Raw genomic sequence first — 239655 nt, 5'->3', positions numbered from 1 at the left:
CTCAGGAAACTGCAGAGCTGGGGGTCCCCGGCCACAGCTGAACAAATGCTGGGTTCTGCACTGCCCCAGGCCATCTCCCGCGGTTCCTCATACCACTCACTCCTCCCTGGGCACATGTCCTATAGCAGTGCTGTTGGGCACTGGCAGAGCGCTAGGCCCATGTTGCAGCTGGAGAGCCAGCAGCCTGCCCTGGGCTGCCATGTGTCCCTGAGATCTGGGCTGGGCCCTCACCCCAGAGGGCAAAGTCATCTAGTGCTGGGAGAGAGGAGGAGTAACACAAGTCCCAGTGTGCACTAATGTACCAAAAATGGAGAGGGACTCAACTGGTTTTGCTTTTTTATTGTGATTATGATTTTGTATTGTCCTTTTAAATGGCCTCTTCCTCAGAGCTCAGGAAAGAAGAGGTGAAAGGTCTTGGGGAAGGATGAGGAGTTGGGATGGGGAAGGATGGGTGATGGGGAGCAGCAGCTGGTGCAGGGACTCTCTGGTGGATGGTGACATTTCAACGCCAAGAAGGAAGTTGAGAGCCCCTCACGTGCTGATGGATATAGCACTGTCTCATGGCAGGATCTTGGTGCAGGCTGGAGTGCCTCAACAGAAGTAAAAGTATGGGAGACCCTCCAAAGGAGGGCTACTTCCTCTATCCTAATCCAGTGTGATGCTAACTGGATTTCTGACGTGGTAACTTGTGTCAGCTCTTATGCAAAGCCAGTTTTATTCCTGTCATTTGACATTTGTCAAGCCTCCTGCTCCTGGTTGTTAGTATGCCTGCAGCTGTGGTACACCTGATTCAAAGGGGATACAGCAAAGTGGATTTTAAGATAACTGAAAGTGTAGGGTTTTGTTTTAACCAAAGCAATTGCATCTTTTCAATTTCACTCAAATTTAACACAGCATTTTAAGGTTTAAAAAGATAATAGAGGGCATGTCATTCTTGTAGGGCATTTCATAGGAAGAGCTTTGGTTTGTTGTGGTCAGACTGTAAATGACTGTACTGGAAGTTGCTGGGCTGGGCTGCTGCACATACTGCTGCTTTTTTTTTTTCCTCCAGAGTAGCTACATTGTAGGTTAACATCCTAAACTGTCCTGTTTCCAGGCACAGACAGATAGAATAAAATATATTGGTCTGTCTTTTTTTCAGCAGCTCATAGGCCTTCCTGCAGTGCCTTCTGATGTGCCCTGTGGTTTTTCAGCTGGTGCACTTGCTGTGCACGAAGGCTTGTCTTTGCTCTCACGTTTGTATCAATATCTTTCCTTGCCTTTGCCATACTGGGAATGTTTCATGGCTTGTTGGGGATTCCATCCCTTTCTTTTGCACACAAGTAGAAGTAAAAATGTGCAAAAAATGTCAACAAAGTTGGTCAAAAATGTGCAGTGTCATCTGTATGAGTTTGTATCGGATATCTGATGGTTCAAGAAGAGCACAGGGATGTGTCTGTGTCTGTCAAGTGTGTAATTAAACTTGAGAGTCTGTGAATTTTTCCTGTGTCCAAGTTCAAGTGATTCAGGGTCAGAAGGCAGAAATTGGAACTGATGGTGGGTGTCTCCATCAGAAAAACAAAGCCTGTACTGCAGCTGCACCCTCACTTTGAGGGAGCAGGAAAGGTGAAGCAGTGCTGCTTTCTTCTCGTGAGGATCACGGCTGGCTGTGCATGGGGTGCAGTAATGTAGCGTGGGCAGTGTGGTGCTTTGTGCTCTTAGCAGTGAGCTGGCAGTAAGCAGCTGCTTTGTGCTGGCAGGAGGAGATGCCCTGTGCAGGGCTGTGAGCATGGTGCGTGCAAGGGGTGGCTGGGGCACTCAGCCCAAGGAGAGCAGGACTGGGATCGATCCTGAGAGCATGCAAGCTCCTGCTGGAGCGGGCACAATGGAGAGCCACACTCCAGCACTGACCAGCAACAGGGCCACTGTACAGAGGAAATACCACTTAAATGTAGGAAGATTTCTGCTGTGAGGCTGGTCAGCCACCAGAGTGGGTTGGTTGTTTGGAGAGGCTGCGTGGTTTTGTCTCTGGAGATGTTTAAAACCAGTGCTGGGCCAACCTGCTCCAGTTGGCCCTGCGCTGAGCAGGGCTTGGACCAGGGGGATCTCCACAGGGCTCTGAACCCCCTCCTCAAAGTGCCCTACGTTTGTGGGCCAGCAGCTTTCTGGCCCTGTGCATTACGTTGTGTTTTTTTCAGCTCAGATACACTGGTCCAGGGACAGCACTGTGAGCTTGGGGGGCGGGGGGGGAGGTGTTTAGGGCCATCTTCAAAAGCATTCACCTCAGCTTACATTGTGATGCCTGAGGTGTATGTAGGAGTGCCCTGTGTTGTGGTTTGCTAGTGTTTCAGTAACCTCAGGCTACGCAGTGTGCGTGCACATTAGGCTTTGTGTATGTATACATATTTGTGTGGATGTACATTACGTATGCAGATACTCATGTATTTACTAGTATAAATTCTATGCACTTATGCCACCATACATGCACCATTTGTGCCACTGTAGTGTATGTATTTGATACCTAGTGCTCGCTTACACGTCTGTAATATGAACATACAGAATGCGAGTTAAACTGTGCTGCTTTCATTTATGTTAAAACATATGTTGTGTGTATATATGGTACTTTTTACACTTATGCGTATTGATAGGTAAGTCAGCTGTTCACTAAAGAATTTTGGCTTCATCTGTTTCCCGTGGCACAGCCCGGGCAACGTAGGGAGATCTGCACAGGGGGTGTGAGCACACCCAGGCTGCCTCAGCCCCTGCCCGGTGCTGTGGTGCTGTTGCTCACCATCCTGTCCTGCCTTTCCTCTGCCATCGAGCAGACCTGTTGCGAGCTCACTTGGTTAAGTAAGTTCCCCCAGGTCTCTGTTTTGTATTGCTGTGGACAAATGTTTGTGCATTTTGTTGCGGAAGCAGCCTGGCTGTGGTAATATTGTATCTTTGGTGTGTCCCAAGAGCACCAATTTCTAGCTGTAGCTGCAGAGCTCCTAGCTCTGTCATTGCCTTAAGCTGTGCCAGGGGTGGTTCGAGTTGGATATTAGGAAAAATTTCTTCTCCTGAAGGAATGGTGAAGTACTGGAACAGGTGGCCGAGGCAGGTGGTGGAATCACTGCTCCTGGACGTGTTCAGAGAGCAGATGTGGCACTTGGGAACGTGGGTTAGTGGACACAGTGATGAAGTGCTGATGGTTGGACTAGATGATCTCAGTGGTCTTTTCCAACATCCAGGATTCTGTGATTTCCTTTCAGCAAAGCAACCTGTCGAGTCTTAACGTCTTAAACGTAGAGATGAGTCACAGGGCTTCTGATGAGATTTTCCCTGCGTTGCTTTATTTTTTCTGTCTTTTTTGAGAGGAAACGGGACCCTAGGACCAAGCAGCTGCCAGTCAGTAGCAGACTTCACTGCTAGGTACGGAGGCAGGTCAGATCCTTGACAAGTTTTGCTAAGCCCCAGCAGTGCCGTGCCCGGCTGCTGGGCTGCTAGGAACCGCAGCAGCTGGCCTGCTGTGTGAGATTGTCACCTGCCCCTCTGCAAGGGGCAGGTCCCTTAGGGGGAATGGTGATATTTACAGTGCAGCTGTTGATGTTTGCAATGTTCAGCTTGCTTTTCTGATGCCCCAGTGAGCCTGGTTGTGGCTAGCTCATGTAATTCTCATAAGAAAACCACTATTAGCAGAACAATGTTTAATTTCAAAACCTTTATTTCACACTTCTATACAAATATCCACAGGTAATTTCTAATAATGGAATGACGTAGCATTGTTAGCTGGTATAGAAACAAGTCTGAAATCGAAGTATAACAGTGATGTGACTTATTAAAAAAATAATTTTCAGTTTAACACTGCAAAGACATTTGTGTTCCTCGGGGAGCGCCACAATCTGCTCTTAAATCAGGCTGGGAGTAGTTGGCTGTCGAGCGTCTTAGCACCTCATTAGCCTGGCTTCTTATGCTGTTGAGCCTTGCAGTGAATATGCTGTTTAAAAAAGCTCAAAAACTGGGTAACAGTTCAATGCATTTGTCAGGGTTCATAAAATCAGGGTCGTATACCGAGAATATTTAGTTGGGAGGAAGAAGAGCCTACTAAATTAATGCCCTTTCTATAAGGATAGCATTTTAGGCGACCGTGGCTTCTAAAAAGGTATCTTAAAAGTTAGTAGCAGAAATCAGACACCTGATGACTGCCCTCTTAGCAGGATTTTATCCTCTGAGAGGAAAAAGTACCAAGAGGTTTTTGCATAGTTCAAACTGCTAACAGCCAGCGTGCATTCGTCTTGAACAGAATTTTGTCTTAGGTAGAATAAACAACTGCAAACTAATCTTCATTCTTGGGGAGTACCAGTGCTTTACAACAAGGGCAAAAAAACAGTGAATTCACTCTTTACAGTTTTATCAGTGATGAGATTTGCTGATAAGCACAGCATTGTGGCTGTTCTCTTAACAGCGTTCAGGTATTCAAGAAGGTTCAGTAGTCTCAAAGTGGATCAGCTCAGATCCTCAGAGTTAAGTTAGGCATATACAGCCTTGTCAAGTGCTTCCTAAGAGCTGTAGTAGTCAAAGCCATTTGCCAGACAGGAAGTTCTTATGAAGCTGGAAAGCTGTTTCCAGAGAACCTATCGCTTCTTCTAGTAAAGTATAAAGCTGTATCTGAAGACCTGTGCTTGGTGTCAGAACTGTTAAACAGTCTGAAGTAATGTACAGAGTTGTATTACAAGACCTGGTAGTTTCTATTAGATTAAGTTACAAATATGAGGAGAAAAAAAAAAAGACCCCACGTACATCACTGGAATAAATATTTACATTTTTAGTAAGAATTGGCACCTTCAGTGATTTATTAAAATGCAGTGAAAGCCTCAGGTCTCATCTTCTGAAGTTCGTAAGCACAGTGGTTTCAAGGTTCAGGTAAGTCTTTGGCCTAACAGTTAGTCAAAGACAACAATTTTATAACGAAAATAAATACAAAAATGTCTAAAATATATATATACAAAAAGTACATCTAATATTCAAGCCTCGTTTTAAAAAACTAACCAAAAAAACAACCTGTGTATATTTGTTGTGAGCAAGATTTACACAATCTGATTTTTAAGAACAAGCAGCGTGACCTATTGTGCATACAGCTGCAGACGATGCTTGCTGTAAGCCCTAGCTACTGTGGCAGCAAAGCGTGTGACTACATAGATTTGCACATCTTCCCGTGCTGCTTGGACTACGTACGTTAAGGCCACAGTGTGTCTGTAAGGGACCACGGGTCGAGGGAAGGTGAGAACCTACGCTGACCTCAGCCGTGCATTCCTGGCCTTCCCAGGAACGTCAGGGTCAGTGAGGGAAAGGTCTGCCGGAGCGGGTTTGCAGGGTCTGCAAAGAGCCCAGATCAACAGTGTCTTCTAAAGCCTGAGTTAGATTTGAAGGGGGGGAAGAGGCAGTGTGGAAATGAAGTAATGCCAATAAGGACCGACAAAGCATTTTAAACTGTGCAAACAAAAGCTGCAATATAAGTAGTAATATCTACAATCAAACGGCGGACGTGTCCATAGTGTTCGTAGGTCTGACTCCATGAGTTTACCATTAATGAAAGCATTACACTCTATCTGAACTTCGTGGAGGGAAACAACTCTTCCTTAAGAATAACTTTCATTCTCATTCCATTTTGTGAACCACTGTTTTGTCTCAAGATCTTTGCATTTTCCTCCTTTGATCTCTCGTTCTTCTTTTCGGATTCTTACAGCGTGATAGCGGGGGACACTGTCATCGTACCTGGAACGCTGGAAGAACCCGCACTGGGACAAGGAGAAAAAAGGGGAGTGTATGCTGGAGTTGCTGTGGATGCATTCTTCATAAAGGTAAGAAAACTGAATACAAGGAGATACATACTCAGAACGCACCATATGACTATTCCTCTAAAGCTGTTCTGTCATATATTAAGAAAACTCCATGCTAAAGAGGTACGTACAGTTCAGGAATGCTCGCTTCTCCTGAATCAAAGGAAGGTATGTACTTCATTACCTTCCTGTATGTTGACATCATTTACTGTTCAACTTATAGAAAGATTTCCAGGGCTTTCAAGAAAAGCTTACACTAGGGTTTTGTTTTCAAAGCACCATCACCACTCTAGTCACATACACACATCGTACTACAACACGAGTCTTGCTTAATTTGTCTGAGGGAAAAAGATGTAAATTCTAATTTTGTAGTATTCTATGCCAAACATCTCTATACAAAATACAGAATATTTGTGCCCTGGAAGTATTCTTTTGAATCAAAACTACTATAAAACTGATTATTATTCTAAGCAGTTAAGAACAGACTGAAATGAACATTTGAAACAAAATAAGCTTTGGCCACAATGGTACAGTGATAATGACTGGCAAACACTTGACGTGTTATAGGTTTCTGAAGTCAAGATTAAAAGTACGAGACCTTGTGCCAAACTGTCATTATAGACTACTGGCAGAAAAAAAAAGGAGGTGGGGTTTCATTTGCTACTTGTTTTAAAGAATGTTTAAGAAAAAACAAACTTCAACAGACCTATATTTTAAGAGGAAAGAAAACAAAACAACAAACAACGAAGCATAGCCAAAACTTTGGTCCATCTCTTAGTAAAAATTTGATTACACAGATTCAACATATTTTAGGTAAGAATTCCTTCCCAACCCCTCATTTCAAAGCATCTCTAATTGATATCCTGTACGTGCATATATTATCTTGAGTAAAGGTTTGTAGAAGCATAAGCTGTCATGCATCCTGGTCCCTTCCACAGAGAAGTTTCTTTTAGAAAAGCACACTCCAAACTGAAGGAAAATAGGCGTTCCCACAGCAATTACCTTTTACTTATGAAAATTCCTTTCATTATTAGCAACTTTATTTTTAAGCATGCAGTAAAAGGTTAATGAAGCAAGTTTATCTCCTAGGTAGTTCTAGCTGTAAATATTAACTCCGCATCATTGATTACCATCTCTAAAGCTTAAAAAATAACTTATGTTGTTTAAAATGACTAAAAACCACTGCAACAGATCAGTATGTTTTCTAGAGAACTAGAAGCTTCATAGACCAAGGTAGACCATTTGTGTTTATGTACACCTAAAGCTGAAAACCTATTAACAGAACAAGCAAGCAAGTAGTGACAGTCTGAAATCCAAAAGTTAATAAAACATAGGCAGCAAAAGCTTCATCGTTAGCCACCACACCCACAGCACGTGCCACCACAGCTAAAGATTAAAAAATAGCATCAATTACCAATTACAGGAGTAGATCAATACTATGCATCAGAAGTAAGCCTCTCTTTATCAGATGGCTGAGCATGGATCTCAGCCTTGTGATATGTGGCATCGTAATGATCTTTCTTACTTCTTTTGAAGAAACCACACTACAAGGAAGCAAGGTATTGAGTCAATTTCAGTGGACCAGAAGACGTTAAACCTATCAGAACCAGCTAGAACAACCTTTCCATAATCCCTTCACAGGTTCAGGAAGTTTTCATGAGAACAGTCGGCTGCTGTTACTAGATTTGAGAACTTCTGGGACTAACTTACTCTGTACAACAGCAAAATAACCTGGGGCATAAGAATATTTTTTTAGAGGCTTTGTGATAAAATTGTAATGCACTGTTGTTTTTTTTTAGGACAAGCTACTTATAAAGCGTTGTCTGTAGCAACTAAAGCTGTCTGTGAAAGCAGCAAGATCTCTGCACAGAAACCAACTGATGCACAGGGTAAGTGCTTTGACCTGTTCAACAGAAGCATTTATCTCATCCCCAGCCATGTAACTTCCTGTGATGTACACTGTTTGTCCTTCAGAAGATGACTTATTGTTTGTCATCAAAAGGAGGAGTTCACAGTGTGTGTACAAGAGCATTTTCATGTGCAGTAGAAGACTAATAGTTGTAACCTAACTGCTCATCTAAAACGTTTATGATGATTCATTAGGAAGGCTTGCAACAGAGACTGCTTCTTCAAGAAGAAAGGAATCAAAAGCATCCTATGAGAAGTCATCTGTAGCAAGCAGTTAAGTCCAACAATGCCACCTGCTCCAGTTTCTCTGAAAGAAAGGATACTCCTCTTCACCCACTCTTGGTAAGTGAGTGTCTCCTATTCCCATCAGCCTATACTAACTGCCTAAGCCAGTAGACAGCAAGAACAAAATGACTACCTTATTCTATGTGGAATCACAGTTAGTTGTAGAAATACCAAAGGCAGTTAAAAAAGTACTTTTTTTTTTTTCTTTTGCAAATGCTTATTAACTTTTCCTTTTAAATACTGATTTACTCCTTTAGGGTTTCTAAGATAAAGAGCCCAAACTAAAGAAATTCAACAGAAAGGTAATGTGCTATTTTTGTACCTTTTGTTGTTGTTCTTGGTTTTTTCATCTACTCTGAGTTTAATGGTTATTTCTAATGCTGTGAGAACAAAGCCCTGCTAGAACATCTGTTCACAAAGATTTACACCTAACTACTGCAGCCCCACGTGTCACCCAAAGGTACTGAAGGTACTACAGTCTCTGGCCAGCTGTCTGAAGCTTTGCCCAAACCTCAGAACACTTCCTTTTTGAGGCTCTAGAAACAGAAAAAAAAATCCTATCAAGGTTAGAAAAGAGTTTTCTTATATCACCGTTTTCACACCAGATGTGCCAAAATTGAGGAAGCAATACAGGTAATGTACAGTCTGAGCCATTTTGTTGTGTTCTGAGTCCCAAATGCACAGCAAAAATACTTAACTGTTTGTTTAACTTGTGTGCTATCCTGTCACTTGTATACCAAGAAAGTTAAATAATCAAACAAGTCAGAACTTACCTTCCATAACAGGAATACCAGAAGTGCAAGCATCAGTACTCCAGCAAAAATAGCCACTGCAATGATCCACCAAGGCACTCCCGTATAAAGCGCTACAGGTTTGGCAGGAAAGACAGTAACACGCACCTAGAGGTAAGGAAATATGTAAAGATTGAAAGACTGTTTCAAAAGCATCCATTTTTGATATTAATCTACAATTTTTAGTGGTAGCTTTTTTTCCTAAAAGGTATTCTCTCCTTACAAAATGTTTTTGGAGAAAAAGTTTCTATGGGTATCACTTCAGTGCAGTAGCAAGTTTTGCCAACCAAATTAAATGCAAAAAGGATTACTAATTCAAAATTTGATTTAAAAAAAAACCCAATATATGAGTTCCTTTTGCTTTAGAACAGTTTATCTTTTCCAGTCTTTGAGATAAGCTGGAAACAGAACATAGTATGTGGTTACCATTTAATGCTGAACTTACCTGAGCAGCTTCATTTGTGAGTTTGACGTTCTTAGCTGCAGCAGGAACACTGATTGAGGCTCTGACAAGAATGTCCAGGTAGTTCATCTTGGAGTATTCCTGTTCCAAACCAAAACAGAGTTATTAGACATATGACAGGAAAGAACTGTGAAATTTCAGAAATGGCAAAAGGACTTACTTCCAAGAAAGTACTGTTCCACAGTCTGGAACGCAGCAGAATCGATGCCTTGCTGTCAAAACCCTTCAGAGGACATTTTATGTCCACACACCGTGCGTTCACCTTGCAGTCCTGCAGTTACAAATTTTTACATGTAAATAAAGCATCTTCACAATTCTGCAGCAGGATTTAAAATTGGACTCTCTACATAATCATATTTAGGCACAAGAACCAAAATCTGTACTAACAAATTCTGAAAGCATCATTACTTGGATTTAAGATAGGGCTTTGATTTGTTTCTATCATTCTTCACACTGCTAAACTCCAGAAAGCCCTGCTAGGAGTGGAGAGGGAGGTATCCAACAAGACTGTAGTTGATGCAGTATGCTTACCAAGGTCTTGTATTTTCTTTCTGAAAACAAAGAAAACATCTTGCTGTCTGTAATCTGCTTCTCCGCAACCTCACGCTTTCTTCTTGAGTTATGGGATTCCTTTAAAATAAAATGGTTTGTAACTTATCACAACTGTGTCTTAATTCTGTCTCTTCATATAAGTGCAAAAACTATTTTTGTTCCCAGATCAGCACATATCAGTGTTATATACCCGGTGTCCTATATTCACTGCTTATAACAGAATTGTGACAATTTGAGAGTCACTGCTAAAAAGCCAGCTGCCTCCTTTGTTTTGACATGCCAGTGAGTTTTTAGATACAAAAAGCTGTTCATGCTGTTTCTATTTTTGTTCTATGTCTATGGCATTAATGTTACTACGGTAATAGATTTACAGGTGATACGGTCGGTACATACTGGTTTGGTTTTATTGAAATACATACTGATTACTCACAGAAAGTTTATTACCAATCAACAGATAAAAATAAGTATATACAGTTTTAATAGCTAGAACTACACATTGGTGAAATGTGTTAAAGCTAAGAGCAGTTTCATCCTGGGAGAACCAGTGGTGCCAGATGTAGTCACCACAACACAGCATTTGTCCTGTAGCTTACCTCATGATCTATTACCAAATCTCTTAGTAACCTTAGCCCCTAACATATTGCTTATGTATCATGGCTTACAACTTCTCTGAAACAAAAAAATACTTCTGGAGGTGAACTAATCAGTGAACAGAAGATAGGATAACATACCGCAACATGCAAAAAGTTGATTTCATTCTGTGGTTGACAGGAAACCTTTTCCAAGCCCTTGGACTCTATTTTCATCAAATACAGCAGCCATTTGCCATTACTAATTTCTTTTGGCCACTGGATGTCCAGGGAAGCTGTACCAAATGCTTTCAGTGGCCTGCCCAAGTTGGTTACCTGTGAAAATAAACCTTCTTTACATTGTGCACTCTGTTGCAAAGGGATTTGTCACCATTACTGACTTGGAGTCATGCAGCAACATGTTTGAGAATTAAAACCCATAAGAAGAGAAACTAAGTGCTGCTTCACATTTAAAAAACAATCTATGTTACTCACTCTGAATTCATACTCTATGAGGTTTCCGATATTATCTTCAGATTTCATAGCACTCTCACCAATGATGTTACCTCCAAAATATACCTGAGAAGGCTTAGCCACTCTGTTCAGGTGAGGTGGAGAGAGGAAAAGAGTCAGATTTTAATTAAGTCTCCAGCAGAGGTGTTCCTCCCCCCAACCTGTGCCCCTATTTGTTCTGCTATCAACACTTACCCAGTGAGAGATAAAAGCAATTCAAGAACCACTTTAGCACTGGCTGTAATTGCAGTCGAATTTACTTGAGTGCTCGTTCTACAATGGAAAGGAAACAGTGCTGCTGATTTCACAAGTTGAGAAGTTTTTCACTTTACTATTAAATTGCTTTTATGAATCAAACCATTAATTCAAAATGTTTACAGCTGTATGCAAAACCATAGTGTGCACAGACACACACAAAGAAAACTTACGTCTCCAGCTTGAGATTAATGTCCAAGTCTGTGGTATCAACGTTAACTTTGGTGGTACTTAAGATCAGATAAAAGGTTACCTAGATGGGAAAGAACATCCGTGAAAAGTGAACAATTTAAAAAGGATATCAATATATGCAATATTACAGTAACACCCCATCAAATTGTACAGTTAAAAGACAGATCTAGACCAGACTTCCAGTTATGACAAGAAGCTGGGAAGACCACAGTCAGGAATCATCTAGCTTGAGTAAAGTACGTGCAACTCACGTTGGAGTTTCTCTTGAATGGATTTCCAAGTTCACACTCTGCTTGAGAACCATTCTGGTTAGCACCACACGTCAGCTGTTTCTCCTGAATAAATAGAATGCACGTGTAATTCAATTTGTGTTAAAAACATTTAAAATTTGAGTAGCCTTTCTCTTAAAAACACTTACAGGATATCCTCTCATCTCCCTGAACGCAGAGTAAGTCAGACTGTCTGGAAAAGTTGCAATTAATTTAGCTTCATATGCATCTTCTCCATCTTTTTGTGGATTTCTTGCATCAGATGGATTATTTGTCACCGTTATTTCCAGGGCAATATCTTTTTGATCTTTTAGAACGAGTACTGGAATTCCATTTTCACTGCAGAAACAGAATATACAGAGCTGTGCATTAGGGAAACAAACATGTTTCAGTTTCTTACTATGGTTTACCCAAACATTATTCTCTGTGTTAATGAAGAATTACTGTAAAGAATGTAAACATATGAATGGTGATCGTTTTTTGTGGCACGGTTTGCTAAATGCTGATCATTCACAGTATGTAAACATTCTTCTGTTTTCTTTTTTACACCTCCTTTCCAGTATTGCTGACCCTCCAAGGAGGAGGGATGCAATAGGATGCTGGATTGGTATTACAGGGTAACAATTTCTCCATTATCTTCTCTGTAACTGCTTGCCTTAGGCTACCAGGCTAGGGTATACTATAACTATATAGTTAATAGTACCACACAGAACTACTGCAAAGCTGGTTATCATTTCTGCAGCAATTAGAAACCTTATTCTAAATTTTAGACTAAATCTCCATGGTTGCAGCTGCTTTATATCCACCATTTGACTCTGTACCATCACTCTTCTAAAGCTAAGCCCCACTCCCCCATGATCGTCACCCTGACACATATAACTACACAGGACTCTGTCTGCCAGGCCAACAGAACAAAGCTGTTCTACTTCCCAAAACAGTATAAAAAGTTGGGGGGGGTTTCAGCACTTACATTGGTAAATAGGTAAATCTGTCTTCATTTCCCTCTCTAGTACAAAACTGGTACTGAAGTTTCAGATTGCTGTGACATTCATTGTCTTCTCCACATCCTTCTTTCAAGAACTCCACCTAAATAAAACCAAAGCATCTTAATTGCATGCCACAGGGCACTGATTTAAGACTTCACTGACATAGAGCCCTAATGCTGTTACAGCATCCTTTCCATGACGGAATTAAGAGTGCACATTTTTTGTTGCTGTTGCTATGTGGGATAAGTGCACAGCAGGAGATGAAAGATTCCTGTTGTTATTTAAAAGCATGCTTCCTCCTAAATATGTTTGGGGAGGATTGGGGGGGGGGGGAGAACAGGAAAAGCCCAACAGCCATACGATCTTCCCTTATGTTACAAAAGAAATGCAGGACCAATTTCAGAACATTTAGTAACACGAAGTACAAAACTTAAGTCAGTCCAGAGCCATGCCAGTTATTTCCTTTGGTCATAATTTAGTTTTCTACAGGCTCAGTTCAGTGACTTAGCAGGGTACAGACTGCTAGGAAAATATGCTGTTAAATGCTTACCTTTGTGATCGTGGTTTCAGATTCGTTTGAATTCAGTATTGGTATAAGGTCTGGAAGTGCTCTCTCTTTTCTGGGGGATGATGAGCCAGACTCCAGGCCAGCAATATTAACGCTGACTGCTATGGGAATTGGGCGTAGCTTGTCTTTGATTTTTTCCTGATAAGAATTGTAAGTGGCACAGTTAGCATGCAGTGCAGAGATGACTAGCTTTTGATACACGTTTTAGAACAGGAAGTAAAGCAGCATCTCCTTCGCTATACTGCAATATTCCAACTATTCATTATTTAGAAACACATATTTCCTAAAAAAATGCATGAACACAACAAATCCCAGCATTACTGTATTCTCTTCTGGCATCCTAATGTGATTAATTTCTCTTAGAGTTAAGAATTACTAGGAATAACACATGGCAACTCAAGCAAATGAAACATGCTGTAACAATAAAACAACACACTTTCTTCCTATTAAGTAATTCCAAGGTCTTGAATTTCCCATAGCCAAAAGCAACACTGGAAGCTCGTTACTCCTGATCCACAGATACAGAATTTGCTCAGCTTTTGGAGCAGCACTACTTTTAGGGGTCAGCATAGCAGCAAAGTGAGAAGAGAGCACATACCAAGTGTTTCTATTGTGCCCATTCGAGCCCTCTAAAACCCATGGCTTGAAATCCTTTCCCAGTCAGTCACACAGTTAAAATTCTACAACTACTTCTGTGCCTCCCAGCAGCTCTCAATGTTTGGCATTTGTTCACTCTGTATTGTTCTAAATTGGTTCAGCTGTCTTGACCTCCACAGCACACTGCATTGGCTACAACTTTTATTCACTCTTTGAAAGAAAGGCAGCAGGAAGAAGCAACACGTGTGCAGGGAATAGTAAAGTACTGCTCAGTTCTGGTTGTCTCATTTCAAAGCCTTACAGTGCACGTGATTTTTAAGTTACATACATACAAAGATACCACAAGGCTGAAAGAGCACATGCTTTGTTTTAAATGAAATAAAAATTAATTGTGCTGTCTTACCTGCAGCACAAGCTTGGCTGTCACACACTGCTTGGAGTTCTGCCCCATTAGGGTGGTACTTGCAGTGAACTGGTCAGATAGATGGTCTTTAAACCGCACCCTAGATGGCAGGCCTAATTGTCTCCTCTCGCTTTCTGCTTCAAACGTATAGTTGATCTCTATATGAAGAAAAAAAATAGTTTGCTATAAGAAAGAAACCTTGTTATGGTTAAACAAAAAAAAATCAAGAATGATTTTACAGCAACATTCTAGAATAGTTTCACCCAGTGCTAAGTTGTACAGATTCTTTCTGTTACCTACAAAGCCTCCGTCTGTTCTGCCTTTCTGTAGCTGAGGGGACACATATCCAATGGAAACTTCCAAACAAAATCCTCCCTTTAGTCAGTAAATTCCTGTTACTTTACCAATATTTACAGCTGGCAAGAGCAGTTGTAATTGATGCTTTAGAGCCAGTAGAGGGCTGAGATGAAAAACTGTAAATGCTCTGACCTGATTTCTTGCTTTCTGTCTTGTCCCAGATAGCACCTAAGCCATGCAGCCAGCAGGATTTTGAGGTCAAAGTCCATCGTTCATTCTAACACTGAAACGGTAGTCTTGAGCTTTCTAGCTATGTCCGCTGAGGCAGGGAATACCATGGTTTGACAGATGTAAAGTCTGTCCATCTTTCACCATCTCTGTGCTCATCAAGCTAATTTCCAGTGCTTAGGAGTGTGCATGTGAGTGGCCTCCAAGTGCTAGAAGCACCTGGGCTGCTGAAGGACCAGGACCCTATTCAAGTGCATCTATGGATTTTATACATAATTCAAAAACCCAAACACTACAAGAGGAAGAGGAGGTTAGAGCTTAGAATTCTTCTTCTTTCCTCTCAAAATCCTACAGTTTTCACAAATACAGTGAAAGCAGTATTGTAACGAGAAAAAAAGCAGATGTCAGAAACTGATGCTTTATGTTTTTATAACTACATGTATGACAGACTCCCAGCCTCCTATTAATACAGATTTATCACTTCAGTAATTTCCACAAAGCTATTTATTCAAATACAGAACACTTCCTGTAGGGTAAGTCTCCACTTAGAAGCAATGCTTATTAATGATAAAGAAAATGAGCTTTAAAACTATTTTCTAAAGCAGCAAACTGGAGAGGCAAACTGGTTATCATCTGTATGGCAGCCATTTGCTCACTGGTGGTTGTGGCATCTACAAAGTTTCAGTTGTGTCTTTTACCAGCAAACTTCCTAACACACCAGAGTTTCTTTAAGGGACAGTATGTGCTGCTCCAAGTACAGATACTGCATAGCTGCCTGTCCTTAGTACTAGGTCACATTTTAAACCTGTCATAGTTGGAGATGAGTCATAATTTAAGTACTGTTCTTCCATAATACCATCTCAGTTACACACACACGACAAAGATTACAATTATTTCTCTTTAAAACTTACTTATTCTTGGATTTAAATTCCGAGGGTTTGCAGTATATTGAAAACATGCTTTCACATCCATCCTGTAAAAAGTGCCAAGAAATTAACATTGATAAGACATGGTCCAGTGAACTGAAAAGTTTTAACAGTCCACTGAATTGTTATGAGTCATATGACTCTGCTTTTCATGTTAGAACAACCACTTGCTGCTTACTAAACTGAATTAACGAAGCACGTAAAAAACGTTTAATGAGCAGTTAGAAAAAATATTTTCTGGGATTTGCTTTTACGTCTCATTAATGAGAAAGCTGTTCAAGTTAAGATACCTTAACGTTAAAATACCTAAAATGTTAACAGTCCTAAGTGGCAAAGCGACATTCATGGGCTGTCACATCCCCCCACCCTTACAGTCACTGACTGAACACATTTTGATACAGAAATCTCAACACCACAACTTCTGACAGAATAATAATTGAAACATTACCATATTTCACTGGGGTCTTCAGAGTTCTTTTTCTTCAGGTCAAGTCTGTCAGGCTGTACTGTAATGCTTTTTGTAATGCTTATGACAGGTCGAGATCTTTATTTGGGGGGAAAAAAACAAGGAATAAAAAGAAGAGGTAAAAAAAAACAATGAATTTCAGTTAAAATTAATGCAACAATTCACATGAATCAGTATCTTTATGCCTGCACTGATTGGCAGCGAAAATACCCCAAGAAACATGGGGTTTGGTTTTCATAATGGTAAGAAACAAAACAATTTAAAGCTAAGCAAAGCAAGTCAGAGTAAGTGACTACAACAGTGACTAGGAAATGCCTAATGAGGGAGCACAGTACACTAATGCAATGTTATGGTTATTTTATACACTCGCAGGAAATTAAAAGTGATGGTTCCCATGCCAATGGTAATTCAGCCCTTGTGAGCAACTGTAGGTACTGAAGTTCATTCAGATTAATGTCCAAAACAGCTTTAATATGGAGCCTGGATGGCTACGGGAAACAATGTTTTTATATCCCAACTCTTCTGCATGCAGACTGCAATCATTTAGCCTTGCAACTCTTCCTTTCTTTCTCTTTTTGGATGGGGATAAGAAAAGGCAGCTGTTTAAATTAGAGTCCAAACAAGCCACCTCACTCTTTTTTTTTTTTTTTTTTTTAATCAGATTTAACTGGGTGACTGCTTTTGCTGTTCGTGAGCATAAAGGTTGAGTTCTCAGTTCTACAAGTATTTTTGTAATGCCCTTAAGATTGAAGTTTCTTTTGACTGATTAGAGCATTTAATAATCTAATCCATGTCCATTCCACCTAGTTTCTTCCCTTCCACAAGCCGTATAAGCTGCTTTTGTTACACACTGTTTCAGTGCATTTAAAGGCATTCCATTCCATTAACAGATTCTATACACCTTAGAGACAGGATCATCAAAAGATTGTAGGAAAGGCAATTCTCCCTGAAGGGCGGACTTCTTTTCACCACCAAAATTAGGATAACCAGTCAGTGAGTTTCACCCCTCCCTTTCTGAGACCTGATCATCACTACCAGAGCCTCGAACTTCACATAGGATTCACTGCTCTGAGGAACAGATAGTCCTCTTCTGCTCATTACCAGTGAATTCAGTTTAACAGTACGTTAAAAAAAAAAACCTGTCTGTAAAAGACCACAAGGTCATACTGGTACATCCTTAATTAAGGCCTGTGCTAAAGAAATCAAACAGGATCCTGGCTGCAGCACTTCTTCATTGCTATTTCACAGACCCCACCACAGCCTCAGCACTTTTGAATCTCTGCTATGGAAGCGAGGTTTTCCTTTATTGTGTTCCACCTTCAATAAAGTAGGATTACAGTTATATAATAGCAGCAAAATAGAGCTGCAGTGCACATCAGCATCCCACAGCACGTGTGCACATTCACCCCCTTGGCCTGCACCCATCAGAACACAGCTTCTCAATAAGAAACAGGGAACGAAGTAAAAAAACAATTTATGGATGTTTTTTCTCAGAATTTCTAACTTATAACAGAAAAAAATACACTCCAGGCCAAACATCTATTTTGTTATTTCTAAGCAGTTTGATTTTAGAAAACTGAAAATCTTGGTATAATTAATTACAGTCCTGTAATGTAATACCTGAACACAGATACAGAATCTGAAAGGGAACCAACAGCAATATCAGGGTAGGAATTTTTATCCAGGTCCATGTTTCCAGCAATAGAGTAACCAAAGAAATAGGTGCCTGTTTTTTCACCATCAAGAATCTAAAGAGCAAACAGATTGTGGGAATTCAGACACTGAAAAGCTATAAAACTGAAATACTTAAGTGAACATCATTGCCTTATAGAAAAAAAAATAAAAAATAAACACCTCTATCTTCAGATAAATGATAACTGAAGTACTAAGATAATTTCCTTAAGTACAGAAATTTTGCCCAGGTGATCTTCACTTGCAATAGGCAGTATAGGCACTTGAAACTTAAACCCTTGTTCCAGAAAATATTCTAACAGTATTCTAGAAAGTATAATTAAGTTCTCTTCTCACCTTGCTAACTGAACACAGAAAAAAAGGCACAAACACTTTCTGTGAAAAAAAGGAAGGGAGGAAGAAATGGAAGATAAAAATGAAGAAAACAATATCTTCAGAAGAAGAGAAAAAAAATACGTTACAAGGTGAGCATTTCATCTGAACCAAGGGCAAGGAACTACTTGAGAAATCCCAGAATTTCTTTAAAAGAAAAACTTAAATCATCTACAAAACTCTTTACTTCTCTATGTATTATTGGTACCAATGGATTGTCCCAGCGAGAAAAATGCACAATTAAAAATAATAATAATCAAGAACTCCTAATCCCTTTGGTCAGCAATGCAATCTTTGAAGGCTCCTGTAAATCCTGCATATCTACCAGCAATTATAGCAATGGAGAGGCAAAAGGCTGACAGCCCCATCATTCCCTTAATTTTGTGCAAGAATAATTATATACAAGTTAAAGTTACCATTACCTGTGCTGGTTTTGTATTTATTCCATTCTTGGATCCATGATAAATATATACTTTGCCAAAACCATCATATGGAGCACCTACTGCAATATCTGTTGAAAATAAGGTGCAATACATAAACAATTCTTACTCTTCCTTTCAGCTTTCAGCTGTGATAAAGACAAATGTTCAAAGTGTGGCATTAGCAAAAAAATGGTGTGCACTCAGTCGTTTTTCACTCACCTGGATATCCGTCCTGATTAATGTCCCCAACGTTTTCAACTGCAAGACCAAACATGGAGTCAGTGGTCCCATTTAAGCGAACAGGTTTGATCCCTTCCCATTTGCCTCGCTGGTTCATGTAGATGTACACAGCACCACCGATATCTCCACTTCTGTCAAAGTACTGCGGGGCTCCAACAACGATGTCTTGCCACCTTAAAGGAGGGAAAAAAAATGGTGCTTGTGCTGAAGAGCTCTGAAAAGTAACTGATAAAGACTATAATCTCAAGGTCATCAGTCAAACTGCTGCTAAGCAGAGGTGATTAAAAAGTACTTCCAATTAGTTAGGCAAAAACAGCTGGCAGGGGATACACTGAGACTGTAAGTCACTTACGCTCCCTGTGTCACATACAATAAACTTCTGAGCCTTCCTTTGGCGTGAAATTTATTTCTTCTTTGTTTAAACTTTCTGAATTTAAGTACACCCCATGTCTGTAATTAAAAACAGACTGTGTTCTGCGTGACTCTGACATGCTCCCCATTTCCCCCAGCAAAACACTGAAGATTGTTCCCTATACTACCAATGTGAAAACCAAAGCAAAAATGAGTCAAAGTGCTATCCCACACAGGCAGCAAGAGTTAACCAAGGCCATACCCATCACTGTTGAGATCCACAACAGCCACATCATAACCGAAAGAAGAAGCCAGCCCTTCTCCTTCAAACATGTGCTCCAGTGAAAGCGCTCTCTGATTTTTCTCTTTTTTCAGTAAAACAACTGCTCCACTATGGTTGGCTCTTGGTGCACCAGACACAAAAGTCATCTCATCCTGGGAGACGATTCCTTTACCAGAGTCCAAAGAGAAACCTTTAACAGAGGAAGAAACAAACAACTAAGTGCTCATATTGTTAACAGGAATAGTAAACTACCCCACTATATTAAAGTGGCACATTGAAGTTTGCTATAACAGAGTATGATATACTAGGAATTCTGTGCGTGTTTGTAAGTCTACACTCTACCAATATGTTCCATTTAAGTTATCTCCCCCACAGAATGTATTTTTTCATTGCTCACTCAGGTCTCCATTTTGCAGCCAGCAAATACAAGATAACTTTATCTAAAATGTATCGGCTTAGAAAGGACTAAGCCTTACCACTTGAATATAGCTCCAGTACTTCACCTCCAACATTATTATAAAACTTCTACGTACAAGTCAGTATCACTCTGTTGCAAACATGCAAGATGTACTGCACATGCTTAATATTCTACATTAAATGATGTATTTGAGAATCACTTTATCCAGTAGTGGTGAAATCGGCAATTTTAATTGACTGCAGCTCTAGAGGACACGTTTGAATGAATTCAGTCTCAAGTGTTTTTATAGAAGGTAATAGACTTAAAAATACATTAAAATTGGAACAAAATAATGCATATACTGTCATGGCCAATAAAGCTCAGAGGGAGAAAATAGCAGCCAGCAGATAGCAATCGCCCTCTTGAAACACTTCCCCACTACTACTGAAATTCTCAATTACAGCAATGAGACAGTTTCAGAAAAAATCAGGGAGAGGAGTCCGCTTTGTGAGAGATATGAGAGGGTTTGGAGAAATGCATCACAAATCAGTGCTTCTCTGAAGCCAACTTATTTTACAAGTTACTCTTCATCCCAATCCCTTCTGTTGCATGCTTTTACTTGCAATGTCTTTGTAATGAGGATGGAAGGGAGAGTATCATGTCAAAGGTCTGAAGATTGTGTTTGACCAGATGCTGCCACCTCAGGTGGTCACAAACCTAAGTAGCTATTCATCATTACATCCACTGATTTGTCCACCTGTATGCTGGGAGGCAATGTTTTGTATACAAACTGATCTGGATGAGTATCAGATACTGCTGTCAAAAATAGAAGACCTGCAAACATACGAGTGAAAGATTGAAGAGAAAAGACAAAACATTTCAGCACAGCAGCTATAACCACGTATATTTACTGTCTAAATATAGGGAACAGCAGTGCCAGCCTTGCCTTCAGGAAGTTTCGATTATGACAAACTAAAGGCAGCATTTACACTTAGATAAATGCAACACTGCATTTATTATGACATTGCAAAAGTTCTGTTTTGTAAGACACACGCACACAGTAAAATGTTTACAGCAAAAGTCACCTCTGCAGCACCACTCCTCTTCCACACGAAAGGCACACAGAAAGCTTGCCTTTCTGAAATAAGCTCTTAGAATTTTTTACACCCAGTAACCACACTACTCACGTTTAGCTCAAGTTTATTTCTTCTAACAGACATGCAGCTCTAAGTTGGCTCTTTGCTCAGCTTGCTTTTATATCAATATCTTTCCTATTTGTTCAGCTTTTCACACAGAAATTCCAGCTTTTGAGTTACCAGAACTGTTACCTGCTGCCTAAGCCAAAAGCACCGGATTAGTACAGCACAAAAATCTGTACTGGAGTAGAAACATTCGTTACACTTTGCACTAGAGATACTTTCAAAAAAGGAGAGTGACCTATTGCCTTTACCAATTGAATATTCATTACCCTAAGGATATATTTTTGCTTTTGTGTTTGCACAAAGCTCAAGACCCTCCTCTGCAACACACGCACACAAAACACAAACATTACTGACATTACAGTACTTTGAAAGCCTGTAAAAATGCCACTCAGTTTTTAAAATCTTCAATTAAAAAAAAAAATGCACTCAGGCCAATTACATCTAGAAACTCAAATGTTAGTAAACCCTTTAATACCACATAGCAGTGACTAAAGATTATGGATCTAAACACGGTACTTACCGTTAGGCAGTGATTATAACCACTCCCTGAGAACGTGTAGGCCTTCATCATTGCTCTTAAATATTTTATTCCCCTAGCAGCACTTCTGGGTACCTCAGAAGAGTCCCATCTTACTCATAAATGTGGAGGAAGATGTGCATTATCCCAAACAATTTACATTTCACAGGGTCTTCACATGAACAGCTTACTCCTCCCATTCCGTACTATTGCACCAGACCAGGATCACAGATGTTTAAGAAGCCTAAAGAGATTTACCATATGTACTTTGTCCTACCTAAATAACTGTTAGCTGGAACAGGAACTAGATTCTTATCTTGGCGGCTCTCGTCACCAACTTCGTAAGGCCCATCATCAAAGATACCCAGATCATAAAATGTCTGATTCTTTTGCTCTGCACGAACCACCCCTGAAGGAATGAAATGACAAAATAAAAGCAAATGAATGATAAGGGAGAAAAATAATAGATAAATGGTTCCCAGCTAGTACTAATTACCATGAATGAGACAACGACTGCTGTTTAAACAGGACAAAGGCAGCCTAGCACACCGGCCTTTCAACAGGCCATGAACGTCTAAACTCAACCTGTGTGACACAGCTTCTTGCTATCCCATGGAGATGGCATGCAGTGATCTGGAAAACATGAGATACTACGAGAATTCTCAACAACAATACAACACTGACCTGGTCATGGAGCACCCTCAGCCCACTGTGCTTACTTTCATAAAGTCTCTCTTAAAAGGGAGGTTCAGTCCACAGAAACACAACTAAACAAAAAATACTGTCCAATTGTGGCAAACACTGGGAATATATTTAGAAAATATTGATATGTTTCATCATTATTGCTTATACTGATAATGTTTACTGTTCAATAAGATGTGTGCTTCCCTTTTATTGACAAGAACATTTACCATTTTGCCAAGTACATATATGTTTTTCCATGATGTAGAAGAGTACTTATGGCCAGCAGACTGTCACAGCACTTCTCTGCAATTAACATCAAGCTCTGAACTGAGAATTTGGCCAGACTGTGTTGAAAAGAACAAATATGTGGAAGATTGAACCTTCACACAAGTACACCTTGTGCCAGGGCTTAACTCAGACTTGGCATGGTTCACGTAGCAGGCACAGGTGTACAAGGGGAGAAGCTTTAATGATGTAAGGATCAGTGTTCTAAAGGAGGGAAGCACTTACAGCTGTTGGTGTTATTAAGTGCAAAAGGAAAAATGACTAAGAGACGAGGCTGGCCTCTTAGACGCTGCGCAGTATAAATGTATGGAGAAAGATCTAAGTTTTTCCCCCTAAGTTTTGGGATGTTTCCTGTACATGATATAGAGTCCTTGTCTCTCAGTCAAATCATCCATAGAATTTAACTTGAGCAAATATCTATGGATTTAGATATGAATATAGGCAGCTTTGCTGTGTTCAGTTATCTTCCTGCAATCCTCCAGTATAGAATTTGAGAAGCACTCCCTTCTACAGAATTCACAAGAAATAAAGAGAATATTGAAGGATATAAAAAATCTCTCAGTGCAGCTATCCAACACGTGCTCAAATTCAGAAGATTGGGCAAATAACTTCTGATTAATTTAGTCATTTGTCCCAGTGCAAAATATCAAAGCAAGAACTCAATCCTGCCTTAAGATTAATAAGGGAAAAAATTGCTGTACATAGATGCAAAGTTCCGTTATCTATTCATAAGCAGTTCTTCATAAATATTTAAAGGGCATTTAATAAATATTTTTGATACAGGACTGAAAACCAGGTAAAATAAGAACGTGAAGGGTTTATTTTGCCCCTTCCCACCCCCAAAAAGGGGAGTAAGAACCTTAGGATCCAACATCTGCAAAAAATCTAAGAGGAAATGGGAAGGGGGACGGTCTAAATTTAGCAGGAAGGAAGCTAGGTCATACCTTTCCAATTGTAAGTGCCTGGGGCACCAAACACAATGTAATGATAGTCTTTAGTAAAAGTAGCAGCAACACCTTGCTGACAGGAACCAAACTTCTCATGGCCTCTTAAGCGACCATCACAGAAACTCCAAACGCCATTATCCATATCATCCTTAATAGTGAGATCCTGGCTCAGCACGTAGCACCTCCCGATGATGTCCCGGGTTTCCTGCACTGTGTTTACATACTGCCTTTTCTCATAGCGATGTGCACACGTCTGTAAGATAGAAGATAGTAAGGAATTCTTTTTGTATGTTTGTATGCAAGTTAGCAAAGAAAGCTGGTCTCCATAAGCAATACTTCATGCTAGCACAGCTCTCCTTGGTGGTACATGTATGCTGCAATGCAGAGAGAGCCCGTCCCTCTTTACTCTGGGATTCAGGGGTTTTAGCCCTAAAGCTTTCACTGATACATAACAGCTGTCTTTCAAGAAGAGAGTGGACAACACCCCTCTCTCTAAACAAACAAACAAATAAACAAAAACCAAGTGTCTGTGTTTCCCCCCAGCTGTAACAGTTAACTAATCTAAGTGCTTGTGTAGGACACAAGGAGCTGGGTCAACTGTCCACACCTTTTCCAAAGTCACCTCTTTCAGAAAAGCGCCACACAAAGGAGGCTGAAAGCTCTTCTGGTGAGAGCAAGGGAGGAAAGAGCTGTTCCGACTTCTTATGGTGGGTGTTTCATTTAGGGGATAAGCATCCCTGGGATGAATAAAAGCAGCAGTACTGAGTATAAGTTGTTCCTGAACCCAGCCATTAGACTTTTCACCTAGGAAGAGAATTCCAATCAAGTACAAATGATGATGAGCCACCAGGATAAGGAGCGTAACCACCAAATCATTTTAAAAAGAGGTGGAACAATCAAAGCCCTTTGACAGCAGTGTTTTTGCAGATCCAGATGTAGGAAGTGCATGACGAGCTCAGGCGAGACAGGTTTCCCATCTGACAGAAAATGTTCCTTTCTGTGGCTCCTACTAAGGCTGAAACATGAAGCAGAAGCATAGCCGAGTACTAAGCAGCACTAAGACCTACTACATGCTGCTTGGCTGCACTGTGATCTTCAGGCTGCCTCCAGCCCATCTAAGAAGCACATCCGCCACTGAATCACTCATAAAGAAAGGTTCCTTCTCAGAGAAACTGCATCACAGGTGAGACAGCACTAGCTGGTGAGGAATCAACTGAACAGGACCAGTTCCAACTCCTGTTCCTACACTGGAGCAGCTAGCACTGTCCCTATAGCCATAAATAAACCAGAGCTGCTCCCTGAAGTTGCTTTACTCTTGTCTTTGAAGGAGTGAGGTTAAGCTGCAAGAACATAATTAGATGGAGGAGCCTCACTGCACACCTTTTTATGATGTAGTTAATATCCTGCAGCACCATGAAAGAGCTATGAAGCTACAAAAATAACACTATCTGCTAAACCCCAATTTATCTGCTTTTTCTCTCAGTGCTGTATGAAAGAACAGCTCGCATCATCATTCTTAGTACAAGCTCTCACTCTTACGTCCCAGTTGCAGTGTCCAGAGAATGAATACACCATGAATACATCAGAGCAATTCAGCTGACAGCCCTCGTTAAAGTTTAGGTAAGGCAGATCATCCCAGGCAACAGGCTCAGGACAGAGGGCTCCTTTTTTAAACTTTACCAAACTACTTTTCCTTGTTTCTGTAGTAAGTGGATTTTTGAAGAAACAATGTATCGTGAAAAGACGGAATGGACAACCTAACTCAGAAAAATAATTTAAAATTTTTTACAATCTCAAGAATCTTATTTTGCAAAGGAGACATTTAAGTCCTTAATTCTAAGAAATTAATAATGCAACCCTGGAAGTTACCTTTCAGGAAGCTGCACACAAACACAGACCATTCGGAACATTTCAAAGGCATTTTGGAGCTACAGTAAGCTAGAGCCGTACACTTACCACCACGTTTCCTCCTGGCCCCTGACTCTGGACAGTTACCCCCATCCATTGGTCTTCTTTGCTCTCCATCCTTGGGTCAGCTGCAAAGGGTCACAATACAGATTCAAATACAGAACTTTTTTTCTCTGTAGGAGCTTCATACAGTACACGAGGCAGTCTACAGATGGCAGTGTCTCCATGTTCTATCACATTCCAGTGCAAGTAAGTGACACACAAACCCAGAGAAGCCACTGAGTGGAACAGCCAGTGGGAAGGGCCGCATCAGATCAGAAACGTCAGACAACTGCATGATCATAACAAATAATAAAAAGAAGACTTACTGTCTTCATCAAACACAACACGTGTGCAGCGTGTGTTTGGAGATGTGATGTCACAGCTGTACAGCCCTCCTGTTCTGTTGGCTTGCTGGGATGGAAAGGCCTTTTCCCGAGGAGCTCCAACCAGCAATCTGTAGGGAAAGACACACAACCTCAGGGGATCTGCAGGGGCAATATTAGAAAAGAGGAAGGCAGCAGAATCAGAAACTGCTTTTGTTCATGTTAAGAGGTCTGAAGTGCAAACGTTTAAGTCAGTACAACTGCTTTCACGCTCTCTTCTGCATGTGCACCAGTCCTCTGCCATCATCCCCCCCGAGTATTATCACAAAATAACCACAGACGTGTTTATTTGTAAATGAGAGTTCTCAGGCAAAACACTTTTTCTTCAGATATTTTTGAGAGTCGCACACACGCAAAGCACGGTCACCTCAACTTCCTAATGAAACCAGGATGCAGTAACAGCACCACGCTTTGCAGAAGAAATAAACAACAAACTGAGCTGAGGAAAACCAAGATTGGGAAAGCAGTGTGTAGATGGGTACAATACAGTGTGCACAACCTCCCTGTGCTTGCACACACCCATCAGCAGAAATCAATCAATAAATCTGAAAGAAGAGATCCAGTATGACGTTATCAAAGACAGGAAAGCCTTCAGTTTTTCTGCTGAGGCAGAAATCTTTCCACATACTTTATAACATCCATGGAGCAAAGCAAACTGCTGTACCTCAGAATGGGGTTTTTTGGTGTGTTTGTTTTTCATTAAAAACAAGGCCCACTTTTACTCACACCTAACATACACAGCCTGCTCATTTAAGATCAATTCACATTTCCATTATTAAGGAAACATTCACTGAATGTCACTGAAGTCATAAGACAAAACAAAATTGATGTCTTACGAGAAAACAGAACAGAAAGTTAAACGTGTACTGTGAAACGGTCATCTCTCACTTTTATACAAACGAACTTTCCATCATTTGCCCTCACAGAGGTAACCCCCCCCTCCCCCCCCCCCCGAACGGTGCAAGCTTCAGGTAAAATATTTGCTTTTGACTGATGCACGTATAAAAACAGGACAGGCAGCTTGGGCGGGTTTTAGTTTACAATATTTTTTTTTCCCCTACACATGCCTGGCATCTTTTTCAGTGTTTTTTTCTTTTCAGAAGCACAGCTGTTATCACAAGAGCCTTTAACCCAAACAAGCACGCTTTTATAAAAGCCGCTAACGACTTCATTCTCTGACTCTGGCACAGTGCACTGAACTCTCATCTCTGAACTCTTGCAAAGCAGTGGCTTCTGAGCTGTTCTAATGTAGGAATCGGTTCATTTTCCCCTCGGTTCTGTCATCCCCTACAGAAAGGTACAGCGTGAGGTTTGTTGTTGCTGTTACCACCGGCAACCAGAAATTTCAGAAAGTAGAGGCCCCAATTCCCTAACTCTCAGAAATTTTTCTGTTTCTGCTTCTTCAAAGTTTGGTCCAATTATACCCCGTTATTAAAACACAGGCCCACCAATTTCAAACTAAAATTCTAGTCTCAGAGCAAATGCATCAGTCCCGCTGCTTTACTAGTTAGCATTAGATTAATGATCGCTGTACCTTAATTACCTCTTGGAGAGGGTCCCGGCATCCACTGGCTGTAGAGAGGGCTGAGTGCAGCAATGCTGGGGCTCCAGCACCCTCCACACCTTGCTGCCATGCTGCCTTGCCCCTGCCAGAACAGCCAACAAAAACTTCCATCTCTTCAGCTGTACTGAGTGCCACTTAAGCCTCAGAAAAGGCATCAAAGCATCTTACTGACTTTCCCAATGACGATCACACCGGGTCACCGTGTACAAAGCCCTTCACACAGCCAAAGAACTCCAAGCAGGGAGAAGGCAGTGGCAACTCTGCCCTGGGGCCTCAGTGCTCAGCAAGCACTCCACGAGTCAGATAACAGCAGGAAGAAAGGCTGTCTCCTAGCTCAAATTAGCCTAACAGAGTTATTGAATCCAAAGCAAAATATACCAGAAACAGCTTTTCATTTCAACAAGCACCAGAGAGCATTAAGCAGTAGTGTACAGCTCTGAGGTCCTCTCTGCTCTCATCGGTGACTTGTGAAAGCACAGCAGCAGCTGTAACATCCCTCCTGGGAACTGAAAATGACAGTGGGAGCTAGGAGAGGTTCTGCTCACAACTGCCCGAACCCCCTTCAGTACTGTCTGTAGAACTCCCTGGCTGCTTCCAACAGGAGAGCTGCGGTTCTGATGAGACAAGTGCATCAGGAACAGAAAATATCCAAGCTCCTGCAGGTATCCCTCACTCTGCACTGAATTCCTTTCCTCACAGCCTGGAACTTTCCGAGGACAACATACAGTTTTCACAACATGCTTGAAAGCAGAACAGTTGTCGGCAATTCACTGCAGTATCTGAGGAACAGACACTAACTCGAAAGAAAAGCCTAAGGGAGGGAGAACACCTTGAACATTTTTGGCAGAAAACTCTCGTTCATCAAAGGAAGAGGCTTCCGTTGAGTAAGCTGCACTGTGATTTAAACAAACACAAAAATACTGTGGTCTGCACTGAGCTCCTTCATGCTTTAAATTCCTTTCTTTCCCACAATATCTTCTACCCCAAACGAAGCACCAGCCTTTACCATCTCTTCCTTAAAAGTATCAGCAACACATTACTAGTGCCAGCTCTGAGCATTAACAGCCTGGAGTAGAAATCAGTGGAAGTGTTTCCTGGGTAACCGACCATTAGCCATTTCCACAAATAGGCAGAATAAAATAGTCAGTGGTGTACGTAATTTCCAATTTTGCAACCTTCATTGAGCACAAATGTCCAATTTAATGTTGATATTCTCAGTAACAATAGTGCCACTGCACACTTTGCACTTTGTTGTCTTTTCAGACAGAGCCTATCAGCACGAGGGAGGTGAAGCTGGGAAGCCATGAAGCTGAATGCTGTACAACTTCTCCCACTCCCAGCTAGACAGAGGGGCTCCCCAAATCCCTTCCTCCTGCACTCTGCCTCACAGCGTTCCGTTCAGCTGATGAAGAAATGAAACTAACTGCCACGGGCTGATTAAGTTTGTACTATCAAGTCAGCAGTCACAGTGCCCAGACGCACACCGTGTGCCCAGCAGCTCCCGGTAGGGACAGCTCTCTCCATGCAGACATCTGCTCACAGCCCTCCACCAGGTCGGACCTTCAGCCACCTGCACAGCTTTGTCCGCCTGCATTATGTGGTCCAGTGAACCCCCCACACCACCTCGTCAGCTTCACTCTGCTCTCAAGGCAGAAACAGCAGGCAGGCACCCACTCTGGGGGAGCGGAGTGTTCCCAGGGCACTGCTCCTGCCCTCCCTCAACAAATCGTGGTCATAGAAGAACTTTCTCATTAGGTGTCAAGTGTCCAAGCTTTAGGAAAGCGTAGGCTAGGAACATCAAACCATACAGTGTACGGTTAATGGGACAGACTGTTTTTAATCCCAAGCAGTACCACCTCTGCTGTGGAGGGACACCAACAGGAGCAGGTTTCACACCGATAGCTAACTGAACTCCAGGCTGCTCTCTCCCTCTCTCCCCTCAAAGGGGAGGGGAGTATGAAAATATGATGGGAAGAAAAAAGTTCACAAATTGAGATAATAAAAGGGAAAAGAAAGAAAAAACAAGCAGAGGCCATATAGAAGCAAAAAGAGAAATCAGTTATCCTCTACTTCCCATCATCAAGCAATCTTCAGCCACCCCTTGGGAAACAAGGCCTCAATAATCCTGGCAGCTGTTTGGGAGGACGGACATGTTCTTAACAGGAACCTCTCCTTCCCTTTTCCCAGCTTGTATTGCTGTGACATAGAACATCCCTTCAGTCAGCTCAGACCACCTGCTGCCCACGGCAGCACACGGGGTTTGGGGGCAGCCTTCGTGCTGTGCCAGTACTGCTTATCCACAGACAAAGTGGGGAGGTACCAAGGCTGTCCCAGCACCACATGGGCTGCTATGCTCCATCCCAGCCAGAGCCAGCACAAGGACAGGAGCACCACACGTCCTAGCACAGAGCCCTTCCCGCTCAGGCAGTAATGGGAACTGGAGCTCAACCAAGGGAATGGGGTTCTGAAAAAGCCACTCCCAGCAAAACGCAGCCAGAAACCATGTCAGTGGGGAAACTGTTCACAGTGCTTTTAGCAGATACCCACTGGTACCAGGCTGTTAGGGACAGCTATTTTAAGTGACGGATGATTCTCCTCATCTGCTACTGCACTGCTACGTTTTCCTACTACCAGGGCAGAGCCATGGCCAAGCACACCATTCATCTCTGTTGCCCGGAGGCCTGGCGTTTAAAGGAGTGTGATTTTCATTTTATTAGCTCAGCCTTTTTCAGGAAGCAGATTACGATAGGGGCTGGGAAAAGAAGCCAAAAGCAGCATAAGGGCCAGAGCAAGCTACAAAGCAAAATGAACTACAAAGCTACCTGTTGTTCAGCAAAGGTCGCTTATTATTGACTTTCTGAAAGTCGCATGGAAAAGCAAACACTTTCCAATGCTTCCCCTCACAGCCAAGAGCTCAGTCTGTATGGATTTGAAATGGGTTTTGCAGATCTCATTTTCACTGGCAGATAGCATTTTTCCAAGTTCCTATTTCAAAATACAGCTCTCTGTTGAGTCCAGCATGTTCTTGCTGTAACTGGGAGATACACTGCTTTTTTTATTACTACTCTTTTTTCCATACAATCAAACAGCATGTGAAAACTGTGTCATTTGGTTTTTACTTCTCCCTTACTAACTGTATGTCTGCCCCAGATTTAAAAGAAAGAGCACCAGCTCAGGAATAGACCTGAGCATGAAGTGATACCAGAAAACAATTGTGTTACAATTAAACTGCGATAAAATTATTAAAGACACAGCATTAAAGGGATTTTAAACAGATTTTCTCTCACCGTGTCAGTCTCTGTTATAGCATAAAATCCTCTTACAGTAACGAGGTTTAACTCAAAAAGTGACAAATGTGTGCTCAAAGAACAGAGCTGAGGCCCCTGCTCTCAGCCACCCTGTCCATGCCAACATTACCACCCTCAGCCCCTTCACGTGTGGGCAGCTGTGAGGCACGGGGGATGTGCCTGCAAGCAGTCCCAGGCAAATGCATGTACAAAAAGAGTTAATTTCCCATCCCAGCCAACTGCTGCTGTTCCAAACACCTTTATCTTCCCCACGCTGGGCATGCTCACACTACAGCTCCAGTGACCAACACTAAGGAGTTGCTGTCTTCTGCAACACACAATTTCAGAATACAGATTTAAATGTCACCTTACTTACAAGGCTGGTCTTGGTACCCCACAATATGTGCCGACTCCATTTGGACTCATAAAAATGAAACGTCTAGGTCCATGTTTTAGACAACAAACAATGAATTAAAGCACAGAAGCAGCTGCTCGCAGTTCTTTTTCTAAGAGGTAACCTGGCAGAGCAGCACTGCAGGCAGTGTGTGAAGGCAGTGCTTGCTGGACTAACCACCAGAACAGGCATAGTGTATGGTCCATCAGCATGCCAAAGCCATTATAAAAAGAAAAAAAACCGCAGGAGTTTTAATACAGCACAGAACAGGTATTTAGGTTGAGATGTCATTCCTCTGTTTCTTTCACTTTCATACGGGATCATGAAAGCTCAGCACAAAGGACAGACACCTTGTCATCCCTACAGGAGGAGCAGCCACCCCTGTGCCAACCAACCGGAGCCATCTCCTGCAGCAGCCCAACTGCTCTGAGACACTGCTCCCCCTCCCCCTGAGCCACCACCTTCCACTGCTCCCTCCTAACTACAGGGAGAAACAAGGCAGGACAAGACCTTCGCATGGGACACGCAGCACAGGCTCTCCCCATTCTGATGAGGCACAACAGCCATCCCAAGAACACCCCCCCCTCCCCCCCACATTCTCTGCAGCCCGGCATGCATCCCAGCAGGCACACACCCCATTTTACAGCCTCCCCTCACACATCTTTTCATTTCCCACCACTCCTTACATTCTCTCTGGTGCAAAACCTGCAATTATTTCCTTCAGGAACCTCTAGCACTCCGTTTTCCTGCCAGCAGCAAGTTGTGCACCTAGCACTTCAGTGCGGACTGGGGCTGGATCTGACCTGGCCATCATTCTCCTGGGATGTGCAGGAACACAGGGTGGCTAAGAAGAAACCCAACTCTTCAGCTACATTCAGGAGCCAGCCTGTTTTGTTACCAAACATTTCTCTAGCAGAAAAACAAGCTGAATGAAAAATTTACAGGTCTTACACATATTGTTAGTAGCTGCTACAGCAGTCGGTTGTGTATGAAATAAGAAAAACGTAGTCTTGTAGCATCTCAACCAAGAAAACAATGTGTTTCTCACTTACGGCTCGCTTCACACTACACAATCACATCTGAGTCATGCTCTGCTCTCATACACACCGCCAGACACAGCCACGAGCACAGATCAAACTGCCAACCGTATTCAGCAGCACCAGTGGCCGGCTGACCAGCCCATGACTCCCCTACACACATCGTGTGGAAAGAGCTATGAGAACAGAGGGACCCAGGCAAATCAATTACACATAGGATCACGTTTGCTACCAGCAACAGCTGGCTGCCACCTCCAAGCACTTCCAGGACAAATATGCCTCTCCCTCAGACCTTTGACCCATGCACGTACTGCTGAGCAAACAACCTCTGGTGTTACAGGCATGAGCTGTTGCCAGAACATTTTCAATCTTGCTGTACTTTATATGTTAGAGATGTATTTTATAGGGCTACTTATGAGGAGGGAATCAATGCCAGCCAAACCAGGCAGAAGCTAAACGCATTTACCTCCATTTGAAAAATCTCCTTGGCCATCTTCACTAAAAAGGAACTGCTGTCAGAAATCCTGCATTCCTATGGACACATCAGCGTTAGTTGGTGATTTCACTGAACAAAATGCTGATGGTTCCTATTTGCTGTTCCTTGCATCTCCAGGATCCCCAAAGATCTCTGAAAGGGAAAAACAAACGTGAAGAACACAGCTGAACAGCAGCCTACAAACTCATGCGCTGACAGCGACGTCCACACGCGTGGCCTGTCTGTATGCTGCAGAGTGCATCCACACAGGGAGCATCCTGTGAGCACCTCACTGCTATCCATGACCCTGGGCAACTTCTCCCTTCCCAGCGCAGACACAACATCCTCATGCACGCTATTACTGCGGCTTAAAGGAAATCAATATTAGGAAATGACATATTTTTAGATGCAGTTCTGAACCAGGAAGAGAGAAAAACAGCCAATGCTCCAGCAAAGCCAAAGCTGGCCAGTCCTTACGACCAAACATCCCAAAAATAAATCACCCGTTAGAACCAGCACTTCAAACCTTCTACTGTCATTTCAAAGCCATAAAAATCTCACTCCACGAAGCAATACACCTGGACTGCTCTTTAAACTAAAACAAGGTAGCTACAGTTCTCTCTCTTCCAAGCAATAGTTCTCAAATTCACAGAACTGCCCTAACACACATCATGCTCTCAGTCAAGAGAAGTCCATCTCACCAAGGATACAATACATCTGATGCCAAAATCAACAAGGGAACTTTAGTAACTGCTGTTCAGTCCACTTCTTTTTAATATACTGAATAATTCACTCAAAAACGGAAGAGAAACTTTCTTCCCCGCATTCAAGTTTGCTTCTCTAGGTTATACTCTCCTGACATTACTTTCAAAGCAGCAACTTGCTTTTATATCTCTATCAACAACACCCATAACTGAATTATTCAGCGCTTCCAGACCATTCTGGATATCAATTCATTCAGACATTCCTTTTACTGTAACCTGCACTGTCTTATACCAGGATAAGGTGCTGATAACATTTCACAGGACAGATTATTACTTGGGCCCTATCTGCAGGGCACGTCCCCACAACATGTTATTCTTTCAGCTCAGGCTAGACAGCACCAGCCACCCCAGGCAAGCTGTGAAACAGACACTGATTTTGAATGGAAACTCTTCTGAAATGAATAAGGTATCTTCTATAAAAAATGTAGATCACATTCCTTACAAAACCAACAGCTGCTCTGGTACGTGGGAAGAAGATTTTGGGTCGAGTTCAGCACAGAACAAGAACGGCCTATTCTGATTGTGGACAATTTGCTGCTGCAATATGCCAGGCAACCCAATAAACTAATATGGGAAATGTTCTCCTTTACTGTGTGGATAATTCAGACAGCAACAAATCAGACCGGTGAAACCATTCTTCCCCGCTTGCTGTCCTTCACGAGAAAACATTTATGAGAAGCCAAGCTACCTGTCTCACTGCACAAGTTTACCTTTGCTATTGGTAATTGAACATCGCAGCATTAGTAACACGTACCACATGGAAAATGGCACTTGTTTCAGCTAGCACCATAACACTGATTTTCTCCAGTTAAAGGAACAGTAAACAACACTGTAAATTGCACTGATATTTTTGGATGAAAGAGCCAATATAACTGCAGAATATTTACTAAAAGGCAGTCAACAGTAAAGAGACTCCTAAGAAGCTTAGATATTAAAAACTGTTAAATGTCAAAGCTTAATTGGATAGTTCCACTACAAAGATTTACATTAGTCTCATGCAGGTACAGACCAGCTCCATCGAATAGCCCACGTACAGATGGACGTGGTTAGGCAATGCTTTCAAAGACATTACAACACAGAATATTCATTATCTCCTGCCAAGACACAAGATATTTTTCTACTTGACCCTAACAAAAAAGGCACGAACTAGGACTACAGATGTGAATTAGTTCTAATAGCAGACAATGCAGCACGCACAGCCTCACATCCAGACACAGATCCATAGCAGAAGGGAGGGTTGCCTTACAGCTTATCCTTAAAGTGTATGCCAGCTTAAGGAGTCCTCCTCACCCCTGAGGTAGGCAGCACAAGAGTGAAACTGCTACAGAGCCCGTCACACACCTTCTGACAGTGATTCTGGCAGGGCTGCCTCTGCTTGCCACTACCGGTACACCCCATCTCCACTGCTCTCCAGGCCTTGGGAAATTTGGAAAATGAAGACAAACCTAAGGAAACCACACTCTCAAATAAAAACACTAAATTTTAAGATTCCAGCTCACAGATAGTTGAACTACACAGGGCTCCTTTAAATGCCCCTGTTCAAGAAAGACTCCTGGGAAGCCTATCCCAGCCCCTGGTGCTTGGGAACACAGCAGCACACAAATGCAAGCCTTGTGTCATGCACGCTGCATTCTTCATGCTTGAATGGCACATTCTTACTCCCTGCATCTTGGCCAATATTCTCCACGTCCTTTGCCTCCCACCCTTCTGTGGCAGGTGGGTTTATATTTGAGATCTGAAGAACACCACGAACCTTCCTGTGTTTCCAAACAGGGGTGCACGTCAAAGAGGGGTACAAAAATGACTTCTTACCCAAACATCTTCCAGTATTTATAACAACATAACATACTACATATCCATTTCATGACAGAATATTTCATGGACAGTTTCACCAAAGGCTGTCAGTCAGACGTGCAACAAGGTATGTCTGCTCTGCCCATCTGTGTGCTTCCATCAGCTCGTCTGAGAAGCACAGCAGTGAGGTATTCACTCAGCAATCCCCTGCCCAGCTTTGAGACGAGCCTCAGCAGCACACCCTCAGCCTCTCTGCTCAAGGTGGAGATAGATCTCTGCCTCCTCAGTTACCATTCACATTTCTGGAGTCATAAGGCATAAGCCAAAGCACTTGTGAGTCTGCATCGCCTGTGTCAGCCTCACTGTGGTGAGGCTGAGCCTGCAGTGCCAACGGAAAAGGACTCTGGCATATCCTCCTGGTACAGCCTTTGCAGAGCTGCCCTCTCAGAAGCCACTGTCACCGCACAGCCCGTGCCTGGGAGCAGACTCGCCAACACAGCCACCTGAACACATCTGCCTCCCAGTACGCTGTGCTGGCACAGCTCCGCCTCCGCCTGCAGCACACTGCGGCGACAACAGGAGACCAACAAACACACACAAACATGCCATAACCGGAAACCAGGTGCTGCAGACACAACTTACAACAGGCTTGCTTTTGCTGTTCAGGAAACGTGCTTTGCCACTACAACAAAGAACTCGCCCTGGCCAGCCCAACGTGCTCTGTAGGCAGCTGTGCTGGCCGGGAGCTCCTGTGCCCCACGGCCCTGCCCAAGCAGGAAGGAGCCAGCCCCATGTAGCCAGCTCTCCTGACAGCATTCCCATTACTGACTTTACTTTTTTAGAGTCACAGATAAAAAGCCCTGGGAAACAGTTCAACAGCTGATAGCAGCGGATAAGCCAGAGGAAGCACACTGCTGGGCTCCTCAGTCCCGTTTGCAGCAGTCTCCTTGCCTTGAATTCTCTCTGCTTGAGGTTTCATCTGCACAAGTCTGTACCAGCTACTGATTTAAGTGCTAAGTTCTTACATCTAGAGTCAGATTCAAATAAATTGGTACTTGTAAAACCAAGCTTATAGCAAATTTAAGCCAAACTAAAATACATCTGGCTTAAGGCAAAAAAACCAAACAACATCCAAAGCACTGCCCTTTCTCTACACTGACACAGTGGTTAAATTAGTGCAGCTTTCTAGTGTGCTGGAACGGGAGTCAGACAGTGACAACTATACCCATAGAGTCTCCAATCACTCACACACCTGCCCACAAAATCTATCAGTTGTATTTCTGCCAGAGGTAACCCAGACTAACTCAGCACAGGAGGAAAAGCTTTCTGCAGCTTTATTCTACCTACAGCAGCCTGACCTAGTGGGGGGCAACCCACAGCAGGGGCCTGGATCTGGATGGGCTTTACAGTCCCTTCCAAAGCAGACCGTTCTGTGGTTCTATGACTCAATTACACATTCTTCCCTCTTATCTAATGTAAACAGCAAAACTGTTTTGTTTATGTGCTGTATAAGTTCAATGTATCTCCTCTAAACTCTTTCCCTTACTACTCCAGGGGAACTTTATGAGTTCTCCTCTTCCCTAGCTTCACTCGATCCTCACTTTTGCATAGGACACCCATCTAGAATACAACATGAAACTGTTCTACTACCACAAATAAAGTAACAAGCATGCTAAGTAGGTTATCCAAGAACAGCTTTCATAGGTAAAAAGAGGAACACATCCAAAAAAAGAAATTCACAGAGCAACAAGACAGCAAGAACATGGTCTGGAGAGAAAAAAAAGGACATCTAATTGCAAGCCAATTTTTTTTTTTTTTACATCAATAATAGCTTTAAAGATTATCTTTGTTAAGGTCTCTAAATCCTGAAAGGGCAAACGCACTGCTATGAATTCAGCTCACCTGAACTTTGAATTACTTGGTAACAGCTCTGCAAGCAGAAATTTCCATTTTCCGCTGCAGATGATCATAATCCAGCCCTCTTCTGCTGCTAGAGCAGGGAGCACAGGCCCCCTGACAACACAGAAACACTGGCTGAACGCCACTGAGGATGCACTGCAGCAGCAGTACAGCAATGTCAGCAGCTAGCTGACCAAAGGCAACTCTGTTTTATATCGATAGAACACCTCACAGTAGAGAGATGCAATATCAGCAGAAGCTGCCAAAAGTAAAAATTCCAATAAGCAATCCTTTAGGTTCTATAGATCCTAATGGTCATCACGGACTTGGCACAAAATGCCTACCCACTGCTTCTCTTCTGAAGAGGAGGTCCTGAATGCTGACTGCCATGGTCTCATCCTCATTCTTTCCTTAAGCAATAAGAAGCCTACATTAATTCAGCTTCATTTCTGTATTCAAAGTAATACCAGAACTGATTGCGAGTTACATGCAGATATAGGTGTTCTTAGGATTTGTGTTCTAATCCAAGAGATCAGCTTAAATCGTTGTGAATCATACCCAAAAGGACTGAAAAGGACCACCTCACACACTGAATGTATACACATTCACATTTTATATAACACGACATACGCACACATATATAAAATTAAGAATAAATTAGTACTAGGTAGCTGACAATATTTATAATAAGAACATAGAACTTTACAGTAGCTAACATATAACTGGCACACATAGATACCCTCGTGTTCTCCATCACCACCTAACGAAGCTTTAACTCCCATAGCTATACAGTCCATAAGCTGCAGACCACAGGGCACAGCTGTCATACCACCACCGCCACCGATCAGGAGTATAGCTCCATAACTTTGTCACACTGAGGTTCACAACAGAGCAATCTCCCTCAAAGCATGAAGCCCAGCTCCCTGGGAACTCCATTAGTGCTCCTGCTTCCTGATTCAGCGTGCTTGACAATGGACCAGAACTGTGCACAGAAATCCAGGCAGGCTGCCCTCGGTCCACCTAACAGTAACATTAATGCTTCCTTAACATGTTTCAAGACTGCATTCAGCTCTCTTTCATGCCCACAAGCCATTAGCAGTCCACTTTCAATTACTGTTAATTAATAAAGTTTTTTCTCCTCTTCACCCAACGAACTCAAACTTTTCTCACTTGAAAATATTCACACAGAATAACAAAACACTGTTACCAGTACCCAACCTTCTACAAAGTATCCTTTACAAATAAATTTGATGCATTTCTTGAACAGCCACCTACCTGTGCCACTGGGAGTTAAGTAATTGCTAATTAGCAAATACAGCATTCGTATCTAACATTGACAAACACAGAAATTGCCATTCAAAGGTAATGTGTAAGCCACAATCTTCTGTTACTAGGAAAAAAGTGACCAGAAGCAAACACCATGTTTAAAAGCAGGCTATTTCAGCTGCACCTTCGTGTGTCACTGTTAAAGACATTTTCTACTCCTCTTTATACTAAGGTATTTCATAATGCTTAACGCGGATGTATCTGGTTGAGGCAGAAGAGAAAGCAATCTCATTTAAGAATCACCTTAAGTGAGCTGATATGAAAAATGAAGGGTCTATAGCTTGCTATACAGACTAAAATATCCCTTCAACAAAACTCATGTATTTTGCCATTTCTCATTGGTTTTCTCAAGGACTTAATGATCTAGCATACAACAGCTGTACCTGCATACAACATCATGACGCTGTACAGAGTGGCTGGGGTCAGCAGGGGATTTTGGGATCAGGGTTCCCTTCAAGGTAAGATTCCTAGCATCAGTTAAGTTCCAATGATGAGACAGGGTTTGTGCATTTTGGTAACAACTAACTAAATATAACCGAGTTTTAAAGGTAGCACCCAATGGAGAAGATAGGATGAAACAACACTTCTCTTTGTCACAAGAGAACTACACATACAAAATGCTTCAGCAGTAGAGGTAGGACAAAGACACAGCTGGGAATGGTGGTACTGCACCCTGCAGGCAAGCATGAAGCTCCTGCTGCTGCAAGTAATGGGCAGTGTGCAGGGACCAGACAGCCTCCAGTACAAGACTTCAACAGGATCTCCATTCCTTCACCTCTCACCTTCACCAGTTACCTGGAAAGCAGACACAGCCTGCTCCGCCTACAAAGAGCCGAGCCTTCCACCAACCAGCATCCACGGAGCACGCCAAACGAGTTGGTCAATATTGCAGCAACTCATTTTTATCTGAGCTTTTACAAAGATGCAACCTAATGTAGTAGCCTTTGCTCCACTGCAACTCCACATGTTCCACAAGGTACAACACAGTGAGCTGAGCATACCTCAACCACCGTGAAAGACAGTTACAACTCAGCACATCAGGAGACACACAAAAAATGCTCAAAGCAACCATGACGTGTCTGTGCTACATAAAAGAACCAAACTTGGGTTTCCCAAGCAGCTTTCCTGGGTAGCAGTCCAACTCTTCACACTAAAAATCATGCAAAGACTTTAAAAACCAAGACACTGCATACTCAGAACCATGCATCATCACAAAACAGTTTCTCCATTCACGTTTTGTCTCTACCCAAGATCCCTGCTAGCCATGAAGGCCGAGATTCAGCACGCCGTGCCAAGCAGCATCTGACTGTCCATCCCACACTGCCTGAGGAAGTACTGTGCACACAATGCACAACTTTCATGCTTGTAACCTCTGAGGCATTCCAGTCCAACACTGCAGTCTAGCTCCAACACTGTGACTTCTGCTAATTGGCCTTGCATGTTCTGACACACTCATTCTATCAGCATTTGATAACACAATGGCAAACTAACGAGCTTCAGACACCGCTTTCACAGCGGAACTAAACAAGACCAGCACGCACATAATCCTGTCAAGAATTAAGATAAGGGCCTCTGAGAAGTAACTCACAAAGCTGTATTCAGTCCTCAGGATGTACAGTTGGGTCCCTGAGTACCAGAGAGAAGGTGGAAACCATGATTCATGCCTCTTTACACACTGTAATTCCTATTAAACCACACAGAACACAAGTCTGAACAAAGCTGGTGCAAAGCGCTTTTAACTAAGCTTACCAGCTAACTTCATCGTGGATGACTGCTGCCCAGTGTCTTGCACGCCCTATCCACGCTGCAAACACATCTTCTTCATTTGCCATTAAAGCCAAATGTTTGGAGAAGTCTGCTTCATGGCAGTACCTTACAGGAGATGCACTCCGTGAAGTATCAGCAGGACAGGTGACTGCCCAGGTGCAGCCACCACGAGGTGCGGAGCCCCAGCCCTCCTCAGGACGCACAAAGGACCTTCGTTTACTCTCAGGACTTAAGGAAGGCTCGCCCGTGCCCCGGGCACGATCGCCCAGCGTTGGGGGCTGCGCGCTAGCTGGGGGGATATACGGCCGAGGGGGGGGGGGTTCCGCCCGAGCTCTCGGACGTGCCCGCGGCGGTTCGGAGCGGGGGGCACGGCCGCAGGTCCCCACCGCTCGGCGGCGCAGCCCGCCACGGACGGCAGCCGGAGACTCCGGCTCAGAATCCTCCCGTCCCGCCCCGGCTCGCCCCCCGACGCCCCCGGGCGCCCCCCGGCAGGTGCTGCCCCCCCCCCCCGCCGCCCGGTGGGAGCCCAGACGCGACGCTCCGCCAGCGGCAGCCCCGGCGGCGGAAGGAGGGCCCGGCGGCACTTACAGCCGTTTCTCCTGCGGCTGCAGCTGCCGGTGCATGGCCAGCGAGAAGCCGAAGAGGCTGCCCGGCTCCCCGCGCCGGCCGATCACGTTCTCCGTGTCCAGGTTGAAGGCGCCGGCCAGCCCGGGCAGCAGGGGCAGGTAGAGGAGGAGCGCGGCCGCCATCTGCTCCTGCCGGCACGGGAACCTGCCGCCCAGCGCCGCCGCTCCCTCCGCGCGCCCGTCGTGCCGCAACCGATCCCGCCCCGCCCCGCCCCCGGGGCCGCGGGCGGCCCGGCCCCCGAGGAGCGGCAATCCGCCGCGCTCCTCGCGCTCCCCGCGGCGGAGCCGCTGCAAAATGTCGGGCGGGCGGGGCTGCGACGGAACGCGAGCGCGGGTGCAGGGGCGGCGGCGGCGGCCGGGTGGGGCTGCGGGCAGTGCCGCGGCGGCGGCCGCGTGCGTCGCACCTTGCCGGGGCGCGCCGCGCTCTGCGCTCCCCCAACGCGTGCGGAAGGGAAGCTGCGCAGGCGGCTCGCTCGTTCCTCCAACATATTTCCTATCCTTAAACAGATTTTTTAGCCGTACCGTTTGAAAACGGTATTTTCCCCTTCCTCGCACTCTTAACTGGAAAGCAGAGCTGCGCCTTAGGGAAGCGAACGAGGCTTTAACACCTCACGAGTGCCAGCAGCAGAACAATGCTCGTCTGAGAAGGATCTGAGAATTTAATGATCAATGGTCTGAGAAGGGAGAAGCTCCTCTTCCCACAAGAGGCTCCAGAAAAGAGGGATAAAGAAAGGAAAAAAAGAGCAATAGTGCTCTCACATGCCGGTATTCCAAATAATTTCTGCTCTAACACTGCTACGCTCCCTGGGAGTTAATCCATCTCCTTTCTCCGGAGCAATTACTCTAGAGTAACTCCGTGTATAGAGAAGTCTTTGGCTCAGGACCAAAACACACAATCAAAAGAGCAGAAAACAAACCAGAAATGTTTTGTTTACACATCAGATGCACACGATGTTCAATGAGACTCCCTGCTAGTTACTGCTAACAGGAACCGTCCCTGCACACTCCTCATTCCTCCCTCTCAGCTTTAATCCCACACACCCCATTGCTGCACAGGCACAGCTGTGGCAGAAGCACTGCCCGAGGTTTAGCTGCAGGCACAGAGAAGGAAGGTTGCAGACTAACGACAACAAAGCAGGCTTACTGCAATCCCCAGACTTCACAGTCATTAGCAAAGATCTGAAAACAAGTATTTTGAAATAGTGTTGATGTCTGTACAGAGATCTGAGCAGTGTGCCCTTTGGGACTGCTTAAACATGTGCTTTTAATACTTGAACAAGTGCCTATAGCTACTGTACAGTAATACTTGTGCTCAGTAACTGCTGTTAGGAGTCACAGAGCACTGCCATCTTAACTGTGCACCACCAAACACCATCTGAACAATGCCAGCAGGAACTGCTGACTGCTCCCTCTCCCCACCAGCACTGCCCAGGCACGTTTCTCTGCTTTGTTACCCACAGACTTCACTGAGGGGAAGCAGTTCTACACTCCAGAGGCAGCACACGATTACAGTAAAGCCCATCTCAAATGACCGCAGCAGGAACAAGAATGGACTGTACACAAACAGCTTGGAGTTAGCTCGGATGGTCTCTTGCCATTCTGTACTACTGTAACGTGTTCTATGTGAGGAGGGGGGGGGGCAGGGGGGAGTCTGAAACAAAAATCTATTTCCTTCCTTCACTCTTCCTCCAAAAGCCCCGCAGTGTGAGTTATCTATAACCCACACACCTCAGCAATCTACTCCTTCACCACCTATGGGTAAAGGGGCAGCAAGGCTAGCCACAGCAGCCAGTCAGGCAGTCCCTCTGCTGTGCGTAACTTGGCTGCTCTAAGAAAGGCCATGGTCAGATCAAAGCAGCATTTCTTTTTAATCACAAATACTTTACCTTAGCCAAGCATTCAAGCTGGCTGCCTATTATTGGTGTGCTGATTCTCAGCCTGAAGTGTTCACCTGCTGTGTCCATGTATTGAGCAAGCCTTCATGCCAGCAATACTTTCCTCCTTCAGAAACCTGCACAATTAGTTACAAAGGATTAAAAAGAAATAAAAATTTGGAAAATAGAGGTGAGATGGAAAAGCCACAGCTTGGCAAGATGCTTTAGGCTTTCATTTACACACTCCAAATTCTGAATTATTCAGAACTGATTGTTGTATTTACGTCATTTGTAACTAAATGAAGATTATCTCAATCTCTTCTACCACCTTTTCAGAAAAATCTTAAAAATCTTTTTTGTTTTGTTTTTAATCAGATGAACTTCAGTTCCTGATTAAGGTGTTATGTTTTGACAGCTTTTTACCCTGTTCAGAGACTAAAAGAGACAATTCTTCCATCATATACAGGTTCACAAAGTAAGAACAAGTTTCCTCTGCAGACCAGTTGTTTAGAACAAAGTATATTTCGTACTCAGTCATTAAGTCAGACAGTTTTAACATTATAGGTAATATACCAATACAATTTAGCTGAAAGAAAAATTTCTGCCCGGATTCAGAAGTTTGGCTGACACCACAACCCACGTTACATAGCAGGTCTTTAAGCTTTTTACCAGAAGAGAAGTTTTTTCCACCCTCCCCACTTGTCAGGTGCATTCCTTCCTCAGTTTCAGAATGACCAGCCCAGGCTGTTTGGAGTGTAAACATCTCTGTAAGCATTCCAGGAGGAACCTTCTGCACATAGCTAGGCAGGGATCAGAGAATGCTGGTGACAGTGTGACCCAGCCACCATACCTTGGATTGCTGGGGAAGGAAACAGATTTTTCTCCAAAATTACTGGTAACTGAGGCACGAAACCACAGTAATTGTGAACATATTCCTGTATTCTAATTCACTGGCCACATAACTGGGGGCATTTTACATAGCAACATAGGTCCAAGCTTAGGCTACTCTTTATACACAGCCAGGAGGAAAGGGGAAGCTTTACAAACGAGGTATTCATAGGACCCTCCTCGAAGCTCTCCCCAGGGACTTGGGAAGAAGACTAAGTCTTCATAAGACATGCTGTAACCCCATCAAGGGCCTAAAAAATTAAGAATTAAAAAGCGCAGTGCTCAAGAAAAGCATGTGTTCCTCTAGATTACACAGACTAAAGAGCCCTTGGCCATCCCCACAGCTCAGCTCCCCACAGCCTCAGCAGCACTTACCTCCAAGAGCTGCAGTGGGTGAGATGCACAGTGCCCAGCCCCAGACAGCACGAGCAAAACATGAGATCAGGAATTGTCACTGGAGGTACCTGCTCTGCTCCAGACCTGCTGTGCTAGGACAATAGCGCTGAGACCTCTAGTCACAAAATGGTGGAAGCAGCTCCTTGCTGCTGACCACACTTACTACACCTGCTGTCATTGATGGCCCTGGATTAGACCCAGCTGAGAAGGCAGCCACCTGTGGGCAAAGCCCACATCTTTTGCACACAGGTTGCCAGTGATTGATAAGAATCAGGGAAAATAAATAATAAAATTTAAAAACACTGAATCTCACCAATTAAGGATAATAAGAAGTCTGTCTTTATTCCTTAAAAAAAAAAATATTAAAGTTTTTGGATATATCCACAGCCTAGCAGTTCTGCAGTTTTGGTTATACAGCCACCTCACTCGCATGCCAACCAAACTGCAGCCACTGATTCAGCACAAGCTGTGTTCAAGACGTGTTCCAACACAGCTTTCAGATCCCTGGAGGCAAAGCCAGCAAATGCTGCTTCTCTGGTCAAGGTTGGAGCTAGCAGCCTCTACTCTCCTTACTAATAAGAGGGTTTTTTTTTCATTAAAAAAATGTAACAAAGGTGCATTCCTCTTTAGATTAACATCCTGAAGAATAAACTGGACAAGCTAGAGCTGAGCATGGTCATCTTCTTTTATTGCTTTTTTGTTTTGTTTATTTCCTTTGGACCACTATTGTAAAGTGTTTCTCTGAACAGTTCCTAGCTTGTAGTGATCTTAGTCTTTTACGTAATACAAATAAATTCTGTCTTTGGTTACCTTGAGTCTCACTTGGTAACATGCTCACTAACAATGCAAATTTAAATTACATAAAGACTAAAGAGAAAGCCAAAAAATAAAGCCTGTGAAGACCCCCTATCAGGATTTGGGCTACTGACAACACCAATCAAGTTGTTGTGTCTCCCTGCTTTACTTGGGTGTGAAAAGCACTTGTGTGGGTGCTGAGAGCACTATATAGTTCTCTTGAGCTTCCTGCAGAGCAAAGCACCCTTCTGCTTCTGCAGCTTCAGGTTATTAAGCAGAAATAAAGGATTATTTAACCTTCATACCAATCTACCTGTAGTGTATTTTGTATTACATGCAAAAACTATTGGATACTTCCACTTAACTCATTTAGTCCAACAAATTAAGAAACTAGGAAAAAAATAATCAAGAAAATTTGTTATCAAAGAAAAACTTCTTAGAATGCCAGTTCTTTATGCAACTACAAAGTGTGTACATCCAGAGGAAAAAAACTGAGGATTGCCAACATATGCAGTAATTTCCAGTTAACATCACTGTTCAATAATCAAACAGAAGCTGTTGAGCTTAAAGTAAAAATAGTTTTATTCCAAAATAAGACCGTTCACATGGAGTTAATCAGGAGTATTTCCATGTTTGAACAAACACTACAGATGTGCTCATACAAAAAAAAGTTTCCTCTGCAATTCTGGTTTTATTCAGTAAAAAAATCCATTGTATGACACAGCCATGACCAGGCAGGCTGAGCAAAGCAAATTGCAAATCTAATCAGTTTTGTGAAGGGTTTTTTGGAAGCTGCTGTGTTGGTTTCACTAGCGTTGAGTGAATTGTTCATTTGCTGCAAACAACTAAAATCAGGGCCCAGGGAGGAAGGAAAGGTAATCAAATATGACAGTGCAGATGTTTGTGCTGTATTGACAAGATTTCAAATGCAAAGTCTTCAATAAACATTTGTGTATTTCATTTTCAGTATTTTTTTTTTCTTTCTCCCTATTTTTCTATTATTCTAAATTTCAAGTGCCCTTTGTAGCAAAAGGCCAAATGCCCCATGCCCACCAGGCAATCAAATCTAAGGTGCAGAGTTCTGAACAATCATTTCAATATCATCATAAATTGGTAAAAGATTACAGCACAAACATGCTTCCAAATTCCTATACAGCAGTTCCTCTGATCCTCATTTTCAGACCATTATTTTCCTGGTCAATCTCTCCAGATAAATTTTTCCACAAGAAATTTTTGAGTTGTAAGAATTAGTTTTTGAACTTTCTAATGGTAATCTCATTTAAACAAACCCAGACTTGCATGCTATGAGGAACCATTCTAAAATGCACATTGTAGTAACTACATGTATTTTCTTATCCCTGTCATTAACTGTTCCTGGGCAGGGCAGTGGGACTTCTCTGCCTGTTTGTTTACACACTTCTAACAGCAGCATTCTCAAAGAGAACACCAGAAATGTAGCAGAGCTCATTCCACGCGTGAGTGACCACAGACAGCTGAGGAAGGTGAGATGCTACAGTCAGAGGGAGGCTCTCTGTTTTCACTAGGGCTATTCCTGTGATTTCTCACACAACACACATAGATAGCTATTTGTATGCATGTGATTTTGGTACATACCACACAAAACATGTTTGTCCAGCATAAAATCATACTGACTTCTGTGAATTTGTGACCACATTCAGCGAGATACATGCATCAGTTGCTATTGCCCAACCCTATCCAAAGATAGTCAGCATTTCCAAGGTCACAATCCACTTTTAAGCAATTCTGCAGCCTAACTGGCAGTTAGATCAAGGCATGATTTGACCCTTGACTGCGAATAGATGTACACCGACCCATTTTACTGTGGATCTGTTCTTCACATTAACCAAGTAAAATGCGGTTATTCAGCAGTAATAATGTGTTTTCTGAGCAGAACAGAAAAGGACCATTTCAAAGCATTTTCTTTCCTCCCTCGTGAGGAATATAGCAGTATTATAATCTCCATTTCACAGTCTACTTAATGACAAGAGAATGACGCAGTATCAGAGGAAAGCTGCAGCAACACCCACTACCAGGTCCCTTTTCTGGATTCCCCCTCTCATGTAAGAATAAATATGAAAATCAACAAATTCAGTTTTGCAGAGCTATCAGCAGCTGAGCTGAGGTACCAGAAGATATGCGCACCTGACTGGCATTACTCATCATTTGGGCAACATGCTGTACTGGGGGGGAAACCTTATAGGCAGCCACTGTAATGCCCCTCGTGATGTTTCATTCCTTCATCTTCAGGAATTTTTGCAGTGCCTTATGGGTTACTGATGTATTTAGCAACAAGTAAGAAGGGATTTTTGACACCACTTTGCTTTCGCATAATATTTGAAGAGCCCGGGAGTTTGCTCTGTTCCACTCCAGACTGCAGTATGTCAGTTTTCAGACCCTTCACTGTCATCCCTGCAGCTGACTGATTGCTGCGGAAAGAACGTAACTGATCTCTCTGACCCGATCCACCAGGTGTGCAGCAGCTAGAAAAAATAAATGTGTGCAGATGCATGTCCTGCAGACAATGAACAGCAATCAGCAGATGCTGTAAGTGCTTGCTGACCAGCTGCACATGGCACGGCAATCACCCTGCAGTGGGATCAGGTTGTGGTATAAAGCCTGTGCCTGTCAGCACTGACTGTAAGCCCTTTGCATCCTGTGTTCCCAAGGCTGCGTGCCAAGTTCATTTCAGCCTCAGGATGCCAACATGACAACTGCTCTGGGAGGAAAGAATTAGGGTACCCATCTTAGGTGGAAAAGTTTGCATCATTCAACAATCTGTTTAATATCAGAAAAGAAGCTATTACTGGAGATAGTTCATGGGCATGTGTAACCACTGACCTCCATGCAGAACCAAGTATGGATGAAGCACAGGAATTAACATTTAAGTCAGTTAAGAAACGTAGATGCGTAGGTTACATACTGGCCATACACAGAAACCAAAACATTGTGAAATATGAAGATAAAAATACCCTACTGTAGATATGAAAAGCTGACATACTTCTGAAATGAGTCCTACAGCATTTTGTGGTCTTCATATCAAACTGCCACACTGCTTAGCAGCAGTTCTGCAACTGCTCCGTGACTGGTGTGTGCGTGGCTTTTATTCCAGTTTCATTTTAATAGAAGACATTTGTGATTTACTTCCATTTCAATGGTATCTTGTTCAATTTTATGATATGGGATGCTGTGTATTCACATTTCAGCACATGCATTACATTTTGTAATTATTGCTACATGCACATGATCTTCAAGTGATCTGCTACCTTTAACTGCCAGGTCCTGCTCCCTGTGAAAGCCAGGAGTCTAAACATTGTGACTTATAGCTGCAGAGCTCCAAAATGCAGCCAGACTGGGCTATGCCAGCGGTGTTATGGGATTGCTGCTGGAGAGCTGTTTGCAGTAATATTATAATGCTATAATAACACTGAGGTAATGGAGCAGAAACTCTTGAAGACTGGAAACATTATTCTGTCAGATCAACATAACCTAAGAGGTATATATCAGCAGGACACAGAACAACATGAATATATTCAACAAAAATCAACACCTCTAGTAAGATTGTTGTAGAACAACCATACGACTCCTTTCAGAAGGCATTTCAGTTCTTCCTAATAATTTTTAGTAGAAATAGTAAAATAAGTTTTTCCAATGACATTTTGCTATCAAGCCTCTGTTATTCTGGCATCATAAAACATAAGTCTTTCTGTTATCAGTACTAGGAGTGTTTTGCCCTGGTTAGCTTGAGGTTAAGAACTAGCCAGATCTTCTGCTTTTGTTCTTTTCCTCATTACTGTTAGCAAACTGCAGCCTTTAGTATCTTGCAAGACAAGTTTCAACAAAGGTGCAGTGTGATTTTCCCTGTGCTTAGTAGATCAAGACTGGAATACATGCCCACACACATCCTCCACAATCAATTTGAAAGAGTGGGAGAGGTGGGGAGAGAAAGAGATGTTTACCTTTGTTGCACCACTCTCTCATTATCTCCCATTCTCTCTTACAATATACTGCCCAGTGTATTATAAGATCATAAGTGAATAATATTCCTTAGTCATCTTATTCATGATTTCAAAAGTTTTTGTCATATGCCATCTCAATCACTTATTTTCACACAGAAGAATTCTTGTCAAATAAGTTTCTCAAATAGAAATCACTATACGTTCCCAAACACTCGTGGCATTTTCTGTGCTTTATTATTCCACTCTACCCCTTTCTGAGGCAGAACTGTCAGAACACCACACACTTCTAATGACACAGCATAGACGGATTTATGGCAGTAGTGTAATTATGTGCTCTGTTTAATATGGTATTCCATTCATAATTCCTCATTTTCTAATTCCCTTTGTGACTTGCTGCTGAATTCTGAATGACAGCAAGCTTACCTAGCAAGACTAAGATCTTGACTCATCTTTGAACCTCAAGGCTCACTGTCTGCTTGAAGGAATTCCTAGAAGCATATGGTGCTTCCTAAGGCCCATCATTTTTATGTAGTCGCCAACACTGATCTTACTGCAATTCCTATCTTGTTGCTGACTTTGAGGCCAGCTTCATTTCTGTAATTCTCCTGATTAACCTATTTCAAACCACTGACAGATTTGAGCACTTTCATACCTCTGGCACCCTGATGACATAAGTGACAGTTAAAACTCCATTTTAAGGAGCTCAGCAATTTCATACACGCACTCCTTCCATTAGCTCAAGAATAGTAAATCCAGCTAATATTGTACCAACTTAGGATGCACTGGGCAAACAGGATGAACACAAGCACAGAGAATCCACACTTTCATGCTCATAATTATGCACTTATGCACTGTTGGGACACAAGCAATTGCCAAACCAGGGCCTAAGAGCTGCAAGCTACTCTACTCTCTCTACCTGATATTCAGTCTTATCAAGTTATGACCTCAGAAAAAGACACGTTATTAACCCAGAAGTCATATCTGCCCCTCAGAAGGTTGCAAATATCTTCTCTCCAGCAATATCATGCCCCAAATTACCAGCCAGGCTGTATGTCTCCTTAATATAAATAATGCCAAATGCATCTCCTCTTTCAAAGCAGGGTGCTGATGGCAACCATCTTGTTCTTACAATTTGACCGACACCATCACAATTCTCTTTGAAAGCAAGAACCGTTATCCCATTAATTTCCCCGGGCCCCTGCTCATTTCCCAGCAATGACATAAAGCAGAAGCAGCACCAGTTTTTTGAATTCTCAATATTATTTCATTGCTCAGTGTTACTGACTTCTTGTCTGCTATTTCGTAAGCATTTGGACTACTGCTATGCATTTGTTTCTTCCTTATTCATAAAGCACCTCAAGAAAAGCAGTCCTAAAATATTTTATGAAAAGGTATATGCATCTTTTATGTTTAAATAGCTACACAACTACAGTAAGCCAATGTAAGTGCTTCCCTTGTCTCTAATGGAGGCATGTAGAGACATCATCTCAGGTGTTATTTATATAAACGCAAAGACATAGCTATAAAATTCTCAGCAGTTTCACATTATCATACTTAGGAACAGCATAGATGGCTACAGATGCTCCTGGTTGAGCAATACCCTTCCAATAGGTCAACCACTGTCACCACAAAAGAAGAGGGTTCTCATGCAGGCTTGTTAACTTTTACATGAACAGGTAGGGCTCTATACCTGTGCTGTGTTTTTTTAAGACTGGACAAATACTTCATTGCACAAAAAAGACATTTAGCCATTAGCATTTTAGTCCATTGCTATCTAGAAAACACTGTTCTACTAATCACCTTTCTGTTAATCAAAGGATGAGCTAGGACAGAATATAAGGTACTTCAAAAATATTTTCTTTTTTGCAAGCACTATTTCTTGCCCCAAAGTTTTAGAACATCAAAAAAGGATTTAAAAATGAAATAACCTTTTTCTTCAAGTCCACATTCGTAAAAAAGGCTAATTTTGAAAGAGTTAAACCAACAGTCACAGCACTGTTTTTGATCCAGCAGCTAGATTTCTCTCCCACTCCTTTCCCACCTATATAAAGAAGTAACCTGTATGATTCTTGTTAGACAACTTAATTCCTTGAGTATTGTTTTCTACTTACCCATATTATTTAACTATAATAAAGAGAAAATAGTTGGGAAGAAAAGCACAGAACTTAGTGAAATCTAAGCCCTACTCCTGAAGATACACATATGTTAACTTTATTAACATGAGTCTTCAAATAATGTTAAAGGAAGTAATCACTAGAATATAATTAGGCATATGATTGAATACATGGAAAACAGAGGACCTACTCAGCTGCTAAAAATAGGAATTTACTCACTTTGTAATTTAAAACACATTCAGGATGAGATCTGCAGAGCCCTCAACAAGACCTGTGGATGCCTGACAACTGACCAGACAACATGTTCCAAAACATATGACTATTTCTCTGCAAAGGACATGCTGAATAACATGGTCACAACCTCAACTCATACTCTGTGTCCATTGCATCTTCTTAGCAGAATGTGGAACAGTGCAAAAGACATACAGTTGTAGCTCTCCTCTAGAGCAAAACCTTTGAAGTTAGATTAAGTTTTCCCTCACAGGACTGGAAGTCAAAAACTGACTCTTTGACAGAAGCTTTCTAGTCCCTTCAGTCTGATTCCCAAGTCATCTTTTCTCCCTGAGATCCATCACGAAGTGTTAATCTCTTATACCATTACTTCACAAATCCTAACAACTTCTGAAAAACACACTTCTCATTGCTTTGGTAACTCATCTTTTGAGGGGGTAGTTGCAGATACTTGGCACGTTTTACCATCTTTTTTTACTGCCTAATTTGGCTTTCATTTTCTACTTAATCTTAGACAATTTTACATAAAAGAACGAAAACAAAGCCATAGTTTCAGAACGATGCAGGTAGCTATAGTTCTACATTATTTCTCTTCTATTACATTAGCTATTATGCATTTTCATAAACTAAATTTCACATGCAGTGCAGGAAAAAAAACTCATGATTCGTCTGATTTATGAGCCTCATCACGTGATCCATTAAAAGAATTAACAGAAAGAAAGATTTGTTTCATCACTGAGCCCACCCCCATCTGACTTACAGAATACTGGCAAGTTTTGAATGAAAATATGTGGAGAATGTGCAGTACTCTTACAAAGGATACAGCATTTCAGTGATCTAATTTATAATCCTTACTAAATGAAACCAAGAACAGCAAACCTTAAGGAGTTTTCACTGAAGCGCAATGAGAAAAGGAGCACTCTACAGTTTACCGAGAAAAGAAAGCCATTATGGTACAATTTTCAACCTACTTCCCCGGCAATTCTCACTTTGAATGAGAAGTGCTACGCTACAGTATTGTTTGAGAAATAACTATTCTGATCTAGAAAAGTAAGGGAAAGTAAACTGAAAATTAGTCACTGGTATTTGTCTCAGCCTTCATCAGTAACATACAAGGAGATATTCATGATCACAAACCCACTGGAACTGACAAAAAATTTGGCTGGAAGCATCCAAAGATAATCTCTGGCAAAGAACTGGGGCTGTGCCATTCCTAGGACAGCACACAAGGAGACTGTTGCTAAATATCTCAAAAAGCAGCATGAAAATCCTTCTAAAAATTGTCCTTAGCACATATTGTGAAAGCCTGGAATATTTGTTTCTATTTCATTCTTCATTTTAGTCCTAGAAACATCAGAGCAGCGGTCCCAGATTCCTTGGTCACCACTGAAGGATTTCACAGGAATCCTTAGATGTAAGGATGTATATTAGACCCTTTGCTGGGTCAACAAATTGTTTAAGTTGCACATCTTTTTTTCACCCTCCAGAAAGTAATTTTAATGCACTGGAGTTGATCTCAATTCTGTTTATTCTTAAGACTCTGAAAATTTAAAACATGGTAAACAAAACACACCAACCTCCACCAGTCCATGAAAAAAAAAAAACCAGACTGCCTCAGATCTCTGCATAAATATGCTTGAAAAAGAAACGTTCTCCCAGCTTGGCTAAGAAAACCCATTCTTAGGTTTTTGAAAAAGAACTGAAGCTGGATGGTTGAAAAACAACATCACTGGCACCCGGGAGAAGGCATAAGATAACGCACAGCCACTCCTCTCCCATGCTCCTCCATTCAGAGTTGGCTTACAGCCATCACCCCTACTCGCAGGCAGTGGGAGGTTCCCACACTGTTCTTTTTCACAGCAAATTGAGAAGACAGCAGGGCTGCCAGGTGTTTTCGCCTCATTTACACCAAACCATCCTGTCTCTCATGAGAAGCTTACTCCATGACATGCACACAAACACTCCTTACTAAAGGTGACCTCCAGCTTTTGCTTTTCTGTTTTTCATTCTGACGATTGCTGCTTTTCCCCCTCACCCATCCCTTTGGGGGTGATGGAGTCAGGCTGGGGACCCTCCTGCAGCTACTCAGGATCCCCTGGACCTGGACAGATCTGGGGGCCGAGTAGGGACTGCTTTGCATGGCTATGGATACAGAAGTCCCCAGTAAGCACTCACGTTCTCCTCTCAGCCCTCACCTTGGCACTCTTAGCACATACCAACAGCATGCTGCTGGCCTCACCCAGCCTGTGCCTTTGGGTCAGGGCACCCAGTACGTGCCTCTTCCTCCAAACAGAGAGCAGTGCGGGAAAACAAAAATGCCAACACTCTGTTCCTGTCCCAGCATGAGATGTGAGGGGGCACCTCCAGGTCTGTCAGCACTGCAGCTGTTCTCCACAAACTTTGTGAGGCAGAGAGTACAGGATAGGAGCAGGAGGACAGGAACCAGTCCAGAGGGCAACTTCATGGTCCGAACAGTCACCATGGGAGTGGGAGCTATGGGAAAGGAAAGCTGTTCAGACCAGACCTAGGAGTCTTGAGGCCCAAGAAATCAAAGCTAATTGAGACAGTTTCTCAGTTCCCACTTTCCCACTGCTGGGGCCCTGCCTGTGGATAAGAGGCAAAGGCAGTCTTAATACAGACAGCTGCTCCTGACCCCCCAGCTATAGCAGCCATGCAGCAGGAGGGAACCCCCTACTCCAGAGATCCCCACAGCTGTTGTCCTGACAGGTGGGAAAGGCACACAGGGCTGTGCAGCACCAGCTGGCCATTAATGCATTCAGGAGTGAAACCCAATGCCCATGCCTGGGCTTCTCGGAAAGCCCAAACAGCCTTGGAAGGGAGGCTGTCTCCAGCTGCCCACTCAGCCGCAGTGGCAGCAAGGAGCTGTCAATCTAGGCGTACAGTTCCTGTTGGTTTAGCAACTAGGTCATACAGCCACGGCAAGGCATGGCATTAGGCAGCCTGAGAATTTAAGGAGGTGAATTTGGTTGCTGCTCAAGCATTCATATAACACGAGTTGTCCAGTAGTATCATACCCACTAACACACTTTTTTTTCTTTGCACCTGTCTGTCCACCAAACCAACTCAATAAATATGGTTTCATACCTGACACTGGCTGACCCGTCTGTGTTTCAGACTGAGTACCTGACCTGTTGACTTACAAAGCACGGGACAGCAGACCTCCTCTCTGAGTTTACCCAGACTACCCCCTCTAAGTTCAGCAAGGGTTTGCATAGACGCATTCCAGCTGCATGAACCTGCATATTAGAGATGCACTAAACATGCAGCTAATGCTTGGGACCTCGTTTGATTTGATACAAGAGAAACTCTTTAAAAGTACTGTAAAGAAAACACTAAGCCTCTGCAATTGTTTCACTGTTTAGAGAGAGCTTGGAGTTGCCTTGTTTCCTTTCAAGTGCCCAAAAACTATAGATGGGAAGCAGTTGTTTCCTGCATACCAAAACGCTTTGTCATTCACTCAAGAAAACTGCCTGAAACAGTTGTCAGCAATTGTTTCCTCCTCCTCTCCAAATAAAGATTCAAAAAAGTCAGCCTTCTCCATCCTTTCATCCACCTTGGATGCTGATAAATGCACTTTTGGCAGCCAGACTCTCCTGCTCAGCAGAAAGGGACACGTCTTGAATCTAAACTCATGCTCTAGCTGTAAATTCCCTCCTCCCTCTGTGACATTAGCAGGATATTTATATGGGCCCTTCCGCAAGCTGAATAGCCTCTGAGGAGCGGCTTAAGCTACTAGGACAGAAATACCACTGGCAGGAAACGTTGCAGAAATGGTGTGGTGGGATGTTCGGCATGACATCGAGAGGCAACAAGCTAGGGGCATTTGAGGGACCAGAGAAGTGGCTCTGCTTCTTTCTTCTCAGAAACCATTGATCTCCAAGAGTGGAGCAGATGCACCTGCTTTTTGCAGGAATCAAGAACACGATAGAAATGTCTTGTCAAAGATTTCCAAGGGCACCTCGCACACAAGCTTCTCCCTCTGTGGGGATGGGTTCCTCTCCCCACAGCAGCCTCACCTTACCACATCTTTACTTTGTTTTTACTACTGCTAATTTTGATCCTGTTCATTCATCTTTGCACCACAAGCAAAGCAGATACAGCTCTCAGAGCAGCAGGGAAAACCCTGAGGAAAGTGCAGCAAAAATTGAGTGGAAAAACCAAAGGAGTGATGGTACCTACTGGTACCACAATATACCATAAAGCCCTTAGTCACTGCTATTCCACAGGCTTAAGACCTCAGTTCAAGTATTCTGCTTTTTATTCCTCTGCTCTCTCTACAGTGTCACCATATGCAACACTCATCCAGCTGCACCCACCCTTCACACTAAGAATTTATTTATTTTTTTGTTTAAGTAAAATATTACAACACTGGAACTGCAACATCTGAAATCACACAGCCACTTGTCCACACAAATGCAGAAAACATTGGCAGAGTTTGGATTTTAGCATGCAGCTTTACTAGCACAGAAAGGAGTAGTACTAACTTTTATAAATTGGTATTTTCCAACAGCTACTGCAAACTGCTGGCAGGCGTTCTGGGACGAGGACAAAGACAGTAGCATTCCTTGCGTGGCCACAGACAGCACCATGACGGGCACTCGGGTGACTTCAACACACTGATAGTGACCCCACAGCAGTGCAGATGCTCACACATGGATGAGCATTTGATTACTCACCCTGTGGCAAGCAGCAGTAAAAGCTAAGACTATAGCCATGCAGGCCTATAGAACTTCCATTTCATAATGCACCATTAAATCCCCATCAAATAATGACAGTTTTGTCCCAGGGGCTGGGGCTGAGCCTTGTCTCGTTTCACAGAGCCCATGGAGACCCAGCTCAGCTGCTCCTCAGGCCCCTTACTTGCTGGCCTGGAGGCATAAGTGCCTGTTCCAGGCAGGACCAGAATTAGTGACTTGGACAAAGCACTCCTGCCCCACTGCCTGTATCCAGATCCTGCTGGCCTGGTGGACCAGGCACAGGGACTATAGCTCTGTGACGTCAGAATTAAATAAAACCTCCTTAAGATCTGAAATAAATGTTTTATGATTATTTAAAACTAAGCCCTAGGTTGAGGTATTGAGTCACAGAGATATGAAAAGCATAGCTGTGTAATGAAACAAAACTATTCCCTGTACTCCCTTCCACAGCCCATCAAGTTGTATTTGAAAAAAATCACTTCTAGGAGACTCATGGTTAAACATACCATCAGCAACAGCTCCGTTTCCTTTTACGGTTAGCTTCTTAGGACAAAAGGTATTTTCAAGGATCTTTAAGTGTCTAAATGGGCAGATAAGCTCTTCAGAGATTTTCTTCGGGACAGAAACAGGGAAAGCACTCGATTACTCTCCAGCAAGCTAAGCTTAAAATTGAAGCTAGAGGCTCAAATACACAAGCACTTCGTGAAACCCACTATGTACCTGTATGCATCTTTAGAATCTGTGTATACTGATGATACATTATCTCTACAGCATTACTATACTGTACATGAAGCCTATATTTTTAAAAGCTAGAGCGAAAAAAAAGGTTTTTCCCCTTCCTCCCCTCCTCCCCCCTCATGCCCAGCTAGAACAGAGATCTGTTTTCTTAGTGATGAAACAGTACTTTGGCAACTATCATTACTAAAGGAAAACAAACAACAACAACTTTCAGCTATGAAGTTAAATTTTGCTGAGCTTCTGACTGGGACCATCTCCACATATGCAACATCATATGGGAAAAGAAACAAATATAAAAGGAACATGGGAGTCATACATATGACAACTGAAAATAGAATCAGCAGCTTTTTTTTTTTCTTAACAGTTTCAGCATTACAAAGAAACTAAAAAAAAAATAGGCAACCACATAAATACATTTTGTATTTGCTAATGCATCTCACAGCTTTGCAGATACTCTTACTAATAATATTGTCACAGTCGTTGTATAACAAATTTGCTACTAAACAGATAAAAAAATGTACATTCCTGCGAAGGACTCAGCAGCAAGCATTTAGGGAATGGATTCCTTGGAACTGAGCATTCATAATCCAACTGCCTACTGTGCATTCATTCCTTTCAATGGCTATGGTAATTAGGCTGTCTAACGTTATTGTGACCCACAATCTATCTATGGGGACACTCCAGGGGAGCTTTGGGTCCTAAATCTACTAATTTCACATTTAGAAAGACCCAGGCATTACAACAATGCCGAATTGATATGCAGAACATTCAGATAATTTTAAACACTTGAATCATTGTCCCTAGATGTAAAAAGATCAGGGCTTCCTTCAAATGCACATTGTACAAATCCACTGGGTGTGTCACATTACACTGAAGGGATGTTTGCTGAAACGCAACTGGGCCATGGAAGTGGTAGCTGATTAAGTGGAAAATAAGAAGTCCTGGGCACAATGACCTTTATAAGTCATGCACAAAATTTAAGCTGAGATTTACAGAATTATTTTCTATCAGTGTGGAAAAGCAAGTAACATAATAAACAAGTTAGCTTCTTGGATAAATAACCTTGCTATACAATTTTAGTCTCCTGCTTCTGCAATATACCTAACTAGCTTTAGCAATACAGCACCATTTGATCCAATCCTAATAAACACTCCAAACAGCTGCAGTGCAGTGATACAGTCATGTGAAATAGTTCCTCAGGGCATTAGTATTTGCAGTCCTGGATGATAGTTTCACTCTATCCAGAACGTTATATCCAAATGGTAATCTTAGGGAAACTCTGTAAACAAGCTTCTAGTTGAGGACAGAGCACCTGCCCAGGTCAAACAAGTAACCCACAGTTTAATTCTGTATGAGAAATGTTTTAGGATCTTCTGACAATCTCCTTTACTCAGCTCTAACTGAAACGTAATTTCTTAGAGACAGCACAACACAGGCAAACATTCCTGAAGGATTTGAGGATACTGACAGACAAGCTTAGGGGAAGCCCGCAGCAGCTGCACTTGAAGCTATCGGTCATCCCATCTTCACAGCCCTCCACTGGCAGTTTTCTTTAGCACAGCAGCCTGAGGACTGGAGGAGCAAGGCAAGGACTACATGCTCCCCCCTTCTGCCCTGACAGACAATGAAAAGAAAGGACAGGTACCTACAGGGAGATGTCAAACTGCCATAGCAAGATTTCTCAGATCTTTCAGAACCCTTATTAATGCAATAATTTTCATTCTGGGGGAGGATAAAAAAATAATCTAAAAATCACTGCCACAGTGAATGCTTGAATTGTATCCTATGGGTTAGATGAAATATAAAGTATGTACAGGTTCTCCACTGAGAATTCTGAATGTATTTATCTTTTTAATTGAATCTATCCATATAAAACGATCCTCTTAAGTAGATTAGTAATCTGATGTACTGGGCCCCCATGTGGTTTACCTTTAATATTTGTGCACTCAATTACTGTTTTTGAAAAGCAGGAATTACTCACTGAAACACTAATGCTATACTTATTCAGGATTTAGGCTTATTTTAAGATTAAGCCTGACTTAATTGTACCAAACTATCAGCAATGTGGGAGTCAGCCTACTGAAACTCATTACCATACATCTGCCTGAAATTTGCATTCACCAGTCCGTGAAAAAAAAAAATAAAAAATACTTCCTCCTGCTTCTGATGAAACAGAATTAGAGGGTGTGTAAGGATCTTCAGAAGCCTTTTTATCCAGATGGTCCAGTAAAGTATTTATTTTTTTTTTTTACAGAAAAAGTTGGAAGGTGAAAGGTGCTCTAATAAAAGAGAGGTATGACAGAGGAAAAAGTCTCACTTGCATCTCACTACATGGAGAGAATAGCAAGGAGCTACTGCACACTGTATGGATCTGGGAGCTCACAGGAGGTAAATAGCCCGTTCCTAATCTTTCCTTTTTTTGCAGGAGACTCACTGACATCTTGGCTAGGCCCACAGAATAAAGAGCTGCTCCTGCTTAAGACAGAGCTGCAGAGATCAAAAACTGCCCATCCCCAAGGCAGAGAATGGTCTCACCCTACCGTGCAATGCCAGTCCCAGACTTCTTGCCATTCTTTTGCAACTGCACTGCTCTGTTCAGTTTCCAGAAGACAGTAGGAAACATTAGAAGACTAATGGAAATATGTTCAGATATTCTATTACTACAACCATTTCTGCATTCGTGCCTTAAACGTCAACAGCAAATTACGTGTGCATGCTTGACTTCCAAATACTTCTTATCAAAGTTAATGGTCAAACAAAGAACAAAGTAAGCAAACATATGGTCATGCATGCTTACAGTATTTCTTCCTCACTCACATTGCAAGTCTTCAGGAGATCTCTTTCATGGTTTCTGGAAAAGCTTTCCTAAGGATCACACTGAAGTTCCTGCAGAAGTCCTAGCTTTGACCTTGCTCAAAGTGAGAGGTACTGCAGGAGTTCAGCAGTTTCATGTGGTTCTGACTCTGGAGCTTTGTAGATTAAATTACTTGCCTAATGAAGCTGAAGAAATGTTACTTTCATTTGTCAAAAGAGATTAAAGAACTGAGGCAGCATCTACAAGAACAGGAAGAGATAGTTCTTGAGAAAACATTTTCATTTGTCTGTCAGTAAAACGCTGCTGGTAAATCTATACTATACTTGTATTTGAAAAGAAAAATGTACCTCAGTGTTTACTGAAAGTCTGGTTGCACTTCTGATACATAATGACCCTTTATAGAAAAATCAGTGTAACATGAATTAAAGCAGAAATTTCATGACAATCACTGTAGGTTTCAATGCAAGGCAATATATGCTTCCATAAAACAGATGAAAACCCTAGACCCTAATAGAAATGCATCCGTAAGTACATAGCTATAGAGACTTTAGTCTTCTCTATCAAGTAAGATAGCCTGGTTCAGGCCTTATTTGTGATAAGCATAATACTTAGTGTATTAATTTTAATCAGATAAAAAAGCCACACATCAAGCTTCTAATTTGGAATGACTTTAACATATATATTTCTGGGTAATTATGTAGTATACTTGCAGCTAGGTTCTGTAAAAGGAACAAGTAGGCAACCTTCCATTACACGATACAGACAACACTAACAGTCAGAGTACCTTAAAAAATTGAGAGAGATGTCCCATAATATACAATGCCAAGGAACTCCTCAGTTTCTTTACAGAAGTATGGCAGTTTTTCACAAGATGGTTATAACGTAGATCAAAAATGCAAATTTTTTATTATTTGGTTTAAAAAATATAATTAAATGGATTTTGAGTTATAAGTTTCTACCTTACACAGAACACACCTGGACAGACTCTAGCTACTTAGTTATAAAGCTGTTATCAAGAAAGAAACGTTCTAAGAATATAAAGGCCTAAAAAATTTTTGTTTTGCTTTTAAAATAGATGATCTGTCTGAAATTCTAGCCAGACACTGAAGTAAAACTGAAAAACCTTTTGCCTTTAGGATTTATCTTATATGTAAAATAAATGTTTATTGTGGAATAGTTCTCTAAGGTATACATGAGTCATTTTTAACCACAGTATTTCCCAGATAAACAAAACTGCTGTGTTTATAGTGAAAATTAATTTAGTTACATAGTCAGTAGCTCACTCAGCTCATAAAACATCTGACAGAATGGAAGAGGTATTTGACAAGCCCTAACTGGTATTCCCTCTTCAATTTTTCAGGTATTTTCTGCCTGCGAAATGAAGAAGCAAGAAGAGTATATTCAGAAAGAAGCCTACTTGGAAACAAAATCCCCCTGAATTTGCAGGGCATAAGGAGAGAAACAGGCTGAAAACAAAAACAAAAAAACCCACAGTGGTTTGCTCCAGTGATCAAACCAGCATCTAGCCAAGCCCTGCCCATAGCAGTGCTTTTCACTTAAAGCACAAATTCTGACAGAACAGAGGGGCAGATTGCATAGGTGTTAATTTCCAGGAATTTCTCATATTGCCATTACCTAGTTACTCGTTCAGTGAGGCTGTTAGAACTAGAGCCAAGCACCCTTATTCCTCTGACTTCTTCAAAAGCCTACCCTATCTCTGAGCACAGAGGCAGTATCACAGTTCTGTGAGAGACAGCACCTTGCACAGAACCAGTTGCCACCTGAGTTTCTATGCACTCAAAAGAACACTGCAAAAAATCAGGAAGAGAAACAAACCTGAATGTGTTCTTACAGTTGTTAAGCTTTAGAAAATATCCGGGTTTCTAAGGAGAACTTTGAAGCAGAAGTGGGTAGATAACATGTCAAGACAAAGAATGGCATTGCTGCTAATGACCTTGACTGTCTTTTACTGCTTAGTAAGCTAATTATATTAAAAAAAAACACTAGAGGAAATTAGAAAGCATGTTGATGTTTCTATTCCTTCCAAATAGAAACAGCAGACAGCACAAAGCAGGAAAGCCCCTTCAGGCTACAGGCACTGAAAATGCTGCTGTATATAACAGCCAAAGCCAAACAAATATTTTAAGTCTATTTTATGGTGGTGTGGGTTTTTCTATGTTTTCTTTTGTTTTAATAGCAAAAGGCTACCGACACTGGGGCTATGCCATGATACAGAGCATTATAGATACTCTGTAAAACAGAAATCTACCCTCTGTGTCAGGCTCTAGAAGAACATTATAGCTAAATGCAGAGTTAAAGAACAGAAAGCATCTTCTGGACTAACATGCTTCATAGCCTTGGCATAGGTAACTAAACTTCTACAATACAGACTTTTGGATGAGCTTTCAAAGCAGCCTCCTGGAGAGAGGATTTCTGAATTTGTGTCACCATACTCACACGTAGCAGTCATTCCTCCAGCAAAACCTACATGCTGCTAACACGCACTGCTAGGATAGCTGCATCCTGCCACACACAGTGACCAGACCAGAGATCCTTGTGTATTTCAGGCTCTGTATGCCTGCTATAGTTAATGCAATATCAAGGCCAATAATTTAATTACTCCAAGACTGGGAAATTAAGAGAATAGCAGCCCCATTCTTATGCTTAGTTCTTACCTAACAGGCATAAAGTCAGCATCCAGGAGTGTATGCACACAAGGAGATTTATTGCTGCAAACCCAAGTACTGTGCCTGAGTGGAACACTAATGCAGCAGCATCCTGTGCTGAGCACACTAACTGCTAGATATGTAAAAATGTGCTAGAAGCATCTCAGCTTCTTGACACAAGAGTAAAAGCACAGATCAGAGCTCCACCTGCTGTGAGCATGCTCCAGCCACAGCATCCCACAGGACCACCACCCACCAACCCACCTTCCCTTATGTTTTGCTGCCCATGCCCAAGTCTGCAGGGCTCCTCCATGCCCTCCAATGAACTTGCTGCAGCCTGCCAAGATAGCAAGCTGGGCACATTTTTTGTGCTAAAAAAACTTGGACAAGTTTGCCAAAACTAGTGACCCACATTGAATAATAAGTGACCATTACCATTGAGAAGGGTTTTTATTCTAAAAAATAGATCCCCTCCGTAGTGCCACATGCAAAGCAGCTAGTACATCATAAAGACAATGGAGCAGGGATAACACATGGGAATACCCTGGTTTTTACACTTACAGTGCTAGTGAAACAACACTTTATCAAGCAGTTCTCCCTCCAAGAATCCTTCACTGCTGAAACACTGCTTCACAGCTGCTTTCCTGCCAGTCCCCACCCCCAGTCCTTTCCCAGTTTACCAGGGTTTTTACGTAGTATTGCAAATCAAGGATTAGTATTTTCAACTTTTTACAATATCCAAACAGCTTAAATCTCTTCTCATTGACCTCAACAACAACCAACCCCTCCCTCCCCCTTTCCCTACAGAAGTAATCAAGGAGTTTGGCTTGATACCAGAACAGTGAAGATGAACATTAGTTTTAAATTCTGCTCATGTAGTCCCACGTCTCTGAACTGAACGAGCATTTTCTGCACTTTAACCTCTAGACATAGCAACACAGGAGAATGTGCATTAACCAGAAAGCAAAGCTCTAAAACAGTTACTCTTAGATTTATCAGTGAAATATTCTGTGATCTTAAATAAATCGCTCTGTTTGTACTGCAGCTTTTGTCTGTTTTAAACAGGAATAATGCATGCTGAAATACCTGAGAATACTTTAAAACTTTAAAAACCTGAAAGAGGGTTTGAGAATATCGGGCCTAAACAGAAACAATCATTTTTACAGAATGCAGACTGGACATCTTAAGATAAAATACTGAGTGAGTAATCACATTTAAGACAGTTACTTATGTATATGCACTAGAATATTTTCAAAGAAAGTGTTACATTTTTAAACTACACATGCCTCAATCATATTTAATAGAAAACCTTCCCAAACATTTCAGTGCCATGAGTCTGTAATAAAAGCATTTGGTTTTGTATTAGACTATAATGGCTCTGCAAGAGCTGTCAGGATATATCACATCAAAAAATCCATACATAAAAGAGTAGAGGCTGCCCAAATAGGGTTTGGTATTTTAAAGGAATTAAAAACTATTTATTTAAAGATAGTACACATTTGTACACTTGGGTTCTGTGGCTTATCTTCGTCATATTGCAGCATTGCCTTTCCAAGAGGCTTTTGTTGTGACATTTTAGCAACAGTTCCATAAACAACACAGGTAAGTGTTTAGGAGCAGTCAGAGGAGAGGTTCAGATGCCAGGAGCCCTGCAATCCCCTGAGCCTCTGCAACATCTAACAGGACATTACTCTCAAAACATCCATGTCTAGCTAAGCGTTTTGTGGACAGCCTAATTCAGCAGCACATTGATAGAGTGAAGTCACGTGCTGTCCTGGGTTCAGAAGAACCAGTAACTGACAACAGGGTCCTCCACCATGAGGTTGCCTGAGATACCAGCAAGGGACATTTCCCCAAGTGTTTACTGACCCGTGAAGTTCCTGGGGACAAAGACAAATGCAAAGGTGCTTGTGTCCAAGGAACCAGCATAGCTTTCTAAGTGTCTTTTGTTAACGTTTATCAGGACAAAAACCTATATCAGGACAAAAACCTATATAACCTCCATTGTTTTCCAATGTCTCATTCATTTCTGCACAGCCCGAGTTGAATTAAAAATAAAGATACATCCCTTTGCTTTATGCCTTCTCCTATATGACAAGAAACAGGATCTTGAATTTAATTAAAGACTGACTTGATGAATAATTAAACTACCTGTTACTCACAGTAACAAAAAAAAAAAACCAACAAAACCACGTGACTTTTTCTCCAAAGAAAAATTGAACTACTGTATTGGTTTTTTTTTAAACAAACAAAAAAAGCCCCTCAATCTTATGGTGGGAGAATATATTACAAGTAGAAGAAAAAAGCTCAAAATAAAATAGCTCACTCAACAGTTAGAGAAAGACTCCTATTCTGCCCTCCGAAACTAGATGAGAATTACTAGATAATAACGTGCTGTATGTGGAACAGTGATCTCGTTAACTGAGTCAAAGGGGAAGGCAGTCGACACAGATTCAGAATATTTCAAAGCAAATTAAACTATCAGTAAATCACAACAATTTGCCATATATATGCTGCTTGAAGTTAGAAACCTGAAAGTAATTAGCTCTACAAAAAAAATTGAGTGAGACAACTGAGACTCTCTTTACTAAAAGCAATGTCCTGAATTAGCTGAAGCACAAATATCAAGAGACGTGGCTGGTTTTAAGTGGAGTACAAAAATACCAATGTCTGCCTTAACTAGTAAAAGATAGATGGATTTCTACAGAAGTGGAAAGGAAAAAAAAACATTGATTTGAGATTAAAAAAATCCATTGTGTCATTTTCAGTTTAGATTTTCTGTTGTTCTGTAAATTAGTACTTCACACTAGTGGAATTCTCAGTTACACAGACATTATTTTACTCTGACATTAAACAAAAATTTAGGCTTTGTTGCAAGAAAGGTGCATTGCTGTGAGAAACAAGAGTTTCAGTTTAATCCATGACATGCATACCACTCTAATATCAGAAAATGGGAAGAGACATAGCTGAGAATTGGTCACTCCTTGGTGATATTCTCAGACAAGGAGCGACATCTTAATCCTCTGAAAGTCAAGCAAGACTTTAAAGAACCATGACCTTTGTTTCTTGTAACTAGTAGCATCTCATAGCTAGTAAAAAAAGAATAAACAAAAACACATGCTCCTGATTGTTTTATATAAAAAAGGTTATACTGAATTTCAGCAAGCAAGCTGTCTGGTCCATGTCTGGCTGGCTATTTTTCCCCATTGTGGTTCTGACAGCTTACAACAGTGGAGCAGGACAGAGGATAGACATAGCAGAAATATTCTATTGTCATAATCCAGTGGGCTGATCAAATCCATAAAATTATTTGCCCCTCTCCACTCATGACTTATTCCTGCAATTGAAGGGTAGAGTAGGTAGGGGAAGAGTAAGAAAATGTTAACACCTTTCCCCTTAGCTTGGTTTTCAACTCCAGCTATGAAAAATCTAAATGAGATTTCAAGTGACAAGACATAGGCAAAAGGCAGTTCTAGAGAGAAACTCAAAGTTTATTTGGCCTGCCAAGACAGTAAGTGTCTGGTGAAGTAATTTAGGGGCACAGTCCTATGGGAGATGAAAGCTGATAATCAACAGAGTAGGAAGATGACTCAGCTGAGCAATGAGTCATCTAAGGAAAGAAGAATGCCAAAGCAGATAAAGTTCTTTATCATAAACGTTGATCATAGAGTTTTTTCCTTCTCTGAAAACTATCAGTTTGCTGAACATGAGTTCCCAGCTTCACTGCTAGGCAGTTCAGCCCTCTGATCCCTGATGTATCTGCTAACGCACCAAGTTATGTACACTACATATGTGACCCCAGCCTCCCCAGTCTGCACTGGCAGCCCACCAGTTCCCCCAGGCACTGCTCCGTCACTGCTCCTCCAAGTGCTTCTGTTCACATCCAGTGAAAAAAAAGTCAGAAAGGAGAGCTCAGGATACACTACCTTTAGCTGTTTAAAATCACTTATTTCCTTACCTGTACTTGACATCTAACATGAAGTAGTGGGTGGGTAGAGATGCATGACACACAGAAGTTCTACTATAGGCTTCAGCCTACCCAAAGTTGTTTGTACAGGTGTACTGCAAAAATCATCTCAGTTGAAATAAATCACCCATTAGTAAATCCACTGACACTAGGGCCAGTGAAGTTGTATGGTATGAATTCCAGGTGAGAGATAGCTTGCTTTCACACGAGTGTCTCATATGCTAAATTAGAGGAAACCTAATCAAGAAAGTAAGCTTCACAGATTTGTGTCATGACTCATACACCCATAGGAGAAAAAGAGAAAGTCTCCTAGTAATAGGAGCAGTCTGATCTTAGCAGTGAGGAAGTTCAAGAGTACTGAAGAAATACAGAGCTGCATGAGTAATTTTGTCTAGCACAATTTCTCGTAACAGCTGTAGAGAACAGATTTTGCAAGTGTGTCAGGCTCCATGCTAAACACAGCAAAACATGTCCTCAAGAGGGTGTGCAATAAGGTAGAGCTTCTATGGGAGGAAGAAGGCAAGGTTCCACAAAGCACCAAGAGCAGAGCAGAAGTGTGAGGCATCCGATGATACTGTAACCTGCAGCTGGAGCCATCACTCCTGTAAGCAGTGAGAGGGGAGTGGGATCCAGAAAATTCCCTTGAAATGCTGTTCCCCAAGCACAGGAAAAAGAAGAGCAGCCCTGGGAAGCCTAGCAGCCTAAGACAGGCCCAGTAACACACTGGACTGGTATGGGGTCTCTCAAGAATTACTTTATGAAGGCTATGACGAAGAAGTGCCTTTAAAAAAAACACACAGGATTTTTTAAGCTGACCTTGTGATTTAAGAGCCTGACTCATACACATGCCAGAAATTGGCACTGTTTGATGTGTCAGCAACTGAACAAACACAAGTTTTATAGGACTTCTACACTTTCTTGATACAAACGATTTGAGTATCTACAATAATTAGCATGGACTTGAGCTAATTTTCACAAGCATGTATGGAAAAATAGACACTGAAATGCTATGCATTTCATGTTATTTACCACCATATAATTTGTTATACAACAGCAATTCATCGTTGCACTTTTATTAAAAAAATACAGTCAAAAGAAATATGCACCTGCTTGCAAAGACCATTAGCTAATGACCTATAGAATAAGTGATTTTAAAAATCTTATTTTATATTGCTCCTCACATGAAAAGAGCAGAATAAGAGCTTACTCATCTATAACAACCTAAGCTGAGTGTACACTTGGAGTGCTCACTTTCCTTGGAGAAAAACATGTACCCTATTGTTATCTATAGGGAGAACAGCAAAAAAGGATTAACAAGGATAAAATTGAAAAGGCAATATCTGCTCAAAAAGAATCCTTTTGAAAGATTTATTCCTTTAAAAATATGTGATGAGAAAAAGTTAAAAAAGACAACAGCTAGTCTAGAGATGCACCACAAAAAAAAAAACACCAAAGATTATACCTTGTTCCAAAGCACTGGTTTTCACTACAGACACAAATCAAGGCAAGGGGGTAGCTTAGCAAGTGTAGAAAGACAATAAAAACACCATTGAAAGAAACTGGCAGATAGAGCAAGCAGGGAATGTTGTGTCCAGAAATACCAGATGCCTTTATGAAAATAAGGTATGTTTTGGTAGGCAATGTCTGAAAAGTGTTTAGCAGCTAAATGAAGCTTGATCTTTATTTAATATTTGAGTAACAGAGGTCCTTATTATTTAATTAAGCACTCATTCCAATCCGCATTTATGTAAAAAGCCTGAAACTAAGTGATTTTTCTGCAAGGCAAGAAGGTGAAATGGAAAGGATCTATTCATGTAAGGCTAGGAGTCATGAATGAGGCAACAATTTCACCATTAAGAGCATTTGCTGCTAAACAAGGAGTTACTGTAGAACACGAAGTGCAGACTAGCTAGTTTAACAAAATGGCTTTTGATTGGAAAACCATTCCTGCAACAAACATGCAGAGGGTCATTTCCCTCTTGTTTTGATTTGCGGCCACTAGTCCTCATCTCTATGGAGTAGGACACCCCTCTATCAGGCATACGTAACGCAGCGTATATGCACCAATGACTGTTAGGCAACAGCTGTAAAGTCTGACCTGATTTGACAGGGAAGCCTTGTACTACTCAATTATTCTTTTCATTTATTTGACAGCTCCCTCTTCATTAAAAATATCCTAACTTGCCCCTTTTGAAGCAATCACGTGCCCTTCATTCACACACGCAAAACATTTTGCAAGTAACGCAACTGAACAGCTGCCTTTGAAACCAGGTAGTGCTTTTCCTCAAGCATGTACACTACTGCTTTTTATGTCCAACCCAAACCTTGGAATAAGTGTTTGATCTTCCTGAAATCTCTCCCACTGCAGCTGAGCCGTGTTTTGTACGCCTCTGTACTGGAGGGGATGTTACCACCATTAGGGTGCTCCCTTCCTGCAGGGCAGCAGAGCCCCGCACAACTGGACGCAAGCAGAAGCCAGCACAATTTTGCTTTGGGTACAGACTAAAGAGGAACTCAATGGATCATATGAAAAATGCCAGAAATAGACATTACATGCATATTGGAGCCTTTAATGAATGCAATTTTATTAAACATGCAAGACCTAATAAGCACAGAAAGGAAATAACCAGGCACTGCTGCAACAGGAAACACACCGGAATCCTGACAGAACTGGAGTTGGCTGGGAAATAAGCTATTGTCAGGAGCTCAGAGCTGAAACACTCTGATAATTCCTAGATAAATTCAACAAGCTGGTGTGCTAGCAAAAATAATGAAAGAAAAGATAAAATAAACAAGGAGACTGGGTGCTTACTTCAAGGGAAGCAGCTTAGAAAGAACCTAAATCCTAGATGTGCAAATCCTGCAATGCACTGCTGTTTCACTGAAGTAGACAGAAACAGTAACATGGACAAATTCATTTACAAATACATCTCTAGTTGCACTTGTTTTAAATCTTAGAGTGAGTTGTATACTTTGATGAAGGTGTTGTAAATTCACACAGTAACACTTCAGCTTAATTTTAACATCTTTCATGGCCCTCTGTCAAACTACTACATTGCAAAATGACCAAAGATTTGCTTTCACGATCGTGAGGAATTTTTGAGACTGGAGAATAGAGCTAGGAATCATTTCACTGCTTGTCTTCATGCTCAGCTACAGTTTAGGAGCCATACTGATTTGGACCGGTCCCATTAACAGGTTAGTTTAACTGACCAGTTGTTCATAATTTCCCAAGTGTCAATGTTATTCATCTGACCTGGACATGCTCTGTACTACGAAAGTGTTTACTAAAGTTTTTACTCACCTACTAATATGATTCCTACTAATATGATTCTGGTTTCCTGACCCCAGCTATCTTGTAAACCCATGTTTTGCAGCACAGAGCTCCATCCAGCTTTGAGCTGGAACCCATGGGCACTGCCCTCACCAGATCCTCTTCCCTCCAGCTCCACGGGAGCTGACCCACCTCACTTCAGTATGGCACAACATGGTGTGGGAAAGTTGCACAACTCCAAATGCAACAAATCTGAGGCATCCCCTACAGGAGCAGTAGCTAAACATTTCTGTAAGAGAAATCATAGGTAACATACCACTGAGTGGATGCTGCTTAACCTCCCCTACTGTTTACCTTGTTATACTGCCTCACAGCCTAGTGTTACAATTCCATCCATACCTCTCTATACCAGATATACTGTTTTATATTGTGCACCGTGTCATTCAAGAGTTAAGCACATATGAATATCTATACCTGAGCAAATAAAAATAAAGGTTTCCTAGTATAAATCAGTGAGAATATATAAATATTTAAGTAGTAAGCAGATAAACTAAAAATGTGTCTGCTGAGAACTGGTGCTGCTCACTGGTGGCCAGTAGAAAGGATGTCTTTACTGTTTAGAGATCATGCCAGTTCCATCATTTGGACCTGAAAACTTACTGTGCAGACTATTGGACATGCAGAGAAATCCAGATGTAGATACTTATTTCCTTCATCTTCCCAGTGTGAAATAGCAAGGCTCAATGTATCAGAGCTGCATACAGAAAGCTCATTAAATAAGTGACAGCTATAATATTAAACTGAATAGAATGATAATATAATTCAAGAAACCTAATTGCTACTATGCAGGAAATTCATTTTCTAACAATACATAGAGAAAGCTGTCTTAATCACTAAACAAAAATCCACTCCCTTATAATTTTCTTTCATTTTCAATTTCACAAAAGCAGCCCCAACTCCTTCTGTACACATCAGCACTTAACCAGTCAGTCAATCACCAGAATCAATCACCACACCTGCTGTCGCCATTGTTATTCCTTAAATAAAAACATAAGCACAGGAGAACATGCACTGACTAGAACCCACAAGGAGCATATTAAAAAACAAAAACAAAGAAGCATTCTTGTGACTGAAATTAAATACCTTTTAAAACTGTCAGGGAAAAAAGAATCTTTCAGAGGAGAAAAAAATTCCTAAATTTACAAGTAAAATACGTTAATTCTGTGACAAACAAAAATCATTTGAATGTGATATTTATCTGAAAATAAAAACCCAGCTCTTAATAGCCCTTTCCACTCATTATCCCTATAACACTTTGCCAAGGAAATCAATGTCATTTTTCTTTCCTTAGAAATGGTGAAACCGGGAAGACCTCAATAATGTCCGACATTTGCAGGTCAGCAGGGAAGTTGGGAAAACTATTCATTTCTCTGCCATTCCAGGGCAGAGCTTTGATTTCTGGCCTGACTTCTGAACAACAGAAAACAGTTGAAAGACCAATTTTTAAGTATTTAGTAATCATATCAAATGTTTGCATTTCCTATTTTATTATTTTATTTATTCTCATCCCTTTAAGTCAGACGTGTAGAAAAAAGTCTAAGACAATGAAGGAAAATGTAGGAAGTATTTAATACATTTTGTACCAGTGTGCAAGTTGTGCACTTTCTATATTCTAAGCACAAGTAAGACTGATCATGAACTGTGTTCCCTTCTTCCCTCCTAGAGGTTTAGCACCTCCTTATAAGTAGATCACCAAGGAGCAGACTCAATTGGAAAATGAGAATTAACTCACCAATCCCTGAAAAATCAGGCTGATTTTTCTGCATCTTTATGGCAGTATATGCTGAATTTTTCTGGGCAGCTGTCCTTCAGCTCTCCCAGTGCTTCTGGCAAGACTGAAGAGCCCAAATCCCACACAGCAGCTTACCTCCAAATGACATAAACAGAACTTAAAATATAATGAGGTGCCCTCTCGTGTAGGTGGAACAAAAGCTAACACAAGGAAGGTTGCACCTCATTTTAGCTCTGTGGGATACATTTGTCAGATGATGCCCAAAACAATGTCTTTTTTTTCCTAAGTGCTCACTGTGTTACCTAACCACATTGACTAGTTTTTCTAGACAGTGACAGGATACATCCAGCTCTGTACCACAGAGTGTCAGCAGCATCCCCTATGGTGCAATGCAGCGAGTGTCCCACCAGTGCTGCCTTGTGCCACTGAGCACAGCATTTGGCTCTTCAACCCCAGTGGGCTGCACAGCACCTGAGCTCCATTTTGTGCTCATGGCAAAAGGCTGTGCAGAGAAAAAACATACACAACACTCCTACAGCCAGCAGAACTTCAGTTCATGAGTCACAGATATAAAACAGGCTCGTTTACAATCTCCTGAATCTGCTTTTCCATTAAGGAAATCCTTACTGTATAACTACATAAGGAATCATCTTTCCAAAGTGTACTGTGTATTATTTTTCCCCACATCCGGACAATAAGAAGGGTGTTTTTGATTAAATATCTGTATTACAGAATTCTTGGTGCTTTAATGAACGACACAGTCACTGGGATGGCACAAGAAAGGAGCAATCCTCTTCTCAAGAAAAAAAACATCTAAATATCCCAGAAGTCATTCCTTCAGATAACATGGGGTCCCTAAAAGCAGTGCATACTGAAAATGTGTTTTAGTTGTCTTTAGTATTTCAATAATGCAGAAATTTGAGATAAATGTAACAAAATATCTAAACCTTCATCATATTTACATCTTTAGGATTTAGAGTAAGACAAAACATTGCCATCCATCTGCTGACTACAGTTATTCAGCAAGTCATTTTAGCCAGTCACAGAAACATTAATGAACTACTTCATACTTTACCATAAGGGTGGTGAAACACTGGAACAGGTTGTCCAGGTATGTGGTGGATGTCTCTTCCTTGGAGACATTCAAGGTCAGACTGGATGGGGCTGTGAGCAACCTGCAGGTGCTCCTGCTCATTGCAGGGGAGCTGGACTAGATGACCACTGAGGTCTCTTTCAGCTCAGACAATTCTATGATTCTATAAATGTCACAGCAACAGGCAGTATCTAACAGTGACATGGAGGTGTCTAACTTCACACAGTTAGAGAAATAGCGTGCTGTAGCTGGATCCAAGACCAACTGCATTTCCCCATGACTCCTCCATCCCAACGATAGCGTGCTAAACCCAAGGACTGCACATGCTGATTAACTAAAAAAAGAACAGCTCATAGGAATGCGTCAGATCTGACAAAGGATGCACAAGGGTGATTGGATTTAGATGCATTTTCTTTTCATGCCCATGAAAGCTCTTACTCAGAAAACAAATCTATGTATCACTTCCTGACCCTGCTGCTGGGCAGGGTATCCTGCTACAGGGTGGAGCATTAAATTGTTCAAGAAAAACACTGGCAAGCAGCCAGTGGAAATTTCATGTTTTATGGATTGAGCTGCTATTCTACCTACAATCATCAGCTTCAGCAGTCACAGGTGATATGTATATATGGCATATGCCACAGAACATACTTTCTGCTAAGTTTTCTTGTGAAGTATCTATTCTAACATGTTTAGCCCAGGCTTATTAGCCAGAGGATATAGGAGGATCTAATATCAGCATATACTTATTTTAAGGGCAGTTATGAAGACAACAGAACTTAAAACCCTTCCATTGCTAACAAGGAGTGTTACTTGGGGAATTTCTCAATTAGAAACTGAAACTGACTCCACAATTTTATTTACCCACAGTCCATGTTTCTGACTAGTCTGCCAGAATCAGAAAGTCATTCTCTTATTGGATCTAGCATCTAGACATGTTTAGACAGTTGCAAATGCTGCAAAACACTGCAGTACGTATCCTCAGAGTTTAACACTCTGGTCAATAAAATAGATAATGTCAAGGTCTCAGGAGTTAACTTGCAAAGTCTCCAAAACCTTGAACCAGTTTAACAAAGATAAATGTGGTGCTGAAATAAGGATGACACAACACTTTGTTCACCTGACACAATGGAAAAAGATTCAAGCTTCTACAAGCATCAGCCTGAATGCGCAAGACAGATTTCCTTTGGAAATAGGAGCAAACCTGGATACTTTTTGCTCCAGATTACAATCTTCCCTAATAAATACATTCACTAAAGTGAAGAAATCACCCTCAAAAAAATGAAAGGATTTTATATATTTCTACACACACTAAAACAGAAGCATAAGAATAGAAAGTGTCACCAGTACACAGAAGGTACTCTGATACTATACTAATAAATACAATATTCACATAGGTTTAACACAAGTTCTTATTTTTCTTTGTATTTAAAATTCAGGTCATCTCCTCTTAAATCACACATTTGTTCACTCTCTGCAGCTGGATGAGGAACTCAAGTAGAACCCCAGCTAGAATATATATTGTTTTGTATTTATACATATATGCAACTTACTATTTTTATCCCAGTAATCTTTATAGCTACATGCAATTGAATGTGCTCTCCCTGGTTGAAAGGACTTTCTTCAAATGTAGGAAGGCAGACAGCACTATGCGGTTCTGACTGAAGCCAACAGGAGTTGCCAATCCATTCATTTTGAAGCTGGATTAGGACGTCTGTGAAAAGCTTACATATAGAGAACCACATACTGTAAAAATGTAATCCTTCACAGAAAAAGTCATTTATAAGTCTCCCAGAGAATAAAGAAAATGCATACTGTTTACTTAAGTAATCATTTAGCAAGTCCAACAGCACAAAGTAAATAATTCTTGTGCAAAGTTTCTAGAATGAAATGCTCACCCTGCACTTGGATCTACGAGCAGCAAGCTGATTGACTTTACAATACTGCAGTTTCATTCCAGGGCCTGCCTTTGCCCTCCCCCCCCCAAGAGTTTTTTTCAAGTGAATATTTCATGCATACCATGGCAGACAAAGAGGTAATACATTAGTAATTTGGCCTATTTATTTGAGATTCCCCAAATACGCAACAAAGGATACTCCAATTTTTCTTTACAACAACCATAAAACAAAAATATGGTTGATTCTGGAAACTTTACTTTAGCTGAGCTAATTGCAGTCAGTGGAAGAAGCAAATAGTATGATGAGAATCGGTGAGTGATGAGTGGAGTAGTTAGACATGATAGAGCACTCCATCTTAATCACGATACCTAGAAACTCTACTAATCCATTTTCTGATAAACTTCAGCAGTGGATTTAAAACAAACACCACCACCCCCACCCCCACAGAAACAATTACAAAAGATACATGCTATCAGTTACACATCGCATTTATATGGTAGAACCACAGGAGTTAGTTGAATAGTTTACTGTTGCAGGATTATGAATGCCATTTAAGATTTACAGATAAATCTTTTAAGTGACATGCAAATATGTCTGCTAAGCAGTTCTTGGAAATCATCTCTAAAGATTAAGTTGGCATTGAAAAAACACATTGAAAAACATGAAGTTCAAAGACTAAAGCAGTCTTGGTTGACTGACTTTGCACAAAACGAAGACTTAATTCATATCCCTTTATTTCCTCTCAAAGAATATGAACCACAGGAGACAAGTGTAGCAGTAGACTGGCATAGAGGGAAAACATTCAACCACACAGACGTTCTTATGTATTAAGAAGATACATAAACTCAGTCTGAAGAAGAGAATGTTCAACTTAGCCATAAACAAATAAATAAAAATCAGTGTCTTAATCCCACACAGTGTAGGTGGCATCCAAGTATTAAAAAAAAAAAAAAACCAACAGATTAGAAATTGCCCAAAAGAGCAACTGGAAAAAAATGCTATGCTGCAATATCTAGAGACCCACTTACACGTTAGCACAGACTGATCAGACATTTTCTGCTAAGACTTACAGGCTATAGATTATGATAGCTGCATTATAGCCTGTTAGCATTCCTAATTGCTGCGTGCCCTGATTACTGTGCTCTAGCACTTCATTTGACATAGGGAAGGCAGGTATCTCACATTCAAAATGTATGCAACTGTGGAAGGAGTACATACACAGCTTTCAAGCTCTGAATTAGGCTAATCTAACCCAACCCAAAGAAAGAAAAGTCAGACTGACTCACTCAGCTAATTTGTAAGGTAAGGGAGATGGAAAGCTATTTGTTCCTCTGCCAGACTGGCGTGATACCATAGCTGCAATAGGATGCAGCCAGCTTATAAATATTAACATGCTGCACACCTCACCAAATCTGAAATGGCAACACTTCAACAATTGGTAAACACCTCCAAACACTGTAAAAAATAGCTAGGGAGATCAAAGACAAAATTAAGTAAACCCCCAGTTCCTAAATGTTACCAGCAAAGATAAAAAAACAGTTACAAAACATCATCTTGCATAAGACAAATGGTTCTCTCTTTAAATATTAGACCTCTTAGACAAAATAATACAAGATTTTTTTCTGGAGCAAACTCTTCCCTTGGACAGAGCAAGATCAAAGCACTGTGGGTCATAATTAGAAAATCTAGAACATATCTGGCTCAAAACCAGGCCATTCACCCTTCTCACTGCTTAGGACCATCAGCATGAGACCTAAGCAGCTCACAGTGCTCTTCGTGCTGTGGGTAGCTCCTTTAAATCAAGCAGCAGTTTTTCAGCTTTCACTACTGCTGTTTCATCTTTGCTTATCAATCCTTTCCATCTTACAAAAGCTGCTAATTTCCATGGTTTCTCTAAGGAAGCAGCTAAGCAAATAGCAAACAGTTCCTTCTCATCCGCAAAGTCTCTGAGCTTCTCAAAAGCTGTAATATTTGGCACTTCATCTTTATTTCTTTATGGCTTCTCCATACCTGCTAGTCTGCTTTTACCTGTAGGAGCACACTCTTAAGCAAGACTTGCTTTAGCTCCATTACAGAAGTGCCTGAGCATATGTGCATTTGAGCAGAAGACCTCAAAACCTCATAACCAAACAGATAGCTATCCAGATCTAGCACTTCTTGTTTCAATGCCATTCTCACAAAAGTCAGCCTCAGCAGTAAGGTTGCTCCACAGCAAGTCACAAAGAAGTTTCTACAACATCTCAATAAATAACTTAAATCGCAACTCAAATCTTTGTTAAAAATAGAAATATTTCATTTTTACAAGTGAACCTACATCAGATTCTAGCAGTGGTAGCAGTAACAGCAGCACCATGCCAACTATTAATTAAATCTGAACACTTCAGCAGCCTCCTTCAGGTATCAGCCTCTGAGTTTTCCACAGAGGAGCAACAATCCCCTTTGTAGGGAGGAAGACCGAGGTGCTGCAGCACACTTATCTTCTCAGTAAGGTTCACTTACAGGTCATAGACCTTTTGCTGTTATTCTCTTCCTTATTTTCTCTGATGGGCTTAATTATACATGCTACAAACCATTTGGAAGTTTGATTTCAAAGGCTGCAGAGATATTAGGTTAGGCACTGAAGGGACATTCTGCATCATAGACCTCAGAACAGGCTGAAGCTCAACTCCTGCTGATGAGAGGACGTTAAAGTATGTCAACCAGGTATTAAAGAATAGGCCTCTGTGGTTCTCAGCTGTCCAGCAGCAAGAAGGAATGAACACACAACAGTGGAACACCTTGCTTGGGCACGCTTCCAAACCATGATCTAAACAGCCTAGAGAACTACAAAAGGCAGTTCAAGAGAGCTCTGTATCAGGACTACTCCAGTAAAGTGACCCAGCCATGTGCTTTCCTTTGATGGCTCTCACTTCTATTGTGCAAATTTGATTGGATCAACTTACCTTTTACCTTCTATTTAACCTGCACTAAAGTGGCTGTAACGTAGATGAAGCAAAATCATAGTCTGCAAGTAGATTCTAGATTATGTTGAAATATTGTTCCTAAAGCATTAGCATTTCCAAAAGACCTTGATAATACAGGCAGTCTGTAAATACACGGGAGATATTTTCTAAGATCTTAATGACTTCGGCAGTTCAGTTTCAGAACAGAGATTTACAAGAAGCAGAGAGCCCCCTGCTCTCTATCCTTTATCTCCCACCCTCACATCTAAGCATTGGTACCACTGGTGTTATTAACACTGCATTGAACTTACTTCCTGGAAGAAGACTGCTGTCAGCACCACAGCAAAGCAGGACTTTTTTTTTTTTCTTATATTTGCATCAGGCAAAATTCTATACAACAGCTTAAGCATGTCAGTACATTTTATAGCATTAAGAACAGCATCCTTTTATGCAGATAGCAATGTACAACCTTTCCAGTAACTGATTTCACATTTTGGTAATATTAGAAGCATCATTTTCTTAAATGCACTCTTTCCCCATTCATTCCCAGAGCTGTAGTCTGAAATCACTAGCCCTTTAAGTAGCAGTGAGATTTCATTAGTGTGCAAAAAGGAGGACAAGATTAAAATTATATTTCCTGCACATTTACCACATGGTTACATTCACCTTGGATGCTAAGGCTGTATTTCTTCAATAGAGGTGCCTAGTGCCATACAGTGGCACGTTCTCAGATGTGCCTTTATGAATTTAACACCTTTATTCCTTCAACTAATCATAGAATCATCATGACACCGCCTTAAGGGCATCCTCAATTCCCTCCAGTAATTTCATTCATTACATTCAGAATGCCCATTTCCCCCAAGGACAGCCTGATGTCAAGACTGGAGGACGTAATGAAATCATTATGGTTCAGATATTAGTACCTACACTTGCATCAGAAATTCACATCCTTTTGAATGACTAGAATGTCAGTTAAATCTCCTCACTTCTATATATGAAAGGTGTGTATGAAGGATATATTGATGTTGAAGAACAAAGCACCTCATTAGATCTCTGAGCACAGCACACTGCAGTTTGTCATTATCTAACACATTCTGTGCAAGCCCTGAGCAGTGGCACTGACATTCAAACATCACAAGAAAAGGGTATTGCTCAAGATCATTCATCTGGGACAACTCCTATGATATTAGAAGTGAAAGGCAGAAAGGGAACAACAAATAAACAGAAAAAGCAGTACTGAGGTGGAGGAATATCGCCATTGAGTGTGTCAATTAATAAAAGCAACTTGTGAGACAGGTGTCTTTGGCTCACCTGGGAACCTGATCCAGCAACCACTGCTATACAAGAGGGCTTTCTGAAATGAGGCTCACAGAGCCTTTTTATACAGCTGCAAAGACTTGTTGATACTGCAGCACAGTCCTCAAGGCAATAACACTTCTTGCAGATGAGCCAGGAACAGATTCATGAAATGGACATTCATGGACTGAAGCTTTGAAACAGACAACAGAGCCTGGCTGCTGTGCCTCACAGACCAATTCCTCTTCTTGCCCCACCTGCTACTGTGGGCTGGAAACAAAATTCTCTGCAAGAGTTGTTCTCAATATGCTATTTGACCCACTGAAGTCTAGAAACACGTAAATCTATTCTGTAGTACATCAGCTGTTTAGGCATTGAGCATATAGAAGAATTGACCAGCATCTCAACAGATGAATTCTTGGAATGTAAGCACTGGAACTAACAGCCAGACTCCCTGGGTAGCCTTGAACAATCTTAATTCCCCTGTCCCTTAGCTGTGTGTCCAGGGCAGCACATCCCCAGCCTTTGAGGGTGCCGATCCGTTGGTGTTCTTCCCTGTACTGACAAGGGCACACAGCCAGTCTGACAGTATAAATGTAACAGTACCACCACAGCATGCTCCACTCCTGCATGCACAGCACTATTTGCTAACTATCCTTCTTTCAAATATCACTTTAATTATTTAACCAACTAGTCCCACTTCTATCTATTTATTCTGCTAGTTTCGTTGCAGAGGCTTCTGTATGTAAATCAAGCCACAAACATGTTTATCTTTCAATGTTTAATAATTGTTTCCTAACTAGTTTTAAACAAATAAGAATTTAATATATGCACAGATATATACACAAGGAAACTAGTGTTAATTATATTTGTCCCACAAAGGTCTGCTCAGTTATTAGGTAGCATAGAGTAAAATTGTTGCAAAATCCCTAAACAGAAGTATCACAAGACATATGAGAGGAAATTGTACTCCTCTGTCACTGAAGACACCTTGGAACTGAATATTCTTAAAAATATATATATAATAAAATAAAAAAAAAAGCACAGACATGTTTCCCTCACACAACTTGTGCTTAAATTCTCCAGCATCTCTGAAGTCCTAGAAGTTGAGTGGGACAACCCACAGATTTAAAACTGCCAGCCCACTGCAGGAAGCTGGCACTGCAGCATGGCATGGGTAGTGCAAGGCTGAGGGCTGCTGCCCCAATACTGGGTGCTGCATGTCACAGGGCAGCAGGCAAGCTTGTCACGACACAACTTGTTCTCTTAAAGCAAGAGCCACTTAATGCAAAAATAAAAGTTATTTTTATTTCAGGACACATTTTAAAACATCCCACTGCCATACTGGTTCTTTCCTCTCCATCTGCTTTTTGGACTAATGGAAAGTCAGTTGCTCCCAGTGCCCAGGTGAGGAACTGACTGACTCTTTGCTGGTTGGAGCTAATGTTTTCAAAGGCACCTATGACCTCATCATCTTGCTCTCCCCACGGCAAAGGGGCAGGAAGAGATTGTCCTAGCCCTGAACCAGAAAAACAGTCACAAACAGAAGTTAAATGGTCCTCTTCCCATCTTTTGTCTTTTAAATCTCCTTTAATTAGTAAGCACAGCTAAAATAAACCTTTTCCTTGTTTTGATTTTATTCCCGTCTCTTACAGAAGAAATACATCCTTCCTGCTGATTAAACTACCCCACTCTGCTATAAATAAACCTATCTCGTGTAGATAGATGGTCCTTTGAGAGGCTTCCTCATAGAGCCCACTTAAAAATTAAGGCCACTAGACACAGAATAAAACTTGTCTTACAAAGCCACTGAGGAGCAAAGGCATTTATTTGAGTAAGAATACTGTTGAAGACATAACTTACTTTATGTAGACTACAACAGCTGACAAGCACAGGGCTTGTCAGTAATCTACCAAAGCAAAGATACATTTGCTGAAATGCACCATAAGACGTTAATCAGACGCTGTTCTTTCCTAAAGAAATGCTGACACAAAAGAATACATCACCTATTGTCGTGTTAGGTAAGCAAATTTCAGTACTGAACAGCCTGGTGATTCCCAGATGTATAGACTATAAAGAGCACAGCTGGCTCTTGTCAGGACAAGTATTTGTCAAAAGACCTTAGAAGTCAGGGGAGATGCTAACGACGAGCTGAATGCTCTGGTGACCCTTTCATGCTATTCCCAAATTAAGAACTGCAGTTAAGAATTAGTCCAAACCCATGCAAGCTCTTGAACTTCACTGAAATGTTTAGCATCAACGTTTTAGCTGTACAGCTTTGATTTTAAAATTTTAATTTTACTGGGAGAGAAAAAACTTAATTTCTATTAATAACTATGCACTGGAATAGATACTCTATATGTGTCCAGACTCTTGCTTGCTACAAAAGATTTAATGTGGAAAATGTGACTATTCTTAACTCCACTGAGAAAAAAATAGCAGAAATGGACAATTGCAATTGTACATTAGAAAAAAAAATAATACATTTCAAAAAAGATCAGTGTCACTCACAGTTTCACAGTGAAACAAAAAGTCCTCCTCACTATATGAAGTGATGATGGGTTTGCCATGATTGTTTTTCCCCCCTGGGAGATTATGTCTCTCAGGAGATGACATCCACTTAAGGGACAATGAACCACTATTTATATAAACGTCCATCAAGAAAACTAAACAATTGCAAATATTGACTGACATGCAGCAGATTAATTTGGCTTCACTGTCATTGGGATATATTGTAGACAGCTCCTGTGGAATGGCAGATCTTTTGCATTCATACTTGACACATCAGAACTGAACATGACATTTCCATCAACAACAGAATAAGTGTTTAGTAGTCACTTTGTTTCCCTAACAAGGGCAGATAGTAATAAATAACAGAAATTACTCTTTTTTTCTAACAATACTAACATTTTTTTGTCATAATACTAGAGATTACCTATGTAAACAATCATCGCATGTTAATAAAACATTCCTTTTTCTTTCTACAAGGAACATCTCCAATACATCCAGAAACACAAGCCTGCATTCTGCTACAATATTTAACTGGGATGAAACATCAAAAATGCATCCATACTGCACAAAAGCATTTTCCTCAGCTCCAAGATCTTCTTTTGTGTGGGTTTTTTGTTTGTTTTTATTAACACAGCAAGTCCTTTAATTCAATTGCAAAGCAATTAGAAGCCTCAAATCTAACTGAAGAAAACATTCAGTGTCAATTGAAACAAGGCGATACAGCACCAAGAGGAGCATAATACATCCTACCCTGCTGTTGCCTCTGAATTTATGGTTACTCAACGTATTCTTCCTCACCTCTGCAGTTTTCCTTATAGAACTGCAGCTTTATAATCCTAGTTGGTATTTGCCAGCCTCGCTGCAGTGCACTCACAAGGAGTGCAGTTCCCATGACACGGTGAGGACAGCTAAACTCTCTGTAGGGTGTACCAGAATAATACAGGGCTTTTGGAAACCCTTTCATTTGTACTGTTTCTGTGACCTTCATACAGGTTTTGGACACTGAAATTCTGAAAAAAAATCAGACTGAAAGAAACGGAGAAAATAAAACTAGATGTCCACTTTGCCTTGCTTCCACTTCTCCACACAACAGTAGTTTCTGCACTGTAGCCTTAATTGTCATCGTAGTCATATTCCCATCTGAGCTTTAAAGGAAGAGCGTGTGTGTACAGTAGTGTAAAACAAGAGGATGTAGCCACAGGAAACTGATAATCAAAATATTTTTCTTTTGTAATGCAATTTAGTTTGTCATCAGTACTTCTGAACAAACTTCAGAAACTTAAACCCTTGTTCTATCCTATTCACTTCACCCTTTCAATAACTCCAGCAGTAGAGAAGGAAAGCTGTTGAGAAGCAGGATAACTTATACTGTAATTATTAAGAGCACTGAGCGAAAGGCAACTCTAAGACAACTTGTCAAAAGCTGCTTGGGCCGTGGGAAGTGGCGTTACTAAAGTAATCACTGTCAAACTGTTCTGCAAGGCAGCTGGGGAACTACATCGAGAGGGATGCGTAAGCCAAAGCGCATTTCCTGAACAAGAGAACACGGGCATTCACTGATGATTTGTAGGATTTCCATCTTTTGTCTTAATATGTATTTCTAGCTTGCTGCAATTTGGAAAGCTGAGTTCATTGTGAACATTTCAGATCTTTCCCTATCACATCCTGAATCTTGCAATTAATTTGAAAATCAGATGGGAGTAAAAGCAAGTAGCTTGAAAATCACTGAGACACTTTCCAAATTGGACAAAGCAACAGGTTAGGTATGGTCTATATATATATATATATATATACACTCAGGGGTGAAAGTGTATATATATATATATATATATATACACTCAGGGGTGAAAGTGCAAGGAACCACACTTTTCCCCACACAGTAGATTAATAATTTGCAGCATTCATGCTTTCCTGTGACAGCCTCTTCTAGCAGCCCCATAGGTGCTAATGCTATTGTTGCGAGCTCCTCAGGAAGGCTGCCAACACTCAGCATTCACAGGAGGAGGATGTAAGCCTGGCAGTTCCTGCAATGCGGTCTTGAAAGCAGCACAGAGGCAGTGTTTTTTAGTTCTGGAGATCCATAGCAAAGCCTCCTCTGGCCCTCAGGATGGCTGTGGGCCTTGTTCTTTAGTTAGTGGTCACAAAGGGGCCAGTTCCTACCCCACAGGTGTCACTCTGTTATTCCCTTATGTAAGCAGACAAAACACATAACTTGCAAATGGAAGGAAAGACATGAAAGGGGTAAAAACAGAAGGACAAATACAAGTTCCCTGACCAGTGGCAAGAGAATAGGTACATAGCATTGTGGCAGCAGCACAGCATGGCTCCTGCCTGCTGGACAGTGCTGGGAGCACCAGAGCACAGGAGTGACTGCTGCTCAGCACCCCAAGGCTGCTTCCTAGGGACATATAGGAAGGGTTTTCCCCACACACAGTGGTAATGTGCCCCCTCACTGTGTTTGCCACTCTCAGATAACTATCACGCACCTTACTCCAGGTTACAGAAAGAAACAAGAACCCACAGAGAGAAGGCATAGTCTCACTTCAGATGTTTACATTTGTCCATCTTAGACGAACCATACCATGCTACAAAGCAATTCCTTAGCTACTTTAAAGATTTTCAGTTAATTAACAAAAGCAGTGAGATCACATTTGCACAGATCCTATGGATAAGCTATGGAGAGCTGGAAGGATCTCCAGTATTGTTTCCTCTGAATACCCTGCATTTGCAGCCAGAAATAACTACCTTCACTGAGGATCTTTACTGTATTTCTGTACTCAAGCTGTACAGCATCTGTTTTCTCAAGCCTGCATGTCCTAGCCTCAAGCTATCCATTGAGCTGTCCCTGCACTGCTAGCAGATATCTAACTAGCAGTTTCCAGAGTTTTCTCATCATGCCAGACATGAACCCCTCATGAAAGGGGAAAAAGCACCTTTCAGAACAAGAAGTCTCTGTTAAGGACTATTAATTACTATAGTAATATAGCATATACAGTATTAGTATAGTAATAGAGTATAGCTAACAAATACTATTAGCTACTATACCCATCTCTTCCTAAATAGTTATTGCTATGAAGTTGTTGGCACCTCAAGTTATCTCAGCTGTCACTATTCCAATTTCTCCATACAGGGATACCCCTACACTTGCACCATTCATTTCACTTCAGTTTTTTATAAGACTATATTAATAAGAAAACAAAACTAGAATGTAAACAAGTCCTAAAGGCACCTCAGAGATATTCAAACATTTTCCCATCTTTAAAATTGTTTCTGTTGATTTGTTTTAGTAAGAATGTAGTCTTCTTCAAACTTAAAGGGTCCAACCCCATTGGATTTAAAGAATGGTAGAGATAGGGCAGTGCAGTCTGTAAAACTAGTCTTCATTCCTTAATGACATCTTTCTTGAAAAATGGCGGTCCTTTAACCTTGGAACATCATTCCTCAGAGGGCTGATTAAATGAAAAGTCTGTTTTGGTCAATGATAATTACAGCAGAAGACCTCCCAGTAACCTTTAAGTGCATACATTCTGCCTTGCACACTATGCTAACTGAGCAGCTGAGCATCATTCCTTCAGTTCATCTAAAATTACTTTCTCATATATAGCAAAATATTGCCAATACAATTTACAATATGAGCCATGTCTCTCTAAGTTTGAGAAACTAGTATTTATTTCTTCTAGGTCAATAAAGATTGTAAAGAAAAGAAGCCACAAAAACATGTAAAGTTGTACCAAATAAGAAACAGGGAATTGGGTTTGTTCACCCACCTTCTCCCTCTGAAAGAGAAATTGTTTAGGTTAGGATGCTTTTTTTTTTTTTTTGGTCTGATGTTTTGGGATTCTTTGCTTCTCCAAGCTTTTTGTTTGTTTGTTCCTGTCATTTATCCTCCCTTTCCACTCCTCCCTCCCTCACCTCCCCCCAGCCCTCAAGTCTACACAAGGAAGCATCTAAATAACAGCCCAGGACATAACACAGAGCATCAGTTGACTGAAGTCTGCCTCCCGCACAGGAAAGCCTATTTAGTTTGTACCTCCTTGCTTGTACTTGTTGATCTTACACCAGTAAAGTAATGAAGTAAAGCACTTCTCCAAACTGTTTCTCATAAGAAAGCAAAAGTTAGAACCAGTTTTTCCTATTTCCAGTAACAGTGACTTCAATTTCTGATTTCTAATTGAATAACACATTCTTTACTATTTAGAAAACAATTCTTGAAAGACACAGATTTTAAACAGTTCATATGTAGTTGTGTTAAGCTCTGCTCCACTGTTAGAGACTTCAGTACCCTTACATTTCCACTCCTTTCTCTGCTATGTAAAACAAAACAGTACTTCACAAAAGACAAATCTGTAAATAGAAACTGAAGTGAGAGCAAAGGGAGCATCATCTCAGAACAAAGCCACAAGAGATCTTCCAGTGCCTTAACACAAATGTCAAATGTGCCAGTCTTGAATGGATTTTCTATTGCACTCTGTTAAACTTGTTCCTGCCAGCCAAGGAGATACAAAAAACATTTTACATCCAGCAATTGCATTGCATACAGCAATGTCCCTTGCTTAGATGTTTGCCTGTTCCTGTTGCCAGTAAGGGTAATTACAGAGCAGGACTGTCAACTTGAACAAATTGCTGTTTAGAATGTCTTTACCCATGTTTTTTTGTTTGTTTCTCTAAACCTCTGATCATTATTATGACCTTATGTTTCAAGGTGCTTTAAGAATCTATGAAACAGCATGAAGTCACATAGCTGATTTGGGAGTGGGGGGGATCATGACTCAAAAGGAAGATAAAAATGGCAGACGAATGAAATCTGTTACTGAATGAGAATAAAGGGCATTCGCAATGTTGAATAGCCAACTATGAACATGAAGCCACTTTTCTATTGCTGAAAAATAGCTGCACTGCCTTAAACTTGAGGTTATGGTTTCTTGTGACTCAGTCTTAATCCCATCCAAAAAGCATCCAGTGACTCAGCAGACTTAGTCTTAAAGCTATGCCTCCAGAACAACATCAAGCAGCACAGAGATAAAGACATACATTATGTCCAGCATGTGATTTGTTCTTAGGGTAAGGGCAGACATTGTAGATATAAGGACAGAGTAGCTCTCTCATTACTCAGTGATTAGCATTCCCTGGTCTCTTTTCCTGTAGTACAATTCATCAGTTTTCACTGATTTCATCTCTTTGATGAACGAATTCGAAATTTACAAAATAAAGATACTCCTAGACAAAAGATTTCTCGTTTCACCACTTGCTGGTTTTTCCCAGCAGAACAATTAATAAGTATAAGCAAGCATAGTACTTGTAAGTTCAACTTCTCAATTACACAGCATTTTACAACCTTCAAAATCCAGCTGAGAATGTTACAGCCACATAGAGTGCTACATGTATCAAAGTCATTCTCTAGTAAAAATACTCAAGCTCCATCATTAATCAGTGTCTCCCTACTGGTGTTAACATCATGGAGAAATTGATATTATTAGGTTTAAAGTCCTTTGCAGTTTCAAATAGACCACTGAATGAGAAAGTCACCTCTTACCCAGGTTAAGTATGTTAATTATATTTAGTTGCCCCATATTTCAGTATACAATTTAAAAAAATACACCTTCAATCTTCAAAAATAAATTATCACTGCATTACATTCTTATTTTAAGAAACATAACCACGTATGTATTTAAATGAAGTCACCAGGTGTAAGTCTGCAAACCAGAATAACCTCTTGCTCAAAATCACACCTGTTTTATAGTTATTCAAGGGAACAACTTCACAGTTACTTGCACAGGTGGCCTAAAGTGCCTGGCAATGACCTTCTGACATTGCTGACAAGCTGCCATCAATGCTATCACCTCACATCACCTCATCACCAGCATGACTGCAGCAATAAGGATCACCATCATCAGTGCTATCATCGTACAGCGCCCAGGAGAACAGACTAACTAGCACTGGTCCCATGGGGGACAGGAGTCCCCAGTCTCTGCACCAACTCCCAGGTTTTCTCCCTCTTCACAGGACAGGAAAACAATTGCCAGCCGATTGCATGCCATAGGGGATGGGAAACATGCTACAGCAGTTCTAGCAACTAGCATTTTGGCACAAACACAGCAACATGACAGAATGTAGGTGCATGCTGTGTCAGAGTAGTGAGTGCACTCCTCAACCAGAACAGTGGGGCAACTGCCATTGATCTGGAAATCCTCACAGATCTTGAGGGAATTAAGGAGCTAACTAGAGCTTCCCCCCCACCCCCCTTACTCGTCTGAGGGGGAAGAAGGGACTATGCATGCACATCTATTGTTTTCACCAGTTTTAGTACCATGAGAAAGCTATGCATTACAGAGCTAACAGCCATAAAGTAATTTAAAAGGGAGACAAAACCAAATGGGAAAAGTCATTAATCATCCCCCAAATGACATAAAACGAATGAAAAATAAACTAATTAAGCCTTCCCAACTTTGAAATCCTAGAATACAGGAATGTATCCAACAAGTTAACATTTACCCACTGGGTAAACACTGGCATATATTGAAGGGGTTTTTAAACGCTGGTACCCATTCAGGCCTTACCTAATGAGATAGCATACTTCCATTTTTCAAGCCTCAGCCACATCTTAGCTCTAACTCACAAGTTTCTTTATAACTCTGAGTTAGTGCTTTGTGAAACAAGAGCATTTGGCCAAGCAACTTGAACCATGAAAGGATTTAGATGGCAACTTAGATATTATGTTATCCATTACAATTGTCTTTTTCCCTCCCCAAATTCCCACTGAAAGAAAAAGGAATTAGCATACATTAAGTGTTAGAAAACATATCTCTATAATGGGAAAAAATCAAAAACAAAAAAACCCACTGAAATCATTTAAAGAAAATACACTTTCAATCAAGAAGTGCTAATGGCAGTATTTGCTTCATTTTCTTTTAATTCTCTATCTTTCCTTTGGCAACATCTTCACAAGTAGATAAAATATATCCATATTGTCTCCTTATCACTCCACATCTAGATTAACATTTTCCTCTATGAAAGCCAAATGCACATACATCATGCATGAATTGGCTGGCACTACTGCAATTAAGGCACAGTGACCACATCTTCAAAGCAGAGCAGAAGCTCCAGCTCTACTTTCCAGCAGCCTCTCCCATACCATCATGTCAAATCTCTCTACAGTATTCTCAAAACTATGTTTCCAAAAGCCTCTTTTTGATAGACACGTCCTGGGCTTCTTAGCCCACTTATTCCTTAACACTCCCAGTACTCTGGGCAGCCAGACAAGTGACATCTGGGCAATGATGTTTTCTGGCTGACTAGTGGGTGTGAGACGTGTGTTCACTAACCAGCTGGCTGATGCCTGGCAGAGGTTACTGGAACCAAGATGTAGCTGCCCTTTCTCAGTGGGAAGCACTAATTGGGTTGTTTTCCTCTACCCAGCTGCTCATATTTCCATTACATTTGTAGGAACTTAGAGCAAGATATCTGAAATATATCTAAGTTAATTCTGATGGACAGTAAGTTCAGGAGACACTGTGGAATAAAAGGAAGAAAAGATAGAACAAGTGCACACTTTTGCTTGCTTTTGCAAACCTGCCTGCATACATGCCACAAATGTTCACCAAGCATCTCTAAGTAGTTTTCAGTTTTTTCCACTTGCATACTTCTTGCCTTAATTACTCTCCCAAAAATACTACCCAGTTCCACTGAAGCCTGACTCACCATTTTTCACCCGTCATTAAAGCCTCCTTTCCTCAGTGTCTAGAACATTTCTCTTTCTAGTTCAACCAGGCTTAAAGCAGCAAGTAGCAGCTAGAGTGGAAATATCAAAAATATACTGTTAATAAAAGCATATATCATTGTATATACACTTCACATTTATTGAATGTGTGTTTCAGATGGAGAGAAAAACGTCTGCTAATTATGGCATTGTTAGATCCACAAATTCTCCATCTAATTACATGTTTGTTAGCATGGCAGCATACCCACTCACATGGCTGCACCTCTTCAGCATTCAATATTGCTTTCACAGGTTAGAAGGAACTCAACAACAACTTTGCACCCAGAAGCTATGTGTTTCAGGGAGTACTTCTCAGCCTTTCAAGCTGCAAAACTTCCTTAAGATGGCACAGGATGGCCTGACCACAGTCTGCTAAGTACAGGAAGCTCCCTTCCAGCCTCCATCCATGCACGGTTTATGTGTGCTATTAGAAATAAATACTCTGGAGCTTATGTCTGTGATCCTATATGAAACAACTACAGGTATTTCTAATATCTTTGCAAGATGCACTCAAGCAGAAGTTTCTAGAAAGTGATGAATACAGCGATTCTCCAAAGCTGGTAATAAGCAAAAAGATAGCTTGTGAAGATGGTAGGGCTCACATAAGCTGAGACATGTAACAGTAACTCCTTTTGTTATTCAAATATATAGCTTAAGGGAATGCCATTGCTACATTGTGTGTAACAGCCTGGACAGTTACAGTAAGAGGGAAAATGCAATTGCATAAACAAAACAGTAAGAAGGTATATCTGAGATGTCACAGCAATGGCAGATTTGCATGGTACTCTTTATGGGAATACTGTAAGCAAGTCACTTTCACAAGTCTGCAGAATATCCAGATAGTCATTTTTAAATTACTAGGTTCGTGCTTTCCTCCAAACAGGTATAACTAGCACCTGCATTGTAGAAAAAATCATATTCTCTCACTTCAGAAGAAAGTGTTCCTAATCACTACTTCTCAAAAAAAAAAAAAGGATTTTGATTAAGTCCTTGAAAACATCACCTCGTCCATCATCAGCTGCCACCAAAAACAGCAAACAACACTATTCTACTGAGTAAATCCAGGCCTAAAGTGCTACATGTAGTCTGGTTCCCATATTTCAGAGCATGAAAGTTTTAGAGGAGACAGCGAGGACAACTGGAGGAATGAGTAAGCCAGGCAGGTTATGACCCTTCAGCCTGGGAAATGATAGCTTCAGGAACAGGTGGCAAAAATAAATAACATTAAAAAAACTCATTACATGGAAAGCAGGATGGAGAAAGTGGAAAACAACATTTATAATCTCTGCTGATACAGAACACCGAATCCAGCAAACAAAACTATCAGAAGCCAGTTCAGAATAAGCATGCACAGCAGTTTCTCTCACAAACAATAGAAATTCAAGCCAAAGCATGCTCCAGAGATGCTGGAAAGCCCTCAAGATGATGTGGAGGTGCAAACACGTGGAGGAAGAGAGCCTTATGAGAGCTGCTACAGACTGCATGCATCGAGAACAAGAAATACTCTTGGGATGGGAAAAAAAAAACTGAAGGAAGGAAGTTACTGGGGGAAAAGGAGGCACGGGGTACAGTAAATACCATCTATACATTCATCTCATTGAATATGAATTACAGATCCTGTTTAGCTCAGAAAGACTGTGATAGTTGTTGCGGCTTTCCAAGGCTTATGCTAACAAGGTTGCTTGCAGCAGGACTAAACCCACTATCAATGCCTTAGCTCAGGTTGCTTTCTGCAACTTATTGTTGCTTTCTTTGAAGTTATTAGAAATTGCCATTAATAGAAAACACTGCCCTAAAACAGAGTTACCAAGACCCATCGCAGCAGCATTCTCAGTGTTTGCAAAGAAGCAAAGCCACAGAGACAAAAATAAAATAAAATGTGACAAGCCACAGTCCTGAATTAAGCCGATGAAGGAGTACTGTTGTCCAGGAACCACACAGGACCAATGTTCAGTCAGATAAAATGGGCTAATAGTTTGGTGGTTCAGCAAGCACACAAAACTACTATCACTGTCAGCTAGCTGAATGCTTGAAGAAAAGAGGGGAATAGAGAGCTCTTCTACCATTTCAGTTTTCAGGAAGTCATAACAACACAACCTCATGCTCCAACATCACCCCATAACCTGTCAGGTCAGATTCATCACACAAATCCAGAGCAGCTTTGCTGTAGTCTAGAAAAGACTTTTTCAAGACAAAATTGCAGAGCATTTTAGTGTGGTTTCATCATTCTGCTCAAGTTTGACAATACCCTAAACATAGCAGACAGACCCAGAAAGAGCACAGAGCAACAAACCTGTATTATAAACTCAAATGAAGTGACTTAAGCCTTGACAACGTACAGAGGTACTTTTGGGAAAGGTAGAAAGACAGGTGCACTCAACACATGCAAGGGAGAGATCCCAGTTGTCTGTGCTACTGTCCAGGCAAGGCCCATTTCTGCTCCACTTCATTCATTACTCACTGAGTGACGACCATCACAGCAGCTGTGATGTCTGCACAACATACAAGACACAGGGAAAAAAGACCAGAGCCATCACTGCAGTGAGCCATTCAAGTGAGAACTTGAACTACTTTAAAGGATGTATACGACTTTCAAAAATGTATTGACTCTTACACTCAAATTCCTCCTGCAAGTTACAATCCCTGCTACATAGCTGACATCTTTGGAACATAAAATTTATTTCACACTAAGACACTGCATGCTCAGCAGAAGCAAATTACTGCTGTGTCTTACAATAATAATTTTAGCTGATACAGCATGATAGCCTTCTTAGGAAATAAGAGTAATTTGAAATTAGAAGCCAGTTGTGAGAATTGCCTTTTGAATACAGGAGGTTATTTGACTCTTATCAAAACCAATAAGGAAGTTGTTTGACTGTAGGTCAACACAATACAGTAGGATGTTGGATTTCAGACTCCACTGCAGATAAAGTACAAGTTCATGTTAGCTGGGAAAAAAAAAAAATCTTCCCTCGGTTATGTTATTTTTAATACCTCCAAAACTCACAATAAAAGGACTTTTAATTCTCTGTACTAGAGAGACATTTTAGCTGTTGGGAATCAGACTCCGCTCCTCCTCTCAGAGGCACAAACATTAGAAACCACTGAATGAACTTCTGCACCTGTCAGTCACAGAAGCTGCTCTCACTTAGAGCTCACACCACTTTCTACTGAATTGTATTTCCTTGCTGGGAGTCAGACTTTGCTTATGGTCAGATTCTTCTATGCAAGCATGTGCAACTATAGATAATCACAAGCAATGCTCTTTCCTTCATCACAATTAGATGAAATGAAGATTTTAAGAAGAAATAACATGGACTGAGAACCTGTAAGCTGAAATCTGAACATTCTCATATCCCAGCTCTCTCATAGAAGTAGCAGGCTCAAAAAGGGACAAAGTCAGCAGCAGTGAGGCCGTTCCCACTGCTCTCTGGGTGTACCCAGGCCCACGGCAGGCAGCTCCCACAGCAACCTCCTCTACTACCCTCTGCCTCCAGCCTGAATAGTGCACCTGCAAAGCTAGACTGTTCTTGGAACTACTCCTACAGGAGTACCTAGCTATAAGCACAGTATCTATGTCAGACCTTCAACAGGTGCAAGACAGCCCTTCATAATGTTTACAGTACAGAAGTCATACCATGATGTTCATGAATTTGAAATTATGCACTAATACGTATATGTGCAGGAAAGAATGGGTGGTTTATAAGTCAACAAACATTCCAGTATAAACTTCAGAGCAGTCTTTTTACTATGAATCAGTTTTATGTTTTAAGTAGAGTAGCACAAGAATGCAAAGCAGAGACTACCATTATTGAAGCACTGTACAAAAATCAGCAGATGACAGCTTACTTGTGGTTATGTATTAATACAACAGCACTGAAATACTCCATTGGGTATTGTATTAAGGAGAGAAAAGGATTCACTCGCAGTCTCCAAGTAAACAATTCAGGTTTATATATTAGCAAGGACCGCTCGTATTGCATGCTACAAAGTGATAATAGAACTTGTTGCTTGTTCATGTTTCTATAGCACTCCAAAAAGCCAAACCAGTGAGTAATTATGTTCCTCTAGGTGTTATAACATCTAATAAAGTGACTCGTTGACAAAAGGTGGTAGGACTAGTTAGGGAACACCTAAAGCAAAGCTGTGCGTGCAGTCTCACACTCACTAGACTGTAAATCTCAAACTACTGGAGCACTGTTTTCCCCACAGCATTCCACCTTCAATCAGGTATTTGAAATGTTCAGTATTTATTTTTGCCCTCTCCAGGAAGAGCACATACACCACTGTCACTCTGCACCCAAAGAACTGGACCCAAATTACACAGGGAAACCTAACTCTTTTTTGCTAAACTTCATCCTCCAGCCTTCATTTAACATATGCTCTCTTAATGTAACTTCTTCAGGTGTTATTTCCTAACATTCATGAGAGCAGGAAGAATTCTGAATCTCATTATATGAGTCACATTCACAAAAATAATTTGCCTAAAATTTACAGGCATTTTCACCCTCACACATTATATATACACACATATATCAAACACTGAAAACATCAGGCTAAAATGCTAAAGTCTAGGAAAGCTATAGGCATCTGAAAAAGCAATCTTTTACAAGCACAAGACAACCTTCACTTGAATTAAGTGTTAGTTATAGATGGATGATTGTATTAGGCATACACATTGCATAAGGAACCTTTGTATTTTGCAGATCTTTACAATTAGTATTGCAGTTCTCATGCTTCACCACTGAAAAAATGACTAAAATTAGACACACGAGATCAAAACTCATGGTTGACAACACCACCTGCACCACAAGGGTTGGAAATAAATGATTTTTGAGGTCCTTCCCAACCTAAGCTGTTCTGTGATCCTATGATAGTAGAGATCATTAAGATATATGTACCTGTATCATATTCATTGCTAGGAGCTGCATATCTACAAAATTCAGATTAAGAGAATTTTAGATGCCAAAAGAAAGGTAAGCATGTTCTACTTTACTAAAAACACTGTTTTGTTTTTTTCTTATAATGCTCTACAATATTCTTTATTCATTTCAAAATATACACCTGTACAAACATTCCTAGTTTTAATTGCACAAAGAAATCATTTGTCCATAGCCATTTTTCACAAGTGCTTTCTGCCGCATATTTCATTTTTGTAACACTGATATTAGCTTGTGTTACTAGTCACTGCAAAGAGACATTTTCTCTGGGCCAAGGGACCACTTCCTTCTCTGAACCATAAAAGAAGACCAAATCATTCTCAAACTCCCAAACACAGTGAGGTTAAAGTATTTTAATTAGCACGTAATTAACAGTCAAGAAACCCTTCAAAATATGGGTAGCTTTCCTAAGAAACTCTCCTGCTTTGCCTCATTATGTTCAAGCTGAACATAAAACTTTAGTGTGTCTTTTTTACGTTGCAAGATTCCAGCTCTGCAAAGGACACATTTGCAAGCATTATTCTGGTGCAAGAGCAAAGGTAGGACCCAGGTGTCCCATAGCAACTTGTCACAAGAATAAGACACCCTGAGGCTCTGTAAAAGCAACCCAGGTCTTCCTGTTCACACAATACATTAACTCAGTGACAAAATACTGTTTATCACAATCATTAGTTTGCACAGTGAGGCAATTCAGATATGGATTTATGATCTCGGTAAATGATGGGTTTCACACAACAAGAACAAGGCAAGGAATACGTGCTCATACAGTGCACTGTGCCAAAAGAACATTTATTTCATGGACCAGCACCCACCATGCCCAAGAAGCTGGTTCATTCGTGCATGTGAGTCAGGTGCTTGTTAAAAGGAAACCTGAGTCACTGCTGGATTCTGTATCACATACACAATATGCACAGACAGCACAGGAAACGCATTCTTAGGCCGTGAGTAAAATAAGTATCTCCAGCATGAGGTCAGTATTACATTTTTACTTTTTTAAAAAGAAAAAGAGAACCAAGCAGGGAAGAGTTTCAAACAAGCTCAGCAATTCTGAATCCTACTTCTCAAAAATGGCACTAGTACTGTGACATTCCTCATCAAACAGAATTTTTCTGCAATTCAGCATTATCATATACTATATCCAGTTCTAAGGCTCCAGTTGCCATATAGCTATCACATAAAACATTAACATAATTCAATTTTGCTAATCAGCTACCTGTTTCCCAGGCTTCAGAGGACACAATAGCAAACAAGCACAGCGCTAACTTCAACAAAAATCAACTTCCCATCTCACTCCAGAACAGCACACTCAAACTATCCTGAATCCCTCTCACAGTCACATAGCTTCTCACCTTGAACTGCTCCCGTGCACACTCCCTTAGGCCTTTGCCTTACACACAGATGGACTAGATGATCTCAGTGGTCTTCCTGAACCTTCACAGTTATACAATTACAAGATAAAGCCCTAATACCCAGACCAAAGCACTAAATCTGTAGACTTCCTGAACACACCACAGTTGAAAACATAAGAGAAAAGTATAACTTCTACTCACAGCAGCACAGAGAAGCAGCTCAGACCAACAAGTACATTTTGACCTCTGCAGCCTGCTTTCCCCCTTAAAATAAGGAACACAAGCTTGAATGGGTATTCCAATCACTTTCCTCACTAACTACCCACAGGTGATCCAGGGTTTAGAGGTGCTGTCCCAGCAATAGGGACCAGCTGTGTTTGAACAGGTGTGACAACAGGCCACTGCCTGGTAGGCTGTGGTGCTTAGGCACCACTTAGGCTGCAATATGGGACATGAGCTCCTGCAGAAGAGAGGAACTAGGGGGTATAGTGGCACTGCTATTCTTAGGGGACTAAAAAGGTCATTATTTAAAAAGAAAAAGAAGAAGTCTGACTCAGAAACTAAAAAAAAAAAAACATAGGGAAGTTTGACTGTGACTTAAGCATAAATGGGAAGAAAAAGCAGTTTCCACAAAGGATTCCTTACACCAATTTTGCTGATGGAAAGCTAAGTTTGAAAGACATGCTGCAATAACTACTTTGAATTTGACTATCCTATAGAACTACTTTTAAAGCTACGTACTATTGCCTGATTATACTATGGAGTAACATCAGATTTCCTTACTAGGTGCCCATTTCTTTCCACTTGAAGCCACAGTACCAGGAGGGATCAGCTATTATCTCCCTGCTCTGCAAAGTCAACCAAATGACTTTCCCTAAGGGGTAGATGACTAACTAATAACTTTGCTGACTAATTAAGGAAGGTCTTCCACTGGTAAACTGTCAAGCTGCAAGGCATAGCCTGTGGCAAATCAAATGTTCTGCATTTCAGCAGGTATGAGCAGAGGATGCTTTCTGGGAATGACATTGCTCAGCAAGAACTGTGCTGTTTTCTTCAAACAAATGATGCAGTCAAGACTTTCAGAATACAACCACCACTTCGTTCTCTGAACCACAAAAGAAGCCCAAAAGAAAATCTCACTTTAGCTCAAACTATTAAAAAAAATAAAATTATCTTAACCAGTGTTCCTCTGCAACTGTTATTAGGAGCTCATGGCACCAAAGTGAAGTTTTCAATTTTATTTTTTGGAGAGAAACATTTTTGTAAATATAAACCAAAGTAAATGCAAACATTCATGCTCCCAACCTGTGGGTACCTGAGGAAATATTCTGTTCACAGGAGTTATGTTAATGAAGGGACTATAACGGTTAGGATGCAGGTCCTGTGGGTCCTTTACAGTTTCACCATAACAGTGACCAAGCTATGACCCTTCCCACTGTCTATGACTGTGAAACAGAAACATTAGCAGCTGGCATTTTTTTGGTTGAGAAAATATAAGGCATCAGTAATGCAGGGTGTATGCTACAACATGGGATATGTTATCCCTAACAGTGCTCATGCTCACCAACAAATAACGGTTCTATGACTACTTTGTGTCAGCTGCACCTTGACTTTGCATCTCTTGCATACGGAGGATGTTCTTGGAGCACAGACAAATTGTTGGTATCCACCTACAGAAAGGTTTTTTTTTTTTAAACACACAAGGAGTTTAGGGTTATCACTGTCTGCAGTACCAGGAACAAAATTTGCCTTTTTGATTCCCGCTGCATGGGCAATGACCACTTGGTCTCTCACATAATTCAATTTCACTCATTACTGCTACTTTTGAGGCAGCAGACTTTAAACAAGCTAAAATATCTTTCCATGTAAAGAGCATTTACATTCATAAGTTCTTAAGCTTCCACAGTATCCTGTGTCAACTGTATAAACAGTTTCAAAAAGTGATTAGACATATTCTTGGAGTACAAGTCAACCAGTGACTGGTAAAACCTAGCTGCCCATGTGCCACATCTCACCCTGCGAACCCCTTCTACTGCTGTTTGCTTCAGGCTGGGGAATACAAAAGGAGCACTATGTAGTTTTCTTGTTTTGTATTTGCATTCCCCCCACGCCCCCACAGTATCTGCTGCTGACTATTGTTGGAGAAAATATCTACGTAAGCCTTTTCATCCTGTGGCAATTCCCATACTACTGTTCAGCCTCTCTTTCAGCACATTTACTTTTCAGCATCATACAGAAAACACAGCTGCTGTTCATGCTTTGTGCTGGTATAAGCACAGCAGCTGCGCTCTTCTTGGAGGTCTGTGGAGAAGGATGTAGGGGTCCTAGTGGATCGCAGGTTGATGATGAGCCAGAAGTCTGCCCTGGTGGCCAAGAAGGCCACTGGGATCCTAGAGTGCGTTAAAAGGAGTATGGCCAGCAGGTCAAGGGAGGTGATCCTCCCGCTGTACTCTGCCCTGGTCAGGCCTCCCCTGGAGAGAGAAACTATCCAGTTCTGAGCTTGCTGGTACAAAAAAGTCGGGGATCTCCTGGAGAGAGTCCAGTGGAGGGCCGCAAAGATGAAAAAGGGCGTGGAGCATTTCCCCTATGTGGAAAGGCTGAGCTAACTGAGTCTGTTCAGCCTTGAGAAAAGAAGACTAAGAGGTGATTAATGTTAATAAATACCTTAAGTGTGAGAGTCAAAGAGATGACCAACCTCTTTTCAGCTGTCTGTGGGGACTGGACAAGGGGAAACAGCCATAAACATGAGCATAGGAAGTTCTACATCAATATGCAAAGGAACTTCTTCACAGTGAGGGTGACGGAGCAGTGGAACAGGCTGCCCAGGGAGGCTGGGGAGTCTCCTCTGGAGATATTCAAGACCTGCCTGGATGCTTACCTGTGCAGCCTGCTGGAGGGGGGCTGCTCTCGTCTGGAGGTCCCTTCCCACCCCTACAATTCTGTGATTCTGTGATTCAACCACAACATACTTCACCAGAAACTGTACTGCTCGCTTGAGACATGGGTCAGCTGGAAACAAGGAACAGAGCCTCCAGCCTAGGCAGTGGGAGAGAGCTGGCTGCTGGCAGCCTGGGCATGCCAGGTCACCTGGGCCTCCAGATGAGGCACCACACAACAGCACTCACAGCTGGTACCAGGCAACAGAGTACAAACATGAAAGATAAAATGGGCCAGAGAGAAAGGATCTAAAGAGAGCATATGCAGGAAAAGGTACTTTTAACCTCTGCAAAGCAGGATCATGCTTACAAAGAGCTGACCCAAGTGAGTGGACACAGAAGGCAGGACTGTTGATGTATATCAGTCTGGCTCACAATGCTGAGCTGGCTAATTGTGGAAACTGTATCAAATACAGAGGGCCAGGAATGAAAGCTGAGCTGCCTGGGAAATGAGAATGAATGATGACTCGCTTCAGGCTAGTCCAGTCCAGCTTTCCTATAGTCTGTATCTGATGCCTTTGGACAGCATCAGATATACGTGCCTGCAGAAGTCCATCTGTTTACATTGTGTAAGCTGCGTCTGAATGACCTCAGTGTCCATGCCAAAATGGTTTCTAATTCCCCTCATTAAGCCAAACCCTCTCAGCTGAACTACGGAACAGGATGATAATCCAGCTGATACCAGACTGGAGTGCTCCGCTCTGAACTTATAAATGGTCAAGTGTAAGAAAAGGAAAACATAGGTCACATTGAGCTTTGGAGACCTGTGGCTCAGAAAAAGTAAATCTCTTTGTTCAGATGATATTAAATAGTTGTTTAACTCAGCTGTAAGATTCACAGTTCACCTACCCAGATCCTCAAGCAGAGAGCTGGAGCTCCTGCATGAAGTACGTTTCTTATGGGATTTGATTCTTAGGGATTTGATTTAGTAGTTGGGTAGGGATAGTGATAGTAGGATGGTTGGACTAGATGATCTTGTGGTCCTTTCCAACCTTATGAACCTATGAACCTATGGTATTCACTGTGGTTCAGTGGTTTGAATCCTATGCTATCTCAACTAAACTAAATTACACTTTATACATTCTTTAGTTAAAGAGAGAGAGAGAGAGAGAGAGAGGGATCCTTGAAATATTTATAAATAAAACATCTTTCAGTTATAATTCAGAATTTGGTTACTGGAATACACACTTAATACAACACAAAAGGACAAAACAATGTGCTTGTCTTATAAACTTTCATTTTTAAGTAAGTACAGGTAAATAAGAATGCATTACATTAAATGGATTATGTTAGATATCATACCAAATAGTTTTCAATTAGTTCATACCATACAGAGATTTAGGAAGTATCTTTTCTTCCTCTTTCCAAACCACTCTCTCCAAGAATAAACAAACACAAAAGCCATCTTTTACACAGCTGGTGGTCTACTGATATTATTCCTACATCAGTTTCCACCTTAAGCCTGTGCAGCAGTTTTCTTTTGGTTCAAAGGCTGCCTTGTCCCCAGTCAGCAATACTGTCCTTTTAATGATTAACTGAATTAATTAGCAATGGTCACAGCTGAAAGCTGTGGAACAAGTCGCTGTATTTTAAACTATGAGAGCAAATAGTTACAGTTTATGTGAACGCTGGTTGATCTAAGAATGCATATAGTGCTTTAATTGGCTTTTCTACTTAAAATCTGTCTTTGGGGAAGACTGAGATTAAACCATACTTAAAAACCCACATAACAACCCCAAGGATAATAATTTGCTAATATACACTCCAGCATTTTAAGGGCACCTTATTGCTACCATGGACATAGGTTCTAATTGAGACCAGACTGTACCAAAGACATACCTCTTCTGAAAACAGAAGAGATGTAGCTGATTATTTAATATGAAATCTCTGATAAACTTTGGCAAAAAAAAATAATAATAATCTACAAGGACAATGCTGCTCTGCGAATCTGTTAAAGTGACCATATTCACCAACAGCTGTTTACTGATGGCCTACATCTATTCAGCACCAAACACAACAGGGCTATATTCCATAACTGATTCCTAGATGTTAGGGTAATACAATTTTAAAGAAATAAATCCTCTACAAAGGAAGCAGGGTTCTCTTGACATAGAAATTTTGTATTTCTGTCTTCAAAATAGACAAAATACAGAATTCCTGGAAATACCTGAATTTCATCTGCCAGGCACTCACAGAGAACACTGTAGCTATGTGAGCCTCGTCTGAGCTGAAGATGCATGTGTGATACAGCATTCTCCTGCTTCTGTTTCTCATTTTCTAATTCAGCACAATGAGAGTGTGAGTAAAAACTCACCCCCAAACAAAGTGATATAGCTTTGTTCAACCAGCTGCTGGTCATACATGTCAGGAGGTGGTATATTACTGTGCCAATAGCTTGCAGGTTGCTCTGTCTAGAACACAATGAAGACAGTGTTCAGCTGAAGAGCAGCTTTCCTTCCTACATTTAAGTATGCCCAACCTGCACACCTTTCTTTCCTTTCATGTTAGTGCAGGGCTGGAAACCACTGTTTAAACCAGAATTCTGTCACTAAGTCGAGCTCCAGACATGCCCCAGGCGGCTTTCCATGGACAAGTTGGATGCTTCACTCAGCAGCCACCTCCCAGCTACACACACTAACGTGGTTGCTGCTGCCTGATGCCTGCCCAGCCTCGCCAGGCTCCAGCCACACGCTGCTGGGAGCATGCAGCCCTGCAGTGAGATGTTCTTGAGGCTGATGACACTGACTGCTAATTCAATCCCCTTTTCTCTCCTCTTCATGAATAGCACCAGCATGGGGCACTTTCTCTCCTCGTCAGTTTTCCGCAGGTGAAAATAGGAGGCAGTCCCCCTCTGGACTGATTATCATCACTGCATACCCAGCTATACCATTTGGTATGCCTCACTTACACTCTCCCGTATGGCAACAGTACTGAGTACAATTTACACCTTCAGCACAATGGCTGTGTCTTATGCTACTCTAGAGAATGCTACATGCAGCTGAAACACAAGTCCAGCAAGGCACTCTTCACCTTCGTCTTGTAAAAAGAATGAAAGTGGGGACAGGAAAGAGAGAATTTGAATTGCTACATGGCTGGTTTTGTTTCCAGTCCACCCCGAGCCCAGGACAGCCTCCTTGCTGTTAAGTACTTTTTTTCTGCATGCCTCTAGAAGTAACCCAGGGGTAGGTTAGAGACACGGCAGCTCACATGCAATAAAGTATTTGTGAGATTTAAAACATCTTTCCTCTTTCTAAAGAGTTTGCACGTGTCTTACCAAAAGAAAAAAATCATCCTTAGTTTGTCACTCCATAGCCACTGTTACAAAGTGCACACAGCGGGATACAGCCTTGTGTTGAGCTTCTCACAGCAGCCTGTGTACCCAAGTTCCAGGGGAAAACATGCCTGTTCCCCACCTCCTGATGAAAAATTTTGTAACACATTTCTCAAACCTAAGTCCTGCGCCTGGGGTCACACAATTGCTTCACTCTGCTCCTTGGACACACCTTATGGTTTACATAAGGCCATGTGTGCCAACTGCATGCAAAAATGTACTCCTTGAGGGCAGCCAAACTGTCTTTGCACTGCAGCATTGAGCCACACTCCTGAGGCAGAGCTCACAAGGCATGCTCACACCAGCACACACACAGGTCAGAATGGTCTGAGAGAAGGACAGCAGCACCACTGTCTTTCAACTGCAGCACCAGCTGAAGCAACCACCAGGCTATGGTGTAAGCGTGCTGAGACAGACCATCCAGGAGACAAACTCAGTGCCCCCACATGACTTGGCTTCCTTCAGGGATTTGCTGAAGTTCTCAGCAGTCTCTGGAGCCAGTGGTGCTGGGAAGCAGCTGGTCAGCACTCTGCTCACTGCGGACAGCCATTCCCCACACCCAGCTACCCTCGCCTCCTCACCACACCTCATGCAGTCATGCTGCCAGCTCATGTCTGAATCAGGCAATCCAGATTAATTCCCAGTTGCTAGGCCAGGTTTGTCTTTTTTAACACAGGGATCCCAGACAGCTCCAGGTATGGGAAAGTGCCTTTGCACTGCTAAGCAGTGTCTCCATCCCTGCAAGCCCCCACAACACTGCAGACTTGTGTGGCACAGTAAGAGTTCCTTAGCTGCGACGCACATTTCTTCCTGCAGAGGGAACGTTTTACCCACTCTTGATTGCTAGCGTCCCATCCTGCTCTACCTCGTCTGAGTGGCACAGACAGGGTGTGTTTCTTGTGGCTTTTATATATCGAGATCTGACAAATAGTACAACCACCATTTAACAGTGAGAACATGGAGAACCATTTGCAACCAGCAAACAGACCAAATCTGTACTGTGCTCAGTTCCACACGCTTCTGCCTATTCTTGCCATCACCGCAACAGAGCAGCAAGCTTCTACAAAGTTTGATCCCCCAGGGCCAGCCATTCCTTTCTGCAAACTCACACAGACCAAACCCTGTGAACCAAGAGCTACACATAGATGCTGCAGTGAGACAAGCCAAATTCACTGAGCTGCAAGTTCTGCATAAAAGTACTTCCATTTTTTAATGCCATGCAGTCAGATACTGTTAGTTGCCATATAAGTGGCAGGGCTTAAAGAATGAGACATGAAGCAAATAGTTTCAGTCTGCAGATAAAACACAGCAAGATACAGGATGTAAAACTGACAGCAGTGAGTTACTGATTCAGTTCTTTCAACCCAAAAGGAAGACTGTTAGTAACTGAAATAGATTCCCAATTACTAGACTCTATTAAAAGTCTACCACTGTCAGGACTGGCAGAGGCAGCAGGCTCTGGACACAGCGACTGCAACATTCCAGAAAGATTTTCAGTCATGTCCTGGTAAATACTCTCTGCCTCCTGACTTAAGAAGAAGATACCAGATCCTAACAGGAAGCCTAGCCATGCTGTCATGCTCCTCTTTTATTAATGGGAAAAAAAAAAAACAAAAAAAAACATTATTTCTAATTAGAGAAATCTTCTGCAGTTATTTCAAAGGAAAAAGTTTTCCTTTTATTTTATATATATATATTTTTTTTTTTTTTAAGGGTAGCATTTTAGTGTCATCTCGTGACAATATGCCTAACTTTCCTATTGTTATTCATACTTACACTAGTTTCAGAATTCCTTCTAATTATAGAGTATTACACCATTTGTCAGTTTTGTTTGCTACATTGTTAACTATGCTAAGCATCACCAAGGCAGATGATCTAATGGTTCCCCTTGGTTTTTATCTTCAAAAAAAAAAAAAAAAGGAAAAATAGATGAAAGGTCACTGCACTGACTGGCTCAAACACGTTTTGCAGCACAGCCCTTCCAGCCACTGAAGACCTTCAAAAGATTTCAGCCCCTGTCTCTACGGTTACACCTCTGTTTACTACATAGATGCACTGGACTCTCCTTGTAGCCCCATGCAAGTCCCAGCACTGCTAGGTGGGACAAGACAGAGCCTGCCAGAGTTTGAGCCTGAGAGGCAAGAGTGGGCCAGAGCCAGCCTGTCCTGGCGTCAGCCCCAGCGTGCTCTCACTGCCAGCGCCCTGCGCCGCTCCCATCGCAATGACTCAGTACTTCACGGGCTGCTGCAGGAGGTTCTTGTGCAGCACTGAGGGTCCTGTTCAAACTGCAGACAGATCAGAAAGGGGTCTGTCAGAAACTTTCCAGAGAGTGAAGGCTGCACCCAGCACAATCACAGCTCTCACTGGGGACATAGTACTGGCGCTGCACTCGCAGTTGGTAGGCACTAACAAGCTAACTGGTAATTAAAGGCAAGTGGCTTCTGCTGTAACAAACAAGAAAACCACTGGATTACTAGACCCATAGGACTTAAGGGCCCTGCTAGATGAAAAACTTAACATGAGCCATCAGCATGCACTTGCAGCCCAGAAGGCCAAAAGTATCCTGGGCTGCATTAGAAGGGTGGCCAGGGACATAATTGTCCCTTTCTATTCTGCCTTCATGAGGCTCCATACGGAGTACTGCATCCAGATCTGGAGCCCCTAATATAGGAGAGATGTTCAGCTTTTGGAGAGGGTCCAGAGGTGAGCCACAAAAATGATCAGAGGGCTAGAGCACCTCTCCTATGAAGGCAGGCTGAAGGAGCTAGGCTTGTTCAATCTGGAAAAGAGAAGGCTGCAGGGAGACCTCACTGTGACCTTCCAATGTATTAAGAGATCATAAGGAGGAAGGAAATCAATTTTTTAGATGGGTAAATAGTGATAGAACAAAGAGGAATGGTTTTAAACTAAAGGAGAGAAGAATTAGATTAGCTGTCAGGGGGGAGTTTTTCACTGATAGTGGCGAAACGCTGGAGCAGGCTGCCCAGAGGTTGTGGATGCCCTGTCCCTGGAGGTGTTAAAGACCGGGCTGGATAGGTTCCTGGCCAGCCTTGTACTTGATCTACATCTTGGCAATCCTGCCTGCTGCACAGGAGTTAAAACTTGATGATCTCTGAGGTCACTTCCAACTCAAGCTATTCTATGATTCACCGTCCAGATACTTCAGAGGTAGTGGAGTACAATAAAAGCAAAGCTGAGAAAAGTAAAGCATTTCCTTAGAGCTAGGAAGTAGATGACATGTTAGCAAATACACAGGATAGCAGCTTTGAGTAACCAGGGGATAGAGCCATTTCCAAGTTCTTTTCTTTCACAGACTAGGGAAAGAGGTCACAGCTCCCTGTCTGGCCCCATTCCACCAACCAAAACAAGTCCAAAGACACTGTGCTATTTCCAGTCTGTACACTGTGCTCCCAAATGTACAGTGATGCTCCTAAATGGCCAGTTATATCCCAAACAGCCAAGGTTCTGTCCCACAGAATCAGCAGCAAAGGTAGTCATATTTAGTAATCACTAAAAAACACTAAGAACACTACTGCATTACTTGTTCAAACACCAGCGGAGAAAGGAAATGTTTCCTAATAACTAAATAAGGGAATTCTTAAAACATACATCCAGCATCTTTTGGCTTGACCAAGAAGACACACTTCTCTCTGTCATAAGATAAATCTCAAGTTAGTTGAGTCTCTTACTAATGCCTTATGCAGAACTCTCCAGAGTTCTTCCAGGCAGACCATTATTGGGAGTTGCAGCAAAGGTGTCCAAGCTTCATTACACTTGTAACACAGATCAACCCCGTGTGCCCAGAGTTTTCGTACTGTCACATGGCTGCTACTTAATCTATCCTAGGAGGTTCACTCTCCAGCAACTCTGCCTTGACAAACTACCCCCTCCTCTCTTTTTAATGTGTTCCTTCCTTATCTTGTCTTGAGGTGCATCTGCCCTTCTGAAAAAAAAAATAGGAATAGCTCTGTTTAAGTAAAAACAATCAGGCCTTATTCACTTAATAATGGCTGTTTTGATTAATATATACTGTACAATGCAGACTGTTGCATTCTTGCAACATAAGCCACTTCTCTGACTCTTCTGCACTACATCCACATGTGGGATGATTAGTACAATGGCCTCATTGTAATCACACAGTTTTGGCCTTGTGTTGCAAAAAATTGAAGAGAGCTTCCAGAATTGCAGAAAGATCAAAGGTTGAAGGCAGGCACTAATGGCCTAATAGGCAGAGGTCTAAAAGTCAGCAAACTCCCTAACCCCGGAGGAGAGGTTTTAGTAAGCTTGCTGCTGTTTTTGGATTACTGCTGCATATTTATTTCTTCTCAGCTGTCAGCCCACATTTTTGTGGCAGATCTGCAGATTCCCTTATATCTTTCAAATGGAAAAAGAAAAAGAAAAAGACTAAAAGGAAAGAAAAAAAAAGGGAGGGGTGGGAATGAAGAAAAAGAGAAAAAGAAAAAAAAAAAGGAAGTGAAGAAGAAAAAGAGAAGAGAAGAGAAGAAGAAAAAAGAAAAGGAAGAGAAAAACTGAGATTCTCCAGTAACAACTGAAGTGCTCCCATAGTACATAACTAAATATACATGTTTCTATTAAATGTTTTTAAGCTGTTCAGGAAATAGCTAGTTATTATTTTTTTGCTGCAAAGCTTTCTCTGTAGTATTAAGGTGACATTAATATTGTGTAATTAAGGTTAAGTTAATCTGTAGTATTAATGTTATGTTGTCACAGGCACTGCTTGTTCTCAGCGCATCACTAAAGTGTTTGGATGACCTCACCTATAAGCTTCCTGAATTCTGTACAACATTTTGTAAAGATTCCTGATTTTTTCCTGATTGAATAAACTGTTTTTGAAACATTGCTGTTTAACTTTTATGGCTGAAGTTATTATTTTACTGTTGGCTTCAAGTCAAACCACTGTTTTACACAGAAGTAAACACACATGCTGGCTCAATTTTGTGTTTGAAGTAAATGTAATTTATATTCACACGAATATCAAAAGGGGGAAATGTTATAAATCCACACAGCAGAGAGTAAGCCATTTAACTTTGTAAGAGTAATGTTTCTTAATTAAAATATCTCAGAAAGCCATCACTCTCATGTCGTGATCAACCTCATTTTGAAGGTATAAATCCAGGTAATCCATACACACTAGCTATGCAACTTCCTTTAAGAAATTTGGCAGATGTACCTCACATAGTTAGAGAAGAACAAGTTCAGAAGTTTTCTGCTCCTTGTAGTGACTGCTGCTTAGTCCAAATTGGCAGTAGCTAACAGAGCAAGTATTGGTGAAAGTACTCAGGCTCAACAGCTAACACAATATTACACCAAGGAAGACAAGGAAGAAGTCAAACATGCATCTATCCACTCTCACACACATCAATCTCAATCTCTTTGATGACTCAGCCAGCACTTAGCACTTCATCTAAGATAAGCAGCGTATAATCTTGCTACACAATGGTGTAGCCTGTTATTTCTATAAGTCTTCCCCTCTCAGAAGTTTTTCACAACCATGAAGCAGTGTTGTGGAAAACATGCTGGCAGCAATACAAAGATCCCACTGATGTGAAAGCCAAAGCCTTTTTTATAAGCTGGGTGGTCAGGCTGCCAAGTAATGCTGTTTGTTAACACTAAACACTGTTCTTCTGTGTGTGACTGTCAAAGCTAATGCAGTGTTTGATGAAGCAATATGGAACATAACAAGTAGTGGTTGAATGAAGTAACCTATACATTTTCAACTACGTCCAGCTAGCCTAAAAAAAGGATTCCACTAAAATGTAATTCCCAGTTCACAATATGCAATGCTAGAGAGATGATAGAACTGTTTGCAACTATCAAATCAAAACAATTTTCAAGTCAGATAGGGTTCAGGTCTCTGCCTGGGAAGCCACCCAGTGGAGATCAGTGAAGGTGCACAGCTCCCAGTTTAAGTTTCCCCTACCTCAGAAGAGGTAGTAGCATTGTTTGCAAGATAGGCCACATCCCAGACAATGAAACAGATTCCGCAGGAAACCTTCAAGGGGGAAGAAGAGTGTGGAGAGAAGGCTGTACCCAGCTCACACCAGCCCATCCTAACTTCAGAGCTGGGATAGCAACAAAAAATGCTTTTGCCCAAAAACTAGGCTGAGTATGATACAGATTGAACATCAAAAGCATTTAAATTCAAAATCTCTGTCTTCAACATGTTATATCGGAACTAGATGATCTTAGATGCCCTTCCAACCCAAACCATTCTATGATTCCATGATCATATATAAGAGCTGGTATGAAAATGTGGCAGGGGATGCAAGTTGTAGACTTCTATGCTATGTTGAGAACTTTCCAAAGATTTATTCTTACAAAAGAACTGACACCAGAAACATCCCAAGAAATAAAAGATTTTTCAAGCTTATGTTAAGTACTATTTCTGGAAACAAGAACCAGGAGCAGAGGATTTTTAAGGTAACATTTATAAATCTACAGTGCAGCCAAGTGGACACATTTCGAAAGTACTTACTCATGAATCAGACTGCCACAATAGTGATGTTTGTCCAAGGGCAGATGCCATGCTCCAGCAGAGAGGAAATACAAACACAGCAGACATATTTTGACATTTCAGTTTCATGCAAAAGAAAGTGCAGGCATTGCTCTTATTGTAAGAAGAGTGCATTGATGAACACAGGCATTTATAGAGGGATGTTCCTTTTCAGTAAATACTTATGAGTGCTGGGTGCAGATGAAGCCCAAAACTGCCATCAGGCAACCTTCTCAACAGTGTTAGTCTGCAACACGCCCACTATTAGCACTGCAGAATCTCCACAGGAGTGCCTAATATCTTCGCTGCCCAGCAAGACTGTTAAAACTACTCTTCTGATTTTTCATGAGGACTCTTGTGCTTTACACCAATTCCAATTTCAGCCATCCATTTTCAATAGTGTAAATGAGATGGAGTAAGAACACAGGTGTATAACCACTGTTATGGCAAAACATGTTTTTCTCCCAGCTTTCATGAGTATGCAGCTTTGCTTTCACCTTCAATTGCCATCGCCAGGGAGAAAGACCAGGTTTCCAGAATCTCCCATTAATGTCAAAGTGATCCTCACATTTGTGTATGTAAATGAACCAAGTGTTGCTAGGGAGCATCATGCAATCAAGCAACATATATGATCTATTTGTTTTTAAAAAGTAAAACTGTATTTAACCGTTTCCTTAACAATTCCCATTAGTGTGCAACCCATCCTTCAGTTAAAAACTAACAGTATGAGGAAAATGGACACAAATTAAAATGTAATATTAACAGGATTTCAAGAGATTGTGTATGACTAACTTACACTGGTCTTGTGTTAAAGACAGCATATCAACTCTGTCAGGTGAGCTGCTGTCAATAGAAGAAGGAAGAAAACGCCTGAGAGGAAGCAAGAAAACAGCTCTCTGTCACAAGTTGCATGAAGCAAGAAGGTCCAATTTATTCGACTCCCTTCAAAATGCTCAACTAACTGCTGGGCAGCACATCAGGTGAACAGGATAGCAGCTGGTTCAGCAGCTTATTTATTTACCTTCTGCTATCAGTTCATTAAGCAAATCACCCCTGGTAATATATTTGTTGAAGCTTGGTATTTCTTTGAAGAACCGCTAATTACAGCACAAGGTTATTATTAACTCTCTGCAGTGCTCTAAGAAACTCAAGGTCATGCGAGCCAGGGATCAGCAAAAACACGCTTTCATCTTAATGACTCTTACAAACTGCTAAATGATCTCTGTGCTCCCCTCCGCAAAACAGCAAGGATGCTTTTTCAGAGTTAGCATTCAAAAATATTATTCACACGTAATAAAAATGAAGTTCCACAAGAGTCAAGCAAGCTCTGGTTCAACTGTTTCTGCTGTAGGGTTTTTTATAAAATGTTTTTTATAATTAAAAGGAAATATCTGGGCTGCAAAACACATAGTTCCCTGCCACTTCCCACTACCACTCGTTGATGGCTGTTTTCTTCTTCCCATTTCCCCTACAAGTTTCAAACTCCACAGTTCTCTCAGTGCATCCCCAGCTCCTTTGCTACTGCAGTAAGAACAGAATTTAACATTTTTAGGTGTGCTAGATAAGGACCAACTGGCAGCTACAGATACTTACCAGCTGGATTAATGCTTCTTGTTTCAATTTTCCAGAGTTTGTCCAGAGAAAGCCTGGCTTCATTGCTGGCTGAATGAAAGATGAAACTGAGTTTTCTTCTTGGCCAAGGGGCTGATGCTTGCCTAGCAACAAAGTGGTGCACAAATGTGGCTGAAATGTGCCAGCTCATGGGAAGAAGCTGATGACATGGCTGTGAATATACTTTTCTGTCCCGGCTCTGGGACATCAAGACTGAGTCAGCAAGACTGGGTCAGTCTGCACAGGGGGCAACAACCTGGATACAGCAACACTCCCCAGCGTTATTTCCTGAGTCAAACTGGTTGATAGTATGGCAGAGATCTCTTAGGCAGAGAGATAGTAACATCCAAATCTCAACTCTTGCAGCAAACTGGTAGCTACTACACTGAGTCATGGCAGCACAGCTCCTTTTCAATGCAGACACACACACAAAGCCAAAAGAGCTGTGACAGAGAAGCTGTGAGGTAGACAGAGGGCCTGAGAGCATGTTACCTCTTACTACTACAGTGACTTCTGTCTTAAGCATTTACACAGCCAGACATGCAGTACAGGATGTGGTAAGTGACCTGGAGCCACCCAGGCAGGAATGCCATCTCCTGCTTCATTCCCTCTTGGAACAAAGAAAAGAGAATTCATAACCCCGGGGCAGCTGGCTCCCTCATTGAAAGACTGCACTAATTAGTCCCCATTCTAGAAAGCGAAGCAAAAAGGAAAGCAGCAACCAACAGGACATGAAAAGTGTTATCAAGCATGCATGTGACCCATACACTGTATAGTTTATGTCCAAAGAGCAACTGTCCCTCTAATATACACTGTCTCACGGAGCTCAAGAGCAACTGTTCACAGTTCAATTACAGCAAAAAATCCCTCACTTGCAAGCTGGTCTTTCCCTTTGCTGCAGTGTACTCAATAAAGCAACTGCTCTTCCAGAACTAAAATCCATACAACAGGTTACTCAATTAGCATCAGAGCAGGTTCCTTGCAAACATGGGCTGCTCCCATGAGCCACTTCTCCTGCAAGCACAGAACTTGTGCACGCTGTACTGCAGCTCTGGTCTTTTGGTTCCAGAAACACTGTGAGACTTTACTTGGCAGTCAGCTTTCATCGCCAGATCATATCAGATAATGTAATAGCTGAGAGAGTAGGTCTGAGTCCAGATTTGCAGTCTCTGGGCACATAAGAGCCCTATTGTTTACAGCTCCATCAGAGTTTACTATTTCATGCAAAGCCACCTCTGATGGCAGTGCACCAGCTGTCTGAGCAGCAGTGACAGCAGCAGCATGAATCCAGTTCAGTGGGAATCTTGCATGACCTACAACATATGCCTCCTTCATAAAAAACTTTTCACACTGGTCATGAAAAACACAGACACAAAAAAAGCACATAGTTTCCAAACAAAACACCAAGCAGACACAGCTTTCTGGAAAATACTAGTCCTTCAAGCCCTTTCAGTAACAACTGCAAAGATTTGGGCAGCATATCCTCACAGACAAGGACAGAATGAGTTTGCATGCTAACTCAATGCTGCACCCTGAGCTTACTGGTTGAGCAGCTCAGGGTGTTCAAGGTACGCTGGTGATCAGAGCGATGAAGGTGCCTTCATCAGCTCCCAGGGAATCACTTCTACATGAAATGCCAGTCATCTGTTGTCTGCAGTGAAATCTCTGTAGTTATTTAGACAGGTCTGGCTACAGAGCTACCAAATACAGGATAAAAAATCCAACTCTGGAAGCTGCGAGGTAAATAAGACCACAGAATGCTGCAAGTATTGCACCAGCCAGTTTAGTAACAAGTGGCAAGTGTGCCACAGATACAAAAGTGTAATTCACAGCTCCTGCACTGCAGAAGGGACGATTGAACCCATCAAGTCTCACAGGAAAGAAGCACATACTCTACAGGCTGAAGAACCAAAATGCACATACAAAAGTATGAACATTGTCATACTTCATGATGTCTGTATGTTCCAGTCATACAAGGCCCTGCTGCATGAGTTTTCGGGCACAATAAGCTACTCAAAATGTCATTTGTCAAGCCAAATACTATCTGACTACAAAAATCTGGCTGTGATTGTCAGAGGTGCTGAAAAACCAAAGCAACTGGATGGATATATTTGCTGTAGCTATAAGGAATTCCTAATGGAAACATCATTGCTGCATCCTGCATATCACAGCAGGGTCTTGGACTTGGGAGTGTTTTCACATGCAGCCCCAGCCCTAACGATGAGCTCATTATGCTCTATATTTGTGCAGCACCAGCCACCATCTGGTCTTTCATACATGGTGCATACAGTTATTGGTGAGACAGGATGCACATTTTATCACTGTAGCTATTCCATGCATAAGCTTCCTGCACAGACACATCGATTTTGCAGAATGTCTTCCTTCTGCTTAAAGCAAACTCCTTCCACAGAAAGTTGCCTTAATAGCCCTAAACCATTACTTTTATTTCCATACCTAGCTACTTGCCTTGTCTAAACAAGCTATTAGAAAAGCACAACCCCTCACTTTCCTAGTCAATGTGTAAACCAACAGTAATGGCTTTTGTAAAAGCAGAAAATTACCTTTCTAAATACCTTCCTCATTCTGATTGGAGTGACCAAACTGCATTCACGTGGAATGAACATCTGCTGCCTCAAAAAAAAATCAAGTCTTGTTCATTCCCAGTCTTTAGACGTTAAAGGAGAATTCAGACAAAAAGCAAGTGAGGCAACCAACACGTTCCCCTTATACTTTCTCCAGCTATTAGACCAGGTGTTAATTGGCTGATTTATTAATAAGAACTGGGAATAAAAAAATTAATGCTAAACCTCCAACGTAGAAAGTGTCTCACTTGTTACCTAAATGTCCAGCTTTGTACTGCGAGAGCAATGCCCATCAAATGCATTAGCGTGGAACAGTGGGGACATCCTGTGGCCACTTATTTATTTACAGTTGAATGTTCCCATTACTATTTTTAATCTATTTTTCAACCAGTTCTACAAATTAGATGCAAAGTCATTTAATAACATAAGAACGCCTGATGGCAATTGAATTTTCTTTGCCAACTTCCCATCTACCACCTCATGTAATCACTTATTAGCAGTTGCTCTGCAGTCAATGCTTTCAGTTCTCTTTCTCATTCCGGGCTACATGCTTCCAAATAAAATAAAATAAAATAAAAGGGAAAAAAACATCTATGGAGCTTGAGATAGTCTGTGTGGCAATACTAACCCCTGAAAGCCATGCATAAAAGTGAAAAACAACATTCCAATTTCATTTACTTAGATTTATAGCAGTGTTCAGAATAGGTATGTCATTCCCAGAGCTAAGCATTTTGACGATGGGAAAAGTACTATCAGGTGAAATCAGATGAAATGCACATGTGGAGCACCTGACAATAGAGTAAGCTAAGCAATCAAAAGAAGAGAAAAGCCAGGAACACTTGCAAATCTGAACAGGGCTACTTTCATCCCCTTCCCTCCAAGGGAGGAACAATTTCGAGATAGATGTGTGTGCACAATAGAACATTGAGTGATCTTCAGGGACACCTCACAGACTAACCCCCCCACTCTTTTCACGCCTTCAGCTACAAAGGTTGAGGAAAGGGTCCCCCAACCACTTCATGGGACAGCCATGGCTCTGTAAGCCAAGACCACCTTGACTTATTCGTGACCATGTTGACTTGATCACTTTTTTAAACAAGCAAAAAAAAAGCTATTTAATTTTGAGAGCAATTATTTTTTGCCGTTTGTATGTACGTCTTTCCTCACCACAGGGAAGAAAAATGCTTTAAGTTTACAACTTTGAGCCATTCACCAGCTCTAACTAAACTGCTTAAAAAAAACTGGGACAGACAGTGCCAAACCGCTGAGTATCTGCTCAAGTGTTCTCTCATAAGGACCTCTACAGTTTGCCCACAATTTGAGCCCATTTAGTGTGTCACTCCAAATGGAAACACAGTACTTGTCTCAGGTGTGTCTAATCCACTCAGGAGGTATATTTCTGAGTATACCTTCCTTAAAGAGCAGCCAACATTTCATTCTTCCAGGAAAGATGTTCACGTTTTCCAGCAGGGACAGACCTTGTTAAATATCAGAGGTGGCATCAGCTCAAGAAATGGGCTGCAGCAGGAACTGCACTCCGCATCTCCAACAGCCCACTGATACCACACATCAGAACTCACCAAGCACATCAAGGCAACAGAGCATTTCTCAGCTCGAAATAGCACTGTCCACTAAATTGAACCTTAAAATAATCACACAAAGTAAAAACAAAGTAATTTAGCTTATTCTCCATGTTGAACGCTTTGCTTAAACTCTGCTCAGACTGCACAGGCAAAAAAATATTTTTGCTACCTCCTGTGACAAGTGAAGCTCACAATGAGACAAATGACCAACACAGCCTACATCTGCTCCCACAAAACACTCCACACATCTTCATCACACTTGTTAGAAACTATTTAGTGATTTACGTTTACGGTGGGTTTTTTTTGCATGCTCTTACTAAAGATTTTTGCCAATTAAATATTCACACATAAAACACTTTAAACAATGAATTACCCGTGAGTTGAACCTGAATTTGATGAAATGCACTAGAAAGTGGGCTCAGGTCCATCGGCTCCAGAATGTATGCTTCTGCAGCCATGGCTGAAGAGCCTGGGTAAAACCGCTGCTTAACACTATAAAAAATCCCAATTTATAGCTGTTCTACCAACTCCCCTCTCACAGAGAAAAGCACACTGCTTTTGTTAGTGCTGTTACTTATGGTACAGTTGGCTACAAAAAATAAATAAATAAATCTGGAAACAGAAAAGCTGGTCCAAGCAGCCAGAAGTACCACACTTCAGCACCAGGTGGGATTTCACAGACAAAAAAGAGCCAGGCGGGAATGCCAAGGGGAATTCTGCCTTGTTCCCAGACCTATGTGCCACACATGGGGGATCACTGCACTAATGCCTTCATGTTCCACACACAGAAGACTTCCCATTTTCCCAAAATGCACAAGTAAGTAGACCCACGAACATGATGATAACACTCACCCCAACGCAGGCTGCACTTCTCCCCAACATAGCACAAGGAAACAAATGGAAACACAAAGGAAACAAAACACCTGTGCTGAATAACACTGGGCTAATGAATGACTAAAAATCACAGGTTACGCTCCAGTCTGCAAAGGGTTCTGCTGAAGAAAGGTGCTGAGCCACCAGTGAATCTCCACTTAGACAAGACAGCCTAAGAAACAACTCTGAAAGGATCACGCAGAGCCCACTGTTGTGCTTGTATAGGCTGTTTATAACAAGGGACAAAGAACTGGCACCCTGGGGAGCCAAGCAAGGGGTCACATCCTTCCCAGAAGAGTCTGTGATTTTTGGAATGAAGTAATCTGATGCACAGATGGATGAGATGATAAACAGTTTTTGGAAAGGAAAATGATAACACTGGATTCTGAAACTAAGCACAGCAGGTAGCAAGCTTCCGGATGGGCGCTGAAAAACGCATGCAATTTCCTAAAAGCTGATAAGCTTACTTCCCCAGACACAGAATTTTTACCTGTTAACCATTACCATTACTGGGGAGCAATACCAGATCTCGCAGACACAACATTAGCAAGAGCCCTCTCCACAGCTCCACATGGCACAAGAAGTAAACGGCCCATTCAACTATCAAGACATGCTCAGGACTATCCAGGCTCTGTGTTACAGTAAACCCACCAGTGAGCATTTCACAAGCCACAATTCGTTTTAACATTTTCAAAAACAACAGGCTCATTTCCTGAGATTCATCACATTCATGCTTAAGTAAGTGAAAGAAGTTGTTCAGGAAGACGTGGATCATAATGGAACAAATGATAATCACAACTATGGGCGATTAAAAATTAATTTCTGTTTTAATGCTGAGCGTGGCTCCCTTCAAGTCAAACCTGAGAGAAAACACTCATGGGACAGCTCGCTCTGTCGATCCTAAGTTAAATATGTAAAGACCGAAGACACCAGGCTTTAAGCACTTCACCTTTTTCTCAGATTAAGTTTGTTTTAGGAAAAGAACAACAATAATAATAATTAATGAAAACAGAACATACCGGGCAGAAGTTGCTGTAGACGTTTCCGTGAGTCGTGTAGAATTACAGCGACCGAGAGGCGACGAAGGCAGAGCCCCGCGGGGAGAGCAGGGCGGACATCTTCAGAAGCTGCGCCCGACGGTCGCATCCCCGCAGCTGCCGCCCCGCTCCGCTCTGCGGGAACCGCCGGGCGTGGGGAGCCCCCCGGGGCCGCTGCTCCCTCCCACAGCTCCGCGAAACGCGTTTCTCCACCAACCGCCCCGCGGCCCATCTCGGCCGGCCGCGGCCGGACCGGCCCCGCTCACCGTGCCGCGTCCGGGTCCCGTAACGAGGCCCTCCCGCGGGGCCGCCCGCCCTGTGAGGGGGCGCGAGCGGCGAAAGTTGGAGCGCGCGACGGAAGGGGCGCGCGCGTGGCGCTGGGGCGGAAGGAGCGAAGCGCCCCGCGCGGCGCCAGGGGGCGGCAGAGGCCCGAGCCGGGGCAGCGCCTCATGCCCCGACGGCGGGAGCATCCCGAGGCTGACGGCGGCGGCCCCGGTGGAGCAGCGTCGCCGCGATGCCGTACCCTGAGCGCGCCCCGTCGGGGCGGGGCTCCGGGATCTGCGCTCCGACGGGGTGGCCGGAGCGGCCTCTCCCGTGTCGTGCCCCGCCGGGCCCCGGGGATGCGGCGCGCTCGGGAGCCCCATTGGCCGTTGCTAGGTGACGTGCGCCGCGCCCACGTGACTGGAGTTAAATGCCGCCTCGGCGGCGCGCGGCGCCGCAGAGCCCGTCCCGCTGGCGGCGGCGGGAGCGCGATGCCCGCCCGGCCCGGCCCGGCGGTGCGGCGCTGCGGAATGGCGCCGCGGCTCTGAGCGGCGTGCCCGGCGGGGACGGCGTGGGGCGGGCTGCCCCGGGCGGGCGGGGGCCGCGGGATGACCGGCGTCCCGCCGAGCCCGGCGCCGGACATGCACGCCGGCCGGCTCTCGGCCGGCGGCTACCAGCAACACGGCCTGCACAAGCCGCAGGAGTCCCCCACGCTGCCGGTCTCCACCGCCACCGACAGCAGCTACTACGCCAACCGGCCGCCCTACGGCCCGCCGGGGCCCTGCCCCTACGCGCCCGGCGCCGCCCCCTTCCCCGCCAAGCCGGGCTACGACCCTGGCTACGCGGCCGCGTACGGCTCCTTCGGGCCCTACGGCGCCGGGGCCTCTCCGGCCGCCAACGACTCCGGTACGTCGCGGCCCGGGGCTGGGGCTGGGGGGGGGAGCGGGTCGGCCGTCGGGGCGGGCGGGGCGCGGGCGCAGCTCCTCACGGCGCCGCTTCCGCCGAGCAGAGAAGGAGGAGTGCGAGCCCGAGGTGCGGATCGTCAACGGGAAGCCCAAGAAGGTCCGCAAGCCGCGCACCATCTACTCCAGCTTCCAGCTGGCGGCCCTGCAGCGCCGCTTCCAGAAGACGCAGTACCTGGCGCTGCCCGAGCGCGCCGAGCTGGCCGCCTCCCTCGGCCTCACCCAGACGCAGGTAGGGCTCAGCCGGCGCCGCTCGGCCCGACGTGGCGGCCGCGGGGCGCTTACGCCGCTCTCCCGCAGGTGAAGATCTGGTTCCAGAACCGGCGCTCCAAGTTCAAGAAGATGTGGAAGAGCGGCGAGCTGCCCGCCGAGCCGCCCCCGCGCCGCAGCGTTTCGCCACCTCCCCCTGCCTCGCCGCCCGCGTGGGACTTCGCCCCGCACCCTCGAGCGGGGAACGGCCCCGCCAGCCCCGGCCCCGCCGCCGCCTTCCTCGGCAGCTACGCCTGGTACCCGCCCGGCCCCGCGCCGCCCGCCGCACCCCTCCCGCAGCACCACCACGGTGGCGGCGGCGGCGGCATCTTTTAGGGGACCTCGGGTCATCCCCCTTTTATTTTTTTAAAGTCGATAGGTGCCTTTGCGGAAGACCTCATTCTGAAGTTGTGGACTGAACAACAACAACAATAACAAAAATAATAAAACGATTAAAAATAATAATAATTTTTATACGTAGGTTTAAAGCCGGAGCCTCCCGCCGTCCCGCAGGGGCGGCCCTCCCCGGTGTCCTCAGGCGGGATCGGACCGCGACGGAGCCCCCTCGGCTCGTGGCTCCCGGCGCGGTGCTGAGAGCCGTGACACCAAACAGACAAACAAAGGGTATTTTGGTTATTTATTATGGAAAACTTCAGCGCTCTTTCGTGTTTCTTTTACAACAGACAGAGATTATTTAAATAAATTATTGTTTCCGCGGTCCCGGCGCTCCGTTTCTTTGGGGATGGGGGCGGTCGGGGACGTCGTTCCGGGCCCGATGCTAACCTGGGGCAGAGCCTTTTCCCCCGGCCCCGACATCCCATCGCCACCGCACGAGCAGCCGAAGGGCGCCGGCCCCATCCCGTACCCAGCTCCCGTCCGCCGAGCGCTCCCTGACCCGCAGCCCCGCGGCGCGGCCGTGAGTCGTTCCCGATGGGAGCGTCCCCGACCGTGCGCTGCGCAGCGCTGCTGGGAGCCTCGGAGAGGGCCCTTAGGGGTGGGGGCAGGGAGGGGCGGAGGACCAGGAAAAGGGAGGGGGAGAGGGACGGCTGCGAGGGAGGGGAGAGCGGGAGAAACAAAGGGGGCCGCTCCCGCGGGGACGCGGGCAGGGAGGGAAACGGCGGGGACCGGGCTCCCCCCGGGACACGGACCCGCGTGGCGGGGAGCACCCCGGTGACGAGCGGCTTCGCACCGCGCGGCGGGAGGGCGGCGTGGGACGGGCAGAGCAGGCGGGGCCGCCTCCCTTCCCCGCGCTCTTCGGTCCTGTTCTCCACGTCCCGCTCCGCCGTCGGGGGCCGGCACGGCGCGCAGCGGCTGTCCTCCGCGCATCCCTTCTCCCGCTCCTCGCTCCACCACTTTGCCCTTTATTGAGCAGCCCCCGAGCACCCCTAGCACGCGACCCGGAGCCCACTCGGGATGGCGGTGCTCCCCGCATCCGCGTCCTCAGATCCGAGGGAACGGGGTGGTCTGAGCCGGAAAGCGGGACCACGGAGAACGGGACAAAGCTCCCTGTGCGGCCCCGCCGCGCTGCCCCGGCTCCCGCCCCGGGAGGGGTCCGTGGGGCTCTTCTCGGCGCCGCCCCCCTTCCCCTTCCCCTCCCCACCCCATCCCTCCGTCGGGCCCCGTCGAGGGGCTGCGGGTGTCGGCGGCTCTCGGCGGGTGGGCGCCGCGTTCGTGTGCCCCGGTGAAGAGCAGAGCCCGAGAAATTCAATTAGAGCGGCTCTGGCGAAAGGAGTTATTTGAGGCATGAATGTCTCCCCTAAAGCCGCAGCAATCATGTGGCATTAGGCACTTCCGGAATCCTATAGCCAACTTGAAAAATCCCAGACCCCTTTTTTCCCTAATTTTTACTCTGATCTGTAATTTTATCCACATTTGCACCAGTTTGAGCATTCTGGCTCTCCCATCTGAAAGCCTGCAATTACTATATAATTCTTCGCAATTTCACATGTCCTAATATGGACTGTAATTTTTGCGCAAGACAATTTCCTGCTATTTCAAGCATCAACATTGTCAAAGTTGTATGTACATAATAAATGGGAATATCAATGCATAGTTTTTAGCATAACATCTTGACTCCTCGATAATTATATCCGTTCGGAGCCTACGCAGAATTAGCCTGAATTGCATGGTAACTGCCGCTGCTTTAAAATTTTTAAAAATTACTCATAATTTTCCCAAAGATTACCAAGATCTCGAGTGCACAATGTCATCAGCGTAATGAAGAGTAAACATTTATGCTAATAATCTGCAATTTTTTTCATCAGCTATAAAGACAGAGGCTATATAGCAGAAAATTTCAGTCATATTCTGCGAGAGCGGAGCTGCAAAAAGGCTCCGCTCCCCGAGCGCGTTCTGCTCCGCGGATCTCAGCCCACGCCGCCCTCCCAGGACGCGATCCCCGCGCTCGGCTGCTCCTTTCCCCCCTTCTCTCCCTCCGCAGCCCTCCGCCCGGCTCTCCCCTCCGCACCCCGCAGCCCGACCCGCGCTCAGCTCCCGCCGGCGCCTCGGTGCGCCGCGCCCGGAGCCCGGAGAGCCCGGGGAGCCCGGAGAGAGAGCCGCCGCCGCCCCGGGGCCAGGTGAGTGTGCGCCGAGCGGTGCGGGGACACCGCCGCGGAGGGGCCGGGGCCGAGCCGGGGGCTCCGCCGCGGGGTCGGGGGCTGCGGTCCCGGCCGCGCTCGGGGGTTGCGGCGATGCGGGGGGGGGGGACGGTGGGGGGGCACCGAGCCCCTTTCCCCTGGAAGATGCGGGGGCAGCGCAGGGCCGCTTTCCCCCCTCTTCGGCGGAGGGGTGCGGGGGCTCGAACTCTCCGACTATTTGCGGTTTCAGGGCCGCTCTGCGCTTTGCCGTCGGATTGACACCGCAGCCACTCGCGGGGCTTCGCGGGGACACTCCAAAAGGATTTTTTTGATTTTGATGTGGTTTTTTTGTTGGTTTTTTTTTTTTTTCTTTTCGGGTGGAAGATCTGAAAGAGGTATCCGTTGTTTGGCAGTGCCGCTCAGTCCGTCTTCATTACTTCAACATTGTGCATTTGCTAATTTGGAAGCCCCTTCCCATTGACAGCGCTGCTCCATACACCTGCAAGCAATTTGCAGCGCCGAATTGCGGGATGGCAGCTCGCACCTACCGCTTTTTTTTTTTTTTTCCTTCGCTTTTCTCAATGCGCAGCAAATTTGGCTTTCAGTGCGTTATCTCTTTTGTTAATGCAAAAAGATTCCCTGGGCGAAAAAATTGCTCATAATTACCAGAGAGATGGGGAAACTGCATTAGAATAAATAAACCTGAAATTACTGTAATTATGTTGTGTTTGATGGGCTCGGCTTGTAATCAAGAAGAGAATACAGTGAAATGATGCTGACCCTCTTGGGTTTGCAGCTGTACGCGCACTTTGGGGTCTTTTTTCGCAGAAAAGAGTCATTTTGATCATCATTAAGCTGTGTGTAACCTATTTCCGAAGTGTTTGAAAATGAGGGGCGCTTTTTTTTTTTTTCTTTTTATTTTCCCCGACGAGGGAAAAAATAGATCTCCAAATTACGCTTCGCCACTCGCAGCCCCATCCGCGGGGCTGTGCGCGCGGGGCGACGGCTGTTAAAGGGACAATGCTGGAAACAGGGGCTTAATCATTGTAATGAGGTATTGTCTCAATATAAGCACCTTCGGATTGTTCCGAGTTTAATTAATATCCTCATTATGAGTACCTCCGAATCACATATGTGACGAGCCCCTCGTCGGCGACAAGGCAGAATTAACGAGGCCCGGGTTGAGATTCGAGCTTCTCAGTGGACAATGAGAATAGACTCCAACTCCGGACACAGCTCCTCGTTTCTGTGCTTGCGCCGTAATCGTGCCGTTGGGCCATCAGCCGGCGGCCCCTGCGCGCTGTCCCGACCCCTCTCCGAGCTCTGCGCGGGGACCGGCGCGGGTCAGCTGGCACTGCGCGGCCGTGGGCTTTGGCCGCAGCTCCCGGTCCCGGTGCGCGATGCTCCGGCGAAGAGTTCTCAGGGCCGAGCCGGGCCGCGCCGCGTGTGCGCGCTGGGAATGGGCGCGAGCACGAAGTCCCGAAGCCCCGAAGCCCGGAGCTGCCCGTGGGGCGCTCGGTGGGCACCCGTCGGGCGCAACGGAGACCTTTCGGGCCGCGCAGCGAGACATGGACCACGCGGAGCTCTTTTTCCAAACCATAATTTTACTGTCTCAAAGAAACTTTATAACTTATGTACAAAGGTTTTGTGGGTTTTTTTTTTCGTTTTTTCCTTTCTTTTCCTTCCCCAAATACAAAGCAATAAGTTAACATTCTCAATATAAAACTAAACTTTGACATATAGACACGAAACACAGCTGAGCTCAGGTATCACATCTTCCGAAGGTCACAAGAAAATGGCAAATCTCCGTACACAAAGCGTCATGTCGTACAGCCACACGAAACGGAAATCGGAATTAAAAAAAGAAAAAAAAAAGAAAGAAAGAAAAAAAAAGAAAAAAAAAGCTAAATTTGTGCAACATGTTTACAGAACAATAAGGATTAAGAATCAAATATGTACAGCGGGAGGTGCCGCGCGCCGGGACGGGCACCGCACCGCAGGGGCGAGGGGTTGAGGGGTTCGCGGTGCCCCCTCCGCCTCCACGCCGGGTCCCCCCAGCGCTTCGCGGGGCCGCTCCGGGCCGGGGGCGATGGGCGCCCGTCTCTTTGTTCGGCGCGGGGCGGTGCGCGGCGTTGGGGCCGGGGCTCTCCACAGCAGCGAAGTAGAAAAGTGATGGGAAAAGTTACAAAGCGCGTCCTTCCGTGCGGCGTTTCGGTTTTCTTTTTTGTTTGTTTTTGTTTTTGTTTTTTTTTTTGCTCGGTTTTCGGACGGGGTAACGGCGCCGGGCGCTTTTGCTGGAACTGCGTGTCCCGCGGGCGGCTGCGCCCGGCGCGCCTCAGTGGTAATTCAGTCAATAAATAAAATCCCTTTCTTCCCCTTCGACAACAACAACAAAAAAAAATATACAGATGGACGGGGAAAGAGACAGGAAACGCAGAGGGGAAAAAGCTCGGGACGCGGTACGGCCGCAGCCGTGACCCAGATCCCACACGCACACAGACAGAGGGGCGGCCCCGATTGTCCCCCGGCCGCGCTCCGTCAGCTGCCGCCGGCGGGGACGCGCCGCGTCGCATCTGTGCCCCGAGCGGGAGGGCCCGGCCGGCTGCTGGCGCGCCTTTGTCCTCTTCCCCTTCTTCCTCTCTCGTTTTTTTTTTTTGTTTGTTTTTGTTTTGTTTTGTTTTTTTCCTTTTTATTTTACTTACTTTTTTTTTTTACTTTTTTTTTTTTTTTTTGTCCGTGATAATTTGATTTTTTTTTTCCGACTAGCGGCGGGGAAAAACGTGTTGGGGCTCACATGAGCTGCGGCTGCTGCATAGCTTCTTGGTGGGCCGAGGGGTACCACGACGTGTAGCTGGGGATGTAGGTGCCGGCGCTGCCCGAGGACGCCTTCCCGGAGGCGGAGGAGGTGTTCCACACGGCGGGCACCGGGGGAGAACCGCCGGACAGGGCCCGGCCGTTGCTCAGGGCGCTACTCTCCAGGGCCGCCCCTCCCTGCTTCATCAGCTTCTTGAATTTGGATCGCTTGTTCTGGAACCAGATCTTCACCTGCAACGGCAGCGCGGCACGGCTCAGCGCGGCCCGGCCGGGCCCTCATCCCCCCACCCCCGCCCGCCCCGACGGCCCCCGCCTGCCCTCGCCCCGCAGTCCCCACGCACCCCGGCCGTCCCCGCGCCGTGTCCCGCTCCCCCCGGCCTCGGCCCCCCCCACCCCCCCGCCGACCCCATCCCGGCCGGTTCCGGCCTCGCAGACGGGACGGGCGCTCCGCGGTGCGCGGCTCTGGTACGCGCGGCCCCGCCGGGCCGGGCCCGGGGCCACGGGGAGCAGATGGGCCGTACCTGAGTCTGGGTGAGTCCCAGAGAGGCCGCGAGCTCGGCTCTCTCGGGCAGGGCCAGGTACTGGGTTTGCTGGAACCTCCTGTTCAGAGCCTGCAGCTGCAAACTGGAATAAATAGTCCTGGGTTTGCGGATTTTTTTCCCTTTCCCATTAAAGCGAACTTCCCCTCCTTCTACCACAGTGCTTTTCTCCGATTCGGCCCCTACAACCACAAACGGTGCACAGTAAATAACAGTGATAGCAGCGAGAGAACAGCAGTAACGGCGACAGCGACGGTAACAGCGCAGCGCTCACGGCGATGGGGCGGCGGAGCGCGGCAGCGCCAACAAAGGCTCCGCGCGGCGGTGGCAGCCCCGGCTCCATCCCAGCAAAGTTTGCTATTTTTACCGGCTGCAGTCGAGGTTTAATTACCCTTAATTGCGTACATTGTTTATAGCGCTACGCAATAAATAATGACGGGGACCGCTCCGCGCGCAGCTGGGCTGGGTCCGCTCCCGCTCGGCGTCCGCTCCCCGCGGCCCCGGCCCCGCCCGGCTCACATACAGCGCTCCGCGATGCCGCCTCGCTCCCCCCCCGGCGGATCTGCTTCGTTCCGCGCCCCCCGCCCCCGGCACCTACCTGTCTCCTCCAGCCGGGGCTGGGCCAGGCCGGAGCTGTTGGGGTAGGGCTGCACTGAACTGATGTAGGGGTTGCCGGAGTGGCTGCTCACCGAGTTCACATAGGGGTAGCCCAGCGGTCGGGAGAAGGACGAAGCTGTGCTGTACGCGCTGTCGGGCTGCGAGTGGCCCGCGGAGTGTAAACAGTGCATGGAATAGTGTCCGTGGGACATGGGAGAAGGAGACATTTGCTGGCCGGGCGGCCCGAACTCCATAAAGACGGCCTTCCCCGAGACGGGGCTGTTTAGACTCTCAGGCATGGTGGTCATGGTCATTTCTCGCCGCTGGGTCTGTGTGTGTGCTCTCTCTTCAGCGTGCCTTTTGGGGGTCTGTTGTGTTTCTCAGGACGGGAAAGAACCCAATTTAAGCGGAACAGGGTTTTCACTTTCCATTCATAAGAAAATGGAGTTTGTCTCTTTGAAAAGTCTGAGCGTGATGCCGCTCATCTACACAAACTCGCCTAAAAGCTTTGACTCAGCCGAGCCGATGAATATTCATGAGCCGGCGGAGCTGATTGGTTCCCCGTCTTGCATAATCGCTTTGGATTGGTCCGAGGCACTCGGGGCTCGCCCGGACCCCGGTGAGCGCGGAGAGCCGCGCTGGCAGCGCCGCGCCTCACGGCCGCACGCCCCGACGGCACCGCTCGACGGCCGGGAGCTGCCGCGGCCGGGGCCCAGGACCCGGGACCGGGAGGCATCGCCCCCGGCGCGGAGAGGAGCGCGGGGACGGCCCCGAGGCGCACTGGAGCCGCTCCGGCCGCGGGCAGAGCCGCGCACGTCGCGCCGGTGCCCGCTCCCCGCTCGGGGTTCCGCCCGCCCTCGGGCCGCGCCCGCCCGGGCACCGCTCCTAACGCCAGGGGGGGTGGGGAGATAGGAACCCAGCGCGGGGGAACGCGGCTCGCCCCGCTCGGTCCGACGCGCGATTGAGCTGAGCACGCAAACTTCCGCGTGCGTGAGCAGGGAGCGAGGTGGGACTTGGGAGATCCTCCCCAGAAAGCCCGCGATGAATCCCAAATTACTTTGTTGGATAATTAGAAAGTGTCGGTAATTATTTCTTTCATAATTCAGCGGTGTGACTGTAACAGGAAAATGATCCCGCGAAAGTTCACACGTGCAGATGTATTCGTTACCGACTCATTTGATTAAATGCTAGTCTCAAGTGCTCGGCTCCCAGCTGAAGGCGGCCCCATTAGCATAACACTGATGTTTAATTTTCATACGCATAATTAGCCGTATATTGAACGCTAATAGCAACACACGGCCTCCCAGCGCTGAGCACCGGGCTGTGAGCCGGCCCGGCTGAACCTCCCCGCGCACCGGGGCCGTCGGGGCGCGCAGTGAGCGGGACCCGGGTGCCCGCGGTCAGACACAGCCGGGCAGAGGGAGACACCGGAGAAGGCTCCGTTCCCAGCTCACACAGTCGTGCCGAGGGCCGCGGTGCCGGGGCTGGGACCGAGCGGGAGCGGGGCCCATAGCACAGCCCCGGCTCTGCCGGTGCTGGCTTCGCAGAGCTGACATGAGCGTGCCCCAATCTCTGCTCCGTTTCTATTTATTTATTTATTTATTTATTTATTCATTAGTGGCTCTGTCGGTTTTAATTGCCCATTTCATAACGCCTCTTTTACAACCTCCTCCCTCCTTTTATGTTTTGTTTTGTTTTGTTTTGTTTTGCATGCAATGCGTACGGTTCATTCCCATCACCTCGCTGCGGACCGGTGCCGAGCGGCAGCAGCGCGGCCCCACGCGGACCCTCCCGGCCACGTAAGTGACCGCCCGGGCCGGGGCCGCGGCTCGGCGCCGTGGGGGAGGCGGGGTGGGAACGGACTGGGACGGGACCGACGTGACGGACGGGACGATGCAGCAGCGGCACCGGGGGAGGCGGGCACGGCGGCTCTCGCCTTCCAGAGCAGAGAGCACGCAGTGGAATCTCGGTGCGACTGTGAAACGTGTTGGATGCACCGTCTATTTTTAGAGGTTTTAAGGTCTTGCAAGCTAATCTAAGAGGCGATCGAGCTGAAAGGCTGCCCTGTGCTACTAGGAAGGGGCTGGGGGCTGGTCCTGCTTCTTAAAAAGATGCTGTTAGAAACGATTAGAGCTGACAGCTCGCTGTACCCCAGTAAAAACAAACGGATCAGGGAGCGAGAATCAGCGGCCGTCCCGCCCAGCCTGCCCTGGCCCGGCCTGCCCCAGCAGCGGCCCCGCACGGCCGCTCCGTCGGGCCGGTTCCGAGGCGCTCGGAGCGAAGCAAACCCTCCCCCGGGCAGAACCGCTCCGTCGCTGCCGAGCGCTCCCGGCGCAGAGTGCCCCGTTATGCACCGTGCGCGGAGCGGAGCTGCGGTTGTCCATCTCCAGAGCAGCGCACGTCGCGTCTCGTTTTTAATCCTTTCTTGTGCGGCGCAGAGAGAAATGGGTCGGGGCAGGAAGGGGAGAGCTGCTGGAGAACTGCGGGGAAGGTGCCGCAGCCTGTGCTCCCCCCCCCCCCCCTCCCCCCCCCGCCATGCCCGCAAACTTTTCTTTTCGTCCCGGCAGAAGTTTCAGCCCCATTCAGGGGCGCTGAGGGCACAGCGGCCGCACTTTCCTTGCTAGGGGATCTCTGCGCTGCTCCGCCGCGGTGCGCGGCCACGTCCTCCGCGTGTCCCGCACAGGACTCTGCCCCTCTCTCCCAGATCCGGACCCTTCCCCCCGCAGACTGAGGCTGAGCCGCTGCTGCCGCAAACCAAGAGGCTTTTATTCAACACTCCCCGGGTACCCCGGAGCTTACCCCCGGGCCGCGTCCTGCGTCCCCGGCGGCTCCCAGTGCCCCCAGAACCACCCGGAGCTCGGTGTTGCCCCTGCGGGGCCGGGGATGCACAAAACACACCGAGCCCTCTGCTCCCCGCTGTGTCCTTAGGCTTCTCCCGGCACCTTAGAGAGGATTTCTACTCCCTCAGAAGTAATGACGACGGTGTGCTCGAACTGCGCTGATCTGCAATGCACAGCGAGCGGTTAACGGGGCAGCGCGGCCCCAGCACGCCCGTAGGACTCACCCGCGGGTTTCGGCTGCCAGCGCTCAGCTCCGCCGCTCGGGAAACAACAAAATCGGGCACCTTTTATTGTCTACCGAAATTGCGGTCCATTTGTCCTTCAGAATCTTAAATTCGGGGGAGCCCTCCATTATTATTGGCTCTGGAACAAGAAAAAAACGCCTGAAGTGGGGGGGCCGGCGGCAGCTCCCACCAGCGCTCTGCACTGTGCTGCCCCACCGGGCCCACACCGGGGGGGGGTGGGGGGGGGAGCACGGAGCTCTGCGGTGCAGGGAAGGTGTCTGCTTCACTTTCGTGACAGCAGGGAATTTTATTCGAGCTTTCATTAAGCCTCCGCGGTAACAATCAGAGCACCAATCACGCCTATAAATAGCGGATAGTTCAAACTATCTGGATTTTTTTCAAACGGACTTAAAACGTTCAATTAAATCAGCCAAACAACGACCTTCTGATTCCACTCTAATTGCCGCGTCGGGAGGAAGGGGCTTCCACACCGTGGCACCCGCACTGCACTCTGTGCACCCGCGTTGTGGAGCGGCTCTCACGGCCCCTGCGCGGCCGGCCCGGCCCGGAGCAGCCCTGCTGGCAGCGGGGCAGAGCTGTGCTCAGCTGGCTGCACACACCCGCAGGTCCCCTGCTTAATAAGATCTACGTTCAGATTTTTCCTTTCCAAATTCGTGCCACTCGGAGGCTGTGTCTCCCAACTGATCGCACAGTGCATTTTTTAGAAGGATATTTTAATCTCTTTCCCGAGGGGCCAGTGTCGCTGCCGTCCCCATTTCGGAAGGGACATTTCTATACTCGGATAAAGAAACGGCACAGAGCTGGGTTGTTGTGTGTGTGCTTTTTTAAAGACAAACACAGAATACATTTACTAACCTATTGTGAACGCCATTCCCTCCTCCATTAACAAATCACTGTCATTGGCTGGAAAAGAAAATAAAAACGCTTTTATAGTTGTTGTCTCTTTTCACCTTTTTTTTTTTTTTTTTTTGGTAACAGCGCCCAGCACTCGGTTGCAGAACCTGTTCCAGCTCTCAGGTGCCGTGACCCAACACCCAACACTCAAGCACCCGTTCTCATTGCCCCCGTCGCCCGTCCCGCCATCCCTCCGGCCCCACCGGGGTTTTTCCACTCCCGCCGCTGTTTTTCCTCCCAGCCTCCACAGCTCCTTGGAACCGGGACACATCCAGGAGGATCTCCCGCAGAGCATCTCCCCGTGGGATCGGGGCTGCCATCCCGGGCTCTGACTGTCCCTCCACCCTTGGAGCCCTCTCAGCAGGAGGAGACGTTGTGGCCGCTTACCGTGGTGCCACACCTCGGGGTGCCCATGGAAATACGACCCGATGCCGTGGCCGACAAAGAAGGGGCATACCTGGAAGCCACCCCGCTGTGCCACAGAGCTGCAGGGCAAAGAGGACACCGTTAGGGAGCACGGCCTGGCCCCACCACATGTTCTTACTGCCACCAGCAGCACCCAGCGCAGGGCCGCTGCTGGCCCTGAAAGAGAGCAGCCATCACATAACCATCAGTAGGTTTCAGAGTGAATGGGCCTGGCCGGGCAGGGCACCGGGCAGGGCACAGTGCAGCACATCTCCTGCTGCCTGCAGTGCCCTGCTGCATACACCTGCACCGCTGGGGAGGGAAACTCTGAGCTGTGCCCTTCTGAAATACTGCAAACATCCAGTACCAAAATGTACTGCAACTCCAGAAAATCTCTCCATGCTGTAATGAACAATGTATTTCTACTGGACCCATCAGCATAGTCCCCAAACCAAATCATCGTAATTATGGCACTTCAGTTCTGCTGGGAAGATCTGTCTGGTCCTTCACATCCTCTCAAAAAGAGCATCTCACAGAGAGACAGACGTCTTGTCTGCAGGAACAGAACAGAGCCTGGCTCTGAGCCTTGTCAGGACAGCAAAATCCCACCCTGATGCCCAAAGCTGGGGACCCAGAGGTCTGGGAGTGCCCTGTGGCACAGACTGGGCTGTCAGCAGGCCAATCCACAGCACCGAGCCAGCTCAGCCGGCAGAGCCAGCTCCATCCCAAATGGAGAACTGGGGTGCCTGAGGTGACAGGGGAGCTGCTCCTGAGTATCATCCCCACGGTGTGTTGAGAGCAAACAGGAGCACGGGAGTGGGACAGGAGGCACTCTGAAAAGATTTTGTCTGTGGAATGAAAAGTCCCATTTGTTCATTTAAGATCATGGTGGGCTCTTCACACTTCTGTCACACTTCACAGGTCTGCTTCTATTGAAAGCTGAACAAATGTGTCCGCTGCCTCAATACAGTGAGCCATCACATTTCTACCTGGAGAAGATGAAATCTCATGTTTAGCCATCCCCAAATTCTTAATTCCTGGCAAAGAGGAATATTAATATGGCTTGTAATTGGGCTTCAATCTGTGGCATTCAAGGTCCAGAGCTTGATGTTATATATAATATACATGGAAAAAAAAAAAGCCAACAACCCACAATGGTTTATGCAGCAAGAAGTGCCAGCAGTGAGGGTCCATGCCCCCCACCATGCCAGCCAGCCTGGGTCATGGCTGGGGCTGGCTGTGACACTGCTGAAGGCCAAAGAAGATCAGAGAGGAATCACAAAGTCAGATTACTCAGAAACGTACACAAAATGAAATGGAAGGTCTCCGGTGACCCAGCCTACAGCAATGCAGATAATGGTTCCCAGATGGGGGAAGCGGTTCCCTGAAGAGAGATGGGAGAGGCCAGACACGCACCACACGGTGAGCTGTCCCTTTCCCCTCACAGAGTTTTCTGTGAAAATGCAAACAGCCCCACCAGCTGCTTTGAGGCTGTGCCCCGTGCCCAGCCCTGCTGAGCAAGGGCACCTGGGGTACTGGTGTAGCAGTGCTCACACCTCCTGTCCTGAAATAAGTGGTTCTTGTGCATGTTAGTGGTGAATTCTGCCACTTCCTCTCTCAAGAGAAAAAACATGAGATTAAATGGTATTAAAAAACATCAGTACTCGGGTGGTTGGGATCAAAACAGTGGATGCTGGAAACAAGGCAGAATGTGTGGAGCTCACAAGCTTTGACATCTGCACTGACAGGAGCCTGTGCTCCCCCGCTTTGCCCCTGGAACTTGTCTACAAGATGACTTGGTGTTCTTTACCTAAAAATGTAATGACCAAATGAACCTGACATGACATGTAGAAAATCTGTGCAGGTACACAACTTGATCACATTCAGTCCAGTTTTAACATCGTGCTTCAGATGCACTGTATGGACAGTTTCAAAGCACTCCACAACTCCTGTCTTCACTTTGGAGTACTCTGAAAACCCAGTGAGCTGTCACACCCATGTGGGCACTGCAAAACCCCCTCTCCATCACACAGGTGGCTGCCAGCCCTGCTGCAGCCTGCTAGGGCAGTTCTGTCAGCATGGGTGTGCTGCTTGCACAGGGAGGGCCGAGAGTGAAGCAAACTGCTGGCCTTGGCCATCCCTCTGCCCAGCAGCATCTGTGGCTAAGAAGCCTGGAACGGGGCATTCTGCCTTCCTTTGCCATTTGAGGCTGACAGGAGCTCCGCGTTTTTGCCTGGTTGCCTCAGTCAGGATCTGCCAGCAGCAGCCTTTCTCACCAGCTCTTCCTGGAGGGCAGCCCCAGAGGATTACAGGCCCCGCTCCTTGCAGATGGAGCCGGAGCGGCACTGGCGGCTGGTGGGAGAGGAGGAAGGCAAGGCTGAGGGGAAGGAGAGTGGCAGTGCGGGGCTGCAGCACAGGGCTGCCTCCCCTCACCCTGGGCACGGCCCAGTCCCACCTGTGCCTGCACACAGCACAGCCACGCCGTGTCGGCAGTACAAAAAAAGATAGGGATTCTCCACCACAGCCATTGTTAAAATTATCCATTGATAACATTCACCATTACGTATTTTATTCTTAGAGCCATATAGCACGCTTGGGCAGAGGTGAATTGGTCAGGATTAAAAGCATAATCATTTAATGAGCCCAGTACTTGATTTCATGTTTTGCTGCCGAGCAGTACAGCCCAGTGGCTGCAGTTGAGTACCTGCAGGGCTGCTCCTCTGCGGCAGGTGGCAAAGCGCCCGGGCTGGGATGGAACAGCAGCAGCTGAGCTGGAAGGGGAAGGTCACTGAGGGCAGCTCATGGGCACAGCCCCCCTGTGCTGCCATCGCAGTCCTGAGAGAACAGTAGAGCTAGGCATCAGCTCCTTCCCCACTTGATGGCAGGTTATCTGTCCCCTGCCAGAGGGATGAGTGAGGAGATGTGCTGCAGCTCGACATACTGCAACAATACAGCAACAGGTAGTGCCACATTTCTGCAAGCTCTCCTCATTGCTCTGCCCCCCTTGAAAGGAGTTTTTGGGTGCAAGGGACACATCCCTTCCGCTGAGAAACTGAAAAGCAAGTGGCAGGACTTCCTTATAGGGCTGGACCTGTGCCTTTCACAGAACCCCAGCAAGCATCCAGGAGTAAATAGGTATCCCAGCTCCAGTGAGAACATCCACTCCCTGAAGACTGGGACTCCCATACTGGGACCAAAAAAATCCCAAAACTACACCGCCTTTCTATCAGATTCTGATGCTTTTTCCTCAAGTTAGGTCTGGTCCAACACTCTTAAGTCCTCACCAGGGAAACAAAGCAAACCAAACCCTGCTTTTGGCCTGGCCAATATCTGGCACTGCAACCTGGGCTGAGCATTGCAGGGAACACATTCCCAGCTACAGGCAGTTCCCCTAGTGCCTGCATCTCTCCCTGGAGCCAGAACTTTGCCACCTGCAGCCTTGCAAAGCAGCATGACCAGTGCTACCCATCAACCAGCCCGTCACACAGCAGCTAGCAGTGAGTCTGCCTGGGAGACACCAGGAGATAACAGATCCATGGGCACTGCTTTCTTATTCAGGGACATGCATGCATGTATCTTTTTTGAAGTTAAAAGTAATCAGGCTTTTCCTGAACACATCGTTAGCAAAATGCTCACCAATGGGCATGTTTGCTTTCCTTTTCTTTTCACTCTTTTTTTTTTTTAATTCTTGAAAAGAGCATCAGCCTAAATTAGATTTGCCCATGGTAAAAAGTGTTTACTTTCAATAGAACCACATTAACTGATTTGAGAAATTACAAATTTTGACTGGGAAAATATTACAGTATTTTTCTCTTAAATAGTAACCCTAGACTGAGGGAATGCACAAGTTCAGGGATTCCCCATAATGACAATAAATGTTGAGGTATAATTAGTAATATTTTTGAAAGCCAACAATTGTTTCTTGAAAGAAAGGTACATTTTAGTTTCAAACTGGAACACAAATTACTGTATTTTTCTTACAATAGTGTTGAACTTTTATTTGAGGTTCTCTGTTTCTGAAAGCAGACATGATGGATTGAAATAAAAGATAATTTATTGCAATGCTTACTTTCAAGTGCAGAGAGAAGCAGTGTAATTGTAATTTACTGTAGCTGTCAAGGAAAATCTATCACAGATGACATTAAAATGACTTATTTTGCCTGAGCCACTTATTGTTTAAATGTGCATAATCTGATAGAAACAGATTTTTTAAAATCTGCTTTATATTGTTCTAAATTAATATCAAAACATATACTTAGGAGTTAAACATTTTAAATCATTTATTAATACTTTCCTCGCTACTATTTTTTTCTTAGGAGTTGGAAATTGGTTTATTTAACAATATCGCGTTTGTGTTTTCTATACAGCCACAACAGTTCCAGATATCTAAGCTCAGTGGCTAAAAAGTAGATTTCAAACCAGGTTTGTTTCTGTCTGAAAGAGAAATGCCACCAGCGGTAGAAGGGAATGGGAACATAGGGCCCAATTCTGTTCCCACTAGGGCCGGCTGACAGCTTTGCCACCATCTTCACCAGGAACACGTTAGCAAAGATTCCCATTTTTCCCAGCAGAGTAACTCCTGAATCCACATAATCTTGTTTTTGCAACTTGTAGCCGATGCGACGTGGAACTGCTGCCCATGAAACAGTGTTTTGGATACTGAGCTTCCGTAACAAAGAATATGCTACGATGCAAGCTTATCTCTCTCACAGAATTGTTCCCAAAGCATTTATAGGAAGCAAATATTCTGATTTTTGGTGACTTAAGATACATTCTTGAGCACCTTTATAGAAAATATGGATGAAGGATACCTAGGCACATCTCCATTCCAATGGGCCTGAACGTTCTCAGCTGTTTACAATCCCTAAGTCTCCCAAAACAGAAGAATTCGATAGAGGGATGCAAATGCAGAAAGCTGAGTAACCAGAAACACACAGCTTCACCCAATCTCTTTTAGGAAAGGCACTGTTAAAGGAGTTCTGAACAAACCTGCGCATTTAAATCGTCTACACAATAAAATCTTGAAAATTAAAGTTAACGATTTGCTATTTCATATGTAGGATTGGACATTTACTGGCTTTGATTCATCTGCTTTTAGAGGGAGCACTGCCAATATATTTACACTCCGCAAGTAAACTGACCTCCGTAACAGCACAGTAAAAATTCAATGTCACATTCAATTCTGTTCTTTTTTTTTTTTAATCTTTTTTTTTTTTTTTGTTAAATACAGCTAGAATTAATGTAGTGAATCTGTAATGAAATGCATTATCCTGCATGGAGATTTATCAGATTTTCCAATTGAATGCCATGCTTTGCTCACACTAGCTGGAGTTCACCTGCATGTTGGTGTGGCGTGTGGCTCCTTTTTGTAAAGAGTTAAGTTGAACACAAAAAAAGGGAACAAAGGTCAGCACCCAGCCGCCACTTGAATGTGAGATTTTTCTTTTTATTCCCCTTGATGTATACTAGGCTCTGTGTTATTAGTCTTAATGATGGAAAATTGTAGTGTTGATACAAATCTTTTTTTCAAAGTAGTAGGCGGGAGCTCCATTTGTTAGTAAGTTTTTTTGTGACTAAAAGCCATGGACAGTACATTTATGTAGCAGTAAAAGGCCTAGATGCTCTTTCCATAGCAGAGCTAATTATTCCTACTGTGACCTTACTGATCTACCCTGTTCCTAGTACATCTCATCTGCACGCCTGTTCCTCTGTGTAGATGGTGTCAGAGAATATGAAAAACCCTATAATGAAACCATTTTCATGATGGAGAAAGGCTACTGGAGTTGCACTTGCTACAAAGAGGCTCAATTATATGAGTAATTGTGATAATTTTCTACATTCATAGCCTTCAATGGGGAAAAAAGAATGAGAGCCACAAAGGAAAATTACTTTAACAAGAAAGTACAGAGAGTAAAAATGGAAGAAGAGACAAAAAGGGGGAAAAATAACCAGAAAAAAAGTTTAAAAAATAGATCTGGAGGGAGGAATAGCAAGACAGGGAGAACAACAGAAATGCTCAAAAAGCCTATGTGCAGCTGTGTTGCACAATTAAATTGAATTTTTTTTTCTGCAGTTGATGAATGTGACTACTGCAAATGTGCCTCTGTAGTTAGCTATCATTTGTTGTTCCGTGACAGGAAAAGGATAATTACCTCTCAGAGAGAATCAAAGGCTGACATGCCCTTTAGACACAGCCATGAATGCAGAGCTCGATAGAATGCTTGAATAAGAATCTAGTGTTCTGTGCCCCCTTCTACTCAAGAATAAATTTTGTTAAAATGCAAGAGCACCACCAGTAAATTTGTTGAACCCTAGGTGTTCAAAAATATGAGGTGCATCTATCGACTCATCCCATTTGCAAAAATAAAACTACATTTTGAATTCACTTCTATTATATTCATGGACAGTAAGATAGTGAGATATGCATTAAATTTCTTTTCCCAGTAGGGGTCTGATTCAACATTTCCTATGAAAGAACAGAAAGACACTATCCTTTTTCTCCAGGCTAGTTAGCCTATAATTTAAAACTGTCAAAAACACAATTTTATACAAAGTCTTCAATAAAAGCTTCTCAGATATAACCCAAAGAGGTTTTACTAAAGTTTGATTCAGACTCTGTTACAATATTTTTAAAGCTATAAACACATCTGACTGATATTTTGCCGTTTGCTTTTTTTCCTTAAAGTATTTGAAGATCTACAAAGAAAAAAGCAGCATCCTTTCAAGGTGACTAAGCCTTGCAGCTTTTAAGTCATCGCCGGGACCATTAACAGCCCAATGAAGTATTGCTTAATGAAATGCATACAATATATGTCTTTGTAGTATTTTTTTGGCAAATGTTTTTAAATGATCTACAGGCACCTAAAAAAATTAAGCACAATTTTATTCCAAACCGCTAGAAGAGCCAAGAGTGACGGCTATAGAACAGATGCAAAACGGGGGAAAATCTCTTAATGTGAGCTCTTTCTTCCCTATGACGTTAGTATGTGCTGCTCTTTGTAAGATAAGAAGCTCTCGAGTTAAATATTTTCGTACTTTTTAAACAAAGAGACTTATTTATGTTGACTAACTCCTTTGTAACATTCGTTACTGCTGTACAATGAAAACCTTCTTACATTGTTAGACAGATGTGGTATGGTTCCACAAACAAATAAAAAAATCCCCAAAAGCCCACCACGGATTATGTCTGTTACTATAAGTCTACTGTATGAATACCTTTGATTCCTTCTACAGTTATCTTTGCTGAGCCTGGTGTAACTCACTTTAAGAAAAAAAAATAAATCTCTCTTGCCCAAGGAACAACATTATAGCCTGGCAGTTCACATACTGATATCAGACTGAAATGATGGTTTTGAATCATAAAACATGTCATCAGCTTTATACCAAACCTCCAATAACCTTTGTCCCACTTGCCAGCCCTCCCTTTACTTGTCAATATAAGGCTTACCTGATTGTGTTTCCAATTACAGAGAAGGGAGCCCCTGGTCTGCAAGCTGCAATTGCTTCATCTCTACATTTCCTGGCAACCTCCACTAACTTTTGACCAGATTTATCCACACTGCCCACCAAAAAGGTTTCAGAAGTGTCACCATGGTAGCCATTGTAATACACCTAAACACACGCAGAAATGTAAAGACAGTTTCTTGTTTTGCATCCAGAAACAGATCATCTAAACTAAATCCATTCTTTCTAGGAACGAGCTACGTATTGCACCAGACAGGTCACTGGTAGGCTGCACGAGCGACAACGAGACCAGGAAAGCAAAACACAGGAGGGAGGAAAAAAAAACCCACAAAACAAGCACGAAAAACTGCAAGGTGTATAAGGGCTGCCAATTAAAAACTCAACAAATGCAGAAGTTGCGCGTGGCCAGTTAGCAGAGCACAGGAGGTGACACTGCTCAGCTATGGGACAGGAGTATGCCAGAAGCCAGGAGGGGGCCATGGGGTCACCCAGTGCCAAAGGGGTGCCTGGGCTGGGATTTGGAGAGGTGCCAGCCCATCAGCAGTGCTTGGGAGACCCATCCCTCCACAGGGTACTTCTCCATGCCAGTATGGTGGGGTTCTGCCCAGGCAGAAGGCGCAGTGACCTGTTGTACTAACGACCTGCTGGCTTTCTGTTTGTTTGACATTTCATACGCTTAAAGCTTCAGCTCTCCTGTAGTTCCCTCTTGGGCAGAGCTCTGTAGCACCGCATGGAAAGGGGTTTTGCAGCTCTGCAGTACGGCAGGAGGGACACAACTGTGGGAGCAAGCCAAATCTCCTTACCAAAAGACAAATTATAATGGAGCACAGTTTTGATCTTCTAAAACATTTTTTTCCCCAAACAGTGGGCAACTATCCTTCTGGGACTAATGACTCACCAAGACTGAAGCACTGAACTTTTGCCACTCACGAGCTATTTGTGAAAGACACAGACTCACATTCCTTTTGGTCAATTGCAAATGGAAGAAAAAACAAATTGGCAACAGACGGTTTATCTCAGGGCCAGGTTTGTGTTCTGGGGGGGGGGGGGGATGTAAAGAAAATGCAGGCAGCTGCCGGTGCACAGCACTGCACAGGACAGTGAACGACAGCGAGGATCCAACTTCGCAGTCCTCCCGGCGCACACCTCCCTCTGCCAGCTGGAGCTGCTGCTAGATCTGCTTTTAGAATTTAATGCCTGCTGGAGAGGTTTCACTCCAGCTAGTTCGTATTTAAGCCAAATGAGTTCAGTTGTAGCTCTAGCAAGCACGGCACTTAAAACCCAAACAAAAACCTTACACTTCATCATCCTGGAAAAAATGAGTACAGATTTAAAACACAGCAGAGCTTAAAAAAATAGCATTTACTGCCGGCCATCAACTGCAATTATGTATTTTTAACATTAATGAACTACAACCACAGCAACTGTAACACACTAATTCCTTAAAAGTCAATGACAGATTTGAGTTGTAAGAAGCTTTACCTGCCAATAGCTGCCTGGAAATTGTGCAATGCTGACAGTTCACTGACGCATAATGCTTCTGTTTCTACACTTAAATACATTCTAAAGGCTACATGATGAAGCCAATAAGATTTGTATTTCATCTATGAAATTCTACCATCTTAATTGTGCAAAAATAGATTTTTTTCTTCAAATAATTTGTATGTTGTGTGAAGTGTTTATAGTTAATAACCAGAATATTATTTAATCATTTTATAGAACCTGTATGCAATTATAAACAATTTGTTGCGGTATATTTACTTTGATTTTTACACTGTTCCCCCGTGAAACATCCCTATTTTGCTCATTAAAAATAAATTAAAAAATCAATTAGCAACACCACAAAGTAATATTTCTTCCTTAAATTGTTTGGAACTGAACTGTTCTCAAACACAGTACAGTTCAGTTTCATACGATACAAAATCTTTTCAAAGATAATTAGCAATTCCCATCCTTGCAGGAATCTTCACATTCATGGGAACTTCAAGATCTATTTTGTTTTTTGAGGGTAAACAGAAGACAGTAAGAAATCTTCCAAAAGACCACTACCATTTTGTTGTACATTATTTGTAAAGCGGGATGGAAAAGATGCATCCTCTGCATTAATATAAAAATATCTGGGTTAGTATATCATGGAAAGAATCTGTTCTAAGAACCTAAACAGTTGTGTTTTTTTCCTAAATCAGGGGACTTGTCGTTATTATCCTGGCAGACGAAATGACAACAATAAAAAAAAAAAACAACACAAATGAACCTTAATGAGTTACGAAGAAGAGAGATGTTAAATCCTTGACTGTTGCAAGCTGACTTGGTCTAGTAAATTGAGCAAAGCTGCACAAGTTCACCACAGTAAAAAATTAGGCCCAAAACGTACTGCAAAAATGACAGATCATAGTGTGTGAAGCTGGCAGTCAGAATTCCACTATTAGAAAGTATGGAGATGGGCAAGAAATGACAAGGAAAAAAATCCCCAGAACAACACAGTTCTGGATCAGATGTATACCATGGGAAAAGGTCAGTGACCCTAATGTTCATAGGAAAAGTGATTTAAAAGCTGGAATCTCATGCTCAGAGGTAAGACCATCTGAGATTTCTTCACTTCTACCAATATGAAAATTGGGCTCAAGAAAAACAGTATTAAGTTATCAGGAGTTTTTTAATAATTAAAAAATCTCATTCCTATGGTACTCCTTTGTATGTTACATTTTGCAGAATAACGGCAGAATGCAAAAGATGTCTGTGTCCATATTAAAAATAAACACCACTTTGGGAAAATAAAAACAAGTGCAGTGAAAGGAAAAAAAGGTTCTGCAAGACACAAATACATTGTGCTGTCTATACGAAATGAGAATTAAATTCCCAGTTTCCGTATTTTCTTGCTCCCACAAAAATCCAGCCAGTGTTTATTTAAGTAGCTGTAATTGACCATTCTCTGGAAATATTAAGTCACGGTTATATCACACTATTTCTGTTTCTGTGCAAAAGGTTCAGGGCTTTTATACCAGAAATGGAACACAACACTACCTTCGGGGATTTTAATAAATGTAGGGAACACTGCTAGCAAAAGAGTTGCTGTCCAAATAGACTGACATACACAGGCCAATGTAGCCTCTAATGACAGAGTAAGATAATGACAGGCCCCACTCAAAATCAGCAGGAAGAGGAAGATCAATCTTGGCAGAGTGAAGGAAAAATGCTGGCTTTCTTCATGTTAGCTCATCTCATACATATCTATCTTCAGCTGCTGCCCAGTACTGCGGTGCTCTGCATTAACTACACAGTGGATCAATAACAATTACACCTTCTCAGAAACATGACACATAGCAGGATTGGGTTGACATTTCACTTAGGCCAACATTGATCTCAGTGCATCTGATTCCAGTCCTAAATTCAAGTCAGGCCTGGGTCTAGCTGGAATAAACACACAGTTAAAAACAAAAAAGGAAACCAGCTGCTTGTGCCTTGCCTTAGAAGTAAACAGCACATCCATCTGTGCGCTCCCCATCTCCCATCCACTATTCTTCCTGTTGCTACCAGGAACTCTAAAGTTGATCAAAGACTATTTTTTATCTGAATTACTCACCGTGACATCAATGTTGATAATATCTCCATCCTGAAGAGGTCGACTGAAACAAAAACAGAAAGGAGAAAATAATGGTGACAGACGGTTCCCAACAAAGGGAACATAAGAATAAACACCTAATGACACATACATAAAAATCAGGGGGTAGAGATTTCGTGACTGAGGAAGGCAGAGGCAAACAGAATAACCATTTTTAACGTTCAGCTCTGACTACTTAGAGAACAAGTGTAGCTGAATATAAAATAATGAGAAACAACTGGCGGGAAAATATATCAACATCTGAAAAATCCACTATTATGCTTATTCTTTTTCTCTCACTAGGGTTTGTATTTTACTTTGTGAGTAGCTGAATGTATTGCAAATGATGATAATAAAAAACACATAAATTCAAATATATTTACTCTTTACCCTATACTTATTTTACTGGAGAAAAAAATCGGAATTATTCTCTGTACTGTTTTTTTTTTTTTTTTTCCCCATGCACTAAACTCTGGAGGCACTATGCTATTTTTTTTTCCCCACTATCTGGACAAACAGGATAATATTACTACTTTTCTACTTCAAATACACTGCTATAACATCTATCAGCATCGTGTGGGTAACTTCTGTATCTGTATACATCCACATGTGACACATAGTTAAGCTGAAATATCTTCAATATTAAACACAATTTATTAATTTCAGTTTAACATTTTCATTCCTAGTGGTAAAATGTATATTACTGGGGAAATACCTGTCAGGAATACCATGACATACCACGTTGTTTACAGAAGTACAAACAGATTTTGGAAAACCTCCATAGCCCAGAGGTGAAGGATAGGCATTCTGTCTGATTATTTCATGATGAACAGTGGAATCTATTTCTTCAGTTGTCATGCCAACCTAAAATATAAAAAAATAACATTCTGTTAAAAAAGCAAAGCTAGTTTCTCATATTTACAGAATGTGATTGCAGTCAAACGTTTCATTGAAATCTTGGGTGTTTCAAATTCACTGCTTTAATACAACACATAAACTGTCTGATACACTTTATTGATATATTGGACTATTTTTTAAAGAAAGCAAGGTTTTAAAGCAAAGATGCAGTAGAAACAAGCACTCAAAGGTTCTTATGAAATCTAAAATATGCTCTACTTCCTTCCAGTCCTTTTTTCCACATTTGCTCTCAGAGACACCATTTTTTCCATGGCACTTTGTTTCAGTAGCTGCTATAGAAATGGTTTTAATGCTTTGAAACATACTACTTTCCTCTTTTATTTGTAAAATAAAGAATATTAATTCTTTCTAACTGGCCAGCCCGTATATCGTTATGCAATTGCACATTTTATGAAATGGTTCTCTGAGTATTCATTAATTTTGTAAATATTTGAGTTCACATCTTGAAGATATTTTATTTCAAGTTGCCATAGGTTGGATGGCCACAGTGTATCTACATGCAGTTATCCATCATTTTTTTTTAATGTTCACTTTTATGCCTGGTGCTTTCTAGATTGATCTTTTTCTCATGACTTTACATATTTAAAAAACTCATACATTATTCAGCCATTTTATAAGTATCTGTGGAATGGAAAACAAACGTGCTTAAAAAATAGTTCTTGTTTCTCTTTTGGACTGACTCTGTCTTGAAATGGTTAGAGCTGAAATTTGAAATTTGGTAGGGAAACCTCCCTCATTGAGAAGAAGTGCCTTTGAGGGTTCCTGTGCAAATTGATCTTGATTTGAATGAGTTTTGAGCCTTTGGAAATCGTACTTCATACACACACACACTACAGTAACTATGATTTCTGAGGACATTTCACTAACATGTGGAATGCGGGTAGGCTGTGATGCAGAAGGCATACATAACTGTATGTTGAAAAATTCAGCAATCACACACAGAGAATACAGCGGAGTGCACATGTGTCCTGTGCTGAGGATAAAGCTGGGTCCATGTGCTCAGCATGGAAGCATGGCTAGGCAGATGAAGAGCAATGGCAACACCCAATATGCAATTTGGGGTTCCTGTGCAGCTGCCCTGCTCTGCAGCAGCTGCACGCCGTCTGTACCCAATGCTGCAGCCAGCAATTCTGGCTCAATGCAGGTTTGTTGCTCCTGTGTGGAGGGCTGTGCACATGGCAGGTTCAGCAGGACAGCAGGAAGGGATACAGGAGTTTCCTTTACAAGGACATCCTAAAAGAGCTTGGTTTGCTTTGTCCAGAACCCTGAAAGCTACAGAAGCTCCAATCACTACAGAAATGGAATGGACTCAAGAAAAGGCAGGAAGCAGCTTAAATTAAAGAGCAGGGCTGGCATGAGAACAGATGGGTACAAACTGGTTGCACAAAGATGCTTCCTACTGATGAAGAGAGGCCCTAGGACATACTTCCATTCAGAACAGCCTTGAAGAAGCCTGGTCATCACTCCTCTCAAACACTCTCCTTCTCTCCTAGGATTGTTATGTTTATGCAATAGCTTCCTGCTATTATGTACAGTTTGCAGCATCGAATTCATCATAAGATACACTATGGTCCATATGTAAATGCACTTAATGCACAACAACAACCATGTATGATAAAACAGTATTACTGAAAATCTCTTGTTCATAATCCCCACATTGCACTCTTGATGTAGAGTCCTGATTCTTCAGATACATGTATGTGTTCTTAACTTCATAGAAGCAAGTTTAACTGCACTGGGAAATAATTGCACATAAATTGTTAAACCAGCATATTTGTAAAATTAAAGCCTCAGGCAGTTTTGTTACTGGTGACCCCAGCTACAGAACTAAATCTCTGAGACAGTACAATGAGAACTGAAAGAAAAATGCATGGTAAACTGATATGTATTTCCCCTTTTAAGTTGATGACATTGACTTATAGTCTCCGTCTATCTCTGCATCTCAGAGCTACTCAGCCCATTTTACCCTATTCAGTATGCTATTACATGAAATATCAAGGTAAGGTGAAAAATCACTTCTTCATCAGCAAAAACTTGTAGTAGGATCCTCCCAGCACATTTATTCTTGAGAGGTATATCAGAAAGCATACTATAGAAACATTATTGGAAACCATGAGGCGTCATTATCAGTGCACTCTGGAAACTAGTGTGGAGCTTGGCAGCTGTTTTTTACAGTTCAAAGTTCAAAGACTTGTGCTGTGCCAACCCTATGGGACAGCAGGAGTTGAAGGACTAAGGGGATGAGTGGCAGCAGCCTGGCCCCTTGGCCTTGCACAGCCAGAGCAGAATATACAAGGATGATGGACCATAACATTACAGGAAAAAAAATGTATCATGGGCCGAGTTGGCACAAGCCAAACAGAGGGAAGATTACAGAGACTGCACAACTTAACTATTTCTGTATTTTATATCTGTGCAGTCTAAGTAGGTATATCATGAAGTGAATCAGAAGTTAATAAGTTCTTTTCCAGTATCTTCATTAAAGTCAGATGCACATTAAGGACAGCAAAAAAAAAAAAAAAAAAAAAAAAAAGTAGGAAAAAATCCCAAGTAAGTGAAAGCATAAAAGACATTCAAGCTGTCTGGGGACTTACGTAATCATTACCTTTAAGCCCTTTCCAGCCAGAAGCAGGACATGACGAGCCAATTGACAAGCCTGACGAAGCCCTTGAATCTGATCTTCATTCTTAATTTCTATGTTGTCTCCCCAGTCTGGTACAATGCCTGTCGTCACATAGTCTGGCCTCTTTATGTGCTTGGAAAAAAAGGATTGAAAATGAAGATCAGAAAACTGAGCATGACAATGGGATCATTTTCTCAGATACTGCCTCCTGCTTCATGGCAGCTTGCCCTTTCTGTCGTAGTATCGACCTTCCTAAGCCATCAGGGCAAACCCTCAAGGCTGCCTCAGTATTGCTTCCACTGCCCTTTTGAACTTAACATTGCCTGGTACTACTGACTTGTGCAGTCTGTTAACCTCCCTGTACTGAAATCCTGAGGACTGCAGCCCACTTTTAGCACAGTCTCAAGTTTTAAAACTGCGAGAGACTTAGAACCTTTTTATTTTCTTTTGCAAAGAGTGGTACATCTTAGAGAAAAAGCATCACTGCAATGCCCAGATAACCCAATTAGATCCTTAGTTTCTTGCTCAGACACAACTTGTGCTAATTTTCATGAGATTGGTTTGTTTGTAGGGCTTTTTTTTTTTACTAAGAACTCTAGGATTTAATTTATTTTAATTTAGAGTTTTCACTTGTTAATCTAGTTCTCTAACTATGTGCAAACTACAATACTATGTGAGGATATTCCAATTTGTGTGATGCAGAAGTTTGCACAGAAAGTTCTCAGTCTTCACATGAAGGTGAAATTTAATTTCTGTTTTTTTTTTTGAATCCACAATAATTTCACAGGATAACGTCACACAATGAGAAATATGCACTTGGTTTCCACAGGTGCTGGTGGAGGGGGAGAGTGGCTTTACCCAGTGGAGTTGGGCTTTGCATCAGTTCACAAAGCACAGAATCAAGCCGGCAGGGCAGGAGGCAAAGCAGCCACTTTGGCTGTATACAAGAGCACACAGCATCTCAGTGTACGGGTAAAGAAGAGTGGTGTAACCTATTAACTACAGCGGGACTTCAAATAAGAAGGCCATTGTTGCTCTTACTGGTATTTCATCACTTCTACTCTAGCAGAGTGTAACTGTATCTTTACTGAATTCACATCAACAGAATTTCAAATGTGAATTTCATTTAAGATAAATGGCATATCAGCCTCTACAGCATCCTGTTGAAATATATACTATGGCACTTAATTTGGAAGAAAAAATTACATTTGCTGGATTACCCACTGCATACACTACAGCACCTCCACCACCTTCTTGTAAGGCACTGATTTTCTAACTGCTGAGACCTGACCCTGTTGACCTGTGAAATCTGTTAAGGGAAAGATCCAAAGCAGCACATGTGCAAACATCTGCATATACAGTTTCACACTAAAATATTGGGGAAAAAGCAAATGTCATCTCAAACTGGTTTCTGGCATACTCTGTAGCAAGCAATAAGCTTGTCCTCAAGTTTCCAGAGTTGAAAATTTTAGGCTTATTTCAGACAGTGTAAGCACAGTGATTTATGAAGAATACTTTTCAGTATGACAATATATTTCTTCCTCTTTATCCTAAAAGAAGCAAGTACTAAAGTTTTTCAACCTTTGAAAGCATATAAAGTAAAAAAACACATGCTTTCCCTGCACACAGAGCTTCCGTAGTCCCTTAGGTGTAAGAGCCCTACATTCAGAACCCTCATCTGCTTTCCTAAATTAACACTTCTTTTGTATTTCCAGTACATGGAAATATTTTGCACTTTGCATAAGAAATCTATAACCACATGGCAAGTACTAGTACTCATCCTAAAAATCACTGCTTAGGAAGGGCAAATTTTTGGCTGAATGAAAGATACTCTGAATGAAAGGGAGTTGAACTGCATGTTGTAATTAAAGAAGAAAAAAAAAAGGAAACCAGAAGTGGAACATATGTTAAAAGTAAATGAGAAAATGTCTTTTGGCCCCAAAATAAATAAAGAGAAAAGTATATGTTGGAAGAAAAAGAATACTCAGAGACAGTCGAGATTAGTTTGGAAGGAACAGTGGGGCTTTAGGGCAGCTACTTGCAGGTATTGTGTGCTCTCATCCTGAACGTGATGCAGCAATTAACAAAATGTTCAGGAAGACATAAACATTTTTATAATTAGCTTGCTAGAGAGGTATACAGAAAAGGACTCAGATGTTCAGGAATGATTCCTAATGATTTCTAGTAGGACTGTCTACAGACATCCAAAAGGAGAACCTGGACTAGAAGTTAAGTGCTGACAGATGATAATAACATTCCATGTTTATATGAATGTAACTTAATGAGCCCCAGGTTTAAATTATCTAATAACTAGACATATCACTCTGCTTAATGTGGTAAGGAGCTGAAAACTTTCCTCACTAGTGCTGTTATTTCAAATACCAGACCACGTCATAGGACTGTATCCAAACCTTTGAATGCACTTGATCAGCTGTGCAGGCAACTCCTGCGCTGACTGAAAAACAGATAAGATAATAACAATTGCAGTACCTCAGGAACTGGATGAGCTGGAGAAACCACTGCTGGCCAAACTATGCTATAAGCAGTATTTCTTTGTCCCTGAGAAAAGAAGCATCTCTGTTGTTGATTGCTTGATTGCCTGCGCAGGGAGACACGATTGCGTGTAGAAAAAATTCTGAGGCAGGCAGTCACAGAACCTGTTAACAGATAAGTTTGAAATGGTTAACTTTTCTTCTATGATCATGTTACAAATTGTAAAATATGAAAAAAGAAAGGCACCATGAAAACAACCTGCAAAACTTGTGCAGTACTCAAGAAATTAAAATCTTGTACTATTACAGTATTAACACTAAGAAGCATGGTGAACAACAACTAAAAAATCAAACAAAACCACAAAGCATTACATCATAAAATATTGTATCTGTTTTGGTTCGATGCATTAAAACGCAGCATGGGGAAATTCCTAGAAGCTGCTCTGTGCAAGGCTTGGGGAAAGGGTAAACAGGGGACAAATGCAAGAAATTAAGAGAGAAAATGATTTCAGACATTTTATCCAAAAATTCTCAGTGAATTCATCACGCATTTGAGCTCTCACCATTTGCATCAAAATTCAAAGTTTGAGTTCAGTCTGTGAACAAACAACACGAGTGATTTTTAGTCTTGGTCAAGGGCAATTGAGGCCACTGAAGTTTCTAATTGTCTTGGAGTATTTGAATCAGGTTTCCCCTAATTCACATGGCAAGTTGGGATGGCAGCTCCTGAGTAATCATTGCCATCACTTACTTTCTGGGTAATTACACATCTTGCCAAGAAAAATGGGCTTGAAGACCCAACTGTTGTCAGAAGGACAACAGAAACACAGTAAAGCATCATGAAAAATGAGACTAACATCAAGACAGCAAAGTGTACTCAATTTGAGAGGATTATTTACACTGTCCAATTAAACGCTATAAGACGTGTTTATTTTCATTGCTCAAAAATTCTATAATCTAAACTGTGTTTTGTTTTGTTTTTATTTTCTTGATGGAATAAGGTTCGCATAATAGTTAAGTTACTTTCAAAAGAAGTCATATGTATACAAATACAAGAGCAACCTTCTGTGGCAAGAAACCAGTATGAATAATTAATACTCAGTTAAAAGAAAGTGGTTTTAAGAAGAGGTTACCTAAACATCCCTACATGACAGAAATTAAGAAATTTGTCTCCTGCATATTTTTAGCTATGTAAAATTATTTTCTTTCTAGGAGTTTTTTCTGTACCTTGTATAATTTTATTTACTGTATATTCCTTTCTTTAGCTACACGTATCTTGTCCATATGTCCTAATCTCTCCCCACGCACACCAGGCTTTTACAGAAGATTGTTTTACCGCACTCCATGATACACAGAAGAGTTGAACTACAAACTTCCTGAGTTCCCCAAAAAATGAGTGCAATTGCTGAATGAGGTTTGCTTTAGACTCATTCCTGAATGTCTCATGTACATGGGGCAGTGCTAAGTTTATTTAACAATATTTGAATTAGTGTAACATTTGACAAGCTGTAGAGAATTTTACTCAGTGCAAGATTTTTGCTGTTTTAAAGTGTTCATATCAATGAGGCAGAGCTGGAGGGCGGGGCTTGGATCCCACTATCAGCATAACCTGGGTACCCTAATGACAGCCCTCTGCTTCCTGAGAGGAGAAAGTGCCTCTGAGGAAGTGGAGCTGCCCCATTAACAGGGGGCTGGCTTGTTTTGGTGTACTCATCATCTCATCTCTTACTACTTCCCCAGTGTCTCCTTCACAAGGAAAAGCTCTTGTGCAAATGAAAAACAAAACCCTGCAAAGCGCAGAAGCTCATCCAAAGAGCTTGAAGCATCCTACAACTCCTTGAACAGCTTGCACACATTTCTGGAAGCTGGAAACATAGGATCTGCAGACGTGGCAACTATTGGGTCTTCACAGGCAGCACCCTACAAAGCGCAGCAGAAGAACCCCGCTCTCACAGCCCACGATTCCACACCCCTGTGCTAAAAGCACCAAAAGCCACAGACGTGGCTGCAGGCAGCTCAAGTCCACCTGGACGCCGATAGCCTAGGTTACATTTCCAGTGCTGCCCTTTCAATGGCACACTGCTGGGCACTTGTTCCACTGGGAGCATTGCTCACTGGCAAAATAAAGATGTGCCTGTCAGTTATTTGTCAAGAGCTCTGATGTCCCAAATAAATGCATCAAACCAGTTCAGATCAGTGAGTTCACGCCTATCAGCCATCTCACATTCAGAAGGGATACCTTCTTACTGAGAATAAATTTTTTCCCTCTGTTCCCCCAAAGCCACACCATAAGTCTTGTCACAAGTAACAGGATAATGAGGTACCGCTGTCTGTTGTTATCCCACTAACTGCTCATCATAAACCAGACGTGCACAAATATGCCCACCACTCCAACAGGTGAAATGCGACAACCAAATAAATGTTACTGCCATACCATCTGTCTCCTAAAGCACATGACAAGAGTTACAAACACAGAAAACAAAACCTCTGTTTGAAATAATACAAAATTATAAGAGAAAACATTCTCCTTCAAAATAAAAATAAAATGGCATTAAAGTATAACTATGTTACTGTTTTATAATGAAAATCTGGACTCCATCCACTTCCTTCCATAAGAAGGCCTTCCTCATGTCTCCACAGCTCCTTTTATTTTCAGGCTCCCATATTCACAGCTAATTTGATATAGCAACACCATCAATCACCGAGACAGCAGCAACTGGCCGTGTGCTCCATGTCACCCCGACGGCTGTGCTGCTGCCAGCCCCTCCACCCTGAGCAGCCTCTGATGGACTCCTCCTGCACCGACGCCCAAGCACATCCTTTTTGTGAAGCTTTCTGTGTGTATTAATTGCTGTGAGATGGTTCATAAAGGCAGGATTTAGGCAGTCTCCAGCAGTGTTGCAGAGAGCCGGGCAGCCTGGAACACAACAGCACAGGCAGGATGCGAGCTGCCATGTGTCTGCCTTTTCTCCCCCAGCAGCAAGGTTGCGTCACTTGCCACAAATAACAGAATATATTTACTATCAACTGCAATAATGAGAATTATTATCGGTGTTCCTGAAATCACATCAGCAGCGACGAAGCTGTGTGTGGAGAAAATTACAGACAACCGCTCCTCCAACTCCGTGGTGAATCCCACTGCGCGGGCTCCGTGTGCGCCTGCTGCTGGATTCCTCTGCACACCTTCACACTTTAATTTGTATTAATCATATAAATACATGCTGTGAGCTTTCATGAATCACAGATGGATTTATCTTTTGTGGAAATCACATTCTCTTTCCCTTTTAAACCAGTCAGCCGAGGGGGCTGAATGCAGGATTCAAGTGTGGTGATGGGTGGGAGAGTTTTAAGTGACTGATTTTGTAGCACAAATGTGCCCTATATTTATTAGCCTTTTACTCTAGGTCTATTTTAATTGTTATCTGCTACACTGTATAATGAAATGCTCCCATTTCACCCTCAGAGCAGAGAGTTTTTTATGTGTATCTCTATTAATGACCCTTAATTAAGTTGATTTTAGTCATTTAAATGTGATTTTCCTCTGGTCAAGAATTATTTTTAAAGAGAGATGCTGGAAATGAACTCACGGTTAAGCGCTGCTGCTCTAATGCTTCTTGTTCAACGGTTACAGCAATTCATCAGCTACGTTTTCAACAAGGTGCAGAGTGGCCATGACAAACGTTCATCCACGTGAGTCATCAAATGTGACTGTTAGTAAGCAATTTTTTGGTATTTATTTATGAAAGACTTACGGTTTCCCAACAATTAGCAAAAATGTTACTGAAGGCTAAGCTTCACAACAGCTCTGTGCTACAACAAACACAAGGGCACACTATGGCAAGGAAAAGAACCAAAATTATAATATTTAAAATACTTTCTGTGATAAAGCCTGTCCAAATATCTACAAAAGCATAGTAATGAAATCATTTAGATATACAGGAATTCACACCAAACTGATTTAGGAAATAAATGCAGCTTGTTCTCAATAAAGCAAATTTTGCAGACAATATATAAACACTAGAAGCATCAGATAACTAGTTTTTAAAAACATGATTTCATCTATTTTATCATTCTTTAAAAAATTGAATTATAATAACCATGGAGATTTTCTGAGTATATTGATATTTGAGGATAGAGATTTTTAATTTGCCTTTCGGGACTTCTTACTATTATATCATACCATTTTGCTTCTTGTACAAATTTTCTTATTTTTGAATCTTCAAGGTCTGAAGCAAAGCACTAGAAAACGTGATAGGTGATAATATATGGAATCCAACCAACGTGACTAGCTAAGACTTGACATAGCTTTTTATATTTAGTTAACAAATGCTCAAATTTTTAAATCTGAGCTAATGGCTTGATAGATCTTTATTTGTAATTATAATTACAACTGTCTTAACAAAACACTGAATTTGTAATCCCAGTGGTGCAGAGGTATACGTAAGCTTCAAAAATAGGCTGGGAAAGATTAAAGGTTCTCTCCAACTCCATGTAACCTGTGTAACAGAAGAGTGGCTCAGATTTCACAAGCAATAACCTGTGCATCTGCTAAAAAAAAAAAAAAAAAAAAAAAGAAAAAGAAAAAGAAAGAAAGAAGAAAAAAAGAACAACATAGGGAAATGCCTCAGGCACAAGTTGAAACTGATTGGGCAAAGTAGAAAGACAAGAGCCCTTGAAATTAAACAAAAGCAAATTCATTCTGTTGACAGATGTTGATTACATCGAAGCCGCATAATAACTTTTTTCTTTTTTTTTTTCCTTTTTTTTTTGCAATGAATACCTCTGCACTTTCTGTACATTAAGGATATAACATATCTTAATCAGCACAATCCAACATGTAACAGTTTTTAAATTTGGTCAAAGTATATTGTAATGAGGTCTTAACGACAGGCTCCTCTAAACAAGAGTGTATTCACATGGTCATGTCTGCGCACCCGTGCTGGTCATGCCACCATAAGCCCCTTACTTCCAGGGGTTAACTGCTCTGGCAGCCAAATAAAATACAGAGAGAGCTGTGTAATTATGGAGACAGTCAAAGGGCAGACTCTATTTTGAAATCTATTTGCACAGACAAGGTCTTCCAATTTCGCTTACAGGAAACAAGCTGGTAAAGGGGTCTCCTCCTCTCCAGATGCTTTCCACACTTTTTTCCCACATCAGGAAATCACGGACATGGACACCATGCAGCACTGTTTCCTGGATTACAGGACTGTGTCATTACATGGAAAAGAGCAAACCCATGCTCGTGAGAAATACTTCCTCCTAATTGCCCATATTAGGGGAAAGCAAAACCTACTAAGACTACTGAAAATGTGACTAGCAGCAATTTGTAAACAGGACGCAGCCATCATGATGGTACTGGAAAAGAGAAAACAGAAATGAAACGGTAAAAACATTCTGGTTTTAATAGCGTGACTGGGGAAATGAAATATTCATTATGGTTGATGTGACTTCAGTTATAACAGCAACACACTGGTGAAAGCCTCTACAGCAATATGCTTCTGACTGTACCCTGACAAACCAAAATCAGGACCAGCATCTTTATTCAGATGGGCATTGTTCTATTTAATTATTACTTACCAGTCAGATACTGATGACAGAAGTTGTGTGGTTAAGGAGCTAAGTGGTTGCTGCTCTTACTGCCCCATGAGCCCCACTGCCCATTCTACCAGGCCTCCTGCAGCCTGCACCCTGAGCACCAGCAGCACTCCTGACTGATAAGTGTTGCCTTTTCTTCATGGGAAGCAGAGCTTTAATTGGTTAAAAATTTAAGAACTCCGTGAAAATGCATTCTTGTTTGGGTTTTCCTTATTACTCACTATAGTCTGGCACGCTAAGATGATGAATTAGAGCCTTCTGAATAATGCAGATCTTCTAATTCATTATTCAATCAAACCTATGTCTGACAAAATAGCTGTTCTGAAAGTTGGTAAACTGGGAAGCCACAGAGCATCAGAACCTCTTCTTTTTACAGGAAGGATGACTGCCTAAGGGTATTTCAACCCAATAATAACAACATTCAAGTAATAGTGCCCAGGTCATGACAAGCTGTGACCCTCCCGTAGCTCTGCCAGGAAGTTGGCTTGGTGCCACCTTCTATCAGCAGCAACCCACAGTACAACTTTAACAAATAAGACTAAAAGGAAAAATTAATTTCATATCCTCAAAAATCCCTTCAACTGATTCCCTGACTCTTGTGTATACAAACATGCACACAGTCACAGGGAGAAAATGACTGAGCACAATTCTGATGTCATTAAACAGCACTCTCTCACTTTATTACAGGACTTAAAAACTACAGAGTAGCATCTAGCTATATCTAAATTATATTTATGCATATACTGAAGGCTTAACTTTGGAAATGGAGCACTGTAGCTCTCCTGCACAGTCTTCCCTCCCAGTGCTACTTCTACTGAATCTACCCTCTCCAACAGCATAACATAAACAGAAAATAAACAGAAAGTGCTGCCTAGAGTAGCACAGCAAATGAGTCAGATTGAAAAGTCGGACAAAGCAATATTAAGAGTTTCACACAGTTAATACCAGGGGAATTCAGGCTCCAAATCACGTCTGGTAAATTTCAACTTCTGTGACTAGCACGAGAAACATTCCTCTTCTGTTACTACATTCCTATGCTGAGTAAATTAATTTATCATAAAGTCAATAAATTAGAATGAGAAACACATCTGCTCAGGTCTGCCTGTTTAAAGACACCTCTCAAACACCTTCTGTCTGTCTTAGGGTTTTGTAAAACATTAGAGGAATTACTTATGCTCGGCAGGTTAGTTATTGTGCTCCCCACTTTGACGCCGCAGCAGAGTAACAACTATCAGAACAAGTCAATCTGTTTAAAAATAGCAGTCATTTCAGATTAAAAGAATAAGCTATTCCAATAGCCCTCACACACACGCACAATACAGGATCTTGTCATTAATATGCACCCCCCCACAGCTTACTATTCACTGAATCCTACTGGGATAAAATCTGCTCAGGTGCTGTGGGAAACAAGTGCTTTCCAGCTGGCATGTTTACGTCCTGCACCCATGCCTTATGCACCACTAAACGTTGCTGGCAGCAAGTTAAAAATAAATCCTGCTTTAACATCTTACATTTCCATCAGAAACGGGGAAAAATACGTCTGAATCACCACAAAAAGTGTTTTTGACAAATCCTTTCAGAGGATAAGCAGGGTTGCTGAAAAATGAGTAACATTTGCTCAAAAAACTTAGGACTGCTCTCCAACTCAGGATTTTCTGCAGAGCTTGAGGTACAGGAAGAAAACTGATGGTTAGCAGGCTTTTCTCCACACAGAATACAAGGCTCCTTGCAATAAACAACTGCAGTCCAATCTCTAAAGATACAAGACGTCTCTTGAATGATAAGCCGGCCTTATCTCAAAATGAAAAAAAAGAGTTACGTCATTAGCAATTTGGGGATGAATATCTTCAAATACTTACATTACTACTCATTTGGTAAAAAACATCAGTGTTTCTTGCCTTGCACTGAATTTTATTAGTAACTTGTATTACCCTATTTCCACTTGAAAATGTAAGTTTTATTAGGACACTGAGTGTTGCACCAAAAAAAAAAAGATGTACGTGTTCTGTGCTGGAACGGCGTGTAAGGTTGGGGCACTGCATCCTGTGTGCTCGACTTCAAAACACATGAGCAGGTAGCTGTAAAAGCTCAAGGCTGCTCCTACTACACTGCTGTGGTATTTGAGGAAACAAGCTTTGATTTTTCCCCACGAAGACGCTCTGCACAAGGAAGATGCTCCAATCAAGAGCTTGCTGCAGATAACTTCCAGCATCCTTGTTAAAGCATTTATTTTTAAACCTGTCAGTCATCAGAATGTGCTTTTAATGCATAGCTTGAAAGCTTATTCATAAATATGTGACATTGGGTCACTGAATGAATTATAATGATAGGATTATGGATCAAATTTGGAAGACTATAGAATAACGTCTAGGAGCTGTTTTAATATCTTTTTAAATACCTTCCACTTATCTCCTTGCTTAACATTTACAAAGACCTCTTTCTTATCATAAAAGTCCCTGTTTATCAAACACTGATACAGGAAGAAGCTGTTTACCTTTTCAGAAGTACCAACATACATCACTTATGACAAAAAAAACAAGCACTCCATAAGAAATGCTCAATCACTGTCAATCATATGCACTAAAATATACATAAACCAAAGCATGTGGTGTGAACTATATTGGATTCAAACTGAACACGGAATTACAACTATAACAAACAAGAAACAAATAATTACAAGTGACTCATAGGCCTATTTACACATCTCACAAAACCACTGGAAAGGTGGGTAACCATAGAAACCTGACAGCCTAAATTCAGTGTTTTAAAATTTGTATTTAGTTTAAAATGCTGAAAATGATGTTTCTATTTGATAAAATTCTTATTTTAAAGGCTTCAGCTTTTGCTTTGATACTTAAATGCTTAAAATTATTCCATCTATCTGTTACTAACAATTTGCCTTTTGGATTTGATTTTATTCAAGTGAAGATTACAATTTACTCTTTGTAGTGTAAAATGTCAATACATTTGAGTACTGCAAATTAATATTTCTAACACTTATTTAAGGACTGAAATTAAATAATGATATCAAACAGTGCTGAACTTATTATTAAATGTTTTGCATACAGACTTTCCTGAGCTGCATGCTAGAGGAAAAAAAAAAATTACTCAAATTAACTGTTAAAGCTGAAATGCTAATAGCCTTTTCAACTTATAGTTCTTTTTCACTGACAATTACAATTTGCATGGCTTAAAATTTAATACTATGATTAGTACTAATGTCCTATATTTTACTTCATAATCTAAATGAGTAAAATATTATTTTTGTAGTTCACTGGCTCTTATACTTAGGCTGTAATGTTCAGTGTGTATTTCATTATGCAGATGAGCAATGGATGTCGTTTAAAGTGATTTAAATGGGTCAACAGTATTTTCCTATTCACATTAATCATCCAGACAGCCACACACACACACACAAAAAAAAAAAAAGGGGAAAAAAAAAAAAAGAAGCCTTGAAAATGAAGCGAAGGAATCTCCCTCTTCCCACCCCAACCCTCCCCAGCAGCAGAGCTGCAGGGACGCAGGAGCGGGCTGGGTGCTGGCCTCCTGCTGGGGTGGCTGCCAGGACCTGGCAGACACAGCTGGACAGCCCCGTGCCAAGAATGATCCTCCTCTCACGCAGCTCAGCGGGAGCCGCGTGTTGACAAACGAAGCCGATCAGGATCAGCAGAACTTGCTCTTGGCACGGGAAAAGGCGGCTGTGCTCCGCGCCTGGGCGGCCTGCCCGCTGACGTGGTGCTGGCAGCAAGCCGTCCCCAGCCTAAAGGCCGTTGTCAGGGAACTCCCGCTGAAGGCAACGCAGACAGACCGGGCCACTTGTTGCCAGTAGATCCTCATCAGCGTTACCGCATGGCGAGGTGGGCCGCAGGGCTGGGCAGGTGGCAATGCCCGGCAGGCTGAGCGAGCCCCAGGAACACAAAAAGCAACCCTAGCCAGGCAGAAAGCTTGAGGTATGGGGACCCCGTGCTCCCCAGATGATTCCTCCAACAGGCAAACGCAAACCTCAGGGACAGCAATTTGGATCCGCTGACATCATGCTCTCGGTGGCCTGGGGGAGGCAGCCAGTCTGAATCAGGATGGCAACAGTCTCCCGCGCAGACGCTGAGCTTTTATAAGTCTTCACAAATGTCAGACACAAAAAGGGGCTTTATTCTGTGGTAGGGAAAGGGTAATAAGGTGTTTTGCATTTTCCACATAGTGGTTTCAAAGTGCACTTTCTGGCTCCAGACACAACACTGCTCCTTCTGCACAGCAGTGCTGCAATCCAGGCCCCTCCCGTCCCAAGGCACCAGCCATCCTTCCCAGCATGGGCAGGACTGCTTGCACTTCTCTGTGGTGCCACTCTAATTCTCTGCACAAACACTGGGATGTCTCTGCAATTGTCTGTCAGGAACAGGATGGAAATGATCCAAGGAAGCGACTGGAAAAACTTGCCCAGTTTTTTTTTACAGAGTGAGGAGGAGAGGGCCGCAGCACCCTGGGCACACCAGTTGGTGTGTCCCCTTGCCTGTCCCTGCTTCTGGGGCTTTGCACCCACTGCTCTCCCAGTCACACCTTCACTGTCTCCCCTCTTCCTTCTTGTGGATACAGATGAACAGGAGTAGGATCTGAGCTTCATCTTTTAGCATACACTAGCTGACACACAACAAAGTAAAAGGCTCGACTACTTGGATTTCACCAGACCTCATTTACTGCGCCCACATCCCTGGACACAGGAATGTTTAACTGGGATGATAGCTGAGTATGGCAGGCATCTTAACTGAGAAAGAGCTAAGGCATCTGTGCGTACCAGCCTGGTGGCTGATTTACAGTAAATTAAACAATAATTGCCACTGTGATGACTACTGGTTCAGTTTTAACCATGACCTTTCCTACATCTTGGGAAGATGAGGGATATCAGCACATTTCATGAGAGTGACTGCATACACGCAGGCCTGGATCTGACACATACTTCCCTACATCTGTCTGATGTAATGCAGGAATGGTTAAGACATATGACATCAATCACCTGCAAATTCCCAAAGCATCTCTTCAGGATGGGTCTCAGCCCTGTTCCTCAGCCCCCTCACTGTCCAGTGAGGAAACACCACACCCAGATCCCAAGAACCAGATGGTAAGGAAGGACTTCTCGGTTTCACCATTACCCCATACCATACCATCAACACCCCAGCCACTGCTGCAAGATATTTCCTGGGGAACCTACAGGCAATACTTATCTTGTCAAAACAAAGACAACTAAACACCAACTGCAGCACCTGGTTAATCCCTTAAAACTGGTATTGCACTTTAGGCAATGCTGCTCACCTTCAGAATCTTCACTGCACTCCCATTCACTTCTGCTGCTGCAATGTCACAGTAACAGTTACCACATCAAGCCTCCCTGTTCTACCAGGTGTCTGAAAGGTAGATAAAGCAAAGCCCATGACTGCTACTTTCCACACAAGCAAACCTAAATTTCTAAACTGTCTTCATCACTATTTGCTCTCTGTGTACATTTTAGTGAACTATCTCACCATCTGAATTTCTAGAACAGATCGAGTAAGGAACAGGTCTTTTCAAGAGATTAAGTTTCCAAACCCTTTTCTAAACTGAAAAGGATTTGCCCAGATAGTAAATCTATAAGCAGCAGTGTTTTGCTTTCCCCTAGATGAAGATAATCTAACTTGCCAGCAAAATATGACAGGCATTTCTTCAGAGTAAGCTTAGCTACCCTGTCTGCAAAGCTGGGCAGCAATCCATGGAAGTCTCCATGGGGACATCCCACTTAGCCAATTACTAACTCACAAATTCAAGTCAGAACTCCTAGATTCTCTTGCATGATTTGACAAACATTCACCGTAACTCTTCTTCCGTTTTTTTTTGTTGTTACAAGTTTGTGGTTTAAACATACAGCTTTGCATCAGTACTGCCGCTGGAGATGCAGACCAATGTGGGGAGTGACCTGGGCCCACAGCTGGATCTCCCAGTTTCTCTGACATGACTTCGCTGCTTGCAATTGAGGAAGCTTCAACTAGAAACCAGCTTACTTTTGTATGTATTTGTTCAGAGCTTTGTTAGGATACAAAGCACACCAGAGGCAGATCTGACTGAACAGGCACAATCTGTAAAGATATTAATTGCATGAAAAAATATTTTGCAAAGACTTTCCATTCAAATTGATACAAAAAAAGGCATATATACTTTTTTACCCTTAAATAAAAATACAGAGGCACATATAACCTTAACACTGCTGAAAGCGAAGGCTGCTTAGCTGTCTCTGTGTCATGAGAGACACAGCCACATACTGCATGGCACGGTGTGCATGGGAAAGACTAAAGAAGGAAATAAAAAACAGGCTACTAGCAGAGCTGTACATGTGGCAACCAGTACACACTGGTGCTAACAAGGAAGGTCAGCAATCCTGATAAATGCAATAACAGTGCACGCTCATCTTGATTGTGCTTCACTAGAACCACAGATCTGCATGTGGAAATTCTGATGTCTCTATTTCAATCGTGCAATTACAGCTGAAATCACTATCTTTCTAATTAAAATTCAGGCCAGTGAAGTTGTTCATTAAACCTCCATCCCGATGTGTTTTGCAGTGCATTATAAATTACTCTGAGCATTACAAAACAGAGCAGAACAGATAGAGTGCTAAAGTCTTGTCTCTAGAACAAGTGCTAATGCTCCCACAGCTTTCTGCAGCAGCCCTGCCATGGAGCCAGCCATCTTCCACTTTCAACCTGTCTTTGGACTGCCTATCAGGAGGCTTTGGCACAACATCTGGATAAATTCCAGATGAGAAGCTCTGGAGCTAGAGTGTATAAAGGGCATGATAACAGAAGTTGCATGTACTGGAGGAGGTATCAATTCTTTCTGGCTCTCAAATCATCCCCAGATCAGCAAACTCAGGAAACTACACACTAAAACTCTGCCATATATTTAAATTATGAAAATGTGAACTTCATTTCAAACTACCTGCATGGCCTATTGCAAAATGATATGAATGTGAATTAAATTCTATGATTCTGATCACAACTTCATTAATTTCTGGGGTCCTGAATCGCACTCAGTGAGAAAACAGACACAATGAAGATGATTCTGATTTGTTTGCTAGCACTGCAGTGGCAGTCAGTGGAAGAGGTCTTCCTCTGCTCCAGTTATTCCTGCTCACAGTGGAAGGAAGTTAAGATCTTGCTATTGCTTTTTCCAACTCCAGTCAGAAGATCTGAAACTAAACAGCTGGATTTATGTGAGAAAAAATAATTTCTTTGTCATTTTCTTTCAGTGTTATGTCAAGTGTGTTAATTTTCATAATTCTAAAAAAAAAAAAAAAACCAACAAAAAAACACCCAAACCCACATAATGCAGGATCTAATTTAACTTCATGTACAACTAAACATGAAACAGATAACCTGATAACATCTGATATGCTGGAAGTGCTAATGTGTAAGTTTAGATAACATTCAATACCACAGTAGTCCTTCATGGTTCAAAATAAGCTTGATTTAAAACTGAAACATCACTTTAAACAGTGATTTTAAGTTTAAATAGATGAAAGTAAACATCCTTAAAATGCAAAAGTTGGAGACTTTACACAGCTGGTTACAGTGGCTGCTTATTTATCTTCTAAACCAGAGTGAGAACAGTATGACTTTCAAACACTCTCATGAAAGTTTTCTCAGGCTGCGTACTACAGTGTAAAGCTGCCAAAAGACCTCTGAGAAGCTCTGAAGAGCCCTTTATTACCCTAAGGCTTCCCTCCATGCAGCATAGCAGCTCAATGAACACTTGGTTTCCAACCTTTTCTTCTTTGTTCAGAAATTAACACATATAGGGAAAGACATCTACTGATTCAGGAAGGACAACAGCTGTAAAAGGAAAACTCCCCAGGGAATCAGCTCTTTAATGAGATAAACAAACTTTCCAGACTTTGTTTCTGTCATAAAATGCCATAAAATATTTCCAGATTGTTTCTCATTTACATAGTACGTTTTTAATATGAACTATCTAAAAAGGAATTTAAAAACTAATATTAAATTTCCTCTGTCCAATGACCTTATCATGTGATACTACCCTTTGCCAACAAACAGTTCAGTTTGTAAACACTACCTTAGATGTATTCCTTTATATCCTTCCTAAACATTCTTTCCTTATGCTTCTATCCAAAGACTGAAAAGATTTTAAGTATTAAAAAAAAAAAAAAAGCTTATTATGAATATGTCTCAGTTCCCTACACAAGGAGAGGAAGGTCACAGCCACTCAGATGGAAGTGTAAAATGAGACAGAAGGAATATTTTTTAAAATGGAAGGGCTAAGACACCAGCACTCAGCAAACAAAACCTGGGGCACACAGAGTAAGATACGACTGAAAGAGAAGAAACCCTTACCAGATAATGACTTGAAAAGTTTTGAAATGGTTCCTTCTAAGAAAGCTTCCATATGTTTTTGCTCACCATGGAACACAGAAGACGAGTGGTATGACTTGAACTACTGAACACAAAATAAGAGTGACTTTTCTTAAATGAAAAGTAGAGTTTGACTTCATACAGAGCCTTTCATACTTAGTGTGTTACAAATTGCCTTAAATACTAGCAAGCAAACAGACATTATGCACTCAAGAGCTCATACGTAATTATACTTAACATTTTTACAGAGCTTTTCATCTTCAAAATGCTTTACAAACAACTCATTAACCTCAGCCAATGCACCTGCAAGGTAGATAAATACCTGTACTGTGGCTGGAGAGGCAGGGAGTTGAGCAGCTAATCCAAGAAGGTGTGCACCACCAAGCCATTTGCTTCCACCACAGCCATCAGCCTGGAGACTATCAAGTCGCACAGACACCAGGGTGAGAATCACCACCCAACAGAAAGCTGGCAAAGCCTCTGACTGACTTGCCAAAAGCCTTAGCCTCTCCTTTACTTCACATACTGCTGCACATTCGCTGGAGTGTGAGTATCCCGGACAATGCTAACAACAGAAACCTGAAGTCTGCGCCTCCAGGTACAGCCACAATGCAAGAAAACAACTTCAGCTTCAGCCCTCAGGCAATCCCTAATTATCCAAAACCTTGAATGAACTCTGTTAAGCAAGGCCAGTAACTTTCTCCCTTGTTGGTGATTGGAAAAAATTTCTTAATGTGATTATACCACATAATTATAGCTGTATTTTTTGATGGATAAAAAGGTCGGATGTGATTTTTTTTTTTACTGCTTTTTAAAATATGTCAGAAACACCAGGAATGCCAAACCTTGAGCAAAGAAGAAGCCTGAGAGATGTGAACAGTAATACAATACATGCACTGTGCTACAGCTTCTCTCCCCTTACCACAAGTACAAAATCACTGCATTTTTAGCAGGCATCTTTATCTCAGATGCTGTGAGCCACTAGATTTAAATAAATAAATCTGAGAATCCTTATCTGATCTATCTGCACATTTGTGATGTCAGAGCTCTGCAAGTTCTTTAGTTACTGTAGTTTCTCCCAGGGCAAATAGCACATGTTCAGAAAAAATCGAGTTCACAAAACTTATGACAACAGAAAATCAAGAAATAGTTGAAAGACAGGTTTTCCACACACTTCTTAGGATATCAGGAAAACAATTTTCTCTACAAGTTATGGTGTATATATTGTTAGTTAGGTAAATCTGAGCAGCAAAAGATAAATGAACAAGGCAGAATTGTATATATCAGGAAGAATAATTAGCATGTTCTGCCTGCCTGTCTGATCCACCTGGTCATAAAGGCTGAAATAGGAAAAAAGATGCAATTTTTAGTGACTCTTCTCATATACATACGATTCAAAACAATGAGGGAATGACTCCTGACAATTATGCAGAAGTTCCCCTCCCCCCAGCATTTGGAAAAAAACTTAAGATTATAAATATTCATATATATTTTAAAGCATAGGCACATGCTTTTATCTGTCTGCCAACCTCACAATCAAAAAAAGAGAAATTTACAAGTCCTGATGAAAATAAAGGCATAGAAGTGAAAACTAAAAATAAAACATACGGGAAATGCAATTAAATTTAATTAGATTGACCACTAACACTCATTCTGTGATTATAAAAACAACCAACCAACCAAACAAACAAACCCAACGTTAAATAAATAAATAAATAAAATTTTACAAACATTCTCTAAATAAAGGAATTTCAACTGCTGCTAGAATGATATGCAATGTTTACAGAATGTAGCTCTCCTAACAGGATGAAACAGATTAAAGAAGAAAGATGGAAGAACAAAATCAATATGCATTGTACTCACTATGTCCTGAAAGCACCGAAATGACTATGTGATAAGAAATCAACACATCAGAGTAACACTAAAGCTTCAACATTTTTATCTTGTTTGGTAACTTGTTGCTTTATTTCTAAATAGCAATCAAGAGATGCCAAAGTAACTTCCTTCACCACCTGTACTCTTAGCTGCTTCTGTATCCATTCTATTTTAAAAAGAATCTCTTCTCCTAGTCATCAACAAACTAAAACCAGACCTTGCTAGGGGTGAGGTATGCTGCCCATCAGCATGAGGTGATGCTACATAAAAACAACAAAGAAAAAGATACCAGAGGGCAGCATCTGAAGGCAGCTTTCTTTCAGTGGCCCTGGGAATCCTGGCACGACAGGGCTTTGGTTTCTGAACGTGAGGGTCATAAGCATCAGCTACAGCAGCTCACCCAGGCCTCAATCCAGGTAGATTGTTTCTCTAAACTTGATGAAGTATCAGCACCACCAAGTAACAGCAGTAGTCAGGGAGATGCCAGAAATAAGAAGCTAAAAACTAGAAAACGGAATTAAAACTCTGAAGTCAAACAGCCTCTTTCTGCAGGATGCATAACTGTAAGGCAGAGAGCACACAAAGCCCTTGTTATATACTTTATCTCCTTTTTGCATATGTAATATGAAAGTTAGATCCAGCACACAGGTATGTTTTAATAATTAAATAAATAAAGATTTTAAATCGAAAATTAAGAGAAAGCACTGCAAAGTACACAGCTTGAAAAGTTAGAGAGTAAAAAAATAAAAAACAAAAACAAAACCCGCAACAATTGTACTGTAACCTAACCACCTCCCATTTCATTATATGAAAACACATTCTGATTATATTTTAATGCTAACAAATATAGCTAGATCAATAGCACTGGGGTGTGTGGTGTGCAGAAGCACAGAAAGCCACCACCCTAAACCGGTGTGCAGAGAAAGAGGTACAGAGCACCTCACCAGATGTGAACTTCCAAGTGCTGTGGAACTGTGCTCATCTGGGAGTGGGAAAGTAGGAACAAAAAAAGAGGAAAAATTACACAATCCCAAATAGCAATTAAGATTACTGTAACTTGGAGTCTTACAGGCAGTTTTTAGCACAGAAGCCCTTTGCTGATGGCGTATACAACCTATCTCTACTCTGAAATTATAGTTTGCAGTGGAGCAGAATTGTCTGTGAACACTGCTAAAAATTCCTACACTTTCACTTATAATTTGCTCATGATTCACAACTGTCAAAACCAGAGCATCATATCTAGTACGTCCAAATATGACAGAAGGGAAAAACAGCCTAGACTTCATGACACAGATCTCCAGTGCACTTTTAGCTGCAACTTCAAACCTAGAAGCAGCTGATCTTCTGTTTGACTTCAGCAGAAAACCAAACTTCAGACTATGAAAAGATGATGTTGCTGTATTAGGGCAATTCAACCACCGAAACAGACTCGCTTTTTATTGTAACCTCAACATTACCATCTCTATACACTGAAAATCATGCAAGAAATAGTGAGAAATGGGTCAGAATGGAGTAGTTCAGATTCCCCTGCAGAACTGGAAACCACTCATAACACAGAATTTCAGAATTTTCTAGCTATGAGATGTCATTTTTGTGTACATCTTACATTAACCTATTAGTTTACTTAAGGAAATTCAGTGCAAAATTAGGCTAAAAGGAATATATTATCTAAATCTAGAAAGCTACTTCTTATATGTCCATTTTAAAATGGTACGTTAACCCAGTAGCTTAGAAATAGCAGGTGTTAGCACAGGTTTCAGAATCCATTTAATTCCCCTGATGCCATGCTTCCACAAGACACTCTGCAAGTTACTCCCTTGATGCTACAGTTTTGCCATCCATCAACTGCTGTTAACAATCCCAGTCCCTATCTCTATCGTTTCCTGTAGCTACCTGGGCTGAGATTCAGGAGGTACAACCTATTCTGCTATAAGGTCAGGTGGCATCTCATCCTGCCACTTCAGTTAGAGGACCCACCTGCTCAGAAATACACTGTCACTCCCAATGCCACATCCAGAATGTAGCAAGTTTCAGTTCTTCATTCTTACTCTTCAAATGCTACGTATTGCATTAAAAAAGCTCAGGGACCTGCTGAAATCTGTCACATAGTATACTGCTCTTCCTTCAGGGACTACAGACCACAGACAGAGCTGAGCACCAGCTTCACAGCAAACCACCACAACCAGGGCATCAAGCTGCTGCAGGATGGAGCTATGAAATGGACATGGAGAAAGAAAGGCACTCCTTTCTGTCTAAGGAAATGTCCCAGTGAGTTTTAGAAGAGATTGCAAAATGGAAAAAGATACGCACAAAGTATAACAGTTCCATTTTGCCAGAAGGATTACAGCTGGGTTTACCTCACATTTTCTGGTATCTGAAAAAGGACCTCAGGGAGGTGACCAAAGCTGCACAGCCTCCAGCACAGCAGCTGGCCCGCTGAGAGGTGGGCGAGGTGAGGACATCTGCTAAGGACCTTCCTTCCTGGGAAGGCAGCCTTGGCTGATGCCAACAGACAAAACGAAGCTAACAGAGAAACTGTGTCCCACAAACACTCCCCAGCTAGAAGTGATACTCTGTGTCAGAACAAAGGTTCTGCATGCTGCCAACAACACATTACCTCTCAAATGACAGAAGACAACAATTAAACACTTTACTGAAAGGGGAATATTTTTTCTCTCATGCCTCAAACCATGGAAGTGTACATCTCCCCCAGAGTTACTCATTGCTGCACTGTTGAAATGGGAATAATTCCTTGTCTGCCTGATGTTTTGCAAGACAGGGATGGAACTACCTCTGGACCTTTTGAAAATGTTAAAAGTGTGCTGCAATCAAATGATTTGAACTTCCACCGTGCATCATTTGCAGCTGATAATGCTAATGCTAAATTCTGGAGACAAGAGTCTGTCTACAAATTAATGGAAAATGTGAATTGATGTTTGCTTCCAGCTAATTGCCCAGCTCACATACTGTATGGTGCAGCCAAGCATCACTTGATCTTGAGAACTCTCTGACAAAAGTTTTCACCTTTCCCAGCTGCCAAAAAACCTTCAGACTTAAGGAAACATTTCCCCCAGGAATGATTTATGTATGTGATTTTTTTTGTGTGTTTTGTTTTGTTTTTGTTTGTTTGTTTGCTTGCTTTTAAATGCATTAGATGGCTTTAAAATATTACAAGTTTCTACAGGTGAGGAGTGAAGATTTTTAGTTTTTTTGAATTACACATTTCTAAGATGAACAGTGATGAAGATACAGGTGAAAAGATGCTTTAGTATTTTACTATTAACAGTGCTAAGAAATGTTAATGGTTCAATTTTATCATGAGAATAGTCTTTTACATGCTGAAGTTTACGGTTACACTTAGAAAAGAGCAAGCAACGTTAAAAAAAAAAAGTCACTCCTATTTCACAGAACATTTTCAAATAGATGGAAACAGACTGGTTTCCTGCCATATGGGGTAGCTCAGAAACTTCCCAGAGCAGGATGAGCCCTCTGCCCTTGCAGGTGATGGAAACTACAGAGGTTCTGGACAGATATTGCTCAGTGAAGTAACAGTTTTGATCTTGACCATGTTTCCAAAATCAAAAAGCCAGGAAAAGGAGATGTGAAGATATTTCCAGCAGGTACTTTATCTATTTAATTAACCAGCTCCCAGCAGCTAGCTCTATAGCACATTTCTGTATGCAAGTATGCAGAGTTCACCATAACATGATATTGTGAAAGCTGACTGGCTGCTTTCCTACCTTAACTGTCAAAGCTGTGCCTAATCACACAGAAAAATACTATATAAAATTATATATATACATATATACACACACACACTTCACCTGAAGAATGTTAAAATAAATGCTTCATAGTGCTTCAGTGATGTGCCTACATCTTTTTCTATTAGTCCACTCTAATAGAGGTCTAAGCTAATGTTTCTAACTTTTGCAGTGCTTCAGAATAGTTTCATGACCAACCCTGCTGGATAAGAGATTTTATTCCTTTTATTTCTTTGAAATACTCTATTTTGCCCAGACTAGCTCAGAAGGATACACAACACTCAACAACATGCTGCAACCACACCTGCAAACTTACCTGAACTACACACCCCAATAAAATGCTTTGTAATACTGAGAATACTGCTAATAGATAAAAATCTCTAATGACACTCTGTACTTCTAGGAAAACCTGGAAATGTGATACTTTGAAGCCATAATGCAACAAAGTCTCACTCCAGCTATGCCCCTTTCCCTCACCTTTATTTTGGAAAAGACTTATAAACATGGATTATTCATATATTTCCTCTTCATGTTGCTAAGGGAGGGGATAAAAGTAAAATCCAGAAAACGTCTTGAGGACAAACATTTTAAAATGTCTCTCCATCCACAGAAGAAAAATAAAATCTCCAGTTCTACACATTGCAAACAGTCCAAAGGAGACATCTACAGCTTCTCCACGCAAGCAGGATTTAAAAGCTTATCTGCACATGCTTAGGATAACTGCAAAATGGCCAGCTGTCAGAATGCAGACAAGGTAGTGCACAAGCAAATAAGCTTACAGCCTGCACACACAGACTACATATCTAAGGGATACATCACACACCCTTCAAACTACAATAACTTAACTTTAGAACTCTGGCAATTATATGCAACACAGACTAGAGGGTAGAGCCAGGGAAGCAAGGTAAGAAAATGGTAATACCAGTATCTGACACAATAAGAGACTTGTTTTACAAAGCATATCTTCTCGACAGTTACCTTCCTGTGGCTCTGAGTCCTGAAACTTCACTATGAGAAATTAGGGGCTTCTACTCCACCATAATTTACTTGCCTAAAATTAATAGATCAATAAAATATTATTATGCCTTAAATAATCTAAGTTGCATTTGGAGACATGCAGTTCTTCGATGTCTTCTTGATTTTATTACCAATGAACATCACAGATGCAATTACTGTAATACCTGAGACTGTCACAATACGTAGTTAGAGCATTTACAAGCTGGTAAAACATCATGCAACCAGTATTAATTGTAAGTGCAAACCATGAAAGGTCAGCATGCTAACATTGTGGCCGTGTTCTGGCTGTTTCTTAGTTACCTTTTACAAAATGATAAATACAATTAGCATTCTTAAGCATCACCTGTAAAATCCTTTACAAATACTGTTTTAAAAAAATTGTGGCAGCTGAATCCAGGGTAGAACTACCCTCAAATGTGGGGCTGGAGCCTACAGAATCTCAGAGGTTTGTGCAAGCCACTCATACTCTTAAAAGCTGTGCACCTTCTCCTTGGTTCGACAATATTGCAGTTCTGCCTCTAGCAAGACAGAGAATATTCAAATAAATTGTCTGATATGGCTAACAAAAAAATTACACTTTTTAACTGTTAGCAAGCATAACCATTCAACTTTTTCTAACATACTAAATATTTTTTTATGATAGCCTAATTCCTTCCAATATATGGAGAAAGTATTTAACCAGTACACAAATTCCCAATATCTCTGCTTTTTAAACGTGCTTATCTAGAAACAGTTTCATAATAATGAAAACTTCCATCGTTCATAGAACCATAACATGAGAAGCATGAAGAGATATCATGTGAAAGCCTATCAAAAAGTATTTTTCCTTCAACTTAGGTAGGATAGATTCCCTTAGGTAGACTGAAATCTAATTAAAATTACTTCTGTCATTCAGTATTTGCAAATTAAATTACACTGAACTGTCCAATTCAGGGAAAATTGGACTCAGCTTAATCAGTCTTGTCTGAACTATGACATTTTTGCTTTTTCAACTTCTGGAAATGCATATCCATTGGGAGAACTGAATAAAGTTTGACATCTAAAGGGAGAGCATGAAGGCTTAACAAATTTAAATGGCTTGGGTATTTTAACTGAATGACAGACATGGGGTTTTGGGGCACAGAGGGGTGGAGGCAGTTGTATCTAACACACGTGACCACACAACATCCAGAACAAATTTCACAGCTGTACTGCTGCTGAAGCAACAGATCAAGAATGAAGCTACAAACTAAATTTTACATCATCTGAGATTTAAAATAAATAAATAAATAAAAGCCAATATTGCACAATAACACATATTAAAAATGTGACTCACTTTCCAAATGACACATGTATAAGCGTAGAAGATTTGACTGGTATCTAAAATAAAATAAATAGTAGACTCTGAAAGCCAGAGTTCAGCTGAAGCCCAGTTTCCAATATCTAGTTAAAATGGCATTTCCCTATGGATATGAGCCCTCATCAATGAAAAAACAACTGACGTGGCTCTTCTGCCTTCCATGATGTGGAATTAATTAATTAATTATTAATTCTTCTTAATTGTGAAGAAAAGGCCTTTATGTTTTCCAAAAACTGGTCAAGACTCATGATACAGGATGGAAAATAAAAGTACAGTAGAAGATCAGCATCAGTAGCATGAAAAAAACAGCTGGAAATGCTGTTATGTCAGCTGCAGAGCAGTGCAGCATCGTGCTTGCAGTTTAATGCGCTAGTTAAAATTAATGTTGAATGTCTACTCTCTATTACTGCAATTTTTTTTTTTTTTATTTAAGCTTCAAAGTATATATATTTAAACATCCAAGTCTTTCATTGAGACCACTATAAGGTACTTCTTGCTATTCACATATTTAAGGTTTTGCAACAGAAGCCAAACAGAAAAACTCCAATAAGGGTACGTTCAAAGGGCTCAAGGTCTGATTTAAGACAGCAAAACGCTGAGGGGTAAATCATCTCACACCCGTAAGATAATGCATATTTCAGTGATCAGAGCAGTCAGGACAACAGTTCTGTGTGAGTACGGCATAAGGCGCACAGGAGGGATTCACTTCTGCTGGAAAGGCGCTTTCAGGAAGAGTGCGGCATGAGCAGAGATAGCCTGGAAAGCACCTGCGCGGACATGAAAGTTCTGAGATGCGGCGGTTTGGTAGGATAAGCGCACAGTTCTGTCAGAAAACGCTTTTCTCTTAATTAAACACTACCTACCGCAGAAAACCTCGAGGGAAGCGCTCCGCGAGCGGCGTTAAGCGGGGCGCACCCCAAGCCCGCGCGCGTGGCTTTCCCTCACACAGCACCAGGCCCCGCGCCACGGCGCTCCCGGCGACCTCGAGGAAGAGTCCCACCTCCCGCGAGGCCCGCAGTCCCGCAGCCCCCGGGCGCTCCCCCTCCGCCGGAGGAACGAGGCGGCATCACCCCGAGCCCCGCGACGGCGCGCACTCACCTCCGCCCAGCAGCACGTTGACAGCTCTGGGCGCCGCCATCTTGGCCACGCGGGGCGAGATCACGTGGCCGCGGGAGGCGGCCGGGAGCGCTCCGTCCGCCTGAAGCGAGTCCCGCCCGCGGGTGCACGGCAGGTACGTGACGGGCCGCCTCCGCACCTCAGAGCAGCCGCCGCCTTCGGGGGGAGAGCTCGGCGGGCCGGGCCGGGCCGGCAGCGCCCCCTTCCCGCCCGTCCCCGCCGCGCCTCGCGCTTGCGGCCGGGAGCCGGCGCCCCATCGTCTACTTATCGCACCCCATGTTTACTGACCGTGGGGGTCTCTGCGGAATCTGAAGAATGGGGCTTGAGCCTTAAAACTCTCCTGTTATTTCCTCTGCGCAGCGCGATGTGGTCTATTTCGAAAAGAAAAACAGCGCGCTTCGCTGCGGAGCAGCATCTTCCCGCCGCGCCGTGCGGGAGCGGCAGGGCAGCAGTGCAAGGAGCCGAAATGTACGAGTCATGTGAGTATGGTTCCTGTACATACAGGAACCCCACACAGTACCCAGTGGGGTCGGTAACATCCTGAAGGGAGGACAAGGCTGTTTTATCTCCTGCTGTAGCCATTGGTCATTTTTAAATTCACACCTGTAAATGTTGTAATGTAGTTAACAAGAAAAGACTCAACGCCCCATGCAGATAGGAATAGTGATATTACTTACTCCCATTATTGACTCTAGAAAAAGCTTGGGAAATGTGTGAGCGTGGAAGTCAGACTGTAAGAATTCCTCCCTTTAAGGAGCAAATTGCAGGAGTTCTCAGATAGCAGAAAGGGTTCTGTGCTCTCCTCAGTGCTCCTCAATAGATGTCATGAGCAAAGTGCATCAGTTGATCAGCTGCCAAAGCACGGTAGGCAGCCTACCATACAGCTTGTATCCAGGCCATGGAGTAGTTTGAAGATCAATACGGTATCTTATGTTGCCTCCAAAAATGAAATTATTAACTTCATACAGCCACATTCTCCATCAAGTGACGTATAATGTGAGAGCAGCATGACAGGATTTTAACAGAAGAAAAATATAGCTAGAAATAAATCATGAAATAGCATTCCTGAGCTGCTTAGTTGCACTTCATGAGCATCATTACCAGCTACTCCCTGGTGAGAGGCACATGCACATTTAATCTGCAGAACAGAGTAAATCTTTGCACCGATTCTAGTTGCACAACACAGTATGGTCTTTCACGAGTTTGAACTTCATCAGACACCATTTTACGTTATTTTTCATCTTGGCAAGGCTTTAGGACTGCAGATACCCAACCCCCGGTTCTATGAGAACGAAGTTCAGTATAAAGCAATCACGCGCTGTTGCTGTTTGACACACATAACTACACATTGCTGGAATGGGTTTACTTTTCTGTGCCTGCAGAGAATAGCATACATTACATAAATGAGGAGCAGTTCTCTATCATTTTTTTCCTTAGTGTTGCTAACAGAGAGAAGCAAAATGGTCTAGGTGAACCTAGCATCACCTATCTTACTAAAGTCAATAATTATTTCCTATTCAGGGAAATGGAATGCTACCAAGAGAGAAAATAGTGAACATTTGACTTTTGTCTCTTGCTATAAATTTATAATTTCATATTATAACAGCCTTAAAACTTGTTGATGGCAAAAGAAAATGTGAAAACTGGAGACAGTGTTAGAACAACGCTGCTGCCAGCTTCGTAATTAGCTCGTCCTTAAGCAGCAGGTTAATTCCCAAATACTTCTAGATACACATTAGCAATTCCTTTTGGAGATCAGAAACCAAGAGGGGAATCAATTAAAGGAAGACTGTTTTATGTTCCAAGATAACAACTGTTCTGTAATGTTTATAATCTCTAGATGAATCTGAAACCTTAACAGTCAATGTTCAGTAGTCTTTAATTTGTGCTTAAGTGAGGATTTCCAAGTGAGCCAGTACAGCATGCTGAACTCACTAAAGCTAATTCATAGTATGCTCCTGTCTTTCTTCCTCTGTTATTGAGTGTCCTTTTTTCTATTTTCTTCCAGACTATGTTTTATTTTTAATATTTTTCCCAGTTCTATTGGGTGAGTTGGCTTAGTAAATAGTCAAATATAAGGAAAGTGGAGGAGAATGCATCTAGAAGCTGGAGCTGCTTCTTGCATCAGGATCTAGATTGTTAGCTTGCTTTGAGAAATGCATTTTAGAGAAGATAGGCAAAGTCAGGAGTTTATAAGTGCAGTGAGGCAGGCTTAGATCTCATCTATACAGTTGTGCCTTCTAGTGATACCTGGAGTTCTTGGACCTCAGTATACATCACCATTCGATAGTGAAATACAAGCATGTATGTGCAAAATGTATAAAATCAGGCAAAACTCTACTAAACTCTTACAGCTGTAAGGAATGCAGAATGACATGTTCACAGTCCCTGTCACATTCAACTCACTCCAAGTGAAGATCTTATATTTTCCATGAAATGACTAAAGTCTCAAAAAACATGAACACTGTGAAGTTTTGAGGAAAGCTTAACTGGAAAAAAAGCATCTAAACATAGCAGACAGCAAACGTGGAACACCTCCTTTATTGTCATACCATTTAGAAATAAACAAAGAACTCAACCCTGGATATCAAGCTCTTTCCACTGATCTAGATTTCTTTCATTTGATTTCTTCTGCTCAAAATCATAGACGTGAAGAGGTCTGAAATAGAGCACATACCCTGTATCTGAGGAATATTTTCACTATTGCATGCTCTTTATCTACTAAAGAAAGAAGCTAGTGCTGCTTCAGGAAAACAGCACATGCTTCTGCTCCTGGTATAAAGATCTTTTGCAGTGGTAAAAGGGAGTTTGAAACACTATTCCTAAGGCCATGGCTTCATTTGTTATGATCTACATTTCCTTAAATTTGGGTGTGATTCTTTTATCTGCAGTGAGCTCTGAAAAATAAAAGGAGAATTTTTTGTTTTCCTTCTTTGTTACTCTAGACTCAAGAAGCAAAACTATTTTGAACATGGAAATCCAGGAATTGTTAGGTCAAAGATCCTTTTCACGCTTGTTTGTACCATTGTAAATCTAAAAGGAGGCTCATGCTGCATCTGTAGTGTCACTTCTTGCAAAGCCCATTACTGCAGGCTTTAGCTCAAGGAACAAAGAACATGGTAACCTTATTTAAATAAGTAGTTAGAGTACTGGTATTTGTATTGTTTTTAAGCTGTAGGAAGATTTGAGTGATGGGGGAGGCCAGCTCATTTCTCTAATTTTCCCTCCAGAGACAGAAGCCAGTATGGTGGCAGCTAGCACGTCCTACATGAGTGGGGCTGGCATCCGTCCTGTTTTGTATAGCCTTCCACATTTTAACTAGTTGCTCTAAACTTGTAGTCTCACAGTTCCAGATACTTCCAACTGTGTGGCTCATAGCCTTTTGTAAGTGAAACATTTTAATAGATAGAAGTCATGGTTTGATTGAAATCTTTCTCATCATTGAAGGACTAGCAATGTAAAATTAAAACAAATATTGATGGCCTAGGGAAAAACATCTGCAATGACTATTACTTTTTTGTTTCTGTTTTTTTTTAAAGGAGACAAACATCTAAAACAGATGCTTGCTTTCAAATTACCCTAGCAAGCAGTGTTTCACAAAGCAGTAGCATTAGAGGATAGTATTTTTCCATTTGAAAGCTGAGAATCCAAGCTTCTTTGTGATAGGCTTATAAAAATAACACGTTTCTAGCTTTAACAGTTTGATACTGATGAAATCAGGTCAGAACTGATAATGCAAGAAAAGGTAAAATGGCAAAATATACAGCATAAGATTTTCTAGCCTTCTGTTGTCTAATAGTTACACAATACGATTAAGGAAAATCATAAAGAGCAACAAAGTTTCAGTGAGAGGCAGAAAGGAATTAAAGAAATGATCTATATAAACAAATTGTGGGCTGCTTACCCTCCTGCTGACATTGCAGAGACAATAGATGAGTCTTGAATTGCCTAAACTGCCATATAGCAGCTTTGTGTATTTGTTCACAGAAGGCATGAACAGTTACTGCCTTAAGGTATATACTGCCTTCAGCTATATAGGTCTTTATTCCCTCTACTGCAGTAGTTAAATCGTCCTTCAAACCTTGCAACTTCAAGTAGCTTGCTTTTCCAGTTCTGAAACTACGGGGATTTTCACAGAGTCACTGAACTGTAGGGGTTGGAAAGGACCTCTAGAGATCACAGAACAATTGAATAAACACTTTTTAAAGGACTCACCCAACATAGGAGAATATAAATGAATACCTCTTCATTTTGCTTTGGCTAGGCCCTCAAATATTTTGAAGAATACTTAACAAAGGTTTCAAAATTAAGGTATCCTGCAAAGAAATATATTGATCTAATTTTATGATAACTGGTGGCCCAGAATGCCTCACTGTTGTTCCGCAAGCCAAGTGTATATATGCCTGTCTCAGTGTGAAACTTGAGTTGGCCATCAGAGTAAAAATACATCTCCCTACATTAGAAGGGAGCACTGCTGGGAGTGTAGGTATTAAAATTAAAGTACCATCATGTCCTCTCTTTCTAAATAAGTAAACGATTTATACTATCTTTTTAAGAAGTATTTTTTTCCTGTTGTGTTTTAGCCACTAATGAAATTCTCCACTCTTGCAGAGGAAACAAACTATGAACTTAAAACTTCAGGTAATAATGTATATTTTAAAATAAACTACATACTCCATACATTATGGGCTCCTGTTATTTTAGTAAAAAAAATTCACTGTGGAACAAGTCACAGAGGTTTTGGATTTAATGTATTTGCTGATTCAAACTCATATCTCTGCCTACTACCTGACACCTCAGTCAAGCAGCATTTTCTGGCATCATTATTAGAAGAAAACCTTGCTGCCAGAAACTACTGTTACTCTTTGAATAGTACTACTGACAAGAACTTTGGAAACAAGGTTCATCTCTAGCAGCTGAATCAAATTCAGTTTTAGATATCCCACTGTATTTTCTTAAAGTAGATTCACTGTTGCTGCATTTTTAAGAGAGGTATGGACAGACCAGTAGTCATACCAGCAGCATCCACAATGAAAAACCTTAAATACAGTTACAGAACTTATGTATATTCTGATACGAACATTCAGACACACAAAGCTATTTTAAATGCTGTACCAGTACATTGTGCAAAGGCCCACTTGATCTTTGAGTGAAGAAACTGAAGAATTTGAATTTAATCAAAATGCAGGACAGAGTCAGAGTAAATTTAAACCACAAACCTATTACTAGTGTTTGTTCTGAGTAACTGTTAGTATGTAATAACTCAAAAGAAACCCAGTAGCAACTTAAGGCAAGAAACTTAGGATAACAGATTATATGTCTGAATAAAAATCATTTTTATCTTGTATTATTTTAGCAACATATTGGGTTCAAAAGAGGAGGGGGCTTTAATAGCATTCAGCTTCTTCTATCAAATTCCTACATTCCTATTTGCTAACATGCACAGGTGATTTACAGATGATGGTACTAAGCTTCAGTGTTCATGTCAACTCGCAAATATATAAAATGGGAACCTGCACTACCTAATTGCAATTCAATAGACAGCTGTTACTAGTTTGTCCCAGGTCCTCTCTCCATACACAGAAGCCAAAACACTAGTGATAACTACACTACATTCTATGCTGTGCTAATAAGCGTTTGCTTAAATATAGTAGGAGGTCTCTGCTTGTAACTGCATTAATACAGAAATATGAACAGGAGTTATAAAATGAAGTTTAATACTGTAAGTGTTCTATTTCACAAATAAGACTCATTGAACAGTTGCTGCTGCATGCACTTCAAAACAGGAATTTTACAGCTTACTTGCAAGTAAAATTTGTTATCCCACTGAAGACCACTGAACCAAATACCCAGGCTGGAAAGCCAGGATTTCAACTAGCAGCATCCACTGAAATCTGAGTGTATAGTCAACTGCCTAGTCTCTGAAATGGTAGTTCAGACTTACTCCAAGCAGCAGAGGCAGAGAAAACACTACTGCTATTCGAGCTATTATGTAGAAGGTTATTGCTTCTGTCTGCCAAGGGAAAGGATAGTCCAGACACTTAAGACCGCTTCAGGCAAAGTCAGCAGGGCTAGTTTAATTTTGCCAATGAAAGTTGTTTCAGATAATTGGCTTAATTAACTGTAATGGATTAGGGAGTACTCACATGGTCTTTCCTGGCAGCAGTGCTGCAGAAGCTGTAACCTACTGCAGAATAGCAGTTTGCATACCCCAAAGAGGCTGCTTATTCAGTCTTGGTGCCAAAAATTAGTAACAAGATAGTTCCTGTAAATTAGGTCCTAAGTTTTGTTGTCCTCAGGTACATCCCAGCAGTTCAGAACATTCCCAGATGGTACTGAAATGAAAAACTGTGCTCAGACCAAGTCTGCATTCTTCACCACGTAAGGAACTGGATTCACTAGTTCACCTCTTTCAACAGTGTCAACATTAAAAGAAAAAGCATTCCAATAGGTTATGAAAATACTAAATTGTCCCAAGAGAATTTTCACTACTTGTTTAAGGAAAGCCAGTGCTCTTTTTGCTCAGTATCTTCTTTCATGCTTATCTCCCACCATCAAGTACTTCAATTATCACCATCTTCTAAACAAGTCCAAGATTTCCTGACATTTCTAAGAAGTGTTGGGATATCTATATTCCCTGGAAGCGACAGCATCACATACTAGAAAGTAGGAACAAATCTGCAAAACTCTTCTGCATTTCTGTTCTCCCTCCCATTACAAAAATAACTAAGAGGGAAACCACATTCAACCAATATAAACATGCAAACAGTCAATTAAGGTTTTTTGTTTACTGTTAACCCTAGACTTTTAATAAAAGCTGAAGCTTCTTCTAGCTCATGGGTGGCTTCAGCCTCAGTAATGCAAAAAAGTTAGGCAGTAGACTTCCCCAGAGGCACTGATATCCCCTGGACCTCTATGCAGAAACCAGATCTAAGCACAGTTCTTCCATTCAGCTGGAAGAACTCTTCTGGTTTTATCATCAGCACCTGATGAAAGCAAAATAAAAAAAACCTAAACACCACTCCTATTTAACTTCAGGCTTACTACTATGACCAAGAGTCCAATATTAAGCTGTTGGAGCAGGTTTAGGAGGGCCACAAAGATGATCAGAAGGCTAGAGCACCTAAATATTTTAAACTCATAAGTAAAGGCACTTGCTTCCTACAGATTTATGAGTTTCTCCAAAAGCACTTTCCTTAGCTAGTGTAGTCAATACAAAGCCTTATTTGCTTCCCCAATTATGAAGTACTTTTCTTAAACCATGAACCTGTATACTTGGTGGGGGAGGTGGTTGTAAAAGAATATGCTAAAGACTACCCCTGTACAATTCTAATAGCTAGTAGCAGCAGGACCCACTTCTCAGAACAGGTAAATCAGGATACATGCCAGACAGACCAAAGACCTAGTCTTGTAACTTGTTCATATGGCTGAACAACACACAGGCCTACACAGTATTACTGTAGGACCCAAGTGAAATGGTCTTAGGAGGATGAAGTCAGGAGAAATTTAGAGTATAAATATATATATTTACGTACTAACTTGCTATTCAGTTATCTATTAAGCCCAGAGGCAAAACAGAATGGTTAAAGAAACTCAAACAATTTAAGTGTTACTGTATCTGAGAATCTACACTGTTTATTTAAGCAGTAAGTGCTCCCAAACCTGAAGTACAACATTTTAAATCTACACCACAAAAATAGAAAATATTCAAAATGCACAGAAACACAATTCACCTTTAATGTGATTAAAACGTCACAAGGCTTTTCTTTTTGCAGTTAAGTGGCAATTAAGGATGTGCTTCATAACACTGTAGAAATCTGCAAGTTTTCTGTACAGATCAGATCCTCACGCTTGTGCAAGTCGTTCTAAGACTCTTCGGTAATCTGAAACAAGTTGTTGGAAGCTCTCTTCTAACTGTTCATGTTGCATGTTTAGGTCTATTTGGTTCAACTGATTTGTCAGCTCTTCTGGTCTTAAGCACCTTCTCATCTTGGCAAGTTCTCTCTGCTTTTTCTAGCAATTAAATAAACAGTAATTTGAATATAACAAACTTGAACATAAACAATGAAGAGTACAGTAGTTAACTGAACTTATTCCATTTCAATATCTAGGTCTTTAAGACATCCCTAATCCTGTAAAAAAAAGCAAACCCCAAAAACCATTGTTAAATTAGCAAATCTCTGTTAAAGCTCCACAGTTCCTGTATTACCAATTGTCTGGCAAACTAAAAACTTCTCAAAATTTCTCTATTTCTGCAATAATTAGTCAGGAAATAGCTCTAAGATGCAGAACCACTATTAACAGTGGAAGATACTATGAATTTAGAATTATACTGCATCTGTACAATACAGCTCAAATGAAGCTATCGAGTGTTTTATAAAAATAGTGTTTACATGATACAAGCATTAAGAATGCTGTAATATTGCCAGTTCTTTGTAAAAGGTTGCTTTCTCCTCCAAATACTACATATCAAGAGTTCAGCTGCAGTTCTGACAGTTTTACTCATTTTTTTTAAACAAGAGGGTAACTAGATTTTAAAAACACTGTTAAAAATCAGTGTGTAAGCCACTCACTAGGCAGAACCACAAGATGGGCACATTTCATAACAAAATCCAAAATCTAAAAAAAAAATCAGGGAAAGGGTGCTGGCTGTTTTGATTATTCTTTTGATGAGAACTGCAGTGGAAAAAGTGGAATATTTAAAAGTTTAGAATATTCTTCAGATTTAAAAGACAAATACCATGCATCTACCAGTAGAACACATGTCTAAGTTTTCATTACTCTTAATGTATCTATTACATACAAAGACTAAAGTGAAAACAATTATTAGAAGCACTAGATCTGAAGTTGTTTATGGAATTTTAGATTTCCTCCACATATTAAGCTAAAATTACATGCTGAGGATATGTGACAGTCCTGTTGGATGAAAAATCGTGGCCTTATTTGAACTGGACAGTGAGCGTAATTTAGTAAATGAGACAAGATACTCATGAATGAGAACAGAAAGTGTTTTGATTAAGATCCTGTCACTCAGCATGACATGGTGTTATCTCCAGATCAGCCAAGTGTTTAATGCAGATCTGAGTTCTCATTTCTGCTAACAGACCCCCTAAGTCCAACATGAGTACAATCAAAGTTCTGCTATTTTGGTATAACAGGATAAGTGCTGCTTTAGGGAGGCTTGCAAGCTAATCAAGATACTTCTGATACTTTGTGAAACTTCTCCAATGAGGTTTTGGGTTGCTCAGTGATTACTTAATTGCAAAGTAGCTAACATGCTACATGCATAGTTACAGCAATAAACTTAGGCTTGTTTTTTCCTTTTTTCAATCAATACAGAGGCTAATGTCATTAGTAACTAGAAGATAACATATATATACACCTACATATACACAAACCTAATCTTAGAGGATCAGTTAATGCAACAGAGTGACTAGATACTCAAAAGCGTACTTAGCAGGAAATAAGAAAGTAACTTAGAGCAAAGTTGAGTATTTGATTCAACTTCACTGTTGAAATTACATCCTATCTACAGGGAGAGTACTGTATAGTAGCAGCAATCTAGCTGTATCAAAGCTGCTCTGTTAGACCTAGTTAACAAGTAGAACAGGAATCTAAACTTATACCTAGTTTTCTAGTGTAAATATATAGCACTTAAACCACAAAGTTAGAGGTGATGGTTATCTAAGATATTCTTAATCTTCCCAAGAAATAGACTTTCCTCTCCTCTCCCTTCCCTTAGGTCTAACTGGATATAATGCCACTCGTAGCTGTAAGGTTAATAACCTTATGCTGGAACTGGGCAAGTAACAGGAGCCAAACAAGGCCTTTGGTACAGCCATGAAGGAATGTTCTCTGCATCTGTGTATGTCAGCTGAATGCTGCATAACTAATAGTTGTTGATTGGCAACATAATTGGCATCAACTACATTTATGGAAATGAAAGTAAAATCAGGTATAATTAGCCCTGAAATAAGTATACTTAAGTCATATACCTTATAGGGGCCAATCAGCCTTCTTTTAACATCCAAACGATAGCTTCTAGATTGTTCTGCATCACCCATATCTGTTGCACGCAATCTGAGAATTTCATAAACTCGCCTTGTGTGTTGCTAGTGAACAGAAAGGAGAATAAACATGTCTGAAGAGGTCATTCAACAGTAGTATTACAGTATTTCTCAACTTCCTGAGTTTAAATGTTTCTGTTTAATAGGAAGATAAATTAAACAGTACATGGAAAACTGATTTTGGAACTGATCAATCTCTTTCCTTTCCAGCTGTGATAGTTGCTTTTTGTACTAATAGTATTAATATTAACTGTTACAACATTAAAACTGAGCTTAAGATCAACATTCTCTGCTGAGCAATAGGGTTAAAAATGGTTTGGTATACTAATCCATCTTTAGATACTATTAAAAAATAAAAATAAACTTATTTATCCATTTAGGTGCAACGTATCAGGTACAGAAGGCTGCAGGCACACTTCTCTCACACAAACAATACCATTTTTATGAATATTTGAATAAGGCTTTTCCTCTGCAAGTCTCATGGAATACTTCCATAAAAAACACATTCAAATATATGCATTTTTAACTAAAGAGCATCCAAATGACTTTAAACTCACTGATAATTGTTCAAGTGATCAATTGTTCAATTTAACAGTTCAGTTCTTCAGACATTTAGAGCTGTCTCAGTAGCAGCGTTAGTGTTACTACTTTAATGTTATGTGTTCTCAAAACAACAGTGCCTATTTATATAGATATGCTTGAAGAAAAGGAAACTGATACTTAAAATTGGAATATTTTGAGTTCTGTTATATCAACAGCATTAGTAGGAAAAAAAGGCATACTTAAAACCTTAAGCATTTTCTTCCCTTTCAGATACATTGTAGAAATCTGTTGAAATATGCTATAGTATGAACACTCCACATCTCCACCTCTACATTTAGCCTGCTGCTGTACTAGCCTGATAAGAATAGGTCCAACTACAACTGTTCTGATTTAATACCTTATTTATTTTCAGCTTCTGTTGAGCTTCCATTACCATTTCTTGGCTGAAGCCTTGCATTAACTTTCCTGGGGAAAAGCAAAGCAAATCTTGACAGAGCTTTACAAGAACGAAGTCTCTTAGCTTTATGTAGTTTTCAGATGGATCTTCAGCTGAAAAAAAAAAAAGCACAGTCAATATAAGCATTATTTGTTTCTTCACTTCTGGTATACAATTACAAGAACTGTGGAAGACAAAACCAGATATAACACTCACCTTGTATAAATAGCTATGCTTAATTGTAAGTACTGCTACCAAAGTTTTACATCTAAAGTATACTGTGTACAATACTATATACTCATTTCTGAGAGACTGACAAGTTCAATCCAATTCTTAGCATAAACCCTTATTTCTTGCACTTTCTCTCTATTCTATAGTAGAGGTGAGCATTAGAACTACTGTAAAACGAACTAATTATGTGGAGAAAGACTGAAGCAACAGCTGGAAGCAATGTCAAGTTACTTCTACCTTGCTTGAAACAGTAGCATCACTGTCAGAACTGCAGCTTTATGAAAAAGCAACAAAGAACATCAACATAGTCCCATCTGCAACTTTGTTCCCACCAGTGAACTACAGAGAAGGAAACTGGTTACAATGCAAGTATATCTAAACACTACTTAATAGTTAGGTTAGGTTTACAAGTGAGTAACAGAGTCACACTGCACCCTATCTCCACTTTTCTGAGGGGTAGAACCATTAATTACTCTAGCACCATTAATAGTGAGCAGCTCGTATCCCAGCTGTGTTGTTTTCCTTTCCCTTCATTTTTCCCCCTTTCCCTCAAGATGGAGACTATTTCAAATAGCTGACATTTGTGGTTTAAAGGTGACCGAAAACTAGTATGTTATTAACAGGAAGAAGTAGGATGTAAGTTATGGTACTAATACACTAATACATGCAGCGCTGCGCAACCAGCAAGTTGTTTTTTGGGTCACAGATTGCGTAGGATCACTGCATCAGTTGAAAAGATTTGTGCACGAGTGGCATAATCTTGTACAGCAAAACTTACAGTGCTTATTCTGAAAGAGATTGAATAGGCTGTACTGAAATTCTCTTCATTTATTTTCACTCAAATTAATTGGAAGAAGTAAGAGGTAGTTCCTGTACGGTAAGCACTACCAACATACATTTAACTTGTGTCAACTAGGATGACAAGTTAGCAACTGGGACAAAATATCCATTGCAAATGTGAAAGTTTGAAATAATTTCTTAAGGCTTCTTCATGGAAGTTAAACTGTAATCTTTCTGAAAAGAGGAAGGGCTTTACTTAACTTTGGAGGATATGTAACTACATAGTTTGTCCATTATCAAGGTTATCAAGCCTGACTTACTATCAAAATTATCTTGTAGAAGTATAAGACTACAATTTCATTGCTATATATAGAACATTGCAAGCTTCCTCCTGCTTTAATCTAAAAATAAAGTTATTTTAGTGCAAATTTGCTGTTTGTTACAAATTTGAATTAAAGGGACTGAGCCATGAACATGTCATATGATTTACTTAGTACTGTATTTAAGACAGTTTGTTCTCAGTTATAAAAGCTATGTAAAGCTTTGTAGTATTAATGGGAAAAAAAGAAAAATCACACAATGAATAAGACTTCCTGCTGCATAGAGGAAGTTATGCTTCTTTAGGTTTCTATGAATTGGATTAAAATTACAAGGTAGATTACCCCATGTTAGGATTATCCTGCAGTGATACCATGAAGAAAGCAGGTGTTGTAATGCATTTTAATTAGGTTGCTTTTTGGGGGTGGAGGAATAGGAATGGGGTGCCATTTTTCTTTTGAGATGAGGTCTTATGAAATGACTAATTTGAGGACACCTATGTTTAAACTGTAGTTTTTCCTATATTGGACTTTAAACTACAGGACAGATGTTATGAGTCTAGCCTTTTTAATGCTGTATTTTTAGGTGTTTATACCCTCACATCCCCCTTCCCTCATTCTTTCATGGCATTTTCACTTTCATGTATTTATGGACACACTTTTAATGGGACAGGCACATTCGGCCTACAAAGTAATACATGCTGCTGAAGCACAACCCCTGCGCAGATTTTTTGTTTGTAGACTTTTGGCTTACATACGTGTTAATATACTATTTTAGATTTTTCCTCAGTTTTGAGTTTTGGCTAATAGGAATAAGCTGAACAAGGAATCTGACAAAGCTCGATCTCCTGGCAATCTCAGCTGTGTATCTCACAATAAAAAGGCTAATTAGCTGGAACTCCATGCATGCTAGGGATTGAATTTTCCTGGTGTGCTGTTCTCTAAGTAGAGGATTTAAGGAGCTACATTATATACAATTTTTCTGTAAAATAGGGTACTGTTAATCCTGAACTGAGCTGAAGCTAAACCTTCAAAAGGCAATTTAATTCTAACAAGTGAACATGAAAGTTGGTTTGTGGGCTAGCAATCTCTGAATGGGGCCAGACAGGTGAAATGAGTTAGAAATTTAACATACCTGTTATATCAAGTACTGTAGGAGAGGACATATAGTACCTATGAACTGTTTCAAGAAGCTGAGCACCATGGCCTTCTCCTTGGAATGGTGGCAAGATCAGCATCTGGCTACAGACAAAGAAATATACTGATATTTCAGTTCAAATGCATGTTTTCACAGACACTAGTATAAAGGCATAAAAACTAAATTTTCCATAAAATACATGCAGCAATCTTGATGTTTAAACAATTCTTACAGAGTCTTAGAACTGCTAAATATTCAAAACTTGTTTGAGATCCCCTCTGCCTCAAGCAGGGAACAATGAAATAAATCAGTGCGCAGCCAGCTAATAATGGGGATTTTTTTTAAACAAATCAACACCATTATAAACAAGTATTGGGAACTTCAGCAGTTCCCTCTTCTGAAATAAAAGGCAAGGCACGAGTTACGCCGCCAATTACCTTACACGTGGCCGGGTTTTGTCTGGGTACACATAGTAATTATAGACTGTCATGTAGCCTACGGTCGCAAAGAGCGTAGCTCCATCCTTATTATACTTCTCAAATCTGCAGATAAAACAGAAAGCCAAGCAGGTCAATTACAGTCGCGCTCCCATGCAGTGTCCATTTTCTTGTCCATTCTCCAACTGAATTTTCAGTGTCAGCAAGCTACTCTGTGAGGGCCCAATGGGTACACCTGCTATGTTCTGAATGTACAATTCACTTAATTGGTGTGCAGCAACTTGGATAAATCAGACCTCTTTACAGCACTTCAGTGCACTTGCCTATTATAAAGATGAATAGGTGGCAAGTAAAAGAAAACACAGGCAAAGCTCATTTTACTGTTTAAGCCTACATTCAGGGCTCTAACGGACAACAGCATTTAATTCAGCTCTATTCTCAAGGTTTCCCAAAGTATAATGGAGGAAAACTCAAGCCTGATAAACAATGGTTTTTCTTTCCTGGGAAAAATATCATTATACTGCTCCAATAATTGGCCAGCCACAATTAAAATGCAGGCTTTGTGGAGGTAATAAGGTCCACTGTTGCTTTAGAACTGTACTTACACTATAAAGTAGTTCCATCTTTCATCATCTACATCAATAAAGCTAGCAGTTTCAATAAACCACATCAAGAATGTCTGAAGCCTTTCATGATATTCTCGAAAGCCTGGACATGTCATGTCAGCCTAGGGAAAAAGCCAGGAGAAGTCAGGTGAAGCCTATCACAGATGTAAAAGGAAAAAAACTGCAAAACCTAATTACTTCCCCCAATACAACAAAAAAAGAACACACTTCTAATCAATAAATTGGTCAAATGCTAATATTTATATATTGAACATTACAGAAGGTGTCTCATTGCAAAATAAACTTTAATTTGCTTGCTTCATACCTTATATATCTGATATGCAATGTCTTCACCAGCTTCCTCATTATGAACAGTATATGTGTGTAGCAACATTCCAAAAGGCTTAAAGTTGACCTCCTTTTCCAACAGAGAGACAAAGTCATCTGTGTTTGTACAAAAGCCAGGAGGAATAATTTCTCTAATTTTACTTTCAACATCATCTGCCTGGGAAATACAAAACATGGCGGGATCAACAGGAGATTAAAAAGACAGCATCAAAGTCATCATTGTGCCATTAGAGATGAATATAAAAAAGAGTGCTATGGCCTGTAAGTAACTTTAAATAAAAGAGACAAATATTCCTGTTGTTCAGTAGTGACCTCTGAGCAGATAAAGATAACTGAAGAGATGCAGAAGGGTCAGCCCAGCCACTGTCAGTATTCAAAAGCTGATAGCTGCAACACAAACAAGTCCCTGAACATTATGTTATTATATTTGCCTAAGCAAAATCAGAGTTGATAATTACTCTAATAACAACACACTGTAAAGGAATACCACAAATAGCAAGACAAGGAAGGAAGCTGTGAATTCAGTCAAGCACAAGGAATAATATTCTTGTTTTCCTAGTTTGTTGGATGAAACATAAGTTTCTGAAAAATGCAATAGAATTAGTAGTTGAGGCTTTTCATCCAGCAAGCCTCCATGACCATGCTGCACATAGCCTTGTGGAACTGGGGTTCTCAAACAAACAGCTTAAAAAGTATTAGGTGGTATAGAACTGAGGAGAGAAAAAGGGACAAAGATTAAAAACAGTAGCTCCCAAACAAGAAAGGGACAACTAGCACACTTCTGCACTCTTAGGTCTCAGTGCTGGAAATGCTCGCTGTAGTATCAGCTGTGAACTATAATGATGAATTTAGAGGACAAACATTCTGTACTCTAATCAAAGAACATCCTGAAAACAAAGCTGACAAAATAAAAATACAATTTAGGAATACTTTTAATAAAACCAACATGTAGAATCTAACATAGCAGAAAGGGAAGAAATATTCTGACACCAAAATAGAACTCAAGATTAGCCTTTTCAGTTAACAAAACTGAAAGTTAGAGACTATCAGCTGAGCAGACTTCATAATCCTTTTCAGACCCCAAAAAGACCACTTGATTGAATACATTTACTACTTCTTTTTAACCATGAATATTTGATGAAGTTTCACAATAACGTATTACTGCTTCTCACCAGGCAATAAAACTTAATGAATTGGTCTCAACTTAACAAAACGGTGCTCCTCAATACAACCCCCTAAAAGCCTGACATTACATTCAACAAAATGAGCTTACATTCAATTCAAACTTTCCTCTGGACAATGAATCCAGGTTTTTACTTAATGGAGTTTGCGGTGAGTTCAGCTGTAATGTTTGTATTGTATCTATTTCCACAAGGACTGACACAAGAACACTTTGTGTTAACTTACTAAGCAGCTCTTTCACACCGTTTACATGCATGATGGGTATTAGTTCAAAACCAAGACCCTCGCTACTTAGCATTCAAAACAGGGAAATTAAGATGCTTAGAACAAAATACACTACAAAAGGCTAATACAACATGCTACTAATTCCTGTCCTTTCAACCATCTTCCCTTAAGTAGAAGCAATGCACCTGCAAATGAATAGCACTTCATCATTCAGTTACATTTTTAGTGTAGAGAAAGATGGATGTGGTTCAGCACAAACAAGTTTTATTCTTAATGGCTTGCTACTACCAACATTTATATTTTTATTTGTAGAGAGGACTATTAAGCGATTAAGATATAGCTCTACAATACTTGGTATAACAACGCAGTTAAACTGTGTACATCCTTTACATCCATTCCATTTCAAAACAAAGGAGCTTTTCTGTTCATCTTTGAGCAATGCTAGCTTAAATTAGCAAGTGTAAAGAAAATCTTAACTGTGTAACAGAAAATTAGCCATTTTTGCTGAAAAAGTGAATTATGTATATACATTAACAAGAATGAGTATCTGTAAGGAGCACAGCATTTCAGAAATGCTCATTCTACAAACTGCAAGTACATTTACTCAAATCTTAATTCCGCCCTGGTGATAAAGTCACAGGAAACCACAGCTAGTGACTTCCATTTTGTGGATCTGCAAAAGTAATCCACAATTAAAACAAGACTTAAAAGCATCAGTTCAGCAACAGACGATGTGGACAATACCTAAAAAAAATGAACATGCAGGATGAAGTATTATATAAATGTATTTTAAAACCTGTTCGGAAAAAGCAATCTAGTTGACTACTGCAGCAATGTTAAGCAGACAAATAATGAGTGCAAAAACCTGAATGAAGCCAGCCAAGACTTGAGCTTATGAATTACACAGCTATTATCTTTAATGTATTACCTTCATAAGCAAATCATATGAAATGAAGATAGGGAATATGGTAAGGACATGTAACTTGATTTGGAGTAGGATTAATAAAGCATTCAATCTCTTTGTACATTAAATTCAACTCTGGATAATATTAATATAAATTTACTAATAGGCAATTATCACATTTGTGTATATTTTGATGCTATTTCAAAGCGGTTTAACTTAAAATAATTATAGAAATATAATCTTAGAAATATATTTGAAAGCTGAGTTTTTCTACCAATTATAAATATTAATTTCAGTGAGGAGTAATGGAATGATCTGTAGTAGCATTACTTAAAGCATGCTCAATATTAAAATTGCACTTTCATTAACTTGTGTTAAAGCAAATACATTAACCAGTTGCAAAGCATGGTAACATATAGATAGTAAAAGATCGTTTCAGAGGTTAGTGAAATACTTTCCCTCACTACACCATGAAAACTGGAAGAAAAGGAAGCTACTTGAACAGCTGCAAATTTGAAAGCAGCTAGCAATTCAGAGGTCAGTGCTATTCGTATTTATAGCAGAAGAAAGCAGCCTCTCTTCAGATATTTGAAAGAATTGACGCCACCCAATGGATAAATTCTGTCCATTTTCATTAAATCAAGTGCCAAACAGGAACATCTGTTCAAAACACGATCAGACTTTTCTGAGCCTTTCCCACTAGTATGGTACAGAAGCACCTTTAAAGAAACCACATATGATGCATAAATACAGCTGGTGCTCTGGCTGCTGACATTTCAGGATCTTCATCTTTCACCTCATATTTAAGAGACCTTGGAAAAACAGCTTATTGCTATGGGGGCAAACAGCCTGCATAGGGTTTAAGATACAAAATGCTAGAGTATGAGTAACTAAAAACTGTAATACTCAGTTCCCACTTGTCTCTGTGTTGAACAAACTGGTTACTAATGCCCTTCCCTGAACACCATCTATTTGCAACACAAAAGTTACTGTCATGACAGTGTATACAGTTCAAATTCATTAATATGATTAACCCAAATGAGCTAAGCAACTAAACAGCTACCTTAGAAAAGTAATTGTAATATGCATTTAAATTAACACCCTGCTTATTTTCATCACTACAAATACAATAATATTTTAAGGTAGTTAAATAGCTGTAGGGTGAATACCTCAAAAGAATAGTACCCACACAAAATAATGAAGGTGGACAGTATATTTTTGTGTGGCTTACCCACATGGTATAGAGACAACAAGTAAATTAGAAAGACCTCACCCGTCACTGATGTTCCAGGTGAGCCTCAACCTCCACAGAGGATGGATCTCCAACAAGAGATCCTTTCCCAGTGGTGGTCAGCCCTTAAAATGGGGTCTGGGAGAGGTGGAGCCAGACTCCACCCCTTCCCATCACACAGGTACATTGCTTTCACCTGTGCTCCTGCAGCTGACTCAGTGCTTGCCTCAGGTGATCAAACAGTGGTTCAGGCCATGATTCAACAGTTCCCATACAATGCAAATATAAATGGCAGAACAAGACCAACAGCTGTAGCTTTGTTTCCCTGCAGTGGTTCAGATATAGTCACATGAGCTGCTTACTATGACACACAGTCTGTTAGTGATATCAAAGGAAGCACAGAGAAAGTTCTTCAGCCACAGTCCACAATCATTTTAGAAAATATGGAAGCTAGTAACAAGAAAGAATACCCATTTGAGCTATCTCAGTCCATTAAGTAACTGAAAAATAATTCAGTAGAGGCAACATTGAGCTTGGAAGAAGGAAGCATTACGAGCAATGGTAACAGTTGCAGTGCAAGCTTAAGGCATGAGAGACCTCATTTACCTCACTTACTTCCAGAGAAGTAAAAGTGGCTTTTATTTGTACAGAAAATAGATAGCATGTCAATACAAATGTGCTGTGGTGTGGATTCCCACCGTGACATGATTTTGAAATTATGTTGGTGAAAGGCTGGAAGGAAAAGTGCTCTGTTTGATTTTAATATGGTTATTACTTAAGTAACTAGCCTTCCTTTTTTCTTTATTTCTAAAAACCTTATAAAGATTGAAGAGCATGACCTTCCACTCCTAAGATTGGCTGCCCTAGCCTCAAAAATATTTCAGACACATCCAGGCACTTAGCCTGTTGAACTAAGTATATTCTAACACAGCTTTAGGACACGGAAATGAAAAATCTGTAAAACTAATTTAACTCAGTCATTTCAATTTTTCTTTAGAAGAAAAGGCCTTTTCCTTGAAAGCATTTAAATAAGCTCTGATGAATTTGAAATATGGACTTTAAATTGTAAAGATGTTTATTCTTGAAGAGAATAGCTTTCTTGGGCAAAGTGACTGGAAGTCAGGGCAAATTTATAGCCACTTTACACTACAGAATATTACAAAGATTCACCAATCACCTTATTAACCACTCTTTTCAAAAGAAATAATTTTTTCTTTCCTATAACTAAGCAAAACTCATTCAATTTTCTTAATGCATCAGAATCCACTCTGAAAAATTCATTTTCGTTCTTAATATATTCTCTTAAATATGAATTAAACCACTACCTCTCCTGGAGACAGCATTAAAATACTTTTTTCTGTACAATTTTGGTACAATTGTGATATTTGATTCAAAGAAAAGAACAATGAGAAAGCATATAGATACATTCCACGTTTTTTTTCAGGTTAGCATAATAGGAAGCTTTGTTTTTAATGTAAACTCATGCTTGGAAGGGCAATAACTAGCCCTAGAAGTTTTATCCCCATTAAATTTTCCCAATAAGTACAAGTCTGGCTCTGTCTTTACCTCCACACAGTCAAACTTCTCATTAACTTTCGATGAATATTCGATACGGAAGAGAGTTGACAGGTTACCAGCAATGTAGTATAAGAGAATCTTCAGACCCTTGTAGCCAAAGGCAACTTCACTGTGGAAGGAAAAAGGCAGTCAGACCTCTAAATGAGCTTTGTTGCAAAATATTCAAAATGCAGTACTTAAGTTTTTAAATTCAGATCCACTTTCCCAGTGAAGTATACTAAGCATTTTAATAGTAAAAGAGAATCAAACAGGACCTATACTAGCTAGACAGAAACAATGCCTTACACTATTTTTATTAATAATTTTGCTCCTCTAGTGGAGAAACAGAACATATCCTTGAATTCCGTAAGAAAGCAGCTGTACATTTATGGTGATAATCCAGAGAATACTTGAAATAACTAATATTGCTTTTATGTTCATCAGTGTCTTAAACTGAATGTCAAATTCACTGATGTTTATTAATACAAAGTGATAAACAACACTTAGTATAGCAGTGAAAAGTACTGGAACATACTACTGCAAGCTGTACTGTATAAAACACCTAAGATAACAAGTCATAGCAACAAATATGTTTCTAGTGCACAGTTTCAATATATTATTAGAATAAAGTAAAGGTACAGAAGAGATGCTTTATTATTTTAAGTACTCTGACAGAAAAAGTGTTTCCTAAACATAAATACTACCCTACACTTGTTTTAAGTCTTGAGAAATTATTTTCAGGCAAAAAAAAAAGGCAGAAAATAGTTATATTCACAGAGAAACTATTGTGTTTTTCCTTTTTTTTAAAGCTTCATCTTTTATTTTGCAGTAATGCACTGCTAACTGAACACCTACCTAACTGGTAAGAAGTCTATTATCTCTAATAGACAAAACAAGTTAACAATCAACAACAGCCAAGAACATAAGTTTAAATTAATATTTAACTGAAAATTCCATGCTGTGTTGTGGTTAAAAAAGCAAATAAGTGAATATACTGTTGACAGATACTTTTGGTTTTGGCACTCATTACTGTGAAAGTCTAAATAAAGAATTATTAATTCTTGCATATCTTATAAAGATGACTTGAACACAATAGCAGCCAAAATGAGCAGTTCTGATCACACAATCCAGGCATTTCATTCTCTGCTAGTATCTTTAAAAGAAGTGTAAAATGACTACAAGGCCCAAACTCCAGAGGCCAGGAATCAAAGCTGTTACTTCACTATACAGTCATAAAACTGAATCACATGCCACTCCACAGTAGTCTGGTATCAACATTTCCATTTATTTTTTATTTTCTAAAAGCAATTAGGAAACAACATTCCCTTCAAGACCTATTAATTTGATTCTGCATAATTTAACTTACTCATCTCCAAATACTTGATGGCTATACTCTGGATTAAATGTTGTGTTGTCATCCTCCAAATCCTCAGGAAAGCGAACTGAGAAGAAAAACAAGCAAGACCAAGTCATCAGCTTCAGTCTGTTCATACAGAGATTCCATGCTAGAGGTCCATGCATTCTTTCACTGTGAGCAATTTCAGATATGAACCTAGCTGGTTCATAAGTGAACCTGAACAGGCTCATAGGCTGGCATACAAACAAAGTAAAGACATCCTGTGCAAATCAGATGCATGTTATTTCCTCAAATCAAATCAGTAAGCACAGTAAAATGGGAAAATTGACACAGATGTATATGATTTTATATGTATATCCTGAATGTTACTTTTACTCCATCACGAAAGCTAAGGACACTGCCCAGCTGGATACTCTTACAGTAAGCAAGACCAATCATGTAATCAAAGCTTCCTTCTCATTTTGTCATTCTTCTCTCACATGCAGTTATGAACGCTTCACTGTAGGGAGTCTTCACAGAATGATGAACAGAAAAATGTTTATGAGCATTAATATTCACATTACAACTTTGAAGAATTGGCATGAATGCATAAAAAATCCATACTACACAATATTATTTGTGTCAATATTACTAAGATAATTAACAATTCTTCTCAAACAACTTTTGTTTTCCCTCAAACTTTCATACTAGAGATCTTGGCTGGTAATGTGAAAGCATTCACTAATGTGTCATCTACTCCAACTCAGTAATATAGAGAACAACTACTGTACACGTGCTTACAGTTATAGCAGCTACTGGACAGTGACTGCAACAGAAGTCATAAATTTTATGATTAGTTTGTGACATTAGAAGTTAAAGTAAGATTTTCTAGGAGAATGTATAGAAGACCAATATTTAATTCCTAGATATCCTCTGTGCATTTGTAGTTAAAATAATTACCTAAAATTGGAAGGGATATAATCTTTCACATTGGCCTTGAAGTGATTGTTCAACCCCATTAATGAGGCATAGTTAGCTCAAAAAGTTAGATGCTAATTCTGAATGTGTTACAAGTGCATGCAATGCTGTAGGAGTTAAAAGTTGCTACTAAATGCTTTTTCTTTTAATTAAAAAAATTAAATACTACAACCTCATTGCTGCTTTACTCCAGTAAAACTGCAGAAAAGTAAAAAGGATTTTCTTTCAGTAATAGCAGTTGTTCAAAGAGAAAAGAGTTTATCAAATGACAGGATGAATCTTGGCCCTCAGAAAAACAAGGAGAGTTCTTGTCTCAACTCTGAATCTAGCTGGAGAAGACGAAGTAGCAAGATTAAAGAAAAAACAAACCAGAAAAAAAAGGAAAAAACAGTAATCCTGAGACATCACTGTGGATGAAATTAAGACTCAGAAGAGTACAGCCCATACCTAAATTTATACTTCTATGCCCATGGGAAAGGCTTTTTTTTAATGGTATCACACTGTAGATTTTTATCTTTTTTCCTAATATTTGTATGCAGAACATCTACATGCCAAAAAAGAAAAAAGGAAACTGAAAATCTTAGGTGACATGAGGTCATGGGAACAAGTAAAAAAGCAGTCTCCCTGGAAACTGATAGAGTGACTCCTCAGATGTCCTGAAGAAATTCACTCCAATTTTCTACTTCTCATACATTCCTTTGGTATTAGAAAGGCAGAAGGGGAAAAATCAGAACATTAGAATAATATAATAGTCACAGAATGATTACTTGCAGTATTGTTTAAATGAAAGAAATGTTTCACATATACAGAATATTAAGAACTTAACTTTGGTTAGAACAACATTTTGTCTCACAAGCCAATTATGTATTTAAAATTCTAAGTTTTGCAGAAACAGCTGTTAACTGTACTTCTTAAGAGTGCTGAAAAGGTTATTTATTTTTTATGTACTTAAGTGATGCTATTTGTACTGCTCAAGGGAACAAAATGCTACAGGTCTGGAAAGATTAAAAACACAGATGCAATACCTATTCTTCTCTTATTAATTACCAATACAAGTAAGTTTCAGATTTAATTAAGTTCAACAAGAATTCAGTAATTATGGTAACATTCTGTATGGCATATTAAGCAAACTAGCTATATAAAACAATACAGAGTTCTCAAAATCAGTGAGTAACACTTTTTCTACAAAGATTTTGAAAGATTTTATTGAAAAAGCCTTGTCATCTAGATGTTGAGAGGCAGCAAAAAACAAACCAAAGAACACTTTTCAGTTTTGTTCGTGTTTATAATTTTCTCAAAAGAAATGCATACTTAGGACTACATCCTAGCTAAGTTCTAGGGAAGAAAAAACTAAAAAACATGCTGAATACCTCAAGAAGAACAAGGTAACATAATTCCAATACACTCCAGTAATATGTTAATATATAGAAACACAGGCACAAGACTGAGTTTCTATAGCTGTACTTTATTGCACTAGTCCCAACAAAATTAGACTATGCATTCCTACTTTGATGTTTGTATATTTATAAGTACATATTATAACAGAAGTAGATTTAATTATAAGGACATAATTAAACAAATGTTTAAATATACGAAGTGCACAATATTTTAAATCCAACATTACCTAGTTTCAGCTGAATTGCTTCATTTGTGTTACATTTGTACTCAGCCAACTTCTTCTCCATAGGAGTAAGTCCTATCAAAAACAGATTTTTGAAAGAATTTAGACACATACAAACCAAGTCCATATAATTCCAGGAAGGTATTCAGAAAGAGGTTCACAAAAGCAGAAGGAACAACTTAATAACAATGACTTCATTCCAAAATGCAATATTCTGCCCACAAGTTCTGGCTCTCCATTCTTCCTACTTTTTAAGTAAATCTGCTTTCTCACTATTAAGCATTTTCCAAAATATAAACAGACGCTGCACCTGAAAAAGGTTTACACATTTCCAGTGTTCCTGAAGTGCAGCAGGTATGTTGCCAGCAATTACCTAGTTACTACTTCCCTTCCAGAGTTGTTGAGAAAGGAAATTATAGCTAGCCTGTTTTCCAAAGTCTAATCTAGTGCACAAAAAGCGTGTCACTTATCAAGATATTTTTCAAGAACGTTAAACCCATCCTGTCCCCCCATTCCAACAGCATTATCAAAAGTTACTCATCCCATTTCAAGTTACTTGGAATGAGGTTAATCCAGAAGCGTTCTCACTAACCCAGCGGGCACAGAGCGGCACACGGCAGAGACACCGAATGGACCCAAGGCAGCGCCCGCCCAGCCCGACGCCCCGGGCCCGAGCGGGCCGCGGCCAGTCCCCGCCGATACCGCGGCACTGAGCTCCTGCTCCGCTTCCCGTGCTGCAGGGCGTGGGGCTGATGAGGGCCGTTCGCAGCCTGGGCCTGGCCTAGGACTCACCCGCCATTTCCCAGCGGCGGCGGCAGCCGAGTCACCCGGGCAGAACGAATCAAGCCGCGCGCCCACTCGACGGAAATGAGAACGCGCACACATACTTCCGTTTCCGCCCGCCCAAACACGGCCAACAGCTGCGCTGTGCGAGGCTCGGCCGCCACGCGCATGCCTAATCGTAAGCCGAGGAGGCCGTTCTCTAGGCAGGAGCCTTTAAGAAGAGCGTCGCGCAGCGGCTCGTTTGCATAGCCCCGCCCTCAGGTACCGTCCCTGCGGCGTGGTTGCTTTGATGCGGTGAGAGGGGCGGGGCTGGGCGCCGCCTCCCACGGCGCTGCACTGAGGCGGCGGCGGCGGCGGCGGCGCGTGGTAGCGGCTCGCGGCTCCTCCTCCTCCCTCCGCTCGGCGGCGCAGCATGGCGGTCAAGGTGACTCCTCCGTTGTGAGGCGCAGTAGGAGGCGTGCGGCCTCTCCGCCTCCCCGCGGGGCCCCGGGGCGTGCGGGAGGAAGGCGGTGGCGATGGCGGTGGCGGGGCCGGCCGTGCCTCTGCGTCCGCCTCTGCCCGCCGAGGGAAAGCGGCGCGGGCCGAGGCCGTTACTCGGCGCGTGCGGGAGGGGACGATCGGGGCCCGGCGCTCCGCATCCCGAGGGACGGGCGCTGCGACGGCTGCCGGCGGCATCCGGCTGACCGGAGTGCCGTGTTTGAGTCCGCTTATCGGTCAGATAAGAGAGCCGATAGTGCTGCCCTTATCAGTGCTTTTTTGTTCCCGAGTTGTGTCTGCGGCTCAGCTGGTGAAGCGTTGACGTGTTTTTATTTGCAGGTGCCTTCGACCAGAAGAGCAGATCCTGGCGAACTACGAAATATCTTTCTGCAGGTAAACGGAGCTGCCTGATGCTCTTTGGCTGGCAGACTTGTGTTTTCAGCTCTTTGTCACTGCACCGTCTGTGTCTGTTAATCGTGGGACAGAGTTGGTTGCATGGACACAAGTTGACGTTTCACTCGGGGTAGAGGGCAGCGAGGAGGAGCCTCTGCTGCACAGGTTGTGGTGTTAGCCGTCTGTATGGGAAATGTCGAATCACAATCTGAACTACTGATTGATCACCTGAGGCAAGCACTGAGTCAGACACAGGAGCACAGGTGAAGGTAATGTACCTGTGTGATGGGAAGGGGTGGAGTTTGGCTCCACCTCTCCCAGACCCCATTTAAGGGCTGACCACCACTGGGGAGGGATCTCTTGTTGGAGATTCCTCCTCTGTGGAGTTCCAGACAAGTTTTGACTTTCAGTGATGGGTGAGTTCTTCTTAATTCTTCTTAATTTGCCAGGTGTCTTTATGTCATCTGAGTAATCTATCCCAAAGTATTTTGTTTATCTTCATTATGTTGTATGGTTATTATTCTTTCAAGGTATTTACTCTATGCTGTCCCACAGGAAGTTTTAAATCATTTTTCAAAATCTTTTCTAATCCAATGTAGCGTAAGTAACTGTAACCAAGTGCTTTACCTTAAAAACATGTTTCTGCACAGTTCTAACTTCTGTGTGTGCATGACTTGTAAGTAGGGTTTATACATAATCTTCCTACAAATAAGTGGGCTGTTAGCAGTGTTTTTAGAATTCAAAATATTAAGGTTAGTGTATCTCATAGTATCACCTTTTGAGTAGGGTGCTTGAATTACTCTTATTTGAATTGTGTGAATATTGCATACTGTATCCTAGAAGTTTTACTCTTTAAAGAAGTCATAATGTGTAGTTAAGTATCGGTTTGGTGTTCAGTTTTGGGCCCCTCACAATAAGGAAGCTATTGAGGCCTTGGAGCAGGACTGGAGAAAGGCAGTGAAGTAGTGAAGGGTTTGGAGCTCTGAGGAAACTGGGTTTGTTCAGGCTGGAGAAGAAGAGGTTTATGGGAAACTTTGTCTTGAAGAGAGATTGTTGCAAGCTGGGGCTGACTTCTGTTACAGTGGTAGGAGCAGAAGGAATGGCCTTAAGTTTTATTGGGGGATGCTCAGATTGGACACTAGGAAAAACTTTTTCTCAGAATGAGTAGTGAGGTATTGGAACAGGTGGGCAGTGGAGTCAGCATCCCTGGCGGTGTTCAAGTAGAGAGTAGATGTGGTATTTGAGATCATGGGTTAGTGGGCACAGTGGTGATGGGTCTGTGGTTGGACTGTATTATCTCAGTGGTCTTATCAAACCTTGATGCTTCCATGATTCTGTGAACAGTGAAGTTCTTATAGTCAGTAGATATACTTGCTTCTTGAAATAAGTATTTGAAGTCCTTGATGTTGGTGATATATGAAAAAAGTGGAGAAGAATTTAATCTTGAAGTTGTTCACATAACAATGTCTTTTTATTGACCTAAAAAGCAAATCAAATAGTCTACAGGTTGACACTGTGAGGAATCAGAAGTGTAAAAATTCTCATCTTCTCTTGAGTATCTGAGGATTGTCATTAAATAGAAAAGCTATTTGGACACACAGTCACATAGGAAGAGTTTATGTATTTTGGGGGAAAGGGACTATAGAATTACAGAATTTATTCTAATTGAAGATGTCATATTCTTATTTTGATATATAGCAAGCAAACTTAAACTTTCTTAGTTTGCTACTGAAGAGGACCTGGTCTTTCTAAGACTGAATGTAGAGTCTGGTTATGATATACTGCTAGTGTTGCACACTTCATGGGTCAGATATGTTGTGCTTTTTCCTGAGGGTGCAGGCCTGTTCTGTCAGCTTCAGTTAAAGGGCGTGCATTCCTTCTATATTTGGCTTCCCTTGGAAGTGGATGCAAGGGAAGATGGGAACTCTGGGCCTCTTCGTCATCAACCTTATTCTTAGAGAGTGTACTTAAATTTCCTTCTGTTCATACATATCTTCCAATAAGATAATGCCAACTTTTCTGTCAGAGTTTAAGATATGTCTTAAAGGATGCTTGACTTTTACCTTTCGCTTAGCATTTCTGAAGCTTGCATGTGTTTTATTTTAAATGATTAACAATTTAAGGCTTTACTTGCATGAGGTAGATGTGGTGCTATTATTTCTATATAGTCCATTCCCTAACTGTAGAACATAGTTAGAATGTCGTGTGTATGCCATCAAATAAATTACCTCTTAGATGTTTGCTAACCACTGACTTCAGTGACAGTCATGACAGAAGAAAATCAAATCCATTGAAGGATCAAAGACTTCTGTAGAATGACAACTAACAGATATCATAGTGAGCTGATATTCTTTTTCCTTAGGCAAGGTACAGTCAGCCCTGAGGAAAGACAGTGGAATTATTCTGTCTGCTGAACATAAATGAAACCTGACCAACAATGTGGATAAATAAGCATGATATTTTGAAGTTTTCATACTGGGAACTTCCCCCCCACCTCCCTTAAAAATGTCCTGAATGCTCACGGCTGAGACTAGTAACACTAAAACTGATATATTGAGGGGCTGCACATCTTGTTGTTAAACTTTTCTCCTCTGTCCTGATAGAATTGTTGGGATAGAAACCTCTTTAAACTGAAAACTAACCAATTTTGCATTGCTTCTAGAAGCATGGTGATACCTAGTAGTATAAGGTACAAATCAAGTTTTTTTGTCATGTGATGAGGTTTATAAAAAAGTCTTGCAAATTCATTGTGTTTCTGAAGCAGTCTATAAGTGTACAGTAAGATTTTTTTAAAAATTGTAACCTAATTCAAACCCAAGGAAAAGAAAAATTCCATTAGGGTGGCATATTTTGTATGCGAATTAAAGTTAACAACTGTCTTGTCTAATTGCAAGAGATATGTAAGCTGTGTGGTGAAAGTGTCACTTGAGGACACATTTTGTAAATACGTGCCAAAAGGGAATAGCCTATCTACTTTGTCAGGCCTTACTTTATTGGCTTATGGCCAGGCTCTTTCATAATACCATGACCTTCTCATATGGAGCTGAATGTATCTGTCCTTCAATTATTTTAGTCTCAAAACTTTTAACAAATTTTCCTGTACACTGAACTCTTAACAATTCACTGTGTGATGTACTCAGATAAGTAGGTGCCTGAATTAAAAAAGTCAATGACATTTAGATTTTATTTTCTTTGTTGTGCCCTCAATTGCTGTGCAGTTAAATTCTGTTGTCCTTAAGGATGTTTTCAATGCTCTTTGTATTCTGTGGTCCTTCATTTATAAAGCTTGTTTCAGATTGTGTGTGTGTTGCAGCAGAACTGTACTTCATAATGGGTTTTTTTTTAGTTACATCAGTATATATGGAGGCTTGTGTTATAGTTACAAGTAGACTCTCCATGCAGGAGAGAATGAACAAGAGATGGATTTAAAGCAGTTAAATAAGCTTGCTTACAGGCTTTGTGAGCAAATATGCTTAGAAAAATTCAATCAAAATGGATTGGCTCACGTTAGGTTAGTGAACTACAAATATTTTTAGATACTTTTCTATATTCTAGCATGTAAATGTAGTTTAATTTTACAGTCTGAGAACTGAAGTTTTGTCTTTGTCATATCATAAACAGAAAAACAATTCTGCAACTGTACTGCCATCTTGAATTAATTTTTATATGCAATCATGACTTCAAGATACTACTTAATATTTAGTGATGAGAACAGATAAGGAGGTAACTTATCAGGTGAGACTATAGATAGCAAGGAAATAAGCCATATGTTCTTCTGGATCAAAGTGCATAAAAAGAGGGGTGATGGTATTGATTATTTAGAGAATAACTGATTAGTATCTGATTCTGGTAACTCAGAAGTAGCCTTGATTTGAATACTATCTGTGATGTCAAGTAATCAGTTAGAATACAGACATGTAGCTGTTGTCTTGGTGCACAAGTATTAAGTATGTTTAATTAAAAATATTAATAAAACTAATGGATAAAATTGTTATTGTATTGCTTGCATGTGCTTTTTTACTTGAAATTTGTTTGTAAAGCCAATTCCTAAAATTAAATTAAAGCATTTCAGTTAATCTTTTTGAGAGTGTGAGTGAATTTTTTAGGTGAGAAATGCCTAAGCTATTCATTTCTGGACAAACATAAATCTGAAGGAATCTCTCACAGAAAGAGATAACAGATAACACTTTTCAAACTGTAATTATAGTTATTAGGAATAATTTATTAGAAGATGTCTTGTTTTCTCTCAAAGCTTCTAGTATTTGTGCTATGTTTTCACAGTGCAACTGCAGGTAGAAAGCTGCATTTGTAAATTTATTCAATTATCTGACCACTTATGAAAATCCATGTCTGTCTTTTTATTAGAAAATACTGATCATTATATAGATAAATCTATTCCACAAGAATAATATGGACAACTAGTATTGCAACACAATTGCATATTTGGACCATATCCTTTAATTTCAGAGCAGTTGCACTTATGAGTGATATTCAATAAAGATGCTGATTGGGTAATTGCTAATAATTAACATCTAAATGAATTGGGTTTTGTGTTTTTTTGTCTCTGTAGTATGCCAGTGTTGAGAAAGATGGAGAGCATTACATGACCCCAGAAGATTTTGTGCAGAAATACCTAGGACTTTATACAGATCCATGTTACAATCCTAGAACAGTGCAGCTGTTGGCTGGAGTGGCAGATCAAACTAAAGATGGGTGAGAATTTTTCTTTTTATTATAAGCCTGTAATATGAAGCCTGTAATATGTTTCTTTGGTAATTTCATCTTTTAAAATGCATTATTGATTTTCTTCAAGCTTAATTAGATGTTAGATTAATTAGATGTTAGTTTTTAAGTGCAGTAGACTACATCTGTGGAACTTGAGGAAATAGACACAGTGTTGAGCAATGTACAGTTTGTTCTTAAAAGAGATTTGACAACTACTGCCAATGCAGAGGAAGATATACTGCAAATAAGTTTAATGCAGTATAACTGCTTTGGAGAAGTTGTTTTCTGCTCACTCAAATCCATGACTGATGTAGTAGGAGTTCTTAGTACTCATGATTAAATGTGGAAATGTGGAAAAGGAATAGAATTCATATCAATCAACAGGACTTTTTTTAAGAGTTCTGGCTACTAGGAAGGAGAGACACTACTGAGTATGTAAAGTGAGAAGGTGCTCACCTAATCCTGGTGAGGTAACACCACAAAGCTTTTCTGGCATTGGTTTATAGGTGATATTACTTGCTTTTAGACTTCTCTCTGAAACTAACTTATAAAATGTCCATTCCAGTGAGGTAGTGTCCTGTAACCTGTGTCCTCAAACAAGGTTCATCTGCTGTATGTAGGCTTGCAGTTTTGGCTTAGGGTTGTAGTAGGAAGCATGGGCATATTTTTAAGTGAAGAGATCGTGATGAATCAGAAGAGGTCAGAAATGCAGAAAAAAGTGGGTGTGATGTAGAGAAGAGATACAATGTGTAATTTATATTCTGTTGAAAGTCCCTTAATTTTCCTGGTTTTGTGAGTCAGAATCTGACAATATTTAAATGTTTTTGTTTTCCTATGTTTTAAGAACATTTTTTAGTTTGCACAGCATCCTTAGCAACTTGCACAGTGTCTGTGCTTCACAGACTTTTATATGCTGCACACATTAAGTAACAAATACAGGATCTCGTGTTTGATGTAATGTTAGATGATAGCTTCCAAAAATAGTTGCAGCATTTTGATAATAAATTCAGTATATATTTGTATGTTTGATAAATTCTCACTGTTTGGCACTAGTTTGTCTTGTTACAGATTGAAAATGCACATTTTGGAAGTGGACAAATTGAAATAATAGGTTTAGCAGTCATCAGTTAGACTATGTGTTGAATATCTTGTTTCTCTGAAAGCTGTTGATTGTCTTAGGGTGTATGTTTCTTCAGAAAATGTTGCATAAAAGGACCTTTCTTACAGTGGGAAGTCAGTAAATTGTTTTATTGCTACAACAGGACTTGACAATGAGACATTGCTTTTTTGTTCTCTGAATTTAAGCTTTTCTTAGTTTTTTTAATTTGGGTAATGTTGGAAGTGAGGTAATCAAATATGAGTAAGCGTGCTCCATCTGCTTCTGTATGGAAAGACTGAACATTACCTTTTGATGCTTATCTGAAATATGTTCTCCTAAATGTTTTAATCTGTTTCTCTACTTAAGTCATGTGAAGAGTGCTATGCCCATATCATCATTGGTTTACTTATTTCTACATTTGTATTATTCCTTTTATAGTTAGCTATAATATGCCAAAATCCCGACTGATAACTGCATCATCAGTGCAGAGAATTTCATCTGTAGCATTAATAATTATTGTAGTCTTCAGCTGAATTCTAGTAGTCTGTTACATCTTTGCAACATCTTTGCAAGGTCTTAAGAATTTTTTCTATATTTCTAGCAAAGTCCAAAGAAGTGCCACCAATCCTATTCCATACAGACATTTGTAAATCAAATGACAGCCCAAGGTCACAAAGCAAGTAATTGAGAAGCTTTGGTCCTGTTGTGAAATTTCAATTCTGGATCTGTTTTCAAATTCTACCAGGCTTGTATGATGAGGTCTAAATTAGAGTTAACTGTTAAATGCAGTGGAATTTCATTGATGCTGCTATTAAGCATTCCAGTATCACAGTTTGCTGGCACTACTTTTGAAGTTAGGATTAGGGTACATATCCTCTTTTAAAAATTGACTCATAAGTGTCAAAACCACCTTCTAAGTTACATAAGTCTTATCTGATATTGTAGATATTCAAGTTATAAAAAAATTCTTCCATCAAACCTGCAAAATTTCAGTAATCATTTCAGATTCTACATTTTTAATTGCCTGTTTCTGGCTACTCTACCTATCAGCATATCATTCTTAGAACTTGGAAGTGTGTTCTTCAGTGAACTCCTGAAGAAAGAGCCAGCATTTCACTTAATGGACAGTTACAACAGGGATATGTTGTGTCCAAAAGCTGTATTGTGTGGGTAAAAAGCAAAAAGTTGTAGTAGGGAACCAGGAAAGACAGAAAAACTGTAAACATGTGGCTTGCTTGGTGTGCTTTTGAAGAGTGACAGTATAGAAATAGTAGGATTGGAATTTCTAAAAAATGTTACCAATAAAACAAGAGGTGGATGACTTGATATTGTTATGGATTCTTTAATACAACAGGTTCACAGAATGATGCTTGAATAGTGTTTGGATGGGAAGCTCCTTCATTCCATTTAATCTACCTCTTATTTCCACCTTGATAACAGGATTGCAGGGAATATTCTTGCTTTTAGACATGGCAAGCTGAATATATAGAAAGGAAGTTGAATGTATTTATTTCCTTTTGCTGTAGGCACTGTTAAAGGGAGCCCTCTGGAGAATGACTTCTTTAAGGTTAAGGTTTCTACAAGAATACATTCTGCAGGAGTTATCACTTGATTCTGTTATAAAGCTTTCTGGTTAAGCATAAATCTAATGTTAATTCTTGTTTGTGTGTGAGATGTATTTAGAAAGACAAATATTCCCAATTATTTTTAGGACTATTTGAATTCCTTGATACAAGACCTTTATCCATCAGGATCATTCTTTGAATGAAGTTGACTTTGCATCAGAAGAACCATTTTCTCATTTTTTTATTTTTATGGGTGACATGAGAAATCAATGTAATTTTATATTTTCCATATCTCAATTCTTTTCAAAGTCAATTTTTTTTCTGTATAATGCATTTATTGCATGTATGTTAAAGTACATGATCTTGTTTAAAGTATCTTGACTCTACTTTGCATATACTTTGACAGAGAAAGACTATGTAAACTGATGAGTGGTTTGATTTATTTTTTTCCCCTCAAGATGATTATATACATGTATCTTCAACAATAAACAATATCTGCATAAAGGAATAATTGAACTAATATTTTCTATGAATTACTAAATGTACTGTAAGATCTACTGGAGTACATTTTATACATTCAGATCAATTATGTACATTTAATAAAATGTACCATCTATAGTTATGTTTTAACAGCATCTACTGAAGTAGTAAAATTTTATTTAATTTAAAAAAATGTTTAAAACTATTATTCCCATTGATAATTTATTAAATGTTAAAATAGATATCCCATCGCTTATTTCTATATTCAAGAACCTGGAACAGTGGAAAATTCTCATTAATCTAATTGTTTTCAAAACCTAGGGATTTTGCTTTCACTATTTTGGAAGGCCATGGTATGTGTGTTCTTTCATGCCAACAATATTGTTTATCTTCTGACATGAAGCATGTCTTGCTGTAGCTTTTATTATATAGAATTCCATCTAATTATTTCCTACTTGTTAGAGTAAACTGTGCTTCTCTAGTGAAATTGTTATTGTCATATTACCTGTGTCCGTTCAAGTCTGAGTTTTTATGTGTTGAAAATGAGGACTTTGGTTTGTATGCAGCGTTCCGGAGATGTCGTGAGAGCCCTGTCTGGTGATACTGCTGCTTCCTCACCTCGACTAAGAACAGGTTTCCTGATGCATCCTGAGTTGCATTTTTCTGTGTGGTGAATGTCTCACATACACAGCTCGTTGTCTTGTGATGAAATGTTACACTCAAATCCTTAGCTTCCTTGGTCATAACTATCCAAATGCTCTTATTCTTTCTTTCTTGCCTTTTCTTTGCTTTATATACAACCTTGAAGTTCATATAGTATTTGAGATGTAATATATATTTTTAGTGTATACCTAATAAATGTTATTTTAAGAGTATATATTTTATAGTATATTCCTATAGTTTCATTAAATGCTTTTCTTTCTCATGAGAAATACAAAAAAATGATATAACAGCAGACCTTTGAATTTAATGCTGATAGAGCTGTTGTGGGTTTTTTATGTCAGTTTTTAAGTGCTGTCTGCTTAAGTCTTATGACTTAATAAGTAGTAGGTACTCACTGAGAATAGATTATATTTTGTTGGTGGTGGATATGAAGAATTCAGTCCTCTTCTAGTACAAGAAAGTGAGCCACACAAAATTTAACTACTCAAATATAACCAACACCTCTTTCTATTTCTAGTATAGAGTCTTTACTTTTGAGTATTAGAATTTAATTTTGATAATTATATCAGAACACTTCTTAGAGCATCAAACACAGTCATTGATATATTTCAACAGATTATGTGTAATAACTTCTGTATTTTCCTTTGTAGGTTGATTTCCTTCCAAGAATTTTTGGCATTTGAATCTGTTTTGTGTACTCCAGATGCAATATTTATTGTTGCTTTTCAGTTATTTGACAAGAGTGGCAATGGAGAAGTAACCTTTGGTAAGACTATCTAAAGAAAAACAGATTAAGAAAGTGATTATGGTATAAATGTAAGAATAGCTCATCACTGCTGGAAACACACTTTATGTAGTGCTTTACTCATTCCCTTAAACAGTTTGCATGAGGAATTTTTTTCATCTGAGTTTTACAAGCTTAAGAAATGTGTAGGAAAAAATGTATCTTTTTGGGTCAAGATTTTTCATGTTCTTGCAAGTACTTTATACAGCACCATTTCATTCAGAATCCTAAACGAAAGTTTGTGTTGTGGATTTTTTTCTCCTTCTGAGTTTTTAATTTGTTTGGAATTTCCTTATCTCTCTGAAGTATTGTCATTAATTATAGTAAGAGTTCAAAGTAAAAAGATCTTTTGAGTTCCTAGTCTAATGTTGCAATTGAGCAGCTTCTTAATTTAATGTAACTAATGTAAGTTCTAGTTGGATAACGTATTATTAAAAAACAGGGAAAAGCATTGGTCTTTTAAGTTTCTTATCATTCTTTTTCCTCTCAACATATATTAGTAATTGAACAAAATTAAGCTAACTATACTGCTTAACAATGTTGCTTAAGAATACTGCAGTTTAAGGAGGACTGGGCTTTGTTTTTTAAAATATTGTACTTCCATGAAAATTAGGTAAATAAATGCTAATTTTAATAAAATTGAATTAAAATTGTTATTTTATCCAAAAATAAACTGCTAAATAAAGAACACACTCATATTGCACTTGGATTTGTAGCCACTTGCTGTTTGTACTAGTTCATTTTTATAAAGACTCTTTCAACTTTGAAAAATCGGAACAAATAATGCTTGTCTGTGTGGAAACAAACTTATGATATCTATTACATTACTTGACAATCCAGTTACTTGTGTACAAGTCAATTATGACATCTTGAATTAAACTAAGGTGAAGTCAGTAAATGCAGTCATTAGAAAGCAGGCAGGCTACCACAATTGGTGTGGCTTTGTTAATGATGTATGTAATAATCTCACTAAATGGGGATATATACTTTGAAGCTGATACAAACACACATTGTGAAATTTTTCATTCTGTAAAAACAAGATAAAAAGCAATTCAGGTATGCAAATTTCTCAATCAGACTGAATTGTTACTTTTATTGTTTCATCATTATCTTATAGCTAAAAGAACAATACAAATGAGAAGCTACAGCAATTACATTTGTCTTTCTCATATACCTGATACACCTTGAATACCTAGTTTACTATTGATGCCTTATTTAGCAAAATAAATTTTTTGCAATTATGACTGCATTTAATTGTAAGTTGTAACATATCAAAATATCAAAAGTACTTATTTCTGTAGCTCACTCTAACTTCTGCTTTTTATTTCCTTATGTTGTTGGTAAAATAGGCTACTTATTTTCCCTTTGTAGGGATATTATGCAAATTAATGTTTGTGGGGGGAAAATACAAATGATATAACATTTCGTAACTCTAATTTATAAATTTATAAATCGATCTTGTCTCCTATAGAGACTGTTTCATAGATGTGACCTGCACTCTTTCATTTTTCACACCACATAAACAGAAAGGCATAGAGTTCAGTTTCATGTGAAAACAGGAAAGTATATAAAGTTAGGATTTTCCCAAGTCTTTGGAGGAAGGTGGTCAAGTTGAAACATGATACTTGCACTGCTGATTTTCTTCAAAGTGTCTTTCCTAATGGCTGAGAAGAAGGGAAAGACTTGATGATCTCTTCAGTTATTAGGCTTTGCATTTCAAGCAGAAGTCTGAATAAGAAAAGATAATTATAGATGGAGTGAATGTTACTACAGTGTGAAAAGTCACATACCTGCTGTATCAATCTCTATAGATTGATTCCGCATATTAACATCTAAAGCTCATAGTAAAATACTGGAACAATGCTGTAATTGAATATGTATAGCCAGTTAGTGTCTAAGCTGCTATTAGATAAGTAATCTCATATTTGTAGGTAATTTATCCAGTCTGCAGATAAACCACATTGATTATGGGAATGAACATGAGTCAAGATTTATCTTGGATGCAGTGCTTTAGAAAAGTGCATGTAGTGATTCTGAAGCTGACTCTAAGCAGTATGTCTTGCTGTAACTGATATGGATCTATTGAAGTTTTTCTGTGCTGTCCTTTTAGAATAAGGAGTTGAAATGTTGGAGAGTGGAACACGGGGTCAAAGTGGGTCTGTTAAATCAGTAACTTGAACCAATGCTGGCCTTACTGGACTTGGGATGATGTTGATTGTATTTAAGCTGGGCTCAAACCCATATTGGTAACTACTTCTGCACCCAAGCTGGCCACATCCCCAAATCATTTGAGTATGGCCATATGGAGTTTTCAAAATTTGTCCTGATCTACTCAAATTTTTCACTTATCTGGAGGGAGTTAAGTGTGGTTTGTTTTACACTCAATCTGTGATTTGTCTCTGCTGAAGTTTGCTTTCCCACTCTCCAGTGAGGAGCCATTAAGTAACATACATTACAAAGTGACCTCTCTCTTTTGAGTTGAGAAATAGAGAAGGGCTAATGATTTTTTTTATTCTTAGAAATTTTGGTAGAAACACGTCAGCTATGCTTCACTAATCAATGTCTTTGTCTGTGTGATGTGTTAATTTGAATTGTTGAATTTAGATGCTTTCTGTGCAGAATTTGATGCTTGGGTGTCATCTACTTTCTTATTGCATTGAAGTATTTTTTTAGGAGGTTTTGACATCCTTAAATCTGTGACTAACTGCCATAGATGTGCTGGTAGTGTGCTGCAGTTTTGGTATTTAAGATCTTTTGGAAGAAAATTGCTCATAAGAAGTAGGTCTAATTCAAACTGGTTGCACCACGTGTTCAGTATTTTACATATTTGAGCTACAGCGGTCTACTTATTAGCTTGCTGAATGAAAAATCATAAAATGACTATTTTAATAACCCAGTGATACAAATGGCAGTGTAATTCAGATTAACTTTTTAGTCACAAAGAAATAGGGGAAAAAATCTTGAATAAAAGTTTGCATTTTTCATAAAAAAGGTTTCTAGGTTAACATTTTATGGGAAATGTGTTGCTGATGATTCCCTACTACATTGCTTTGTGAAATAATTAAAAGATAACTAAGACAGATAAAGTGTTACTTTTTTATTTTCGTGTATTATCTTTCTAGTTGTGGGTTTCGGTCTGTAGCCAGAAAAGAACTGTTCTGTTCATGGGATGTACTAAGCTACTTAACATGAGCTAAATATTTAAAAGCAGACCATGAAGTCGGTGCTGCTGCACTAAGGAAGGCCTGTAAAGCACTCCTGAACTGAGTTTAGGTCAGAGCAAGTCTTCACATTAAACCTCAAGTTATGTGGTGATATTCTCTACTGAAACAGATGGTACTTACTATGATTAAAGGCAAGTATGACCATCACAGAAATTTCTCCCCAAAAATACATTTTCTAACAAGAAAGAAAATATTTATACTTTTCCCTTGGACAAACTTCTCAGTGATCAACACTTTTAATTAGAATTTACAATTTAAAGGGTTTTTTTTCAGAGTAGAGTCACTGCAAGGAATGCAATTCTCCGATAAATGAGCATTTCAGAGGTCATTTTTTTATTTAAATATCTGTGCTGATGTGGATAGATAGAGCTAGAGCAGTGAGTTTTGGAAACAATTTTACTGCCTTCACAATTCTTCTGTATTCAGAGTTCGATAAACGTAAAATATCTATGAAACCAAATATATTGCTTTAAAAAATGTCCTGTAGGTCCACATCTCACTAAAAATATGCAGAGTGTAATGGTTCTTCTTTCAAGACATGGGGAGTGAAGGGATTGGGTAACTATTAATGCAACTATATAAAAATTGCAGTACTGGTGGAGTGAAATAAGCATCAATTTAATGAAATAGTTTCAGAAGTTGGGTGTTCCGTGATACTGGAATCTCATCCATCTGTTTTCTTAAAATCTTTGCCAACAAATTTTAATCTGGGAAAGGAAGATTCAGATTTGCTTTAAATAGGATGTGGTGGACATGAAGAAGGTGAGTGAGAAGAATAGGAGAGGGGAGTTCAGTGTATGTTGTAAATCTCTGCTTTTGGGTGTTATTTTTCAGGAAATACAGATCGTTCCTAGTACTCACTCTCCCATTTCCAAAAGAGCAGTTGAATTATAAATGCTAGGATTTGGAGATATTTGTAAGAGTTCTGCTTTGCAAAATACTGTTTGCAACCATTAAGGCTGATAACTTTTAAAAGTGTAGACAGAGGGACACTTGACTGTGTTTCTGAGGATGTAAAGAAAAACAGTGTTCTTACCAAGCATGCAGTAATGTGAAGATGAGATTAACTTTTTGTTTGCCTTATGTTAGTTGCTGGTTTTCTTTGTGTCTTTTGCTTATAATGTCCTGACAATGTAGGATGTTTTTCTTTCCTCCTTGCTGTCTTTGTTTGTTTTTTATAATTCTTCCTGTTTAAGCCACGGTTTTAAATGCTTTGAAGCAGTGTTTAATGGAAGACCTTCCTTATTTTTTAATTATAATAAAAGGCTTAAGAACTCAAGGAGATTTCAAACATCCTCCAGAGCATTAAGTTCAAAATCAGAGTTCAGCAAGAGGGAACTGAAAAGGAAAACTCTACATTAAAATTATATATAGACAATTCATTATTGTGGCTGTCTCTAATCCTGAACAGAATTGCTGTTGTAATTTTTTAAAATAAGAGTAGAAATATAAGACAACTATTTCTAGTTAGCTCTCTAATTTTTCTTGCCACTTCTTTTTTTGCCCTCACCTCAAAATGATTACTGTATTCATATTTGGATCAGTGTTAATGTACTTCTGTAAAACTCATGATAAAAGTCCTTTAATCTGTGATTTCTTAAATTTTATGCTGAAAATGGAAATACATGAAATTTGCTGTTAGTAGAAATAGTGAAAAATAGCAGCATAGAAATCATTAAATGCATGATGCACATTGAGGATGAAATTCATACAAATGAGGTTATAGATGGCTGAGTAGATGTTAAAAGCACTTTCTTAACAAAGTGTCTTCTGATGTATTTATGCTAGTACTTAGAAACATCACATTTGTTTGTCTAACAAGCATGAAGAATGGCTCAATTGTGAGAGGGAATGGCAAACAGTCTGATTGCATTGGAATTTTGTGAGATTTTTCACTCTGAATTTTTGATAGCAGTAAAAATAATTGATACCACCTCATGATGTACTTGAGGCAGTGAACTCATCCACATCATGAGTGTGGCCAAAAATGTTCATAAGTTCATAAGTTCATAAGGTTGGAAAGGACCTATAAGATCATCTAGTCCAACCATCCTCCTATCACTATCTCTACCCAACTACTAAATTAAGTCCTTTAGCACCTCATCTAAACGCTTCTTGAACAGCGCTAGGGATGGTGCCTCAACCACCTCCCTAGGCAGGCCATTCCAGTGCCTGACCACTCTTTCAGAAAAGAAATGCTTCCTGAGGTCTAATCTAAATCTTCCCTGGCGCAACTTGTGGCCATTCCCTCTTGTCCTGTCATTACTTATCAGGGAGAAGAGGCCTACCCCCTCCTCACCACAACCCCCCTTCAGGAAGTGGTAGAGTGCAATAAGGTCTCCTCTGAGCCTCCTCTTCTCCAGACTAAACAATCCCAGCTCCCTCAGCCGCTCCTCATAAGACTTGTGCTCCAGGCCCCTCACCAGTTTTGTTGCCCTTCTCTGAACACGCTCCAGGGCCTCAATGTCCTTCTTGTAGTGAGGGGCCCAAAACTGAACACAGTACTCGAGGTGCGGCCGCACCAGAGCTGAGTACAGGGGGATGATCACCTCCCTGCTCCTGCTGGCTACACTATTTCTAATACAGGCCAGGATGCTGTTGGCCTTCTTAGCCACCTGGGCACACTGCCGGCTCATGTTGAGCCGAGCATCAACCAACACCCCCAGGTCCTTTTCCTCTCTACATTCTTCAAGCCATTCTGCCCCAAGCCTATAGCATTGCATGGGGTTATTGTGGCCAAAGTGCAGGACCCGGCACTTGGTCTTATTGAACCTCATCCCATTTTGCTCAGCCCAGCTGTTCAGCCTATCCAAATCCCTCTGAAGGGCCTCCCTACCCTCAGGCAGTTTGACACATCCTCCCAGCTTTGTGTCATCTGCAAACTTACTGAGGGTACACTCAATTCCCTCGTCTAGGTCATCAATAAAGATATTAAACAAGATGGGCCCCAAAACTGATGTTAGTTATTCAGTGAGCGTGAACTGTAGTAGTTTTCTCTGTGCATTCAGATGTGTGATGCTCTGTTCAGTTGTGTTGGTGTTGTGTTATGGTCTTTATCTCATTTCATCAACAAACTATCTTGGTGTTTATAACTTAATCTTCCTCCTCTGAAATTTTCTATTGCCTAAGAATGTGTTTTTCTTATATCATCATTCTGAGCTTGCTAGGTAATGGTGTTGATGGGAACAGAGCCAGTCTTGTGTATGCCAGCAGATAGCTGCTCCAGGCATCTATAATTTAAAATGATTGGGTGGGGAAATTCCGAAGCAATCTTGAGAGAATGCATGTTGCCTTGGAGGTAATGTACTAGCACGCTAGAGTAGTAGGTTTGTTGTTCCTGAGGCTGATACAAAGTTGACTGTTATCAGGAAACTGACTTGTATGCCTATCTGTGAAGAAATATGCTTTGCCATAAGCTCAGAAATAGTTATCTGCTCAGTAAGAAAGCATTCCACTGCAGAAAGGTGAGCAAAGTGTAGGAGAAGACATTAGCAAATGTGCAGTGTGCACTGACAGGAGCAATGAATGAATTCTGTAAAATGGCATACTGAAATGAAAGGGGCTAAAAATAATTCGGTTGTTTTGCCCCTTGGAAATTAGCTGTGCTGGAAATTTGAAGGACTTGTAGTTTACCTTAATTTAGAATCATTACTGGTTTTTCCTGAGGTTTAAAAAAAAGAAAAAACAATACCTATATCTTAATGTTATCTAGATATTTTCTTTGTTATCATTACTTTGTACTATGAGGAAAACAGAAATAATAATAATAATAAAATAAAGAACCAAATACCAAAACTTTAAATCAGCTATTTGATTGTAATTCAGAGTAGAGAAAGTGTAGGTTACCTTGTGTATAATCCCTGAAATGTGACTGCCCACTTGTTGCTTTTCTTCCCCTGGAGTTGTTAGTAATAGTCGTATTTACTTTGAAATAATACAAAAGCCAACAGAATTGGATTAAAGAAGATATTCTTGATGTATTATGAAAAAAGCATTGTTACTCCTGGGTAGAAAAATACCTTAGGGTTTATCTGGAGATGTTTGAGAATCCCTATTTTTTATTTAGAGTTTAAACAGTTTTAATTCTGACAGTTATTTACAACTGATTTATTTATAACTGCTACATGGTTTTACAAGTTTAACCTTGAGCCGCAATCATCTGTTTTGTAGTACATGAAGACTCAAGTTAGTTTGGTCAGAAGCCGTAGTGAATCAGTGGTAGGTGGGGAATTTACCTTTCCTGGTTTCTGTAGTGCTGATGAATAAGTCCACTATAGACAAAAATTTCAAAGCAAATGTGGCAAAATAATATAATTCAGTGATATGAATTTGGTGCTCTATCTTATTTTCTTAGCCCTCACTTTGTGTATCAGTGAATAGATATGAATGGGCAATTGAATATAGTCAAGTTTTTTTTAAGTTTCCTGCTTACCTGAACACCTCATTCAGCCTAGCTTGCATTGGAAACTGGTTTAAATTGCAGTTCTTCAACTATCGTCTGTGTTTGACCTTTTGGTAAGGGCTAAATTAGGGTTAAATCACTCAATAACCATAGTCTGCTCTTTAAATAGGTAATCTCAAACTATCTGTGAAGCAAGTGATCTAGGCAAAGAATCCTACTGTGTGTTCTCATTCTGAAACATTTGTTCTAAAGATTTCCTTTCCTTTCCTCACTGAAAGTATAAACCCCTATAGTAATTTCCCCTCTGCTAGAATAGATCTGAAAGGATGAATGTATCAAGCAGTCCTTTAGCACTGAGAAAGCAACACACTGCAAGTAAATTGATCTTGATAGGAGGATAAAATGACGTTAAAGTTCTTCTGATTACATTTTGTCTTTTAACAAAACTGTTTCATAGTAGTTCCACAGTAGGCCTTTAATATGTCTGATTAACAGATACACCAATGCAATGTTGAGTAGATAAAATAAACTTATTAAAAAAAAAAGAGGATGTTTTCTCAGCTAAAATAGTGTGCATTTTGTTTTAAATTTGAGCTATATACCATGTTTTACTTGGGTAGTTAGCAGGTTTGGCATTAGTTGATGAAAGCTGACATCAATTCAGGTACTTCGAGGTGAATTTTGAAAAGAATTCACATCATCAGGATAGATTTCTGGTTATACTGTTTATTTGGTCAGATAATCCACACAGAACCTATGCTTGTATTGCAGAGTGGCAGTGCTGTGTATGAATAAATGAAATTAATTTTTTTTTCAGGTGAGGGTTTTGACTTTGGGTATGCTAGGCACTGATGCTCCAGTTGTACAGTGTACCTGTAGAGAATTCTATATCCTGAAAGGAGCGCTTTTTTGTTTCATTTGTATGAGGATATCTCTATCTTCACTTGTCTTAAAACATTTTAATAAGTGAGACTACCAATTATGTTTTATAGGGTTTGATTTTTTGATAAGTCCTTATCAAAAGCTTTTAATAAGGTGCTTTCTGCTGAGCTAATAATATGTTTTAGATGCCATTTCTTATACCTATCTTCAACAGTCATATTCAGTCTGTATGATTGTAATGATCAAGTTTCAATCAAACCGTACTTAGTAAGACAGATATTCCATGAGATTCTAATGCAGGTATTTGTGCCCTTGATAAAGGGCTTAATTTGACTCCTGGCAGAAATGGAGAACCTCTTGATTTTTTGTACTGGAATGCAAATTAGCTCTTATTTGTCATGTTTGGGGAAAAAGGGAAATTGCAGCTAAATTAAAACTAAGCAAAACACTCCGAAGTTTTATGCAGTAATACAAAAAGTATCACACTGGATAGCAAATGTGTTCTTATGCAAGTCTGTAATAAAGGCACAGTTAGAGATTACTCTTAATAAAACACTTCTTAAACAGCTCCTTAAAACTTAAATTGTTTATATATTTTCTGGAATTTTTATATTTACTCCAAAACTCATTTATTGTTTGTTTTTTTTCACTTCCCTTAAAGCAAATGTCAAAGAAATATTTGAACAAACTACTATTCATCTTCAAATCCCCTTCAATTGGGACTGTGAATTCATTCGGCTGCATTTTGGACATAACAGAAAGAAGCATCTTAACTATACGGAGTTCACTCAGTTTCTTCAGGTCAGTTATAAACCTTTCAAAGAACAGATGAAATTATTTTTCATCATTACAAACTTATATCACTGTAAATTTTGATCTTATTCTGGTACTGGTCTCAATTATCTGATTCTAATCCTAGTAGCAACGAACTATTACTTTTCTATGTTGTTTGCTAAAGAGTGCTTACTCGTTGTCCTTTAGCTTGAATATTATCCTATAAATGTGTGGGATTAAATGTTGTTTTTATGAAACTAACCATTTAACTGATTGTTTTAACTTTATGCAGTTACAACATTGATTGAGCAGTCTCCTTTTTCTGTTGTAGGAATTTAATACGGAAACGAACTTAAACCAGAGATTACATCCTTAATATAAACAGATGTTGTTAACTGTGTAATCCTAATCATATTTAATTTTAGACTTTGAGTCTTTAATGTAGATATCATAATTTTCTCTACTAGTTGAGTATTTAATAAGGGAACGTGTAGCAGCCAGAACATGAATATGTGAATATTGCTTCTTAAATTATTTAGTGAAAGTGAATATTTCCTTCAATTGAAATGGGACTGATCTGTGATGGAGGAATGGATCTGTGCATGGCATGAATTGGTATGCAGAATTCTTATTTTATTTGGACTGGCCTTTAAGTTTAAATTGCAGTTCCATTGTGGTCTACATGCACAAATGTATTTAGGTATGCTGTAGGATTATAAACTAAGTCAAAATTTTCCGAACAATGGATTACAGAATTCGTTAATATGCTATTTCTGAATATTAATCCTAGGAGCTGCAGTCAGAACATGCAAGACAAGCTTTTGCACTGAAGGACAAAAATAAAAGTGGTATGATTACTGGGCTGGACTTCAGTGATGTCATGGTTACTCTTCGCTCACATATGTTAACACCATTTGTGGAAGAAAATTTAGTTTCAGTAAGTGTGAAGAAAAGCGTTTTGAATTCAGGGTTTAGTAGCTGTGATGTTTTAGAATGTTGGTGCTTCTCTCACACTTTTTCTTTCCCACTTTTTCTTTTCCAATCTGTTTATCACTTTGTCAGTGCTAGAGATTATTACCTTTATAATAGAATTTGCAGGATGAAACATAGCAATGCTTTTTGGTTATGTGGTAGAAAAGTTTTCAGTCTGGTTTATCTGCTTAAAGTGACGTTGGGAGCAGTTTGAGTTGCTCTACTGTGCTTTTGCCTAAAGCAGAGACAAGTATATTTTACACAGAAGGAACATCAATTTGGGTAAAGCATCTGATTTTTAGATCTCCATATAGAACAGACTAGAACAAGTGCAGACTACTTAGAGTTTTGCCCTTTTAGATGCACTTTACATTGTTTTCAGTTCAATGTTTGGAAAATAAGGATGTAGGTTCTAGAGTTACTATGGTGACAGTTGTGACTGGCAAAATCTTCAGGTAAAGTTTATAAGGTAAAGGTAAAATAATTTTGTGAAGTTTATACCAAAAAAATATCTAGTGGTTCTACTGTCATATTTCTATTAAAAAGTAGCTTAAAATTACAGGAGTAGAAATATATCTTTAATTCTTTCCTTACTTGCCCAAATGAATGTGTCTGTAATTTGTAATAAGATGCTGGAAAAAAAAGGCTCTAGGTACTTAACTGCATAATTTAATTTTTACAGGTAGCTGGTGGAACTGTTTCACATCAGGTCAGCTTCTCCTACTTCAATGCATTTAATGCCCTTTTGAATAACATGGAACTCGTTAGGAAGATATACAGTAATATAGCAGGTACAAGGAAAGATGTTGAAGTCACAAAAGGTAAAGTATAATTCCTACTTATTAATTTAGTTCTGTCCAATTTGTAATCTGGTGTTGCATATGGGGTAAGGCAAGTCAGAAGCTGTGTAGTGTGCTACATTAGCACTATTGTAGAAATATTTTAAGGGTGAATTTTCATCCTGCTGGTAGCTCACTAAGAAGAACTGGGACTCTGGCAGAAACCTTGATGGCCTTATTAGTTTGCATGGACATCTGCAAAAGGATGTTTCACTGGGGATTATGCTACTCCTTGAAGGAGATATATGGTCACTCAGAAATAGGAGGCCACAAGAAAATAAGATAGAATGAGTAGTGTTTGAAAATCCATTATTAGTAATCTCTATATTGCTTTAGCTCTAGTAATTTTATCTGCAGTTAAATCCTTTTGAGAAAAATGGTGATAATTGATAACTTCTTTTGCTGGCCAAAGTGGTTTTACATAGTTTTATGTCAACATATAGGAGGACATAGTTAATCTCTTTACATGTGAAAGGTAGACATATCAGTCTTGCTGCGGGCATCAGTGGATTTATTTCATAGTCATTTTATGACAGATTTTATCACTGACTTTATTATCTGCATGGACAGGACCAGCCAAGTGAATGTGTGGTAAAAAGCATGCAGAGTTTTTTCTCTTTTTTAATGTTTGTTTTATGTTCATATGCTCAGCATACCTTTCATCCTTAAAGAAAAGCATAAAATGCCTGTCCTCATCCTCCGAGTAGTGCTAACAAATTACCTGGCATTTTTTTTCCCTTGATGTAAATGCATAGACATGTCTTACCTGGATTTGTTTAGTGAAAAGCCTATACTTTACTCTCATACTAAAATTTGCTTATTGTGGCTTGCCAGTTATGTCATGAATGTACAATGTAATTTGGATAGATGAACACAAAAGTTTGGGTTTGGTGAGAGCTAAGAGAAAAGAAACATGGGCATGATGGTGATAAATTAGTTAGTTGCCCTTAAAACTATGGATACTAGATAATCTGTTCATTTTGCAAAACTTCAGAAAAAAATAAATTATGGGTATGTTGTGACTAACCTTGCTGATGTGAGAATTTATTGAATCATACTTGCCCTGTGTTTCAAAGACCGCTTTCAAGATATGTCTTCCTAAAGACATATATCTTCCATTTCCTTTTGCTTTATGGATTTTGCTTCTTGATGATAGTTCTCATTTTTTAATGATACTTAAGTTATTAGAGTCGTCCATAATGAGGAAATTTGATGAATAACACAATTGCTTTATTTCTCCTTCCCTTTTAAATCCAGAGGAATTTACCCAATCTGCAATCCGATTTGGACAAGTTACACCATTGGAAATAGATATTCTTTACCAACTTACAGGTTTATACAGTGTTACTGGGTAACTTAAGATAATTAATTTTATCATTTTACAACTGTATTGTTGTTTTCTATGCAAAATCTACTCAATTTTAAAAATTTGCATGTTCTTGTATTTCTTGTATTTTTTGTTGTTGCTTTCATTTCATTATAATTTATTAACCATAAAATGACTGGTGTATGCAGGTATTTTCTAACTGTTTATATCAAGCACAATTGTTAATTGTTGTATCATAGATTTAAATGTAAAATTGCAGAATACATTATGGTAATCCCAGAAGACTGTAATCCTCCATTATTCTTAACTTAATTGATGTTTCCCATAGTTGTTTGCATGTGAACTCTTGGGGAGGAATACCTATCAGTGGTTTAAGCTGTGAATTATATCCTTCATTACTAGTAATCAAGAACTCCCTTCTGAATATTCTGAGATCCCTTAACAGCTACAAGAAGGGAACGCCCTTCTAAATCCAAGAATTCTTTATTTCAGTATAGCAGAGCTCTTAGGCATGCATTGAAATATGGCAATTGTTTTTCTAAACTTGGGTTGTATTCTGTGAGATGCAGCTAGGGATACTGTATTGAATGTGTTTGACATTTTAACCAATAGTAATTTACTTCCTTCTGCCTTGTGTTAAGGCGCTTAACTTTGGCAGATATTGAGAGAATAGCACCACTAGCGGAGGGTGCGTTGCCTTACAACTTGGCAGAGCTCCAGAGGCAGGTAGGTACAAGTGATGTATACAATTAAATATACAATTAAAATTGCTGAATTTAAGTGAATGTTTAAGTGTACATGCAAATGAAAAGTAAAAAAAAAAAAGAGTAACACTTTAAACAGATAAGTATTGTATGTGTGTTGCTGTAGTACTGAATATGTTTCAAAGCAGGGCATTACATTTCCTGTTGAACCGTGGCATATTGAGATACTAGAATGTACAGACAGTTGGATTGCTTACTGTGAATGTTTGTTTATTTAAAATAGTAGAGAAATAAGAGTATTAAACACAAAGCTTATGAGTTCTTTTGTGAAAAATTGGATGAAACGTTTGTTTTTGCTCTTTATCTCAATTGATAATGAACTTAGGCTATCTGAACCTGACAGTGGAAGGGGAATACAGCTTTATTGTAACACACTGTTCTAGTCCAATGCAGTCAGGAAAATCCTTGAAACTGTTACACAGCAGATTCAGAAAGGAAGATGTACTTACATGGTGAATTGCATTGATGCATAATCATTCAATACACTGACTGATTGCACACTAGTATTTATTATGCAAACAAACAAAAGGTAGGATATGATCTTAAAAGTTTTTTTCATAATCATTTATCCATTTTTACTGCTATAAGTTCATAAGAAAGTGCAATTCCACATAGGACTGGGTGTTTCTAAGTTAAGCCGTATGAGAGAATACAATAAAGTCCGTGTTCTTCTGAAAGAGAGTGTGTTGCTCCAAGGGTGTCTCCTCATCCCTTTTCCCTCTATAATACATGAGAAGAGGCAAGATATCTAGTTCATAAGATCTTGTATGAATATATCTCATATTCCTGAATAAATATGTACATCTTTGTGTACTCAGTAGAGAAATGAAACTTTTCAATGTGAAGGTTCCTGTTTTCTTACAGTGTCGGAATGACTCCAGTTATCTCAGTCTGTGTTAGGAGTTTGTGGTGCCTATAATGACATCTAGGTTCTCTGATTCCCAAATAGGAATAGCTTGGCTCTACTCCCAGCTGCTCACACCTCTCTTGATACCCACATAGCTTATCTTCTGATGAATCAATTGCTGAACTGCCACATCCAGCAGCTCAGCATGTATAGTGAGCTGAAGCTAGTGATGACGTGCTTTGAAATGCTGCCCCTGAATTGCAGTGATTCAACAACTGATTCTAAAGTAGCTTAACCATGTGAGTAGTTGGAACAAGAGGACAAACAGCTGGCAGCAGTAGCTTTGCAATTCCAAGCCAAACTGTTTCCCAAAAGATAACATTCGTATACTTTTACCCTGGTGATGTCAGCAACATAGTATTGTTGTAAGCTGTTCAGAGATAACACAGGCAGCAAAAGACAGTGACAGCGTTGCCGCGTGAATGTCCTGCTTTTGCCAGTGGTTAAAGGATCCTGGAAATCTATGAAAATAAAAACTTGTATTCATAATTGTGTGGCTACCATTAGATCACAGCCTAATCCAGTGATTGAGCACTTAACGAAGGGGTGTGGCCAGCCCTGGAAGCACAGGTGCAAGCAATTCATCTGTGCAACCCTGGGTCTACCCCTCCCTAACCTCTTTTAAGGACTGGCAGGCAAAAGGGAAGCATCTCTACTTGGAGATTGCCTCGTATTGGAGCTTCCAGCAAGCCCTGATCCTTGCAAAGGAGTAAGCTATTCCTTCTTTGTTACTGAGTTGTGATCACTACCTTTCTTGAGTGAGCTGAAACTAGCTAAAGACAACTATATTTACTGTCTCCTATTGTTACAATAGCGTTTGCTCTTTTCCACTTCACTTTTTACATGTTGCAGTGAAGTTCCTTTAAGTGATTATATGCACTGGAAAATCTAGGATCTGTATCAATGTTAGGAAAGTTAGTTTAACTGCCATGGATGAAAAAATCTTTTGTGGAATATATGAGTTCTTCAACATGTGAATCTCAGAATCTCATTTTGTTTATTCTGTCCATTCTATTCTACGTTCTGTATTAAAAGAGCACAGCAAAAAAGTCATTTTGTTTCCTTTCTTTTGTAAGGAGCAGTCTTTTACTGGGCCATATACTAAGTGAACCTTTTATTACCTAATTTAACAGTACTGATAGATACAATGAAAAAGATTTGTTTGTAGTAGACATTATGTCATTCCTGTGAGGTCTGTTTGTTCCTGGAAAATGAGAACACATCTCTAATTGCATTTATAAAGTCCCTTCAAAAGGAGAACTTTAGTTTTCAAATGAACTTGCTCTATCTTTGTAGGTTTGGTGGAAATGGAAATTAGCTTGCTTTCAACCATGTATACTTTATTACCAATTTTTTCATTGTGTAAGTTTTTCTTAAAGCCTGATAAGTGAACATCCTATAGGGATGACAGCTACAGTAATTTTCTCCTTATGAATATTCATTATTTGAAAGATATACCATTAATTACATTCATTTGCATATCCAGCTGAACATGCAAGTAAACTACAAACTTTGTGAACATTTATTTAATAAGATAAAAGTGACATTTCTTTCACAAAGAATTTGATTTTTAACATCCAGTGATGTATTGAGTTTTATACTGGAATGCAGTGATTGGATTTTGATGAGAATTCTGTAGAGCTTTGAGGAAAAAGAATAACTTTGAAAAAGCTGAGAGGAACCAAGTGTGATGGTGTAGGAGAAAAACTCTGTAGGATGAAGAACCTGTGCTGTTTCAGAGTCTTTCAGTGTGCTGTTACTGTGTGTCTTTTATTTACTTATCAGAAGATCCCTCAGTATTTTGCAGTTTATTTTCATTTGTGTGACTATTTTGTTTTTATTGTGATTCTTATTAAAATCCTGAAAACAGTTTTCAGAATAGTGGCTGAACTCTTCAGATTTGTTGCTTCTCTTTGCTTGTAAAGGCAATTCATTTGATTTATGCTTTTTCTTAATGAACTGCTCCACACATACAGTTTATAATTTTTGCAACCCAGAATTTTTCTGTTCTTTTCTGTTCAGCTGTATTTTTTTGGAGCAGGAAATACCTTGCGGAGGGAAATGACTATAGTTTTTTTCTTTTGCAGAAAAACTGTACAAAATATATTTTTACAAGTAATGATCCCATCTTAACCTCACAGGGCTTTGTTCTTCTTTGTGTATGTACTGTGTAACATTACATGATAAAGGCAGGGGTTTGCACACCCAATGTAATGCCAGCACGTGCAGGGTTGCTTATGCTGAGGCATGTGCTGCCCTTCCACGGTTCAGAGCTTTGGTAAGCCACATGTGGCTGTTAGCAGTGAAACATCTGTGTGATGATCCTTGTGGAGAATTCATAACAAGCCGAGCAAAGCTCTCAGTAGCATTCTGAGGTCTGTTTAAATCTCAGCTCTTCATTCATGAGTGCATCTGCAAATGATACAAGTTGCCTGTAAGGAACAGAGGAAGCTGTTTTGGGGAGGTGGGCTTCCATATCTGCTTTATTATTGATTTTTAACCTCTAATGTTTTGGCCACTTGTATTACCTACATAGTATAGATACTTCTCTAACACAGTAAGTTATGTTTGGAAGAAACTTGGCCTGTTTTGCATACTTTACTGTGCAAATTTCTGAATATTAACATCTTGCGTATCAGCATGTCTTTATTAGCATGTATGTAATAACCATCTAATAATGTGATTATGAATCTCTGCAAATATTTTATGTAGACTTGATTTTTATTTAAAACCCTAACATGTTCATAATAATGTATGTGATTGTAGTGAGGTCATCGTTGTCTGCAAATCATCAGCTGCCTGAAAAAGCTTTGTGGGGAAGTGCTCTGGGGAATAATTGACATTTTTTTGCTTGTTTTCAGGGTAGTAAATGTCATGTTCATGCTATGTAGTAATATGTGTGTATATATAATCTTAGCATCTAGTATACGTTTTATCTGTGAGATACTGAATTTTATTTAAGCCAACAAAGGATTTCCATTCCTTGGAAGTTTGAAAGCAACAGAATGAAAAGTAGTAAAGCTGATTTATATTTCTATCTGCTTTGTCTTGGTCATAGGTAGATGGATTTTTTTATTTTTGTGATACTAGGAAAGTATAAAGAATGTAAGAATTTGTACATAAGGAATAGTTGAAAAATATGCTTAGTTTGTTGGACATCTTGGGTCTCAGAAATTTCTTGGGTTTTTTTCCTCCTCAATGTTACACTACCAATTTTTATCAGAATCTTTAATTTCATGAAAGCAGATTTATAGCATCTTTGTTCTCTCAGCAAGGTTTTGAAATGATTTTTTCTTCTTCTTCCTCACACAGCAATCTTTTGGAGAGTTAGGCAGGCCAATCTGGCTCCAGATTGCTGAGTCAGCCTACAGGTTCACTTTGGGCTCAATTGCTGGAGGTGAGTAATGTCTGAGTTTCAGGCCTGGGTTAGTAGTATTTCTTGCCAAACTCTTAGGGGCCATCTTAAAGTGCACTTCTTGGTTATACAGGTGAAGCGTTGGAGGGTGGAGCCACTTCTGGTTGTGCCATTCTCTTTATCCCTTCTATTCTAGTATGCATCTAGAAACAACTGAAACTCTATTCACTTGAGTAACATATTTCCTTACTGGTAGTTCTTATTGCTTCTTTTTCTTATTGGTTTCCTTTGTTCTGTGCACCCTGTTCTGTGTAATAAATCTATTTTCCTGGAGACTTTTTTTATAGATTTTCAGTGGTGTTCTCCCTTACTTCCAACATTTCAGAACATACCAGCTTGTATATATTTGTGTGTTTAAATAAACGTTGTAGAAAGTCACCACAATATTTATCAACTACACCAACAGTGAAGTTGCAGAAATAATGCTCTGAATGCTTTCTCATAGCTGTTGGTGCTACAGCTGTATATCCCATAGACCTGGTGAAAACTCGTATGCAGAATCAGCGCTCCACTGGTTCAGTCGTAGGAGAGTTGATGTATAAAAACAGCTTTGACTGCTTTAAAAAGGTTTTGCGTTTTGAAGGCTTTTTTGGTCTTTACAGAGGTAAGTGAATTAAACATATCAGCTTGGGAATTTTCTTTTTTTTTAATACCTCAAGAACTAGTCTTATTGAAAAACTCTGAAACTTGATACAATTTACATTTTTGCTTCTGTCTCATAGAGATGAGTATTTAACATCCCTTGAGCACTGTTCATCAAAATTGCTGGGAAAAATGAGCCCTTCTGTTGTTGTTAGTGATTGGCTTCTTGGTGCACAGACTTGTTTAAAGTCCTAATCTCTGTGGTGTGAGTGTTGTGGACGAGATTATCTCACAAAATGAGGTTTGTTCTATTTGAATGGAGGCAAACATGTTGAATAGATTTTAGCCTGTGAGGTATAAAGATCCATTTTACAGCAAATATTTTTCATTAAAAGAGAGAAAATAGTCTTTTTAATACGTGCCTGTTAAACTGGATGCCAGATTGCTTATTCCTTATACCTCTGCAGGTACTGGGACTACTGTGAGAAAAAAATGTCAGCCTGCAATATATGTATAACTTTGTTCCAAAATGCAGGTTAAGAATTCAAAGCAACTTCTTATCAGTTGTACCACTTAGATAGAAAGCTATCTTACTTATTTTTTCAGCTTAGGAGAAGGTTATGGAAGCATCTGTATCATATCAACAAGATAACTTACTAAAAGGGTACGTACTAGTCAGTCTTCTGATATTTTATATTTAGTTGAATTCTCAATTTTTAATTGTTTTCTTAATGTAACAAAACACAATTTTCCTAAGAATAAGTACTTTTTAAAAATTTTATTTTTAGGGTGATGGTCACAGGCTTTTTTCTTTGTTTTGCAGTGTGTTCTGACCATAAGGACAGTGGTCCTTGCTAGTATTCGTTAAGAACAGCATCTGAGAAGTTTTTGCATGTGGAAGTCTTTAGACTCTAAGTAGTTTTCTGTGATCTTACAGGATTTTGCAGTGACAAGTAAAGAGAGGAATGAATAAGGGGAGATGTTAATGAGATAGCTGTGTTCTCAATACATTGTTTTTTTTTTCCTAGTGAAGTTATTTCCTTCTTTTCTTGCTAAATCTTTCATTAGAGCAAATACTACTTGAAGCTATGTTTATGACTCTATTTTAAACATTGTGATTTTTGCAGCGCTTTTCTATTGTGCTGTTTTCTTTCTCCACCACTCACCCCAATGTGATTTTGCACAGCAGCTTCTAAAGCTAATCACATTTTTTGTCTTCTAACTTTTGGCCAATGCTTTCCATAGATGAGTTAAAATCAGTGCTTCACACTTGAGGGGAAAAATGTGTGTTGAGGGGAGTGTAATATCAACTTGGTTAACTTTTTTTTTTAAAGTTTAGAAATTGCCTTTAAAATTGTTTAGCATGAAAGGTTTGTGTAGTTGTTCTGAAAACATTGTTTAATGGTGAACATGTAATCATGGTATTAAATTATAAGAGTATTAAACAGAAACAACAGAAATATTTATGGAGTTGACTGTATCTGGAATCTTACATTTCTGAGTGGGATTATCCTAAATTGTATTCTAATATATAATGACACAATATGTTATTTACTTTGCTTTAAACAATAGACTTGAATGAACATTGTTCACATTTTTTAAGTAAAAACTTTCAATTTTCGGTCAGGAAATCCATGATGCTTATGAAACCTGACATTCAACTTCTGAACTAATTGTGAAGTATTTTCTAAGCTCCCTTTCTAGACTGTGCTGAATTTTAGGTTCTCTAGAGTGTGTGTGTCTGGGGTGTTTAGCTGCATATAAAGGAGGAGACAGAGTGTGGGAATTGTCTTGTTTTGTCTGGTAGTTTTTATTGTTTTTCCCCCCACCCACCCCCAAGTAAGGGCACTGCAGAGGTGGGTTTTCTTTTTGTGGTATATCAGAGATTCAGGCTGGGAGGGCAGTATTTCTTTTTCTTATTGTCAACCTTTCTTTGTATTTAATAACTACCTTTCCTCTGCATAGTAAGTCTGTACATCACACAGTACCTTCTGTGTTGGAAGAAAACACTACACCGCATATATTAAGTGCTGCACTTTCTATTTTGATGTCTTTGCTCTGAGCATCCTTTTAGGGAAGTACTAAAAAAAAATACTGATTGAATGCTTTGGGGAATTTTGAAGATTCTTTTATGAATTTTAACTATTCTTTTCACTTAAGAGGGAGTGGGAAGCTGTATCATTGTGGTTTTGTTGGTGTTGTTTGGTGTTTGATATTAGTATGGGATTTCTTTATTTGTTAAGGTAAGCACGTCTGACAAATTGATATTCCCTAAGCATGAACACTTCTAATAAAAATAAACCCTTTAAGTTTTATAATTCTATACATAATGCCAAGATTACTGTGCAGAAAATGAATTGAAAGACAACAGATGCTGCTGTAATCTTCTGTTAGAAAGTTGAGACTGCCACCTACTGATTTTTTTTCTTAAACCTATTAGCTTCTATAAAGGTGTATGTACTTCTGTGAAAAGGCTGCTCATTCTTATAGTAGCTGTTTTCCAGGAGCAAGAGTCTTTCAAAACAGGTACCTTGCCAAGAGGAAGGATCAGCTGGCAGGAAAAAAAAAGTAAAATAATTGTATGAGAGCTTAAAGAAGTTAATGTTGGACTTGCCTGATGAAAATCTCTTACATAATTAGTTGACTGTGGAGCCTTGAGAAATCTCATATTAGTGATAGAAGTTAGTTCATAAATTATAGGTGTGTATCTCAATTATTCTCCTTTTATAAGAATAAATTGCAAGATTTATGGGAAAAATCATATTAAGGTGCTAAAAAAACTAATGAAGTTGAATTAATTCTTATGTAAATAGACATGTGATGAGGTAAATTCAATCTCTTACCTTTTTTTTCTGTACAGCAACAGTCACAGATCTGATTGTGAAAGGTGGCTAAATGCACCTTTTTCATTACCATTTTCAACAGAAATCTTATTGTAAAATCCTGTAGGTATTAATGTCCAATGCTCTAACAGCCTCACGTGCATAAATGCCATCTACCTCCAAGGGTAACTGCCAGTCACTTCAAAGAATATCCCATGTGCAGAAAGACATTTCTATAGAGCTCTTATAAAATACTAGTTTCTTTATTAGGAAGATAATGTTGCCTTATGATGTCTTTGTTTCTATAGGCTTGTTACCACAGCTGATAGGTGTTGCTCCAGAAAAGGCTATTAAGCTAACTGTACGTATCTTTTTTTTCTGACATCTTTTTGTTTGTTAACATACACAGGATTTGTTTCCTAAAATGTGTGAAAGATGACCACTTACAAGCACTCTAATAAATATGGTAACAGATGTACTTGATATAGGGTAATAAGGAGGAAGGATACCTTTAAATTGTGTGTAACATATTATGTCTTCATTAGGTTAATGACTTTGTCAGAGACAAATTTACTAAGAAAGATGGTTCCATTCCACTCCCTGCAGAGATCCTTGCTGGAGGCTGTGTAAGTATCTATCCTGTACTGTTCATTCCTAGGAGAAATTGATTCTTGGTCATGTGCAGTACAGTTGGAATGACAGTTGTGTGTCCTTTGTTGATTGGAACAGAACATTTTTTCCAGTTTACAATAACTAAGAACTTTTTCTCTTTGGGAAAGCTGCATAATTCTGAGTTCCCTTGAAATTAAGTGCTTTAGCAACTTCTTCTGGCCTGCTGTATAACTTTCAGTTTAAGTGGTATTTGTATTCACAGAAACTTCTGTATGGCTACTTTTGCTTGGGATTATGTTCAAGGTTAATTTGGAGAGATATAGTTGATCCTTAGGAATGGATTGTAGGAGTCATGTTTGAGTTTTCCTCATGGGGGTGGGGGATGTGGGAAGAGCTAGACAAAAAAGAACTGTTTGTTTGTGAAGTTTTCAAAAGGAAAAGAAATGCACTCTTTTACTTGCTGTGTGTGATTCTCTTATTTGTGTAAGAAGTGAAAAAACTGAACGATGTAGTCTTGTCTTCCAGATAACAAGCTTGAATGAATTTTCAGTTTTAAGTTACTTCATATAAAATGTAGCTGCATTACTCCAGATGTTAACTACATTCCTAATGTGAATAGTTAATAAGTAATGTTTTCATTCAGATTAAGGGTCCTAATTCAGTGGATCTCTAAGCAAGCTGTAAATGATTTGGAATTGATATTGATGATAGGTTTTTTCTGTTTTTGTACATTGGCTAATTTCATTCACCAAGAGCTGTTAACCCTATAAAATGTTTTTAGCTTCAGTTAGTTTTCTTTTATAGCAGGGAACACTAATAACTTCCAGTTGAGTAGGCTGACAAGCTGGTAAAAAACCTCCTCAGTTTACAACAAACCTGGGGCGGAAAGGTTGTTGACCTCTGCAAACTTTTAATTCAAAGAAGCAGCCCTGAAGGGAGGCTGCTTATAGTTCTGCCTGATTGAATTTGGCAGCCTGGTACATGCTTGAGTCTTCACCTGTCAGTGTCCAAAGTTTATTTTCTGAGAAATGTGAGAAAGCAGCTGTGATGTATAGCTAGCAGAAGACTAATCTTTCATCTGGAAAGCACATATGGATCATTTGTAATAGAAATGAATATAATTCATTAGTGTTTTTCTCTACGTTGTGGTTAAATTCACTGTTTAAATCAACATCTCATACTCAGTTATTTTTATATTGTTTTATACTGGAATTATAATATTAAACACTTTCTAAAGGCTTTTCTGCTTCTTGATAGGTACTGCTTTTTCAAAATACATTTTTGTCTTACTGTAGCAAATATACAAAAATCAGGGAGAAATTTTAGTTTCAGATGAGCTGTCCAAACACAGCCGTTTGTACTAGCTGATTGTTGTAGCTGACATTATCTTCCAAAAGTATTGGAACTGCAGGGATTGGAAGGGACCTCAAGAGATCATGGAGTCCCCTGCTAAAGCAGGTAGCTTACACAGGAAGCAGGTAGCTTACACAGGTAGTCTTCCTGATGAGTCTTAAATATCTCTGTAGGAGGAGACTCCACAATCTCTCTGGGCAGCCTGTTCCAGTGGTCCATCACCCATACCATAAAGTTCTTCTGCGTGGTTGTATGGAACTTCTGTGTTCAAATTAGATCACTGAGAACATCCTAGTCTCATCTGTTAGCCTTCTACCTCCCTTCATAAACATCAACAAGATTTCCCTTCAGTCTTTTCTGCAGGTTGAACAGATCCAGGTTACTCAGCCCTTACTCATTTGGGAGATGCTCCAGGCTCTTAATCATCTTTGTGGCCCTCAAAGTAGACAGGAATACTTTTTTTTGTTTGTTTCAATTGGGAGAATTTTAGATAAAGTTGGCCTCTGTAGGGCAGATGTTGGGCACAGCTGATGACTTTTCTGGCTGCACTTATATATATATATGTTTGTAATTTTAGCTATTTCACTTCTTCCTAAGTACCAAAATCATTATTAGCAAGCATGTTAAGTTTATTCTAAATGTCTGAAATGAGTAATTAGCTAAAACAGTAGCCATGTAATTTTTTGGTTTTTTTCATCCTCATTTTGTTAGCTTTTTTCCCATTTTGGCTTGCATGGAAATAGTGTTGATCTTTTCATTTACTGTATACATTGTATACTGTTTTTTTCATTACAAAATATAGTGAGATAACCAATAGTTAATCCAAAGAACTGCCACAAGCAACCACAGTCCCTTCCCACGTACTGGAGCAGACAAGCCTTCTTTTCTGGAGTTACTACTTTTCTTCCTCATCTTTCCACAATTCTATTCCTTCTCTCTCCATTAGCACAAAATTGTGGGTTACCATGGCACTCTTTGGCTTTTATCTATCCCAAAATTGTTTTCAGCATCTGGATTTAGCTTGTGGCTTCTTAAAAATGCCTTGACAAACCAGCACACTCTCATGTAGGTAGGAAGATGGGATATATTGTTATGTTGATAGTACATAATAGAATAAATTCAAAATATGCTTTTCCACCCCATCATAACACCAGAAGAAACAGTTTATACCTATGCATAGCTTTCAGAGATGTACTTGTTATTAACTCTGATCCTCTGTTGTCTGTGTTTAGCACTGCCTCTTTTTATTAACAGCAGTAATGCTCCTTTTCATCATTTCTGTGTGAATCTGGTAATGGATGAGCAAGTTTTTTAGATGTTTTGTATGGTATATGGCAGAAGCCTTCCTCACTGCTGGAGTCTTACCTTTCTTGGAAGCAGTGCAGAAGTGCATTGTTTGCACCACTGACCACAGGCTGGAATCAACAAAATTGTGGTGAGAAGGCAGAAGCAGAAAGGGAAATAGGTAGGTCTGCTGCTCAGATTCTCCACTTTGGGTGACACTACTGTATCAAAGCCTGCGTATGGTATTGTAGTCCTATAAGACCCACAAACAGGGACAGCTGAAACCTTTGGCATTAGGACAGTAGCAGTTCCAGGCAGCTGTGTATGGCACTCAGTATCCTTAGCTCTGCGAGAAGTGCTCCACAAAGGAGCAACCAACAGAATCAGCAGCTCCAAGAGTCTGCTTGAAGATGATGTTATTTCTTCCTCAGCTGCTGTAAGACTTTAGAATAAATTCCTGTCCTCAGTAACAGCTATGAGGGTTAAGATTTTTTCCTTTTACCAGAGGCATCCACCCAAGCACTGGCCTATTTGTATGGCCAACTGCCTGCCAGTCTTCCTCTCTTACTGCAGGGCAGAGACCTCCCGCAGTCTGCCAGTGCCCTGTGTTTCTTGAGGCATACCTGCTAGCCTCTGGGCAATGTAAATGCTGTTGGGGAGTGCAGGGACTGCTCTGTCAAAGCCCAAATATTCCCAGCTGCTCTAAAGTTGTGGCTGTGTTGGAAGTCTGCAAAACAACTGCATGGGGCAGCTCAGTTACGTTGGTCAGGTCATAACTGTCAAGGAAAAGGTTCTGGTCACTGATGGATGAAACTGATATCCCATCCTTCCTACCTTTCTGCGAGTTTGCTTGTTTGTTAGTCAGCAGCAGCACTGTCCACATGTTCAGATAAAACAACTTATTTCCCTACTGTTACTATAATTAATTGAATTTCATTATAATTCAGTGATTAGCATTTCTGCCTTGAGTTTTTAGCCACTGTTAAGTAACAGGGAAACTGAGCTAAGCTTTATTGATGCTTTCCTGTATCCTGACAAGAGCTGGGGGAGCACAGAACTCACACTTGATACGGATGGTGCTGCTTAAAGAAACTCACCTGCATGATGCGTGTTAGGCCAGGTTCTGTAGGGTAACTGTTCATCCTCAGCTGAGTCATTTAAGTTGACATCTAGTGTTACGTAAGTGATTTGTAAGTATTGTCACAGAAGATGAAAATGCTGTAATTTTGAGCTGTAGTTCCTATGATTTACATTTTGGAAAAAATTGATTTTTTTCCCATCAATGGAGTGTGCATGGGGCTTAGCATTTTGAGTGGATTAATCCCATTTCATATGAGAGTAGTTTCCGATTTGTGCTGCAGGATGTGGGCTGCCAGAAGGAAAAGGTCTAAGAACCCTTCTTGAAGGTGTAGGCAGTGCATCTGTTGGTGATTAGGAGTTGGAGATGTGTTTGCCTGCATATATGCAAAGAGGTCCCAGAATGTCAGACTACTGCTCTTCAAAATCTTGAAGATAGATACTGTATTTCTTTTTGTATGCTTTAGACAGATAAAGTTAGAAGAAAAATTAAATGTTGCTGCTTTACTTTACTCCCCAAGTTTAGATGTCTGCAACAGAAAGCAATGTGCTGTTTAGTAAAAGAGAGAATAAGTTTGCTATGGGTGCATGAGCAATGAAATTTTGGCCTTGAGAAAGAAGTGCAAATTCTTTTGATGTGTTTTGAAGTAGGATGTTTTAAGCAGCATCTTATTTTAGCTGCTTCTATGGGGTATGGTTGTGGTCCAGGATGTGGTGGTTTCAGAAAGGAAGGAAGGAAGGGCTCAAAATAGGCCTCTCCCCCTTTGTAGCATATGCCTCTGGGTGGAATTGGAAAGGGCAAGAGGTCTCATGTTGCAGGGTCATTTGTGTATTTCCTTCAGCCTTTGGCATGTCATGAGGCGTTTGCTGTGGGATCTCAAACTACATCTTTTCTCTCATAACCTTTGCTGTCAGATTTAGTTCCTTTATTTGCTCCTCGTAGAGTTATTTTACATGACATTAAGGTTAAGTAGAAGCTTTTATTACTGGTATTTTTGATGTGTATGAATAACCTCCATTCAGAAACAAATTTGTCAACCTTTTTTAAAGTGTCTGTTGTAATTTGTGTGCAAAGGAAGATTTTCTTGGGGAGGAAATCTAGATTTAGTGCACCTTCTGTGTAAGAAATTCAAGGACTGTAGTGTGTACCTCTGTGTATATATACATGTGCACGTGTATTTAAAAAACATAGCTGACAGCTGAAATAAGGTGCTTGGAAAAAGAATGATGGTGATTACCAGTGATCTGCACAGGAGCACAGAGATTTGTATTGCAGCCCTGCACACCACCAGTTTGGTTTTGGTTGGAGGTACTTTGCATCTTTCTCTACTGCATCCACTTCTGAGGCTCTTCCTGTGCTGCTGGGGAACCCAGGCAGTGCTTCCCTCCACCTCATTGTTCATCAGACACGCAAACATTTCCTTAAAAGCAAAACAAAACCAGCAGCCAGCATTCTTTTCTTAAAAAGCAGATGATAAAAAAGTGAGTTTTCTTGTGTTGTACGTTACCGATATATATGATGTGATGAGGACCTCACTCATTCATGAAGCTGGATTCAGTGTAGATCTTTGTGTGAATTGAGTTATTCTTGTGCAGAAAAGTTTGCTGAGCTCCAGACATAACTGCATGAAAGGGTGAGGCTAGGGTGGGAGCTCATACTGCTGATAGGCAGTGTTTCACTGAGAGTCTTGATGGTGACTACTCTTTTTAAGAAAGCTGGATGTAAGAAGTTTGTCAACACTGATTATGCGATGCTTAAAACAACTAAAGAGCTTTCTGAGAGGTTTTCTGCTGATATATAGGTTAGTTTTTTCTTAGGTTTTATTTTACTAAGTAATCTGTTTATCAAGGCATTTAACTAATATTGTTGTTACACATTCTTCTCTATTAACAGCATATTGTTGGTAATAGTTTAGTATTACTACTACATTATGAAATGTAAGACTCTAAACAGAGTCTTATCTGTTCATTTGTGCATCATAACTGGGCTGAGAACTGCAGAGGGAGGCAGTTGTGCACCTAGGGGAGGAGGAGGCTAATTGCAGGAAGATTGAATTCAAGGCAGAAGACAAATGTGTATGGATTGGCCTATTTGTCTTTCTTTTGTAGGTGTTAAGCAAATAGGAAGAGTTATTTTGGCTGCTCTGCAGGATGTGCTAATTTATAACAGATTAAAAGTAAAAAAAATTGAATTTCATGTATGTAAGCAGAGAATGCATGTTAAATAGGCAGGTAGCAGATAATTGTCCAGGAGTGAATTTCTGGCTTAGCGACTAAATCTTAAGTTGAGGGTTGTAGGGCTTTCTTTGTGTGTTTTTTTTATCATGCACTGCATTATGTAGTAAGAATATTCTGATTAATGTTTTATCTAGAGTATATTTAAAAAAAAAGTAGGGGAACTGTTAATGGTTGAAATTGTTTTTCTATTTAACGCAGTATGGAAAAAATAAATTGATGACTGTTTAACAGAATTTGCCAGATGAGAATGATCAGTTTTGTTTAGATTGGACCTTTTCCAAACAGGACAGCCATTCCTTCTTAGGTTTGTACGAACTGGAAAGGAAAAAGTAAGATGAGAAGTAAATGAGGTGAAGATCAGCTTTGGATGTGAGCGGTGTCAGGGAACTGAGAAAAGTTTATGCATTAAGTTCAGGAAACAGAAAAGATGGGGTCAGTTTGTCCGGTCTGGCAATTCCCAGTGGTCTTCCAGACAGTTGCAGTAAAGAGAATTATCAAAGGCAGAGGTTGGTCTGCCACTGTTTGGGTCAAGGATTTCAAATGTCAGTACTGACTGAGATATCATATGCTTTGGTCAGTGGAGATTTTGAGACCTCCATCCCACAGCCACTACCAGAGTGCTCAGTGTGTTTCCTTGTCCTCTGTAACAGCTATTGAGGTCCTTTTCTCATATCTAAAGTAACTTTACAATTTCTAAGATGTGCTCCCAGGCTAACTTGAGCTCTGCCTGTAGCTGGGAAGATGTGCTATAGCAGAGACGTTACAGAAGGGATTACTGCTAACTAGTTCTGAATCAATTAGGGAGCAGCAGGAGGTGGGGTAGTGAACTTGCTGTTGATTTATTTGATTTTTATTTCATTTTTCTGTACACACCCTCAGTTTCACAGAGGAAGTTTATTTCCTGGGCAACCTAGAAGTAGAAAGAAAGAAGCTTTAATTACAGATATTCTGCATCTTTTCTTCAGTCAAGTGTGATGGGTTGACTGAATAGATCAACTACAAGGAACTTTCAAATTGGGGAAGAAATGCTTTTTGAAGTTGGTTGTATTTCAGACATATTAGAGAAGTGTTTTTAAATGGACAAAGATGGTTCAGAAAGAAGGGGAAGAAGGAAGCTTAGTAAAACTCAGCTGTTCTGTGCTGAACCACACCAGAAGTGAATAGTATCTACAGTGTACCAAAGAGAAGTCTAAGCATACCATGTTAAGTAGGTGTAAATGCTCCTGAAATGAAACTGTCCGATGGAAAATGAAATGTACTTCTCTGGAAGTCATTGGTTGAAGTGCAGAAGTTGAAGGTGCTCTGCAACTCTATTGCAGGAAGAAGGAAACTGGGCAGTCCTTCAGCCCGGCATGTGGACTGCCACGCTCAGCTCAGGGAAAGATAAGCTCCTGTTTGTACCTAGTATCATATTTTGAAATGTTACTTGTTCTATTTAAATTTCCTATTTTGTTTCCAATTAGGACAATTACAGTCTACTAAACAAAACTGCAAACACCTTTTCTAATTATTTAAAATTACACCATTAAATGCAAATTTGCTTTTTCAAACGGCATCACCACTAAATGCTAATAGCATGTCTACACATTGGTGATGGATTATTATTGAATAAACATAAGGTCTTCTTTGTAAGTGTGTGATGGCCTAGCAGTACAAGTCTAGTGACTGCTGTAGTGTTTAGTGCACTAGCTGATAGACTTCTGTGCAGTCTCATGACTTCTAGAAAGTGATCTGAAGGAGAATTGCAGAGGCAAATCAAATGAATCTACTTCAGTGGAATATAAACGTGTAAATCTTAAGAATTTGTGTATCAGAATTTTGTACAAAACCATGATTTCTGATTTGGGCTTTTAATTTCCAGACAAGTGCTTTACCAGCTCTCACTCGTGGGTTTTTAGTTGAGAATGTGAGCCAGTGCAGTGAAAGGTGAAGGCACTCTGCACCTTGCAAAGTCAGTGTGTCACTGCATGGTCCAGTAATGCATTTTGCTTTCTTTTTCTTCTTGTTGGCAGGCAGGAGCTTCCCAGGTCATCTTCACTAATCCACTGGAGATTGTAAAGATTCGACTGCAGGTAGCGGGAGAAATTACTACAGGACCCAGAGTCAGTGCCCTCTCTGTTATGAAAGATTTGGGCCTTCTTGGTCTCTATAAGGTTTGTGTTTCTGCTCTAAGTGGCTTCATTATAGCTCTGCTAACCTGTTTTATGCTAAACTTTCACAGTGTTGAAACAAAAACTGTGTTAAAAACAAAGAAACCCTTTGAATTTAGAACCAATTTCTTCCTGCAGGGCAGCCCCACAGTGGAAAACTGAAGAAAACCCACTTCTATATTAATGGCAGTGGGATACATAAAAGTTCTCCCCCGTTCTGTCCTCTGGGCTTTTATACCGAGCTACAGGGAGTCCTGTATTGCAGACCTGCTGGCTTCTAGCACTGATAATTTCATTTGGTGGGGTTTTGTGAAAAGTTTCTTTACCTTTTCTGTGTGTTTTTCTTAGGTTTATTTTGAATCTCCATTATCTCTATTGTTATCTTTGCAGCGGGATATTCTCTTTGTCTTAATAATTTGATGGCAGTGAAACAGTGGTGTAGTTTAGTAGGATTCAGATTTTTAAGAAGTTAAATGGTGGGATTTGTCAATAACAAATTCCACTTGAAAAAAGCCCATACTGTACTGCACTTCAGCAGAGTGCCAGTCAACAGATTCCTTCCCTGCAGGTACACTTACTACCATCATTACAGTTCAGATGTAATGGAGCAGAAGCTATTAGTTTTCTTAAACAAGGAATAGTGTTTCTTGCTGTATCTCTGGCAGCACAAGGTGTAATACGTAAATTCAGCACTTTTATTATCCATGCCCTTACAAAACATTACTTTGCCTGATTTGTCAGTACTGTAATGATAGTATTGAAATGTGCAGATTTATTTCTGGAGCTGAAGCTTTTGCTTGGAATTCACTCAGATTAACAACCATTATTCTTCCCAATGATAACAGATGTCTTGATACATGGGACAAAGTTACAGTAATTCAACAATTGAGCTTACTATAAAAATTCTGCTGTTATTCAGAATTGCATTGTCTCTTGTGAGTAACCGCACAAACTCATTTTAGAGCATAAACTCACTGTAGGTGTGAGATTCTCTATACCTGGTGTCCTACTTCACCCATACAGGGTTTGTAACATGTGCTGTCTGTTGCACTAAATCCAACCACAGTGGGGGACTGGCCTCAGGTGGGTGTATTGTGTGGAAGCTGCTGCCTGGAGTGTAGTGCACCAGATGAGTACTTGTTCGGAAACAATATTGTGATTGAACCTTGAATCATCCTTACTCTAGAAATCTGCTTCAGTCTTCTATTTGAGTTCAATTCTACATCTTCTGTTTCCTGATCCATTTTTATTTGCTGTGTTGTTTATCTGGTAGATCAAGAGAGCTGATGCTTCCTGGGCTCTTGATATCAATTTTAACCTTATTTACCAAATTTATTTTTATTATGTGTCTTTTCTGCGTGACAGGGTGCCAAAGCATGTTTCCTCAGAGACATTCCCTTTTCTGCAATCTACTTTCCTGTTTATGCTCATAGCAAACTGATGCTTGCTGATGAAAATGGCCATGTGGGAGGGCTTAATCTCCTTGCAGCTGGAGCCGTTGCAGGTTGGTGGGTTTTTTCTTTTAGTAATATTTAATATTCATTCAGTAGCCCTGTATAAAGAAAGGGTATGGTACTATTGTGTCTGATTTAATCTAAATTTGATCACTGTTATCCTTAGTGGGAGGCGATGTAATTTTGATGAGAGCTAATTACATTTGCATAATGTGGATAAACAGTGTAATGCAGCTCAGCAACTTGTAGTCAAATTTGATCTGTCTGTCTCAATGGGGTTTTACTTGTTACTGTGCTCTCTGAGTTGAAGGCTAATTTGAATCTTTGATGAACATAAAATGAGATTCCATAAGAGATAAGAAGAAAATAACTTATTTGGTTTTAGACTCCTGAATACCTGAGAGTCAACTTAGTTCAAAGGCAGTTGTCAAAAGCAGGGCATTAGTTTGTAAGGAAGCAGAGCTTGGGTGCACCTACTCTTTGCCACTTGGGTCTTTTCTGGTATCACAGGGAAGAGAGGGACCAGTAATAAGAGTTACAGCCCTGTTTACTCTCTCAGAATGCAGGACTGTCTGTCTTGCTGCACTCACAGAAGTGCATACAAATATTAACTTCTATCTCATAATACTCACCTTTTAGTTTTAGATTGCAAACTTCACAGCCTCTCTTGGCTTACTTGCCATTTCCGGGTCACTCAGATGCTAAGTAATGAACTCTATTAAAAATGTATTCAAATCTCATCGGCCTGGTTTCTATAGCTTGTACAGGGATATCTGCCTTTTCAAATAGAAAATTTCAAACTCTGGATTGCTTCATCTATTCCTGTTCCATGTGCGCAGCAGGGAGGAGTGTGCTCTGAGCATATCTGCTGGCAAGGGAAAATGTCCATGTGGTTGCTGTTAGTCTATGCTTTGTGGGCTTAACTACGTTGTTCCCATTCACTAACACCTGAATTGATCAGTGACACCTGGGAGTGTACGATCACCTATAAAAACTAGTGATCCGTTACACCTTTATTTCAATATTAACCAATAGTGAGAGTTCAGCAAAGTCAAACTGAATTTCAAAATTCCAAATACGTTAGAAAATGGTTCCTCTTTTGACGAGGATGAAATTTTTATTCAGAAATACCTTAAATAACACAGGTATATACTGTGGAGTACATTTCTGAAAAGTGCCTCCTTTTGTTTGATGAGAAAGCTGAGAGTGGTACCTTGGGAAGTGGAGATCTGCTTTTCCTCTGTAGTTGGTTAATGCTGTGCTGCAGGGACAAAGCAGGCTTGTAAAGCACTTTCCTTCTGCCTTTCCACGGCTTGCCTAATTGGAACAAGTAACACCTATTTTCCCACAAAACAGCCCGTGCTGTTTCATATGGAGAGAGTTCTTCAGAATAAGTATTTTAAGTAGTAATTTCCTTACTGAAACTTTGAACACATGGCTCTATTGGATTCAAGTTCCCGGATGAATTGTGTATAATTAGCAAAATGTTTTGTAGACTGCAAATGCAGTAAGGTGGCACAGCTGAGTTCTGTCATAGGTCTCCTTTCTGATTTCATGTATAGCATACGTGTGTTTAAAAATGCTTCATCCGCTTGATGGGATGTTGAGATAATTGCTTTTAATATTTTGTTATAATTACTTTCTTTACTCTCAGCTCTAGCCTTTAAGCTTGGAAGAAATGAAGGGATAATACCACCAGTTTATATTCAAGTGCAAGCACTTGCATTTTTAGTAACATCCAATTCTTGCAAAAAAAAAAATTCAAGTTTGCTGTTATATTTTTCAGTTAGAAGTGTTTCATCTTTTACAAGAATCTTTGTGCAAATTAAATGTGGTTTTCTTCTAAAAGGTGTACCTGCTGCTTCTTTGGTAACCCCTGCTGATGTCATCAAGACAAGACTGCAAGTGGCAGCTCGCGCCGGTCAGACTACATACAGTGGAGTTATTGACTGTTTTGGAAAGATCCTGAGGGAAGAGGGCCCTTCGGCTTTTTGGAAGGGAGCTGCAGGTGAGAAATGTGTATTGAATATCACGAGTGACCCCACTTCTCTGAATTAGTACCTGCTGCCGTTTAGAGCAGTATTTAAAAGGTCTGATTCCCAACAGTGTAACTTTAACACTTTGTTACAAACTGTTCCTCTTCTCTCCCGAGAAACTCCCTTTCGTTTGACACTGTAACTTGCAATGTTCAACAGCTCGTGTGTTCAGATCTTCACCCCAGTTTGGAGTTACTTTGGTCACTTACGAGCTTCTGCAGAGGTGGTTTTATGTCGATTTTGGAGGCCTGTAAGTCAAACGCTTGCTCTTTAACTTGCAATAAATATCCAAAAAGTTTAATTTTATTACTTTTAAGCACAGGACCACTTTAAACTTAGTGGTTCAGTGCCGCTGCACCTGAAGTTGTAGTACTTCAAAAGCAAAAGAAGCCCCCTCATCCTTTGGTAATGATTAAAGCAGAGCTTAATTATATGCTACTTTTAAACAGTTGAAGAGATTATTTTGAGGTGTTACGTAAAATTTGTCTTTCTAGGGTAGCAAAATATTTTCTTTCTCACCTGCGCTATAGGATGTTAAAAGTTGGCCTCCATTGCCCTTTAAGCAGTGCTGTGAGCCACCCCCACCTGACTATCTTAAATTAGTGGAAAAACTTTTTTCTCCTTCTTCCTTCAAACAGCAAACCTTCTGGATCAGAACCTCCACCGAAAACTCGGATTTCAGATCTTCCTCCTGTTAACCCTGAGCACATAGGTGGATACAGACTTGCTACAGCTACATTTGCTGGTATAGAAAATAAATTTGGTTTGTATCTTCCCAAGTTTCGGTCCTCTGCCGCTGTCTCAGCTCAACCACAAAGCAGCAGCTGAACCCAGAGACGTTTCAGCCTATGGAAGTGATGCAGTGCTAGAAATTCACAATAGTACTGTATTTTATTCCAGTCAGCTGCATGTTGTTCTAGCTGAACTGAGATTGCAAATCAGATTACTCCTTTCTAATACCGATAATACACGTTTATCTGTTTCTGAACTAGTTGTTGCACATAAACTGACTGAAGCTTTGGGTCAGTGGCATGAATGTACAAGCCTAAGCTTTGCCTCGCACAGCTTGCATTTAATGTTACTGTACATATTGTACATCTTTGTACAGAGACATCATGGCATCTCTACACATTTATATAATAGATATTGCAGTTCAAAATAGTTTGAAATGTACAGAATGTTTTGAAGGCTTTTTAAGACTCACGTGACAATAAAGTATTTAAAACCATTTAAGTCACTTTACTTCTTTGTGGCTATGGAGAAGTTGTCCAATAAGAGATTTTTCTTCTCTGCAGATGACAGACTAAAGGTTAAGGATTAGATGCAGCCCTGTAATGAATGTACGGTGCAGTCTGTAGCCTCTGCAGGAATGCGGCTTACTCTGACCTAGTTACAGCAAACGTATTAAGATGCAAGGTGCTGGCTTGTAAGTATGAAAGAACACAGTACTTAGGTGAGCACACATGATGTTTTATTTCACAGCACTAATTTGCAACAAGGAACTCCCCCAAAGCACACAATGGTACTAATTCTGTGATAGACCTTACCTCTCTGGTAGCACATTTAAAATGTGAAATATTTGTCTGTTATTAAAAGACTCGTGATTTTTTTTACAGGATTTATTGTTTGGGGTGCTTCTCCTTGAGTAGCAAATTGCACTAAAGTAGTACAGTAGCTTTGGTACTACCACGAAGTCAGAACTACAGAGGATAGTACATGGGAACTAAGAACAGCTGTGGACAACTTTCACTGTTGAAATGCATCTCTGGGCAGCTCCACATGATCTCCTACATGATCTAGGAAATCAACTTTTTAAGTGTTTGACAAATTAATATTGAATATTACTTAATTCTAAGGTCTTAAGCAAAGTAACATCAGCTGTGCTTTTGATAGTGGAGTACAAAGTATTGCACAAAGAACAGAAACACCACCCCACGTACCCAGCAGTTAGTATCTGATTTTGACCACTGTGTGAAATAAATAAATGCACAACTGTCCCTGTTTATTAACAACATTTCCTTCATCTTCCACCCAGGATGCTTCTATAACTGTAGTAAAATTGAACTGTAGTCCACCTACCCAGAGTCCAAATGCACAAAGATTCACAGCAGGAAGACAAAGAACTCCAGAATAGGGAACTTTCTGTAACAGAAACTAAAGGCATTCACTGTATTTCTAGATAGTCTGGTGGTGGTAAAAACTAAGTTATAACAGTACAGATAATTTATTATATAGAAGCAAAAAAAATATATTGTCCTAATAAGTGGAACTGGCTTTCTAGGGTGAATATAAATTCCAGTTGAGTAGAATGCAAAGTAAAAGGGAGGGAGAAGTTTGAAATCTTCTGGTTTATTTTTAAACTTAGGCTACAGAGAAAAATGTCTGCCAGTAGAGTTTTTAAATCCAAAATGTCTGAAGAAGTGGTATAGGTTTCTACAGTCCTAATGGAAAGTTACACCACCCACAGAGGTGGAGAGGAGGTAGGTGGGGTTCCAGCTTTTTTTGTTTGTTTGTTCAAGTATGACCACCTCCAGTCTTTAGTTCTACAGTTTCTTTCAGGGTTAAATGTCCTGGGGAACAGAGGGCCCCACCAGTACCAACTAATTCATAAGTAGCCCTTAGGAAGAGTTTTAGTTGCCATTTTTAAGAAGGAGCTTCTTAAAAACTGAGCTTTGGAAAGCTTCTCCTTCAGTTCTAGTTTGTAATGAAGGTACTGCATCTTTTCAATGCTGAACGATATGGCAACCTCTAGCTCACTAAATACATTGGAATTGAATGTTAGATCTCTGCTGCAACTCATATATATAACTCTATTAAGTGGTTTCCTGTCTTTTTTTTTAACTGTTTAAAGAAATTACCTATTTGTGCAGTTCTATATATATAGGCCTCCTGGGAGCACTCTTTCCTTTATCTGTATATTTTGTTCTGTTTTCTTCTAAAGAGATACCGACAGGCGAAGTACCCACTGGCATTTAATCTCAGTCACAGCTTGTTGACTGACTGGATCAGCCCTGGAAGGCTTTCCAGGGTGAGAGCTCTCACAGCTCTACAGCTGGCCAGCGTGGCTCCCAGGACCGTCATTTACAGTAACTGGCACCACTGCTGGTCTCAACTATGCAAAGAGGGTTTTGCAACTTTCTTTGATCTGCATGTTATCATTTTCTGAGGGAGGAACGCAACAGTATTATCTTGTATTCCTGCTCAAGTTACAAAAAGGTTAAAATGATGTAAAACTAAATCCATATGACCTGTATGTTTCGAGTCTGAAGGAAACAGTATTAAATGAGAAGTGACAGTATCGAGGGGAGGAGGAGAAACTTCTGTTTGTAAGAATTACTGTGCCTAAGGGGTAGAAATCACCACGTGATGTGCCTGTTCTTTATATAGTTCATTTATTTCTCAACCCAAGAGCTGTTGTTGCTACACTGAAAAAAGAGATACCAGGTAAATTTCAAACTGAAGAGCATGACTCTACTGGAAATAGAGGGCAGACTTTTGCCAAGCCAACAATGGGGGATGCTTACAGCCATTTCCCTTCCAAAGCCCCGGAAGTAGGGAACCTCCTTAAGACAGAGCTGCTGCTACTGCTGTCAGTTAACTCTATGAGTTGCTTGTAACCGAACGGAGAGACAAAAAGATACACTCTAAAGCCTAAGAAAAACAGTGCAATAATGAGTGGAATATAAACCTGCGTCCCACTTGTGAGCATATGAAGTATCTCTTCTGACAAAATGATAATTTATAGCAGATTGAGAGAAACTAAACTAATTTTAGCTTTGATGTAAGAGTCCTAAGCTGTCAAAATAGCAGCAGTAGCAGTTTAGTGCTCGGTTGGTACAAGG

The 239655-nt window shown here is 41.0% G+C and overlaps 6 protein-coding genes across 10 annotated transcripts; 2 read left to right on the top strand and 4 right to left on the bottom strand.

Annotated features, from left to right (window-relative positions):
* Positions 1-4391: 4391 nt before the first annotated feature.
* ITGA6 (integrin subunit alpha 6) lies at positions 4392-40900 on the bottom strand. 2 transcript variants are annotated; one of them, XM_065751162.1, is made up of 26 exons: positions 40687-40900; positions 25735-25862; positions 25415-25494; positions 23456-23711; positions 21820-21951; positions 19406-19616; positions 18772-18965; positions 18553-18641; positions 17687-17814; positions 16049-16144; positions 15586-15647; positions 14150-14307; positions 13132-13287; positions 12566-12681; positions 11745-11934; positions 11578-11661; positions 11308-11387; positions 11075-11152; positions 10862-10964; positions 10529-10702; positions 9777-9875; positions 9406-9516; positions 9228-9326; positions 8765-8890; positions 7213-7342; positions 5684-5756 (listed from the first exon to the last, which is right to left on the bottom strand). In XM_065751162.1, the coding sequence occupies exons 1-25, from the start codon at positions 40845-40847 to the stop codon at positions 7235-7237; spliced, it is 3219 nt and encodes a 1072-aa protein (XP_065607234.1). In that variant the 5' UTR covers positions 40848-40900; the 3' UTR covers positions 5684-5756; positions 7213-7234. The 2 variants fall into 2 exon arrangements, with proteins under 2 accessions (XP_065607233.1, XP_065607234.1); XM_065751161.1 differs by lacking the exon at positions 7213-7342 and having other exon boundaries at positions 4392-5756; positions 40687-40899.
* A 75187-nt stretch (positions 40901-116087) lies between these two features.
* On the top strand, positions 116088-117393 carry DLX2 (distal-less homeobox 2). The gene is made up of 3 exons (XM_065750622.1): positions 116088-116385; positions 116489-116673; positions 116742-117393. Exons 1-3 carry the CDS (start codon positions 116088-116090, stop codon positions 117024-117026), a joined length of 768 nt encoding a protein of 255 aa, XP_065606694.1. The 3' UTR covers positions 117027-117393.
* A 4627-nt stretch (positions 117394-122020) lies between these two features.
* DLX1 (distal-less homeobox 1) lies at positions 122021-123818 on the bottom strand. Of its 2 annotated transcripts, XM_065750470.1 has the most exons (3): positions 123218-123818; positions 122602-122801; positions 122021-122311 (listed from the first exon to the last, which is right to left on the bottom strand). In XM_065750470.1, exons 1-3 carry the CDS (start codon positions 123528-123530, stop codon positions 122057-122059), a joined length of 768 nt encoding a protein of 255 aa, XP_065606542.1. In that variant the 5' UTR covers positions 123531-123818; the 3' UTR covers positions 122021-122056. The 2 variants fall into 2 exon arrangements, with proteins under 2 accessions (XP_065606542.1, XP_065606543.1); XM_065750471.1 differs by lacking the exon at positions 122602-122801 and having other exon boundaries at positions 122151-122311.
* A 2151-nt stretch (positions 123819-125969) lies between these two features.
* Positions 125970-167832, bottom strand: METAP1D (methionyl aminopeptidase type 1D, mitochondrial). 2 transcript variants are annotated; one of them, XM_065751172.1, is made up of 10 exons: positions 167777-167832; positions 144697-144863; positions 142189-142338; positions 139381-139529; positions 138648-138690; positions 135048-135211; positions 127583-127680; positions 127157-127204; positions 126341-126419; positions 125970-126219 (listed from the first exon to the last, which is right to left on the bottom strand). In XM_065751172.1, the coding sequence occupies exons 1-10, from the start codon at positions 167814-167816 to the stop codon at positions 126141-126143; spliced, it is 1017 nt and encodes a 338-aa protein (XP_065607244.1). In that variant the 5' UTR covers positions 167817-167832; the 3' UTR covers positions 125970-126140. The 2 variants fall into 2 exon arrangements, with proteins under 2 accessions (XP_065607244.1, XP_065607245.1); XM_065751173.1 differs by having other exon boundaries at positions 126135-126219; positions 126281-126419.
* A 7569-nt stretch (positions 167833-175401) lies between these two features.
* Positions 175402-192616, bottom strand: HAT1 (histone acetyltransferase 1). Its single transcript, XM_065751169.1, has 11 exons — positions 192523-192616; positions 191734-191805; positions 189162-189237; positions 187805-187925; positions 182674-182853; positions 182349-182470; positions 181744-181848; positions 181304-181410; positions 178802-178953; positions 177790-177906; positions 175402-175807 (listed from the first exon to the last, which is right to left on the bottom strand). The coding sequence occupies exons 1-11, from the start codon at positions 192527-192529 to the stop codon at positions 175640-175642; spliced, it is 1227 nt and encodes a 408-aa protein (XP_065607241.1). The 5' UTR covers positions 192530-192616; the 3' UTR covers positions 175402-175639.
* Positions 192617-192849: 233 nt separating this feature from the next.
* Positions 192850-237002, top strand: SLC25A12 (solute carrier family 25 member 12). 2 transcript variants are annotated; one of them, XM_065751163.1, is made up of 18 exons: positions 192850-192937; positions 193330-193383; positions 197954-198096; positions 202566-202681; positions 211869-212008; positions 212772-212918; positions 213636-213774; positions 215050-215143; positions 215761-215845; positions 220103-220187; positions 220651-220809; positions 223918-223970; positions 224155-224235; positions 232186-232326; positions 233689-233827; positions 235627-235785; positions 235973-236063; positions 236452-237002. In XM_065751163.1, the coding sequence occupies exons 1-18, from the start codon at positions 192926-192928 to the stop codon at positions 236639-236641; spliced, it is 2028 nt and encodes a 675-aa protein (XP_065607235.1). In that variant the 5' UTR covers positions 192850-192925; the 3' UTR covers positions 236642-237002. The 2 variants fall into 2 exon arrangements, with proteins under 2 accessions (XP_065607235.1, XP_065607236.1); XM_065751164.1 differs by lacking the exons at positions 192850-192937; positions 193330-193383; positions 197954-198096 and adding an exon at positions 201824-201904.
* The last annotated feature ends 2653 nt before the right edge of the window (positions 237003-239655 follow it).

The sequence above is a fragment of the Cyrtonyx montezumae genome, unplaced genomic scaffold, assembly GCF_038088225.1.
Source record: "Cyrtonyx montezumae isolate F1298 unplaced genomic scaffold, pur_monq_1.0 scaffold_7, whole genome shotgun sequence".
NCBI classification, from domain to species: domain Eukaryota; kingdom Metazoa; phylum Chordata; class Aves; order Galliformes; family Odontophoridae; genus Cyrtonyx; species Cyrtonyx montezumae.
Note: the sequence above shows the minus strand (reverse complement) of the source record. Positions and strands in the feature narration are given on the sequence as shown.

Excerpts from the sequence above, each read along its gene's own strand:
- DLX2 (XM_065750622.1), top strand. The coding sequence starts at position 116,088 with ATGACCGGCGTCCCGCCGAGCCCGGCGCCGGACATGCACGCCGGCCGG. Across the intron at positions 116,386-116,488 it reads TCCGGCCGCCAACGACTCCG|AGAAGGAGGAGTGCGAGCCC; the intron begins GTACGTCGCGGC and ends TCCGCCGAGCAG. Across the intron at positions 116,674-116,741 it reads TCGGCCTCACCCAGACGCAG|GTGAAGATCTGGTTCCAGAA; the intron begins GTAGGGCTCAGC and ends GCTCTCCCGCAG.
- SLC25A12 (XM_065751163.1), top strand. Across the intron at positions 224,236-232,185 it reads AGATCCTTGCTGGAGGCTGT|GCAGGAGCTTCCCAGGTCAT; the intron begins GTAAGTATCTAT and ends TCTTGTTGGCAG. Across the intron at positions 233,828-235,626 it reads TGCAGCTGGAGCCGTTGCAG|GTGTACCTGCTGCTTCTTTG; the intron begins GTTGGTGGGTTT and ends TTCTTCTAAAAG.
- HAT1 (XM_065751169.1), bottom strand. Across the intron at positions 189,238-191,733 it reads AGCAATTCAGCTGAAACTAG|TTCGCTTTCCTGAGGATTTG; the intron begins GTAATGTTGGAT and ends TTTTCTTCTCAG. Across the intron at positions 181,849-182,348 it reads AGATGGAACTACTTTATAGT|ATTTGAGAAGTATAATAAGG; the intron begins GTAAGTACAGTT and ends TTTTATCTGCAG.
- DLX1 (XM_065750470.1), bottom strand. The coding sequence starts at position 123,530 with ATGACCATGACCACCATGCCTGAGAGTCTAAACAGCCCCGTCTCGGGG. Across the intron at positions 122,802-123,217 it reads GCCCCGGCTGGAGGAGACAG|GGGCCGAATCGGAGAAAAGC; the intron begins GTAGGTGCCGGG and ends TTGTGGTTGTAG. Across the intron at positions 122,312-122,601 it reads TGGGACTCACCCAGACTCAG|GTGAAGATCTGGTTCCAGAA; the intron begins GTACGGCCCATC and ends CTGCCGTTGCAG.
- METAP1D (XM_065751172.1), bottom strand. The coding sequence starts at position 167,816 with ATGGCGGCGCCCAGAGCTGTCAACGTGCTGCTGGGCGGAG. Across the intron at positions 138,691-139,380 it reads TGTCATGGTATTCCTGACAG|TCGACCTCTTCAGGATGGAG; the intron begins GTATTTCCCCAG and ends TTTTTGTTTCAG. Across the intron at positions 127,681-135,047 it reads GTAATTGGAAACACAATCAG|CTCTGTGGCACAGCGGGGTG; the intron begins GTAAGCCTTATA and ends TTTGCCCTGCAG.
- ITGA6 (XM_065751161.1), bottom strand. The coding sequence starts at position 40,847 with ATGGCGGCCGCGCTCCTCCTCTACCTGCCCCTGCTGCCCGGGCTGGCC. Across the intron at positions 15,648-16,048 it reads GAAGACCCCAGTGAAATATG|GATGGATGTGAAAGCATGTT; the intron begins GTAATGTTTCAA and ends CACTTTTTACAG. Across the intron at positions 11,935-12,565 it reads AGATTTACCTATTTACCAAT|TGAAAATGGAATTCCAGTAC; the intron begins GTAAGTGCTGAA and ends CTGTTTCTGCAG.